The 286,940-nt window shown below is 45.3% G+C and overlaps 6 protein-coding genes and 1 long non-coding RNA gene across 11 annotated transcripts; 3 read left to right on the top strand and 4 right to left on the bottom strand.

Moving 5' to 3' along the window:
• Positions 1 to 12,876: 12,876 nt before the first annotated feature.
• Positions 12,877 to 100,255, bottom strand: VOPP1 (VOPP1 WW domain binding protein; the record flags this gene model as incomplete). The annotated part of the gene is made up of 5 exons (XM_082662124.1): positions 12,877 to 13,067; positions 21,645 to 21,781; positions 26,754 to 26,831; positions 51,938 to 51,996; positions 100,202 to 100,255. The coding sequence occupies 5 exons, from the start codon at positions 100,253 to 100,255 to the stop codon at positions 12,877 to 12,879; spliced, it is 519 nt and encodes a 172-aa protein (XP_082518250.1).
• A 28,378-nt stretch (positions 100,256 to 128,633) lies between these two features.
• On the top strand, positions 128,634 to 131,136 carry PGAM2 (phosphoglycerate mutase 2). Its single transcript, XM_082662268.1, has 3 exons — positions 128,634 to 129,200; positions 129,306 to 129,486; positions 130,943 to 131,136. Exons 1-3 carry the CDS (start codon positions 128,787 to 128,789, stop codon positions 131,107 to 131,109), a joined length of 762 nt encoding a protein of 253 aa, XP_082518394.1. The 5' UTR covers positions 128,634 to 128,786; the 3' UTR covers positions 131,110 to 131,136.
• Positions 131,137 to 131,977: 841 nt separating this feature from the next.
• On the bottom strand, positions 131,978 to 144,310 carry DBNL (drebrin like). Of its 3 annotated transcripts, none has more exons than XM_082662119.1 (13): positions 144,162 to 144,310; positions 140,600 to 140,655; positions 138,578 to 138,690; positions 137,892 to 137,966; positions 136,742 to 136,888; positions 135,871 to 135,948; positions 135,409 to 135,560; positions 135,252 to 135,300; positions 134,752 to 134,845; positions 134,056 to 134,151; positions 133,841 to 133,953; positions 133,511 to 133,607; positions 131,978 to 133,029 (listed from the first exon to the last, which is right to left on the bottom strand). In XM_082662119.1, the coding sequence occupies exons 1-13, from the start codon at positions 144,242 to 144,244 to the stop codon at positions 132,890 to 132,892; spliced, it is 1,293 nt and encodes a 430-aa protein (XP_082518245.1). In that variant the 5' UTR covers positions 144,245 to 144,310; the 3' UTR covers positions 131,978 to 132,889. The 3 variants fall into 3 exon arrangements, with proteins under 3 accessions (XP_082518245.1, XP_082518246.1, XP_082518247.1); XM_082662120.1 differs by having other exon boundaries at positions 135,252 to 135,297; XM_082662121.1 differs by lacking the exons at positions 137,892 to 137,966; positions 138,578 to 138,690 and having other exon boundaries at positions 144,162 to 144,299.
• A 908-nt stretch (positions 144,311 to 145,218) lies between these two features.
• Positions 145,219 to 168,317, bottom strand: LOC309827426. Of its 2 annotated transcripts, none has more exons than XR_014297217.1 (5): positions 168,199 to 168,317; positions 160,886 to 160,949; positions 153,562 to 153,601; positions 152,666 to 152,696; positions 145,219 to 145,228 (listed from the first exon to the last, which is right to left on the bottom strand). It is a non-coding gene; the product is annotated as an uncharacterized lncRNA (long non-coding RNA). The 2 variants fall into 2 exon arrangements; XR_014297218.1 differs by lacking the exon at positions 145,219 to 145,228 and adding an exon at positions 148,041 to 148,144.
• A 275-nt stretch (positions 168,318 to 168,592) lies between these two features.
• Positions 168,593 to 261,025, top strand: LOC309827660 (up-regulator of cell proliferation). 2 transcript variants are annotated; one of them, XM_082662432.1, is made up of 6 exons: positions 168,593 to 168,674; positions 179,309 to 179,432; positions 243,184 to 243,254; positions 255,728 to 255,760; positions 255,983 to 256,021; positions 257,737 to 261,025. In XM_082662432.1, exons 4-6 carry the CDS (start codon positions 255,745 to 255,747, stop codon positions 260,328 to 260,330), a joined length of 2,649 nt encoding a protein of 882 aa, XP_082518558.1. In that variant the 5' UTR covers positions 168,593 to 168,674; positions 179,309 to 179,432; positions 243,184 to 243,254; positions 255,728 to 255,744; the 3' UTR covers positions 260,331 to 261,025. The 2 variants fall into 2 exon arrangements, with proteins under 2 accessions (XP_082518558.1, XP_082518557.1); XM_082662431.1 differs by lacking the exons at positions 168,593 to 168,674; positions 179,309 to 179,432 and adding an exon at positions 228,186 to 228,282.
• Positions 191,991 to 192,506, bottom strand: LOC309827551 (ADP-ribosylation factor 4-like; the record flags this gene model as incomplete). Its single annotated transcript, XM_082662267.1, has 1 exon — positions 191,991 to 192,506. The coding sequence occupies one exon, from the start codon at positions 192,504 to 192,506 to the stop codon at positions 191,991 to 191,993; it is 516 nt and encodes a 171-aa protein (XP_082518393.1).
• Positions 261,026 to 267,109: 6,084 nt separating the features above from the next.
• Positions 267,110 to 269,963, top strand: MRPS24 (mitochondrial ribosomal protein S24). Its single transcript, XM_082662433.1, has 4 exons — positions 267,110 to 267,172; positions 267,260 to 267,328; positions 267,461 to 267,572; positions 269,531 to 269,963. The coding sequence occupies exons 1-4, from the start codon at positions 267,134 to 267,136 to the stop codon at positions 269,812 to 269,814; spliced, it is 504 nt and encodes a 167-aa protein (XP_082518559.1). The 5' UTR covers positions 267,110 to 267,133; the 3' UTR covers positions 269,815 to 269,963.
• The last annotated feature ends 16,977 nt before the right edge of the window (positions 269,964 to 286,940 follow it).

Below are 286,940 nucleotides of genomic sequence, written 5' to 3'. Positions count from 1 at the left end.
GTTCTTGCCAGTGGCCATACTTCTGACTTGTACTCAGTACCTCTTCCCCTATGTGCCCAACGTGGAAGGTGAGAAATTGAAACCCCGGAGAGGCCCTGTCATCTGTGCCCCTGTCCTCCTGGGTCCCTTGAACCATTCAGTGCAATTCCATACTCTTAACTTCGTGAGGCAGTTCTCAACCGCTATCACTTCATTTGCTAAATTCACAAAAGCAGGACCCAGGCGTGAGGCCCAGGTCCCCCAAACGTGTTTACAGACTGTCTTTACTCCTTCCCAGTCTCTTTGCTAAGCTTCAAGGGCCCCTTCCTCTCAGGTCTCTGTTTGTCCACATCCTGTGTTCTGGAGGAGAGCCAGGTGTCCATTCCAACCAGACGGTCACCCCCAGCGCCTGTCAACCTTCTGTCAAACTGGCCGGTGGCCCGGAAGGCCGTGCTGCGTCATCGCTTCTCCTGATCAGAGGAAGGCCGCAGGCTCCTCCACGGCCCCTGCTCCCTGGGGTTGGGTCGCTGGGTGACGGAGGCTACAGTCGGCCTCACAACGCGCCCCTGCCCCCATTTCCGTCTCCAGTTTGCTCAAGTGCTCCACCCAGCATGCCAGGCCTTGTGCTCGGTGCTGAGAGGGACGGCGACAGCCACCCTCCTGCAGCTCGCCCGGCCCCGCGACGGACGCCTGCGGAAGGGCGCAGCCCCGCTCAGGCTCAGGGCCGGCCCGCCTGTGTCAGGACCTCGGACAGCTCCTCCGCAGCGCGGGCGGGGCGGCGGGCCTCCGGGCGTGCACTTCTGCTAATGGCAGGAGGGCACCGCGGCGAAGTGTGACCGGTTCAGCCTTGCGGCGCCGTGACCTCTGGCGTGAGGCTGTGGCTGGCCCCAGTCGTCAGGGAGCCTGTGGAGTGGGCATCCAGCGCAGAGGCTGGAGCAGCCTGTGTGAATTTGGATCAGCTGTTTCCTACAGAGTCTCTCTGTGTAATCAGGGCCTTATTTGGACTAACCAACCTTATTTGGTTAGTGGGAGAATTAAAACGGAATAACAAACGGAGAAAGCATCTAGCATGCGGAAGTGCTCTGTGATGGGGGACTTGAAGGTGTGCATGTAGTGCTTGTGTGTGAAGAAACGGGCTCACTCTCCTGAGTAATGAAATGAAAACCCAGGTCTGTCCAGCTCCAAGATCCCAAGCCACGCCACCATCGCGCACCACTGCTCTGCCTAGCATCCCCGAGCTTTCGGCCATCGTGGGCGTGGGCGTGGGCGTGTGTGTGCCCAGCCGCACCAGGGTCCTTCAAGGGGAAGAGTCTGCCATAGGGGCAAGGAGGAACCAAGCCACAGTTTCAGGCTTACACAAAATCTAGAAGTTCAGAGAGGCTGGGTTCTCCGTCCTCCAGCCTGTTCTTTGTTTAATGCCCCTGGAGGTCTTCCCGCTTCTGTACCAGGTAGATCCTTGTGGCTTTCATAAGATCATCATCAGATGCAGTGCTGGTCACATGTTAACAGGGACCTTACGCCCTCTTTAAAGTATTGTTCATGAGAGAATAAAGCATGTAGCAAGCAGCATAATCACATATCCACCCACAATCATACAAATGTCTCCCACGGTCCCAAGAACTGAGGAAGCCAGCTTTTCAACCATTTCGTCAGAGAGGCCACAGGGAAGTTATCCAGCGCTTTATGCTTGGCTGCTGGGAACTAAAAGGGGGGTAATGAACAGGACGGTGCTGCCTCCAGAGGCTCTCCAGTAGCAAGAAGGACCATGCTCCCTGCAGCTGAACTGAAAGTCCTGAGAACTTGCCTGCCTGAAGGGTGTCATTGTTCTGCCCTGACACTTGAATCAGAGATTGTTTAGAGAATTCTGCACTGGAAGCCACTTTCCTCCTGAAATTTCGAGGCAGCATACTGACATCTAGCTTCCAGTGTTACCTCCGAGAACCTCAGAGCCACAGTGATTCTTGTTTCCTTGTGCTCAGATGTTGTGTTTTGATTGTGAGCACTTTGCAAATTGTACAGTTTTTTCTCTGTCACGATGATGAGCCTAGTCCTGGTTTTTTTTTTTTTGCTTTAACATCTTTATTGGGGTATAATTGCTTTACAATGGTGTGTTAGTTTCTGCTGTATAACAAAGTGAATCAGCTATATGTATACATATATCCCCCTATCCCCTCCCTCTCGCGTCTCCCTCCCACCCTCCCTATCCCACCCCTCTAGGTGGTCACAAAGCACCGAGCTGATCTCCCTGTGCTATGCGGCTGCTTCCCACTAGCTATCTATTTTACATTTAATAGTGTATATATGTCCATGCCACTCTCTGGCTTCGTCCCAGCTTACCCTTCCCCCTCCCCGTGTCCTCAAGTCCATTCTCTATGTCTGCATCTTTATTCCTGTCCTGCCCCTACGTTCTTCAGAACTTTTTGGTTTTTTCTTAGATTCCATATATATATGTTAGTATACGGTATTTGTTTTTCTCTTTCTGACTTACTTCACTCTGTATGACAGACTCTAGGTCCATCCACCTCACCACCAATAACTCAATTTCGTTTCTTTTTATGGCTGAGTAAGATTCCACTGTATATATGTGCCACATCTTCTTTATCCATTCATCTGTCGATGTAGTCCTGGGTTCTTGGTAGCCCCTTCCAATCTGGGAACTTGTGTGTTTCAATTGTAGGAAATTTTCTTGAATTATTTCTTAATGTTTTTTTCCCTTCCACCTTTTTGCTTTCCTTTCCAAGAGATTTCAACTTTATTTTCGAATCCTTCCATTGTGTGTTTAGTTCCAGGAGTTTTTCTTGTTCTCAGGGTATCTTTTGTGTATATCCTCTTCTTGTTGCAATATTTTATCTCTTTGAGGATGTTAATTTATTCAACACATAGTCATGAAGGGCTTATTCAATGCCACACATTATTCTGGGCACTTGGAATCCATCAGTGATCAAAACAGTCAAAAAGTTTTATCTTGTAGAGTTTGTAGCAGCGAGAGACAAGCAATAAGGCTAAATAGACAAATTTTCTCCTATGTTATAAGGTAATAAATAATATGGAAAAAAAGATAGAATAAAACAAAATAAGAGGGACTGATGGTGGAGAGAACACAAATTACTGTTCTAAACAGGATGGTCAGAGTAAGACTAGAGACGGTGACATTTGAGCCAAGACTTGAAGAATTGAAGGAGTTGGCCAGATGAGTATCTGTGGAAAGAGCACCTGACAAAGGCCGTGCCCTGTTCAAGAGTGGAGTGAATGACCACACGGGGGAGGGGGCGGGGAGGAAGGAAGGCCCAGGCCTGGAAGGCCATTCGGAGGAGTTTGGCTTTTGCTCTGGGTGAAGTACAGAGCCACTGGAGGGTTTGAGCAAAGGAAGGACGTTATCTGATTTATGCGTCGAAGGGGACATCCTGAGAGAATGCCTGGTGGACGTAGGGAAACCAGAAGGCTGGTCCAGGAGAGAAATGATGTGGGCTTGGCGAGAATGGTCGGCCTCTTGCTGTGTCCTAGAGCCAGTAGGATTCCTGACGGCCAGTGCAGAGCACGAGAGAGCAGAGTTAGCCTTGGAAGGGGCGTCGCCAGCAGCTGAGATGTGGAAGAGGCCACTCGGGGCTCAGGGCATGTGGAGTCTGAGGTGACCGGGACGGCTGGAGTTTGGAGAGAAATCTGGGAGGGAACTGTCACTTTGGAGTCATTTGCATGTTGATTATTTACAGCTATGAGCTGAGAGAGCTCACCCAGAAAGTGAGGGGAAAGGGAATAGGGAAGGAAGGAGCTAAGGCAGAGCCTTGGCCACGTAACACCAAGAATCAGGAGGAGTTTGCTCCAGCAAAGGAGGATGAGAAGAAGACCTCTACCTCATTGAGTAGAGGTCTGTTTTCCTGGAGGCCAGTGAGGAAATTTTACGTGTGCAGAGGAGTGACCAGCTGTTTCAGCCGATCCTGATAAGTGAGAGAAATGCTAGGAGTTGGCCATTGCATCCAGCAGCCTGGAGGTCCTTGGTGAATTGGTGAGCAGAACAGACAACGCTAAAAGGAGTTTGGTTGCAAAAGAGAGGAAAGAAATGGGGCCATAGTTGGTAAGAGAAATAAGATCAAGAAAAAACTTTTTTTTTTTTTAAATAGCATGTTTGTAAACCAATGTGATCCAATGGGAGATTTTAAAAAACATGATGTAGGGACTTCCCTGGTGGCTCAGTGGTTAAGAATCTGCCTGCCAATGCAGGGGACACAGGTTCAATCCCTGGTCCGGGAAGATCCCACACGCTGCAGTGCAACTAAGCCCGTGTGCCACAACTACTTAGCCTGCACTCTACAGCCCGTGAGCCACAACTACTGAGCCCGCGTGCTGCAACCACTGAAACCTCTGTGCTCTAGGGCCTGTGCTCTGCAACAAGAGAGGCCACCGCAATGAGAAGCCCGCGCCCTGCAACAATGAGCAGCCCCCGCTCGCTGCAATCAGAGAAAAGCCCGCACGCAGCAATGAAGACCCAACGCAGCCAAAAATAAATTACTATTATAATAATGTGCTGCATAATCACAATACCAGTGTCACACCTGAGAAAACTAACAATGATTCTGTAATATTACGCTGCATCCAGGCCATGTCCGGTGCCCCGACCGAGTCAGGAGTGCTTTAAGTCTGTATTGTTGTTTTCCGTCGGGATCCAATCTAGGTTCCTGCTTTATATTTTGTTAATCTTTTCATAACCTAGGACACTCGCCTGCTTTTTTGTTTTGTTTTTAACGACATCAACTTTCTGAAGACACCAGGACTGTTGTCTCATAAATCTCCCCCGTGAGTTTGTCTGATTCTTTCCCCACGGAAACTGGTCCTGCCGTCTCCCACTTCCTGCAACTCGGAGGTTCAGTTTGGACTCTGGAGCTACACTGTCCAATATGGTAACCACTAGCCACCGGTGAGTATCTGAATGTAAATTAGTTTCATGAAGATTAAGTTAAATTTTAAAATCCAGTTCCTGCATCTCCCTAGCCTCATTTCTTTTTTTTTTTTTAACATCTTTGTTGGACTATAATTGCTTTACAATGTTGTGTTAGTTTCTGCTGTATAACAAGGTGAATCAACTATATGTATCCTAGCCTCATTTCAACTGCCCAATATCCACATTTAGCCCGTGGCTACTGTACTGGGCAGTGCAAGTATTTCCATCATCATAAAAATTTCTGTCGGATAACGCTGCTCCAGATGTGGTTATATCCTGGTTGGACATTTTTGGCAAGACTTTCATAGGTGGTATTTTGTACTCAGTACTGCATCACATGCAGAGGCCTGGTTAGGAGTCCCAGGGTGTCCTGAGGGACTTGTAAACTGCACTAGGAATATCACACGCCCGCCACATCCTTCTCTGGTCGTCGGTCGGGATGCTACATCCTGTGATGGAAAGATTTCTAGGGAAAAGAAAATAAAATCAAAGAATATTAGAGCTGAGAGGGAAGTTTGATTATTTTATAAGCAGCTGAGGAAACTGAGGCCCATAGAGGTTCAAGACTTGCCCAAGGTCACTGATGCTAGTTGGAAGCAGAGAATCACCTTCGACAAGCATCTTCGTACTCCTGGCCATGCATATATCAGAGTCGAAAATACCCTGTGGCAACTGAGATCACACTACTAAAAATAATCATAAAATATTTATCAGTGTCAGGTACTGTATTTAGTCCTTAAAAAAATTACTTCACATGATTCTCACAACCACCCCACAAGGAAGGTTACTACAGAAAATCTCTGATTAACAGGAATTTATTTTTTCAGGTAATAAGAAACCTAGAATTGGTTCAACCCTATGAAAGCTGGTATCTCTGTGATCATCTTGGCCTTTCCGTCATGGTCACAAGGTAGCTGCTGCAGCTCCAGATATCACATCAGTGTTGAAAGCAGGGTGAACCTGCATGTGGCAGTGCCAGCAACTCCAGTCTCATTTATGACAAAAGTGAAATCTTTCCCAGAGGCCCAGAGGAGACTTCTGTAGTATCTATCATTGGCCAAGACTGTGCCCGTCGCAAAGAAAATGTGTGGCTCTTCTGGCTTCTACAGAAGAAACAGGGAAGGGAATGGGGGTTGGATTAAACCAAACAACATGGAGGTGTTCCTGTCCTCACGGTTCAGTTGAGGAAGCTGATGCTCAGAGTGCAGAATCCCTCACCGGGGGCTAACCAGTGAGTTTCAGCGGCAGAGATGCTTTGACTCCAGAGCCCATGATGAGTACAGTGTGCTCACTGAAGAATGAAAATGAGGACTCAGGTTGCCAGGTCTGGGCTGGTTCAAACACTTCAAGAGGTAGGATGTGTGTGTCCTCAAAGAACAGGGGAGAGGCTGCCCCAGACCGTGACGCTGCCACCCGAATAATAAACTGAGGAAGGACATTCAGGAGAAGAGTGCCAGAGGTATTTGGGGGTGGACGGCTTAGAGAAGTTTTACTTACTCCACTCGTAATATATATTTAAAGCTACATTTCATGTATCTATATACTTAATGCTATATATATTCAGTGCTACGTTTCTATATCATAAATATTTCATAAATATAGTTATTTAATATATGCTATATTTCATGTTTTCTCCCCAACCTTCTCTTTTCCATGAGAGCTTAGTCTTGCCAGCCTTGGTCTTGCCAACCACACACCTTTCGAGAAGGTGCTTCTCACAGTTGGTAAGAGATTCATGTAGTAAATGATACAAATTGAACAAAAATGGGGCTTCCGGCCCCTCCTCAAGTCGGTAGCTATGCATGGACCGTGGCTCATACGCAGTGCCTGCCAAGCCTGGTGGGACACGTCAGTACAATCTTCCTAATGGGAATATTTGCCGAAAGCCGGAAGAAAGGTACAGATGCTTCGAGCCAGCAATTTAAGTCTAAGGTTTTTTTGTTGTTGTTTTTTTTTGTGTGGTACGCGGGCCTCTCACTGTTGTGGCCTCTCCCTTTGCGGAGCACAGGCTCCGAACGCGCAGGCTCAGCGGCCATGGCTCACGGGCCTAGCCGCTCTGCGGGCATGCGGGATCTTCCCAGACGGGGGCACGAACCCGTGTCCCCTGCATCGGCAGGCGGACTCTCAACCACTGCACCACCAGGGAAACCCAAGTCTAAGGTTTTATTCTGAGGAAATAAATGTGGATGAACCTTTAAAATGGTCACAAGCTCGCTCAGCACAGCATTGTCCATAATAGGGAAAAATTAGCAACAATTTTTGCAAAAAAAGCAAGTTGGAGAAATACATTAATACCGAAAAGTGAAACAAAACATATATGTGGTAAAATTAGGAAGAAAAGCAGGGGGTGGTAAACGTAAAATGCAGGCGGTGGTAGGCGGCGCAGTGGAGCAGCTGCGCGGGGCGCCTCCGTCCTGTGTCCTGAGTGGCTTGCGTGTTCACGTGAGTACATCTGCTCTGCAGCATCCGCGGTTATGCCAGCAAACTGAGAGGCGTCCCAAGAAAGCCTGGTTTTCCACGGCAGCCACCGTCCTGGGGGTTTGTAGGCGATCTCGGCCCGCACAGTCATCCGGGACTAGGCGTCCACGGCCCGGGGGGTCCGGGCTGGCGCGGGAGGGAGCGCCTCGGGGCCCGGCGGGAGTTCAGGGCGACTCGGGTCCCCTGCGTCCTCACCCACCACCGGCCCGGCCTCTCGCCGCTCGCTCCCGAGCATCCGGCCGGCATCCACCATACGCCTTAGGCAAAAGTTACGCTCATTATTCTGGGTGTGTAGAATACTTTGCTGTTTAAAAATGAAAAACAAAATGGAGCGACCCCAAAATTAGATCGGAGTGTGTGGGTTAAATCACCTGCGGCGCAGCCGTGTGGTGGGGCGCTGTTTAATCGTTGCAGGGAAGAAGCAGGAGACTATTTAAATGCCAGGAAAAATGCTAGCGGAAAGCGGGCTGCGAAGGATCCCGCGGTGCACCTGTGTCGTCAGAACGAGGGACCTAGAAAGCGAGGGAAACACGCCCAGCTGCAGTCTCGGGATGCTGGGGTCGCAGGTGATTTCTGTTTACCTTTCGCTTTGTGCTTTCCTGTACGGTCTTCATTTTAGATTAAAAATAAAGGCATGGGTTTGGTTTTGAGTAAAAAAATATCAGCAGGGACTCTGCCACGAAGGGCTAAGCAGGGTCTCCTCCTGGAGCCTCCCCGGGGCCGCCCCACCCGCTTCGCGCAGGTGCCGCGCCCCAACCTGGCTCGGGGCAGGGCGGGGCTGGGGCGGGGCCCGGGGCCCAGTCTCCGGTCCCCTCTCTGGGCGGGCGATCTGGGCGCAGAAGCCGCGGTCCCCCGGTCCCGGGCTCATCGCGGGGTGTCGCGTGCGTCGCTGGCTGTCCAACTCGCACCACACCCTGGGCGCCTCCGTAGCCCCACTTTCCAGATGGGGAAACGGGGACACCAGGACGTCCCGTGCCCCCAGTCGTCAGGGCGACTCCGAGGCAGGGCGTCCGGAACGCCCGTCCATGTGCGCGTATGGTCCCTCGCGCGGCTCCACCGCGAGTTTTAAGCCAGGGCCCTCACCACAACACAGGGCGACGAGGACGGCACGGCGAGAGCAAGCGCAGAAGGTGGGCAGAGGGAGCCGGTCTCCAAGGTCAGTGCGCCCAGAGCGTCCTCCCCAGGCTCTGGGGGACTCGGCTGGCCGGGCACCGGCCTGAGCTAGGCGCGGACGTGCCTTCCCAGGTCTCCCCAGAACCGAACTACACGTGCCGGGCACTGGGGCCTTTGGGTACTTGAGGACGAGACAAACGTACCTTCCCCGCCCCGCCGCCTGGAGGGAGGGACCGGGCTTCGCATCTCCCCAGGGGAGCGCAGAGAAGGGGCGTGGAGAGCGGGACTGCCTGCCCGGGGACCTGGAGACAGGAGGCCTCCCGCCCACCAGACTCTGCCCTCGGTGGATCCTGTCACTTTCTTTCTGCCCCCCTCACCCCTCCACCCATCCAACTCCTGTACCTGCATCCTAGGGCCCAGTCCTAGACTCCGGTGAGAAAGGTCCTAGCTGCCTGTGAGTACACCTTGTCACCTCTGAGGGGAGAAACTCATTCAAGGGCACGAGTGGTTAGCAGGTTTTGGGGGATGAGGGCTCTGGCGAGAGGACACGACTTCTGCAATCCGTACCCGCATCTCTTCTGCACCCACACGGGGGCACGCTGCTGACTTACTCCTGACCATGACAGGCGTGACGAAGCCAACTACTGCCTTTCCCTCTCTACCCTTGCTTGACAGCAACTCACCTTCTATTTCAGAAATTACAGTTTCTGATCTTGCACTTTTTCGCCTTGGTAACTATTATGGACTTTTTTTGGAGTTCCGTGAAATTTGGGAGGGACAGACAAGAGTGAGTACTGTTTGCCATCTCCAGTCATGACCTTTGATGTGTAGATGACCTGCTCCCGTTTCACTGGGGGAAGCTGAGGACCAGCGGGTTGTCCAGTGAAGCATGTAAATCAGCTCTGCGTTCCCCACCAGCAGGCAGGCTGGCCTCTTCTACCTTGTTTCCTGTCCTGTTTTAATGTGGTAAATTATAAGACACTTCTTGATAAACATTATCTCAGTTGGTGATTCATCTAAAATACAGCCTAACTGTAGCAGCTATAGATCTGTGAGAGAAATAGTTTCTGACCAAATAGAGTTGGATTCTTTCTTTTTTTTAATAAATTTATTTATTTATTTTTGGCTGCACTGGGTCTTCGTTGTTGCGCGAGGGCTTTCTCTAGTTGCGGCGAGCGGGGCCTACTCTTCTTTGTGGTGCGCGGGCTTCTCATTGCAGTGGCTTCTCTTTATTGTGAAGCATGGGCTCTAGGTGCACAGGCTTCAGTAGTTGCAGCACGTGGGCTCAGTAGTTGTGGCACACGGGCTTAGTAGCTCTGCGGCATGTGGGATCTTCCCGGACCAGGGCTCGAACCCATGTACCCTGCATTGGCAGGCGGATTCTTAACCACTGAGCCACCAGGGAAGCCCTAGAGTTGGATTTTAAAATCAAGGCTCCCCTACCTATGCAAAGCACACTCAGGCCCCCAGATACTTAATATCAGTATTAGCTGTAAGTCCACATAATTAATGCTTCTGTCTTCCTATTCCGATAATTTTTTCCTTAGCTAGATATTTTAAATGTGTTGGTGAAACAAAAGTTCCGTATCTTCTTGGATAGCATCTAATTTCCAGTTCTCCTGAGACTGGGTGCGTTCCTCACGCACTCCACCCCACCCAGCTGAACTGAGAGCCCACTGTGCATCCTTCTTCAGAAACTTCGTCGCTCCCCTCTTTCCCACTCCCCAGCAAAAGAGTCAAAGCACACACCCAAATTTATTTTTATTTTGCATACATAGGAAACATGACCCTATCAAAAGAACAGAAAAGAGAAATAAGCCAAGTGTTACAAGAGGAAAAGCACGCACGGACCTGCTCCCAGCTCCTCCTGGCCACACCTGCTACGGAACTCTGTGGAACTTCACACACCAGGAGCTGGACCGGCTCCAGGCAGTGGGCACTGTCCACCGACAGCACGGGGGGAAACAGAATGGGCAGGAAATGTCACTGCGAGTGGAATTTCCACACACAGTGTCAGTGCCCACAGTAGTGGGTTCTCACCCCGGTTCAAGGGAAAACAAAATTTATCTCACACAAACATGAATATAAAATTGTTGAGTGCTACGTAAATCATTGTCTCAAGATCATTTGCTATCAAAAAGATAAACAAAATTTCGTCACGGACATTTGGGTGGCTACTCAGCTGCGCCCAGTCCAACGCCAGGGGCAGCTCTCGGCGCGCTTCCTCCTCAGAACAGTAAAGGGAGAAACTGGGCCTGAAAATGCAGAACGAATGACCTGGAGGAAGAGGACCTTCTGGACCCATGTAGTTGTCCTGGGTTGTAAACAGCAAATGTTGCGCTTTGTTGTCTCGTTCGAATCAAGGACTTCAGTGCGGGGAGGTACTGAAGTTGGGCCCAGGGGTTCGGAGGTCACACTCGGTGGTCAAAGACACCGGCAGCAGCATCCGTGTTCACAGACTGTTTCCAAGGGGTTCATCTGGCTCCAGGAGTGTCCTGTGGGATTCCCGGGGAGGCTCCCAGGTTCCCCACCCTTAGAAAAGGTAAGTCACTGTGGCCCCATCCTGATTCCTCACTCCTACACCACAGACGTGTCCCAGTAGAGCAGGGACACGGCAACTAGGGCTAGGGAATGAAAACCCTCAGTATCTACTCGGTGAGATGTCCTGACGCTCAGGTTCAATGAGTGACAACTCCTCAAGAGGCTCTGTTGAGTTCATTTCAAAAATAAGCACTCTGGGCTTCCCTGGTGGCGCAGCGGTTGAGAGTCCGCCTGCCGATGCAGGGGACTGGGGCTCGTGCCCCGGTCCGGGAAGATCCCACATGCCGCATAGTGGCTGGGCCCGTGAGCCGTGGCCGCTGAACCTGCGTGTCCGGAGCCTGTGCTCCGCAACGGGAGAGGCCGCAACAGTGAGAGGCCCGCGTACCGCAAAAAAAAAAAAAAAAAAAAAAGCACTTCACCCCACCACTACATATACAGGGATCTACATGTCTCGGCTACGCGGCTTTGCCCTTCCTGTACGTGACCTGTCAGGGCTCACTCTGGGTTTAAATACGCGATCGTGGGCAGTACTCGCTATGCAGAGGAACAGGACCCCGGCCCCCTGACAACCCCAGGACTACCTGTGATCCCAGGGCCAGAGAGGTTTCTGAGCCAGGCTTTGCGTTTCCAACCAGATCTTCTTTATTCTAACTTTGATGAACTCATCATCAGTGAAATCTGTTCAGCCCTTTCTGAAGAGATCGCTCTGCAGTCCTGGGGTCTTGCGTTCCCGTCTCTTTCTTAGCAAGCTCCTCCTATTCGGAGCCCGGCGTACACCTGCTGAGGCCAACCAGCCAGGGCCCAGGCCTGCCCAACCCAGGCTCGAGCCACTGACTGCGCCCTGCCGGGACACCTCTCTCCAGAGGCTGACGTGGCTTCCCAGCCGGATGTGCCTGTCTGCTTTGAAAGCGTCCATCACAACGCACCGTCAGAGCTACCTCAGGGGAGGGCGCAGAGCTGCCTGGCCGTGATCCCAGGCCAGAGAGCTGCCGATGTCCAGGAAAGACTCCGAGTCTGACCTCAGGACAGGACTCCACGCCACCTTCCACAGGACACACTGAAAAGGGCTCGAACACTTTTTTCCCCAAGTCAGACCAAGAGCTCATCAAACGCAATGTCCGGTTGGAGGCAGGGGGCAATTTCCCATGAATTTAAATAACGTTCCTTAGTGACTTTCAGGTAACTATAGACAGCGGCTTGGCCTGACTCTGGATCCCCATCTCCTTGAGGTGCAAGCCGTGCCCAGGGCTCTCCCCGCCCTGGCTGTGCAGAGGGCAGCTCTGGTCTTCAGGAAGGGGATGGAGAAGCGAGGGCTCCGAGGCTGCGCTGCCCACGCCTGTTTCTCTGAGAGCCTTTGGAAGAGGAAGACTGACGGGCAAGGGGCTCACACAGCTGGCCCTGTGGTGCCTCATTTCGGACGGGCCACCTGCCGTGTGGGGGGCCTTCCGGGCGCCCTGGGCCCCTCCTCGCGTTCGCGCGTACTCACCTGCACGCGCCCTGCCTCACCTTCTGCCGGGGTCTCTCCCCTGAGGGTCTGGGTGCGCCACCCTTGGGGGTCAACCCTCGGGACTGTCCACTCGGCCAGAGCACAGATGACATTGGAAACAGAAGCAACAGAGGAGACACGGGGTGAATTCAAATACTGGTCCTCCAAGGAAAGCTTGAAAGGAAGCTGTGCTTGCTTTGAAGATATCAGAAAGGAATTTGCCCTTAGTGGCTCAGAAGACCATTCCTGGAGGTGAACAGTGATGGGGTGCCAGGAAGGGCGGGCGACAGCCTCCCCCGGCCTCCCCGGCCAGTTGCACAGGCAGGTGCCAGGCCGCTCCCGGCTACTTGGCCTTCACCACCTGTTCATATGGGGGCGGTGGCGTGTTGCAGTAGGAAGGGGGCGGTGGGTAGGCCATGCTTCCCTGGGGTGAGTTGGGTTGGACCTGGAAAGCCATCGCCACAGGGTTCCCAGCGGGATTCACCCCTGGTCCTCCAGGGTCGGTGTAAAACGGCAGCCCCAGCTGCTGGGCTCCTGAAAGACAGGTAAGCAGATGTGAGCACAGCAGAAAAAACCCACAGCCCATCACAGCCAGGGCCCAGACACAGCAGGGCACCTGGGATCAGGTGACGAGCAAAGGGGACATGCCAGCCCCAGCCTCCCGGAGCTTCTCCTCTACTGGATGCAGCCAGCCAGAAAGCACCACAACCCAAGAGGGTGTCTAAGTGATGGAGGGACATTAGCGGGATCAGGCCGAGTGACACCAGGGCAGCCCTGCCAAGACCTCGGGGAGGTGCACCAAAAAATTACCAACGGAGAGGGCCGAGTGTCCCTTAGAGCCTAAACAGCCTGGGCGCGGAAAGGTGAGTCAACTCAGAGAGAACCGACAAGAGGACCCTGTGTTCCCGAATCTCGGCCAGAACCATCACCGGCACCTCCACGCACTTTCTGAGAACAGTTTGCTGAAGGATCAGCTCCACTCCCACCTGCTGGATTAACGTTTAATCAGGGCAGAGTACCTGTCATCCAGGTGAACCCAGTTCCCAGATAAGGCGACGACTTACGGGGCGGATGCCAGCGGGGTGGGCTGACATGTCTGTGGACTCTCTCCCTGCCCTGGATGCTGCAGGAGAAGGATGCTCTTGTCTCAGGGAGAGGCTGTAGGATGCAGGCTGAGCCCTGCTGCGGGCCAGGGTTCAGGGCACGGGGGGTCCAAGAGCATAGACGGTGACAAGAGGGAATATACTGGTCACCCTGCCCCAAATCTAGCCCTAACTCTCTCTCTCTCTTTTTTTTTTTTTTTGCGGTACGCGGGCCTCTCACTGTTGTGGCCTCTCCCGTTGCGGAGCACAGGCTCCGGACGCGCAGGCTCAGCGGCCATGGCTCACGGGCCCAGCCGCTCCGCGGCACGTGGGATCTTCCCGGACTGGGGCACGAACCCGCGTCCCCTGCATCAGCAGGCGGACTCTCAACCACTGCGCCACTGGGGAAGCCCCCTAACTCTCATGTTAACAGTAGAAATACCTGAGCTGCTGCTTTGGAGCCTATACCTTAGATCTGCTTTTTCTGATCTTGTTGACAACATGACAGGATACTGACTAAACAATTAAAGAATCAAGAAGAGAAACTGTGGGCTCCGGGTTTTATGTGGGCTGGGCTAAGTTCACGAGTGAAATCAGGTGTATCTGAGTTAGACCTCATTCAACCCAGGAGACACTCGGGCACCAGAGAGGTCGTCGCTGTGTGTGTATCGTGTAGGGTCTTTTTTTTGTGCAAATCTTCCTCTGCCACAGTTTAACTGAATAAAGGTCAGATTCCCGGAAAGATGCCCACCAAGGTGTGCAGGATGTCTTGGAAATCTACAAGTGTGCTGAAGGAGAGAGTACAGGACAGAAACACCTGGCCAGAGAGGCACTCAAGGGTGTCGGGAGGACGGCCATCAGCCACAGGTGGCACCTTCATCAGCTCCTGCCTCGTCTCACACCTGTGTGGCCCAACAGACGGCACCTGCTTCTCCTGGTGCATCTTGCCTGCTGCCAGGAGACGGGCTCGTTTACAAGACATGTTTGTATACAAGCCCGTGACCAGCCAGGACCGTGTGCTTCTCAGGGGCAGAGATTATACTTTATTTATCTCTGAATCCCTTTATATTTTATACAAATAAAAAGTTAAAGATGAATAAAAAGAGGCTAGTGTAATAGTCCGGGAAAGACACAATGGAAGCCTCTGAATATGAGAGAAGAAATGGGGACAAGAGAACGAGAGAGGGGCCCAGGAGGTGTATCCAAGGACCCGGGACCAGCTCAGTGTGGAGTGCGTCGGGAGGAGGAGAGGCCTGCCTCGGAAAGGCCCGGCTCCTGGTGTTGATGAGGGGCCCACCAGGCGAGAGAGGGACAGAGGAAAAGGGCAGGGCCCGCGGGAGCCCAGGCAGCTCTGGGGCCTTCTTTGTGGAAGTGGCAGCACAGACGTGGCCTTGGCCGAAACCTCCCAGGAGGAGTGTGTAGAAGGGCCAGAGGATGGCTGGGGAGAGCAGCGCAGACAAGGCCAGCAGTCAGACGAGGAGAAACACAGGAGGCGTAGGCGGCAGCAAAGAATGAAAGGAGAATGCGAGGAAAGAGTGAAGCAGTGAGGCGGGAGCTGTGTCACCAGGCGGGGTTCAGGAGGGGACAGGGCAGCACCGCACCTTATCAGCCCACAGGACATTCGGGATTTCTGGCCAGCGGTTTCAGCACCATGGCTGGCACAGAAGCCCAGCTGCCGGGGCAAACAGCTGCTCCAGGGTAAGGGGTGAAGACCAGAGGGGAGGAGTGGTGGCTAAAGGGATGCATGACAAGGGCAGACGTGTTTTTTTGGGTTTTTTTATTCTTTAAAAAACTGCTTTAAGGGAATTCCCTGGTGGCGCAGTGGTTAAGAATCCGCCTGCCAATGCAGGAGACACGGGTTCAATCCCTGGTCCAGGAGGATCCCACATGCTGCACAGCAACTAAGGCCGTGCACCACAACTACTGAGCCTGCCCTCTAGAGCCCGCGAGCCACAACAACTGAGCCTGTGCTCTAGAGCCCGCGAGCCACAACAACTGAGCCTGCGTGCCACAACTACTGAAGCGCACGTGCCTAGAGCCTGTGCTCCACAACAAGAGAAGACACTGCAATGAGAAGCCCGTGCATTGCAACGAAGAGTAGCCCCGGCTCACCACAACTAGAGAAAGCCTGCGCGCAGCAACAAAGACCCAACGCAGCCAAAACAAAACAAACAGAAAAAAACTGCTTTAAATTAAGGTACAGTTGATTTACAAGATTATATTAGTTTCAGGTGTACAACACAGTGATTCTAAATTTTTATAGATTATACTCCATTTAAAGTTATTACAAAATAATGGCTATATTTCCCTGGGCTGTACAATATATCCTTGTTTATTATTTTAGACATAGCAGTTTGTACCTCTTAACCTCCTACCCCTATCTTGCCCCTCCATCCTTCCCTCTCCCCACTGGTAACTACTAGTTTGCTCCCTATGTCTGTGAGTCTGCTTCTGTGTTGTTATATTCATTCGTTGTATTTTTTTAGATCCCACATGTAAGTGATAACAGACAGTATCTGTCTTTCTCTGTCTGACTTACTTCACTTAGCATAATACCCTCCAGGTCCATCCACATTGTTATACATGGCAAAAATTTATTCTTTTTTATGGCTGAGTAGTAGTCCATTTTGTGTGTGTGTGTGTGTGTGTAATGCAGTATATATATATCCACACACACATATACACCAGGTCTTCTTATCCGTTCATCTGTTGATGGACACTTAGTTTACTTCCGTATTTTGGCTACTGTACATAGAGCTGCTAAGAATACTGGGTGGCATGTACTTTTCAAATCAGTGTTTTCATTTTCTTTGGACGTTTTATCCAGGAGTAGAACTGCAGGATCATTTTATTTCTATTAGTTCTATTTTTAGTTTTTTGAGGAACCTCCATGCTGTTTTCCATAGTGGCTGCACCAACTTATATTCCCACCAGCAGTGCACAGGGTTCCCTTTTCTCCACATCCTCGCTAACTTGTTGACGTTAGCCATTCTGACAGTGATATCTCGGTGTGACTCTGATTTGCATTTCCCTGGTGATCAGTGATGCTGAGCGTCCTTTCACGTGCCTATTGGCCATCTGGATATCTTCTCTGGAAATATGTCTATTCAGGTCTTCTGCCCATTTTTTAATCAGGTTGTTTGGTTTTTTTGTTGTTGAGTTGCATGAGTTCTTTATATATTTTGGATATTAACCCCTTATATATGATTTGCAAATATTTTCTCCCATTCAGAAGGTTCCCTTTTTGTTTTGACGATGGTTTCCTTCCCTGTTAAAAGCTTTTTAGTTTGATGTAGTCCCATTTGTTTATTTTTGCTTTTGTTTCCTTTGCCTTAGGAGACAGATCCAAAAACAATATTGCTAGGACTTATGTCAAAGAGTGTTCTGCTTTATGTTGTCTCCTAGGAGTTTTATGTTTCAGGGCTTACGTTTAGGTCTTTAATCCATTTTGAGTTTATTTTTGTATGTGGTATGAGAAAATATTCTAATTTCATTCTTTTACATGTAGCTGTCTAGTTTTCCCAGCACCACTTACTGAAGAGACTGTGTTTTCCCCACTGTATATTCTTACGGCAGAAGTATTTTTAAGGATGGGAAATGCTTGAGTGCGTTTATAGAGGTAGGGGCAGAAATACAGGAAAGAGAGAGGATTTCTACAGAGAATATAAGCTCAATGATGGCAGGGACCTTATAAGCCTGGTTCAACATTTGAACCCCACTGTCTAGCAAAGAGCCTGGTACACAGGAGGGCACCCAACATGTCCTGTCAATTGGGCAGAGAGAAGCAGCACACAGGGACCCACAGTTCCGTGCGTGGGAAGAAGGACCCGGCGCTCACACAGGCAGCCTCTGTACTGCGTGCCACTGCGGGTCGGTGATTTGAGCAGACACATTCCCAAGTCCTCAAAGAAGAGATGCTCACAGACAGTAGCAAAATGGTGACAAAGAGCGGCACAGCCAACTGGCATGGGATTCAAAGTAGCCGGGACTGTAAGGGTACAGAAATGATGGCCAGGAGACAAGGGGACACCTGCACCATCTCCCTAACTTAGCGGGGGCGGAATGTGGGAGAAGAGAACTTGCCCTTCAATTCTGAAGGCTTACGGTAGATGGTTTAGTTAGAGAAAGAAAAGACAGAGCGTCTGTGAAGAAGCTGGAGTTAGAGGAAGACTGTTTCTCCAGGAGATAGAGAGGAAAGGACCAGGAGAAGTGGGCAAAACGGCTGCAGCCACACCGCTGCCCCCGCTGTTCCCTCACCTGCATTGCATCTCTACCCTATGCGGAGGGCGCGGTGGGGACAGCAAGGGTATCGGCCTTGCATCCACTTTCCTGAAGACACGGAGGCTCAGCGAGACAAAACGTGCCAAGGTCACACAGCTGCCACATGGAGGCGCTGGAATTTGCACCCAGTAGTGTACTGGCAAGCCCAGGCTGTTGCCACTGTGGCGTGTGTCTCACAACGGGGTGAGGAAATGGGGGAAGAAGTTCCGGCTAAAGAGGGACGGGCAAAACCAGAGAAGGCTGGTGACGTGAGGGACCGACATTCTGGGCGCCATCCGAGGACTAAGGGCTTGGCTGGGGGCTGTCACGGCCCAGGCTCCCCGGGCTCCACCACCCGCCCCGGGCTGCGCTCTTAAGCCGGCCACAGCCTTCTTCTCCGGAGACTTGAAGTTATTCCACCCCTTGCAGCCATCGTCTCTGCCTCCTTGAGAGTCTCTGTGCGATTTGAGAGGGAGCCCTAGATTCAGCAGAGATGCGTCGACTGACAAGCGCCCCAACCGAGCAGACACACTGTTTAATTCCGTTTCCCAAGATTTTTGTATTTACGATCATTAAACATGATCCAATATAATTTTACTTTGGTTACACTAGTTCTACAAGTTATACTAGCTTTACAAAACAAATTAGGTAATTTCCATAACTTTCTATACTTGTAGTAATTCATAAGCATTGACATGAACTGTTTCTTAAAAGTTTCAAAGATACCATATGAATTTGGAGCCATTCTGAGAGCTAACTCTTTGAAAACATCCTCAAACTCTTGCTTGCTTTGTGGACCACTGAAATTTTCAGTATTCTAATGAATCTTTGGTAATGTACACTTTCCTATCTTACCAAAATTTTCCATTTCAGGAGTACTTCTTTGTAATTTTTAATCTCTGGATATGTAATGTTTCAATTTATGATTTTACTTCTTCTTTATCCAGCTTTACTAATTAGATTTATCAGGGATGGGATTGGCAATGTCATTTACTTTATTTAAAATTTACTTTATTGAAGTACAGTTGATTTACAACGTTGTGTTAATTTCTGCTGTACAGCAAAGTGACATATATATATATTCTTTTTTATATTCTTTTCCATTATGGTTTATTACAGGATATTGAATATAGTTCCCTGTGCTATACAGCAGGATCTTGTTGTTTATCCATTCTATACATAATAGTTTGCATCTGGAAATCCCAAACGCCCACTCCATCCCTCTCCCACCCCTTTCCCCCTTGGAAACCACAAGTCTGTTCTTTATGGCTGTGAGCCTGTTTCTGTTTTGTAGAGAAGTTCACTTGTGTCATATTTTAGAGTCTACATGTAAGTGATATCATATGGTATTTGTCTTTCTCTTTCTGACTTACTTCACTTAATATGATAAGTCCATCCATGTTGCTGCAAATGGCATCATTTCATTCTTTGTATGGCTGAGTAATATTCCTTTGTGTATATATACCACATCTTCCTTAGCCATTTATCTGTCGATGGACATTAGGTTGCTTCCATGTCTTGCCTATTGCAAATACTGCTGCTGTGAACATAGGGGTGCATGTATCTTTTCCAATTAAAGTTTTTTCTGGACCTATATTAGCAATATCATTTACTTTTATTGCCTTTCACCAAGCACTAACTTTTAGATCTGCAAATCGATTTTTCTTTTTCCTGTAATTAATTTTTATTTTTTATTATGTACTTCTTACTGCTTTCTGTGAGTTTATTAATTTCTGAACCTCTTTCAAGGAGAGGTCAGCTAATTCACTTTCTTATTTTAAACTTGTAACAAAGAATAAGGCTATGAATTTACCTTTAAATGTCAGTTCACTTACATTGCATATGTTTTTGTATTAATTTTTCATTGATAGGTCATTCACTGAGCCTGCGCGTCTGGAGTCTGTGCTCCGCAACAGGAGAGGCCACAACAGCGAGAGGCCCACGTACTGCCAAAAAAAAAAAAGAAAGAAAGAAAAGAGGCCGCTGTGTGCAGGCAGCTCCGCTCCCGGGCCCCAGCCCAGGCCTGACGCTGTGGGCCAAGCACACGCGGCATCTTGCATCTGTGGCCACACAGGCCACTAAAAATCCGTGTCATGAAGACAGAAGGAAAAGGAAATTCATTAGTCTTTTACCCATGTCTTTGATCTACTGTCTGCTTCTTGAAAAAAAAAAAAAATCAAAGGACTGACAACTCAGACTAAGCCAGATAAAATCTAGGTTTGGCCTCCCATTTTAACTGAAAATTTTCACTTTGCCCTATGCTGGAGCATAGATTTGAAGCTGTTCAAATCTTTCCAAATATGAAAGAATAAAAATCCACTTATGCATGAAAAGTGGTACTAACCCTGAGAGAAAGTTTAAGCTACAGCAACCTCAGAACTGTTGTGGAAAACACATATTCAGATTTTTAGCAACGTTTTAAAAAATAATAAAAGAAAACCTGGCGGAGTGTTTGGTGGAATAAAACTATAAAACACAGACCAGCACATGCCCATCTCTGCATCTCTGTGTCTAAAGGGCAGATGAGAGAGAGCTCTTCCCACGCTCAATCCCCCAACTTCTTTCTTTTCTCTTTGAGGTGTGACTGACATACAGAAAGGTGAACATATGTAACGTCTACAACTTGATGAGTTTCGAAATACATATACACCGTGAAGCCGTCACCACAGTATATGCCATAAACCTGTCCATCACCTCCAAGCATTTCCTGCTGCCCTCTGAATTTGTGATGACACAACATAAGACCTCCACTCAGCAAAGGCGTGAGTATACGACACAGCGTTACTAACTATAGGTCCCACGCTGTCCAGCAGATCTTAGGACTTATCTTACAGAACCGGAACTCTGTAAAAACTGGAACAGAACTCTAGATGTCCGACTGTCTCCCTGTGGCGTGTGATGAATAGAGGGAACCCACCCACACTCTGGAGGTGGGAAGCCTGACGGGGCAGGTGGCACGCAGGGGAGCCACGCAGCCACTGGCCCACCACACGGGCCCAAAGACAGGAGCTCAAGGAGCAGTGCCTCCCCAGCCCTGCAGAGTCCCTGGCGCCCCCTGCCCCCAAAGGGAAGGGAAACATCTCACATGTAATTTCAAAACAAGGAACGGGCTCGTGTCCCGAGGGAAACTTGAATTCACCCACCACAGTATGTCTGAGGTTTAGGTAGTTAAAGCAGCGTTTTATAAGAATTAGGAAACCACGAATTCTTTTTGACCCTGGGGTACCACTCTGGGTAATGTTCCCTAAATAGGCCAAATGTAACTTGTGCAGACATGTCTATAGCAGCACAATTAATAAGTACTCACAATACTCATAAACGCACAGCAAACGCTTATTGAATGAATGAATGAAAAGCAAAACAAAAGAAAACAAATGATCAGCAAGGACAGACTATCTAAGCAAATCACCATTTAGTAACACGATTAATATTTAGTCCAGAAGCATTAAGAATATCATGGACAGTACAGTTTCTACATAAAAATTTACACATGAAATAATTTTTAGGAAAAAAGAGCAAATAATGTGCTGCATAAACATGCATAAAAGATGCACCAATAATTAGGTAAGAATAAGAGGTGACAGACATACAACACAGCAGACATTGCACTTATTACCAGCACAGATGCACAGTAAGGTTGATCATCAGAACTTAAATGAATAAGCATGGCCTGAATTTTTTCTTCCAGCATATTCCGTGGCAGAGAACATGCTTACAGAGAACATGTAAACTGAAAGGAGGAGAGACAAGGACAGAGGGCTTGGCTGACCTGGAGTGGGGTTCGGGGGCTGCCTGGTGTAGGACACGTTGAACGCCGGCTCCTCGATCAGCGGCGGAGGGTACATGCGCCTCCGGATGAAGAAGCCGGCTCCACAGCAGAAGAGCACGCCCATCATCAGGAGGAACCTGGGCGAGAGCACAGGGTGAGGCCCCAGGCAGAGGCCCGGGCAGACGGCAGGCCTCCCTGGCTGGTCCTCCCCGACCACCTTCCCCCGGGACGGGCCCGGTGGAGCACACCAGGGAGACAGCTGGCTTGCAGAGCTCTGGGTGCCCCTGGATGGAGGCCACTCGTGCTGAGAAGCTCTCGAAGTGAGCTTTCTGCTTCAAAAGCTCCAAATGGCTGTTGGCTTCAAAGGGCTGCTGCAATTACCTTCCTGACCTCAACTCGATATTTTAGTCAAAACGGGAGATGCCTTTTCAATCCAGTTTGAACACTACTGCTGGTCTTCACTATTTCCCTCATTTTTCTTTACTGTCAAAGCAAGAAGAGTAAGCACGTGATCCTTTCTAGCAGTTTTCTCTCCGTTATTATATGAACATCCATAAAAAAAATTTTTTTAAGTGCCCTTCCTAGAGCACTTCTTAATTATAGAGAAACTATAGGAATAGAGAAAACACTCACAATCAATAAACAGGCTGTTTTTAAATCTCTAGGTTCTAAGTATGGCTGAACCTTCTACCATGACCCTACAGTCTAATGGACACAGAGCGGACGGCTAAGGATCGGACCTTTGTCCAAATCATCTAAGAATTCTCAGATGTATCACTGGCATTCAGTAAATAATGAATGACTCTTCCCACCTCACATTTGCACTACACCTGTTTTTCTAGAAACAGGGGGAGTCATTCTGAGAAGGGCCGAGTTGTCTGTTCCACACAGACATAACTGAGAAACTTGCCCATCTCTAAACTGATATGACGATGGGACTCACAGAACCTTCCAGAACCTCACTCAACACGCACGCACACTCTTGTGAAGGATGCACACACAGCAGAGCTGGCCATGTCATGGTCTAAAGGCACCTGTCCACACACAAATGAAATTTAAGAAAAGAGGAGACAATAAAGCCTTCAAGAATAATTAACATAATGTTAAGGGTTAAATTAAGTCCATTAGTCAGTCAGTAAGCGTTTACCGGACAACCCTGGAGCACTGAACACGAACAAAGATCAGGGGCACCAGACAGGAAATGATTCAGGAAAAGGACTGAAATTGTGGCTTTCTGATCTCTCGTCTAATTCAGTATTCATTCAACAAAAATTCTGTTAAACACCTGCCATGCTCCCAGCACCAGTCTGTGCATTCCAGGGCGTAAGACAGGTGGGGTCTCCCCCTCACTGAACTTGAGTTCTCATAGAGGAGGGGGACAGTAAACAACAAATTAACAAAAGTGTTTATTTACAGCTCTGATAGTGCTAAGAAAAGCAAGGATACAACATAGTTTCGGGGTGGGAGTGGCGGGTAAAACATGCATAACACACAATTGTGTTCATCATTTCAAGGGTACAGTTCAATGCAACAAGAGGGTTAACAAGGGCATCTGTCAGAGCGAGGAAGCTTCTTTTCCTTCAGAGCGACATCTGAGCTGAGTCTGAATGATGGAAAGAAAGAGACAAATTGAAGGGAAGGGAAGGAGCTTTCTTTCTGGGTGGAAAGAACAGCACAGGTGCTCCCACAGGAAAAGCTGGGTGGGTGAGAGACCCAGAGAGGACAGCTGTGAGCTGCAGATGGGGAGGGGGTCAGAGGGGCGCAGTCTTGGGGAGCTAGAGGAATCCAAGGTGTGCAAAACAAGGCCCTCTCCGAAGTCAGATGCTGGAAGCCCAAGGGGACAGCTTCATCTGGACGCCATGATAATCTTACGTTCAACCCTGGGTCCAACTCTAAACACCTGGGCAGAAAGGTAAGGCACAGGGAAGCTAAATGCACGTGAGGGTTTCCCTTCTCAGTAACACTACTGCTCGCTCCCAAGGGACCAGGCTCTCTGGATCAGAAATGCAGAAGCCATACGAGGTCTCGGTCTCTTCCACGAGACAAGCCAAAATGTCGGTTACACCGTCAAATGGAATACATATTTCTTCCTAGACACATAAAAGTGATACACACCTCACACCGTGGGCTGCTGGCGAGCACACAGGTGCAAGCTAATAAGAACAAAGTCACATGGCAGGAGACCAACTCCCGGCTTGGGGGGCAATCATCAGACTCAGTCCTTACTGAAGCAGTAGTGTGAGAGAAAATAACAAGGGTGCAGGGGAATGAGCTTCTGGTAGCAGCGAGAGGAAGCAGGGTGGCCGTGAGGGAAGGCGTGCCACGGTATGAAAGCAGCTCTTGGAAGTGCTGTGAGTTACAGGACGATTGTTTCCTAGACATTCTCTTCCACTGCTGAGCGAGTCTGGGGAGCTTCCCTGGGATCAAGAGAGGAAGTATGTGCCTTTTCTGTCATCAAAAGTAATCCGGTTTCTTCAATTCAATTTGTTTTTCCAGTCCCTTCCTGCCTCCCCGCCGCAGCACTTGGAACAGCAGTTCTCAGCTCCCAGTGCAGGCCCCAGGCAGCAGCAGAGCCCCTGCAGATCCAGGGCCGGCCTGCCCCAGCCCCCAGCCCCGCGGCAGCCCTGGCAGCAGGGCTGCACTCACCTGCCAGGCTGCACTCTGTTGCAATGCGCTCTCCAACTCTACACCTTTTCTGATCCTGGGGCTTTCATTTGACTATCCTGGTTAAAGATTACTTAAGATTTTAGAGCTGGCAGGGACTTCTGAAAGCATCCTCCTCCAAAACCTCTCGTGTTATGGTAAGGAGCCCAAATTCCTCCAGAGTCAAGTGGGACCAGCTTGGAGAGCCGCCCTCCTTCCGCGCGATGCCCAGCTCCATCCTGCCAACCTCCTGCCCGCCCTGCAAACCTGCCCCCACACCAGCTGCCCATCACCCCCTCACCAGGGGCATGCCTACGTCCCTGCCTGTGCAATGTGCTGGGCCCTTTGCAGGGAAGGCCCTCCCTGAGTGCAGTGTGCTGGGCCCTTCGCAGGGAAGGCCCTCCCTGAGTGCGATGTGCTGGGCCCTTTGCAGGGAAGGCCCTCCCTGAGTGCAGTGTGCTGGGCCCTTCGCAGGGAAGGCCCCTCTCTGAGGCCCGGTCAGAAGCTGTGCAGCTCTCCCCAACTTCTGTGGCATCAGAGGCTGCACGCTTCGTTTCCAGAACACTGGTTTAAAACTCTCCATGTGTCTAGACATCTGTCTGTTTCAGGAGCCCGGCTGCCGTGGGGCCTTCCCCATACCAGATACATAACTGAGAGAAGGAACCCATGGAGCGGAAACCCTGTGTCCTCTGACTTCAGCTGGGGCACCTCAGGCTTGCATCTCAAGGTGCTCTCTGGCTGTATCCCCAGTTTAGAAGCTGCTATCTGGTATCAGAATCTCAACTCAAAGAACTCAACCAAACCTTCTGGTATCTGGCACCCCGACCTTGGAGACCTGCCCTCCTTCCACGGCTCTCATGAGGTGCCTCTGTGTAGGGACCCACTGGCTCGCCGAGGTGCCCTGACCCTGACAAGTGACGCCGGCCGACAGCTCAGAAGCACCGGCTACCAGCTCAGGAAACGAACGCTTCCAGGGAAGGTCGACAGAAGCTGCTCTAGCAGCCAGGCCCTCAGAGCTCTCCTGGACTTTCCATTTTTCCTTCTTTCTAATCACGTGATGTCTAAACTTTGACACGTTTTCTCATTTTTTAGGAGCATTTCCACAATCTCATCATCATTCGCCTGGTGTTTCAGGCCAACCAGAAGCACGGCTGATCCCTTTCGGGACCCTCGACCACAAGGCCCCGGGGAGGCAAGTTCTGAGGGGGCGCGTGTGTAAAGCCAGGCAAAGCTCTGAAATGCCCCCTCCCCCGGCCCTCCTCACCCCAGCTTTGGCACCAGTCCCTTCCACCTTGATAGGTGCACAGAGGTGTTCACATGTGGAAAATCTCAGGGTAAAAAAGTTCTCCTTCTACTATAGAGTTTGAGGCACTAGCAGCTAGGAGGTGGGGAGGAGCCAACACCAGCGTGGCACTGTTCAGGGCCCGACGTGACAGGTGAGTCCAGCCCCCAAATGGCCAAAGGCCCATCAAGGAGGTGGTGATGGTGAGAACGAGAAGAGGGTCTCCTATTAAAGAAAACGTGGCAGGTGGAGTACCCACTTCCTGCTGACTTCCCTAATCAAACATTAGGAACAGCCGTCAGGAGGCAAAGGCAAAAAATCTCACCAGGAATTCAGGTGTCTGCCGCCACATGCTCAGGAAAGGGCGTAAAGTCTTTAGACGTCAGGAATGTCAGAATCTGAAACCCATGAAGAAGCTTAAACCTTAAAGCTGCGTCCTAATCCCTCACGGGGTTTGCCTCGAAGACTGTACCTCTGCAGTGGTGCAGAGGAGAGCGCGGCAGGCACAGGAAATACCCTTTTGGTTTTAGGCAAATCCTTTCCCACACATACTCTGCCATCTCTGTCATCTGAAGCCTACCTCTCATCTACAGAGTCAGATGAATCTTCAGGCAAACCTCCAAACAGGCATCCTCTGAGGGTGGCCACTCACGGGAGGTTCCTGTCAGCTTTACTCCCTCATTCTCTCCCAAGGTCCAATCTTACAGACTCCAGACAGCTCTTCCAACTTCCCCCGGTAGAGCTGGAAGATGGGCAAGGGTGCGGGCTGTCTGTCTGGAACGTCAGGACTCAGCTGACACAATGCGAATACGGAAGATTTCCAGGCAGTGGAAACGTTATAACGAGATGGGCCGATTCTCTGATTAACACAACTGGCCTCAGCTCCCTTTCAGAAATCGGTGGAGGAGCCGCTGAAGGACCAGCTTCTGTACAGTCCAGCTTCCAAAAGAGTAAGTCTGCTTTCTGAGCCACAAGTCTGTGGAAATGGGGACGAGCTTTCTCCAAACTCCGTGAGCAGAAGTGCTTGACATGAAGCCAGCCCCAACGTACCTGCTTTCTTGAGGCCACCCAGAGACCACGTCCTCAGGGGAAGGTGACGTCACCTTGGCTGTGACAAACTGACCGGGCAGAGCCCTGGGGGAGGGCAGGGGGAGCAGCTGAGACCAGGAAGAGTCGTGACCTACCAAAAATACCAGAGCCTCTGGATGGAGAGGGCCCGCACACAGCACCTGGAACCACAGCAGTCCTCGTAGGGGCGGCATCTGCGGGAGAGAGGACACAGGCCGTCAGCACCCTGCGGAAGAAGGGCCAGACCAGTCGGGAGGTCCAGGCAGACTTCAGTGCAAAGGACAGAACTGCCACCACTGCACTTTAGGAAACTAGCGGAGCTGTGGTAGTCCAAACGGGTGGCCCAAACGGAAGGCGCTGAGAGGGACAGTGTCATGCAAAGCACCTGTCTGCTCCATATCCTGTGGGCAGAATCACAGTGGTTTCCTTCCAGGGAGGCCCCTGTAACTGGATGACCAAACACCTGCATGAAACCAGAGGGGAGCATCAGAGCGCTGTAGACCCTGCTCAGCGCTGACCCCCGTCAGAAGATGGGACTCTGTACCGACAAGGCCAGCGAGGTCAAGGGAAGAGGTTACGAAGTCAGACAAGTCAGGTGGTTGAGTCCTGGTCTTGCCACTTGCCAGCTGCAGGACTTCTAGCAAGTTATTCAACCGCTGTGAGCCTCAGTTTCCCCATAAGCAAAAGGGGTGGGTGGGCAGGAGCTCCTTACAGCGCTGTTTTAAGTCTGAAGGCCAGCATCCTCGTGTGAAGTGCTGACAAGGGCCAGGGCTGCTCACACGTGTCCTGCCCCCGCGATGCTGACACTCACAGCGCTCAGCACCCTCCCTCCCCCAGAAGATCCCTGAGAAAGGCCCTCGCCCTCCGAGGGCAGGTCCAGAGCAGGTCAGGGTCCAGGCTCCAAGCGGTTATTTTGGCCTCCTTCAATATTCCCACTCTTCTCCAGCCCCGCCTTCTTTATGAAAAGAGAGGAGCTGTGAAAACGTCTGCACTTTGGTTTTCACAGAGACACTTTCACTAAAGCAATATCAGTCCAAGGGGCAGTGGACTGGGTGTGTGCGAGGGTGGGCAAGGCTGTTTCTCAATCGTATTAAATGATCACAGAATTGTGATCTAGGTTCCTGGCAATTTTTTTCTTTTAAAAACAAAAAAGTAGTTGGGAGAAATGCACAATTTGATCCAAGACCTTGGACACAATTTGTAGGTAATTCCAGTACAAATTGACTTGTTTTATGTAGAAAAATATGTAGAAAATAGCTCCCTATAAAACATTAGTTAAGGGTTTCCCTGGTGGCGCAGTGGTTGAGAGTCCGCCTGCCGATGCAGGGGACGCGGGTTCGTGCCCCGGTCCGGGAAGATCCCACATGCCGCGGAGCAGCTAGGCCCGTGAGCCATGGCCGCAGAGCCTGCGCGTCCGGAGCCTGTGCTCCGCAACGGGAGAGGCCACAGCAGTGAGAGGCCCGCGTACCGCAAAAAAAAAAAAAAAAAAAAATGAGGAAGGAAGGAAAGGAGGGAGGGAGAGGGAGAAAGAAGGAAAGGAAAAGGAAAAGAAAAGAGATGGAAGGCTTCTCTGGTGGCGCAGTGGTTAAGAATCTGTCTGCCAATTCAGGGGACACAGGTTCGAGCCCTGGTCCAGAAAAATCCCACATGCCGTGGAGCAACTAAGCCCACGCGCCACAACTACTGAACCTGCGCTCTAGAGCCCGCGCGCCTGGAGCCCGTGCTCCGCAACAAGAGAAGCCACGCACCGCAATGAAGAGCAGCCCCCGCTTGCCACAACTAGAGAGAGCCCGTGCACAGCAACGAAGACCCAATGCAGCCGAAAATAAATAAACTAAATAAATAAAAATTTAAAAGAACTTTTAAATAAAAGAAAGAGCTGGATGCGATACCCCTCTCCCTACAACCTGAGAATATGACTGCTACAGCATGCCTTCCATATTTTCATTCAAATCAATTATAAAATAGTGATGATGGAGCCAATGGTCAATTCCATTAAAGACCTTCCTTCCATGGTGGTATTTTACTAATCGTACTTTTATAGGTACGGCTATTACACCAGCCACAAATCTACCTAACTGGCCTGTTTGTTTAGACCAGACTTTCTATCTTATCAGCTGAAATACGGAGTGAGTTGCTATTAAATGTCTTCATGCAACTCGGGCACACTGTCAAGTCACAGATCTCCCCGTCTCACGGTCCCATCGAAAAAATGAGCCCAACCTCACAGGACGTTAACAGGCAAACCCAAATTAGTTCCAAATGATCACAAAAGGCCCCTTTAATAATCTGTTTTAGATGATTCTCCTGAAGCCTTCATGTAGGTTCCCTACCACCCTGCGCTGGGTGATGAGCCCACTCTTCATCTTTCGCACGTGCGCTGTTAAAATCTCACCCCAGCAGGCTGCTTGTTTCCTTAGTATACTGACATCCTGGGAATTCCCGCCTCTTCCCTCCTTAAACTAGGTCTCTGCGATCTTCGTGACATTTCGGGTTTCCCACTAATTCCCCGAAGCTCTCTTCCCGTTCAGATGGGTATCAATGTGTCACAGCCATCTCTTTCCCAATATTGAGTCTATCATCCTAAAATATACTACTCACCACCAATTCTACCTTCCTATAACAAGCTTTTAAAATATTATTTAATGTTTCAATATTTATTTATTTTTAGCCTTATTATGGCCTAACATGGAGACCATCTCTCCAGTTTTTCCTTAAGGGCCCAAACCTGCCATGGGAAAGTTCTCCATTTGAACGAAGTAGCAGAACCCTCCACCTGTGGGCGTATAACAGGAAAGGAGGCAGCCCAGGAGGAACCTCTGCAGCTTCAGGTGGTCACTCTGTGATGAGCACTCTGGAAAGCAGTGGTTCTCGACCCTGGCTCACCTCCCAATTACTGGGCAGCTTTAAGACACGCCTCTGCCTGTGGGTTGGTAATCGCTCCTCAGGTGAGTCTAGGACACAGCCGGGACGGAGAACCACCCGCTTGTCGGTGTTTCCTCTCGGGGCACCCGGCAGGAACATAGCAGGGGAGGAGACGCTGTTTTGGCTTTCCTGATTGTTTTTTTTTAAAAAACAGTTCTACTGAAGTATAATTGATATACAAACAACTGTACGTATTTAATAGGTACAATATGTTGAGTTTGGACCCACACAAATCCGTGACACCATCATCACACAAGAGGTAATAGACATATTCTCATAAGTTTCAATATTGAATATCTGTAAGAAAAAGTCATTTCAGAAGAACTTTCGGGCTTCCCTGGTGGTGCAGTGGTTAAGAATCCGCCTGCCAGTGCAGGGGACACGGGTTCAAGCCCTGGTCCGGGAAGATTCCACATGCCACGGAGCAACTAAGCCCATATGCCACAACTACCGAGCCTGCACTCTAGAGCCCGTGAGGCACATCTACTGAGCCCACGTGCCACAACTACTGAAGGCCATGCGCCTAGAGCCCTGCTCCGCAACAAGAGAAGCCACTGCAATGAGAAGCCCACGCACCACAACGAAGAGTAGCCCCCGCTCACCACAACTAGAGAAAGCCCGCGCGCAGCCACAAAGACCCAACGCAGCCAAAAATAAATATATTAAATAAATAAAATTTTTTTAAAAAAAGAACTTTCATCTCTCCAATCACAGGTTTTAGACCTTATACGTGTCTGGCTGTCAAGTCAAAAACTTCACAGATCTGAGGATGAACTGACGGTTCTTTCTGTCAATCTCAGCTGACAATTCATATGTCAGAATATTTTCCTTCCAGTCTGACTTGATCTCCCTGACAGGCGGGGATGTGCCCGTCTGTGGAAACAGATGGTTAGAGTTTGATGACCTTTTAACACTCCATGGCAAAGTCACACATCTATGGGCTCTAAAGAAGGGACCACAGTGGCTCTGATGAGACCCGATCTTGAGCCTTTGGGGGTTGGGAGGACAGGTGCCCTGGGAGTCATTCCTCCAGAGACACATCTTTTACCAGAAAACATCTCAAACTGGAATAAACCAAAATTGCTTGTACTTAGGGTGGCTTATGGGATTTACACAGGGAAATTCCACTCTACTTCTTCCACGGAGGAAGTATTGTAAGTGCTTATTATAAGCCCTAAAATTAACAGACCGAATGGGTTAGAAAGTGCTCATTTCCTCGCCATTTTAACCCTTGAACAGCCGCTGCCTCCAAGCCCAGCTGCCCCCGGAGCTGAGTAAGCGGACAAGGAAAGATGGCCTAGACGCTTTCCCATGACTGCTGACCTTGGCCAGCTCCAGATTTTGAAACTCTGCCCTTGTGTTTCTGGGGTAGAGGTTTCTCCTCTTCCTCCTTTCAGTAAACTGCTGATCATTCAATATCAGTTCTATTCAACTCTAACCTGGAAAACAAGAAACTTATCCTTCTATAGCTTGGGTTGATTAACCCTCAGGTTAAAAAATAAATGCTGGTCAGTGAGGCAATACTGAACGTGAAAAACAGAAGTCCTCCTGTGATCTTATAGAATTGAAACCTGATACTAGGTTGCATTTCACTGAAATAACACAAGTAAGGCAAATATAAATGGCATGATGAGTGTGGCCATGAGCTCTGGAAAGCAGACAGACTCCAGTCCCCATTAGCTCAAAAGTCTAGAAACCTGGATTCAGGCTGACACCCGGCTGACTTTCTCAGCTTGACTTTTACTTGAGTTGGTTTCACTTTCCTTACCTGCTCAGAACTCTCAATCTACATTCTGTCCGTGGACCCTCCGGAGCTGCAGAAGCAAAGCCCCACTGCCTGGATGCTCTGCAAGAACTTCAACTCACCGCCCCCCTCTCCCCCTTCTGCGAGACCCCTCGCTGAACCCGTTCTCTGCACCCTCTCTCACTGTCTGCCAAGCAGAGACCACTCTTCAGCCCCACACTGATGCTTCTGAGATACACTGGAGCCCACCGACCGGTCTCTCAGCCCATCTTCACTGAAAGAGACCCTCCACGCTGTGCCCTTACTACACAGCAACCTCCTTAGCTCCAGCCTCCACCTCCCAGCCCAGTGCTGTGCCAGCAGCCTTCTGAGAGGCCAAGCTGGTGCTCTTGCCTTGCTTTGTGCAGAAGGAAGTCTCAGCTCCTCAGAAGGACATTCAAGGCCCCTCCCCCTCCTTATTCATCTCAGCCCCTGCCGTAGGCAGGGCAGCCTACACTCCAGCCTTGTGCTGCCCCAAATACACTCTCACTAGAGCCTCTGAAACTGCTCGTCAGCCGTCAAAGATCAGCTCTGTGAGGTCTTTCTCAGCACCATCCCCTCGTCCTCCCCGCCAGGCCAGGATCCTCCCTTTGCTGGGTCTCCAGCTCTGACCACGTACAATATTTGTTCACCGTTAAAGGCATCTATAGATCCGCCACCAGACCATGAGCTCAAGAGCAATCCTATCTCATTCCTCTATGTATAGCCCAGGTGCCTACCATGGTTCCCGGCACATCATATGTGTCTGCCTTCAGCGGAAGTGATGTCGCAGCAGAAAGAAACTCCCTGGGATGAGACAACACATAACTAACAAGAACCCAGAGTACAAAGCGTCCTCTGATTATGGTGTTACACCCAGTGGTGCTGAGGATGGTCGAAAGCAGCCGCTCTCACACCCTGATGGCCGATTATATCATGACAACGTTTGGGAGACTAACAGCATTTATTAAAATATGAAACAAGCATAACCTTTGCTTCAGCAATTCTATTTCTGCAAATCCATTTCACGACAAAATAAGTTCTAGTACGTGTAGGAAGATGTTTAGTGAGTACGGGGGCATATCAGAATCCTTTCTCCAAACTCCGGGGACCAGATATGTGGAGACTGAGAACTGTCTGGATTCATGAATTATAAGATAGGTAACCACGTGCTACATAACATTACCAGCAGAAATCTGCACTGAAATACACAAAACGTCTGTTAAAGTTCTCAAACAAGAAGGCCGTTAGCCTGAGGGGGCTCGGACAGTTGTGTTGCCTTTGGAAGCAAACTGAAACCTAAGGCAGAGTGGATTCCCGTGAATGCCTCAGGTTGGGAAGGAAACCAATGACCAACTGCCAACAGGACTTTCCCAGACTAGGCAAGCTCTTAAACTGTAGCCAATCAAATCACTTCCTTGTTTGATTCTCTATAAACACCTTGCCCCTGGCTTCTGGAGGTGGAATGCTCATCACTGCCCAATGTGAATTGATGTTTCCTCAGATAAACTCCTGAAAACTTTAATATGCCTCAGTAGCACATCCTACTAAATGCAATTCTAAAAAGAATTTTAAAAGCCTCGTGTTGTCCAAATCCATTCCTGCTACCAAGTATTAAAAAATTTGTTTATGGTCACTGTCTCAAATTCTGGAATAACAGGTAAGGATATGCAGACCTTCAGTAGTAAAAACAAAACAAAAGTGGCACTACCTGAATGTACAATGCTTATAATGGAATGTGTAAAAGAACTATGGTACCTCCCCAGGGAACACTCTGTCATGAAGAAAAACAATGAGGTTGCTTTGTATACTGATTTAGAAGAAGATTTATAATCTATAGTTAAGGGGAAAAAATCCAGTTACAGAATATATAGAGAAACATGACATTTTAGAGGCTGTCTTAGTCTGTTCCGGCTGCTATAACAAAATACCACCGGCTTACAAACAACATAAATTTACTTCTCACAGTTCTGGGGGCTGGGAGGTCCAAGATCAAGCTGATGGTCGTGTTTTGGTGAGGGCCCCCTCCGGTTCACAGCCTGTGTCCTCACATGGTGGATGGCGCAAGGGAGCCCTCTGGAGGCTCTTATACAAGAGCACGAATCCCATTTACAAAAGCTCCACCCTCAGGACCTCAGCTCCTCCCAAAGTCCTTACTTCCTAATACTATCACCTTTGGGGGTTGGGACTCCACATGTGAATTTGCGGGGGACACAAATATTCAGACCACAACAGGAGTCTAGCGATCCGAAAGGGGGATGACGGTGAAACCTTTCTCCCTGTTCTAAGGACACGAAAATGCCCCCAACTTACACCAGCAGTCTTCAATGAGAAGCCCAACAACAAGGAGTGAGGGAGGAGAAAAATTCTTCTTTTCGGTATCTGTCCCCAGACCAGACACCTCCCCCTCCCCAGGCTGCTTCCAAAGGCTGTGCTCAGCTGCTTCACCAGCTGAAGCCCCCCCTCCCCTGCCCCACCCTGCACACACCTCAGGCTCCCCAAGCTGCTGGGGAGCTGGGCACAGAGGGCGCAGGGCACCGGGCCCAGGTCACAACACAGCCTGCTACTGCTCGGGGGGACCTTGTGTCGCAGGGCCCCTGAACTGACCTTGGCACCAACCTCCTAGCTGGGTGCAGACTCTGCAAAGCCTGAATCTGGGATCCTGATCTGACACCTGCAAACACTTCACCCATTCACACCATTAATTATTCACAGCTGAGGAATGAACCCAGAAAGAAAGACACGATAAACCAGGGTAATGGGAGTACTTTGAAAGAAGCTTCAACACTCCAATGGGAAACTTGGGCACAGGGCCTGAGAATGGCCTGGTCGAAACCGATAGCCAGAGGAGGGCAGTGCTGGAAGGAACGGCCCTTCCTAGAGCTGCAGGAGGTGGGCCTGAGGCCCGCCCCTGTGTCTCTACTCCCAGGGTTGGTACACGCTCACTCCCTCCCCCGTAGCGGTGGTGTGCACGTAACAGGTACTCAACAAAGCACACACGTCAGGGTCATCAGTGCATGACCCTGATGTGTGTCCTCACTGTTTCATGCATCCTATCTTCCTTTTATATGTCTGACCAAAGTGCTTTCCAACCATCTGTTCCCTTTCACTCTCTCCCTTGAGCTGGGCAGTTGGGGATTCCCTCAAGTCTCAGTGGAGATGATTAAGACAAGCGTCCCCACATTCTCTTCTTCAGTGGTACTTAAGAGCTGAACCAGAAACTAGAATAAGTGTGCAAACACAACACCCAGGACCCAAATGCCCTGCAGCTCTGTTCCATCCACGTGGCGGCCAGAGGTGTGACCCAGTCAGACAGTAAGGCCCCTGAAGACACTGTGGGCCCAGGTGGGTGCTGTCAATTACTTCATTTGTAAAACTAGGTAGGGAGGGTCTTAAGGTTTCCTTAGTATTCCAGGAGACTATAGGTAAATCAAGGACCCCCTTTGGGTCCTTTCCCACTGGCCAGCTCTACAGGGCGCCACTGGTTCATCTTGTTTTTAAATCACTGGTGTCTAGTTAAGAAGACCCAACCCATTTCTAACCTACCCTCAATTTTCTGGAAGGAATTACCAGATCCAATTCTATTCCTAAAGAACAGGAAGCATGCACGTCTAAATCACCAGCTTTCTCTGGCTTGTTTAAAATCCAATGAAAACAGTCATGGTTTAAGTAAGCATCCATGTACCTGACTCCCACGAAGGCCCAGTTCAGCACCTAATAAGACATCTCAGGAACCTCCCAGTCTGGGGCAGGGAGTGGTCCCAGGCTCCCAGATCCATTCCACCATCTGACTGTGTGATTAACATCTCCTCCCCACTGTTGTGTCAATACTAAGACCTGCAGAAGAAAGATGACTCACTGCTTAGAAAGGAAATGTTAGGTGATTGCTTTGTACTTGGCAAGCAGGTTGGACCCTTAATGCGCTAAAAACCGTCTCATATCTGTACCCTTGTCTCTGCTACAACACATAAGCCTGCTTGGTCGTTCATTGTTTGTTCTCTATGCTCTAAATGATTCTGCACAGCCAGCCAGAGGGTGTCATAGAATTAAGCAGTATAAGACCTTGGAGATTATATAGCCCAGGAAGTTGGGGCCCAGAAAGGTTAGGAGACTTGATCGAGATCACAGAGCAACCTAATGGCAGAGCAGGGCTAGAGGTCTCTTGACATTAGGCCCCTAAAACAATTTCCATCACTGAAGAATGACAGTGAGTCACTCTTTCCTTCCCCAACCCTGCTCCAGGCCACCACGTGTGAGTTACTAAACGAGTACCGAGTGCTTTCCATGTGCCTGACAGTGTGTCAGCACAGAAGACAGAACTCGTGCCCTCAACGAACCCCCAGTCTAGGGAGGAAACAATGGATGTTTTATTTCAGCAACAGTAAGTCCGAGGATGGAGCGTGGTACCAAAGGACGAGAAGGACACAGGTCCCTCAGCTGAAACGGAGGGAAAAGAAGGGAGGGGAGGAGAGAGGGGCCACTCTCAAAAGCTCTCGGAAGAGTATGCATGTAGCGTGCTCAGAAAAGTCCACTGCGTGCCGTAAGCACTCAATGAATGTCAGCTGTTATTATTCTTAGTCTTTGTATTACGATTAATTCCCGGGCAATTTCCTCGCCGCCGTGGAGCGCTCCGCCTCAGCTACAGTCTGGGAAAAGTCAGGGACACGCTCTGCTCCGTCTTGGTCTGAGGGAGACGCGGAAGCATGGGTGGCTCCCGGTGAGTGCTGGCGGGTGCGCCAGGGCACTGACGTCCTTCCACCACCGTGAACTTCAGAGAAGGCCCTGAGGTCCCTGGGCCCCATACTTGGAGACTCACACGAGTCCAAGCGGCCGACACAGACCCAGCACCCTCCGCCTTCCACCTGGTTCTGCCTCCCACCTCTGCCCTTGGACACTCACATCCTTCCGCGGACGGCGGCTGTGGGCAAGCGAGCCTCGGGGCTACAGATCTCAGCAGAAAGCGTGACATTTCTCATTGACAGGCAGACACTGTTCCTGATCTGAGAGGCCCCCTCTGCCCACAAGGGGGTCGACTGTGGCCGTGGTGGTCCACCAGGGCCCCTCTGGACACTGGAGACAAGCGGAAGGGCCCTCCCAGAGTCACCAGGATTGTACCCCACAGTGAGGCAGGTTCGCCCAGCCCTCCTGCCTCTCTCTGGGGCAGCAGTGCCCACATCTAAAGTCAGGGGCCCCATCTGGTCACCTCTGGACACAGACCCACTGACCCTCTCCAAGCCACCAGGAAACTGCAAATATCAGTGATGATTATAGACGCTAAGGATGCACAGGGTAGTATCTACCCTCTCAGAAACTGAATGTGGTAGTGACCATGACCACAGCCACGGGACCCCAAGAACCAAGGCGTAGAGGCCAAGGGGTCTGCTGGTGAGAGCAGCTGGAGCAGAGCCAGCCCCGTGCCCCGTGCCTGCCCTCCTGCACACGCAGGAGCGGAGCCCGGGGTGCACCTCCCAGCAGGACAGGCGCTCCCGCCAGCCACCAGGGCATCGAAGTGCTCCAGGATGTGACACTGCACTGGGACTCTTCCCTGACAACTGCCACCTTGGTCTGCAGTGCCCTCTGGACTCTGAACACACAGGAAGGAAGCCAGGCCCTGCAGACGTGTGCAGCCCTGCACGCAGTGGCAAGGGCTCCTCAGCAGGCCCGTCCCCATCTGCTCACCTCACCCGCCCCTGCAGCAGACAGAGGGGCTGAATGAGCAAGTCCTTGGCCCAAGAACAACTCAAGTCGAGAATGAAAGCAAAGGGACGGGACTGGTGAGGCCACGTGACCTCCCTGCTATTTTTAAATCACACTGTTGCTAAGAGGATGTATCTAGTAAGCCCAGAACCAAAGCACAAAAAACGTACATTTTAGGACTTCCCTGGTGGTGCAGGTTAAGAATCTGCCTGCCAATGCAGGGGACACGGGTTCGAGCCCTGGTCCGGGAAAATCCCACATGCTGCAGAACAACTAAGCCTGTGTGCCACAACTACTGAGCCTGTGCTCTAAAGCCCACGAGCCACAACTACTGAGCCCACGAGCCACAACTACTGAAGCCTGCACTCTACAGCCCGCAAGCCACAACTACTGAAGCCTGCACTCTAGAACCCATGAGCCACAACTACTGAGCCCACGAGCCACAACTACTGAAGCCTGCACTCTACAGCCCGCAAGCCACAACTACTGAAGCCTGCACTCTAGAACCCATGAGCCACAACTACTGAGCCCACGAGCCACAACTACTGAAACTTGCACTCTACAGCCCGTGAGCCACAACTACTGAGCCCGTGAGCCACAACTACTGAGCCCCCATGCTGCAACTACTGAAGTCTGCGCGCCTAGAGCCCGTGCCCTGCAACAAGGGAAGCCACTGCAATGAGAAGCCCACGCACTGCAAGGAAGAGTAGCCCCCACTCGCCGCAACTAGAGAAAGCCCGTGCGCAGCAACGAAGACCCAACACAGCCAAAAAAAAAAAGAAAAGGTACATTTCAATTAAAAGCTTTTGAAAGCTCAGACTGTAGATAGGAAAGAAAGGTAGTGAAGGACAGATGGAAAGAAAAAAATCTTAGGAAAGAGGGTTGACATATGTGTTGCTTCTCTGTTCAGATTCCAAAGGGACTTTTTCTTCAAAAATGAGAATACCTTTTGCTTGTACATATACATATTCCATAAATGAAAAAATTAAAGAAATCAAAAACCTTGATGAAGGGAGAGGGCAGACAGAGATATAGTTTGGATCAACAAACCAATCAGGGGAGAGTCATTTTACACGTCCAGGTAGCTACAGTGGAAACCTAATTATCTTTTTAAAAAAATTAGCCTCTAGTAGCTTGATGACTACAATGCTAGAATGAAATTCAGGAACATGAAGACAAAGGAAGCAGAAGGAGTGTCTACTTCTGGGACTTCTGGTGAGTCAAATGAAATTAGATTTCAAAAGCAAGAGTAAAATCTGTAAAACAAGTGTGTGACCTGCATGTTCTCTCCCCAGTGTGCTCCGTGGTAAGTTATAAGCACAAAACAGAGGTGTTGTTTGTAACATGTTTTTCCACAGGGGGGAACCCTCAAACAGAATAAAAATACCATCTTGAGTCAACATATCTTTCAGGAATTATCTATCTAGGAGAATCTTACACAAAGCACTTTGCCCAGAAGAAATGGAAGGCAGAATATACCAGGAATATATTTGTTAAATGAGATCTGTCATAACTCATGATTTTTCAATTTAATGTTAAAGGTGCTTCAAAATATTAACTGGTCGGTCACACATTATTGTGTCCCAGCTCCCTGGGGCACAGTACCACCCCTGACCTGCACCACCGGACCCCAACAGCCGGCATGTGGCAGACACTCAACAGGCATCGGGGGATTGAACGAAGGAGGTGTAGCATCCGGCTCCTCGAGCAGTAAGCACGTGGCACCGGACGTGTGTCCAGAGGCAGGTCTGGTGTGCCATGCAGACCACAGTGCTGGACCTTGATGCCCAGGCCCCCAGCAAGGGCAAGCCTGAGCTGTAAGCGAGTCTCTTTTACCTGCACCACCATCTGTGCCACGTCCACAGAAACCACGATGGGGTTGGCTTCCGGGAACGACACACAGGCGCAAGTGCTTCTAGCCTAGGTTGTGATCGGTCTGCGGCTGGTAGCTAGCCTGCAGCAAATCGATCCTTGAGCGACGAAAGCTGGGACAGAGTAGAATACATCTAAGTCACTGCTCCTGACTCCCCTTGGATATAAGCACTCCATTGCCCCAGCTTGATGGAAAGCCGGGAGATGAGCTTTCACATGCTAAATGGAGCAGACGGTAAAAAGCAGCTCTTCTGCCAGCAGCACACTGAGCCCGTGGGTGTGTCAGGACATCAACACGCCTCAAGGGTGGAGGCAAGTGGCAAGGTCGGTTTGTGTAAGAACCAACCTTGTGTGCATACACAGCACAGATGCAAGCTACACTTGGGTGTGTATGCATCTGCATATGATTTCAGTGCTGGCCATGCACAGGCCCCGAACTACAATGCCACCGCGCTGTTCACTTCAAAATGGTTCATTCTGTTATGTAAATTTCACCTGTTCTTTTTTTTTTTAATTGAACTATAGTTGATTTACAATGTGTTTCAGGTGTACAGCAAAGTGATTGTTATGCATATATGTGTGTGTGTATATATGTGTATATATATATACACAATACACACACACACACATATATACACACACACACATATATACACATATATATAAATATATATATATTCTTTTTCAGAATCTTTTCCCTTATAGGTTATTGTAAAATATTGAGTAGAGTTGCCTGTGCTATATAGGTCCCTGTTGTTTATCTAGTTTATATATAGCAGTGTGTGTATGATAGTCCCAAACTCCTAATTTATCCCTTCCCCTACCTTCCCCCTTTGGTAACCATAAGTTTGTTTTCTAAGTCTGTGGGTCTATTTCTGTTTTGTATATAAGTTCATTTGTATCTTTTTTTTTATATTCCACATATAAGTGATAATCATATGATAGTTGTCTTTCTCTGTCTGGCTTACTTCACTTAGTAGTATGATAATCTCCAGGTCCATCCATGTTGCCACAAATGGCATAATTTCATTCTTTTTTATGGCTGAGTAATATTCCATTATATATGTGGTGTATATATATATATATATACCACATCTCCTTTATCCATTCCTCCGTTGATGGACATTTAGGTTGGTTCCATGTCTTAGCTATTGTAAGTAATGCTGCAACGAACATTGGCGTGCGTGTGTCTTTTAAATTAGAGTTTTCATCTTTTCTGGGTATATGCCCAGAAGTAGGATTGCAGGATAACGTTGCAGTTTTATTTTTAGTTTTTAAAGAACCTCCATACTGTTCTCCACAGTGGCTGCACCAATTTACATTATCAGCAACAGTGTAGGAGGTTCCGTTTTCTCCACACCCTCTCTAGCATTTGTTGTTTGTAGATTTTCTGATGATGCCCATTCTAACTGGTGTGAGGTGATAATTCATTGTAGTTTTGATTTGCATTTCTCTAATAATTAGAGATGTTGAGCAGCTTTTCATGTGCTTCTTGGCCATCTGTATGTCCTCTTTGGAGAAATGCCTATTTAGGTCTTCTGCCCATGTTTTGATTGGGTTGTTTGTTTTTTTAATATTGAGCATCATGAGCTGTTTATATATTTTGGAGATTAATCCTTTGTCCGTTGATTTGTTTGCAAATATTTTTTCCCATTCTGAGGGTTGTCTTTTTGTCTTCCTTGTAGTTTCCTTTGCTTTGCAAAAGCTTTTAAAGTTTCATTAGGTCCCATTTGTTTATTTTTGTTTTTATTTCCATTACTCTAGGAGGTGGATCGAAAAAGATCCTGCTATGATTTATGTCAAAGAGTGTTCTTCCTATGTTTTCCTCTAAGAGTTTCATAGTGTCCGGTCTTACATTTAGGTCTCTAATCCATTTTGAGTTTATTTTTGTGTATGGTGTTGGAGAGTGTTCTAATTTCATTCTTTTACACGTAGCTGTCCAGTTTTCCCAGCACCACTTATTGAAGAGACTGTCTTTTCTCCATTGTGTATCCTTGCCTCCTTTGTATAGACTAGTTGACCATAGGTGTGTGGGTTTATCTCTGGGCTTTCTATCCTGTTCCATTGATCTATATTTCTGTTTTTGTGCCAGTACCATATTGTCTTGATTGCTGTAGCTTTGTAGTATAGTCTGAAGTCAGGGAGTCTGATTCCTCCAACTCCATTTTTTCCCCTCAAGACTGATTTGGCTATTCGGGGTCTTTTGTGTCTCCATACAAATTTTAAGATTTTTTTGTTCTAGTTCTATAAAAAAAAAAACGCCATTGGTAATTTGATAGGGATTGCATTGAATCTGTAGATTGCTTCGGGTAGTAGAGTCATTTTAACAATGTTGAGTCTTCCAATCCAAGAACATGGAATATCTCTCCATCTGTTGGTATCATCTTTAATTTCTTTCAACAGTGTCTTATAGTTTTCTGCATACAGGTCTTTTGTCTTCCTAGGTAGGTTTATTCCTAGATATTTTATTCTTTTTGTTGCAATGGTAAATGGGAGTGTTTCCTTAATTTCTCTTTTAGATTTTTCATCATTAGTGTTTAGGAATGCAAAAGATTTCTGTGCATTAATTTTGTATCCTGCAACTTTACCAAATTCATTGATTAGCTCTAGTAATTTTCTGGTGGCATCTTTAGGATTCTCTATGTATAGTATCATGTCATCTGCAAACAGTGACAGTTTTACTTCTTCTTTTCCAATTTGGATTCCTTTTATTTCTTTTTCTTCTCTGATTGCTGTGACTAGGACTTCCAAAACTATGTTGAATAATAGTGGCGAGAGTGGACATCCTTGTCTTGTTCCTGATCTTAGAGGAAATGCTTTCAGTTTTTCACCATTGAGAATGATGTTTGCTATGGGTTTGTCATACAGGGCCTTTATTATGTTGAGGTAGGTTTCCTCTATGCCCACTTTCTGGAGAGTTTTTATCATAAATGGGTGTTGAATTTTGTCAAAAGCTTTTTCTGCATCTATTGAGATGATCATATGGTTTTTCTTCTTCAATTTGTTAATATGGTGTATCACATTGATTGATTTGCATGTATTGAAGAATCCTTGCATCCCTGGGATTAATCCCACTTGATCATGGTGTATGATCCTTTTAATGTGTTGTTGGATTTTGTTTGCTAATATTTTGTTGAGGATTTTTGCATCTATATTCATCAGTGATATTGGTCTGTAATTTTCTTTTTTAGTAGTATCTTGGTCTGGTTTTGGTTTTAGGGTGGTGGTGGCCTCATGGAATGAGTTTGGGAGTGTTCCTTCCTCTGCAATTTTTTGGAAGAGTTTGAGAAGGATGGGTGTTAGCTCTTCTCTAAATGTTTGATAGAACTCACCTGTGAAGCCATCTGATCCTGGATTTTAGTTTGTTGGAAGATTTTTAATCACAGTTTGAATTTCATTACTTGTGATTGGTCTGTTCATATTTTCTATTTCTTCCTGGTTCAGTCTTGGAAGGTTATACCTTTCTAAGAATTTGTCCATTTCTTCCAGGTTGTACATTTTATTGGCATAGAGTTGTTTGTAGTAATCTCTTATAATCCTTTGTATTTCTGCAGTGTCAGTTGTGATTTCTCCTTTTTCATTTGTAATTTTATTGATTTGAGTCCTCTCCCTCTTGATGAGTCTGGCTAATGGTTTATCTATTTTGTTTATCTTCTCAAAGAACCAGCTTTTAGTTTTATTGATCTTTGCCATTGTTTTCTTTGTTTCTAATTCATTTATTTCTGCTCTGATCTTTATGATTTTTTTCCTTCTACTAACTTTGGGTTTTGTTTGTTCTTCTTTCTCCAGTTCCTTTAGGTGTAATGTTAGATTGTTTATTTGAGATTTTTCTTGTTTCTTGAGGTAGGCTTGTATAGCTACAAACTTCCCTCTTAGAACTGCTTTTGCTGCATCCCATAGGTTTTGGATCGTTGTGTTTTCATTGTCATTTGTCTCTAGGTATTTTTTGATTTCCTCTTTGATTTCTTCAGTGATCTCTTGGTTATTTAGTAACGTATTGTTTAGCCTCCATGTGTTTGTGCTTTTTACGTTTTTTTCCCTGTAACTGATTTCTAATCTTATAGCGTTGTGATCACAAAAGATGCTTGATATGATTTCAATTTTCTTAAATTTACTGAGGCTTGATTCGTGACCCAAGATGTGATCTATCCTGGAGAATGTTCCATGTGCACTTGAGAAGAAAGTGTAATCTGCGGTTTTTGGATGGAATGTCCTATAACTAACAATTAAATCTGTCCGGTTTATTGTGTCATTTAAAGTGTGTGTTTCCTTATTAATTTTCTGTTTGGATGATCTGTCCATTGGTGTAAGTGAGGTGTTAAAGTCCCCACTATTATTGTGTTACTGTCAATTTCCTCTTTTAGAGCTGTTAGCAGTTGCCTTATATATTGAGGTGCTCCTATGTTGGGTGTATATATATTTCTAATTGTTATATCTTCTTCTTGGATTGATCCCTTGATCATTATGTAGTGTCCTTCCTTGTCTCTTGTAACATTCTTTATTTTAAAGTCTATTTTATCTGATATAAGTATTGCTACTCCAGCTTTCTTTTGATATCCATTTGCATGGAATATCTTTTTCCATCTCCTCACTTTCAGTCTGAATGTGTCCCTAGCTCTGAAGTGGGTCTCTTGTAGACAGCATATATATGGGTCTTGTTTTTGTATCCATTCAGCAAGCCTGTGTCTTTTGGTTGGAGCATTTAATCCATTCACATTTAAGGTAATTATCAATATGTATGTTCCTATTACGATTTTCTTAACTGTTGTGGGTTTGTTTTTGTAGGTCCTTTTCTTCTCTTGTGTTTCCCACTTAGAGAAGTTCCTTTAGCATTTGTTGTAGAGCTGGTTTGGTGGTGCTGAATTCTCTCAGCTTTTGCTTGTCTGTAAAGCTTTTGATTTCTCCATTGAATCTGAATGAGATCCTTGCTGGGTAGAGTAACCTTTGTTGTAGGTTCTTCCCTTTCATCACTTTAAGTATATCATGCCACTCCCTCTGGCTTGTAGAGTTTCTGCTGAGTAATCAGCTGTTAACCTTATGGGAGTTCCCTTGTATGTTATTTGTCATTTTTCCCTTGTTGCTTTCAATAATTTTTCTTTGTCTTTAATTTTTGCCAATTTGATTACTATGTGTCTCAGCGTGTTTCTCCTTGGGTTCATCCTGTATGGGACTCTGTACTTCCTGGACTTGGGTGGCTATTTCCTTTCCCATGTTAGGGAAGTTTTCGACTATAATCTCTTCAAATATTTTCTCGGGTCCTTTCTCTCTCTCTCTTCTCCTTTTGGGACCCCTATAATGTGAATGTTGTTGCGTTTAATGTTGTCCCAGAGGTCTCTTAGGCTGTCTTTATTTCTTTTCATTCTTTTTTCTTTATTCTGCTCTGCAGCAGTGAAGTCCACCATTCTGTCTTCCAGGTCACTTATCCGTTCTTCTGCCTCAGTTATTCTGCTATTCCTTCTAGTGTAGTTTTCATTTCAGTTATTGTGTTGTTCATCTCTGTTTGTTTGTTCTTTAATTCATCTAGGTCTTTGTTAAACAGTTCTTCCATCTTCTCGATCTTTGCCTCCATTCTTTTTCCAAGGTCCTGGATCACTTTCACTATCATTATTCTGAATTCTTTTTCTGGAAGGTTGCCTATCTTCACTTCATTTCATTGTTTTTCTGGGGTTTTATCTTGTTCCTTCATCCGGTACATAGCCCTCTGCCTTTTCATCTTGTCTGTCTTTCTGTGAATGTGTTTTTTGTTCCATAGGCTGCAGGATTGTAGTTCTTCTTGCTTCTGCTGTCTGCCCTGTGGTGGATGAGGCTATCTAAGAGGCTTGCACAAGTTACCTGATGGGAGGGACTGGTGGTGGGTACAGCTGGCTGTTGCTTTGGTGGGCAGAGCTAAGTAAAACTTTAATGCACTTGTCTGCTGATGGGTGGGGCTGGGTTCCCTCCCTGTTGGTTTTTTGGCCTGAGGCAACCCAACACTGGAGCCTACCTGGGCTCTTTGGTGGGGCTAATGGTGGAATCTGGGAGGGCTCATGCCAAGGAGTACTTCCCAGAACTTCTGCTGCCAGTGTCCTTGTCCTCACGGTGACACACAGCCACACCCTGCCTCTGCAGGAGACCCTCCAACACTAGCAGGTAGGTCTGGTTCAGTCTCCTATGGGGTCACTGCTCCTTCCCCTGGGTCCCGATGCACACACTACTTTGTGTGTGCCCTCCAAGAGTGGAGTCTCTGTTTCCCCCAGTCCTGTCGAAATCTTGCAATCAAATCCCGCTAGCCTTCAAAGTCTGATTCTCTAGGAATTCCTCCTCCCATTGCCAGGCCCCAAGGTTGGGAAGCCTGACGTGGGGCTCAGAACCTTCACTCCAGTGGGTGGACTTCTGTGGTATAAGTGTTCTCCAGTTTGTGAGTCACCTACCCAGCAGTTATGGGATTTGATTTTATTGTGATTGCGCCCCTCCTACTGGTGTCTCACTGTGGCTACTCCTTTGTCTTTGGATGTGGGGTATCCTTTTTGCTGAGTTCCAGTGTCTTCCTGTTGATGATTGTTCAGCAGTTAGTTGTAATTCTGGTGTTGCTACAAGAGGGAGTGAGAGCACGTCCTTTTACTCTGCCATCTTGAACCCAGTGTATGATCCTTTTAATGTACTGTTGGATTAAGTTTGCTTGTATTTTGTCAAGGATTTTTGCACCTATGTTCATCAGTGATATTGGCCTGTAATTTTCTTTTTTCGTGGTAAGTTTCATCTCAGTTTTGTAAAAAAGTAATAGAGCAAATATTTGACCCCTGATCTTCTGGACCCCAGAACACTTAAAGATCTATTTAAGGACAAGGTTCCAGAATATGGGAAATGAAATCAGGGCAAAACAAGCTGGTAGTAAACAAACTGCAAACGTGAAGACAAGCATCAAGTGCCACGTACTATGCCACACACTGAGGCCAAGCAGATGCACACATCAAGGCCCAATCTCAGAAGCCCTCAGTGGACACACAACACTGTGTGAAGACCCTCTAAGATGCTATATCAGAGCCAACTAGGAAGGAGAAACTTAGGACCCTGCCCGGCAGAGAACATGGAAATGCCTGAGAGGAACCAGCAGAGCCAATGCTGACCAGTGGTGGTGACTGGATGGAAAAGCATCCACTCAAATCCACTTAACATTCAGGGATGTCCCCTGTGTGCCAGGCACTGTCCTAGCATGGAGAGTTCATTTAAAAGTTGTGGGCCCTAATAGGGACACGAAAAGAAGCTCAACATTGCTAATTATTAGAGAAATGCAAATCAAAACTACAATGAGGTACCAACTTACACCAGTCAGAATGGCCATCATCAGAAAGTGTACAAACAATAAATGCTGGAGAGGGTGTGGAGAAAAGGGAACCCTCCTCCACTGTTGGTGGGAATGTAAATTGGTGCAGCCACTATGGAGAACAGTATGGGGGTTCCTTAAAAAACTAAAAATTACCGTATGATCCTGCAATCCCACTCCTGGGCATATATCCGGAAAAGACAAAAGCTCTATTTCAAACATGCACCCCAGTGTTCATTGCAGCAGTATGTACAGTAGCTAAGACATGGAAGCAACCTAAATGTCTATCACCAGATGAATGGATAAGGAAGATGTGGTACATATATACAATGGATTATTTCTCAGCCATAAAAAGAATGAAATAATGCCATTTGCAGCAACATGAATGGACCTAGAGATTATCATACTAAGCAAAATAAGTCAGAAAGAGAAGGACAAATACCATATATCATTTATATGTGGAATCTAAAATACAACACAAATGAACATATCTACAAAACAGAAACAGACATAGAGAACAGACTTGTGGTTGCCAAGGGGAGGGGTGGGGAAGGAAAGGGTTGGGAGTTTGGGATTAGCAGATGCTGTAATACACAGGATAGGTAAACAACAAGGTCCTACCATATAGCACAGGGAACTACATTCAATATCTTGTGATAAACCATAATGGAAAAGAATATGAAAAGGAATATATATATGTATAACTGAATCACTTTGCTGTACAGCAGAAATTAACACAACATTGTAAATCAACTACACTTCAACAAAAATTTTTTAAAAAGAATGAAATAATGCCATTTGCAGCAACATGGGTGGACCTAGAGATTATCATACTAAGCTGAAGTAAACCAGACAAAGAAAGACATATATCACATGATATCACTTATATGTGGAATCTAAAAAACTATACAAATGAACATACATAAGTTCATTAATACAAAACAGAAATATACTCACAGACATAGAGAACAAACTTATGGCTACCAAAGGGGGAAGGGGGGAAGGATAAATTAGGAGTTTGGGATTAACAGGCACAACTACTAGATAAAATAGATAAACAGCAAGGACCTACTGTTGTACAGGGAACTACATTCAATATCTTGTAATAACCTATAATGGAAAAGAATCTGATAAGAATATATATTCTTTATATATATATATATATATATATATATATATATATAAATAACTGAGTCACTTTGCTGTACACCTGAAACTAACACAACATTGTAAATAAACTTTACTTCAATTAAAAAAAAAAGACAAATAAGAAAATTTTTAAAATAAAGCTGTGGGCCTTGCCTTCATGGGACTCACAATAAAGAAGATAAAACCAGCCAAGTATCATGGAAACCTGTTTACAGTTGGCTAAGGATTTGAACTTTGTTCCTGACGTTTTTAAGTAAGAGAGTGACACAAAATTTTCAGTAATTTAGAAAGAAGTGAGAACTTGATGGGAGAAGAGAATGAAAGGAGATCCATTATAAAGTCATCTAGAGCATCACTGGAATTCCTATCAAAATTCCAATGGCATTTTTACAGAAATAGAAAAAACAATCCTAAAATTTGTATGGAATCACAAAAGACCTTGAATAGCCAAAGCAACCCTGAAAAGAACTAAGCTGGAGGTATCACACTCCCTGACTTCAGATTATACAACAAAGCTACAGTAATAAAACAGTTTGGTACTGACATGAATATAGACAATGGAACAGAATAAAAAGCCCAGAAATAAACCCTAGCATAAAAGGTCAACTAATATTTAACACAAGAGCCAAAAGCATCCAATGGGGAAAGATAGTCTCTTTAACAAATAGCTCTGGGAAAACTGAAGAAACACATGGAGAAAAATGAAATTGAACCCCTATCTTACACCACTCACAAAAATTAACTTGAAATGGATCTAAAACTCCTAGAAGAAACTGTAGGGAAGAAACTGAAACTCCTCAACACTGGTCTTGGCAATGACTTTGGACATGACACCAAAAGCACAAACAACAAAAACACAAAAAACAAAAGGGACTACATCAAACTAAAACACTTCTGTTCAGCAGAAGAAACACTCAACAAAATGAAAAGGCAGTCTACTGAATGGAAGAAAATATTTGCAAACCATATATCAGATAAGGGATTAATATCTAAAACATACAAGGAACTCATATAACTCAACAGCAAAAAACCCAAATAATCCAATTAAAAAATGGGCAGAGGGGGGCTTCCCTGGTGGCGCAGTGGTTGGGAGTCCACCTGCCGATGCAGGGGACATGGGTTCGTGCCCCAGTCCGGGAGGATCCCACATGCCGCGGAGCGGCTGGGCCCGTGAGCCATGGCTGCTGGGCCTGCGCGTCTGGAGCCTGTGCTCTGCAACGGGAGAGGCCACAACAGTAAGAGGCCTGCATACCACAAAAAAAAAAAAAAAAAAAAAATGGGCAGAGGAACTGAACAGATCATTTTCCAAAGAAGACACAGAGATAGCCAACAGGTACATGAAAAGTGCTCAATCATCATGAATCAACAGGGAAATGCAAACCCAAACCACACAGAGGTATCACCTCACACCTGTTAGAATGGCTATCACCAAAAAGACAAGATAAGTGTTGGTGTGGAAAAAATGTGAACCCTGTGCACTGTTGGTAGGAATGTAAATTGGTACAGCCACTATGGAGAACAGCAAAAAATTAAAAATAGAGCTGCCAATTCTACTTCTGGGTGTATATGCAAAGGAAGTGGAAACAAGATCTCAAAGAGGTATCTGCAATCTTATGGTTCATTGTAGCATCATTCACAATAGCCAAGACATGGAAACAACCTGTCTGTCGATGGATGAATGGATAAAGACGATCTGGTACATATATACACAATGGAATTTTATTCAGTCCTGAGAAAGAGGGAAATCCTGCCATTTGCAACAACATAGATGGACTTTGAGGGCATTATGCTAAGCGAAATAAGACAGAGAAAGATAAATCGTTATGATCTCACTTACACGTGGAATCTAAAACACAGAACTCTTAGAAAAAGAGGGTAGGACTTCCCTGGTGGCACAGTGGTTAAGAATCCACCTGCCGGGCTTCCCTGGTGGCGCAGTGGTTGGGAGTCTGCCTGCCGATGCAGGGGACACAGGTTCGTGCCCCGGTCCGGGAGGATCCCACATGCCGCAGAGCGGCTGGGCCCGTGAGCCATGGCCGCTGAGTCTGAGCGTCCAGAGCCTGTGCTCCGCAACGGGAGAGGCCACAACAGTGAGAAGCCTGCGTACCACAAAAAAAAAAAAAAAAAAAAAAAAAAAAAGAATCCACCTGCCAATGCAGGGGACACGGGTTCAAGCCCTGGTCCAGGAAGATCCCACATGCCGCGGAACAACTAAGCCTGTGCGCCACAACTACTGAGCCTGTGCTCTAGAGCCCGCGAGCTACAACTACTGAGCCTGAGTGCCACAACTACTGAAGCCCGTGCGCCTAGAGCCCGTGCTCCGCAAGGAGAAGCCCGTGCATCGCAATGAAGAGCAGCCCCTGCTCGCCACAGCTAGAGAAAGCCCGTGCGCAGCAACGAAGACCCAATGCAGCCAAAAATAAATAAATAAATTTATTAAAAAGAAAAAGAGGGTAGAATGGTGGTTACCAGGGACTGGGGCAGGGGGCGTGGAATGAGGAGACGTGTTAAGGAGTACAAACTTCCAGTTATAAGATAAATAAGTAGTTCTGGGGCTCTAATGTACAGCATGGTGATTATAGTTAACAATACTTTATTATATACTTTAAAGTTACTAAAAGAGTACATCTTAAATGTTCTCATCACCAAAAAAATGTAATTATGTGATGTGATGTAGGTGTTAGCTAACGCTATTGTGGTAATCATTTTGTAATATATAAGTGTATCAAATCATCACGTTATACACCTTAAACCTATACAATGTTAGTAACACTGGGCGGGGGGAGTTTATACAGTGCTTCAGATGAGCATTGACAGAGGTATGGACTCAGGTGGAGGCAGTGGGAACAGAGAGGAGAGGAATGGCTAGGGGATTAAGTGACATAAATTCATGTAAGGGACGTAAAACTGCCTAGCCTATATTAAGTGCTCAATGAATGTCACCTGTTGTTACTTTTATACTGAGCTTCAGTACTCTAAAAGCAGAGTGACTTTACTTTTTAATTTTTAGGACCCTTCCCCTCACTATCAGCAGAGAAGAGAGGTGAAAGGAATCCAAACCAGCAGGTCTGAGTGACAAAACAGGGCTTGTCTCTGTATTTTCTGTCAATGCAAAAACACTTTCAAAATATGTAGTGAATAAATAACGTATAAAGGAACAAACGAGCAAGTAAGTACAAGAACAGCAAGGACCTCTGACTACCAACCTCTGAAAAACCAGGAAATGGTTCATCAGCTGATCTACAAAAAAGCTGGAGAAAGAGCTCAAAGGAAGACACGGTTGATTCACACCGGCCACACCTGCGTAAGAAGTTGAATCAAGAACTAAAGCTTCCCAGGGAAAACCCACTGTACTAAGAACCAAGTTTTTCATCTCCCTTTTATCCCACAACCATTTTTCTTCAACCTGACGACTCTGTAATTAGAACCGAAGCCCTTTTGCTGCTGCTTTACCTTCCAAGTGGATTTTGTCTTTTTGCAGTTGCAGAGGATTTCTGCCAGGACTCCCACCACGTAGGGCAGTAAGGACTCCTGCTTGTTGATATGAAGCCAAGGCTGGAAAACTGCCCATTTCCCTGTGCTTCGTCCCCATTCACAGCCCAGCAACCTTCCCCACCTACACTGGTCTCTCTGAGATTAAAAACTCCCCAAGAATGCCAGGTAAGAAAAACATACATCTTAGCCAATTAAGAACTAATCCTCTTTGTGTAGTATTTCCTGTCCAATCTCCCTATATACTAGAAAAGAGAGTGTTTCTTCTATAACACAATTATATGCATTACTGAAATTTCTCATGTTTCACAAAATTCAATAGAACAGTTTCTGGGAAAAATTAATTGGGCTCATTCCACTCAAAACTTACAGAACTTCAAAACACTATCAAAAATAATAATTAATAATCTAGAGAGTTAATCTGGCCACCTAGGCAGGTGGCTCAGCAGAGCTAGTGGCTAACACAGCAGATATTAAAAATACAGAAAAACAATAGGGAGAAAATATGGCAATGCTTTTAATAAGAGTAATATTGGCAGGTGCTGAGGGCACAGGAAGAGGCATAACCTGCCCTGAACCAAGAGCCATACAAGGCTGACTGCACCTGCCTGGGGAGGGGCCAGGCTGGGTGACCCTTGTGATCACTGTCGTCTCTCTCTCTCTCTCTCTCTCTCTCTCTCTCTCTCTCTCCCTCCCTCTCTCTCTCTCTCACACACAGTCACAGCAGCTGAGCTAAGTACTTTGTCCTGTCCTGCTCAAGTTCAAAATTCTTTCCCACTACCTTTCCTCCCTTTGCCTAGGAAGATTTGTATAAACCAGCATAACTCTGGCCTTGTTCAGACATTTTGCCCTTTGTGACCAATCATGTACAAGCTAACATGCCTCACAGAACAGAGCACCCAGAATTCCATGCTGTCCTCAGAGCAGCTGGTCTGGGTGGAGAGCATCCTTAGGGAGGTCGCCTGCTCATTGTGGGGTGGAGGCCTCGTGAGGCTGGGCATGCCCCATCCCATAACCAGTCCTGTGACCTATGAAAGAAATAATTCCCAGAGAAAGATGTGCCCACAGAATCAAACCAACAGATAAGTGCAAATACTTACATGTAATAGGTTGGATAGAGTCCTTCAAAATACCAGCAATGCTTTTTGGCCTCTGTGCACTGGAAATAGAAGGAAGAAAAGCTTTGTCAGTGAAAAGTAGTTTGCATATTGTTGAGAAGATCCCATGAAAAGAAACAAGGAAGGATGAGTGAATGCAGCTTAAAGCGTGAGAAGCAGGGGTTGGGGGGACGATGAACTAGAGGGAGATCCATCCCCAACATGACTTGTTATTTCTTCAAAATTTTTAAAAGAGAAGAAAACATAGGAAAACATCTATTTCCCTATAATTTTTCTAGCTTTTCATAGCTCTAAATACAAGGGGTGGGGGGACTTCCCTGGTGGTCCAGTGGCTAAGATTCTGTGCTCCCAATGCACGGGGCCCGGGTTCGATCCCTGGTCGGGGAACTAGATCCCACATGCCACAAGTAAGAGTTCACACGCCGCAACTCAAGACCCAGCAGGCTGCAACGAAGATCCCGTGTGCCACAGCTAAGACCCAGCCCAGCCAAATAAATAAATAACTAAATGGGGATGAATAATTCATTAAAAATGCAGATTAAAAACAATCCATTCTTAAAAATTCACATGCTATGACACTTCAAATATCTAAAGAATGATAGAAGTAAATTATTACAAAGATTTCACCCAATTTTTGGTTTTGAAAGACATTTCCCAGAGTCTTAACATTTCTAGACCTTTATATTTCAGAATACAGCTGACCCTCGAACAACGCAGACGTTCGGGGCACCCACTGTCCACACAGTTGAAAATTCGCGTAGAACTTTGGTCAGCCCTCCGTCCCCACAGATCGTGTAGTGCTGTCGTATTTACCACGGAAAACAATTCAGGTATAAGTGGATCCATGCAGTTCAAACCTACGTTGTTCAAGGGTCCCCTGTCTTCCAAAAGCCATATTCAAGTCGTTGATTCCCCAGTGGGCACCCTCGTCTGCCAGACTCTGTGAGGCAGAACTGACCTGACACATCCGCAGGGGCCCTGCCCTTGATCATTCCCAGGGAGGAGAAAGACGGAAGAGGGGGACAAGGAGAGACTTCCCTGTGTTTTCCAAGGAAGTGGATGCTGAACTTTCTGGAGGGGAGGGCAGGGCAGAGCAGGTGCGATGCCACCCTGAAGGCTTCAGTATCTCAAACACCTGACAAGTAAGAGGAAGCCAGTGGCACCAACTGCAAGTGAGCGCTCCAAGCAGAAACGCTCTGACCTAGCTGAGCAAGGCTCTTCTAAAATTAATCCACTCATGCCATCACTTTAAAAATACACGACTTCCTACCTCCATGATCCATGTTCATCGGTCCCTACCAGCAGGAAAAGGCACAGTGAAAACAAAGCTTTCTTTGGGCAAGGCAGGGACGAACTGTCTTGTCCAGCGCCTACCCCTGCAGGAGTATGGTGATGTCCTCCTGCCTCAGTCTGCCTGACAGCTGTAGAAGTTCAGAAACAGACCCCAAATCTATTGCAGAATGCCGAGGGAGAAGTGAGTTCAAATGTTATGTGTTGGACTTCCCTGGTGGCGCAGTGGTTAAGAATCCGCCTGCCAATGCAGGGGACACGGGTTCTGAGCCCTGATCCGGGAAGATCCCACATGCCACGGAGCAACAAAGCCCGTGCGCCACAACTACTGAGCCTGCGCTCTAGAGTCCGTGAGCCACAACTACTGAAGCCTGCATGCCTAGAGCCCGTGCTCTGCAACAAGAGAAGCCATGACAATGAGAAGCCCGTGCACCACAACAAAGAGTAGACCCCGCTCGCTGCAACTAGAGAAAGCCCGCGCGCAGCAATGAAGACCCAACACAGCCAAATAAATAAATAAATATATTAAAAAATTGTTATGTGTTATGCTGGCTAAATTAGATGAGTTATGAAAAGAGCATGAAACGTGGGATTTTAAAAATATATATATGCTTTAAGACACTCAGAAGCACATTCAGGCAACCTGAAGTGACCCAGTTTTATTAATGGAAAATGAGTTTAATTTAGACTAGGTTAGCTCTTGTCCAGTTCAAGAAATGAAGTTCAGACAGCTGAAGAAATCAATTTATTTTGGCAAGGAAGAGCAATTTCAGGTCTCTGCCCTAAATTACAACTCATTTCACTAGAGTCTTCTACGATAAACTGAGAAACTGGGTCTTATTTCCAGGTGGCATTTCCAACGTCTCTTCTTCATTCTCCATCACCGCTAGAGACAGACACACTTTCTTGGAATTTGACACTCAAGTTCCACACACAGTCAAGAAACGGTGCCCCTGATGCCAGTCCCGAAGCTCAGGACACCAGAGCCCAAGTCCAAAACCCCTCCCTTGGACTTCCCTGGTGGCGCAGTGGTTAAGAATCCGCCTGCCAATGCAGGGGACACGGGTTCTCAGCCCTGGTCCAGGAAGATCCCACATGCCGCAGAGCAACTAAGCCCATGCACCACAACTACTGAGCCTGCGCTCTAGAGCCTGCAAGCCACAACTACTGAGCCCACGCACCTGGAGCCCATTGCGCTGCAACTACTGAGCCCGCATGCCACAACTACTGAGCCCACGTGCCTAGTGCCCGTGCTCTGCAACAAGAGAAGCCGCCACAGTGAGAAGCCCGTGCACCGCAAGGAAGACAACGCAGCCAAAAATAAATAAATAAAAATTAAAAAAAACAAAACCTCCCTTCCTGCTGCCCTGGCCACCCCAAAAGGCATCTCAACGGAGACTCAGGGCAACGGGCCCAGATTTTTTTTTAACTCCACTCTCCCCGGCCCAAAGAGATTCCCTAAGTGCCATCACGGAGCTCCTACACAGGCCACCCCTTTGCCAGGAGTGACCACATGGAGGGAGCTGGGATTAACGCGCACACGAAACTTACAAGGACACCCTCTCCTCCTGGGCCCTCAGATGCCAAGGTCACTAGCTCCACCCACTCGCGCTCAGACCTCCCACAGTCTCTTCCCAGCGTTTGCTGGGGTATCCAGTAACTCCACTGGTGCTTGTTTGTTACTCTTTCTCAGTTCTTTGCTGATAACCTTTCACCATTTTTCACTAAGCCACTCAAGTAAGACCAATTTTTAAAGTATGAACCCCGTTTGTTCCTTTATTAGAGATTCTCTTAAGAAAATGTTGCGGCCATATTTCCTGAGAAGAGAAAAATCCCTTTTAAACTGAGCTGCTTGAAATTTGCTAATATCCAGGCAAGGTCTTCACTACTTTTGGACGCTGGACTTTTTACAACAGCTTTCCTGTAAGGAATGTCGATACCGTAGCAACACGTATATATGGTACCTCACAAAAGTTAACACATTATTATACCATTTTAGAGCTGGAGAATAGGAAGAACGCAAGTCACATTTCATGAATCAACTGAAAAACAGTGAATGAGGACTGGGGAGCTCTGATCCTTTCCATTGCTGAGTCTCTCCTCCAGTAAACGCTGGTTAACTGCACACCGGTGTCCAAGTCGGTTTGCACAGCATCCGAGAGGCCTCGTGCTAAAAATGGAGATTAGGTTCCACAGGTAGGAAGTGCAGAGGGAGATTCCTGCTGGAAACCACCCAGGATGAAGAGCCAGTTCCTGCCAAGTGAAAGTCCACCAGCAGAGCCACAGTTAGCCTACCGATTGCAATTTCCAAATCAGCATAAACACCAGGATTCCGGGCAGAGCCAGACAGCTTGGAACTTTGCAGATGTGGTCAAAATGGGAGTTTGTAAAGGATGAGTGACGCGGGGCTTTCCAGAATACTGCCCAACAATGCTGGGCTGTCAGAGGCAACACCACAGGCAGGCAGATGGCAGCATGGGGAAAAGCAGACAGAAGCACTGTGCCAGGTTCCACGGCACAGGGGCCCGGATGAATCCACCCCACAGAGGAAGGATGGATTAAAGCCTAGAAAACTGGGTTCCAATCCTGACTGCCACTCACCAGCCATGTCGCCAGTTAGTCCGGATCTCAGCTTCCTTACTTCTGAAACAGGACAGATCGGTGCTTTGTGACCACCTAGAGGGGTGGGACAGGGCGGGTGGGAAGGAAACGCAAGAGGGAGGAGATATGGGGATATATGTATATGTACAGCTGATTCACTTTGTTATAAAGCAGAAACTAACACACCACTGTAAAGCAATTATACTCCAATAAAGATGTTATAAAAAAGTCAAAAATAAATAGAACAGGACAGACTCTCCTCCCTGCTGAATGTATAAGACGGCTTTATGAAGTAACTGAGACCGCACATATCTAAATGCCAGACCGGGGCATAGCTGACTAAATGCCACAGCCACCGTTAGCAACTCTAGCCCGAAATGCACACCCTGAAGCCAGCTTTCTCAATTCTCTAGAACAAATGACTTCCAAGGCTCATTTTTCCCATGACCATCTATCATTTAAGCAGAAGCCATGCTTCCGAACCTCCTGAGAACAAAGATTCTAAATATGTAATACCTTACATTTTGGAAAACTCTGTGGTATGCAGTTTTCCAAAATCTCCCTAAAAACAATAAGCCCCTCTCCAAAAAGACTTTGAAAAGTAAATAAGGGGGGAAAAAATCAATTTCAGGGTTTTACGTCTACCCCTAAAAGTAGCTCTATGCATTCTGCAAAGATACTACCGTGATTTCTCAAAAACTGACCCTCTACTGAAACAGAAAATACACTTGTTAGGAGAGGTCAGGTCGGCTACTTTCTGTCACTGACTGGGCGCCCACAATAGCCAAGATGCTCTACCACGTTCCGGGCAAACGGCAGGCCTTCAAAGAGCTCGTGATGTGTCTAGTGGAAGCACTGATAGCACAAGCATCTATTTCCTGAAGAGAGTGTAAAGAGTAGCGACATACAATTTACAAACTATTAACAAAGCAGAATCTGTGGAATTGTGAGAGAACATCTAGTGTCAGGAGAAATCCAAGTGAGGGAATGTAAGCTTTAAACTGGAAAGGCTTGTAAGACATCTGTACTCAGGAAAGAATCCCAGTGGCCTGTTATTGAAGGACTAGGATATCTATAAATGTAGTTAAGCCCTCCTAAATATAGTTATCCATAGTTAGCCAAGATCTAAATAAGCCCCAAAGAACAAATCCTTGCTAATCCCAAATAATAATCGTCATGCTGACATAAATTATTCTACATCTATCTCTACTGCCTATAGGAAGAACCAGGATGCCACCATTTAATAAAATAGTACATCCTTTTTCTATTCCAAGCTCAAAGAATAGCTGTACCACAATTCTGATCGACTCTGAGAGAAGTGAATCCACCTGTGACTTTGGGACACGTGGTAGTCAAGAGCAAAGTCGAAGGGATTCAAAGCACGGAGGATTTTATCTAAATCCTACCCTTCTTCCTTCTGTTCAGTGGCAGTTTAGGTGGGATCTTTAAATGAATAGCAAACTGGCAAACGAGGGCTTCACTAACAGAACTAATCCCACCCACACCTGGAAAGTAAGGATCCTTATTTTACTTATTGTGGTAATAACTTTAGCCAGTCTGTCCGTGGGCCAGTAAGCCCACAATCTGCTCTGCCCCAAGAGAAATCAGCCCGACGACTCTCTCCGCGCTGTGCTGGGACAAGGTGCTGCTTTCACATTGGTCAAAAGCTGAACTCAGATGCGCCTTGAGATCCGGCTGCGTTCAGTTCAGCCCAGTTAGCATGGGCTCCACACTCTGCAGTCTGAAAGAGGGAGCCTCCCGGACGCTGGTGGGTTTTGTGCTCAGGACCAGGGACAGAGGCACGAGGCGTGGAGAGGCCTTGAAGTCTGATCAAGAATTTATGGAGGGAGTGACAGTTAATTATCTCAAGGTCTCCGAATTTCAAATAATAAATAGGAATGATCATGCTTTAAATTCCTGTACTGGAATTTAAATCAATTCCCTAAGTGTTTATTACTTAATCCTTGGGTTTCTGGACATTCATTTTTTTCAGGAGCACATTTCCAAGGAACCGTGGTTTTTTTGTGTTTGTTTTGTTGTTGCTGCTGTCTTTAGAAATAAGAGTATGAGGCTGCTCATAAACATCATTTATTAAAGGAGAAAAAAGCAGAGAAACTCAAGAAAACAGAAATAAAGAATCTTCCAGTGTCTTACAGAAGAAACCACATCATAAATGGCCAGCAAATAACCAACAGAGAGGTAGCACTATCTACTAATATCCTGAAGATCTTAGGGTCATGGAGACTATAAGACATAAGTAGTCCCAGCTGCATAGCCCTGAGAAAATTCTGTGAACTCCCATAACTTACTCTAAATAAAGTCTCTGCTTTATCTGCTTTGGTTTTTCATAAAAGAATGGTAGGAGAGCAGATTTCCTCAAGTTCAATTAGATCACCAAAATTAAAAGGAAAATAGAGGAAAGCATTCAAATAGAATAAGACTAATGCCCTTAAACAATAAAGAGCTTATATAATCCAATAAGAAAGGATAAAAATCCCAATAGGAAAAAATAAAAGTGATAGAAATGAGAATTCTTCAAAGAAGAAACACAAAAGATCAATAAACCTATTTGAAAAGATGCAGTTCATTAGTAATCAAATAAATGTAAATTATAATAGTATGGATTTATATATCAAATTATTTAATGAAAAAGAAAAAGACCTAGTATCTACAGTTGATGAAGGCATGAAGGAAAATACATATCACATGATACTGTTGGAAGTATAATGTCTCAGGAGGACAATTTTTCAATATATGTCAAAGAACCTTTGAAATGTACATAACTTAAACAGGGTTATTAACATTTATCCCTTGTCCATCATTGGATGAATGGATAAAGAAGATGTGGCACATATATACAATGGAATATTACTCAGCCATGAAAAGAAACGAAATTGAGCTATTTGTAATGAGGTGGATAGACCTAGAGTCTGTCATACAGAGCGAAGTAAGTCAGAAAGAGAAAGACAAATACCGTATGCTAACACATATATATGGAATTTAAGAAAAAAGAATGTCATGAAGAACCTAGGGGTAAGACAGGAATAAAGACACAGACCTACTAGAGAAGGGACTTGAGGATATGGGGAGGGGGAAGGGTAAGCTGTGACAAAGCGAGAGAGAGGCATGGACATATATACACTACCAAACGTAAGGTAGATAGCTAGTGGGAAGCAGCCGCATAGCACAGGGAGATCAGCTCGGTGCTTTGTGACCGCCTGGAGGGGTGGGATAGGGAGGGTGAGAGGGAGGGAGACGCAAGAGGGAAGAGATATGGGGATATATGTATAACTGATTCACTTTGTTATAAAGCAGAAACTAACACACCATTGTAAAGCAATTATACTCCAATAAAGATGTTAAAAAAAAACCATTTATCCCAAGGAAATGATATTAACAATTGTGAAAAAATGTTATTAATAAAAATTGGAAATAACCAAAATTTTCAGAATATGGGTTTGGCTAACAATATTATAACACATCCAAAAGACATTGTAGAGAAGCATACAATAGCACGGGAATATTTTGCTAAGAAAAATAAAGTCAGTAAAATAGTATATCTAAGATAGTATATTTTTGTTATACATCATAGGAGAGAGAAAATAACATGAAAAGATATATTTCAAAATACTGATGATAAATGTCACTTTAAAAAGCAGATCATTTGCGGTCCAATACAGAATTCGAGAGTGGATATAAAGAGATATTGAAATTAAGGAAATATAATTGGTTGACAAAAGTAAACGTTATCCAGGTAGGAATTAAATAAGAAGTAACAGATAAGCAAAGTTTGTTAAAAAGAATATACAAGGCCAGAGGGGGTTACTGAAACAAATACTCACGTAGTCAGTAATTAAAACCGTATTTATAAAAATTTTAACATCATGGAAAATGCTCATTTTATGCAGTCAGTCTTAAACACATTACATATACTTGATTTTAACAATATAAAAATAAATATTAATGTATATTCATAGGAAAAAGAATGGGACTATATATAAGCTTAACTGTATAGTGTTATTTTTGGACAGTGTGATTTCTTTTGGGTTACTTTACAAATATCTCTCCGTTGAGCCTTAAGTTCCTCTAACAATAATCAGAAGCTGTTGTGGTAACAACAGGCACATAACCCTAAATTAGTGCAAAAGACAGGATCCCCTGAAGCACTCAAAACAGGCGTGCAGCGCTCCTGTTCACCTGAACACAAGAGTTCTGAAAACCACGTTATTTTGTTAACATAATTATCAATAGAAAGCGTAATTTATGAGACTGTCATGTCATCCAAGTTCCAGCTCAACATGAGGTTTAATTTATACACCACTGCGTTGGAAAAGCCACACTCCTCCTGTGCTTCCCTCACACACAATGACCACACTCACAACACATCTGATGCCCGATGTGCGTGGGCTTCCCCCTCACCAAGCAATGCTCCGACACCAGCCGGGGGTCCTACACTTCAACTCCATCTGACACTACCTGGAGACAGCGTCAGAGCCCACAGGTCAAGGGCTCAGTCCTCCATGACTGCCCTACTCCCCTCCCCTCTCAGACATCAATCGCAAGTCCAGGTTGTCACCTGTGCTTCTGACCAACCAGCTATAGATTGGAGGTTCCCACGACCCCCTCCTTGGGTTCCGTCAATTTGCTAGAGCAGCTCACAGAACTCATGGAAACATTTTACTCACTAGATCACTGGTTTATTGTAAAGGGATATAACTCAGGAGCAGCCAGATGGAAGCAACGCATAGGGCAAGGTCTGGGGGAAGGGCAGGGCACAGTCTCCATGCTCTCTGTGTACCGCTCTTCCCGAATCTCCACGTGGTCACCCTGGAAGCCTGTGAACCCCATCCTTTTGGGTTTTTATGGAGGCTTCATTACACAGGCATGATGCAATCATTGGCCACTGGTAAATAGATTCAATCTCCCGCTCTTGTCCGTTCCTCTGGAGATCTGGGGGTGGACTGAAAGTTCCAATCCTCTAATCACATGGCTGGTTCCCCTGGAAGCAGCCCCCATCCTTAGACTACCTACGGGCTTTCCAAAAGTCACTCCCTTAACCTAACAACAGACACCTTTACAGGGGTATATATTTCTCACTATAAGTCACAAAATCACAACCATAAAAGTCACTCATTTTCTTTCTTTTCTTTCTTTTGGGGGGACTCGAGCTGCACAGCTTGTGGGATCTTAGTTCCCTGACCAGGGATTGAACCCAGGCCCTCGGCAGTGAAAGCATGGAGTACTAGCCACTGGACCACCAGGGAGTTCCTAAAAGTCACCCATTTTCAATGCACAGCTTGCTGAGTTTTAGAAATTTACTCAGCTGTGCATTCAACACCACAGTCAAGTTTTAGAACATTTCCATCCCCCGTAAAAGTTCTCTCATTTCCTTCTGCAGTCAAGTCCAGCTCCCACTGCAGCCCAGGCAACACCAACCAATTCTCCATCTCTATAGCTCTGCCTTTTCTACAAGGTTCAATTAAATAAGAATCATACAACTTATAGTCTTTCATGTCTGCATATGTCCATCAACCTTGCATTTATCGGCAGTTCACTCCTTTTCAGTGCTAAATAGTATTCTCTTGAATGGATACACCACAATTTGTTTATCCATTCATTTGGGTTGTTTCCTCGTTTTGGCTACTATGAATAAGGCTGCTATGAACATTTACATGCAGGTCTTTGTGTGGACCTGTGTCTTCATTCCTTGGGTAGATACCTGGGAGTGGAATTGTTGGGTCAGGTGGCAACTCTACATTTAACTTTTTGAGGAACCTCCTGTTTTCCAAGCAGCCGCACTATTTTACATTCCCACCAGCAATGTATGAGGGTCCAGTTTCTCCACATTAATCATCTGGTATTGTACTGGTATCCCACCATGGTTTTAACCGGCATTTCCCTAACAACGAGGTAGAGCATCTTTTCACACCGGCTCAATTGTAAGGTAGCAGCCACCATTTATGGAGAACCTATTATCCTCCAGGGGCTTTTCATATGAAATCTCATGCAACAGCCTAACAACCCTGGGAATTAGGCAGCTTATGTACTTACAGAGGGGTAAACTATGGGAGAGGTGAATTAACTTGGCCAAGGTTAACACAAGAAGCAAGCAGAAAGTTGGGTTTGAATGAGGTCAGTCGGTTTCTAACGTCTGTGCACGTTCTCTGGCAGTATATAGATGCTGCCGTTTCCTGTGCCACAATGATGCATAATCTCATTCTTTGGGATGTCTGACACATCTCTCACAAGGAGTCAGAATGAGGTTTATTTTAGGCATCATTTCACTGTCTAGAAGAGAACTAAAATGACAATTGAAACCACATGGAAGAGCCCACCTCCATCTCCTTTAACGGGATATTAGGGATTATACTTCAGCTATGTCAACTACCAATTACTGTACCTCTGAGAGCAAAATCAAAACAAAGGTACTCAGAATGGCTGACCTGCCATGAACAACCACAAACCAAGGGGGCCCAAAGCCCGTCTTAGAGGCAAACCACAAAACAACCCCTCGTGCCCTTAGAAGAGAGTTCTCAGCTCCTAAAAATATTCAGAGGTGCAACTTTGGGGCACAAAACAACATGAAATGAATGCATGGGCTGCGGCCCAAAGGGTTTATGTGACAAATTTTCCAAATGCCCCAAAACATAATTCATTCAGAAACTGATGACTAGGAGATTTAATTAGAATGATCTGAAAGCAGTGATAACAGATGGAAATAGCAGTGCCACTGTTATCTGCTGGCAACAAACGAATATAATCAACCTTGGTTATGGGCTCAATTCCAACAGAAGCACTACAGAAAGACCAGACCTTCAATACTCTCCCTAAGGGCCTAATCCAGGAAAGGCACCCCTTTCAACGGCACTGCCCGGAGCTCAAGAGCTGCAACGTGAAGAGGCCAACAGAGCAGCTCTGCAACCGCGGGCCGGGGGGCAGGGGACACGCTGCTTTAATGACCTCATGGGGAGTGAGTGAGAATGTGAGAAAGATACGTTGTTTCCAACCACATCACACAGTCCCCACAAATGGGATAACAGATATGTGCTGGGCCTAAGTCTTTACCGGCAGACCCAAAACTTAACCACCAGACAGAGGAGAAAATAGCAACTTCTCAGCTTGTGTGGAGAGGAATGCCTAGAAAGACTGATTAGTAACAGCAGCAGCTTTGAGAGCAAAAATGCCAGAGTAGGTAAGGATTCCCTAACTTAGGTTGTGTACTGCCCTCCCTCCCTATTCGATTTATGTTTTGGAAGGAATGTGTGTCGGATTGTGTGATGACAGATAGGTTTCTAAAAGTCTGGATTCTAACTGTAAAGAGGACAAGAGAGTGACAAGAGCTGAGGTTTGACGTGGCTCCCCGTGGGCAGAGGCGACGTGACCTACCCCTCACCCTGGGGCAGGAACCTGCAGCCCTTTGCTTGTGCCCCGCAAGTCCCGTCCTGCAGCTTCGACTTACCAGGGGCATCCCCGTGCCGACTCCACAGCAGCCGCCACTCCTCCTTCAGGTCTCAGCTTAAACATGAAGTTCCTCCTAGATCTGAATCTACCCGGGAGGACTCTGCTGAACTGACCACCCCGGTGCCGTCTGAGCCCCATGCGTACATCTCCTGGACTCTCGTCTCTCCAGGAAATGCACAGCGAGCGCAGTGCTTGGCGTTACCTGCTGTCACCACCCTTGCCCCCCCTAAACGGGAGGGCAGGGACGCATCGGCATGACCTCACACTTGGCCCTTGCAGGTACACGGTGCATAATATCTGAGTTTAAAAAGTGAAAGGAAATATGCCCTGAAACAGTCCAGGGCACGTAGTCTGAATGACCTGCTGGCCCACATCTGACAGCGGCTACACGCAGCTGATCTCATGGGGACATCACCGTCTTGATGCTCTGTTTTGGGTGCCGCCTCACCTTTTCTCCTACTGAGGAAGTGGGCTGGGGTGGGCTGGGGGAAAACACCCACATGGAGGAGCAGAACTCGGGTCAAAAAGGAAAGCAATTCTTTAAGTATCGTAGACAGCCATGGCTCTCCGCCCAATGCAGCACATTTCTGGAAGAATGTCAGCAAACTTTTTATAGCTCTGTCTCCTAGCTTGTCAGCTATCATTTCTAATAGCTGTCACTGTGTCCTGCTTTTAAAAATCTGTGACGGAGATTGTTTTGTACAGCTGTTTTTTGTTTTTTTTTTTTTTCCTTAAGGGAACGGAGGATGGAGAGAGAAGAGGAAGACCGTCTGGTGGTAAAAAAGCAAATGCAAGCAGATGACAAATTCCACTGGTGGACTCAGCTTCAATTCTCATGCACTTTTCTCCTGTGCAGTCCTGGCAAGGACAAGGTCCTGCAACAGTTACCTGCAGGACGTGCCGATTCTACTCCCGGGGCGGGCAGCTGTTTGGGAAGCTGGGGCTGCCCACAGCCTCACGCCGCATCTCTGCCTCCGTCTGTCATTCAGAGCCCGATGTTCAGTACTGCCCCCAACTGGCTTTCTGCTTCTGAGTTTGCTGTGCAGTTTCCCCAAGTCTGACCTCAAGTCCCCCACGTGTCTCCATTGTGGCCCTCTTGCAGGTGTCCTGAGCACAACACAGGCCAGAATGCAACGCGGTTCTCTACTGAGCCGGGGACCTCTCTCCACCTGCCACCTGGCACCTTGACCCCGTGCCTGCTGGAACCTCACCCTGGCATCCCAGCAGAGAGCCTCCACCGCCTCTGGCCCCTCGGGCTCCTAGCTGGGAGCAGCAGCGCCACCCAAGACAGCATTCCAGCCCGCCAGGGCCAGCTCCTCCCCACGCACCTGGTCAGCGAGCCTGGTCCGGGGCCGGGAGATGAAGAGCGAGCGCGTGTGGGCTTGCCCGTGGTAAAGGAGGGGATGCGGAAGACGAGGAGAGGCAGGTGGAGACCAGTGGGGACAGGAGAGCCCAGGGCCGCTCCTGCATCCTCAACAGCCCGCATGACCTCCTGCACCCCGGGAGGCCAGGCTCGGGGCGCTGCTGGCACTGCACCTGCCTCCCTCCCTTCTCACGAGACTACAAGGCTCGGGTGGCTACACAGGGCTCTGCAGAGGACAGCCCAGAGGGAAGAGAGCGAGCACACCCACTCCTTGCTTGCGGTTCTCCGGTGGATCCCCATTCATTGCACGTTTCTCTCTTTTCTTCTTTCCTGGAGGTCACAAAACCCTTCCTTCTGAATATAATTTGAGCCTAGACAGGACTGCATACATACGGAACAAGCAAAAGTGGTGGGGCTCAGAGAGCCTGGCCTGTACCGGTTTCCCCAGAAACCCTGAAATGTCTCACTGACAGATTAAAATCCAGACAACCAGGGAAGGTCCTGGCCACGGCCCCCAGCCCACTAGAGCTCCAGTCTCTGCCACTCCATGGCCACCTTCCATCCCCTGCCATCCACCGCCTCTAGAGGGCGAGCTCCTGAAGACAAGTCTAGGTCTTCTTTATCTCCACCTGCAATGCTCTTCCCTGGAGCTCCCATGGTTTGGGGCCCGGCTCAGTGTCGCGTGGATGAAAATTTCCTGAACTTTCAGAAAAGGAGATGTTAGTTTTCTCCTTGGGGCTCTAAATTTTACTAAAATCATTAGCACAAAAAGTTTCATTTGCATTATCTTATTTGGTCCTAAAAGTGTTGTATGAATGGGCAGGCTGCTGAGGCTGGAGGCATGCTTAGCGTGGGGTGGGCCGTCTCATGCTGTGATGGCGGGGGGGGGAACCATCCCTCTTACATCAGGGAGCGTGTGGCACCCACCTGGCAGCTGGTATGAGGCTGTCTCCAAGTGCCTGTGTGCTGTCCCCGTGAGGCCCACTCTTTCACACCCCTGCCCACCCACTGCTCGGGTGCTCTCCTCCCGCAGACCAGGCGCCTCGGGAGTTTAGGGGTCCTGTCACATCCGCCCTGTGACCGCCAGCGTATGGCCCAGGGCAGGGGTTCAGGAAACGCTTTTGTGGAAATGCTCACGTATCCTCCTCCTCTAGTGCCTGCTCAAAAGTTTTAATTTGAGGGCTTCCCTGGTGGCGCAGTGGTTGAGAGTCCGCCTGCCGATGCAGGGGACACGGGTTCGTGCCCCGGTCTGGGAGGATCCCACGTGCCGCGGAGCGGCTGGGCCTGTGAGCCGTGGCCGCTGGGCCTGCGCGTCCGGAGCCTGTGCTCCGCAACGGGAGAGGCCACAACAGTGAGAGTCCCGCATACCGAAAAAAAAAAAAAAAAAAAGTTTTAATTTGATTTGACTAAACACACTGCAGTTTGGACCCCGGCCCTGCTCACTTTCCAGTTAACACCGAGGCGACACTCTGCGCAGCGAGGACAGACAACTTGAAAGCCCAGCGTGCTGTGAGGGTTGCTGAGGGAACAAAGAGGGACAAGATCCCGGCGCGTCTCCAAAAGAAGGGCGAGAGTGATGGGAAAGCATGTGACACGCGCAGGATTGAACAATAAGACTGATGTGAAAACAAAACACCGCTGGTGGAGGACACCGGCCGGGGTGCTGGGGAGAGTGACGACAGGGCAGCAGTTCTGACGCCTGTCGGGGCAGGGCGTCAGCAGCAGGAAAGGCACGCTTCCCCCCAACCCCCGTCCGGGGTCAATGCAGGCACACCGCACTGCTCCCCGCAAGACGGGAAATGCACTAACTCCCCAGAACTTTCACAGAAAGTGAACAGAATAGATCGTACAGTGTGAAATCCATAGCTCTTGCAGCCGAACTGCGGACGGAGGCAGGAGAACTGGCGGCAAAACTGGATTTAAAGTTGTGTCTAAGAAGTTTGGAGGGTTTAATAGAAACTCCAAGTAGTCAGAAACTTGTGGAGGGAGGGGACTGGCCATTTTCTGACAGCCGACCGAACGTCGATGGTGAGTCAAAGACCTTTCCACCTAACCCTGTGTAATTCCCTAACTGGGAAGGGCTGTCAGGTCCCTCTTCCGGAGCCAGCTGGACCTGTGGGGAGAAAGGCTGCTCCCCCATAGTCCATCTGTGTGCCCTGAGCACCCACAGTGCTCAGCGAAGCCATGAAAGACGAGCCACGCACCTCTTGCAAGCCTCTCTAAGGTGAGGCAGCTAGCACTTTCGCTCGCACATCATTCCTGAGGATGCTTTCACTATGAGAAAATCGAGGGACTTCCCTGGTGGTCCAGTGGCTAAGACTCGGCGCTCCCAATGCAGCGGGCCTGGGTTCGATCCCTGGTCAGGGAACTAGATCCCACATGCTGCAACTAAGAGTTAGTTAGCATGCCGCAACTAAAGATCCCACGTGCAGGAACGAAGATCCCGCGTGCCGCAACTAAGACGCGGTACAGCCAAATAAATAAATATTTAAAAAGAAAGAAAATCGACATGAACTAAACCCAGCAGGGAACAGCGATCAGGCCATCCGCTTTTTTTTTTGAGCAAGTAGAGGCATACCGTACGTCAGACAAAGTAAGCTTACGTTCGAGTTTTGGGGAAGATAAGGTACAACGTCCGAACAACACTCTTCTTCCTGAGAAGAGACGCCCCAACTTTGCGCCAGGCTTCGGCAAACTCAACCATCCGCCCTACGATCACCTGAATGGATAAGGATATCCTGTGTTCAGTTCAGCATCACGCTGGGTGCCAGGAAAGACACAGAGCAAAGAAGCACAGTCAGTGGCTGGCCCACAGTTACCTGCCATCGACAGGCCACACGAACGAAACCCATTACAGATCGACCATAAGTAAAACGCTGACTCCGCTCATATCCTCATCCATTAAATGCAGATAATAACATCTCCCTCACTGAGGGTGTTATAAAGACTCTATGAGCTAATATGTGTAAAAGCATGAAAATGGGACTGCCACCCTTTCCCTGGCCATCAAGAAACAACCAACCTTCCTGTATCTTCCAGGTCTTCCCACTCCAACTGCTCCAAACCATTTCATGAAACTCCAACTCCCAAACTATCCACAAAAGTTCATCCTCCCAAAACCCACTTAGTAAGTGCTAGTAAGTGCTGACTGCCACGCCAGGTACTGGGGGGGGGGGGCAGGGGTTAGATGGACCAGGGCCATCTCCTGTCTACACCCTTCGTTTCTTTTGCTAGCTCTTCACAAGCCAACGAGGAGGTCGAGATCTCTGCTTGGAAAACTGCAGGTCCGAGCAGGGAGGCTCGCACAGCCAGACGCAATCACCCAACCCCTGTCCAGCTCAGTCAGGCCAAGCTACCCCCTGCCACATCCCCACATGCCCGGACCCTGGGCTTCAAGACACCTGTCCTCACCAGCTGACATGGCAGAGAACTTTTACCGCTGATCCACTCTGCAGACTATACCTCCATCTAACTGTGAAAGTGCTTCTAGACCAGGAACTGTTGCGAAGCCTATTCCTGTAGACCAGAAAGAGTAAGTGCTGATCACCCATTCTGCCCCCATGCTCCCCGCACTCGGGACAGCTGCCTGTGTCCTGCTTGGGCCTGTATTCTCTAACCTAGCTACTTCCTCCAGTCCATCTGCAAATCCAGGCAAAGATTTAGCCAAGGGTCCTTGCAGCCTTCAAAGTATTACAAAGACGCAAAGTGTAAGTTCAGCACCCCAAAATAGACAATATGTTTGGGTCCTTTTCTAACTTCATGCTCCAGTATCTTCTCAAAAACAAAATCTGAATACAAGTGTCTCCTACCAGGCTGCACCCAAACCATATACAACAAATCAGCCTACAGTCCAAAGCCTCATGATTCCACGGCCCAGCTGGGAATCACTGTAAACCAGGACCTTTCATGGTTTAAGGGAAACATAACAATCCATTAATGTAAACTTGCAGAAGAGCAAAAGACAGACACTTGCCCAAGAGTTTCATGGGGCACTGTAACAACAAAAAGCTAGAAACTACCTAAATGTCCACGAAAAGAGAGCAGATGAAGAGAGTCATGATCATGCATATAAAGGAACGCTCTGCAGTTCTAAGGGGAATGCAGTAGGTCGGTGCATGCCAACACGGAAACAGTTCCAAGCAATATCCCTTATGAAAAAAGGAGAAGCAAGATGCAGAACACTGTGTGTAATATGATCCCATCTGTGTACCTTTAACAAGGTATCTAGTATATACATTTTTTAAAATTCAGAGGGCAGCAAAAGAAACTTAACAGTAGCTATCTCTGCAGAGAGGCTAGCGTTGGGGAGGAATTGGGGAGGGAGAGAGGCCCTCACGTTCCGTTTCATACCCCTTTTTAACCATATACATGCATTCATTTTGTTTAAAAAAACCCATCAAATCAGTTATCTATGATACTATAGAACAGGATCAACATAGATGAAATCCCCAGATCATTTAAGAATGCCATTTCAGTTCACATCCACCACTTTTTAAAAAGCTCCAAACTGAATTCACTTTTTCCCTATTCATCTCTCTCTGCCCGTCCTTAAAACTAATGAGCCATGAAATGGCCAAATGTGAGTCTGAAAGGAAGAGAAAAAAAGGCTCTAATTCACATCTGGATAATCATCAGCTCTTCATGAGCAAGGGCCACAGCCCACTCAGACCAGCCTCGGGCACAGCTCACGTTCTCCCTAACAGACTGCGGGGTCTGAAGGAGGACGGCCGCCCCGGGCACGCCGCCTTGGTCCTGGGACAGTGACGCTCGTAGGCAGGCTCAATAAATGCACATAAAACTGCACACACACAGCCCCCATGTGGTGGAACAGCTACTGAAAAGAACACTGATGAATGAGCACAGGTACAGCCCAACTTAGAAAGAGATCACATTTCAAAAGTCTATTTCTTTTTTTGTTTTTTTTTGCGGTACGCGGGCCTCTCACTGTTGTGGCCTCTCCCGTTGCGGAGCACAGGCTCCGGACGCGCAGGCCCAGCGGCCATCGCTCACAGGCCCAACCGCTCCGCGGCACGTGGGATCTTCCTGGACCGGGGCACGAACCCGTGTCCCCTGCATCGGCAGGCGAATTCTCAACCACTGAGCCACCAGGGAAGCCCCCAAAAGTCTATTTCTAAACTGATGGTTTAGAATTTAGGACCCATTTTCTCACAGAAATAATGGTATACATGTGGCTAAACTTCCTGGCTAGCCAACCAATTTCTTCTTAGCTCATGAAATAAATGAACCCCCCTCTGTCCTTGTGATTGGCTCAGAACTGTCTGCTGGGGACCCCCATCCGTGCTTCCTCAGCCCGCCTCCCCGCAGGAGTGAAGCACTGGCTACAGCACTGGAGGTTGATCAGCCTCGAGGACCAACTCTCTTCCAGGTCCCACCTGCTGCCCCACACCAGCCTGAGGCAGAGGCTGAAAAAGAAAGGTTTAGGGACACCCGGCTGAAGGCAACTGATCCCTCCTGACGCTGGAAAGGTCCTTGCCTCCAATGAGGCTTCGATATTGAAAACTCATTACTGATTTCCCTGCCGAGAGTCCATGCCGTTGCCACACAGCTTTTGTCTTATTTATTTTTATGTCTGACTTTGATCTCAAAAAAGGTCTGAGGAGGGCTTCCCTGGTGGCGCAGTGGTTGAGAGTCCACCTGCCGATGCAGGGGACATGGGTTCGTGCCCCGGTCCGGGAAGACCCACATGCCGCGGAGCGGCTAGGCCCGTGAGCCATGGCTGCTGGGCCTGCGCGTCCGGAGCCTGTGCTCCGCAACGGGAGAGGCCACAACAGTGAGAGGCCCGTGTACCGCAAAAAACAAAAAAAAACAAAAACAAAAAAAAAAAAGGTCTGAGGAGACTATAGAAATAAATATCAATTAAAAACACAAGGCATGGGCTTCCCTGGTGGCACAGTGGTTGAGAGTCCGACTGCCGATGCAGGGGACACGGGTTCGTGCCCTGGTCCGGGAAGATCCCACATGCCGCGGAGCGGCTGGGCCCGTGAGCCTGCACGTCCGGAGCCTGTGCTCCGCAGCGGGAGACGCCACAGCAGTGAGAGGCCCGTGTACCGGAAAAAAAAAAAAAAAAAAAAAACACCAAAGGCAAATGTATTGAAAGAAAAAATAGATAAATAAACGGGACTACAGCAAAATTTAAAACTGTTATGCTGGGACTTCCCTGGTGGCGCAGTGGTTGAGAGTCCACCTGCCAATGCAGGGGACATGGGTTCAGTCTCTGGTCCGGGAAGATTCCACATGCCGTGGAGCAACTAAGCCCGTGCGCCACAACTACTGAGCCTGTGCTCTAGAGCCCACAAGCCACAACTACTGAGCCCGTGAGCCACAACTACTGAAGCCCGCGTGCCTAGAGCCCATGCTCCACAACAAGAGAAGCCACTGCAATGAGAAGCCCGCGCACCGCAATAAAGAGTAGCCCCCACTCGCCTCAACTAGAGAAAGCCCGTGCACGGCAATGAAGACACAACGCAGCCAAAAACAACAACAACAAAAAACTGTTATGCTGCAAACAACACCATCAAGAAAGTAAAAAGGCAACCCATAGAATGGGAGAAAATATTTGCCAGTCCTACAGCTGATAAGCAGCTTCTATAAAGAAGTCTTAAAACTCATCAATAAAAAGACAACCCATGAAAAAGGGACAAAGGAATGACTGTGGTAATACGTTTGCACAACTCTGTGAATGTTAAAAAACCAGACTTGCACAACTCTGTGAATGTTAAAAACCACTGACTTGTACAACTCTGTGAGTGTTAAAAACCACTGACTTGCACAACTCTGAATGTTAGAAACCACTGACTTGCACAACTCTGAATGTTAAAAACCACTGACTTGCACAACTCTGTGAGTGTTAAAAACCACTGACTTGCACAACTCTGAATGTTAAAAACCACTGACTTGTTCACTTTAAATGGTGAATTGCATGTATGTGGATTATAACTCAATAAAATTGTTCTTCTTTAAATGGGCAATTATTTGAATAGATATTTCTCCAAGGAAGAAATACAGATGGTCATTAAGCACATAAAAAGATGCTCAACATCATTAGTCATTAAGAAAATGCAAGTCAAAATCACAATGAGACACCACACTCACTAGGATGACTATGATAAAAAAGACACAATTAAAAGTGTTGACAAGGATGTGAGAAACTGGAGCCCTCGTACATTGATTCTGAGAATATAAAATGGTGCAGCCGCTTTGAAAACCGTTCTGGCTGGTTTTCAAAAGGCTAAACAGTTAGCATATGACCCAGCAATTTCATGCCCAGGTATGCACTCAACAGAGATTAAAACATACATCCACATAAAAACTTGTACACAAATGCCCAGAGCAGCATTATGCATAAAAAAAAAAAAAGTGGAAACAACTCAAAAAGTACATCAACGGATGAATAAATACTTTGGCCTATTCCTGGGCAATAAAAAAGGAATGAAGTACTAATACGTGCTATAACAGGGAGGAAGTCAGTCACAGAAGACCACATATTGTACGCTCCATTTACATAACATGTCCGTAACGAGTAAATTTAGAGAGACAGAAAGTAGATCAATAGTTGCTTAGGGCTGGGCACGGGGTGGGGCAGAATGGGGAGTGACTGCTAATGCACATGAGGTTTCTTTCAGGAGGTAAAAAATATTCTAAAATTAGATCATGGTGATGGTTGCATAACCCTGTGAATATACTAGAATATATTGAACTGTACAATTTAAGCGGGCAAAGTGTATGGTATGTGAATTATATCTCAATTAAACTGCTTTAAAAAAATATAAGAGCAACCAGCATGTATTCGTTTGTGTTAATTTCTAAGATACATTTTTTTTAAATGACAGCTGAGCAAAATGGAAACAAGAGGAAAATATCAATATGATGAAACTGGAATGAACGACATACACGAAATAACACAACGTTGGTGATCTGGGGCAGTATGACTGGTGGATGAAGGAGGTGGGCGCCCAGCTTCCAGAGGCCAAGGCAGACAGAAACGTGATCAGCCAGAACATCCCGAGATCCATCAGATGGGAAAAAATTCAGAGGATCAGTCATCTTTCTGATATCGGAATGCTCTTCCCAAGGAGAACACAGTGTGAGTGGCATGAAAGAGAGTTCAGGGTTCCAGGGAGGGCCTCCCCAGAGGGGAACTGCAACTGACAATGTCATCTGATGTGAAACTCTGGAAAATGCTGTTGAGGATTTCTACAGAGCCTGGTGGAGACCTTGGGAGCTCAGCCACACATTCTAAATAAACTAAGTTAATGAAAACATGAGGCCTCTTTGAACTCAAGGTAAAACAAAAAAGTTGTCCAATAAAAGAGGTAAAATGTTAGTATTCTACATGGCTCAACAGTCAGCAAAGTTTAAACGGTCATAATAATGAGGATCTGGGTAGGGATTTAGCCAAATATTGTATACAAACTGTGTCGTACGTGTACTGCTATAACCGAATACACTGAGAGGACAGAGGGAGAGAGACTGAATAGATAATGTCCAACACCGCTGAGTCTACAGCTAGAAGTATATGTGTATTATTTTTAAATCTGGAGGCAAATATTAAATGAACCAGCTAAAAAAGTTGAACGTCACTGCCTTTCAGAAGCAGACCACCATAGCAGAGGCGTAAGGGGGCTACTCTTCTTAGTTTTAAGCTCTGGCACTATTCAGCGTTTCCACTGATATGCATATGTCACTTTCTTAAAAATAAAAAATAATAGGGCTTCCCTGGTGGCGCAGTGGTTGGGAGTCCGCCTGCCGATGCAGGGGACGCGGGTTCGTGCCCCGGTCCGGGAAGATCCCACGTGCCGCGGAGCAGCTGGGCCCGTGAGCCGTGACCGCTGGGCCTGTGCGTCCGGAGCCTGTGCTCCACAACGGGAGAGGCCGCGACAGTGAGAGGCCCGCGTACCGCAAAAATAATAATAATAATAATAATAAAATAAAAATAAACCAGCTACATACAGCAAACATCATTTATAGTCAGTATAAGCTGTGAACATGGCTTCTAGCAAAGAAGGTACCGGGTGAGACCAGGTGAGGAGCCCCTGGTGCTGTGGTGGAGGAGCTCGCCCACCCGCCGGCGCCTGGCCAGGGCCTCCCGCCAGCCCCAACACGGCCGACGCGCATGGGTGCGGTCCACACTGTGTCCTTTCCTGCTCCCACCTTCTGGCCCGGTGGGCATAGCTGACTTTACCCAGAGAGAAATGCAGGTATGATGACACCCTGGTGTGACTGGAAAAATAAAACAGACATGACTGCAGCTGGAGTCCCAGCTTGTGGGCCGCACCGGTTACACGTCCGACAGAGCTCGGGGTGGCTGTGCCCCTATTCTGCTTCCAAGGCCCCTGAGAAGCCCCCCACGTGGGTTTGTGTTAGCTGTACCCCTTCCCAGGAGTGCCCCAGGTTGAGAATGGTGACACAGAGAGAACCTGGAAAGAAAAGGGAAAGGGAGGCAGGAAGCTAGGGTAACACTGAACTAAGCCTAAATTCAACATGGAATCCTGCAACAGGAAAAGACACAAGTGGGAAAACTAGTGAAATTCAAATAAAGCCAGAAGTTTAATTAATCGTAACATTATCAATGTAGGTTTGTTTTTTTTAAGCAAATATAGTGTGGCAATAGCGGATGTTAAATTAGCAGAAAATGGGTAAGGGGTATATAGGAACTCTACATTGGCTTTGCAACTTTGCTATAAATCTAAACTCTTTTCAAAGTTAAAAGCTGACTAAAAATATACATATTGTGCCAAAAACAAATAGACAACAACGTCCACAAAACCTCAACGAAGGTTCCTGGCTTTCAAGCGCAAAGAGCAGAGGCAGGCGGGATGGGGAAGGACTGGTCGGGGTGACCGTCCCTCAAGCCTCGCCCTGAGGCTTCATCCTGAGCGTGAGGGGAAGCCTCTGGGACACGGGCTGATGGGCAGGCCTCGGGGTACAGATGAGTGAACCCGCACCTGAGCACAGAAGTGAGCTTGGCGAGTCAGCTCTCCTGACCCACAGGACACCAAGTGTCCAGCGTGGCAGAACTGGGCCCTTCATAATCCCTGTGACCTGGATTTCAGCAGCCCCAGGTCAGTGGTAAGGACATGGGGGCAGCTGGCACGGCTCTAGGAAGCAGAGCGGGATGTTGGTGCGCTAGATATTTTTCCAATCCTCTCAGCTCATGCCTGCTAACATTCCTGTCAAACCCTGCCCCCCCCCTCTGAGGCTGGGGAACAAGACACAAGAGACCCCAGGGATTTCACAAATAGAATCCCGCAGGAGGATGGTCATCCCGTCCCCCGGAGGCCCGAAGAGAACGAGGGGCGCCCAAGTGACCTCTGAGGCTCCTCCCAACTGTCATGCCACGTGGAGTACTGAGGCGGGGCATGTTGGCTAAGCTTAGAGTGAAGTCCTGTTCTGTGACATTTAAGTGCAGGGATCCGTAACTTATACTTAAGTCTCTGCATACCAATAAATCCTGCCAGCTTCTTGGGAGTTACAGAACCACTTAATTCGAGAAACAGCAGGACAATTCCTTTACAGAGACCTCTGAACACCCAGAACTAAATGCACCAATCATGCAAGCCCTTACCGGAAGCTGAGCTCGGAACGGTCATCTCCAGCTAGCCACCCACGGATGCGTTTTGTTTGGCCCACAGCAGTTTTAAGATAAGGAAACTTTACAGAAAAAGCTAGATGTTCAGCTTTTTGGGACAAATCCAAGGCCCTGTCGACAATCACCTGGACCTTGAGTGGTACCTACCGTCTCCCTCCCCCTGCCCCCCGCCAACATGCCTTTCACATGACGAGACCGCGCTGGATCACCACCTTCCTTCCCATTACCTGGGATGAGATGAAGCTAGGAGTAAACGAAATATGAGGAAAAGCTGGCAAATGTTACGGGTTCTGCAACAGGTACTACAGGATAATGAAAAAACAGCATCTCCCAATAACCAACAAGATCAACAATCTTAGGAGGGAGAGAGGGGCGTCTTGTTTTATCACCATTTATGTCTCGGAACAGCCTGGAGTGACGACAGTGGGGCTGGTCACATACAGGGCCTGGTGTCAGCACTGGAGGAGGGTCACGTGAGGTCCTGCATGGCAGGGAGAAGGCACATCTGAGAGGTTTCCCAGCCGACAACGGACAGTCCAGGCAGCGGGAGACCAGGTATTCCAAATGGACCCGAAATTACCTAAAGGCTTGATAAAGGAGACAGGACTAACTCATCATAAACCATTCCCAAGCATTACAAACACCCAGGCTCTTAAAGCAAAGGCCCATTTCTACAGACATCAGGGGACAAGAAGGTTAGCAAGGGGCCCAAGTCTTTTACCATCTGCCTTTCCCTCAGGGCAAGGGGCCCCCAGGTCAGGCATCCACAATCCACGGAACGGGAGCCTTGGTGATATGGCTTAATTTCTACCAAAACCCCAAATCTGTGACTCATCTGGACAAAAGCTGAGAAAGGCAGTGACCCTCAAACGTCATTTTTGCAACTGGGACAGAACCAGGGCCCCATGTTCTTAGAGACCTTCTCACTTTTCCCACCCTTTGAAACACTCTGCTCTACCTTCACATCCTCCCCAGGGGGACTGGTAGAGTCAGGGCTGCACGGGCAGACACTCTGCACTGAACACTTACCCTGAAGACAAAACAAAGAGAGGAAGCGCATGCTGACGCATGCAAGGCTTTATCGACTTCCTTTACCCCAAACGCTACATTCTAGACAGACACATACCCAACTGTATGAAGAAGACTTTGCCTGCTTTCCAGACAAGAGAATGTGGAACTATTCTCAAAGAAATCCCCCGGGCTTCCCTGGTGGCGCAGTGGTTGAGAGTCCGCCTGCCGATGCAGAGGACACGGGTTCGTGCCCCGGTCTGGGGGGATCCCGCATGCCGCGGAGCGGCTGGACCCGTGAGCCATGGCCGCTGAGTCTGTGCGTCCGGAGCCTGTGCTCCACGGTGGAAGAGGCCGCGGCAGTGAGAGGCCCGCGTATAGAAATCCCATATATTTAAAAGCTTCCACTTCCATCCTTTCTGAAGGAAAAAATGGTGCTCTCAAATCAGGAAAAGGCTCATTTTCACCCACTCCCATCAGGGTGACTGCAGGGACTGACTGCCCTGACCAGGAAAACAGCCCCTGGGTCATCCACATCCAGATTGGCTGCTTTCCAGGATGCCCCCAGAGCCCAGGTCCCTGAGGACCACAGGGCGGGGGTCAAGGGGCCAGAACAGCCGAGCAGAATGAAGGAGGACACCGGAGAACACGGTGCTTGGGAGAGGGCACGGCATCAGTCCAAGGACTCCCGGCAGAATCCCACTTCCTATCACTGCGTAACTCAGTCCAATCCAACACCAGCCGAGAGGCCAGTCTACCTGGCGTGAGAGTGGGACAAGAGGGTGGACTCTTGGTCCGCCTCCGAGAGGACACCAGCCAACACCCAGTGAACACACACACATGCTAGTGTCTTAAACCTCTGCGTCTTGTAACATGGGGAAAATGTATGTTTGTTCAAATAAGCAAACATATAATATTTGACCCTGTAGTCATATACACTGCGGGAGGGAGTATAAATTTGGCTTAAAAAGTAAACTTTCTGAAAGTCAGTCTGGTAAGACATATCAGATGCCTTTAAATCTGTCAATAAGGACTTCCCTGGCGGTCCTGTGGTTAAGACTTCACCTTCCAATGCAGGGGGTGCAGGTTCGATCTCTGGTCAGGGAGCTAAGAACCCACGTGCCTCGCAGCCAAAAAAACCAAAACATAAAACAGAAGCAATATTGTAACAAATTCAATAAAGACTTTAAAAATGGTCCACTTTGGGGTCGTTCCTGGTGGCCCAGTGGTTAAGAATCCGCCTGCCAATGCAGGGGACATGGGTTCGAGCCCTGGTCCGGGAAGATCCCACATGTCGCAGAGCAACTAAGCCCGTGCACCACAACTACTGTGCCTGGGCTCTAGAGCTTGTGAGCCACAACTACTGAGCCCACGTGCCGCAGCTACTGAAGCCCACATGCCTAGAACCCGTGCTGCACAACAAGAGAAGCCACCACAGTGAGAAACACGCACACTGCAAGGAAGAGCAGCCCCCGATCGCTGCAACTAGAGGAAGCCCATGCGCAGCAATGAAGACCCAACAAAGCCAAAAATAAATAAATAAATAAGTTTATTTTTTTAAATAAAAATGGTCCACTTCATTCTTTTTTTTTTTTAATTTATTTGTTTTGGGCTGCGTTGGGTCTTTGCTGCTGCACGTGGGCTTTCTCTAGTTGCGGTGAGCGGGGGCTACTGTTCGTTGCAGTGCGCAGGCTTCTCACTGCGTTGGCTCCTCTTGTTGCAGAGCACGGGCTCTAGAGTACGGGCTCAGTAGTTGTGGCGCACGGGCTTCGTTGTTCCACGGCATGTGGGATCTTCCCGGACCAGGGCTCGAACCCATGTCCCCTGCATTGGCAGGTGGATTCTTAACCACTGCGGCACCAGGGAAGCCCTCCACTTCATTCTTTAAAAAAAAATCTGTCAATGAGCTCTGGTTTCCATTTCTAGAAACCTATCTTAAAAAAAAATCCAAAATGCACAAAGATGCTTATCTTAGGATTCTTAAAACACAGGAAAATAAGGAACGAGCTAAATATTCAACATCAGAAGAATGATGAGTCAATCAATAGCGACATCATGAAATATTATACAGCTACTACAATGTTTACAGGTAATTTAAAACGGAATGGAAGGGCTTCCCTGGTGGCACAGTGGCTAAGAATCCACCCGCCAATGCAGGGGACACGGGTTCATGCCCCGGTCCGGGAGGATCCCACATGCCGCGGAGCGGCTGGGCCCGTGAGCCATGGCCGCTGGGCCTGCGGGTCCGGAGCCTGTGCTCTGCGGCGGGAGAGGCCACAGCAGTGAGAGGCCTGCGTACCGCAAAAAAACAAAACAAAACAAAACAAAAAAAACGGAATGGGAGTGATCATGACAGGAGAATACAAAACTTTATACAGGTTATGACCACTGTATGAAGAATGCAAAGAAAATGGCTGGAAGGAAAACGTCATTCGACATTGACAGCTCCTGTCCTGGTGAATTATGAGACGTGGTTTTGTTTCTCTGTGTATTTCTCTAGTTTAAAATTATTCCATGATTAGAATGCGTTAGTTTCATTTTCATAATAAACATAGCAATGTTTTAACTATGAAGTTGGAAAGTCAGAGATTACACTGGCTTGAGGCATCAGGACAGGCTTCCCGGGGGAGGCTGTATTTGAAGTGAAAACAGAAAGACAAAGAGAGAGGGCGTTCCCAGGGCGGGGAACAGCGCCACCAGAAGCAAAGGGACAGGTTCTTCTGTGGAAACACTGATCAGTCCAGTTTGGTTGGCAAATTACCTACAAATTTCCTAGCGGGCTGAAACAGCACAAGACGTGTTCAGTGCCAAATCAGATTCTGAGCACACCTCATATCTCCAAGGTCAATTTTCCCATCCAAGCGAATGTCTAAAGTGCACAAAAATAAACGGAGAAGGGTCGTCTTATTCATTCCTCCAAAGGGAAGTCCTGAGTGGGAAGGGTCCATGAGGCAGAGAAAGAGGGCTTGGATTCCCTCTGGTACAGGAAGAAGGCAGACGGAAACACAGCAAAGGAGGGAATGGAAGCTGGAGCACACGGACAATACAAAGTGGGTGCTGAACTGATATAAAGGGCGGAGAGGTGGAGGGACGGCGCTGGAAGGCAAGTCAGAGACCAGCGACACAGGACCAAGGCCATGGTGGGACCCGCTGCCGTCGAGGCCCGGGCCTTCTGCTGGGTTTTAACATGCATTGCATGGGTAAGGCGGTCCATTAAAGGACTAGACGAGACGGACAAACACGATCGACCTTGGGATTTAGGAACAGCAAGGAGAGAAGTTAGGTGGTTTCAAAAGCTCTGCACAAAATGCGTCTCCCCGCAAGAAGCTTAAGTTGCATTCACAGGCTGTTCTTTCCACACTGTCTCTAGAAATGGGGTGGCAAGTATTTTCCTTCCCACCTTACATTGAACGGCTGCTCCTATCAGAAAGCATAAGACATTTTAAGGACATAAGGCACGGTCTACTAAATGTCTCTTACCTGGCAGACCTTCACACTCACACACCCCCGGCAAGAGTTCCCCTGGGTTACAAAGGAAGCCCAGGAAAGCTAAGCGACACACGCCCCAAAACGAAATGCTAGAGGCCAGTTTAAAACTCAAGCCTGCCTGGCTCCAAAGTTGCCCTTTTTCTACCACATCACATCACCTCCCCAAACTGGGGGAGACCTCAGGTCATGGAGTCTGATCTACCAAGCAGCTGACAGAGATTCACTCATAGAAAAAAGTGATAAGGCAGCCGGTGGAGCCCTGTTCTCCCAGGAGAATGTCCAAGTGCCAACTGTGCTAAACTCAGAAAGTTGACAGAACGCTGTGAGGAAGAGACACAGGATTCCCTAGACTGTACCCCTGAACCCAGAGAAAAAAGTACACACAGCACTGGCTGCAAAGTGCTGATGAACGATGACATACTTTGGGAAAGACACGCGACCAAGACCTGCGCCTCGCGCTAGTCAAAGTCAGGGCGGAGCTCTCTGTCCGGGTGTCAGTGTTGCTACAGCAAAAAAGACAAACGCTTGACAACATAATTACAACTGCCAATCTTCCTACAAGGAATTAAACTTGGAAACCATTCAGGGAGCAACAGTAGGCACAGGAGTTAACTGCATCTCATAACCTTATTCCCAGTGTGCATTACACCGCCAGGAGGTTATTGCTGGAAAGGAACCATCGTTCATCCGTCGTACCGGCTAATTTTAAATTTTCAATTCAAGATTTTTTTTTTTTTTTTCACAAAAAGGAGAGGTTTGGGGGAAAGTTTATTTTTTTTTTTTTTGCGGTACGCGGGCCTCTCACTGTTGCGGACTCTCCCGCTGCGGAGCACAGGCTCCGGAGGCGCAGGCTCAGCGGGCATGGCTCACGGGCCCAGCCGCTCCACACTATGTGGGATCTTCCTGGACCGGGGCACGAACCCACGTTCCCTGCATGGGCAGGCAGACTCTCAACCACTGCACCACCAGGGAAGCCCTGGGGGAAAGTTTTTAATGCCTCTAGTCCCTAGCAACTACAGTTCCACCACCTAGCATAATTTAATGGGGATATATTTTCATTTCCACTTTTGTACCACTTGGGAGGAAGAGTCAGGGCAGGGCTGGTGGCATTCTCACCAGTGAAAAATCTTTGTAGGAGGCCTGCTTTCAAAGTGAGGGAAATAGACGACTAGCCTGGGGAGCCAGAGGCTGTCTACCTATAACATAGACCCTAAAACAAGGTTCCTAGGCTTGGCTGTAAGCGCCAATTCATCTCCTGCCAGACAAACAATATTTAGATTACAGACCTAGGCCTCAAGATTTTGGTTTTGCTTTAAATATTTCCCGGAACAAAACCAATGAGACACACTGGGGCTCCCCTCAGCCCTAACAGACGCCCCCAGTCCCTATATCCCCAACCCCAGCAGCTCCATCCCTGCACACACCACAGCTGCTTAGGTCATTCATCACCACGTAAGAAGCCCTCCCAACCTCTGATTCCACTGGTATCACCGTGCTCCGTGTCCTACACACACACACACACACACACACACACACACACACACACACACTCACTCACTCACACTCTTCCTAAGCCGTACAGCCAGGCATCGTTTCCTTCCAGACCCTGGAGCCTCACAGCAGGGCTGCTCCCAAGTCCGTCCTGGTCGGCACCACGGACGGCACACTGCACAACACAGCAGGTACCATTCAGAAAGACTCTGCTCTGACAGGCATATCCTGGTTGCATCTTAGCAACGCTGCCCACCCTGTTCAAAATTTACAATCTTGGATCTCTTTCCCTCCAACCCGTTGTGATTTCCAGAAAGTGAACCCTCATCCAGAACTGTGATCACGGGTAAAGAGAGGCGAGGCAGAGAGAACAAGCCATTCAGAGGCCCTCCTCCCCCACTCACTGCTGACGAGACAGGCTCTAAAACTCGTACAGTGATCAGTTAATTCTCGTAAGATAAAAAAACACACTTAAAAATGTGTGACGTCTGCCGCCTCACTCTTAGACACAGCACCTGGTCAGGGCAAGGGCGTGGAGTCAGCAAGGCTTGGGACAGGACAGAAACACCACACATCACCTAAGGAACGGACGGGGCACCGATGGGCACTTTGAACTAAGCTAAGGGTGGGTGAAATTTTAGGTTCATTCATGGATTTCAAATAAGGAAGTGACAGCTTGGGTTAGGGTTTCAAGAGATCACACAGGCAGAAGGAAGAGGGCCATCCACAGGGAGAACAGCCAGGACTGAGGCAGGCGTGCAGGACGGAGGCCTGAGAGAGGTGCATTCTAGAACCTTGGAGGAAGGGTCAACAGGACTGCGGAGAATGCAGAGGGGGCGGGGCTGGAGTGGTCCAGGCTTCTGGAGCAGCCTCCTGGCTGGGTGGCGCGGCCACTGACCAAGATGAAAACCAACGGGGGCCACTTGGAGAAAGGATGGGCTCTGTTTCAGATACAGGGTCTGAGAGATTTCTATTAGGCAACTGGATCGATAAGGGCCGTCACTGAGCAGGGAATTCTTGGGCTAGAAACACAGATTCTGGAGACATTGGCGTAAATACTGTGATTGAAGATTTAGATGTGAATGAGATTCCTCGGGATCTTTCAGAGAACGGGAAGACGAGGAGGTGCTCAACCAAGCCTAGAAGACATGAGCATCGAAGGTGCAGACGAGAGGTCGGGACGGGGACGGTGAAAGAAGAGCCCCTGAGGAGGGGTGCTGCTGTGTGCTGGGAAGAAGAGCTTCATGAAGTGGTGCTGCTTCCAAGTTAGCCCGTTACACTGAAACATGCTTGTAAGCCAAAGGACGATCCACCTGAAACTTAAGGTACACAGAGAAATACACCTTTAAAAAGTCTTTTAAAAAAGTATCAGCCTGTCTGCAGACTTGGGAGAAGTCGCAAAAAAAAAAAGGGGAAGGAAAGCAGCGAAACGCGGGGCTGGGATAGAAGGTGAGGGTGCAGGGGATTGGGCAAGGCGGGGGCCCTGTGTCGACACCCCCCTCACCCGTCAGCACTGCTGCCCGCTCCCTTCTCCCTGGCTCAAACCCCAGCCCTTGAAGGACAACATGTATAACAGATGCTGACTTGCAACAACCACTAAACTTTAGTGCCTCAGTTTCCCCACACGGGAAAGCTGAAAAGAAAGCTCCTACCATCTTCTTTGACTGCACACGTGACCTTTAATAAATCACTTAACTTCTCAACCTTAGTTTGCACACTGTAAAGTGGAGTGACGACATTTACAAGGTTCGCGTGGGGAACACAAGTAAGGCACACAACTAAAACGGTGCGCGGCACACTGGGCGCAGATGAGATCCGGCTCTTACGGGCGGGAGTGCCATCTTAGCCCAGTGTATTGTTCTAGGTGGCCCTTTCCCTAAGTGTCCAAGTAGCAAAAGCTAAGTATGGGCCCCTCATCTCCCTGCCCCATACCTCATTATTAAATACAGCAGTAGTGGCTAATTATTTTCACAGGAGTGGCATGCCTTTGCCTGAGAACATAAGTCTTTATGATGAGTTTTAAAAAGAAAACCAAATTTCACTCACATAATTTCTACTTAGCAAGGCCTTTCAAGGATTATAATCCCACTGATTTAAAGACTGCTTGGGACTTCCCCGGCAGTCCAGAGGTTAAGACTCCGTGCTTCCACTGCAGGGGGCACAGGTTCGATCCCTGGTGGGGGAACTAAGATCCCATATACTACGCAGCCAACAAAAAAAAAAGACCGCTTGCACTAGAATTCCTTCAATGAGCTCTACTAATGAAAATAAAGAGAGGAAATAAATATAAATTAATGAATAATGCCAAAGAGTTCGTAAACCAAAACCCACTCTTTTGTTTGTTTTCTTTTATATGTGCTCTAAGATATTTTCCAACAGATTTTCATAATAATTTCTACATGGCAATGCCACAATGGGTAGGTGTGCAGGGACCAAGCAGTCACATTTACAAATACAAGGCACTCGCCTAGCACCTCTGAAGCCTGCTTCTGCAGTCTTCCACTCCCACAGTGCCTGTCAAGCCCCCTTAAACCCTCCCTGACCCGTGGTGGCACAAAGCACTGGGCCGAACAGGCTGGGCCCCTGACTGCAGCCTACCTAGCAAGGTAGGGGCTCAGGGGCGCTGGTGGGGGGCAGGTCAGCAGGAGATGTGACTCAAATGCCACAAAGACAACCCAATGAGGCACTCTGGTTCCTGAGCTACCTTCCAGATCTTAAGCTTGTTCATATGTTTCTGGATTCCGTGAACCAAAATTCCCATATTCCCCATTTCCATATACTATTTACAATAAAGATATATCACTTAGGGTAACACGGCTGAATTTCTCAGACTCTGAGAATGAAAAAGTCCTAAACGTGAACCATCTAGCAGGAACTCCTTCCAGGGCAGCCCAGACAGGACCCGCAGAGAAGAGAACATTATTATTATACGAACGTAAACACCTGGGGCAGGGGAACCAACAGTATTTAAGAACACAAACTCTGAAGCCAGTCTGACGAGGTTGGAATCCTGGCTCTAGCTAGAAAACCTTGGACAAGTTTCTTAATCTCCTGCGCCTCACCTGGTTCAGAAGATATTCCATGCAAATGTTAACCAAAAGAGAGCAGGAGTGGCTACACAGTTGTCCCTCTTTTTTTTTTTTTTTTTTTTTTTTTTTTTTGCGGTATGCGGGCCTCTCACTGTTGTGGCCTCTCCCGTTGCGGAGCACAGGCTCCGGACGCGCAGGCTCAGCGGCCATGGCTCACGGGCCCAGCCGCTCCGCGGCATGTGGGATCTTCCCGGACTGGGGCACGAACCCGTGTCCCCTGCGTCGGCAGGCGGACTCTCAACCACTGCGCCACCAGGGAAGCCCCAGTTGTCCTAAGTTGTCTTAACAACACTGTGCCAGTGTTGAACTATGCTAGTCCACTTTTACGCAGATGTTTTTTGATAAATACGTACACAGTACTACACGATCCACAGTTGGTTGAATTTGTGAATGCAGAATCTTGAATGCACAGGGCTCACTGTAACGTTACATGCAGTTGGCACCCCTAACCCCCATTGTTCAAGGGTAAACCATTCTTATATTAGACAAAATTGACCTTAAGTCAAAACTGTCAAAAGAGACAAAGAAGGTCATTACATAATGATAAAAGGTCAATTCAACAGGAAACTGTAAGTTATAAATATATATTTACCCACCATCAAAGCATCTAAATATATAAAGCAAATACTGACAGATCTGAAGGGAGAAATAGACAGAAACACAATAATAACAGGAGAGTTCAGCATCCCACTCTCAAAATGGATAAGTCACCCAAAGAGAATACCAGTAAGGAAACAGCAGAGCTGAACAACACTATAGACCAAATAGACCTAACAGACATATACAGAACTTTCCATCAACAACAGAAGAATACACACACTTCTCAAGTGCGCACAGAACATTCTGCAAGACAGATCACATCACAGTTCACAAAACAGGTTGTAAAAATTTCAAACAGATCAAAGCATTACCAGTTCAAAGCCTTAAATGTAAGACCTGAAACTGCAAAACACCCAGAAGAAAACACAGGGAAAAAGCTCCTTGACATGGGTCTTGGCAGTATGTTTTTGAATATGACACCAAAAGCAGAGGCAACAAAAGTAAAAATAAACAAGTAACTAAATATCTAACTAGATAACTTCTGCACAGCAAAGGAAACAACAAAATGAAAAGGCAACCTGCAGAGGGGTATAAAATACTTGTAAACCAAACCTGATAAGGGGTTAATATCTAAAATATACAAGAAATTCATACAACTCAGTAACAAAAAAATAAAACAAACAAACAAACAAAACAATAAATAACCCAATAAAATTAGGCAACGTACCTGAAAATACATTTTCCCGGAGAAGACATACAGATGGCCAACGGGTACCTGAAAAGCAGCTCAACATCACTAATTATCAGGGAAATGTAAATCAAAACCACAATGAGATATCACCTAACACCTGTTATAATGGCTATTATCAAAACCACAAGAGAACAAGTGTTGGCAAGGATGTGGAGCAAAGGGAACACTTGCACACTATTAATGGGAATGTAAACTGGTGCAGCCATTATGGAAAACAGCATGGAGACTCCTCAACAAATTAAGAATAGAGCTACCGTATGATTCAACAATCCCATTGCTGGGTACGACTCCAAAAGAAATAACATCACTATCTTGAAGAGATATCTGAACCCTCATGCTCACTGCAGCATTATTTGCAGTAGCTAAGATGAGGAAACAACCCTGGTGTTCAACAATGGATGAATAGATAAAGAAAACATTTATTTATATATATATATATATAAACATATTAAACATATTTATATATAATACATATTTACGTAAAATAAAATTTAATTTATTTATATATTCATTTAAATTTTACATATTTATATATATGTATTTATTTAAATAAAATAAAGTAAATAAATATACATGTATTTAAATAAAAGTAACTTATTTAAATAAATTTATTTATTTAGAAAATATAATGTTATATGTATAATGGAATACGATTCAGTCTTAAAAAAGAAGAAGATACTGGGACTTCCCTGGCGGTCCAGTGGTTAAGACTTTGCCTTCCAATTCCAGGGGTACAGTTTGATCCCTGGTCAGAGAGCTAAGATCCCACACAATTTGCAGCCAAAAAACCAAAAAACATAAAACAGAAGCAATATTGTAACAAATTTAATAAAGACTTTAAAAATGATCCACATCCAAAAAAAAAAATCTTAAAAAAAAGAACATCCTGCCATTTAACAATATAGATGAACCTGGAGGACATTATGCTAAGTGAAATAAGACAACTCAAGACAAATACTACCTAATCTTACTTATATGTGGAATGTAAAAGAGTTAAACTCATAGAAGCAGAGAGTAGAATGGCAGTTGCCAAGAGCTGAGAGGATGGGGAAATGAAAAGGTGTTGGTCCAAGGGTACAGAGATGCAGTTATGCGGGATGCCTAAGTTCTGGAGATTTCAGGTACAGCACGGTGACTGTCATTAATAAAACTGTACTTGAACTTTTCTGACAGAATTGATCTTAAGTGTTCTCACCACACATACACAAGGTGACGTGAGGTGTGAAGTGTTAATGAGCTTGAATGGGGTGATCATTTCACAATGTATACACATATCAAACCAGCACATTATACTCCTTAAATAAATATAATTTTAATTTGTCAAGTATACCTCAGTAAAGCTGGAAAAAAGAGAAAAAGAAAATTGGAAAGTATCAAAAATTTTTTAAAAAGATAGTCTTTGGCACATAGTAAACACACAGTAAGTGCTAGTTATCACATCATCACCATCATCTCTTATAAATCAGAGAAAGTAAAGAATGTTGGAGAGTTTTAAAAATACTCTAAGATGTTTCAAAAAAGTAATTGGGCTTCCCTGGCGGCACAGTGGTTGAGAGTCCGCCTGCCGATGCAGGGGACGCGGGTTCGTGCCCCGGTCCGGGAAGATCCCACATGCCGCTGAGCGGCTGGGCCCGTGAGCCATGGCCGCTGAGCCTGCGCGTCCGGAGCCTGTGCTCCGCAACGGGAGAGGCCACAACAGTGAGAGGCCCGCGTACTGCAAAAAAAAAAAAAAAAAAAAAGTAATTAACGCCACATACTAGCAAGAAGGTCTCTATATGTGTTTATATCTGAATCACTGGATTGATTTTTTATTCGAAAATGCTGGTCCTTGAGGACCCATCTAACACCATCCTCCTCCAAAACGAGTTTCCCATTGGGAAATATTGAGTCGGAGCGAGGGGAACCAAGTCATACTGCTAGGCCAGGACAGAACAAACACATCTATGTCCTAACAGAGATGCTGTGGAAGTTGATTTATTTGCATATCATGAAGGATTGTCGCGACCCACAATGCAAGGACAGAATCCTGTTACTCAGGGCTGAAAGCCTTCTAGTGGATACACAGTCTAATGAGTACTCCATAATTAGAGGCACACAAGAAAATCCTGTTTTTTCACGTTTACTTTAAACTTCTCCCCAGAGAAATAAATGTAAGCCCATACAACAATGTGAATGTTTCACACCTGCTGACTTGTTTACATGTGCACAACTGCATGGAAGATACCGCTTTCATCAGTGGGGGGACTCTGCCACCCTATAAAAGCTCTGCTGATACCAATTCCAACCATCTCTGCTCAGGAGACAGCTCTCCCAGGAGCCGTGATCTCCCTGTACAGAGGTAGCGTGACTGTGCACTGCACTGTGCAACCTCTTCCCTCCCGTGTTCACTCACATATCCGCCCGCACTCTCACCCCGGCCTCCTTGTAGCCAGAGACCCCACAGAGTAAGGACTTCAGACCATGGCCTAAAACACAGCAGGCTAAAGGGACACCACCAGACCCTGGCATCACGGGTGAAGCTGACCATCAAAGAAAGAGCTATTTTAGCGTCCTCAGACCTTTTCAGCAATAATAATGCAGACTTGCTAAAAACCAGAGGAGAAAGCAAAGGGAAGGTCAGAGTTCAAGGTCAGAGAGGAGCTAGCTTCACTGAAAAGCTTTAAATCACTTTAAGTTTCCTTCTGAAGACTTACCTGTATTAATTATATCTGTGCTCAAGGTACATAGACAACTTAGGTCAGGTGGATGTCAGGTGTTAGGTGGACAGATGATGATTTCAATGAGATCCTGAATCAACTACCAAAAGAAGAACTAGACACACAACCAATTCTGATCACAAGGGAGGGATCCAGAAAAGGTCTCAATTCTAGTTGTGACAATCATCACTAAATAAACCTACCTCTACTCTCGGCAGCTGTACGAAATACGTCACCACCAGGTCATGCTGACACTTGGAAAGGGACCAGATGGTGGCCTAATGAAGAGGCTGACCCCTCTAGTCTTATGGGAGAAGTATGACTCCTGTCCAGGAGGAGGTCTCCAAGAACAGCCACTGCCCACAGAGCTGACCACATGGCAGCCGGACCAGCTGCCACAGTGATGGCCTCTCACACCCGGCTCAGCTGACCAAAGCCCAGGTGTCATGATTTTGAACACCAGCTCCTTTCCTGCAAGAAAGTGGTAAAAGCACGAAGTGCATCAAGGAACCTGTGGTCTCAATTCCACATACTGTTAAAAATGCAATTTCTAGACCTTAACCCCCAGAGGCCCTCTTTCCTAAAACTGACCTGCCTGGGAACACAGGCTCTGGTGAAGATGCTGGTCAAGTGGCCATGCTAGTTCCCCTTTCACAACCACCCTTCATCTCTCTACAAAACAAGGTACACCTCCCACCCATTCCTACTCTTACAGGATGTGCTGGTCTAGAACTGAAAACTGTTCAGGGTGTCTTTCTAAGGCCATTGCAAATACTGGTATCAGCTCTGTCGAAGAGACATTACTCTGCCGCTTGTTAAAATGGTAAGGAAGACTTTATTCAAGACTGTGGCACCAGGGCTTCCCTGGTGGCGCAGCGGTTGGGAGTCCGCCTGCCGATGCAGGGGACGCAGGTTCGTGCCCCGGTCCGGGAAGATCCCATGTGCCGCGGAGCGGCTGGGCCGCTGAGCCTGCGCGTCCGGAGCCTGTGCTCCGCAATGGGAGGGGCCCCGGCGGTGAGAGGCCCGCGTACCGCGAAAAAAAAGACTATGGCACCAGGGGAGAGTGTGACGAAGCTCAATCCCAAACTCAAAAAGGACAAGGGGGGATTTACAGCCAAGGAACAGAGTGAAGGAATCAAGGGACGGAAAATCACTAAGAGGACAGATCAAGGGGAGGGGCATTCCTGCTAAGTTGATTTAACAGAATTCTTGCTGAAGGCAGGTCAAAGTAATCGCATATCAAGGATAGGGGGCAATGTAGCAAGATCCTTGCTAAACGTGGGTCAGCGCACACAGACGAAGAAGGCCAGGGAGAGGCCCAGTCAAGACAGCACAGAGGAACCTCACTGAAGTTCCGTCAAGGAGACTACCTTTGTCAACACACACTTTGCACCTCAGGCGCTCTCAAACTCTTTGCTTTAAATTAAATTGAAAAATGACCTGATCACAGTTTACTGTGAGGTTTGGGCCCATGACTCAGAAGAAGTTCAATATGAAACTTCTTCCATTTCTACCCGTGATACATGATCCAACTGAAAAAATAAAATCCTCCCCCACCCCACTCAGAAAATTATTGCCAGTAAACTTTTCTGTTTACTAATATTCAGTTGGTAATATATTTACAGTGTTTCCATCGAATGTGTAATAACTGTAATGATAACTCTGTTAGTAAATTTTTAATCTTTTAATCGTTTATCTGAGGAAACGTTTTAAAAATTAACTCGATATATATTTTTGTGACCAAAAAGAGGATGGCAAAAACAGACTTTCAAGCATAGATTTCATTAAAGTTCTGTGTGGGAAGCAGAATGGAAGCAGATCAAAGAGAAAAGGAGGTGATGTAAAATTTCCAACTGTTAAAGATGAGCTTGTTTGCATATTTTTAAAGGAATGATAGTGCACAGCCTAAAAGTTGAGAATTATGTTTTATTCAGGAGATACACTGAGGACTTAAGCCCTGGAGACAGGCTCTCAGGTAGCTCTAAGGGACTATTCTGAAGAGGTCGGGGAGGAGCGAAGAGATAGATTTATAGAGAGAGATATCTGTATCTCTGTCTTTCTCTAAAAACAACAACAAAAACCTCCCAGGTAGTTGGAACATCAAAAGATTACTGTTAAAGAACACCAGGCATCTCAAGTTAATGAATTTAGCACTTTTCTATGTATGGGAAGATGCAAGAGTCTAGGCTCTTTGAAATCGTTCCTTTGAGCTGCATCTTAACTACTTAGGGCCGGTAACCTGTTTTTTTCTATCCTGAACCCCTCAGGGTGCACAGTCTGGGGAGGCTGCAGTGGCTGAGGGCTTGATGGCCGCAACAACCTTTGTTAACTGATGTGGCCGGTGACATCCTTCCTCTACAATAATCAGTATCAAATTGCTCCTGGTATTTAAATTCCACTGTATACACTGAGTGCTCTTCTAGTTCAATTTTAAATAGTTAATTTTCACAATACACAAGAGATCAAATCCAATAATCTCACTGGATCCAATTCATTCGTCATTTAAAATCTGTGATAAAAATATTGCAAGTCAACTCAAAAAATATGTGCAGGGGTACACAGTTTTTGAAAATTCCTTAAGAGAGTATACAAACAAAAGGTTTGACACTCTCTGAGCTAGAGAAAAACGGTCAGGAGGAAAGTGACAAGAAATAAGTAAAAAAGAACAAAAGAAAGAAGCCAGGGTTCCGGAAAAAGAATCCTGAACTGCTTGGAATGTACCTTGAAGTCAGTAGAGAGCAGCTGAGGTTGCAGAGATTTTAACCAAGTGGGGAGACCCTGCAGCAGTGTGAGAACGATGCCCTGAGGCTGTGGGACTTGCCTCACACACCCCACCCCCTTCTCATCCGTTTGTTTTCTATACAACTAAGGAAACAAAGTACCACAACTAGGAACTTTCACAAACTCTCACAATCAAACTAACTCCCACACTCCCTGCCCCCCCCCCATAAGAGTTTAAGATCTGTCCCCACTCTCTCCAGGAAGCCATAGTTTGATTCTTTGGACAACACAGGCATAAATCACAAGATACCAAGAGACGGAGACCAGCCACAGAGCCAACTTTACTCCCAGTTAGTTAAAAGTCAAGGTGTTACCTTTGTGGATGCTGCCTTCTGCTCCGCCATCCAAAAAGCATCAAAGGGGAAGAGCATTCTAGTTTGAACCCTTTTATTGCTTTACCCAGAGCAAAAATTGAGAGCCAAAGATGGTAGTAATCACAATCTTCCTTTCCCTTGTTTTGGACACTAATGACCAAGTTTCTTTTCAATCTAGTCACAGATATACTAAAAAGGGAAGAAAGCACAATTTTTAAATAAAAAGGTATTTTTGGAGCCCTCTCTCCATTTTGGCAGGGAACCTGGGCAAGGCACCTTGCTTAGAAACAACTGACAATGTTCACAATCTGTTGGTCCAAACTGTGCAGAGCTAAATTCCAAGCGGTGGCTTTTCCCCCAAGCTTCCCTCTACCCTGGGGCACTTCTCTTCTTACAGGTGACTCAGTGGAGTCAATGAAAGCCTAAGTAATTTACCCAAAAGACTCCCAGCCAATACACAAAGGGCTGAGATTCCACAAAACATCCCTATGTTGCCATCTGCTATGGTCTGAATGTTCATGTCCCCTCAAAATTCACGCTGAAGTGCTAACGCCAATGCGGTGGGATTAAGAAGTAGGGGCACTTAGGGTGTGATTAGATCGCAAGGGTGGAGCCCTCGCGAGTGGGATAGATGCTTTTATGAAAGAGGCCCCACAGAGACTGCTTACCCTTCCACCATGGGAAGACACAGCCAGAGGCGCCAGCTTTGAACCAGGAAGAGGGCCCTCACCGAACTGGACCTTGCTGGTGCCTTGACTGACCTCCCAGCCTCCAGAAATTGTGCTGTTTATAAACTACCCGGTAGGTGGTATTTTGTATTTTGTTATAACAGCTCAAATGCACTAAGACACTATCTAAACAAGAAACTTAACTCCCATCACGGGTCTTCTGTGCCTCAAGTACACAATCGATCAATTTCAAACCTGATTTATAAGATACTACTTCTTTGTTCTGGTCGGAGGATGTTGTGCTCTAATCAAGAGCTTCGAAGTATGCAGCTACACTTCATGAAAATATATATATTCATACTCATTGCCTCCCTGTATCCGCTGACCACTTGACTCCTTACCCCAACCAGCAAAGGTCACCGTGTCCTACTCACCGAACACAACGGCCGTGCATAAGGCTCTCAACTGCTCTGCAGCATGAGCGCAGATAACTCCCAAATTTAGATATCTGGCTAGACTCTTGGATCTTTCCTCACAGAGGGCAGATGATCAAACACTTCAAAACACTGCACGTTTAAATCTAAATTCTGACTTTTTAAAATTAAGGACATCAGTATTCTCCAAGTCAAAATCTCAACCAGGGACTTCCCTGGTGGCACGGTGGTTAAGAATCCATCTGCCAATGCAGCGGACACGGGGTCGAGCCCTTGTCCGGGAAGATCCCACGCGCCACGGAGCAACTAAGCCCATGAGCCACAACTACTGAACCTGCGAGCCACAACTACTGAGCCCGCAAGCCACAACTACTGAGCCCGTGCACCTAGAGGCCATGCTCCACAACAAGGAGAAGCCACCGCAAGGAGAAGCCCGCGTACCACAATGAAGAGTAGCCCCCGCTCGCCGCAACTAGAGAAAGCCTGTGCACAGCAACAAAGACCGAACACAGCCAAAAATTAATTAATTAACTTTAAAAAAATCTCAGTCATCTACTTCAACCCAGATGTAAGTCTCCATCTTTGACTTGGCTCGATTTAACATTTTTTTTACTCCATTGGGCAAAGCCGACACGGTACGATAATCAAATCTGTATATGGCACAAAACCATAAAGGGTACTGGATTTTAAAATATAGCATTCAGACAGAGGTGGACAGGCTTAAGAAGATGAGATGAAGGAAGTAATGTAAAATAGAATTAATATATAGTCCTCAATTTAGGTTTTATATATTATACTCTACAACTGTTAGGATTTGTGGGTTACCACCAACAGATGTTAAAAACATCTGTGTCACCGCAAACTCAGTGTAAATCTCTTGGCTTCTCTGCATAATGCAAAGGTCCAAACAAGGGCTGTGACAGTGCCAGTGAGACCACATCTACGGAACAGAGTGTCCTTATTGTTCAAACAAGTCCCAATGGGGAAGAGATGGGAGGCAAGCCAAAGGCTGCATGACAAAATGCACCCAACACTGAACTCATTCCTTCTAAAACAGTGTACCAACACCGCAGCCCACTTAACACAGCAGCTCCATAATCAGCCTCCGGTGTCAGGATCACAGGCAAGTACGACACAAATACCACACAGATGGACGGCAAAGCGACCCTGCAGATCTTGCAAAGATACATGAAGTCTATGGAAGAGACAAAAGGCTCTGGCAGGTACCCGTTAATAATGACCCAACAGATGCCCCAAACAGAATGATATGAATAAAAAAGACCAAGAGAAGCTAGAGGTGGACGTACGGCGGGGTTTGATCACTCGAGCAAATAATTCTGGGAAAAAAAGAAAAGTCCCTTACTATGATCATGCCACTAACTTTCAAGGTCAAGTGAAGACTATGCTATTATGCATCACAGACTTTTATCAGAGAAATTAATCTCCCCCGCCCAAATTGATTCAATTCTAAAAATGGGTACTTGGGATGGAATTATCTTAGTTTTATTATCTGGGCTTTGTTTTTCCAAATTAAGCTGAAACTTTTCCCTCACTATTAACTATGAAATTTTGATCCCTGTTTTAAGTGGATTCACTTTGAGTGGCCTTTTTCTAGGACCATTTTTTTCAGACAGTGATGATTTCCTGACCACTGTTCATCCAGTTTGGCAGTTTTCAGAGGGCAGCTGTGAGGACGGTGAGATGATTCAAAACCACATCTTGTGAGAAATAACAGAAGGAAATGATGCCAGGAGAAGAACACGGGGCGGGGAACAGGGGGTGCGCGGAGACCAGCACAGCTGTGTTCAACTGAGGGACTGTCATTGTGATCATGTTTATTCTGAAAAGCCCAAGGGGTACAAAAGTAGAACCAGGTAGAAACAATGCAGACATTTCTACTCAGTATAACAGAAAACTTTAACAACTAAAATTGTCCAAAAAGTTGATGCCTTGCTTTGAGATAGTGAGTTTCCATCACTAGAGGTGTTCAAATAATGATTTAGCTCTAAGTCCTAACACACAAGGCCCCCTTCAGAGTCATAGCTGATCAGCTACCTTCCCCTCTCCTCCTGTAGACCTAGTCAGCTGCCTCCCGCAGGGTCATTACCACCGTTCTTTGTACTCATTCAAATATTTACTGAGTCCTTACTGTGTGCCAGGCACTGTTCCAGGAGCTGGGGATATTTCAGTTAACAAAATGGATCAAAACCTTTGCTCCTATAATGTGTAGATTGTGGAAGGGAAATTCCATCATGTTTTGAAGGTAAGAGATACAGAGAAAGGAGAGAATTGGTCAGAGCCAGAGTGCTGGGAGGAGAATTGGGTTGGAATTTTATATAGGGTGGTCAAGGTAGGCCTCATCAAGAGGGTGACATTTGAGGCCTCACTGAGCGGATAAATGTATGTTCTAAGAAAAGGACTTGCCATCCCATGGCTAGATAATCCAGTGGCCAATAGCCTAATCCACATGCTTCTAGAGTCACGGCCCCCTCGTTGGTCTTTATAGGTTTGCACAAGTGGGCTTCCCTGGTGGCGCAGTGGTTGAGAATCTGCCTGCTAATGCAGGGGACACGGGTTCGAGCCCTGGTCTGGGAGGATCCCACATGCCGCGGAGCAACTAGGCCCGTGAGCCACAACTACTGAGCCTGTGCGTCTGGAGCCTGTGCTCCGTAACAAGAGAGGCCACGATAGTGAGAGGCCCGCGCACCGCGATGAAGAGTGGCCCCCACTTGCCACAACTAGAGATAGCCCTTGCACAGAAACGAAGACCCAACACAGCAAAAATAAATTAATTAATTAATAGGTTTGCACAAGCCACAGGAAAGCAAGGGCCAGGGAGGGCCCCAAGTCAGGGCCCAGAGCCCCAGGCCCTCCTCACACACCCGGAGCCAGTTTCCCCCAGTTCAGAGTGGAGCCCTCGCCACCAGGCTCACGTATCACTGCCACCCCTCGTCCTCAGCACCCAGCCTCCGTGGAGCTTCCATAGATAACAAACTCCCCCACAGTCTTCTCTTGCACTCAAACTGCATGTTGCTCAGATTCTAAAAACTCTAAAGAGTGGGAAGGTGGCAGTAGTTTATTTCAGAAAATTGGCGTCCAAGGGCTGCCACGTTCATCGCAATTCCAGGGTACAAAAAACATTTGGCATGAGACAAAAAACACCCTTAAACATGACTTGGTTCTAATTTCAAGACTCCTGGGCATCAAAATACAAAGGACTTTAGAAAAATACTCAGTAATCCTGTGAACTTCCCTAGTGTCAAAAGACGATGTTCCCCTTCCAATCCTCTCTCTCGAAGAGAACACCACTCCTTTTTCTAGCCCCAGAAGGGATGTTCTTTGGCCGGAATAAGTTTGAACCACATGGCGGCCTCACTTCAAGGTTTCCAGCTTTGGGTTCCAGGGGAGGAACAGAAAGATACTGATGCCGGTCTCTTGAATAAAATAACCTAGTAGAGTTCTTTCCCCCACGGATGGATGCAGCAGAGCCCCCAACCCTGGCACAGGGGGATTTATACTAAATAGTGCATTACACATTTCTGGGATCATTTCAGGAAGGACAGAACGCGTAACAAATACTGCTCAGTATATTACAGAAGTGTCAACAACCTGACCTCTAGAAAGAGACTGCTGTGACAATATCCAGAAAGCCACGTATTCTGACAAAAGCCCACGGGGGGCGCATATGCTCAGCACCTAATGACTCCTCGGGTTCTGCTAAGCCATACTCAGGCTTGGAACCGCTTTTCTTCTTCAGTTTCTATGCTGCGGCTGCCACCCAGCGCACTAGCGGACTAGTTCACCAGGGGTACTGGGAGACGGCTCAGCACCGTCACCGTTCCTGCAGCCACTGTTCACAGGGCCTCACACAGACCAGTGGACAGGAGGACAACACACAACTTTAGAATTTCATGACCCAAGAAGAGCCGCGGGATTCCCCTATTCTGTGGCCGCCCCATGGCCCACGTGCCAGGGATATCTACCCAGCTGGCACGGAGCAACTGGGGAGGAGGGAAGATGAAATAAGGGTCCCTGCCGGCTTCCCATGCGATTCACAGGCAAGTCCGGGTTAACAGAAAGGAAAGGTCACTTCAGTGATGAGCGTCCCAGAAGCCTCCCCAGGGAAGGGATAATGCTGCCCCCCAGCCGGCTCCTACTAACAGCTCTGCCTGGGCTTTGGGGTGAGCACAGGCCAGGGCTTCCAGGACAGTCCTACTGATGCCTGCTGTGCGGGCACGACTGTTAACAGTCCCCAGCGTCACTCTCCAGTGTCATAGTTTGCATGCTAAATTATATGGTCCCCTAAATGGAGCTGAGTTCCTAGAGGGAATTTTGCTGGTTTTCGTGGGGCCATACCCATCCAAGTCTACCACTGGCCTCGGGACAGACCGAGTACAGATTCTCTCCATGTCTCTGTGTCCAGCAGTGGGAGAGGCACAGGATGCGGCAGTCGGAGCCCCTCTGGCTGGGTTAGCATCTCAGGCCCTCACACGTCACAGCAGTGAGACTGTGGACAAGCTCTTTAACATCCCCATTTGACACAAAAATGGGACTAAAAGTAATTGCTAAGAAGATTAACGAGTTAATATTTGTCATGTGCTTAGAACACAGGGGAAGCACTCTGCTAAGTGAAAAACCAACACGCAGTCTAGCTGTCTAACAGGTAAGTGAACTTCTATAGGAGGATGTGAGGCAGGGGAGGAAAGCCCTTCTTAAACAACTTTTAGACACCCTCCATGCTCAAGGACTTCTCCCGAGCACACCACCCCCGCCCCAAGCCCGCCCCACACAACCCTGCGCGGTGCTGCCTAGGAACAGGATGCCAGAGGGCCAGGGCAGCATAAAGGCTGCCAGGTGGTTTATGGTCAACTACACGACAGCCACAGTGAAACTAGCTCAAGCAGAACAAAGACAGGTATTCCAGGTTGCAGCTGGCTGTCAGAAGCCTTCAAACATCTCCCCCCGTTGTCTTAGGCCCTCAAATTGAAGAGAGCTCTTTGCCTCATCACATACTCGGCAATGGAAATAGCACATTTATGTATGTGATTCAGGACCTCAAAAGCATCAGAGGCGTACTGATAACAACCAATATTAGATGAAATTCAGAGCAACCCACTCAAGATGAAAAGATCTCAGATGTATAACTCACGTGTAAGATTCCATGTGATACATTAGAAAGAAATCTCCTTAATTCCTCAAAGAGACACCCCTCTACCACAAACAAAACAGGTGCTTGGGACAGTCGTGCAAAAGTGGGCTACACCACACCATCCCATGAAAACAAAAATTACCAATCATCTAGATATCTGACTTTGTGAAAGCATCAATTTACTCCTTTAAATTTTAGTGTATGGGCTTCCCTCGTAGCGCAGTGGTTGGGAGTCCACCTGCCGATGCAGGGGACATGGGTTCGTGCCCCGGTCCGGGAAGATCCCACATGCCGCAGAGCGGCTGGGCCCGTGAACCATGGCCGCTGAGCCTGCACGTCCGGAGCCTGTGCTCCGCAACGGGAGAGGCCACAACAGTGACAGGCCCGTGTACCGCAAAAAAAATTTTAGTGTTTGTCACAGTTCTGCTTAATATCATTTGAACCTTTCAGGCCTGATTTGAACTCTCTCTTAAGATGATAAATTCCTGAAGAACGTCGCGTCTCCCAGACTGTGCACCCAGAGGGGATTCAGGATGGAGAAAAACAGGATACTGGCCCCAGATAGCTGAGGTGCATATCAAAGGAATGATTTCAATATGCTCAAACTCTTGCAACTTCCCATACATAGAAAAGTGCTAAATTCATTAACCTGAGATGTCTGGTTTTCTTTAATAGTAATCTTTTGATGTTCCAACTACCTGGGGGTTTTTTGTTTGGTTTCTGTTTTTGTTTGGCAAAAATTCCTCTATAGGGGGCTTCCCTGGTGGCACAGTGGTTAAGAATTCCCCTGCCAACGCAGGGAACACAAGTTCGAGCCCTAGTCCGGGAAGATTCCACATGCTGCGGAACTACTAAGCCCGTGCGCCACAACCACTGAGCCTGAGCTCTAGAGCCCGCGAGCCACAACTACTGAGCCCGCGCACCATAACTACTGAAGCCCGTGTGCCTAGAACCCATGCTCCGCAACAAAAGAAACCACTGCAATGAGAAGCCGCGCACTGCAACGAAGAGCAGCCCCCACTCACCACAACTAGAGAAACCCCACGGGCAGCAACGGAGACCCAACGCAGCCAAAAATAAATAAATAATTTTATATTAAAAAAACCTCCTCTGTATCCTGGCTCCTCCCTTAACCCTTCAGAGCAGTCCCTCCGAGTGATCTGAGAGGCTGTGTCCCAGGCTTAAGTATTTTGAAAAGAACTGAGTCCTTGAAGCAGTCTAGGCTACGTACAGGGCACAGCACCACACACACTAAAGACGTGCAGGAGGCAGAACCAACGAAATGCTAGGTAATTTCACCAAGTGCTGATTTAACAGTGGGGGGATCGCATGTGTAGGTACAGATGCATGCGTTTTTATGTGAATAGTGGTCTCAGATTCACGTCTCCATTATCTGTCTGGTGATCACCCAGGAGACGTGATACCTAAGGTCATAAAATTATGAATCAACAAAAAGGACGCAAGTGGAGGGCACTCCACAAAAACATGAACCACTCAGCCAGGGAGACAGAAGAACAAAAAGAGTAAGTCTTTGCTATGGCGGGGCCGGGGGCAAGAAACTTTTCCATCAACCTTCTTTTCAGGAGAGCTCAGACTCTCCCTCCCATTTTGTAACACTGATTTCCTTATACATGAAGAAAACCAAGGAGTCGTTTCCAGAGTTTTACTACCTAAAAGAGAAAACGTAAGAACCTCACCGTGACTCATTTACTTTGACTTCATTAATTTAATAAAATTTCATTCAAAATAATGGAAGTGAGCAGGGAATAGAACAAACCTTAATCCAGACTGCACCCTAGGGCCCCACTAGCTCCCATTTTAAAGAACCCGCTTTAGCAAGAAGGGGGTGGTCGCCATACGAGGGCGCAACTTTCCGGCCGGGGGCAGCCGAGGTCCCCACGAGATTGCGGTCACCAGCAATTCCTCCGCCGTCGCTTCAACAAGTCCCCTGTCTCGGCTCCAAAAGACCACACCCACCCCGGCTCTTCGGGGGTTTTCTCTCGCTTCGGAAGACTGCGCTTCATCCTCACCGGCGGGGACATTTACTCCTGCTCAGTCCCGCCATCTCACTCGGGGACCCGTGACACCTCCCTCATCCACGTCTCCGCGCGGTCGCGCCCCGACCCGGCGGCGCCCCCTCCCCAGCCCCAAACCGCTGGTCGCCCTGACTCTGCGCCTGCGCCGCTTCAGGGACCACCCGCCCGCCAGCCCCACCAGACCCGGGCCCCCGGGGGAGGCGAGGGGAGGGGTCGGGCGCACAGCGCGCAAAGGGTTCTCCCGGGTCCTCCCCACGCGCGAGAATCGGTAACGCGGGGCGGGGGGACTGAGGGCCGTCGGAGGAGCGGGGAGCGCTGGGACGACCCCGTCACCAGGGCGCGGACGCCTTCCGCACGGGGGCTTGTGCGGGTCCGTGAGGCCGCGGCTCTCGGCCCTCAGCCTTCAGGGCTCCCGCACACGGTCTCCCGGGCGCCTCGGTGCCGTTACCGCTCAGCCCCGCCCGGCCCGGCCCTACCTCCACGAGCAGCCCGAGCAGCAGCGCCGCCGCACTCCCGGCCAGGCGGCCCATGGCTGCGCGTCCTCCTGGTCGCAGGCGCGGGCCAGCAGCACGTCCCCTACGAGGGGGCCAGCCGGCTGGCGGGCGGGATCCCGGCCCGGAGTCACAGGGGTTCGGGCTGGCGGGCGGGGAGCCAGGCTGAGCCGCTAAGCCCTCGCCGCGCGCGCCCTCGGCTCGCGCGCCCCCGGCTCGCGCGCCCCCGGCTCAGCTACGGGGTGTCAGGGTCAGCCCCGCCGGAGTGCGCGCGCCAGGAGCTGGGAGATGAGTCGCGGAGGCTGGCGAATGGTAGGGGAGGGGCCAGCTGTTTCCTCCCTCCTAGGAGACCGCCCAGTCACCCCTGAATAGACCTGGTAAGGTTTTTAAAAGAAGCAAAGTCTCCGCGGAGTGAGGCTCGTTCCAGAGGGAGATACATGAACCCGTTGTGTGCCTCCAGGTTCTTCACCGTCCCTCCCATCCCTGCACACCGTGGGGGCGGTGCACCCTCCCGACGTGTGACGGCAAGGACGGCCAAAGGATGAGGCAGACGGAGAATGGAAGAATCCCTGCGCTTCACCTCTCGCTTAGATGTGGTGCTTTCATGCCCGCATCCTCCTGTGCTGGCCCTGCCTGTACTCCCCGCACAATTGGCCCACATTGAAGCCCACCCTCCCGCTAGTAAGTTTGCGATGTCCTTGCCTCTGCTGAACTGACTTTCTTCCCCCCACTACCTCGTACCTACCATGGTTTTTTCACAACATGGCTCAGATTCCATCTCATTTATACAGTTATTCAACAAGCATTTACTGAACTTGTAAGTTGTACCAGACCCTGAGCTGGAGAGCCAGTACATAGAGGGGGGCAAGAAAACTCTGCCTGGTGTCCAAAGGGAGAGATAGTCACTTACACGAATAGGATGCAAAGTGCTGGGTGCGCACACCAGGAGGTACAGGATAATAAAGGACATGAACCTACCGGTGACTGGAGGTGAAGGGAGGGGTCAGGGAAATAGATGTTACCTAATGCATGTCCCAAAAGCTTTCCAGACGTCAACATATTTACTCATCTGATGACTCTAAAACATGCACCACCAGACCACACCTGTTGGAACCAGAACTTGCAAGTCAAGCAGAAAAGAGGCTTGGTGGCCTTCATTGTCATGGTAATACAGTATCAGACAAGACCACCAAGGGTCCTGCCTGGGATTTTAGTAACTTTGACTTACTATTTTATTTTATTTATTTATTTATATTTTTTTTGCGGTACGCGGGCCTCACTGTTGTGGCTTCTCCCATTTCGGAGCACAGGCCCCGGACACGCAGGCTCAGTGGCCATGGCGCACGGGCCCAGCCGCTCTGCGGCATGTGGGATCCCCCTGGACCAGGGCCCGAACCCGCGTCCCCTGCACTGACAGGCGGACTCCCGACCACTGCGCCACCAGGGAAGCCCTTATTACTCTTTTAAGGGTAGAAGTTAACTTGTAGAAAACCAAACACAAGCTTTGTTGTGTAATAGAGATGCAAATTTTTTCCTCCAGTGGTGATGTAAATGATTTTATCTGGTAAAAATGCAAATGACCTCTGCCAGCTCAGAACATTAACCAGGTTTCTGCTTAATTTATCGATCTCATCCCAAGAGTTTCCTTTTCTGCTCTTTTTCGCTGGCTATGTACACATAGTCAGTTGCCTGCATTCTCCTTTGAAGCAGCCTTGTCATCCTCTGGTTCCCTCATTAATGGGTTGTTGACCTGAAACAAATAAGACTGCCAGTTATTTCTACGGCAAAGATGGGTTTATTTGGGATCCTTAACACAAGTTTGTGTGCCCAAAGCACAGTGAGGCCAGACAAACTAAAACGTCGGAGTTTGGAACAGAGAAAGGTTTATTGCAAGGCCATGCAATGAGATGAGGTGACTCATTCCCTGAAAAGCCTTGAGCTCCCCGAAGGGTTTCGGCAAAGCATTGTTAAAGGCCAAGAGGGGGTGGGGGGTGGGGTCGCAGGGTAGATGATCAGCTTGTAAAGAATGCACGGCATAAACCAATTACAGTAAAGAATTGGCTTCTGGTGGGAATGGATGTTAGTGACACCTGAGGATTAGGAACAACAAGGTGTTAAAAAATAAGTTGTTTAGGGCTTCCCTGGTGGCGCAGTGGTTAAGAATCCGCTTGCCGATGCAGGGGATAGGGGACCGAGCCCTGGTCGGGGAAGATCCCACATGCCGCAGACTAACTAAGCCCGTGCGCCACAACTACTGAGCCTGCGCTCTAGAGCCCATGAGCCACAACTACTGAGCCCACGTGCCACAACTACTGAAGCCCCCACGCCTAGAGCCCGTGCTCCACAATAAGAGAAGCCACCGCAATGAGAAGCCTGTGCACCGCAAGGAAGAGTAGCCCCTGCTCACGGCAACTAGAGAAAGCCCGCGCGCAGCAACGAAGACCCAACACAGCCAAATATAAATAAATTTTTTTAAGTTGTTTATTGCTTGGAGGTCCTGGACAGACCTCCACTCGTGGTCCTTAGATTTTCTTGCCAGTAAAATGGGGCTGTTACAAGGATTAGTGCAAGGGACTATGAGGTCTTGAGCCTTGTAATCTTCTATTATGGTCTTTACACCTTTAAGGGCTTCTTTACTTGTAGGACATTCGTTAAGAGGATTTGAGGGGTCAGCTGGAGATTTTGCCCATAAGGAGGGTGGTAGCTGACTCAACAGAGATGGGACAAATAAAAGATGTCAAAGGGTCATTTAATTCATGTGGCGTGTTACTTTGATGACCACTGTCAATTTCTAGAATCATTTTCCCCTTTGGGGAGAGATAAATTCCAGGAGAAAAGGGTGTGTCTCTCTCAAAGGGCCTAAATAAAGCGGAATAGGTTCAGAGACAGGAACCTCTTGAGGTTCATTAGAGATCCCTACTGTTTGAACAGTTGTAGTCCTCTGATACAGGGGCTGCTTTATAGTAGTGGGGCTGAGCTCTGAGAGTGTGGCTCTGGGGTCAATTCGTACTGGAAGAGATTCATCCCCCATCTGGAGAAACGTTTCTCCCAGCCAATTAAGAGGGAGAATTGGGAAGAGCCCCGTCTACGGAGCCCCATCTTTGAGAATTGGGAGTACATTAGAAAGGCTGGTTAGAGGGCTGCAGGTACCTGAAGAGTTTGAATCTGTAACAATTTCTTTTCCAATGTCCTGGCTCTGTGCAATAACAGCAGCAACAAATAGGAAGGTTTTGGTTTTGTTTAGGGGCCTTCATTTGCTGGCGTTGAAGATTATGAATTTTAGCAGTCTTCCTTTGAGATGACTCATCTGGAGTGTGAGAGGGCTGATTTGCCAGTCTAACCAAACCTGGAGTGGACATAGTTTCCCTTTCCATCCTGGTCCTTTGTACTAGAAGAGAAAGCTCCTGGTCTGGCCAATTAATAAGCATAGAGTTAAAAGCTACTCAGTGGAGTCAACATCTGGAAGACCAGACTTTTCTTTCTTTCTTTCTTTTTTAATTCTTTTTCAAATTCTTTTCCCATTTAGGTTGTTATACAATATTGAGCAGAGTTCCCTGTGCTATACAGTAGGTCCTTGTTGGTTATCCATTTTAAATATAGCAGTGTGTACATGTCAATCCCAAACTCCCAATCTATCCCCCATCCTTTCCCCCCTGGTAACCATAAGTTTGTTCTCTACAGACATTTCTTTAAAAACAACCTGAACTCAATTATAATATTCATGAACAGGTTCATCAGACTTTTGTGCACAAGACTGAATTTTGTTCCAACCAACAGACTTTGGAAAAGCCCTAGGCATTGCTCAGTGAAGTCATCTAGCGATTGCCTGAGCTTGATTGTATAATAGATTAGCCTATTGTAGCCAAGAGGGTTGGCCTCCCAGCTGTAACTCTAGAGATCTTTCAGGATTTTCCCAGTTAGTGGTTTTCATCCAGTGCTGGGCCTGCCCTTCGCCGACAAGCATATGAACAAGAATAAGTCAGTGAAACCAGGCTGATACATTTGAACGACTATATTGAATTCCTCAGTAAATTTCTGAGGATCTGCATTACTCTGGGAAATTTTTGACTGGCTCACAGTTCAGCTGTAGTCCAGGGAGTGTAAGAAATTAAGAGTTTAGCCTTGGGGTCCTCAGAAGGCTTAATATTAAAGGGACAGATTCTGATAGTTTCAGAGGAGAAGAGAGTTTCAGAGAAAAGTAAAAGTTTGGTGAGAGAATTAGTGTGAGGTAGCTGAGGGTATAGAGGAGGCATAGGCAGCATAGAAGAGAAGGAGGAAGGTGGTGCTGAAGGTGGAGTCTGAGCACAGGGGTTGAGAGAGACAGGACAGCCCAGGACGCAAAACCTGAGAAAAAGAGACCAGGAAGAAAGGCCTGCAACTTCAGGAGCCCTTTGACCTTTCTTTAATCATTTGTTTGCCCCAGTTAATCTTAAAATCTTATTTTGAAGAGAGACCACTGATAACCTTGGGAAGACTCAAAATACCAATCAAAATAAGCATTCCACTCAGTTCTGGGAAACTCTGATCTATTGTAGTCCAGTTTAGTTTTAAGGAAATTAAGGTTGGAGATTTCAAAAGTTTCCCATAGTGGCCACTGATATTCTAAATTGCCTTTGGTCCCATCAGTCCATTTAGTTAGAAATGCACATGAAGAAAGGCCACGTTTTTTTTTTTTTCAAATAGTGTGTGCATAACTAAGATTCAGTTTCAAGCCAATTGGAACATAGAATCTGAATTTTAATAACTTTTTTTAAAAACATCTTTATTGGAGTATAATTGCTTTACAATGGTGTGTTAGTTTCTGCTTTATAACAAAGTGAATCAGCTCTACATATACATATATCCCCATATCCCCTCCCTCTTGCGTCTCCCTCCTACCCTCCCTATCCCACGCCTCTAGGCGGTCACAAAGCACCAAGCTGATCTCCCTGTGCTATGCGGCTGCTTCCCACTAGCTACCTATTTTACGTTTGGTAGTGTATATATGTCCATGCCACTCTCTCACTTCGTCCCAGCTTACCCTTCCCCCTCCCCGTGTCCTCAAGTCCATTCTCTAGTCTGTGTCTTTATTCCTGTCCTGCCTCTAGGTTCTTCAGAACCATTTTTTTTAACTTTTAGATTCCATATATATGTGTAAGCATACGGTATTTGTTTTTCTCTTTCTGACTTACTTCACTCTGTATGACTCTAGGTCCATTCACCTCACTACAAATAACTCAATTTCATTTCTTTTTATGGCTGAGAAATATTCCATTGTATACATGTGCCACATCTTCTTTATCCATTCATCTTTCGATGGACACTTAGGTTGCTTCCATGTCCTGGCTATTGTAAATAGAGCTGTAATGAATATTGTGGTACATGACTCTTTTTTTTATGGTTTTCTCAGGGTATATACCCAGTAGTGAGATTGCTGGGTCGTATGGTAGTTCTATTTTTAGTTTTTTAAGGAACCTCCATACTGTTCTCCATAGTGGCTGTATCAATTTACATTCCCACCAACAGTGCAAGAGGGTTCCCTTTTCTCCACACCCTGTCCAGCATCTATTGTTTATAGATTTTTTGATGATGGCCATTCTGACTGGTGTGAGGTGATAGCTCAATGTAGTTTTGATTTGCATTTCTCTAATGATTAATGATGTTGAGCATTCTTTCATGTCTTTGTTGGCAATCTGTATATCTTCTTTGGAGAAATGTCTATTTAGGTCTTCTCATTTTTTGGGTTGGGTTGTTTCTTTTTTTTGATATTGAGCTTCATGAGCTCCTTGTAAATTTTGGAGATTAATCCTTTGTCAGTTGCTTCATTTGAAAATACTTTCTCCCATTCTGAGGGTTGTCTTTTCATCTTGTTTAAGTTTTCCTTTGCTGTGCAAAAGTTTTAAGTTTCATTAGGTCCCATTTGTTTATTTTTGTTTTTATTTCCATTTCTCTAGGAGGTGGTCAAAAGGATCTTGCTGTGATTTATGTCATAGAGTGTTCTGCCTATGTTTTCCTCTAAGAGTTTGATAGTGTCTGGCCTTACATTTAGGTCTTTAATCCATTTTGAGTTGATTTTTGTGTATGGTGTTAGGAAGTGTTCTAATTTCACTCTTTTACACGTAGCTCTCCAGTTTTCCCAGCACCACTTATTGAAGAGGCTGTCTTTTCTCCATTGTATATTCTTACCTCCTATATCAAAAATAAGGTGACCACATGTGTGGGGTTTATCTCTGGGCTTTCTGTCCTGTTCCATTGATCTATATTTCTATTTTTGTGCCAGTACCATACTGTCTTTTTTTTTAATGATATTTTATTTATTTATTTTATTTTTGGCTACTTTGGGTCTTCGTTGCAGCGCACAGGCTTTCTCTAGTTGCGGCGAGAGGGGGCTACTGTTCGTTGCGGAGCATGGGCTCCAGGCGTGCAGGCTCAGTAGTTGTGGCTCACGGGCTCAGTAGTTGTGGCTCATGGGCTCAGTAGTTGTGGCTCGCTGGCTCTAGAGCGCAGGCTCAGTAGTTGTGGCACACAGGCCCAGGTGCTCCACGGCATGTGGGATCCTCCCAGACCAGGGCTCGAACCGGTGTCCCCTGCATTGGCAGGTGGATTCCCAACCACTGTGCCAGCAGGGAAGCCCCATACTGTCTTGATTACTGTAGCTTTGTAGTATAGTCTGCATCCCAGAAGGCTAATTCCTCCAGCTCCGTTTTCCTTTCAAAGATTGCTTTGGCTATTCGGGGTCTTTTGTGTTTCCATACAAATTGTGAAATTTTTTGTTCTAGTTCTGTGAAAAATGCCATTGGTAGTTTGATAGGGATTGCATTGAATCTGTAGATTGCTTTGGGTAGTATAGTCATTTTAACAATGTTGATTCTTCCAATCCAAGAACATGGTATATCTCTTCATCTGTTTGTGTAATCTTTAATTTCTTTCATCAGTGTCTTATAGTTTTCTGCATACAGGTCTTTTGTTTCCTTAGGTAGGTTTATTCCTAGGTATTTATTCTTTTTGTTGCAATAGTGAATGGGAGTGTTTCCTTAATTTCTCTTTCAGATTTTTCATCATTAGTGTATAGGAAGGCAAGAGACTTCTGTGCATTAATTTTGTATCCTAATACTTTACCAAATTAATTGATTAGCTCTAGTAGTTTTCTGGTAGCATCTTTAGGATTCTCTATGTATAGTATCATGTCATCTGCAAACAGTGACAGCTTTACTTCTTCTTTTCTGATTTGGGTGCCTTTTATTATTTCTTTTTCTTCTCTGCTGTTGCTAAAACTTACAAAACTATGTTGAATAATAGTGGGGAGAGTGGACAACCCTGTCTTGTTCCTGATCTTAGAGGAAATGGTTTCAGTTTTTCACCATTGAGAACGATGTTGGCTGTGGGTTTGTCATATATGGTCTTTATTATGTTGAGGTAAGTTCCCTCTTTGCCTACTTTCTGGAGGGTTTTTGTCATAAATGGGTGTTGAATTTTGTTGAAAGCTTTCTCTGCATCTATTGAGATGATCATATGGTTTTTCTCCTTCAATTTGTTAATATGGTTTATCACATTGATAGATTTGCATATACTGAAGAATCCTTGCATTCCTGGAATAAACCCCACTTGATCATGGTGTATGATCCTTTTAATGTGCTGTTGGATTCTGTTTGCTAGTAGTTTGTCGAGGATTTTTGCATCTATGTTCATCAGAGATATTGGCCTGTAGTTTTCTTTTTTATGATCTTTCTCTGATTTTGGTGTTAGGGTGATGGTGGCCGCGTAGAATGAGTTTGGGAGTGTTCCTCCCTCTGCTATATTTTGGAAGAGTTTGAGAAGGATAGGTGTTATCTCTTCTCTAAATGTTTGATAGAATTCGCCTGTGAAGCCATCTGGTCCTGGGCTTTTGTTTGTTGCAAGATTTTTAATCACAGTCTCAATTTCAGTGCTTGTGATTGGTCTGTTCTTATTTTCTATTTCTTCCTGGTTCAGTCTTGGAAGGTTGTGCTTTTCTAAGTATGTGTCCATTTCTTCCAGGTTGTCCATTTTATTGGCATAGAGTTGCTTGTAGTAATCTCTCATGATTCTTTGTATTTCTGCAGTGTCAGCTGTTGCTTTTCCTTTTTCATTTCTAATTCTATTGATTTGAGTCTTCTGCCTTTTTTCTTGATGAGTCTGGCTAATGGTTTATCAATTTTGTTTATCTTCTCAAAGAACCAGCTTTTAGTTTTATTGATCTTTGCTATCATTTCCTTCATTTCTTTTTCATTTATTTCTGATCTGATCTTTATGATTTCTTTCCTTCTTCTAACTTTGGGGCTCTTTTGTTCTTCTTTCTCTAATTGCTTTAGGTGTAAGGTTAGGTTGTTTATTTGAGGTAGGATTGTATTGCTATAAACTTCTCTCTTAGAACTGCTTTTGCTGCACCCCATAGGTTTTGGGTTGTTGTGTTTTCATTGTCATTTGTTTCTAGGTATTTTTTGATTTCTTCAGTGATCTCTTGGCTATTGAGTAGTGTATTGTTTAGCCTCCAAGTCTTTGTATTTTTTACAGATTTTTTTCCTGTAATTGATATCTAGTCTCATAGCATTGTGATCAGAAAAGATACTTGATACAATTTCAATTTTCTTAAATTTACCAAGGCTTAATTTGTGACCCAAGATATGATCTATCCTGGAGAATATTCCATGAGCACTTGAGAAGAAAGTGTATTCTGTTGTTTTTGGATGGAATGTCCTATAAATAGCAATTAAGTCCCTCTTGTTTAATGTATCATTTAAAGCTTGTGTTTCCTTATTTATTTTCATTTTTGATGATCTGTCCATTGGTGAAAGTGGGGTGTTAAAGTCCCCTACTATTATTGTGATACTGTCAATTTCACTATTTATGGCTGTTAGCATTTGCCTTATGTATTGAGGTGCTCCTATGTTGGGTGCATAAAGATTTACAATTGTTATATCTTCTTCTTGGATTGATCCCTTGATCATTATGTAGTGTCCTTCTTTGTCTCTTGTAATACTCTTTATTTTAAAGTCTCTTTTGTCTCATATGAGAATTGCTGCTCCACTTTTGTTTTGGTTTCCATTTGCATGGAATATCTTTTTCAATCCCCTCACTTTCAGTCTGTATGTGTCCCTAGGTCTGAAGTGGGCCTCTTGTAGACAGCATATATACAGGTCTGCTTTTGTATCCATTCAGCCAGTCTATGTCTTTTGGTTGGAGCATTTAATCCACTTACATTTAAGGTAGTTATCAATATGTATGTTCCTATTACCATTTTCTTATTTGTTTCGGGTTTGATATTGTAGGTCTCTTCCTTCTCTTGTGTTTCCTGCCTAGAGAAGTTCCTTTAGCATTTGTCGTAAAGCTGGTTGTGTGGTGCTGAATTGTTAGTTCTGCTTGTCTGTAACATTTTAAATTTCTCTGTCGAGTCTGAATGAGATCCTTGCTGGGTAGAGTAATCTTGGTTGTAGGTTTTTCCCTTTCATCACTTTAAGTATGTCCTGCCACTCCCTTCTGGCTTGCAGAGTTTCTGCTGAAAGATCAGCTGTTAACCTTATGGGGATTCCCTTGTATGTTGTTGTTTTTCCCTTACTGCTTTTAATATTTTTTCTCTGTATTTAATTTTTGATAGTTTGATTAATATGTGTCTTGGTGTATTTCTCCTTGGATTTATCCTGTATGGGACTCTCTGTGCTTCCTGGACTTGATTAACTATTTCCTTTCCCATATTAGGGAAGTTTTCAACTATAATCTCTTCAAATATTTTCTCCATCCCTTTCTTTTTCTCTTCTTCTTCTGGGACCCCTATAATTTGAATGTTGGTGCATTTAATGTTGTCCCAAAGGTCTCTGAGACTGTCTTCAATTCTTTTCATTCTTTTTTCTTTATTCTTCTCTGCAGTAGTTATTTCCACTATTTTATCTTCCAGGTCACTTATCCGTTCTTCTGCCTCAGTTATTCTGCTATTGATTCCTTCTAGAGAATTTTTAATTTCATTTATTCTGTTGTTCATCATTGTTTATTTGCTCTTTAGTTCTTCTAGGTCCCTGTTGCACGTTTCTTATATTTTCTCCATTCTGTTTCCAAGATTGTGGATCATCTTTACTATCATTACTCTGAATTCTCTTTCAGGTAGACTGCCTGTTTCCTCTTCATTTGTTTGGTCTGGTGGGTTTTTTCCTTACTCCTTCATCTGCTGTGTTTCTCTGTCTTCTCATTTTGCTTAACTTACTGTATTTGGGGTCTCCTTTTCACAGGCTGCAGGTTCGTAGTTCCCATTGTTTTTGGTGTCTTCCCCCAGTGGGTAAGGTTGGTTCAGTGGGTTGTGTAGGCTTCCAGGTGGAGGGGACTGGTGCCTGTGTTCTGGTGGATGAGCCTGGATGTTGTCTTTCTGGTGGGCAGGACTGCATCCGGTGGTGTGTTTTAGGGTGTCTGTGATCTTATTATGATTTTAAGCAGCCTCTCTGCTAATGGGTGGTGTTGTGTTCCTGTCTTTCTAGTTGTTCGGCATAAGGTGTCCATCACTGTAGCTTGCTGGTCATCGAGTGGAGCTGGGCTTAGCGTTGACATGGAGATCTCTGGGAGAGCTTTTGCCGTTTGATATTACATGGAGCTGGGAGGTCTCTGGTGGACCAGTGTCCTGGAATCAGCTCTCCCACCTCAGAGGCACAGGCCTGACACCTGGCCGGAGCACCAAGACCCTGTCAGCCACACGGCTCAGAAGAAAAGCGAGAAAAAAATATATACATAAAATTTAAAATTTACTAAAATAAAAAAATTATTAAAAATAAAAAGAATTTAAAAATAAAAAGAAAGAAAGAAGAGAGCAACCAAACCAAACAACAAATCCGACAATGATAACAAGCACTAAAAACTATACTAAAAAAAAAAAAAAAAGAAAGGGACAGACAGAACCCTAGGACAAATGGTAAAAGCAAAGCTATACAGACAAAATCACACAAAGAAGCATACACATGCACACTCACAAAAAGAGAAAAAGGAAATATATATATATATATATATAAAATAAAAAGGAAGAGAGCAACCAAATCAGTAAACAAATCTCCCAATGATAATAAACTCTAAATACTAAACAAAGATAAACATAAAACCAGAAACAAATTAGATGCAGAAAACAAACCCCAAGTCTACAGTTACTCCCAAAATCCACCACCTCAGTTTTAGGATGATTCATTGTCTATTCAGGTATTCCACAGATGCAGGTACATCAAGTTGATTGTGGAGATTTAATCCGCTGCTCCCGTGGCTGCTGGGAGAGATTTCCCTTTCTCTTCCTTGTTTGCACAGCTCCTGGGGTTCAGCTTTGTATTTGGCCCCGCCTCTGTGTGTAGGTCGCCCTCTGGTGTCTGTTCTTCACCCAGACAGAAGGGGGTTAAAGGAGCAGCTGATTAGGGGGCTCTGGCTCACTCAGGCAGTGGGGAGGGAGGGGTACGGAATGCGGGGCGAGCCTGCAGCGGCAGAGGCTGACGTGACATTGCAACAGCCTGAGGTGCACCGTGTGTTCTCCCTGGGAAGTTGTCCCTGGATCACAGGACCCTGGCAGTGACAGGCTGCACAGGCTCTCGGGAGGGGAGGTGTGGATAGTGACCTGTGCTCTCCCACAGGATTGTTGGTGGCTGCAGCAGCAGCATTAGCATTTGATACCTGTCTCTGGTGTCCGCGCCGAGAGCCGCAGCTTGTGCCCGTCTCTGGAAATCGTTTAGGCTGTTCCCTGAATCCCCTCTACTTGCACACCCTGAAACAATGTTCTCTTGCCTTTTAGGCAGGTCCAGACTTTTCCCAGGACTCTCTGCTGGCTTGCTGTGGTACACTAGCCCCCTTCAGGCTGTGTTCACGTAGCCAACCCCAGTCCTCTCCCTGGGATCTGACCTCCGAAACCCGAGCCTCAGCTCCTAGCCCCCTCCTGCCCCCGCGGGTGAGCAGACAAGCCTCTCGGGCTGGTGAGTGCTGGTCAGCACTGATCTGCTGTGCGGGAATCTCTCTGCTTTGCCCTCTGCAACCCTGTTGCTGCGCTCTCCTCTGTGGCTCTGAAGCTTCCCTCCTGCTACCTCCTGTCTCTGCCAGTGAAGGGGCTTCCTAGTGTGTGGAAGCTTTTCCTCCTTCACAGCTCCCTCCCAGAGATGCAGGTCCCGTCCCTGTTCTTTTGTCTCTGTTTTTTCTTTTTTCTTTTGCCCTACCCAGGTACGTGGGGAGTTTCTTGCCTTTTGGGAAGTCTGAGGTCTTCTGCCAGCGTTCAGTAGGTGTTCTGTAGGAGTTGTTCCACATGTTGATGTATTTCTGATGTATTTGTGAGGAGGAAGGTGATCTCCATGTCTTACTCCTCTACCATCTTGAAGGTCTCTCCGACAGTTTGTTAATTGTTTTGAGGTTATTTTTCTAGTTCTTTGTTGTTCCTTCTTCTTTTACTCTCTTCACTTGTGATTTGATGATTATCTTTTGTGTTATGTTTCAATTTCTTTCTCTTTTTTGTGCTTATCTATTATAGATTTTTGGTTTGTGGTTATCATAAGATTTATACATATAGAAAAACAAAAAAGATATATATATACATTATATTTATTATATATGTGATTATTTTTAGTTGCTGATCCCTTAAGTTCAAACGTAGTTCAACAATCTGCATTTTTACTCCATTCTCACCACATTTACTGTTTCTGACATCATATTTTACATCTTTTTGTTTTGTGTATTCCTTAACTACTTATTCTTGATAAAGATGATTTGACCAGTTTTTTCTTTTAACTTTCCTACTAGTTTTGTAAGTGTCTGATCTACTACCTTTACTATATGTTTGCCTTTAAAAATGAGATTTTTCCTTCTGTAATTTTCATATTTCTTGTTGTAATCTTTTCTGTTTAGCGAAGTCTCTTTAACATATCTTGTAAAGCTCCGGACGCTCCAGATGCACAAGCCCAGCGGCCATGGCTCACAGGCCCAGCCGCTCCGTGGCACGTGGGATCCTCCCAGACTGGGGCATGAACCCGCGTCCCCTGCATCAGCAGGTGGACTCTCAACCACTGCGCCACCAGGGAATCCCCAATAATTACTTCAAATGTCAATGGACTAAATGCTCTGATCAAAAGACATAGAGTGGCAGACTAGATTAAAAAAACAAGAACCTACAATATGCTGCCTACAAGAGACTCACTGCAGGGCAAAAGACACATGCACAGATTGAAAATGAGGGGATGGAAAAAGATATTTCATGCAAATGGAAACGACAAGAAAGTGGGGGTAGAAATACTCATGTCAGACAAAATAGACTTTGAAAGAGAATCCATAAAGAAAGACAAATGAGGACATTATATAATCATAAAGAGATAAAGACAAAAAGAGGATATTACACTTGTTAACATATGGGCACCCAATATAGAAATACTTAAATGTATAAAACAAATACTAACCGACAGAAAGGGAGAAATGGACAACTGTACAATAATAGTAAGAGACTTTAACACTCCACTAGCATCAATGGATAAATCTTCCAGACAGAAAATCAATAAGGCAACAAAGTCCTAAATGATACTATAGACCAGTTGGACCTAATTGATATCTACAGGACACCACAAACAAATACACTTTTTTTTCAAGTGCACATAAAAAATTCTCTAGGATAAACCACATATGAGGTCACAAATCAAGCCTCAACAAATTTAAGAGGATGGAAATCATATCAAGCATCATTTCTGACCACAATGGTATGAAACTAGATATCAACCACCACCGAAAGAAAAACGGGGAAAGAACAAACACATGGAGCCTAAATAATATGCTACTAGAAAAAACAATGGGTCAATGATGAAATCAAAAAGGAAATCAGAAAATACCTCAAGACAAATGAAAATGAAAACATAACCTTACAAAATCTGTGGGATGCAGCAAAAGCAGTTCTAAGAGGGTAGTTCATACAGGCCTTCCCCAAGAAACAAGAAAAATCTCAAATAAACAACCTAACCAACCCCCTAAAAGAAAATACCTACCATCTACCACCTAGAAAAATAAGAAAAAACAAAAGCCAAAGCCAAAAGGGAAGAAATAACACAGATCAGGAAATAAATAAAGTAGAGACCAAAAGACAATAGAAAAGATTACTAAAACTAAGACCTTGTTTTTTGAAAAGATAAACAAAATTGACAAACCTCTGGCCAGGCTCACCAAGGAGAAAAGAGAGAGGACCAACTAAACAAAATAAGAAATGAACAAGGATAAATAGCAACTGATACCATGCAATACACAAAAAAATCATAAGAGAATACTATGAACAGTTATATGACAGCAAATTGGACAACCTAGAAAAAATGGACAAGTTTCTAGAAACATACAGCCTGCCAAAACTGAGTCAAGAAGAAACACAATTTGAATGTCCCAATCACTAGAAGTGAAATGGAATCTGTAATTAAAACAAACAAATAAAACAAACAAACAAAAACTCCCTGCAAACAAAAGTCCAGGATGAAATGGTTTTACTGGGGAATTCTACAAAACATATAAAGAAAAGCTTATACCTATCTTTCTCAAACTATTGCAAAAGATTCAAGAAGAGGGAACACTCCCAAATTCATTCTATGAAGCCACCATCACCCTGATACCAAGATCAGATAAAGACATTACCAAAAAGAAAAAATTACAGGCAAATATCTTTGATGAATATAGATGCAAAAATCCTCACCAAAATATTAGCAAACAAAACAAAATACATAAAAAGGATCATACTCCATGTTCAAGTTGGATTCATTCAAGGTTTGCAAAGATGGTTCAATATACAGAAATCAATCATTATGATACAGTAACAAAAGAAAAGACAAAACCCACATGATTATCTCAACAGATGCAGAGAAAGCACTTGACAAGATTAAACATCCATTCATGATAAAAACTCTCACCAAAGTGGGTATAGAGGGAACATATCTCAACATAATAAAAGCCATTTATGAAAACCCACAACCAACATAATACTCAAGGATGAAAAGCTGAAAGCCTTCCCATTAAAATCTGAAAGAAGACAAGGATGCTCACTGTCACCAGTTCTATTAAACATAGTATTGGAAGTCCTGGCCACAGCAATCAGACAAGAAAAAGGAATAAAATGTATACAAATTGGAAGGGAAGAGGTAAAACTGCAACTATTTGCAGATGACATGATACTCCATATAGAGAACCCTAAAGTCTCCACACAAAAACCATTAGAAAAATGAATTCATCAAGGTAGCAAGGTATAAGATAAATATGCAGAAATCTGTTGCATTTCTTTACACTAACAATGAAATATCAGAAAGAGAAAGCAAAAAAAAAAAAAACCCATTAAAATTCATGTCCAAGGGCTTCCCTGGTGGTGCAGTAGTTGAGAATCCATCCGCCTGCCAATGCAGGGGATACAGGTTCAAGCCCTCGTCCAGGAAGGTCCCACATGCCACGGAGCAACTAAGCTCATGTGCCACAACTACTGAGCCTGCACTCTGTAGAGCCTGCGAGCCACAACTACTGAAGCCCATGCACCTAGAGCCCGTGCTCTGCAATGAGAAGCCACTGCAATGAGAAGCCTGTGCACTGCCACTAAGAGTAGCCCCCACTCACCGCAACTAAAGAAAGCCCACACGCAGCAATGAAGACCCAATACAGCCAAAAATAAATTAGAAAAAGAAAAGGAACAACAGCAACAAAAAATTGTGTCCAAAAAGAAAAATACCTAGGAATAAACTTAACCAAGGAGGTGAAAGAACTATAAACCTAAGACTTTAAAACATTGATAAGGAGACCGTTCAAAGAAATGGAAAGATATCCCATGCTCTTGGATGGGAAGAATATTGGTAAAATGGCAGCACTACCCAAAGTACCCATGACATTTTTCACATAAATAGAACAAATCATCCTAAAATTTATCTGGAACCACAAAAGACTCAGAATTGTCAAAGCAATCCTGAGGAAAAAGAATAAAGCTGGAGGCATAACCATTCCAGACTTCAGACTATACTTTAAAGCTCTAGTAATCAAAACATTGTGTTACTAGCACAAACACAGACACATAGATCAATGGAACAGAATAGAGAGCCCAGAAAGAAACCCACACACCTTTGGTCAATTAATCTATAACAAAGGAGGCAAAAATATACAATGAAAAAAAAGACACCAACAAGTGGCACTAGGAAAGCTGGACAGCTACATGTAAATCAATTAAATTCAAACACTCCCTTATACCATACACAAGAATAAACTCAAAATGGTTTAAAAGCCTAAATATAAGACATGACACCAACAAATTCCTAGACAAAAACATGTGTAAAACTTTCTCTGACATAAATTGTAGCAATATTTTCTTAGATCAGTCTCCCAAGTCAAAAGAAATAAAAGGAAAAATAAACAAATGGGACTACATCAAACTTAAAAGCTTTTGCACAGCAATGGAAACCATCAACAAAATGAAAAGACAACCTACGGAATGGGAGAAAATATTTGCAAATGATGTGACTGACAAGGGAGTTAATATCCAAAATACACAAACAGCTAATACAATTCAATATCAAAAACAAAAACAAAACTCAAGAAATGGGCAGAAGACCCAAACAGACATGTCTCCAAAGAAGACATATAGATGGCCAACAGGCACATCACTAATTATTAGAGAAAAGCAAATCAAAACCATAGTGAGGTATCATCTCACATCTGTCAGAATGGTTATCTTTAAAAATCTACAATAATAAATGCTGGAGGGTACAGAGAAAAGGGAGCCCTCCTACACTGTTGCTGGCAATGTAAACTGGTGCAGCCACTATGGAAAACAGTATGGAGGTTCCTTTAAAAACTAAAAATAGGGCTACCATATGATCCAGCAATCCCAGTCCTGGGCATATATCTGGAGAAAACCATAATTCAAAAAGATACATGCACCCCAATGTTCATTGCAGCACTATTGACAATAGCCAGGACATGGAAGCAACCTGAATGTCAACAACAGATGAATGGATAAAGAAGATGTGGTACATATATACAATGGAATATTACTTATCCATAAAAAAGAACAAAATAATGCCATTTGCAGCAACACGGATGGGCCCAGAGATTGTCACACTGAGTGAAGTAAGTCAGAGAAAGACAAATATCGTACAATATCTCTTATATGTGGAATCTAAAGAAAGGGTACAAATGAACTTATCTACAAAACAGAAACAGAGTTACAAATGTAGAAAACAAACTTATGATTACTGGTCAGGGGGGAAGGGGGAAGAGGGATAAATTAGGAGATTGGGATTGACGTGTACACACTACTGTATATAAAATAGATAACTAGGGAGATTGGATCGAGATGGCGGAGGAGTAGGAAGTGGAGCTCACCTTCTCCCCACAGATACATCAGAAATACACCTACATGTTGAAAAACTCTCACAGAACATCTACTGAACGATGGCAGAAGGCCTCAGACTTACAAAAGGGCAAGAAAATCTCTACATACCTGGGTAGGGCAAAAGAAAAAAAAGAGAGAAAGGAATCCAGACAGGATCTGCGTCTCTGGGAGGGAGCTGTGAAAGAGGAGAGGTCTCTGCACACTGGGAAGTCCCCTCACTGGCAGGGACAGAGGGGGAGCTTCAGAGCCTTGGAGGAGAGTGCAGCAACAGGTGTGCTGAGGGCAAAGTGGAGAGAGACCTTCACAGAGGGTTGGTGCTGACCGGCCCTCCCTAGCCTGAGACACTCATCTGCTCGGGCGGGGCAGGTGGGGGCTGGGTACTGAGGTTCAGGGTTTGGAGGTCAGACCCCAGAGAGAGGAGTGGGATTGGCTGCGTGAAGACAGCCTGAGGGGGGTAGGTTGTAGTGTGCCACAACTGAGGGAGTCCAGAAAAAGCCTGGGCCCGCCAGAGAGGCAAGGCGCCATTGTTGGGGGGTGCATAAGGAGAGGGGTGGGCCTGCCATAGGAGCTTCTTTCTCCAAGCTCACAGGCAGGCAGCAGGGCATCACCTACACGAGCTCCAGGGGCAGGCACAGACTGCTGCCGCTGCCACCGCCGAGGGTCCTGTGAGCAAGCGTAGGTCACTGCCCCAACTCCGTGGGGGCCAGGGCCAACTTCCCTGGGGGCACATGACCCACTGCCACTGCTGCTGTGGAGGGACCCACGACCTGGAGCCAACCGCTGCCCCTGCCTTCCTGGGAGCCTGCAGGAGCTGTGCAGCTGTGCACCTACACACCCCCTATCAAGGGGATAACAGCCAGCACACACTGACGAAAGAGATGGCAAGCGTCCAAACCAAAAGCAGCCCTCACACCAAAAAATATTAAACCCACACGAGCTACACAGGGACACACCCACTTATAAATAGCCCTCCAAGACTACAGTAGATAATTGTTTCTCCTAAACTCACAGACTAAGAGAAATATAAGCAAAATGAAGCAGAGAAACCACCCTCAATTAAAAGACCAAGAAAACTCCTCTGAAGGAACAATGAAACAGACCTCTTCAGTCTAATAGACACCAAGTTCAAAAAGAAGTTCAAATAAAAATACTGAAGGAATTAAGAAAGGCTATCAATAGAAATGCAGATTACTGTAAAAAGGAACTAGAAACTACGAGGAGCCAAGAAACCTTAGAAAATTCATTTGCTGAGACGATAGCTGAGCTCAAGGCAATGAACAGCAGAACGAATAATACAGAAGAAAGAATAAGTGACCTGGAAGATAGACTAATGGAAATTACCCAATCAAAACAGCAGACAGAAAGCCCAGTTTTTTAAAAAAATGAGAGCAATATAAGATACCTGTGGGATAATATAAAGCAGGCCAATCTATGCATAATAGGGATTCCAAAAGGAGAAGAAAGAGAAAAGGGGATGTAAATGCATTTGAAAAATTATGGCTAAAAATGTCCCCAAACTTAAAGAAGGAAACAGATATCCAGATATAGGAAGCATAGAGGGTTCCAAAGAAGATGAACCCAAACAGACCTACAGCAAGACATATTATAATAAAAATGGCCAAAGGTAAAGATAGAGAGGATTCTAAAGGTAACAAGAGAAAAACAAAGAGTTCTTTACAAGGGAACCCTCATGAAGCTATCAGCTGATTTCTCTACAGAAACACTGCAGGCCAGAAGGTAGTGGCAAAATATATTAAAAATCTTGAAAGAGAAAAATCTTCAACCTAGAATACTCTACTCACCAAGATTATCATTTAGAATAGGAGGAGAAATAAAGAATTTCTCAGACAAGCAAAAACTTCAAGAATACAGCAATACTAAACCTATCCTAAAAGAAATATTGAAAGGTCATCTCTAGATAGAAAAGAAGCAGAAGAAACAGGAAGGAGGAAATCACAATTGGAAAGTAAATCACTTAAATTAGCCAGTATACAGATCAAAAAGAAAAAGAAAAAAACCTATTTGTGAAAGCAATGATAAACACAAAGAAGAGCAAAAGGATAAACATGAAGATGTAAAAAGGGACATCAAAATCATAAAATGTGGGGAAGGAGGGTAAGAAAATGCAAATTCTTTTTCTTTTTTCTTCCTTTTTTTTAGAATGTGTTTGAGCCTATATGGCTATCAGTCTAAAGCAAGTAGATATAGGAAGGGGTTAACATACTGAAAAACAGGGCAACCACAAATCAAAAATATACAATAGATTCACAAAAACCTAAAAGAAGAGAACACAAGCATAAAATAAAAGGGAATCATCAAACCACAAAAAAGAAAAAGAAAAAGAAAGAAGAAACAAAGAATCAACTGGAAAACAAGGTTTGAAATGTCAATTAATACATATGTATCAATAAATACCTTAAATATCAAAGGACTGGATGCTCCAACTGAAAGACATAGAGTGGCAGACTGGATAAAAAAACAAGAGCCTACAGTATGCTGCCTACAAGAGACCCACCTTAGGGCAAAGGACACACATAGATTGAAAGTGAGGGGATTGGGAAAGATATTTCATGTAAATGGAAATGACAAGAAAGTGGGAGTTGCAATACTCATATCAGACAAAATAGACTTAAAGCAAAGGCTATCAAGAAAGATAAAGAAGGACACTATATAATGATAAAAGGATCAAAACAAGAAGAGGATTTTACACTCATCATCATATATGCACCTAATATAGAAGCACCCAAATACATAAAACAAATACTAACAGACATAAAGGGAGAAACTGATGGTAATACAATAACAGTAGGAGACTTTAACACCCCACTCACATCAACGGACAGATCTTCCAGACAGAGAATCAGTAAGACAACAGAGGTCCTAAATGATACAACAGAACAGTTAGACTTAATTGATCATTTTAATTAATTTATTTTTTTGCTGTGTTGGATCTTCGTTTCTGTGCCTCTCACTGTCGCAGCCTCTCTTGTTGCGGAGCACAGGCTCCAGATGCGCAGGCTCAGTAGTTGTGGCTCATGGGCCTAGTTGCTCTGTGGCATGTGGGATCCTCCCAGACCAGGGCTCGAACCCATGTCCCCTGCATTAGCAGGCAGATTCTCAACCACTGAACCACCAGGGAAGCCCCTAATTGATCATTTTAGATAGTGATATTTTCAATCACTATTTTTGTAGTGACTTTTGGACATTACATCCAAAAAAACCAGAATATATATTATTTTCAAGTGCACACAGAACATTCTCTAGGACTGACCACATCCTAGGGCACAAAACTAACCTCAACAAATTTAAGAGTATAGAAATATTTCAAGCATCTTCTCTGACCACAATGTCATGAAACCAGAAATCAACCACAGGAAAAGAAATGAAAAAAAAACAAAAAAAGATTACATGGAGACTAAATAACATGCTACTAAAAAACCAATGGGTCAACGAGGAAATCAAAAAGGAAATTAAAAAATACCCTGAGACAAATGACAATGAAAACACAACCACACAAAATCTATGGAATGCGGCAAAAAAGCAGTTCTTAGAGGGAGGTTCATAGAGATACAGGCCTTCATAAAACAAACAAACAAAAAAAAACAAGAAAAATCTCAAGTAAACAACCTAACCTACCACCTGAAAGAATTAGAAGAATAAGGACAAACAAAACCTAAAATCAGCAAAAGGAAGGAAATAATAAAGATCAGGGAGGAAATAAATAAAATAGAGATTAAAAAACAATAGAAAAAAATCAACAAAACCAAGAGCTGGTTCTCTGAAAGGGTAAACAAGATTGACAAACCTCTGGCCAGGCTCACCAAGAAGAAAGAGAGAGAACCCAAATAAACAAAATAAGAAATGAAAAAGAAATCTCAACAGATATCATAGAAATACAAAAAAAATAAGAGAATACTATGAACAATTATATGTCAACAAATTTGACAGCCTAGAAGAAATGGATAACTTTCTAGAAACATACACTAAAATTGAATCAAGAAGAAATAGATAATTTGAACAGATCCATCACTAGAAATGAAATAGAATCTGTAATTTAAAAAAACTTCCTACAAACAAAAGTCCAGGACCAGATGGCTTCACAAGAGAATTCTACCAAACATACAAAGAAGAACTTATACCGATTCTTCTCAAATTCTTCCAAAGGACTGAAGAGGAAGGAACACTCTGAAAGACATTCTATGAAGCCACCATCACCCTGATACCCAAACCAGACAAAGATACCACCAAAAAAGAAAATTACAGGCCAATATCTTTGATGAATATAGAGGCAAAAATTCTCAACAAAATATTAGCCAACTGAAGCCAACCACACATAAAAAAGGTCATACACTACGACCAAGTGGGATTCATGCCAGGTTCACAAGGATGGTTCAACATACACAAATCAACCAATGTAATACAACACATTAACAAAAGAAAAGTCAAAAAACACACGATCATCTCAATAGATGCAGAAAAAGCATTTGACAAAATTCAACATCCATTCATGATAAAAAAAAAACTCTTACCAAAGTGGGAATAGAGAGAACATATCTCGACATAATAAAAGCCATTTATGACAAACTCACAGCCAATATAATATTCAAGAGTGAAAAGCTGAAAGACTTCCCACGAAAATCTGGAACAAGACAAGTATGCCCACTTTCACCACTTCTCTTCAACATAGTAGTGGAAGTCCTAGCCACAGCAATCAGACAAAAAAAAAAAAAAAAAAAAGAAAAAGAAAGAAAAGGTATCCAAATTGGAAGGGAAGAGGTAAAACTGTCACTATATGCAGATGACATGATACTATATATAGAAAACCCTAAGGACTCCACACAAAAACTACTAGATCTAATAAATGAATTCAGCAAAGTAGCAGGATATAAGATGAACATTCAGAAATCAGTTGCATTCCTTTACACTAACAATGAAATATCAGAAAGGGAAAGTAAAAAAAAATAAATACCTTTTAAAATCGCACCAAGAAAATAAAATATCTAGAAATAAACCTGAGCAAGGAGGTGAAACACTTATATACTGAGAACTATAAAACATTAATAAAGGAAATAAATGAGGATTCAAAAAAATGGAAAGATATCCCACACTCTTGGATTGGAAGAATTAATATCGTTAAAATGGCAATACAACACACAGCAATCTACAGATTTAACGTGATCCCTATCAAATTACCCAAGATATTTTTCACAGAACTAGAACAAATAATCCAAAAATGTACATGGAACCATAAAAGACCCAGAACTGCTAGAGCAATCCTGAGGAAAAAAACAAAGCAGGAGGTATAACTTTCCCAGACTTCAGACAATACTACAAAGCTACAGTAATCAAAACAGTGTGATATTGGTACAAAAACAGGCATATGGATCAATGGAACACAATAGAGAGCCCAGAAGTAAACCCACACACCAATTAATCTTCGACAAAGGAGGCAAGAATATAAAATGGGAAAAAGACAGTATCTTCAGCAAGTGGTGCTGGGAAAGTTGGACAGCTGCATGTAAATCAGTGAAGTTAGAACACACCCTCACACCATGCACAATAATAAACTCAAAATGGTTTAAAGACTTAAACATAAGACACCATAAAACTCCAAGAAAAGAGCACAGGCAAAACATTCTCTGATATAAATCATGTTTTCTTAGGTCAGTCTCCCAAGGCAATGGAAATAAAAACAAAAATAAACAAACAGAATCTAATCAAACTTACAAGTTTTTGCACAGCAAAGGAAACCATAAAAAAATGAAAGGCAACCCAAGGAATGGGAGAAAATATTTGCAAATGATGAGATAGACAAGGGCTTAATCTCCAAAATATACAAACAGCTCATGCAACTCAACAACAAAAAAACCCCAAACAACCCAATCAAAAAATGGGCAGAAGACCTTAATAGACATTTCTCCAAAGAAGCCCCAGTAGGCACATGAAAAGATGCTCAACATCACTAATTATTAGAGAAATGCAAATCAAAACTACAATGAGGTATCACCTCAGACTGGTCAGAATGGCCATCATTAAAAAGTCTACAAATAACAAATGCTGGAAAGGGTGTGGAGAAAAGGGAACCCTCCTACACTGTTGGTGGGAATGTAAATTGATGCAGCCACTATGGAAAACAGTATGGAGGTTCCTCAGAAAACTAAAAATAGAATTACCATATGATCCAGCAATCCCACTCCTGGGAATATACCCAGACAAACCTACAATTCAAGAAGATACATGCACCTCTATATTCATAGCAGCACTATTCACATAACCAAAACATGCAAACAACTTAAATGTCCATCAATAGATGAATGGATAAAGAAGATGTGGTATATATATATATATATATATATATATATATATATATAAAACGGAATACTACTCAGCCATAAAAAAAGAACAAAATAGTGCCATTTGCAGCAATGTGGATGCAACTAGAGATTATCATACTAAGTGAAGTAAGTCAGAAGGAGAAAGACAAATACCATATGATATCACTTACATGTTGAATCTAAGATATGGCACAAATGAGCCTATCTACAAAACACAGACTCATATACATAGAGAACAGACTTGTGGTTGCCAAGGGGGAGAGGGGGAGGGAGAGGGTTGGACTGGGAGTTTGGGGTTGGTAGATACAAACTATTACATTTAGAATGGATAAACAACAAGGTCCTAATGTATAGCACAGGAAACTATATTCAATATTCTGTGAAAACCATAATGGAAAAGACTATTAAAAAAATGTATACATGTGTATAACTGAGTCACTTTGCTGCACAGCGGAGATTGGCACAGCATTGTAAATCAACTATACTTCAATAAATAAAATAAAATAGATAACTAAGGAGGACCTACTGTATAGTACAGGGAATTCTGCACTCTGTAATGGCCTATATGGAAAAGAATCTAAGAAAGAGTGGCTATATGTATAACTCATTCACTGTGCTGTACACCTGAAACTAACACAACATTGTAAATCAATTATACTCCAATAAAAAATTTTTAAAAATCACTTAAAATTATATATGTATGAGACGTAGAATGTCATTATATAAAGGTAAAAGGGTCAATCCAACAAGAGTAATTTCAAATATTTAAAAATATTTTTGCACCTGCCATAAGGGCACCTAAATATATAAAGCAAACATTAAGAGACATAAAGGGAAAAGTAGACAGAAATACAGTAATAGTAGGGGACTTTAATATCCCACTTTCAACAATGGATAGATCATACAGACAGAAAATAAGGAAACAGTGGATTAAAACTACACATTACATCAGATTGACTTAACAGACATACACAGAACATTTCATCCATCAACAGAATACACATTCTTCTCAGGCACACATGGAATATTCTACAGGATGGATAATATCAACAAAGCAAGTCTTAATAAATTTAAGAAGACAAATTATATCAAGCATCTTTTCTGACACAGTGGTGTAAAACTAGAAATCAATTACAAGAAACCTGGAAAATTCACAAACCTGTGGAGATTAAACAACATACTCCTGAACAATCAATGAGTCAAAAAAGAAGTCAAAAGAGAAACCCAGATACATCTTAAGATAAATGAAAATGGAAATACAACATACCAAAACATATGGAATGCAGCAAAAGCAGTTCTAAGAAGGAAGCCCATAGCAATATACACCTACATTAAGAAAAAGAAAGGGCTCAAATAAACAATCTAACCTTACACCTGAAGGAACTAGAAAAGCCCAAAGTTAGCAGAAGGACAGAAGTAACAACGATCAGAGCAGGAATAAATGAAGCAGAGACTAAAAGGACAACAGAAAATATCAATGAAACTAAGAGCTGGTTCTTTGAAAAAAGAAACAAAATAGACAAACCTTTAGCTACTCTTATCAATTCAAGAGAGAGGACTCAAACAAAATAATAAATGAAAGAGGATACATTACAACTGATAAAACACAAAGGATCATAAGAAACTACTATGCCAACAAATTCAACAATCTAGAAGAAATCTAGAACTGTCAGAACTAGTAAACAAATTCAATGAAGTTTTGGAATATAAAATTAATACACAAATATCAGTCTGTTTCTATACACTAACAACTAGGAGAAATTTAAAAAAAATCCTATTTACAATTGCATCAAAAGAATTAAACAACTAGAAATAAATTTAACTAAGGTGGTAAAAGATCTGTACACCAAAAACTAAGACATTGATGAAAAATTTGAAGATGACACCAATAAATGTAAAAATATTCCATCCTCATGGATTGGAAGAATTGACATGGTTAAAATGTCCATACTACCAAAAGCAATCTATAGATTCAATGTAGTCCCTGTCAAAATTCCAATGGCATTTTTCTCAAAAAAGAAAAAAACAAAACACTAAAATTTGTATGGAACCACAAAAGACCATGAATAGCTAAGGCAATTTTGAAAAAGAGGAACAAAGCTGGAGACATCACAGTTCTTTGTAACTATATTACAAAGCTATAGTGCTCAAACAGTATGATATTGGCATAAAACCCACACATAGACCAAAGGACAGAAATGGAGAACCCAGAAATAAGCCCACCCACATGTGGTCAATTAATTTACAACAAAAGAGCCAAGAGTATACAATAGGGAAAGGACATTCAATAAATGGTTTTGGGAGAACCGGACAGTCACATGCAAAATTTTCCTAGGTATTTTGAACATTATTTTGAGAGTCTGTTTAAATTCTAAGGAGAATGTAGATCGTATTGTTTTGGCAGGTAATCAGGTCACCAGTGGGTCAGCCTGGGTCAGAGCCCACAAGTACGGGGAGCCCAGGAATTCACCTGTAACTGCACTGCATCACTCACCTAATCTCCCTCCTCTTCATGCCTGACCTGATACTTGACAGCTCCCTGGGGCCTGCTTTCCAAGACTTCCAGCCAGAAACCTGGGGCCTTAGTTTCCCCCCCTTGCCGCACAGTTCCTGCAGCTGCATCCCATCCTCAGCTGCAGGAGGGAGGAGAGAGAAAGCAGCGGGTGTTTGCCATACACTCTTGTGGCCTCACCTCCTCTGGTTAGAGGGTAGCTCTTCTCTCAAGGTTTCAGGTGCCTGCCTGGCTAACACTGCCACCTCTACGTTACTGTCCAGGAGCTGTGGTGGGTAAGAAGGGGAAAAAGGGAAGGGGCCTGTAGGAACTTTGTTTCTGTTCCTTGGACCAGAGGGATTCTCTGGAGCCCTTTCTGTCCACACTGGGGGCACTTCTAGGTTTCAAGCTGGGCAATCCTGGGAGATAAAAATGGTAAACTCACCATGGAACTTGGAATCTGATCCGCTTCATCTGCCTGCTACTGACTTTTCAGTTCTCTGAGATCTGCTTTCTGCCTTTGTCCAGGATTTATAGCTGTGGTCATGCGAAGAGACCAGTGGAGGGTGCTCGCTCCACCCTCCCAGGACAGTCCTGTTGAAACAGCAGCCCTCCTGCCCGCTTGTTTGCTTCTCCATGGACCTCATCGCTGCCTACCATGCCACACATCACATGTTGTCCATCTCCCATGACTGGGATGGAGACCCCCATGAGCAGGGCCTTGCTTGCCCAGTGCTTCAACAGCGCTGGCACACCAGACATGCCCAACAAACACTTTTTGAATGAGTAAGAGTCAGGCTGGAGCAAGCCAAGGCTTACAAGCTGTGTCTAGTCCTCTCAGGCTTTAACTCTCCTCTGCGGTCCCCGGCTTTCTCAACAGCCATCAGACAGGCAGGAAGGCATGTCCCATCCCCCGCTTTGGCTGGCAGTACGGCCCCAGTGGCCCCCCAGCCTAGCAGCTCCTCACCACGCCACCTGCACCCAGCCCAGGCCAAGCAGCCTTGTTCTCACCTAACCCAAAGCCACCACCCCTACCAGGGCCTTTGGCCTCCGATCCTGCCTCCACAGCGGCAAGTGACTTTAAAACATAACCATGCTTCAGACTCTCCAGTGATTCCCATTCGTCAGGACACAAGGCCCAGCCCCTCTATGCTTCTCTGCCACACACCTGTTTGCTGTTCTATGAGGATTGGTTCTTTGCTGGTGCACCTGCAACTTGGCATCTTGACCCCGCCGCTCTGCTTCGTTTCTTCACAGCCCAGATCGCAGTAGCCCTTGTCCCCCAAAACCTGAATGCAGAAGTCCTGGGCCTGCACCCAACTCTACACTGCCCCTAGTCCCAACCTTGGCCTACCTCTGGGCGCTCCTGATGAGCTGGGCACAGATCTAATAACCAGTACCTCTGATTCTGGGGCTCCTTGGGGACATGAATCCTGGATTTTTCTTTTTCTTTTCAAAGGTGGTTTCAGCTGGGAGGAGTGAGCCTGGCTGGGGTGAAGGTAACTAGAGTGGGAGAGTGTGGCACATGTGGATAAGAACTTGACAAAGGCATGCGAAAGCAGAAAACCTTCTGTTCCTCTCTGGCCCAAGCAGCCAGGCCCCCAGCTACCCCTGGCTGTCCTGGAAACCCAGCTCTGCCCAGCTCAGCCCTTGCCCTACACTGCTGTCACCTCCCACAAGGCCAGACCTCTCCCCAGGGCTACGCTCCTCACCAGCTCCCCCGCTCTGCCCACAGCAACCTTTCCTCCTCCCGTGTGGAGATGACGGCACAGCTCCTCCCAGGTGTGCACACATGCAACATAGACGTGAGCGCGAGGCACACGGACGTGTACATGCAGTAGGACGTGCGCAGCACGTGCACGCGCACCTAGGGACGCACGTGTGGGTGGGCGGACACACGTGCATACTCACACCCTTGGCTCCCTCTGATACCAGGCTAGTGTACTTCCCGAGACGCGGGCTTGTCTCCGGTTGCGCTGAGTGACTCGGAGGAAGCAGTCAGGATTTTCCCGTGCCCCTGCCCGACAGCGGCAACCCCCGAGAGCAGGCGGCAGGCTGACAGGGCTCGGGACCCCGACCTCAGGGGGAGTCTTTCCCCGGCCAGTCCTCCTGTTCCCGCTAGCCCCCTTCTCAGGCTTGCTGGAGGCCGGGACTTCTGCCCTTGATGCCCAGCCCTGCTCGGCAGCCCCGCCCAGCCTGGGCTCTGGGCACGTGGGGACTGGTAGCTGATGAGGCCCTTTTTCCAGTCCGGCGCTCGGCCTGCCTTCCACCCAGCTCTGCTGCCGGCCACCTGCTGCCGCCCATCAGGCCTGGAATGCTGACTGGCAGTCAGCTGGGGCGGGGGCTGGGGATCGTTATAAAGCTGGGGACGCCTGGGGGTCACCTGTCCCTGTCTGCAGCCCGCGAGTGCCCTCCGCCGCCACCATGCCCACCCACTGCCTCGTGATGGTTCGGCACGGTGAGAGCACCTGGAACCAGGAGAACCGCTTCTGCGGCTGGTTCGACGCGGAGCTGAGCGAGAAGGGGGCTGAGGAGGCCAAGAGGGGGGCCCATGCCATCAAGGACGTGAAGATGGAATTTGACATCTGCTACACGTCGGTGCTGAAGAGGGCCATACACACCCTCTGGACCATCCTGGACACAACGGACCAGATGTGGCTGCCTGTGGTGCGCACCTGGCGCCTCAATGAGCGGCACTACGGGGGTCTCACTGGCCTCAACAAGGCGGAGACGGCCGCCAAGCACGGGGAGGAGCAGGTGAAGATCTGGAGGCGCTCCTTTGACATACCTCCACCCCCCATGGATGAGAAGCACCCCTACTACAACTCCATCAGCAAGGTGAGCGGCTGGGGTGCGGGGCTGGAGGGGAGGTCTGGGGACAGGGGCCCAGGCTGGGGGGCGGGGGGCTGTCTGGGGAGTGAACAGCAGCACGGATGCCCCCAGGCACGTCGCTATGCAGGCCTGAAGCCGGGGGAGCTGCCCACGCATGAGAGCCTCAAGGACACCATCGCCCGGGCTCTGCCCTTCTGGAATGATGAGATCGTCCCCCAGATCAAGGCTGGCAAGAGGGTGCTCATCGCAGCCCACGGGAACAGTCTGCGGGGCATCGTCAAGCACCTGGAAGGTGAGGCCCATCCTCACACAGGGTGTGGGCAGAGGCGGGTGGGGTGACACGTCCCCTTGAACCAGTGAGCCCCCAGCTGCTCATTTCGTAAACGTGTTGGCTGCCTCGCCGAGGCGGCTTCACAGACATCCGCACCCCGGGCAGGGCCTCCAAACTGTGAACTAGACTGGGTGGGGCGAGAAACCACTTGAAAAAACAGCTCTGTAAGAACGAACCGTCCACTGCCGTGTGTACTGGGACACTGTGTAACGTATCCTTCTGAAGATTCTGGGTGAAAATGTGTGCCGCCACTGACCCAGGGCCCAGGCCCTGCACAGGGGTCCACAGCTGGCCCGGCTTCCCCAACACAAGCCTCAGGGGAGAGGAGGGAAGGCCCAGGGGTGGCATCTTGCCCAAGGACACCCACCCCTGAAGAGGCAGGGCCATGTGGCTCTAAATCCCAGCTTGCTGAGTGACCCTGGTCAAGTCACTTCACTGGCAGCTGCTGGATATGGGGCTGAGGGTGGGGCCCTGCCCAACCCTGCCCACACCCCTGCCCACCCACTCAGAGCAAAAGACTAGTCAAAAGACAGGTGGCAGGGTGTGGAGAATGCCAGAGACCATAGGTTGGTAGCTTGGCTTCCACTAAAAGGGAAGGAGCCCCTCCCAGCATGACAGGCTTCCCCCAAGGAAGCCCCCGTCGGCCTTTCTGAGGACTTCCCGAGGCTGAGTCCACACAGACGCCTCACGGCGGGTGCTGAGCCTCGCAGATGGAAAGACCACCTGCCCTCCCTCCCTTCTGGGGGCTCCCTGCAGCCTGGTCCAGGAGAAACGAATGCACCGAGGCAAACGTGACCGGGGTCTCCCATTGCCCAGAGCATGTTCCCTTAAGGCCTCCCTGCACCAGCGGGCTGGGTGGGATGACAGCGATACCAAAGGTCGAGCTGCTATTCCAGGCCAGGTCTTCGGGAGGCCAGCAGGGTTGGGTCGGGTTTCCACAGAGAATTCTCTTCACCTGGCAGGGCCTTGCATCCACCTCGGCCACAGGCAGCGCTTCTCGCCGTCCCTATCGCACCCCCCTTCTCAGGAGCAGCCCTGCTCCACTGCTTAGGACGTCCAGAAACTAGAACTCTCTGGAAGCCAAGTGGTTAAGGTCTTTCCTGATCCCAAACACCCACCAGTCTGACCAGAGCTCACATTGGGCCAAGGGGGCCGATGGCGTCACCCCAGATGAGGCCAGCTCGGGCCGGAGCGAGGTCCTCGGTTCACCACAGCTATTTCTGTAGGCTGCTGTCTCAGGGCTGCCTTGACCTTCTCGAGGAGCATTTCTGCGGCCTTGCTGTTGGGGTGGGAGGGCTGCTGCCTGGCCAACAGCCCTGTGGCCTGTAAAGGTCACGAAGCCTGCTAAATGCAAGAGCAGGTGGCTGCCTGGCAGACAGGCTGGGAGGGGCTCAGGACGCTTGTTCCTCCGGTCCAGGGATGTCGGACCAGGCCATCATGGAGCTGAACCTGCCCACGGGGATCCCCATCGTGTATGAGCTGGACCAGGCACTGAAGCCCACCAAGCCCATGCGGTTCCTGGGCGACGAGGAGACCGTGCGCAAAGCCATGGAAGCTGTGGCTGCCCAGGGCAAGGCCAAGTGAAGGGTGGGCTCTGGCAATAAAGGCATGTCCTCTCACTGCCTCAGGCCAGTGTGGCCCCAGGACGCCCGCCCCCCAGTGCTCACTCAGGGCTGGTTCCGTGGGCCTGGAGCCCCGGATCCCCGCTGCCTGCCCAAGCCTCCCCCACTGGGTGTGGGGACCCTGGGAACACAGAGGCCAAGAGCCTCCCTATCCCCGGCTATCGAGTGGCTCCTGACAAGCCCCTACGATGACCCGCAAAGCAGAAGAGCCACTTGGCAAGCCTGCTGTAAATCCGAGTGTCCAGGGTCACTTAGGGAGAGTCCAAGTGACCCAGCCCTCCCCATGGCGAGCGAGGACTGTGGCCAACACGCCACTTCCTTCACATTGGTTGTCCTCTACTGTCCTGGTTGCCCCAGGGTGGGAAGGGCAAGGTGGTACCCTGAGCCCTGACCCACGGGGGTCCCCTTGTCCCGGGACAGACAAGCCCACAGGTGGCCTCAAAGCTGGCAATACCTGATTCAAGGGGCTTTCATAGCTGGGGTGGGCCCTCGAGGCTGTCCTAAGAAATCAGGACACGGTGAGGCCTGCCTGCAGCTCAGCCTAAGACAGGAAACGCCATCTGCAGCCAGGTGGGGAGGGGGCACTGGGATTGGCCACCACCTGGGCCGACAGCCCCCTCGGCGCATCCTCTGCCCCAAGCTGCTTCCACCTGGCACCTCCCAAAGCGTAAGAGCTTAATTCCCCAGACGCTCTGTGGGTGCAGGTGCCTCACTCCAGGCACACGTGCACACTGGCTGTCCTGCGTGGGAGGAGGCTCCCCATGGCAGGGGTCAGGGGGGCCCTCGGCCCCTCCCCGGGAACTGAAATGCAGGAGGCTGACTTGCAGTCACACATTGACCTTTATGCCTCCTCCAGGTGGCTAAGGGTTGGTCAGAGGTCTGAGGGTGCACACATGAGGGCTACAACAGGAGGGATGGGAGCTAGGGCCGGTGTAGGGCAATTCTTACTCCAGAAGCAGGCACGGATAGGCTGGGGCAGAAAGAAGGAAAGACAGTAGGAACAGGCCACCATGGTTACTTTCCCTAAACCGTATCAACTGAGGTGCACACCGGGGCCAGCAGACAAGAGTGAGCCATGTGGAAGGACACGCAGTGTCTGTTGATGTTTTCACCTCTTCCTTCACATACTTAGATGGGGGCTTGGTTGTCCCTATCTCCACTGCCCAGAGCCCAGGCAGAGGGACAGAGAAATGGGGAGCACAGAGCAGGTTCCAGAAAGACTGCTACCAAAATTGTCATGACCCACTCTGACTTTGGTCATAAACTCTAAGTTCACTGTTCCCAAGGGTCACTGAAGCTACAGACACTGTCCCTTAAAGCCAAGAGGAAAAGGAAAAGAAGGCAAGTGCACAAGAAGACCTCTAGATGCCCCTGCTCAGACCCGCCCCTGCAGACTGGCAGTGCCGTACCCCTTGGGCAGAGGTCACTAAGAGGCTGGCCCTGAGCAGGCTTGGCTCAGTGTCTTCTGTTGGGGGTCAAGGACCAGGCTGGTTGGGAGGACTTGGGAAGCTGCTGGAAGCACGTCTGGAGATCACCAGGTTATTGCTGCATTTGGGGCAACAGAGGCCGAGCCACCCAAGCCAGAGGGAGCCCGAGGGCCTGCCCTCATCAGGGGGATCCCATTCCTAGAAAAGTGCCGTACACAGCCCTCACGCCGCCTCTGCCAGCAACGAGGAAGTCGCGTCTGGGAGGGGAGGGGAGGGGAAGCACAGCCCCTGGCCTCGGCCAGCAGTCGGGGCCCTTTACTCAATTAGCTCCACGTAGTTGGCGGGAAACATGCCAAAGTGGCCGTCCGGCCCGTAGCCACGCCACCAGCCTTCGTCGATCACCTCAATGCCCGTGATGAGGTTCTCAGGGTCGAAGGAGATCTCGGTCTCATCGGCTGCAAAGAAGGTGAGCCCAGATGCGGTGCTGAGGGCCCTGGGCCAGCCGGCCCTCAGCCTGTGCTGACGCTGCTCCTGGGGCCACTCCCCCAGCACACACCTTCCTACGGGGCCCGGCCCTGGGCTCACTGTCCCAGCGAAAGGCTGGAGCACAGCACTTCCACACATCAGCCTGCTCCCTGAGGCCTCTACCCAGGGTCAGCAGGGGCACTGGCATCCAGGCCTGGCCCCTCTTCTCTAGTCGCACTTTCCGGCACTAGGACAAGGCGGGCAACTGGGATTCACACCAGTGGACAGCAAGTAGCTGCCCGCAGCATGTGGGGAGGCCTGAGCTGTGCAGGGCACCCACCCACTCTCCCTTCGCACCCTCCTGCCTTCCCTTCCGACACGCCCCGGGGCTCTCCCCTTGAGGGAGTCCGCAAATCCTGCCTCCTGATCTTGGGCCCTGTGGTTTGAGGTGGCAGGGCTGCAGCACGTTACCTGCCTGGTAGTCATACAGGGCCCGGGCACAGAGCCCTTTCCCACTCAGCCCCGGGTAGTGGTCAATGCGCTCAGAGCTGGTATCTTGCTGCTGCACCTGCCCACGGATGGGAAAGAAGAAGAGAAGTCTGGGATCGTGGTTACCCAGATTCAACCCTGCCTGTGACCAGGGCTCACGGCAGACCTGGGGGGAGGGCACACGGGGCACGGGATGCTCCAAAATTAAACAAGGTAATTCACAGGTAGGGAGCCACGGAATGGGTACGGCCAAGGAGCGCGTTTCCGGGCACATGGGCCCTTCACACATCTGCCCTGCTGCAGAGAACCCACCATTGGAGGCTCCTCGTAGAGGGTCTCCTGCTCTGGGGGCTCCTCGTACACGGCCTCCTCTTCCGCCGGCACCGAGCACGGAGGGGCGCTGGGCACCGGCTCCTGGCGGGGATCTGCACGGGAGGACACGGCCCACTCTGACCCAGGGGAGGGGAGAGGACATGCCACGTCTCCCTCCCACCTCCAACTCCCCACAGGGCAGCCGAGAGCCTTGCCTGCCCTGGGCCTTGAGGTGGCGTGAACTGACTCTCTGCTGAGGGGGGTCTCCGGTTGGGTGAGCTGCTTCTGCAGGAAGGGGCTCCTCAGCTTGCCTGCAAACCAACGGTAAACATCGAAGACATCACACTGCTGGAAAGGGGGAAGAGCCGAGTCCTCTCTGCCCCTTCTGTGCCCTGTGTTGCCCGGAGGGTGGACCTGTTCTGGGACAGTGGCTGTCATACAGGGAGCGAACAGGGACATGCAGCAGCTGCAGGAATACCACCCGCTGTGCACACATCTCACACACACACACATCGTACACTCCAAGCAGCCCCTTGGGGGCCACGTGCAGTGCTGGAGAGCTGACCAGCAGTGCAGTCCGATATAGCCTTTGGGGGCGAGAGAGGTGACTGATGCAGGCCCGAGACCCAGCTAACAGCCCAACGTTGGGGGATTTACAGGGCCGGGGCTGGAGGGTGTCCACTCTAGAGCCACACACGGCCCCTCTTGTCCCACCACGTCAAGAGCAGGAAGGGGACACCCAGGTCCCCGGCTCCCGTGCAAGAAGCAACCCTCATGAGCACGGGCTCTCCTTACTCATCCCTTTCACCTTCTGATACATCTGTCACTAAGTCAGGGGGCCCTGCCCTGGGACCCCAGGCTCCCCTTCAGCCTTCCCCTGCCTCATAGCTGGGCGCAGAGCAAAGTCTCACCTGGTTGGGGGCTGGAGATGGGTGTGGTGGACACGGCCCTCTCCTTCTGCTTGAAAATCTCCCGTGGGTGTGCTGGCTGTGGACAGACAGGCTCCTGAAGGAGCGCACACGGAGCCGGCAGTGAATGAGGATCCGGGAGCCATCGGCCTGCCTGGCTCCCTGCAGCTGTGCAGGGGGTCAGGAAGCAAAACACCAAAGCTGAGGGGCTCACAGGCCTCTTCCAGCATCAGGCGGAGGTCCATGCCGGGCTGAGCTTCTGCCCTTGGCTCTCCTCTCCACTGACGGCCCTGACACACCACGTGTCCCACGTTCTAATCTGCCCCAGCAGGCTGCAGGCCCCTCCCAGTAAGCGCCTCCCTCAGGCCTGCTGGGTGGGGTGTGTGCATGTGGAGGGACCCACACGGCCACCACGGCTCACAGCAGGCAGCCTGCGCACCTGTCCCAGACGAGCCTCAGCTGGTCGGGGACCCGCGCGCATCACTCTGGCCCTCAAGACTCACCTGCTCCTCTCCGCTCCTTGAAAGCACTTCCTGCTGCTCATACTTCCTGCTGGGAGGGGCAGAGGCAAGAGCTGCAGCCCGGCCTCGGCCCCCCCCTCCCCTGCCCTGGGGGACAGCCCTCGGGAGGGGAGAGGAGGTGGGGGCAGCACCGCCGCACCTGTGCGGCCCGGCCTCGCCGCCCTGCTGCTGGTGGCGCTGCTCCCGGAGGGCGGCCTCACGCAGCTCCCGCTCTCGGCGCTCCTGCTCCAGCCGCCGCCGCTCCTCCTCCGCCCGCCGCTTCTCCTCCAGCTTGCGGTTCTCCTCCTCCTTCTGCGGGGAGAGGCGCAGGCGGCTGCCCCCTCGGCCTCGGCGCTGCCGGCGGCATGGACCCGCCCAGGCAGCCCGCACGGGCCGCGGTCAAGTGTGGGCTCTACAGCAACACTCGCTGCCTGGCCTTGTTCCCTAACACCTCTGACCCCTAGTTCAACCATCTGCGAATGGGTGCTACCAAGGACATCTGATCTAGGAGCTTATTGTAGGAAAAACCGAGACACAGCGAGTAAACCACTTCCTCCTGTCTGCTGCATACGGGACCAGACCGAATGCCAGCTCTCATCCTCATGCCCTGGGCGGCACTTACCTCTGCCTTGGCCCAGAAGCTGTCTTTGCCAACCCTTTTGATCTCAGACACGGCGTTGGTCTTCTGGTACACAGAGCCCTGAGGCGGACAGAGAATTCACTACAGGGTCGTCGACAGAGCAGAGCATGCAGGTAAGAACTGTTAGGATGGCACCCGGCAGGCGGAGTGGCGCCTGGCCCGGTGGCCCATAAGGAGACTGATACCAAGAGGGCCTGAAAGGCCCTGGAAACCACAAGTGGGGAAGCTCAACCCCAGACAACACTGGAGGAGTCTCTGGCTGCACCAGGCCCCTGTGGATGGAAGCCAAGGCAGGAAAGGCCCCTTGGCCTGCCTGAGATTCCTGGAGGCGGGGCAGTTCTGAGGCAGGCCTCTGGACAGGGGCCCTCAGACAGCTGACTGCCATGGCAGCGCCCACAGGGTCTCCAAGAACCCCAGCTCCCATCCCGCACCGGACCACAGGCCCACAGGCGTCCGTCTGCCCACAACTCAGAGGGGCCTGCCCTGTCCACCACCAGAAGTTTCTCCAAAGCAACCACCATCCAGGGCGGCACAGGACACTCTGGGGCCACGGCCTGGAGGGTGGATGGAATTTCCCCGCAGAGAACCTCTGCGCACACACAAGAGGCTCTGGAACTACCAGGCAGGGTCAAAGGCCACGCCTCATGCCCACCAGCACCCACCTCACCAGCAGGCAGCTCTTGCTCCTGTCAGGCTCGGGGTCACCATCTGCACCTCAGTCCGGCTCCAGGACCGGAAGCCAGGCAGGGGGAGCCCAGCCCCCGAGGGAGAAAGCGCTGAGGGCGGGCCGAATCGGTCCACAGCTAGAACCGCGCGCTCCTGCCCGGCCACCTCAGGCCCACACAGCACTCACCACCGGGGCCTGGGGGCCCGTGTCATGGAAGCGGCTGCTCTCTCCGTGGAAGGTGTAGTTGGCCCCGGAGGCCCTGGCCACCTTCTGCATGATCCACTCGGGCTCCACGTCCTCCTCGGCCCTGGCGTTGACGGTCACGTGGGCCCCCTGCAGCAGGAGCGACACTTAATGAAGAAGCAGCATTGCAATCCCAGGAGAAGACAGGCCGCACACCTCGGCCTGCACAGCGCAACAGCTGCACCGCGCTCAGGGTCGGGAGACCCTGCCAGGAACCAAGGCACGCTCGTCCCAAGGCCTCAGAAAAACCAGCTGAGGGAAACCCATCGCTCTTGTCCCAGCCTGCGTGGGAGGCCCTTGCCCTCCACGGTGTGGCCTGTTCTGTGCCGCTGTAAGACAGCCCCGGCATTAAAGGGCTTCTTTTTAGTGAATGAAATCCAACCTTCAAAGTCATCTGGAAACAAACACATTTTCTACAAAAAGCAAGTTACTGATTTCTTCTTGAGAAGTTACAACTATGACCTTGTTGTTACTAAATACCAATAAGCTTGGGACCTTCTCTTTCAGCTCCTAGATGGAGAAACTGAGGTGCATCTGAAGAAGCGTTGGCAGAACCAGAAAACAAAGTCCTGAGCCTCCTTGCCAGTAACCAAAGAAATGCAAAGAGTAAGCTGACAAGTGAACAACAAACGCTTTTTGATACAAAATGCTTTTGAAGTTAAACAAGGTTCCATTATATGATGACTGAAATAAATACGTGCAGAAATGGACCAGAAAGAACGCGTTAAAGGGAACATGCACGTTGAGGTTGCGAGCAGAAGCAGCTTTCCTTCTCGTCCAAATCCTCCTAGTACTGCTAGAAGTTTGTACTTATAAAACAAATGCAGCCCAAGGCCGAGCCCCGCCCCAAGACCAGCTCCAGCAGGGCCTCCTCAAGGTCCTTCGTCCTTCCTTCCCGCTGAAGCCAGCTTGCAGGTGGCTCTGGCTACCTCCTGGGCAAGACGAGAGCAGCCTCTGGCTACACCCTGAAGTCCAGACAGATCATCGGGACGTGAGGCACACTTCCGACTCTGGCTGTGATTCCCGCTCACTCACACCCTGGAACCTAGGGACCTGGTGAACTCTGTGAGGCCCTGTACAGAGCAGCCCTCACCTTCAGGAAGCTGGCCATGGTGCTGACGTGGTTGGCGCACGCTCCCTTCCGCACGTCATTCACACCCTCGCCGGTCTGCAACACAGCACACCCAGCATGACCCGCCAATTCCTCGGTGTGACCCAGGTCTCCCCGCAAAGCCACTGCCCACTCCAGGGACTCAGCAGTTTCCCTGTGTCCCGGGAAAAAGCAAACCACAACTCCAAAGCAGAGGACACGGTGAGCCCCCATACCTCCGAGTCAGGGAGGTTCTTGGAGCAGGACGGTCACCAGCGTCCACTGTGGGGCGTTGCCTTAGAATTCCCTAGTCCCCACCCAGGGGGCTCCACTTCACTAGAGCCCCTGTCCTATACTCCCAGTGCCCTCCCAGCCCTAATCCAGGCACTCTGCTCCCTCAGGATGACTACCCTGAAGGGGACAAGAACATGAGTGCCCTGTGATTGTGTATAGTCCATTCACAGGAGTAGTTCTGGGCTGGAACAGTGAATTCTGCACTAGCAAGGCCCTAGGTATTCTTTGGGCCACACTGAATTAATCCACTATTCTGTTCATTCACCAGATTCAAGCTGTTCTAAAGTCAGGTCCTCTTCCACTCCACTCACAAAAGGCAAAGCACAAAGGAAGAAAAGGGAGTTTTTCCAGGTCACACCTAGGTGAGAACTCAGAAGCCCTCAAGTTCCACATACCCAGTTGATGAGGACAAACTTGGGCAGGCCGGAGTTTGGGTCCTTCACTCTGCAGAAGGCGTACATCACCTTCCCACTGTTGAGCTCCTCCACCATTTCCTCCAGGCCCCCCTCTGCAGCAGTCACAAGGAGAGTCAGGGGCAGGCCAGGCACCCCACGCCCACCCTGGCACCTAGTCCATCAGGAAAGGGAACCCCAGCTGCCTCTAAACCAGGGTTCTCAGCCCCATCTGCGTCTGAACCAGATTCCTAGGACTACCCGCACTAAGCTGACTTATGAGAACTGGATGGGACCCAGGATCTACATTTGTGAAAAGCACCTCAGCCCCGCTCACCACAACAAGAGAAGCCCCTAAGAGGCAATGAAGACAAAGGAAGGAAAGGAGGGAGGGAGGGAGGGAGGGAGGAAGGAAAGGCACCTCAGGTGATTTTTTAAGCCACACTAGTCTAAAAACCACTCCTGTAAACCCACACGTAATTCTGGAAGTAAAAATGTCATTTACGCTACAAACCAGGCAGGCACCAGACCTCCAAATGGAGGGGCTCTGCAACAATTTTACCATTGCCTGGACTCCACAAACCGCCCTGGAATAACAGGGCCTGATGTGAGTCACCCTGCCCTTACCCACGTCTGCTCAGACTCCAGGGCCACCCAGAGGGTCCCAAGCAGATGTTAACTCTCCGCCATATAGGGCCTCAGCTCTTAGACTCTCTGAGTGGGGATAAGGGAGTGATGGGGCATAGAAATGAACCACCCTATGCCGTTCTCCCCTGACACTCAGGCTGTGAGCCCCAGCATGTACTAGAGTTTTGGGTTCTCATCAGGTGTCCCAAACCTCCTCAGACCGTGAGAAGCACCTGGATCAGGTATTTTAGCTACAGGGCTCCAGGGAACCTGGGGCAGTCCTGAGGCCCTGCTCTGGGCTCTTACAGTAGAGCCTGTGAATACCACTGAGGATGGTGGTATGAAACTCAGCTGAGCTCTGCAATTCTCAGTCCCCTATGGCATCACACTGCACCTGAGACCACTGTCAGTGGCAGTCCTTCTAGAAAGAGGACCACTAAGGAGAGGCACTCGAAAGAGGGAGACGTTTTCTACCAACAAGTCACCAGAACCATTCATGGGGCAAGCAGAGAACATGCTGGTGAACATGCACTGAACAGTGAAGCCGTGTCACTCAGGTCAGGTGAGCTGGCCTTGAGAACGAGGAGTTAGGGGTATCAGGTGGGGGGCCTGCAGTTTCTACCCCTCTGCCCAGCACTGGCCAAGAGCCTGTTCTTCCCGAGGCACTTCCTATCATCCCGTATTTGAGTAGCACTTTTCCAGGTCACCCTGTCCCAGTGGACCAATGTGCACTGATGTGACCTCTCCTGGGTAAGGGTGTGCCCAGCAGGAAGAGGACAGAGGGAAGGATGTGTCCGCACCTTCTCCTCCACCACGAGCACCCAGCTCTGTGGGACTGTTACCCTCCCAGCTGCAGCCCAGGGCTAAGGATGCAGCACAGGCCCGGCCTTGGGCTGCCTGCAAGCTGGAGTGGGCTGGCCTATCTCCCATCTCAGCTCTTCCAACTACAACACAGACAGAGAGCAGCGCTGCCTCGCACCACCAGGCAGAGAAAGCCAAGGAGAAGGTATTTTCACTTAGAAACATCTGAAACCCAAAGCTGGCCAGGAGGAGCTGTGAGTGCCAGGGGGCCCACACTGCTCAGTGGGAGCCTCTGTCCTGCCTGGCTGGCTGCAGCCGGCCCGATCAGGGCACCAGGGAATTCCTGAACATTGAATGAAACTGACGTGGGGGAGGCTCACCCTTAGCCAGGGGAGGTGTCACTGTAGTCACGCCACACGCAGGGGACACCTGTGCACCCTGAGTGCCCTTCCTCCCGCTGTGGCGGCTGAAATGCCAGCAGAGATGGAGCAGTGACGTCACGACTCCCTCCCCTCCACGCGCCTCACTCTCCCTCCCGGGCTTCTGCCTCCTGATGGTCCATAAGAGCCCATCTGCTTCCTCACTTATCATACTCACCCCCAGTGCCAGCCACACGGATGTCATTGCTGTTGCCTTCATAGGTAAAGAGGGCCCTGAAACAAAACACAAACAGGCTCTACCACCATCTGCCCTCACTGTGCCCACCAAGGCTTCACGCTGCGCCCCAAAGAGCTCAGCCTGGCAGTAGCCCTGTAGGCTGACCCAGACCCCACTCTGAACTACAAGGCGGGACCTCAGTAGGCCGCTGGGCCTCCCAGAGCTGAGCCTTCTCAGCTGCAGCCGGCCTGTTGTGAGGACAAGCCTATGGAGACGGGGAGCATACATCCACTCGGAAGAAAACTAAGCTGTGAAGTTTTATGGCAACCTTCTACACGTTTACGTGTGAAACACCCACCTAGCTACCACGTGTGTGCATTTGAACAAACAAAAGATACCTGCATATTCCTGAAACCAAAGCACCCCAAGGAGAAGCAGGAAGGAGAAATACGTGCATTTCCAATGACCCTGTGTATATCTGTGGTCTTCCGGGAAGCCTCAAGAGTTGCTGGAGCAGGTCTGTCTGGCCTGAGGCCCTTCCAGCACACACAGGCTTTTATCGGTTGCATACGGCACCGGAAACCACAGGGGCCATGACTCAACACGCAGTCAGGCTCCTCACAAGACAGGCTCCCTGGCTGGGCACGTGCTGTATCTAGCAGAGCCTTAGGTCTCCACAGGTGACCCTGGGTCACACCGCCCTTCTCCTGTAAGCCTAATTATTCATAAGAACTCTGGTAAAGATGTGGCCTTATAAATTATGGTAAATTGTATTAAATCTGGGCCACGGAAGGTCCCTTGACCAGAACAAAGGTCACTCAAAGAGAACATTTTAGAAGAGGCGGCTTCTGTGCAGTCCACATGAAGCCCAGACATCTGCATGAACTCTGCAGCAGCCCAGCTCCAGGGAGTGCTGGCAGACCACAGGGTGAGGGTGCTAATCCATCAGACAGCAAGTCAAAGGCAAAACCCGGTCTGGGGTATCATCACCCCACGCTCCACGGCACAGGCCTGCTGAGGCGCGCCAGACAGAAGCTCCAGGGTCAACAGCCTGACAGGAACCATGTCAACGTCCACTCAGCTTCCCCAGAGCCTCGCTAATGCCACTGGGCAGAGCTGCCTAAGCCTGAGAAAGTCAGAAGAAATTAGACCCAGGTCCAGAGATCTGGCTGGGAGGGAGGACAGACTGCCAGGAAAGAACCACTGCTTCCCAGCAGAGGAGAGAGTGCAGAAGGAGAGAAACACTCAGAAAAACAGGGAAAAGGAAGATTGGGTGGTGGCAGACATCCAGCCTCTGGTGGCCAGAGTCCTGACCAGCCTTCCTCCCGGAGGAAAGAAGCCCCTGGCTGCACAAGACAGGGGCCCCGGACAAGCAGCAAGAAACGGAGATGGCTGCTCAGCTTAGCTTTTCCAAGAAGGGATCCAGCAGCTAGCAAAGGCCACGCTCCGTGCCTGCCACCTACCCCTCTGACTTCATTCCCCTCCACCCTGGGCTCCAGCCTAAGCCACCTTCCTGAATGTTCCCGGTTCAGAGGCTCATACCACATTCAATCAAACAACCCTTCTTTCAAACCGACATGAAAAAAAAATGGTGTGTTGGCTTGTGCAGGCACATAGCGCGCGCACACACACACACACACACACACACACACACACACACACACACACACACACACACACACACACACACACACATACACACACACACCAGATAGTGTCAGATACTGTCAGATAGTGCAGTGGGAGCAGGAACTGAGCAAACATGCCACAAGCTAGGGGAAAAACCACCTGGGGGAACCAGGAGAAAGAGCCGGTATGGAGAGTTGATGCTGTGGCTGCTCTCCAGCCCACCTGGCTCCAGGGCCTGGCCCGGGGCACCCACTCTGCATGAGAAACATGTTATGACCCGCCGAACCGGAGACCACCTGTTCTTGCTCTGATATCCTCTGCCACTTTTTCCGCACCGCTCTCAGTACCCCTACATCAGGGACAGAGATGGGGACCACCCCACCCTTTCTGGTGAAGAGCAAAGGTGACAAGAAAACCAGTGAGGGTGTCTGGTGCATGCCTAAAGGCAGTCAACCGGGGAGATGGGAAAATGTACTGCAGCCAGGGAGACAGGAATCCAGAAAGGCCTCTCCAAAAAGGCAACATCAGAGCTGAGAAATGAAGTTTGGGGAGCCCCCTAGGATGATGTGGAAAGGCGCTCCATGCGGAGGAAGCAGAAAGAACAAGAGCTATGAGGAGAAAACTGCTTTGCAAGTTTAAGGAAAAGAAAGAAAGCTAGAGTGGTGGTAAACAGGTGTGACCACAGCACGGTAAACAGGAGGGGCAGTCAGGAGCCTGTCGGCCATGGCAAAGAGTCCAGGCTGTGTTTATGATGCAACAGGAAGCCACTGCAGAGCTTAAGCAGGGAAGTGACACGGATCTAGATATTTTTTCAGCTAGTGAATGGAGACCTGCCCACATCGACGTGGCCCCAGAGATTCTGCAGACCCAGGCAGCTGGTGTCCTGAAGCTCTTCCCTAAAAGGCTTGGGGGTGAAGGAATGGCAAGGCAACAATGCCCTCAGTGTCACAACAGTACACTGTACAAAAGCCACTCTGTGCTGGGCACTAGGGAAAGTAGACACGAGAAAGCAGTAGCACCTGACAAGTGGAGAGAGCCACAGTAGCTCAGCCACGCCCAGCGGGCCCCTCCCTTGGCAATGGGAAAAGGCTCCCAACCCAAAAGCTGGTCACCTCACTCGATCGTACTCAGCATAGTTTTTGGAAGTACAAGTTCTCAAAACTGGTCAGTGAACACACTTTAAGCAAAAAGGAAGGTAACAGAGAATTACCATGCAAAAAACAACCCTAGCTGCAGGACAGACAGCAGGCCCTATGTGTGGGCTGCCCAGGGCTCTCCCAGAGACTTCAGATCCAGGCTTCCAGTACTATAAAGCCCCTAACACCGACAACCTAGGAAAGGATGTCACTGGGAGGTGGACGGAAGATGGGACCTTTTCCCAAACACATAACCAGCATCGTCCTTTCCCTCATCTCCCCATAGCTCAGGAATATGAAGTATATTCTTCTTGGAGAAAGGGAGGTTCTCGAATACACATTCACAGGGAACCAGGGACTTAAACCCCTCCACCTTCCTGCTTGACATCTCCAAAGCAAGGCTGCCAGACCACCCTCAGAGGGCCATCCCTGAACACAGAGTTTGGAAGAAGCCGGGCGTAGCTTCCGCTTTCTCAAGGAGGGCTGTGGAGGGCCGCTTTGTCCACGGAAGTCCCCGGGCAAGAAAGGAGAACCTGGCGAAGCCCTCAAGCACAGCCAGGTACAGGAGGCATCAACGAGGCCCGTACGGCCGAGACCGGTGGCCAGCGGAGGGAAAGGGCTGGGGACTCACCGGACCCCCACGCCGGGTTTAACCTGCCCACGCACGGTGGGGCAAGGGGTGACAGGGTGGGGACCGCCACCCCCCCGGGGTGTGGCGCAGGTGCGGGGCAGACAGGGCTCCGCGCCCCCTGGCCCCAGCCCGCCCCCGGCCCGCCCCTGGCCGCCTCGGCGCCCACCAGTCGGTCGGGGACTTCCCGTTGACCACTTGCTCGTAGGCCTCCTGCAGCGCCGGCCCGTTCCGGCTCAGGTTCACAGCCATGGCCGACACTGCGCCGCCCGCGCCTCCGCCGCCGCTTCCGGGCCCGGGCAGCCCGACGCCCCGCCCGTCGGCCGGAAGCCCCGCCCCGACAGCCGGAAGCGGAAGCGGTGCAGGCGGGGCCCGGGTGAGCGGGCGAGTGCTGGCTAGGCGACTAGAGGGCTGCTGGGGAGTTGGGGCCCGCGTGCGGGTCGCGGTCTGCAGACAGCTGGACGACGGGGTGGAGGGAGGGCGCGGCCTTCTGCGCGTCCCCGTGCTCTGCCCCGCCGAGCCCGGGCGCGCCTTGTGGGTCCGGCGGAGGGACCCCACCCAGCCCCCTGTTCGCTGTACTCACGGAGCACCGTGCATTTTATTCTTAAACTCTTGTTGCAGTTAAAGCACTTGCTTGAGAATGCTGGATTCATGACAGGCACGGGATACCCCGATCCTCTGTGTGGACCCTCAAAAGAAATTTTATCTATGAATGAAGCAGGCATGAGTTAATGAGAAGAATAAAAATGAACACTAAGTGATGGTCACACTGCCACAAACCTAACTCGAAGTGCTGTCGTGTTTCTTTGACCTCACCTGAATTTTCTAGTGAGGTAGAGGATGCGGTGGCGGAGGAGAGATGAGAACCTGCCCCGTGCTGGTCCTGTTAACCCAACCAAACTTGGGTCCACTGGCCCCAGTGCAGTAAAGCCAATCTACTGACATGAAGTTGTGGTGAAGGAAAAGTGCAGCATTTATTGCAGGGCGCCAAAGCAAGGAGTCCTGGCAGCTAGCGCTCAAAAGATCTGAGCTCCCCACGCTGGCTTTCAGGGAAAGGTTTCTAAACATAGGGTGAGGCAAGGGGGCTGAGGGGTGTGTGATCAGCTCGTGGACATTCTTCTGATTGGTTGGTGGTGAGGTAACCGGTAATCAACATCGTCAACCTTCTGGTTCCAAGCAATCTGGGTTGTGGGCGGCACGCAGTGAACTTCTTCCACCTAGTGGGGGCTTCAGTATCTGCAAAAAATAGCTCAAGGATATGGCTCCAAATAATATCTATAGCTTTGAGGAGGCAGTAAAGGGCCTTGACTTTGTTTAGTGGCTAAACTATTATTATTTTGTCTTGCTTGACTGTTTTCCTTTGTTTCTGCATTTTCTCACTTCTCTGATTAAATTTATTCGTTGGAACTTAGGGAAGGCCTAGAAGGCTAAAGTTTTTCTAAAGACAAGAGGCAGGCAGAGGACATGGTGGCAGGGGCGGGGTGTCTGCTCCGGGAAGGCCCCATAGGGTCCTGCTCCATCATGGTCCTGGTTCTTTCCAGGCCCTGGCTGACTGATGGAAGGGGTCCACCATGCCTCAACCTGCACCTGACTATGACTGACCTACCTGGAGGGAAACAGAGACACATGCCCCGCCCACAGCAGCTCAGAGCTTCCTTCTCTGCCCTAGAGAACTCCCCCACTTCCCTAAAATTCAGATCCACATTCCCATAGCCCCTTAGAATTCCATACTTTGGAATTCAGAGTCGTTCAGCTTTCAGAAAATATCGCATATACCCTTTATACTCTATAAACTCTACCACAGGAACCCAAGCAGAGTCTGGTAATCAAACGTGTTCATTTTTCTGCAGTGACGTCTGAAAAATCAGTCAAGTGGGTTATAGAAAGACTAAATAGCCTCATGGCAGTTCAGGTCAGATTTTGCTGCCAAATCAGTTACCAAAATCTTAAGGTGTTGGGGTCTGGACTGTGCATTTAAGGGCTTGTAAACCTTATTTGGGCACAAATACTTCTCATTTGTTATGTCCATTTTCATTGCTGTTCACATCACTGTTGCTTGTCTTACAGGCAGAAACTCTGACATCTCTCTGATGGACAGAGCAGTTACCTGGTCCCACCCTGGGGAAACCTTCGGTCCTGGCCAAATACTCCTCGCCTTCAGCAGCTCTGTCTGCGGCCCTGCTCAGTCCCCAACCACCCTGGATCTTCTGCAGTGTACAGGTCTCCTCGTTTCTCCACTTTGACTTCGCTAATGTGTTTGCCTCGGAAAAATGAACTCTAGTAACTGGAGGCCTCCCAGCTCTCCCGATTTCTAGTCTATTTTTTGTCTTCAGTAACATCTCTGCTGTCATGTTTTTCCTCAGACTTGACCTTCAGGTGACTTTCTGATCCGCCCCAGTCCCTTTGCCTCCATATTCCAGGGGAGTTCAACCCACAGACACTCGTATTTTTCTTGTTTCTTATTTTCTTTGGCTCCACGTGTCTTTGTTTTCTCTTCTTTCTCTGGGAATGTTCCTATTTAAACACGTCCTAGTTACCAGTTTCCTTCATCCACTTGGTTGCCAGTCCCCAGCCTGGGGGCCCTGGATCCCTAAGGCCTACTAGGGAGCACTTTTCAACACTTCAGTCAACTGGGGGTGGCCCTACCTTGCCTGAATCAGGCTGTGCAGACCAAAGAGGCAGGTCTCTTTGTCCTGGCACTAGATCAGCTCAGTGTGGTGACCAGGTCCATCCATTCTGATGAGGGAAGAGCAGGGAGACCCAGGCTCCACTGAAAGAAGGCTGAGGGGGTCCCTGGTGTGGGAAGGTGGGGACATTAGGATTCCACTTCCTGCTGTAGTGTGTGGTAGCCTATTTCAGCTTGACAGATCAGGGAAGGCCTCCCAGAGGTAACACAGGAGCAGAGACTGGATATGGGGCTGGGAGGGTGGGGGGCGCAGCTGTGGAAGATCTGGAGAGAAGTGTTCCAGGCAGAGGGAACAAGAGGTGCTGGAGCTCTGAGGTGGGAGCCCAGAGAAGAAGAGAGGGAAGGAAGCATGGGTGCGGGTTGGATCCTGTAGGACCCTGTGGGTCCGGGGGGAGGACTTTATTCTTAGGTGTGATGGAATCCCTGGAGGGCTTTAAACAGTGAGGATGTAACCTAGGGATGTTTTTATGTTTATTTATTTATTTAATGGCTGCTCCGGGTCTTAGTTGTGGCACGCGGGATCTTCATTGCCACATGTGGGATCTTTGTTGTGGCATGTGGGATCTTTCTTAGTTGTGGCATGTGGGTTCTTCGTTGCGGCATGCAGGATCTAGTTCCCTGACGAGAGATCGAATCCGGGCCCCTGCTGCATTGGGACCATGGAGTCTTAACCACTGGACCACCACGGAAGTCCCTGATCTAGGGATGTTTTTAAAATGTCCCTCTGGGGACTTCCCTGGTGGTGCAGTGGTTAAGAATCCACCTGCCAATGCAGGGGACACGGGTTTGATCCCTGGTCCGGGAAGATCCCATATGCCGCGGAGCAACTAAGCCCGTGCACCACAACTACTGAGCCTGTGCTCTAGAGCCCGTGCACCACAACTACTGAAGCCCGCGTGCCTAGAGCCCGTGCTCCGCAACAAAAGAAGCCACCACAATGAGAAGCCCGCGTACTGCAAAGAAGAGCAGCCCCCGCTTGCTGCAGTTAGAGAAAGCCCGTGCGCAGCAACCGAGACCCAACACAGCCATAAATAAATAAATAAATTTATTTAAAAAAAAATGTCCCTCTGGCTGCTGTGCGTAGATCCTGTCCACGCCCCTCTCCCTCCCACTCCTGCTTTTCCTGAGTTCCTATTTCCTTTTGGCCATCTCCCTCTTGTTGGTTTTTCCTTGGTTTGAGAATGTGAGATGTCTCCACAGGTCATTCCTAGGACTCTTCTCTCTTCTCCTTAGCAAATTGCTCTGTCATTCACACAAGCCTGTATACTCTTCTTGCATGTTGATAGACTCAGATCTTCTTTACTTCTTGATGCTCTCCTGGTGCGTTAGGATAACAGATCCAGGGCATGAGAGCAGGGCTCCAAATGGTCAGTGTCCTTCACACTCTGAGGGCAGCTGTGTCCTGAAGGCATCTGGGCCCAAGTGTGGAGGGACCATGCTGGTAAACGTCTTCCGGAGCCCACTGCCTAGAAGGAGTCAACAACGTTAAGAAAAAGAATTGCCACAGCGGTGTCCCCCAGGGTTTCCACCTATTCAAGCTGCTGTAACAAAACACCACAGACTGGGCGGCTTACAAACAACTGAAATTCATAGTTCTAGAGGCTGGAAGTCCAAGATCAGGGCACTGGTAGATCTGGTATCTGGTGAGAGCCCACTGCCTGGTTCATAGATGGCCGTCACGTGTCCTCACGTGGTGGAAGGGGCAAAGGAGCTCTCTGGGGGCGTCCTGTGTAAGCACCCTAATGCCATTCACGAGGGCTCCACCGTTAGGACCTAATCACCTCCCAAAGGCCCCACCTCCTAATGTCATTACCTTGGGGGTTAAGATTTCAACATAGGAGTTTTGAGGGGACACAATCATTCAGACCACAGCCATCAGTAGGAAAGAATAGGTGTTTATTCAAAGTCTTCCTCCACAGATGTGTCAATTAGCAAGAAAAGCATTTTCTTAAAAACCACCAGGATTACATCTCTCTGATCCAGCCACACACGGCCACATTACTACAGAGTTAGAGAAATGAAATCGTTGCTTTTCCTGCCCTAAAAAGAAAATTTTTTTTTTTTTTTTTTGTGGTACACGGGCCTCTCACTGTTGTGGCCTCTCCCGTTGCGGAGCACAGGCTCCGGACGCGCGGGCTCAGCAGCCATGGCTCATGGGCCCAGCCGCTCCGCGGCATGTGGGATGTGGGATCTTCCCGGACCGGGGCACGAACCCGCGTCCCCTGCATCGGCAGGCGGACTCTCAACCACTGCGCCACCAGGGAAGCCCCTTTGCCGACATTTTAAACCCAAAGATATCAACAGGTTCTGTGAGTCCCTCCTGTTTCAGGATGAAGGCATCCTGAGCCTGCATGCTGGACATACATACATATATATTGTGGCTACACCACGCGGCATACAGGATCTTAGTTCCCACACCAGGGACTGAACCCGTGGCCCCTGCAGTGGAAGTGCAGAGTCCTAACCCCTGGACCGCCAGGGAATTCCCACTGCTGGACATTTGACACGGAACTTTCAACTTTCCTCAGAAGCCTTAAATCCCTTGCTTCTGCCACCCTCAACTTCATGGCCCATGCCTCCATCCGCATCCTTGTTTCTGGAGCTGTTGGATCATTTTGCCCATTGAGCACTGCTGACCTTCTTTCTTGTGCCCTAGCCAGGCCATTATTGCTCCCGAGAACAAACTCTGAGGCCAGGCTGGAACCAAGCCTAACAGCACGTCTTTCTTCACGTGGATAGAGGGCTAGATAGATGCAGCTTTGTGCCTGTGTCCTTGCCCCTAACAGGTCCCTGGTCCAGCGACGGTGCTTGTTTCCCTGGGGGTCTAGGGTGTGAAATGGTCTTACACACCAGCTTATATGAAGTGTACCATCCACTTAGTATGAACATTTGTATTCATCCTGCCACTCCTCTGCCTTCAGTGATTCTCCGGAAAGGTCAGCCCTGTGATTCCATTTACCCTAGTGTCCTGGTGACCCCTGTGGCTGCCAGAAGGTAACAGGGCCCCAGTTTGGGAAGGGCCATGTGCGGAAGTGTCCCCAGGTGCTGAGTCAGCTCCCAGAATATGCTGGAACCCAGCCTCTGTTGAAGGGCTCCCTTTGCCTGCAGGACCCTCTCCCCCGTCCATCCATTAGACCTGACCCTAGTCCCACCTCCTTCCTTAGGCCTGTGGTCTTCCCTCCCCCGCCTGTGACTAGGCCCTTGAGCTGTTGCGGTGATAGGGGTGGGCAGCAGGGGTGAGAGGCAGGCTCCAACGGGGCAGTTCTGTCATTACCTCCCAAAGAGAGGTAGCCAAGCCCCTGCACCCCGAGGGAAGCTCTGTGGTAGGGAGCTGGATACACCAAGTGGGCCTCTCTGAAGGGTGAGAATTGGGAGTCTGGGAGAAGTGGGGTGGAGATGGGATAAGAAGGAGACTTTTTTTTAAGGAAAGTCAAGAAGCCACTATTTGGTCTGATAGGGGGTTTGCAGATTTTCTATAGCTTTTTGGGTTCGTTTTTAATAAAATCTCTGTGGCAACAGAATAGAAACCCTGGTGGTGGTCATGAGGAGGCCAGCAGACGGGCCGGGGGAGAACACCAGACCTGAGGGGCGAGCGTTGCCTGCCTGCGTGGCACCAGGCTGCTGGCTTGCGGGTGCTGGCGAGATAGGCTGGGACCTGGGACTCGGGACCCTTTCCTGGAGTGCTTGCACCTGGACAAACGCCTCCTCTCCTCAAGCAACAGAATACAAAGAAACTCGAAGGGACTAAAACATAACTGCACGCGTGCGCGGGTGGGGTCCGTTATGAGCAGTAAGATACAAAAAGGCCAAAACCCACTTGCCATTTCTGAGGTGCGCGGAGCAAAAGCGGGGGGCTGCACGTGATCCCCGCACACGGCACCGGCAAGGGGGTGCGCAGATCGCCGAAGCCACCCCTCCACGCCCACTCCGGCTGGGGGAGCGAGCAAGCGCACCTGTTACTTGTTCTCACCCGCCCTGCTGCCGCTCAAGTCCCAGTAAAGCCTTGCCGGAATCTCTTGTCTGGTCTCTCATCAATTTCTAGTGATTAAATAGTCCAAGGACCCAGGTTGGTAACCCTGGGAAGCCATCCTCCGTTTCTCAGAGGACCAGCTTTCACGGCTAGATCTAATCCTCATCCAATCCTCAGCCAGTGCTGCCAGGGAGGAAGCATGTGTCGCAGCGAGAAGAGCTGGAGGAACAGAGGCACAGGAGGGATGGGCGGGCGAGGGCGGGAGGGATGGGTGGCCTATGTTGCTCTCAAGCTTTCTCTGCCTCTGCCAGGACAGGCCTCGGGCCAGGAGTGCGGCAGACCAGTCCCATAAGCACCTCTCTGGAACCCCAGGAGACTGTCTCCTGAATTTCAGAGACAGAAACCGGCCCGTCCTTGAGCACCTGCAGTCGGGTGGTGTGGGACCCCACGGTGCTGACACACAGCTCAGCTGTGAGCTGCCAGGCCGTTGGACATTGCTGTTCTGGTGTTTTCATCCCTTGTCGGGAGACTGACCCTGTGCCATGTTCTTGGAACTCCTGAGTCTTCCCATAGCCTGACAAAGGATCAAGATCTCAGCACCGTCCTGCAAACTGAGACACTTCTGGCCAGAGCTAAGTCATTTGTTCATGTTGGATCGGTTGCTTAAGATCATGCATCTCCATGATATCTCTGGTCCACAGAGAAGAAAATGTATTGCTCCCGCCGTTAGCTTTTCACAGCTGCTGTCCAGTGACTGACCTGGGACTCGCCTTGGAAACATGATATGTGTACCTGTGGCTTACACGGGAGCTGCCTGCACCACAGTGCATTTTAAAATAAGCTTTTCGACCTAAGATGCCTGTCCTTCAGACTGACCTGAACCCTGGAAGCCATGAAAAGCAAGTTTCCCATGGGAACAGAGTCCAGGGACTTTGCCAGGGACAGCCCTGTGGAGCGTCACTGTGGTGGCCTGTCCAAGGGCTCTGGCAGGTACAGAGCGCGACTCAAGTTAGCGAAGAGTGAATGGTAATTTATACTGGGGATCCCAAAGGGATAATTTTACTTTTTCTACTGCAGATCTCCAACAGGGAGAGCAGGCTTGGGGAAATTTTGACTGGACTGAGAAAATTCATCAGCTTGTTGCGAGTCATAAGCCATTACACTGGAAAGGCTGAAATGTGACAGCAACTTGGGCCTGGAGGTCTCTCCTCTGAGCCTCTGACTTGTCTCTGAAACGCGAATCTACCTTCCCGTGCTTTGTTACGCGTGGTTCAAGGAGCACTGTGACCCCTGTCTGAAGTGGCAGAGCCGTGTGATGACAGCGTTCCCAGGGGACACCTAACGTTTATCATTTTGTTTAGGTAAAGACCGAAGGGGTAGCAAAGACACGAAAATTAAAAGGGCCACCCTCACCACGGTAACAGGCAGGGAACGGGGCCCACGGAACACAGGAAGCAGCCTTGTTGTGGTAACAGAGGATCCTCAGTGGGGATCCCCATAAGGTAGATGCAGACCAGGCTCAGACTGCTGCTTGCTTTGCTAAGGAAGCGGTGGTAACTAATCCCGGCACTCTCACTGGGAAGCAAGAGCAATGAAGCTGTGCTACAACTTGGCACCTTCTGGAGCAGATGAGCCTCCCGGGCTCACCTATCGTTTGCTGATCCCCAGCTGCAAGGTCTGTAGGCTTCCTTCCAAACTCCACAGGCCTGGCCATCTGGTTGCAGCATTTTAGTGTTTCTCCACCCCCTGGTCCTACTCACCCAGACATTATTTTCATAGGGCTGTTCTGGGAGTGGACCAGCTTTGAAACGCCCTTAGGAAAGACCAGGCCAAATTTGACATTAGAGGTTTGAAGTCCCTCAGTTTTCCTCCCTCTCTTTGGAGGTTTAATTAGACTAACCCCTTTCCTACCCTTCTCCTCACTAACGTAATCTCAAACCTTTGAACTCTGAAGGCAAGTCTTAAAATGTGTTGCATCAGAAACGTAAGAGAGGAGGCCAGTTACCCGACAGGCTACCTGTTACAAGTTTCCGTATCTTCTCTTCTGCCTGGAAAAGAAAAAGAGACTTCAATGTCAGTTGTCATTTAGGGTTATGAGTGAATTACATTTTTATTTACATTTAACAGTCCCCCTCTCTCCCTGTGTCTGGTCAGTGACTGGCTCACACTTGGACTTCATGGAGGCTCTGAACGGGAGGAGGTAGGGGTGATGAAAAACCTCATCGGGTAGAAAAGCATAACCCAAATCTTTCCAGGTTTCATAATTTTGCTCTTGCTTCTACAAGGACAGTCATCTCTCATGGCGTGTTATGTGCTTTATACCCCTTTATATCTTCTATTTACCGCTGCTCAGCGTGAGGGGAGAGGGCCAGCGTGTGGCACTGCCGAGGAAGGCTGGTGGGAGCTGTGGGGTAAGGCCTCCACTTCCCAGTGACACTGTTCCCAAGTCCCAGGAACTCCTGGGATGAGTGGAGACTCCTCGGGATGTGGTTTGCAGCAGACGGGATGTGAGGGAAGCCTGCCCGCTCCACCCTGGGCACCCGAGCTGGCACTGAATTCTAAAAGGCCAAGAGCACGTGGTAAGGGGCCACGCTGAGGCCCCCTGTGTATCCCCTCCGTGAGCGATGCCGCCTGAGTGAGGCCGGGCAGGGGAGGCGCACAGGTCCCCCCAAGAGGTGAGCAGTGGGTCGGGGTGGCGGGACAGATTCCAATGTAGCCAGGAAGGCTGCAGATCATAACAGTGACCACTGATCTGGCACGATGGCTGAGAGTGGTACCAACATGCTGTGGTTGGAGAAAGTGGGCAAGCAGCGTCTGTTTGCAGAGGACATGATGCTCTGTGAGTGGCTCGGCCAGCACCTCAGCTCAGCTTCTCTTGGGCAATGTCTCCCGTAAAACCTCTGAGGCACTTACACAGCATATTTCTGTGTCCACTCTCGCTAGTCTGTTGTACCTGGAAGAAAAAAGCAGAGGGGGTGACACCCTCGTGCATAACGGTCACTTCCTTTCAATGCGGAGCAGAGAACAGAACTGATACGGGGGCAATGCTGCTGCTTCCAGTCAAATACCGAGGACTGATGGACGAATGCAATAAAGGCTGCCCAGAGCGGGAACGGGTCATTCACGGCCGTAAACCCCTAGCCTGGTGAGTCCTGAGGGTTCTTCACAACTGTCTGCTGGGGAAGATTTAATAGTGCAAAGAACCTCCTCCCTCCGTCTCTCCCATCCTACAACATGGATGCATGTGGATGAGGAAGAGATACACAGAGGTCAGCGTGGAACAGCCCTGGCTGTCCAGCATGTGGGCTCCAGGAATCTGGCCACCAGAGTGTGAGTCAGTGCCACTCTTGGCAGCATGGAGCAGGTCTGGTGCCCACTGAGAGTATGTGCGTTTATCCTCATTACTGTAATGAAATCCGGTGCCATGACACTGTAAGAGAGATTTGTAATCAGAGGAGGCAATGAAAACAACCACTCTGGGTATATCTAAAATATATCACAGTAAGTGTTGAAATAACTTACTGCCCTGCACGGTCCTGGATGAGCTGGGCTCCCTCCCCAAAGCTGAACAGGATACAGGAGGGGGCACCCGGAGGAGTAGACCCCCAACCCATTTCCTGCTGGGTACTTGAGCTAGACACGGGGACTGACACCACCTGCCCCAAAGTAGTGTGCTCTGAGGGGCAACAAGAAGGACGGTGGCAAGGACTCGGAAGTCTCCTTGAAAAATGGAGCTCTTAGGCTGGGTGGCGCATACGTGGGCATCCGTTATATTATTATCTACAATATTTTACATGCCTGAAATAGTTTATAATAAAATAGTGGGGGTTTTGCCTGTTTTTTTTTTTTTAAAAAACAACTTACTTCACAATATGAGGAGAGGAAGCTGTGTGTATGGGAGGCTTATCATCTATTACCAAATGATTTCTTCCAGGACGGGTCAAACTTCCAAAGAGTCTCAGGCACTAAGTATCTGCCTTACCTCCCAAAATCTCCTAGAAAGAAGATCACACAGTCTTGCCAGACCCCCCTCAGAGTCAGAAAATTCTTGCCAAAACGTCAGTCTACTTAATCTTGTTCTCCTGTGGAAAGGAGATTTTAAAAAGACAGAAACACCCTCTTCTCTTGTAGGAGATAGGACTTTTTAGCACACACCTCTCCAACTCACAGGGCTTACTTCAGTCTTTTAATAATAGGCGCTGTTTTCTCTTTGTCCTTGGGCAGGGAGTCAGGAATCCTGAAAATGCCCAAGAGACATACAGGACTACATCCTGTTTATTTTAAGAAAGATTAGCAGCAGCTTATACTCTCATGAAGGAGGTAAGATGGAAGGTTCCTACCTTACAAGACACAGCAGCATCTCTCAACAGGGAAAGGGGCGAGGGAGTACATTCAAGATCGTGAAACACGCTTTGCAACCAAACCCCTTGGAATAACAGTCATACTCAAGAGAGTTATTTTAGCATCTGCCCGCCTCTGCCCAGCACACCTCGGTCTCCCCTGCTAAAAGCTGGCAAGGTCTCAGGGATCCTAACCACATTTAACCATGATTTAAAATACGGAGCCACCAGATGGCCTCTGGTGGCAATGCCCAGGAAGAGCTGCGGCTGAGAAGCCCGATGGGGCCTCTTCCCACGGCTTCGATACAACGTGCACACACGGGGTAAGGGGTCTGATTCCAACTGAACCATCAAGGTCAACCTCGGGGCAGTACGACATATCACAAACCCTGAGATCGGGGGCCCTGAGACAGACTCAAGACTTTTGCGCATGTCTTGCTAAAACGCAAAGCCTTAGTTCACCCTGAGGAAACATCACACAAACGGAGGGACAGAGGGACCTCCGACAATATAACTGATCAATGCCTCGCAAGAGCATCAAGGTCATGAAAGACCAGGGGAAACGGGGGCCCTGCTACAGACCGTGGAGATGCAGGAGACAAGCCAATAAATGCAGTGCGGGGTCCTAGAACACAAGGGTGACAGCAGTGAAAACTGGTAAAAAAGTAAGGCCGTCAGTTTAGTTCAGAGTATCATGGCCAACACTGACTTCCTGGATTTGATACTTGTACTACCGTAACGTAAGATGTTGACTTAGGGAAAGCTGGACAGGGATATATGGAAACTCTGTACTGTTTTTGCAACTGTTCTCTAAGTCTAAAATTAATTCAAAATAAAAAGTTAAAAAAAAAATAGGCTGACACATCTGGGTTCAAGTCCCACCCTCCACTATGAGCCATGCCATTTTCAGGAAATGACGTGCCCATTCAAAGCCTCAGTTTTCTCATTCACAACCAGAATCGACAATTTTATTTTAAAGATAAGAATAAAAATATATATTGGTGTATGAAGAAAAATCCTGGAGGAGTGTATACAGGGCTGTCAGTTGCGATTTCCTCTGGGGATAGGTTTATAAGGAGACTGATTTCCACCTGTATGTTAGTTAGTTCTCCAAATGTTCTAATTTTAAAATAACCAATTTTTATCGATTTTCCAATCAGAAAAATAAAAATATGTTAAAAGTGACGTGAATCACGTACACGTCACTGCCGTGTGACCACATCTGGCCTGCCGCCTCTCCTGTTGGCTCCATCTTGGAAGCCTCCAGAATCTGCCTCTTCTGCCTGCCCTCGTGCCACCTGCCCTGGCTTCACAACCAGCCCGGCCCCCACTCTGCCTCTCCGCACCATAGCAAGCCACAGACCCCATGGCATGGGCCACCCCTCTGGCATCCTCCCCGCCCCCAAACACAGGCTTGTCCCCCTGTTCCCTGTGGGCCCTCCCATGCTCAGGGAGATCCCCCTGCCATCCGCCCTCACTGTCATGTCCCACTTTCCTGCTCTGTGCTTCTCCTCTGCGTGGCCCAGCTCTCATACTAAATGTCTCCCACACAGGACTGTGAGTCTCATGAGGGCAGGACTCCTCTGGGTGCGGGAAGGAGGTGACTTGCCAGGGCCCCAGACCAGGGTCTCTCCACCTGCAGACATTGAGGGCCGTCCTATGCAATCCAGGGTGCTGAGTGGCATTCCTGGCCTCCACCCACTAGATACTAGAAGCACCTGTCCTCTCCCCACCTCCCGTCTCAGGCTTTAACTACCACAAATATCCCAGGACACTGCCCAATGTCCCTGGGACAGGGGCTGAGAACCCCTATCCTGGACTGAAAGGGACTGCAGAGAAGGGAACTGGAGCCTGAGACACGTCCCAACTCAGCCACCCTACAAGCAGCACCCCTGTCACCACACCGGCCCTTGCTCACAAGAGGAATGGATTCTGGAAGTCCAGCGTTTAACTCCTGGGAGGCCGTACCCATGGTGGTGGATGAGGGCCCTTGGGAGGAGTCCCAGGTGCAGCTTTCTGTACCAGTGACTTTATCACATGCTGTCCCTGTCCCGTCCTTACCTTTGGGGGCTTGAAAGGATAATCTGTAGGAAAGTGGATGGTCAGGAAGAAAACACCTCCTTGGTAAGGACTGTCATTCTGGAGGATGAGACACCGAAGCGGGTTAGTGCGTTTGTGAGCGCGTACAGCGCAACAAGCAAAGCGAAGGGTGCACCCGGCAGCTGCTACCTACCGGGCCCACGATGGTGGCCTGCCGGTGGGACAGTGCAAGACAAGAGAGAGACGGGAAACTGAGACTCCCTGACGAACACGTCTCTCCACAAAAGAGGAGCTGCTCTGCTCACAGGGTGCCGTTCACGCACGCCTGCCCTCACTTCTGACACCAAACGCCCCTGCAGGGGGTTCTGTAATTTGACTAGACTCCAGACTCATGAAAGGCTGTTGTACTCACAGCTCCAGTTTATCACAGGGGAGAGCTCACGGGGACAGTCCAGGAGGGGTCCAAATGCAGAGCTTCCACTGTCCTCCTCCTTGGAGTCCTGGCACTGACGTGTGACAGCACACACAACACTGCCCGCAGGGATGCTCACCCCTGGCTCAGCGTGCAGAGCTTTTACTGGGGCTCCATCACGGAAGCAGGATGGATTAATGGACCACCCACGTGGCTGATCTAAGGCTCCAGCTCCTCTGGCAATGACCCAAAGCCGCCACCTTAAACCACGTGGCTGGTCTAGCTAGTGAGGCCAGCCCTCACCCTAACTCACGTTGTTGGTATGGGTCAAAGCCTTTGGGTAGAAAGACAGTCCCATCAGGCAGGACGTTTTAGAGATCGCCTCCCAGAGAGGCTCGGGACAGAGGCCAGCTCTTTTAAGAACAAAATTAAATTTCTCACTACCCAGGTGCCAGTAAATTACAACTCAGTCTTCTCTTTGCACAGAATTAAGCCTTAGGTAGGTTTTAGCCACTTTCCACATTACTTTTATAAATCTTGCTCCTTAGTTCTTCCCAGTTCACTCTGAAGTCCTCTCCAAAGGGTCTCTTTTAGGAGCCAATCAATGCCCGTGGCCCTGGGGCTTCAATGCGGCCACCCTCCATCTGTGTCCTCTCACATATCCCCCAAGCGGTGCCCTGTGCTCCAGGGACTAGGTGACAGAACCAAGAGCAAGAACAAGGGGGGCTTCCCCTGTGCTTCCCTCCCAGGTCCCCGCCTTAGGTGGTCAGGTCAGGCTCCCTCCTTAGTGGGTTAGAGCCTTCTCTTGCGGCACATCCTGCCTGCTGCCCTCTCTGGAGTCTCAGCCTACTTTCATTGCTGGACCCATCCCTAGGGAAGCTCCTGTACACTCAGCAGGGCTGGGCTAGAGTGGGCCAGTGACTCATCTTCAAAGCTCCCAGGACAGTCTTTGTGGAAAGCACCTATCTGCCCACCCGAGTGGGCTGCTGAGAGCATCTGAGGGGGTCTGTTATTCTCTAGGGAATTCTGTCTTATGGCTCCATGACGGGTGTGGAAGTATTAGCCCAAGGTTTCAGACCTGGTCCTGTACTGGGTTTCCTGCCACCTGTTCAAATGTCTCACAGACTCTACCCTTGACAGCAGGATAGGAAACTGCCAAGGCGTGAGAGGGGGTGCAAGTGAAAGGACCAAAGGAGAGGTTTCCCAACCCCTAGAGGTAGCCAAAGACAGAGCAGCCCTTGACCTTTTCTAAACGTTTCAAGAAATGCTACTGAAGAGAACACCTTTCCCTACAATAAGGCTGCCTGAGCTAATGCAAGTGTCACGTCTTTTTCTTTTGACTGCCTTTATTCCAACTCATGCTAGTCATTAGTTGGTAGGTACACTTTTGCCTAAGCATAATATAGAATAGAATTGCTTATGAAATAAGTGTTTTTGATAATTAACATACTAGAGAATAGGAGCCCATGGGGAGGAGGAGCTAATACGCGTGGCTCCTTCTAGCAAACAGGTTGGGACACTCTGGTCCCATCATTCACTTTAACCCCTGAGGTCTGCTGAGGGGCTGAGCAGGGCTTGGGGGCACAGTCAGAAGGGAAGGACCCAAAAGAGAGAGGAAGAGAAAGGAAATTGCAGAGGGATGCTGGCAAGGGGCTACTTGCCCACAGGGCAGGCATGAAATGGCCCCCAAAGGTAAGCTAGTTTCCAAGGCTGTACAAACCTCATCAGAACTCAGGTACTGAGTACAGAGGGTGGCTAGCCTCTCGGATGAGGATAGCCACCTTCCAGCACAGGGCGGCAGGGAAGGGTGAGAGTGCGTGTGGTGCAGAGAAGCAACGAGGGGCACCTTTAGAAAGCTGAGGCTGCATCAGTACCAGTCCAATCTTACCAGTGACCCTAGTTTACATTATCTTAAGCAACAGGTAAGAGGGGGAAATACGTTAGCAAGATGTGGGACGCTTGGAAGGACAACACAGGTCGGGTAACAATCGCGTGAAGCCACCCTTGTTCATTAACTCTGCACATGCAGTGGGAATCATTTCTGTTTTGCTCTAAAAAAATTATTTAAACTCTCGCATAAAGCTTTTGGAATCTGCCATTTTCAGTGGCTCTGTCTGCCCACCTTCAGCTCCTCTAAGCCTCAGCCCGCAGGACATGCAGGAACACACACACATGACACCACTTCCTCTTTTATTCCAGCTCTGTGAAATTTTTCTTTCCTGTATTTTAACAGGATAAAAAAGTTTTAAAACATACAGCATCAAATATGTCATTTTAGCCATTTTTAAGTGCACAAGTCAGTGGCATTAAGTGCATTCACAATGTTGTGCAAACCACCATTATTCATTTCTAAAACTTTTTCATCACTCCAAACAAATTCTGTACCACGAAAGAATTCCCCATTTCTACCTCCCCTCAGCTTCTAGAAACCTCTACTCTGCTTTCTGTCTCTATGAATTTGCCTTGTCTAGTTAGTTCATGTAAATGCAATCATCCAATATCTGCCCTTTTCTTTCTGGCTTATTTCACACGGCATGTTTTCAAGGTGCACCCACGTTGGAGCATGTGTCAGAACTTCATCCCTTTTTAAGGCTAAATAATATGCTATTGTATATATATATATACCACACTGTGCTTATTCATTTATCTGTTGATGGGCACTTGGGCACCTCTGGGGGATTGTAAATAATGGTGCAATGAACACTGGTGTACAAGTTCTGTTTGAGTCCGTGTTTTTAACTCTTCAGTGTCCTTGAAGGGCCCATCACCCTTCTTTTACGCAGTCTTTCCCTTCCCGGCCTACTTTTCCTTCAGCTGTAGCTACTGCAGCCTTACAGTAAAGGATGAGGGTGTCCCAGAGCCTAAGATGCTCAGAAAGTGGAGGTGAAGTGGGAGAGCAGAGTACAGATTTGGGAAGCCCAAGTGTTGGGCAGCTTGGCCTACGGCCAGTCGGCTATAGAGGGCGGCAGAGGGCTGGCTAGCGCTGCTCCTTCAGTCTCCCCTGGGGAAGAGCAGAAGTGGGAGAAAAGAACTGCCCCTCCCCTTCGCAGAGGCCAGGAGCCAGCACCCCCCCTCCCCTCACCAACCCCCAGAGCTCTGCCCCCTCGTGCAACAGCAGCAGGACCTCCATGATTAGCTTCATGACCATTTTTATACCAACATCCCAAGTTGTAGTTGGTCAGAGGCACCTTCCAGAAGCCAATGTGCCTCAGGATAAGATGGCTTTCTTGTGCCCCAGTGGAGGGAGATGGTGATTTCTGGCAGCATCTTGACCAGGCGGGCTATGAACTCAAGGCGTCTAGTGAAAAAGCAATTCACAACCAAATGAAGGGAAAACGATAGGTTTTCTCAAACAAGCAAACAAACAAACAAACGCGAGGGGCTGATAAATTTGGGGGTCTTGATTGCAAGGCTCCTGGGATCTGGAGCCCTGAAAGGTACTTACCATCATCTCCCACAGGTCCTGCAGAGCACTGGGCAGGAGGATCCCTCTGCAAGTCGGTTCATTCCTGAAACACAAGACAGTGAGCTCAGAGCTGGTGTGTGAACTGCGGATGCTGCTCTACACCCCACACCTCTTGGCCAGAAGTGCATTCTCCTAGTGGGAGGGGCTCCCGCACCTCAGGAGTGTGTTGGCCCGGCTAAGGAAAACAAGTGATCTGCAATACCCTTGAAAACACGGGTCTACTCGTGGCTGTGAAGATACGTGGGAAGAAGGTATTATCATTTCCATTTAATAAGTTAGAAAATTGAGATGTAAAGAGGTTCAATTACTTACCCAAGGTCATAGAGCTGGAAGAGGGCAGGGCTCCATCACCCACTCAGGTGGAGAAGGACAGGGGCTGGGTTTTAGCTCTGGGCTCCTGAGTGGAAGCACTTAGCCAAGCGGAAGTGCCCAATTAAGGACAGGGCTCCTGTATTTCAGTCTCTCTACCTCCCCTGCTGCCCTACACACCTCTGGTTGTATGGGAGTCAGGCTCCAAGTGGGAGATGAAGCACACGCCAATCAGTCTAGCACAGCTATCCGATGTACCAACGGGGGAGACAGGAATTACATCACAACTAGATTCCCTTAACGGGATACCAATTTGTAGACACAATCCCCAAAAGTTACCCCGGTCCAGCATGAGCCTCAAGGCCTAAGAGTCTGGGCAGTGACTCAAGCTCTAGCTTGCACGTACTAGGATGTTTCCTAATACTCCGCACTCTCCCCAGATTCCAGATCTGGGTAAACTTCTTGGGGTTTCTGGAGAGGTTCTGAAGAGAAGGAAGGAGGCACAAGTAATGGTCCATCAGGTGGCAGGGAAACTCCTCAGGGGACGGCAAACCCCAGGGTCTGGGGCACGCACGTGAAGTTTAAACCCGGACGATCACATTCTTCCTTACCTGAACTATGCCTGAAACCGAGCTCATCCACATAACGCCCTCCTGATCCCACTGTCATCTCTGGGCATGCTGATCATTCTAGTAACCCCCACCCCTCTGGCCATGTACTTATCCCACATATGCACAAATGTAATTGGCCACGGTGGGAATAACTGTATCACAGAAGCCAGAAAGTGTTACAAATCAGGGCCATGTTTCATCCCACAGGGTTGTTGTTTTGTTTTGTTTTGTTCTGCGGTACGCGGGCCTCTCACTGTTGTGGCCTCTCCTGTTGCGGAGCACAGGCTCCGGACGCGCAGGCTCAGCGGCCACGGCTCACGGGCCCAGCCACTCCGCGGCATGTGGGATCCTCTCGGCCAGGGGCACGAACCCGCGTCCCCTGCATCGGCAGGCGGACCCTCAACCACTGCGCCACCAGGGAAGCCCCAGAGGGCTGGTTTTTAAACCCCTACCAGTATACCACGGGCCAGTTCTTAGCTCCTATCTAATGTATCTAAATAGGTTGCACTTGGCAATCACTCAGGACTCAGCACTGCTAGTTGTCACGATGGAAATGAGCTTGGGGAAAAACTAAGGTCATGTGAGGGACCAGAGGACGTGCTCAAAAATGCAGTATGGCTCCAGCAACCTCAGAACGGTTTCTTTCCTGCTTCCCTCTGCTTTGTGTCCTCCACACCTCCACTACGACTCTGTAGGGGATTGTTTATACCCTCTGCACTAAGGCAAATCCCAGAGAGAACAGATGAGCAGTCGGGGCAGGAAAAGCTAGCAGTTTTTCCTGGCCAATGCCCCCCAACTCAGCAGGTTTCTCCACAGCTGCAGGCATTCGCACGGGCTGTTCCCTGTCCCTAAAGCGCATATACCTCATAAACGGTGTGGCGAATGGTTACTAAGAGTTGATGATTCCTGAAGGCCCAGAAGTGGGGCTCAACTGACAGGTTCCAACTAGCACCAAGGAGTTTCAAATGCTAACTGGCATTTCAAGGAAGAACAGTGTGATTTGAAAGAAACTAGTTCACTAATATATCGCATTCCTGTGTCTTCCCAATAGAGGCTAGAAGACCCAGGTCTGAGTCCCAGCTCTGTCACTGGGAAAATAACTTTGACCTCTTTGGGCCCCAGTATAATTATCTGTTCAGTTGTAATTATAACACGTGCCTGCCAACCGGCCAGCACTAATGTTTGGCTATAATTTTGTAATGTGTATAACCGTACACAAGTATACCCAGTAAAGAGTCTAGGCTGACAGTTCACAGAGGATGCAGTCATTAGTATTACACAAAGAAGAATGAGGAATGGATAGAGATATCTAGTACTGGAAGAATACAGAAGAAACTAACACTGATGACACCCTGGGAGAAAAACTGGATGGCTGGGGACAGGAGTGGATGGGAGACTTTCCCCTGTAGACCCTTTTGTATTTTCTGAATTTTGAATCATGGAAATTGATTACCTATTCAATAAACACATAAATAATATATTTTATAAATTGTAAAGGACTAGGCAGGTTAAAATTGTGTAATAATTATTGTTATAAATAACATTGATGATAAAAGTGAGTCCTGAAAAGGGAAAAGAAGGTTAAAGCATAGCAGATTACCAGAGGAAAATAGTTAAGCAAACCATTATACTTTAAATAGTTACACACTCAATTCTGTTACTGTGTTTCACTGAATCCAAGATCTCATTCAATGTACGACCATCTTATGTAAAACTAAGAAAGAAAACACACTGGCAATTAAACTAAGACCAAATGCATTTTTTTTCTATTCTTAATTGGATAGTCTTTTATTGTTGAGTTGTAAGAATTTTTACATATTCTGGATACATGTCCCTTTTCAGATATTTGACAAACAAATACTTTCCTTCATTCTGTGGGCTGTGTTCTTGCTATCTTCAAAAAAAATCTTTTTAATTGAAGTATAGTTGATTTACAATGTTGTGTTAGTTTTGGGTCACACCAGTGATTCACCTACACATATATATATTTTTTCTTTTTCAGATTCTTTTTCATTATATGTTATTACAAGATATTGAATATAGTTCCCTGTGCTACACAGTAGGTCCTTATTGTTTATTTTATAGTATGTATCTGTTAAACCCAAACTCCTAATTTATCGCCCCCCAACCCCTTCCCCTTTGGTTACCGTAAGTTTGTTTTCTATGTCTATGAATCTATTTCTGTTTGGTAAACAAGTTCATTTGTCTCGTTTTTTAAAAATTCCACACACAAGTGATATCATTATGATATTCTTTACACTTAAAACTTTTATTTTAAAACTCAGCTTTAAGCTCACTTGGGCACATGCTTTTGTTTTTCACTCACTCATGCATACCACACACACCAAAAAGGAAAAACAAGTGAAATAAATAAATTGGTTCTTCCCGTTTAGAGTCCAATACTAACCCTGGGTCACGGATGTCCTCACCATCATCCTGTGCCTTCCAGGCAATGATGATGTGGCAATTCTTCAACAGTCCTCCACTATACTGTTTCTGGAGTTTTCTTCCAAGCCACTGATACCCATTCCGCAAAGGCCCACAATACACAATCTCTTTGCACAAACCTCGGTGAGTAAAGGGGACCCAGCCTCACCGACCTGAGAGTAGGTGGAACCTTCCTTTCTGTGGTCTATGAAGCATCTGGCTAGCTTGGCGTGGAAACAAAGAACTGCAGTCCTTTCTCCAGCAACATTTATTCCATTGATATGAAGCTTATTCCCCACTGTTCTGCTTCTGTGCCTGTGTCCACAAAAGCTTTTATTTTCAGCATTAAGTCACAGTATCTTTTTTTTAAAAACATCTTTATTGGAGTATAATTGCTTTACAATGGTGTGTTAGTTTGTGCTTTATAACAAAGTGAATCAGCTATACATATACATATATCCCCATATCTCCTCCCTCCTGTGTCTCCCTCCCACAGTATCTTCTTGAAGACATTTTTAAAGCAATTACTCAACACACCAACAATGCACTTAACCTCAATATACACTGCTGGGACACGGCTTTCACATACAGATGGTGACAACCAAGTTACAACTGCTGCCGGGCTGACAGCGATTTTGAGCAGCATCCCAATTTCAGAGATGTGAAAATGTAAAAAAACAGTTCATCTTAGAGTAGATGAAATATGGTATTATCTATACTTTCCTGATTTTCCAAGTTCTCTCTGAAGAACAACTAACATTCATAGTCAGAAAAAGAGTTAACTTTTTCTGAAAAGCTAAATCAAGTATTATGCAATCATTAAAAATTATAGTTTCTAAAGGCTACAGGAGTAAAAGTCATGAAACAACATTAAGGTAAAAAGAGGGGGAAAAGGCAGAATATAAAACTTGATGCACCACGTGACTCTGATAATCAGAAGCATACATTCACAGTGAAGAGACTGGAATGAAATCTTATCAAAACGGTAACCATAATTATCCCATGGGGCTACAGATGACTTTTTAAAAGACTGCATTTTGGGGTATTTTCCAAATTTTCTCTAAAGGATACCTATTGCCTTAAAAAGCAAAAAATAATCATTAATGTAAACATGAATGTAATGCTGCCACATAAATCCCTGTCCCTGTTGAAGACGTTTAGAAATGTTACACTGACACATATTCAGATTTTTAAATGTGAATTCTTGTTTAATTGAAGGAAATACTTTATCAATAAACTGAAAGTTCACGTACAAATACTCAACTCTTTGGAAGAAACTTTTTAAAAAGGCATGAAGTTGGCTGGCAAGGGCTGTGGGTTGGGAGCTAAGGGGACATAGTGCAAGGCCACCTCCTGATCAGGCCTCAGCCACTCCTCTTCCTCTGTCCTGAAGAGCTCCTGTTCAGTTCCAGTCCCTCAGGAGAGGCAGACTCACCTTCAGCTCCAGGTCTAAGAGTAGCTGCACCCCTTACCATCCACCGGTTCAAGAATGAGCATGTGAAATGATTCATAACAAGGGGTGAAGGAAAAAAAAAAGATTTGCTGGGCTTTCTGAGAACTTCTGGAAGCCAACGCCTCCTTGTCTCCCAGGGTATGTCCAGTGGGCTCTGGGGCCCAGAGCTACTCAGTCCAGAGAATTTCACACACACAGAGCAGGAGCTCCAAAATCACTTCCAAAGCTCTATGGACCTCCAATTCTGTGAGCAAGGGTGGCTGGGTCTCTGTTACTTGCAGCCAGGGCTTCCTAGCTCATCCCAGTGATGTCTTCTGACCACTGTGGGCTGTTTCTTCCAGGTCTTGATACAGAATTTGCGGGGTCCTCGTGCAAAATGAAAATGTGGGGTTTCTTGGTCAAAATTATTGAGAATTTCAAGACAGTGACTGCACAGCATTAAACCAAAGGCAGGGTCCTTCATAGCAAGTGAGACGTTACGAGGTACGAGTTACGAGTCACATACTGGTGAAGCCAGCTCTGCTTACTTCCTTTATTGGTTCCTACCAAGGAAAGTCCTCCCTGGCCTTGTGACCTCAATCACGTTACATCTACGGTTCCCATGTCATCCTCAAGGTCCAAACTTGTTACTCTCAGTTCTCCTTTTTGTAAATCTTACCAGCCTACATGTTCACACATGTAAGTTCAAAACTACCCTCCTTATCTCCTGCACCCTGATCCCTGCCCTCACAATGTCTGATTCCCCAACATAGGCAATACTACTACCACCCACCCAGCTACCCATCTTGTGCACCTCCCTCTCTCACTTTCACCACATACCCTTTTTCAAGTTTTGTCAATTCTACCCTTCCACATCATCCAAGTACAGTTCTTGCCTCGGTATCCATTCCATGGTCATTCACTCGGATGAAGCCTTTGCTGGACTTTCACAATACCCTCCACTCTCCCTTTGTTCCAGTGTCTGGCCCACTCCAGGCCACATCAGAGCCAGAAGGCTCTTTTTGCAACACAGATCTGAGCATGTCATTCACCTGTCTCAAAGTCCTAGGATGACAGATGACCTCTTTCAGAGAATAATTTGCCGAAAACATTCCTTTTTGGAGAGCTGTTTATTAAAAAGGACCCATACCCTTAGAGATCCTGCTATCTCACCTCTGGCAATCAAGCCTAAGCTCACCACACAATGATGCTTATTACAGCATTATTTACTTTATATAAAATTTAGAATATCAGGGGCAGTTAACTCATACTGGGCACTTGATATATGCCAAGCATGTACTAAACATGTATCATCTAAGTCTCAAAAAAACACCTGTAAAAACATGTGGACACGGAGGGTGGGAATGATTAAGTGCCTTGCCCTCTGACAACCATGTCCAGTGTGTTTATTCACTACAGGTAATGATTAAATAAATTACTGGTAATGTACTTACGGAATGCTAATGTTAAAAATTACAGTTATGGGGCTTCCCTGGTGGCACAGTGGTTGAGAGTCCGCCTGCCGATGCAGGGGACGCGGGTTCGTGCCCCGGTCCGGGAAGATCCCATATGCCGCAGAGCGGCTGGGCCCGTGAGCCATGGCCACTGAGCCTGCGCGTCTGGAGCCTGTGCTCTGCCACTGGAGAGGCCACAACAGTGAGAGGCCCGCGTAGCGAAAAAAAAAAAATTACAGTTATGAATACTAAAAATTACAGTTATGAATACAGTTATGAAACTATATGAAAAAGCGGGATACAAAATATAGCATAATTTATTTTAAGTAGAGGTAAAAGATTGGTAGTAGATATGCTAGAATGTCAACAAACAGAACTGAAATCTGGCAGAACTGAAAATACCTTTTCTTTCTTCTACTGCTGTGCATTTTCCAAATTCTAGTTAATATATTAAACGCCTGCAAGGACTCCCAATTACTTACAGGACAAAAAAGTTATCCCAGCACTGCCCCTAAGGCCCACCCACTACCATCCCCAGCTCCAGCTGCGCTTAAACCCCAGTCATCCCCTCCCCGCCCCAAGCCCGACCACGTCTCTCCCGGGCCACGAATCCCCTTGTCCCTTTTCTGCACCTGCAGAGACCCTACTCATCCCTTAGGGCCCAGCTCAAACGTCGACTCCTCTGCTCAGCCCTCCAGATCCCCCGACAAGGGCATACCCTCCTTCCTCTGGGGCCAGCCGCCGTCACTCTGCCCAGGATGCCCGCGCACATGGCCCAAGGCGTGGCGAGTCCGCAGCTGGTTCCAAGTGCCAGGTGGAGACGCTCCGCTCGCCCCGCCCCGCCCCACGCTAGCCCCACGTGACCTCGCCCCACCACCACCCGCGCAGAGCGCGGTTCCGTTTTAAGGCCGCGCGGGCGCTGGTTCTGCTTCCCTCACTGGCAGGTGTCACCATACCCTGTTCCTTCTCAGCCGCCGTTCACTTGGCGGCCGCGCCACCCCCGCCCGCGAATCGACGCTTCGGACTCGCAAGGAGCCCGAGGGCGGGAGGACTCCTTACCTTTTGGGTCCGCCTCAGCGCCATCCTGCCCCCGCTGCTGGGGACAGGGGCTACCGGGCCCGGGGCTGCCAGAGGCGGCCACTGGCCGGCTTGGCCGCCGCGCTGTGCTGCAAGCTGGGAACGGCCGCCTGCGCGTGCGCGCCGCGGGGCCCTATGGGGCCGTGTTCTGCCTGTGGCGCGTCTCGGCGCGTGTCGGCGCGTCCTGGCGCCGGCGAGCGAAGCAGGCTCTGGCGACCCGGGGCGGCCGCGCCGCCGGTTGCCTCTCCCCTGGTCTCTGCCGCCCCGCGACCCTACCTCCCGGGTCAGTGAGGATCTAGGGAGGCTGGCGGAGAGAGGGGCGGTCGTTGCTTTAACAGGGACCCGCCGAGCACCCAGGAGGTACCGCAGCCATGCCCTCTGACCCACCCCCCCGCCGTGTTCCATCCCAGGCTGTCACATACTCCTGAAAGTAGTGGTTCTGCTTTGAACTTAATTCTGTAAGTATTCATCCCCTTTCATGTGTTATTTGTCAAATATGTTACAGCCTTTTCCGTAGAAATACACGTAGTAGAGCTTTCTATGCAGTGGGCCTGGAGATGTGCATTTTCAGTAATGCTTTAGTTGATTTTAATGCACTGGCAAGGGTGAGAACCACGGCCTTAAACTGTACATATCCAAACTTAACTGTCTTCTTCCCCCTTTTCCCAAGACCTGACAGGCATCTAGGTCAGAGTTTTTGGGCTAGGAGCTATTAGTGTGTCAAAGTCAGTTTAATGGGTTGCAACCAATATATATATATATATATTTTAATGAAATAAAATAGAATGCAAAATCTCAGTGCATTTCGCATAATAAAGGTGAGAATTGTGAAAGTTCTGTTGTGTGTGTTTGTGTGTGTGTGTGTGTTTGTGTGTGTGTGTAGATGATAATATTTATCTTCCAAATTTGGGCGCTTTTGACAATGAAAGGGGGTGCAACTCTAGGACCAAAGGTGTAATCTGAGGCTGTCTCTGACCAACCAGGATGTATGGTCATCTGCATGTGAGTACGCCGAATATAAAATGTATCTCAGACATTTCCATGGTCCCCGGCCATGTCTTTGTCCAGAAGTCTTCAAGGATGCCCCGTGGCCTGCATGGATTGCATCCCATGCCATGGAAGCCCCTTCAAAATCCAGTGTCATCCAGTGTGGCTTACTATCAGGGGTTTACATCACTGCTCCGTTGACATTCCTTTACTCCTGGTTGCCCTCTAGAAAACTTCCTCTCTCTTTTTCCCCTAAAGCACAGCCATCATTCACCTTGTAAAGCCAGTTCAAGTCATTGCCCGCTGCATGGCCCTGGTTGGGCACCGCCTCTCCTTGGTGTAGCATGGCAACACAAATTCCTGTTAGTCCATGAGTCATCCATCCCCACATTGTTTACATGGCTCGCCCCTCATAGAACAAATGATCCTCAATTTTTATGAGTGTTTATAAGCTTGTGTGAGACTATAAACTTCAGTGACAGTGATGGTTATCCCTGTATGGTGAGTTTACTAATGATGTTAATTTCTAAAATTTCCAGAGAATTTGCATCACTTGTATAATCTAGAAAAAAGAAAAGAAACAGAATTGTGTTGAATAGCAAATGAAAAATTCCATTTCTCCTTCCTTTTGGTAGTCTAGAACATAGTCTTCTAAACTTTTTACATAGATTTTTATAGTTTTTTTATGTTGAAGTAATTTTAGATGTACTGAAGTCTTGCAAATATAATAAAAGATATGAAAGTTGACAAATTGGACTTCATAAAAATGTAAAACTTTTGTGCTTCAAACAGCACCATCAAGAAAGCAAAAAGAATGAGAAAATACTTGCAAATCATATATTTGATAAGGATCCAGTATCCAGAATATATAAACTCCTACAAGTCCATAAAAAAGATAAACTCATTAAAAAACTAGGCAAAGGATTTGAGTAGAAATTTCTTCAAAGAAGATATAGAAATGGCCAATAAGCACATAAAACAAAAAAAGCTCAACATCCTTAGTCATTACAAAAATGCAAATCAAGGCCACAATTAGATACTACTTCATACTCTCTTAGCTATGATCAAAAGGACAGATAGTAACAAGTGTTGGTGAGGATGTGGAGAAGTTGAAACCCTCACACTTCACTGGTGGGAATATAAAATAGTGCAGCTACTTTGGAAAATAGTTTGGCAGTTCCTTAAAAAGGTAAACACAGAATTATATGACCTGGCAATTCCATTCTTAGGTATATACCCAAGAGAAATTAAAACATGTCCACACAGAAACTTGTATGCAGATATTTACAGCAACATTTTTTATGCTAGCCAAAAGGTCACAATAACCCAGATGCTGAGTGGATAAGCCAGATGTCATACAGCCACACAGTGGAATAATTTTGGCAATAAAAAGGAATGAGGTAGTGATAATATGCTGTATCATGAATATATTCAATTTCTGGGGTTGCCATATCAAAGTACCAGAAACTGGGAGGCTTAACAGAAATTTATTGTCTCATAGTTTTGGAGGCTGGAAGTCTGAAATCAAGGTATTGGCAGGGTTGGTTTCTTCTGAGGAGTGTGAAGGAAAATCTTTTCCATGCCTATCCTCTAGCTTCTTGTAGCCTCAGGCATTCTGTGGCTTGCAGATGGTGTTCTTCCTGTGTCTTGATCTCATCTTCCCTCTAAGTGTACCTATCGCTGTGTCCAAATTTCCCCTCTTTATGAGGACTCAATCATTGGATTAGGGCCCACCACAGCTAATGACCTCATCTTTACTTGACATCTGCAGAGATCCAAATTTCAAATAAAGGCACATTCACAGGTACTGGGATTAGAACTTGAACATCTTTTGGGGGTACACAATTCAACACATAACAATGGATGAACCTCGAAAACATTATGCTGAAAGAAAGAAGCCGGTTACAAAAAGCTTCCATTTCCAAATGATTCCATTTATGTGAAAGGTCCAGAATAGGCAACTCTAGAGACAAAGTGTATTAGTAGTTGCCTAGGGCTGAGGGAGAGCAGGATTGCTAGTGGGTAAATTATACGTCTGTAAAGTTGTTTGAAATATAACAATACTCAGAGTTCTTGTATACCCTTCATCCAGCTTTTAATGTTAGTATATTACATAACTGTAATATAATTATTTAATTGAGAAAATTAACATCTATACAATACTCTTTACTAGACTCCATTTAAATTTCATTAGTTATCCAAACATGGATACCAAGGGGGAAAGGGGGGTGGGATGAATTGGGAGATTGGGGTCAATATACACTATTGATACTATGTATAAAATAGATAAATAATGAGAACCTATTGTATAGCACAGGGTACTCTACTCAGTGCTCTGTGGTGACCTAAATGGGAAGGAAATCCAAAAAAGAGAGGATACATGTATACATATAGCTGATTCACTTTACTATACAGTAGAAACTAACAACATTGTAAAGCAACTATACTCCAATAAAAATTTTTAAAAATAAACAAAATAGTTCAATAAAAGATGGTTCTTAAAAAAAATTATCCAAGCAATGTCTTTTTTTCTGGTTCAGGATCCAATTTAGGATCCCACTTTGTGTTGGTTTATCCTGTCGCCTTAGCCTCCTGGAATCTTAGACAATTTTTAGTCTTTCTTTGTCTTTGATGATCTTTGATGATCTTGACACGTGAAGAGTATGGGAAAATTATTTTGTAAGATGTCCCTCAATTTGGGTTTTCTGATTGATGAGAAATCAATCAGTTTGGGTTTTCTGATTGATGCATTTTTGGCAAAACGATTACAGATGTGATGTGCCCTTCTTGGTGCATCATATTAGAGGTACGTGAAATTGGTAAGTCATTAATGGTTAAGTCTGATCATTCTGTTAAGTTGTTATTTATCAGATTTCTTTAACTGTAAAGTTAAAAACTTTTCTTTTTAAATTAATAAGTAGCTTGTGGGGAGAAACTTTAAGACTTTGCATTTACCTTATTTTTTAAATCAGAGTTTCATCCAGTAATTTTAGATTTCATTCTTGCTCACAGCAGTTATTACTGTGGTATTTACCAAATGGTGATTTTCTATTTCCTGTTTTCTTTCTACCTTTGTTAAATGGAATTCTACTCTAAGGAAGAGCTGTCCTTTCCCCTCCATTTATTTACAGACAGTCCCTACTTACAGTGGTTTGACTTATAATTTTTTGATTTTACGACAGTGTGAAAGCAATAGAAGTTGAGTAGAAACTGTACATCGAATTTTGAATTTTGATCTTTTCCTGAGCTAGTGATATGTAGTATGATACTGTCTTGTGATGCTGGGCAGTGGCAGTGAATCAGTCAGTCACACAGTCAGGGAGGTAAACAACCAGTACACTTAGAACCATTCCGTACCCTTACAACCATTCTAGATTTTTACTTTCAGCATAGTATTCAATAAAATACATGAGATATTCAGTAGTTTATTATAATGTAGGTTTTGTGTTAGATGACTTTGTCCAACTTTAGGCTAACGTAAGTGTTCCGAGCACATTTAAGATAGGCTTGGCTAAGCTATGATGTTCCATAAGTTAGGTGTATTAAATGCATTTTCAACTTATGGGTTTATCAGGACATAACCCCACCATATTTTGAAGATCTGTATTTATTTATTCAATTATTTTGTTTATAACAGTATGGACTCATGGATGTTTATTCTATCAGTTTTAATCCATTAGTGTCATTTATTATGCTGCTCAAATTGTCCCAAATTTGGCCACTGAAAGCTTGTAGGGAGCCTCTAAGATGGCCTCCGACAATATCTACCTCTTAGTATTCAGGCCTTTTCTTAATCTCTCCTTGAGTGTAGGCTGGATATAGTGACATTTCTAATGAATCGAAAAGGTGATGGGATGTCACTGCTGAGATTAGGGTTAAGTAAAAGACTGGCTTCTCTCTTGAGCAGACACTCTTGCTTTCTCATTCTCTTGTTCCCTTGCTCCTTCACTTCCTCACTGTGATGGAAATCAGCTGCCATATTGTGAGCTGCCCTGTGGAGAGGCCCCTGTGCCAAGGAACTGAGAGAGGCCTCCTAGCAATAGCTAGTGAAAAACAGGCCCTCAGCCCAACACCCCACAAGAAACTGAATCCTGCCAACACCATAATAATGAGCTTGGAAATTCATCCTTCCTTATTTAAGCCTTGGGATGATCCTGGCTGACAGCTTGACTGCAACCCCATGAAAAACCTTGAGCCAAGGGAATCTCTATTAGTTTGCTGGGACTACCATATGTACCACAGGCTGGGTGCCTTAAACAGCAGAAATTTATTTTCTCACAGATCTGGAGGTCAGAAGTCCAAGATCAAGGTTCTGGCTGACTTGGTTTCCAGTGAGGGCTTTCTTCCTGGTGTGTAGATGGCCTCCTTCTCACTATATATTTACATGGTCTTTCCTTGGTGCATGTACATAGGGATTGGGGCTGCATGGGGAGAACACTAGTTCTCTGGTGTGCCTTATAAGGACACTAGCCCTATTGGATCAAAGCCCAACGTTATGACCTCATTTAACCTTAATTACTTCCTTAGAGGCCCCATCTCCAAATACAGCCACACTCAGGGGTAGGGCTTCAAAATATGAATTTGGGGGGGAAATAAACAAGGACCAGGAAAGAGGCAACTTAGCAAGACAGAAAACTTACAGACAATAACTGCTTTACTGCAGCCAGACACCATGGAACAAAATGGGCCCTCATCCCCCTCAGCAAAGGTTAAGTGGGGAACCTAGACTTCCACGATTGTCTTGCTGGGATGATTTCAGAAAAGACCAAGAGAAGCTGGGATTGTCATGGCCACCCAATAATAATGAGACCTTTCCTCCTTCATAGTGTTCATGAAAGTCATGAACATGTAGGGAGCAGTTACAAGGCACTCTCCCCTCTTCCCCCCACCGCCCATGCCTCGTATTAGGGTTCTCCTGAGAAACTAGAGGGAGGTGGGAAGAAGAGATGAACCAGGAACACTAAGGGCAAGAGAAGATTGATATCAGCTCAAGCATTTGCGCTTGAGCTTTTGTTCTGTTCAGGCTCTCAGTAGATTGGATGATACCCACCCACTTTGGAGAGGACCATCAGCTTTACTCAGTCCACCAATTCAAATGCCAACCTCTTCTGGAAACACTCTCACAGCACATCCAGAAATAATCTTTACAATCAAGGCATTCTATAGCCCAGTCAAACTGACATACAAAATTAATCATCATACCCTCCCAGCCAGGGTGATGGAATTTCACCCCCACTTGGCAGAATTGAGGTGGGGTCTTCCCTTCTGTGCTGATGTGATGTGAGAGGAGCCTGTAAAACAGAAGATTTAAATAGGATCTGAGTCTCAATGCAGTAATCAAAATGTCCAGGGTACAACTGAAAATCACTCATTATGCCAAGAACCAAGACTATCTTAACTTGAGAAAGACAAGGTAATCATCAGACACCAAACCAGAAATGACACAGAGATGGGCATTTTCTGACAAAGGTTTTAAAGCAGGCATGATAAAAATACTTTAATTAAAAAATTCTGAAAATGCTTGAAACAAAAAACTAGAAAGTCTCAGCAAAGAAATACAAAATATAAAGAGGAACCAAGTGGAAATTTTAAAACTGAATATTACAATAAAGGAAATAGTAAACTCACTAGAAGGATTCAGCAGCAGAGTGGAAATGATAGGGAAAGGATTGGTGAAAGTAAAGATAAAACAATAGAAATTAACCAACAGAGAAAAATAGATTGGGAAAAAAAAAGTGAATAGAGGCTCAGGGACCTATGGTAGTATAACAAATGATCTAATATTTATCTCATCTGCATCCCAGAGGGAGAGGAGAAAGAGGGTGGGGTTGAAAACATATTTGAATAAATAATGACTGAAAAAAAAATTTGGCAAAAGACATAAAACTACAGATTCAAAAAGCTGAGCTAACCCAAAATAGGATGCACCCCCAAAAATACCATGCCAAGATACATCATAGTCAAAATTCTGAAAACTAAAGACGAAAAATCTTGAAAGCAGAAAGAAAAAAATAATACTTTACCTATAAGTAAAAAACAATTTGAATTACAGCAAGTTTCTTTTCAGAAGCTAAAGAGGCCAGAAGGAAGGGGCATCACATTTCCAAGTGCTGAAAACAACTATAACTAAGAATTCTATATGCAGTGAAAATATTCTTCAGGAATAAAGTGTATAGATATCAAGACATTCTCAGATGAAGGAAAACTAGAAGGGTTTGTCACCAGTAGATCCACCCTATATTTTTTAAAAAGGGCTGAAGGAGGTTCTTGAACTGGAAAGGAAATGATAAAAGAAGAATTCTTGAAACATCAGGAAAGGAGATAGAACAATAGAAAGAGTAAAAATATTACTTAATACAATGGAATTTTTTCTCTTAAGTTTTCTAAATTACATTTGGTGATTGAAGCAAAAATTGTAACATTGTCTATGAATCTCAAAGCATGTAGGGGAAATATTTAGGACAATTGTATTATAAATGACAGAGGGTAAAGGAACTGAAAGGATTGAAAGGTTTTTACACTTCACTCAAACTGGTGAAATCTTGACACCAGAGGACTATGAAAAGTTATGTGTGCATAATATAATACAACTAAATGTCTATACAAAGAGATACATTCAAAAGCACTATTGATAAAGCAAAATGGAATTCTAAAAGAAAAAAAGGTACAAGTAACCCAAAGGAAGGCAGAAGAAGAAAACAGAGGAAAGAAACAAAATGAAACAAAAAACCCCACTGAAGTCCTAGCATATCAATAATTACATTACATGTAAATGTCTGAATATACCAACTAAAAGAGAAGAACAGAGTACATAAAAAACAAGACCCTACTATATGCTCCCCACAAGAAACTCAGTTCAAAATTAATGGTATAGGTAGTAAAGTAAAAAGATGGCAAAAGATATGCAATGCAAACATTAATCAGAAAAAAGCTGTAGTGGCTACATTAATGTCAGATAAAGTAGACTCTAGAGCAAAGAAAATTACTAGGGTCAGAGAGGGGCATTTCATAATACTAAAAGGGTCAGGCTATCAAGAAGACATGGCAATCCTAAATTTATATGTACCAAACAACAGAGCTGCAAAATACTTAAAGCAAAAACGGACAGAACTGAGAGGAGAAATTGACAAACCCATGATTATAGTTGGAGACTTCAATGCCCCTCTTTCAATAATTGACTGAAGTATGTGGAAAATCAGCAAGGTTATATAATAACTCAACAGTACCATGAATTAACAGGATGCAGCATGCACACACACACACCACTTCACCCAACAACAGCAGAATACACATTCTTTTCAAGTTCCCGTGGGTAGTTTACCAAGATAGACCACTTACCATGATAGAGCCATAAAACAAACTTCAACATGTTTAAAATAAGTGAAATCATACTGTGTGTGTTCTCACCACAAATGAACCAAGCTAAAGATCGGTAACAGAAAGATAACAGGAAAATCTCTAGTTGGAAACAAGCTGCTAAATAATCTTTGAGTCAAAGAGGAACTCTCAAGCGAAATAAAAACAACACGTTGAACTAAATGAAAATGAAATTAAAACATACCAAGACAAGTGGGCTATAACTAAAGTAGTGCTAGAGAAAAATTTATAGCACCAAATTCTTACATTAGAAAAAAGGGAAAGTCTCAAGAAAATCATGTAAGCTCTCACTTTAGGATCCTGTCCGGTGCAGAAGTAGGGAAATAATGAAATTGAAAGTAGAAAAACAATAGAGAAAGTAAGCAAAAGATGGTTCTTTGAAAAGATCAATAATATTGCCAAATGACGCAAATTAGCAATATCAGAAATGAAGTGGGATACCACTACAAATCTTGTAGATCTCAAAGAAGTAATAAGGAAATATAAATAATTTTACATACATAAATTTGACAACTAAAGTGAAATGGACTAATTCCTCAAAAATCATCCAATATGGAATATAAATTTTTTTATAGTTCTATAAATATTAAAGAAATTGAGTTTTTAATTTAAAACCTCCCAAGAAGGGACTTCCCTGGTGGTCCAGTGGTTAAGACTCCATGCTTCCAATGCAAGGGGCGTGTATTCAATCCCTGGTCAGGGAACTAAGACCCCACATGCCATGCAGTGTGGCCAAATAAATAAATAAATAAAACATAAAAACTCCAAAGAAAGAATCAGATGTTTTCAGCAGAGAGTTCTACCAAACATTAAAACAAGAACCAATTTTACACATTATCTACCAGAAAGCAGAAAAGGAGAAATTCCCCAACTCGTTTTGTGAGGCCAGTGTTATCCTGATACCAAAACCATACAAAGACCATTCAAGAAAGGAAAACTGCAGATTAATATCTCTCATGAATACAGATGCAAAAATTCCTCAATGAAACATTAATAAGTAGAATTCAGCAATATATAAAAAGAGCTTTGGGATTCTGGGAAGACAGAGTAGGAAGTGCCGGGAACCTTGTCTTCTTTCCTGGACAGTTATACTGGCAGAATCTGCTTGATATAGCTATGTTGGAACTCTGAAGTCTATTCAGACTTGCAACTTCAAGGAGAAGGGAAATTGCAGTTAATTTTGGTCAATTTCAGCAATTGCTACCCATCCCCCAACCTCAGCTCTGAAACAGTCAGTTGTGCATTTGTACCAGGAGCAGCTGACATGCAGCTTGCTGACCCAAGGTGGGCAATAAGGACCCTGTCCTCCAAATATCAGGGACCTGTTTTCTGATTGTTGATTGCTGCTTCTGATAATGGAAGTACAGACATAGAACTGGGCAGTCATTGCTGCACCACCCCTCCCATTGTTGCAAGCCCCAAGCCCTACAGCTGAAACAACTTCTAGGAGATTTAAAGAGCTGGCACTTTTCTCTCCATCTTTATTTATCTTTTCTCCTTATTTGGGGAGCCAGACATTTAAGGACTAGGACATTCAAAAGCAACCCATGTACAGATCACCATACATGTCTAAGGAAAAACACAGACTCAGACCTGATAAGACCTTAAGTTTATACCTCAGGCTTATCCCTGGAAGAGAGAGCATAAAACAATAAAAATACCAATAAAGTAAACAAAAATGAAACTCTTGAGAAATGGAACAATCTGATTTCCAGACTTACTACATTGTTAGATTCAAATATTAAATTTTCAGGGAAAAAAATTATAAGATGTGCAAAGAAACAGGAAAAAAATTTTTTCCATGCAAAGAAAAAAAAATCAACAGAAACTGGTGAGAAAGGCCATATGGCAGACCCAATAGACAAAGAATTAAAAAAAACCTGTCTTAAAGACGCTCAAAAAACTAAAGGAATACATAGAGAAAGTCAAGATAATGATGTATGAACAAAATGGAACTATGAATAAAGAGAAAGTATAAGAGCACACTAAAAAGAGATTCTGGAGCTGAAAAGTACAATAACTTGAATGAAAAACTCACTAGATCCCAGTCAAAAGCAGATGTGAGTAGGAGAAGAAAGAATCAGTGAACAAGAAGATAAAACAATTGAAATTGTCAAGTCTGCAGAACAGAAAGAATAAAGATTGAAGGAAAGTGAACAAAGCCCAAGGAACCTGTGGAACATCTTCAAGAGTACCAACATGCATTGTGGGAGTCCCAGAAGAAGAGAGAGACAGACAGGAGCAAAGGGATTATTTGAAGAAATAATGCCTTAAAACTTCCCAAATTTGAAGAAAGACATGAACATAAACACCCAAGAACCTTAATGAACGCCTAATAAGATGAATTCAAAGAAGGTCACACTGAGACATAGAAACTGTTGAAAGCAAAAGAAAATCTTGAAAGCAGCAAGAGAGAAGTGATTCATCACATAGAAGTGACCTTCAGTAAGATCATCAGCAGATTTCTCACTTGAAACTTTGGAGGCCGGAGGTCAGTGGGCTGGTATATTCAAAGTGCCAAAAGAAAACCACCAAAAAGTGTCAATCAAGAATCCTAAATCTGCCCCAAACTGTCCTTAGAAGGGAGGGAGAAATTAAACCAAAAGCTAGCACAAGGAATAAATAATAAAGATTAGAACAGAGATGATGAATGAAATATAAATTAGAAAAATGGCAGGGAAAATGAATGAAAACAAAACTTTTTGTTTTGTTTTGTTTTTTTAAAAAGGAGGCTTCTGGGAAGATGGTGGAGCCAGAAACACCAGGAATCTGTCTACCCAACTAGGCAAAAATTGCACCAGCAGAATCATCTGATGTAACTGTTTTGGACCTCTGGAGTCTGTTGAACACAGGTAACTTTTAGGGGAACCCTTGGATGGTAAATTTCTGTCAATAATCAGCACTTGGCACAGTAGCAGCTACCAATTCCCAACACACAATCTGTGTGACTGTGTTCCTGGAGCAACTTGCACCCAGCTTGTGAGAGTCAGGGTGGGCAACAAGTACCTTTTCTTTCAAATATCAGGGATCTGTTATATGATTGTTGATTGCTGCTTCTGATCACAGAGGTGCAGACAAATAGAGCTAGAGGGGAGCCATTGTTGTTGCACCTCCTCCCATTATTGCAAGCCCCTACCCCATCTGGCTCAAGTGTCTTTCAAGATATTGAAAGGCCAGCACTCTTCATCCCCCCTTCATTTTTTGCTTTTCCTCTTTTGGGAGACAGACATTAAAGGCTAGACTATTAAAAAACAACTGCATATATGGGTAAAATTAGAAAGTGATTACGCATGCCTAAGAAGAGTCTCAGAAAAGACATAAGCCCTTAACTTTACACCTTAGGCTGATTCTCAGGACAGAGACAGCCTATGGCAATCAAAAACAGCAACAACAGCAAACCCTGGGGAAGGGGGAAGAATCTGATTTCCAGAGCTACCACATTATTAGATTCAAATGTCCAGTATTCAACAAAAACATTACAAGGCATACAAAAAAACAGGAAAGTGTGGCCCATTCAAAGGAAAAAAATATATCAACAAAATATGTCCCTGAAAAGAGTTTATGGAAGGAGAGGAGGCAAGATGGTAGAGTAGAAGGATGTGAGCTCACCCCTTCTTATGGAAACACCGGAATCACAACTAACTGCTGAAAAACCACTGACCAAAAAAAAAAAATGCTGGAACCTACCAAAAAAGATAGGATACCCTAAATCCTAAATCCAAAGGCAAAGAAGAAGCCACAAAGAGATGGTAAGACAGGTGCAATCACCATAAAATCAAATCCCATACACACTGGGTGGAAAACAGTTATACCACAGCAGTTCTCCTACAGGAGTGAAAGTTCAGAGCGTCATGTTGGGCTCCTCAGCTTGGGGGCCTGGGAATGGGAGGAAGAGCCCCCAGAGAGTCTGGCATTGAAAGTCACCACAGCACTGGGGGAAAGAGAAACTCCACTCTTGGAGGGTGTACATAGGGTCTCATGTGCACCAGGACCCAGGGAAAAAAGCGGTGACCTCATAAGCGACTGGGCCACACTTAGCTGCTATTGTTGGAGGGTACCCTGCAGAGGTAGGAGGCAACTGTGACTCACTGTGGGGAAAGGGACACTGGTGGCGGTGGCTGTGGCAAGTGCTCATTGGCGTGGGCCCTCTAGGAGGGTGCCATGTTCTCACCAAGACCTGGCACCACCCAACAGCCTGAAGGCTCCAGTGCAGGGACACCTCAGGCCAAACAACCAACAGGACTGAAACATAGCCCCATGCATCAGCAGACAGGCTGCTTAAAGTCTTCCTTAATAAACAGCCACCCAATAATGCACACACACTCAGACACAACTCTGCCCACCAGAGGGACCAGACCCAGCTCCACCCACCAGCGGGCAGGTACCAGTCCCTCCCACCAGACAGCCTCAGGTGGCAGACAGCAGAGGCAAGAGAACTACAACCCTACAGCCTGTGGAACAGGAACTGCAATCACAGATAGTTAGAAAAAATGAGATGGCAGAGGAATACGTCCCAGATAAAGGAACAAGATAAAACCCCAGAAGAACAACTAAGGGAAGTGGAGATAGGCAACTTACCTGAAAAAAACTCAGAGTAATGGTAGTAAAGATGATCCAAGATCTCAGAAAAAGAATGAAGGCACAGATTGAGAAGACATAAGAAATGTTTAACAAAGACCTAGAAGAACTAAAGAACAAACAGAGATGAATGATACAATACCTGACATGAAAAATACACTAGAAGGAATCAGTAGCAGAATAACTGAGGCAAAAGAACGGATAAGTGACATGGAAGGCAGCATGGTGGAAATCACTGCCACAGAACAGAATAAAGAGAAAAGAATGAAAAGAAATGAGAACAGTCTGAGAGACCTCTGGGAAAACATGAAATGCACCAACATTTGCATTATAGGGGTCCCAGAAGGAGAAGAGAGGGAGAAACGGCCTGAGAAAATATTTGAACAGATAATAGCTGAAAACTTCCCTAACATGGGAAGGGAAGTAGTCACCTAAGTCCAGGAAGTGCAGAGAGTCCCAGGCAGGAGAAACCCAAGGAGGAACACACTGAGACAGATAGTAATCAAACTGACAAATATTAAAGACAAAGAAAAAATATCAAAAGCAACAAGGGAAAAGCAACAAACGATATACAAGGGAACTCCCATAAGGGGGTCAGGTGATTTCTCAGCAGAAACTCTGCAGGCCGGAAGGGAGTGGCACAATATACTTAAAGTGATGAGAGGGAAGAACCTACAACCAAGAATACTCTACCCAGCAGGGCTGTCATTCAGATTCAACATAGAAATCAAAAGCTTTACAGACAAGCAAAAGCTAAGAGAATTCAGCACCACCATCCAGCTTTGCAACAAGTGTTAAAGGAACTTCTCTAGGTGGAAAAGAAAAGGCCACAACTAGAAACAAGAAAATTATGAATGAAAAGCTCACTGGTAAAGGCAAACATACAGTAAAGGTAGGAAATCATCTGCACACAAATATATCAAAATCAGCAATTGTGAGAAGAGGAGAGCACAAATGCAGGATATCGGAAATGCGTTTGAAATTATAGACAATCTATATTGTCTTTATTGAATTAAAACAATCTATATTGTTGTTTATATACAGACGTCTATATCAAAACCTCATGGGAACAGCAAACTGAAAATCTACAATAGATACACACAAAAAAGCAAAAGCAGTCCAAACACAACACTAAAGTAAGTCATTGAATCACAAGAGAAGAGAATGAAAGAGGAAGGGAAGAAAAAACACAAAAACAAATCCAAAACAATTAACAAAATGGCAATAAGAACATACATATGATAATTACCTTAAATGTAAATGGATTAAATGCTCCAACCAAAAGACATAGGCTGGCTGAATGGATACAAAATAATACCTGTATATATGCTGTTTACAAGAGACCCACTTTAGATCCAGGGAAACATACAGACTGAAAGTAAGGGGATGGAAAAATGTATTCCATGCCAATGGAAGTCAAAAGAAAGCTGGAGTAGCAATACTCATATTAGACAAAATAGGCTTTAAAATAAAGACTGTTACAAGAGACAAAAAGGACACTACATAATGATCAAGAGATCAATCCCAGAAGATATAACAATTGTAGATATATATGCATCCAACATAGGAGCACCTCAATTTATAAGGCAATTACTAACAACCATAAAAGGAGAAATCAGCAGTAACACAAAAACAGTGGAGGACTCTAACACCCTATTTTCATCAATGGACAGATGATCCAGACAGAAAATCAATAAGGAAATGCAGGCCTTAAATGACACACTTGACCAGAGGGACTAAATTGATATTTATAGAGCATTCCATCCAAAACAGCAGAATACACGTTCTTCTCAAGTGCACGTGGAGTATTCTCCAGGATTGAGCACATGCTGGGCCACAAAGCGAGCCTCGGTAAATTTTACTGATTATTGACCCAGGGATTTTTGCAGAAAGTAATGCCTTTAGCTGGTGATTTTTATTTTGGCTGGCCAAAAATTAATTCTTTTATTTCACTAACACTTTGTGGGTTATTGCCTTCAATAGAGACACTTGACATACCTGTAAAATCTTCTAATTTTCATGAAATGTTGTTTTCAATTCACTATTCTGTAGAAGCAAAGGTGCATTCTCTAGCACCCTGAGTTTCATTTTCACTTTTTGTATCAGAATCAGTCACTATTTTTTAAAATCTTTTTATTGGTCTAATATTCACATCATCTGAATCAGAACTGTATTCTGAAAAACTATCATCTTCTGAGACACTAGTACATGTGTCAATCAGACATCAGAGAAAGTATGTGCATAAAATTGACTGAAAAATTCTTCACTCAAAATTTTGCAATGCGTCATTTTGGAAGATTTTATGTATATAATATATACAAGGTTGGAACAAAAACTTAATGGAGCAAAATGTGAATGATAATGACAATTGTAAGTTGTATAAAGAACATTGATCAATTTATGCTCTAACAAATTGCACAGTGATGTTAATTGTAGCAGTCTCTAAGAACATATTGATACATCTCTGTTCAATAACATCCAGGTAACAAAAGATGTATTAATACGTCTCTGGTCAACAATGTGTTAATAAAATTGAAGTCATAACAATCATCTTTAATGACCATAATGCTGTGAGATTAGAAATCAACTACAAGAAAGAAAAAAAGTGTACAGAACACAAGCATGTTGGACGTTAAACAATAAGCTTCTAAACAACCAATGGATCACTGAAGAAATCAAAGAGGAAATCATAAAATACCTAGAGACAAATGAAAATGAAATCACGACAATCCAAAACCTATGGGACACAGCAAAAGCAGTTCTAAGAGGGAAGTTTATAGCAATAGAGACTTACCTCGGGAAACAAGGAAAATCTCAAATAAACAACCTAACCTTACACCTATAGCAACTAGAGAAAGAAGAACAAAACCCAAAGTCAGTAGAAAGAAACAAATCATAAAGATCAAAGCAGAAATAGATGAAATAGAGATGAAGAAACTAATAGAAAAGATGAATGAAAGTAAAAACTGGTTCTTTGAAAAGATAAATAAAATTGATAAACCTTTAGGGCTTCCCTGGTGGCGCAGTGGTTGAGAGTCCACCTGCCGATGCAGGGCACACGGGTTCGTGCCCAGGTCCAGGAAGATCCCACATGCCACAGAGCGGCTGGGCCCGTGAGCCATGGCCACTAAGCCTGCGCGTCCAGAGCCTGTGCTCCGCAACAGGAGAGGCCACAACAGTGACAGGCCCACATACCGAAAAAAAAGAAAAAAAAATTGATAAACCTTTAGCCAGACTCATCAAGAAGAAGAGGGAGGGGGCTCAAATCAATAAAATCAAAAATGAAAACGGGGATGTTACAATGGACACCACAGACATACAAAGGATCATAAGAGACTAGTACAAGCAACTATATGCCAATAAAATTGACAACCTAAAAGACATGGACAGATTTTTAGAAAGGTACAACCTCCCCAAACTGAACCAGGAAGAAACAAAATATGAACAGACCAATCACAAGTACTGTAATTGAAACTGTGTTTTTAAAACTCCCAACAAACAAAAGTCCAGGATCAGATGGCTTCACAGGCAAATTCTATCAAACATTTAGAGAAGAGCTAACACCTATCCTTCTCAAACTCTTCCTAAAAATTGCAGAGGGAGAAACACTCCCCAACTCATTCTACGAGGCCACCATCACCTTGATACCAAAACCAGACAAAGATATCACACAAAAAAATTACAGGCCAATATCACTGATGATCATGGACACAGAAATCCTCAGCAAAATACTAGCAAATGGAATCCAACAACACATTAAAAGGATCATGCACCATGATCAAGTGGGATGTATCCAAGGGATGCAAGGATTCTTCAATATATGCAAATCAATCCATGTGATACACCATCTTAATAAACTGAAGAATAAAAACCATATAATCATCTCAATAGACGCAGAAAAAGCTTTTGAGAAAATTAAACATCAATTTATGATAAAAACTCTCCAGAAAGTGGGTGTAGAGGGAACCTCCCTCAACATAATGAAGGCAATATATGACAAACCCACAGCAAACATTATTCTTAATGGTGAAAACCTGAAAGAATTTCTTCTAATACCAGGAACAAGACAAGGGTGCCCACTCTCACCACTATTATTCAACATAGTTTTGGAAGTCGTAGCCATGACAATCAGAGAAGAAAAAGAAATAAAAGGAATCCAATTGGGGAAAGAAGAAGGAAAACTCACTGTCTGCAGATGACATGGTACTATACATAGAAAATCCTAAAGATGCCACTAGAAAACTACTAGACCTAATCAATGAATTTAGCAAAGTTGCAGGATACAAAATTAATACACAGATATCTCTTGCATTCCTATACAATAACAGTGGAAGATTAGAAAGAGAAATTAAGGAAACAATCCCATTTACCATTGCTACAAAAAGAATAAAATACCTAGGAATAAACCTACCTAAGAAGGCAAAAGACCTGCATGCAGAAAACTGTAAGACACTGATGAAAGAAATTAAAGATGACACAAACAGATGGAGAGATATACCATGTTCTTGGATTGGAAGAATCAACATTGTGAAAATGACTCTACTACCCAAAGCAATCTACAGATTCAATGCAATCCCTATCAAACTACCACTGGCATTTTTCACAGCACTAGAACAAAAAATTTCACAATTTGTATGGAAACACAAAAGACGGATTCCCTTTTTGTAACTCGTAAAGGTAAAATAATATTTGCTTTGTGCCAAGTTTTCTCAAAAGGAAAAGGACTATATACCATGACCAAATCGGATTTATCCCCGGAATTTAAGGATGGTTCAACATAGGAAAACCAATCATTGTAATACATTACATTAACAGTAAAAAGGGAAAAAAACCACATGATTATCTCAATTGTTGCATAAAAGCATTTTACACAATTTAACAGCTTTTTATGATTAAAAAAACACATAACAAACTATGAATAGAAGGAATACCTCAACATAATAAAAGCTGTATATGAAAACCCCTCAGTGAACATCTTTCACTCAAAGGTGAAAGTCTGAAAGCTTTTCCTCTAAGATCAGGAACAGGACAAAGAGGTCCACTTTCACCATATCTATTTAACAGAGTCTTGGGAATTCTAACCAGAGCAGTTAGGCAAGAAAAGGAAATGAAAGGCATCCAAATTGGAAAGGAAGAAGTAAAATGATCTCTGTACACAAATGATATGATCTTATAGGTAGAAAACTCTAAAGATTCCACACACATACACAAATTGTTAGAACTTATAAACAATTTCAGTAGAGTCACAGGATACAAAATCAACACAAAAAGTCAGTTGCACTTCTACACACTAACAGTGAACCAAAAGGAAATTAAGAAAACGATTCCATTTACATTAGCATCAAAAAGAATAAAATACTTAGTAATACTTAGGAAGCAAGGAGGTGAAGGACATGTACAATGAAAACTAAAAAACATTGCTAAAAGAAATTAAAGAATGCATGAGCAAATGAAAAGACATTCCATGTTCACACTGGAAATCTTAATATTGTTAAGATTATCAGTATTACCAAAGAAATCTACCATTTCAATGAAGTCGTTATCAAAATCCCAGTGACAGTTTTTGCACAAATGGAAAAACCCATTCTAAAATACATATAGAATCTCAAGGGACACTGAATATCTAAAACTCTCTTGAAAAAGAACAAAGCTAGAGGACTTGCCATCCTGATTTCACAACTTAGTATTAAGCCATAGTAGTCAAAACAGCATAATACTGGCAAAAGGCCTACATATATAGACTACCCGAAAAGAATAGAGAGCCCGGAAGTAACCCTCACATAAATAGTCAAATGATTTTCCACAAGGGGCCAAAGAGTATTCAATGGGGAAAGGACAGGCTTTTCATGAAATGGTGCTGAGAAAACTGGACATCCACATGCAAACATGATGTTAGACCCTCACACCATATACAAAAATAAGCTCATGTATGAGCTCGGGCTGCTGTAACAAAATACTACAGACTGGGTAGCTAAACAATGTAAATTTAATTTTCTCACACTTCTGGAGCCTGGGAAGTCCAAGATTAAGGTGCCAATAGAGTTGGTGTCTGGTGAAGGCCTTCCTCCTGCATTGCAGATGACTGCCTTTTGCTGTGTGCTCATCTGGCCATTCCTCAGTACATATGGAGAGAGGGTGGAGGGGGCACTCTGATTTCTTTTCCTCTTCTTATAAGGTCATTAATCCTGTAGGATTAGGAACCCACCCTCATGACCTCATTTAACCTTAATTACCTCTTAAAGATCCATCTCCGAATACGCTCACATTGGGGGTTAGGGCTTAAATATGAACTTGGGGGGAACACAATTCAATCTATAGCAATTCAAAATGGATCCATGACCTAAATATAAGACCGAAAACTATACAACTCTTAGAATATAGGGCAGAAGCTTCATGTCATTGGATCTGGCCTTGATTTATTGGATATGACACCAAAAAATCGCAGACAACAACAACAAAAAAATAAAAATAGACCAATTGGATTTCATGAAAATTTAAAACATTTGTGCATCAAAAGACATCAACAAAGTAAAAAGGAAACTCACAAAACGGGAGAAAATATTTGAAAATCAAATATTAATCAGAGATTAATATGAATATATATAGAACTCCTGAAACTAAACAAGAGAACAAACAACCTGATTAAAAAGTGGGCAAAGGACTTGAATAGGCTTTTCTCTAAGGAAGATACACAAATGGCTGATAAGCACATGAAAAGATGTTCAACATCACTAGTTATTCAGCAAATGCAAATTGAAACTGTAGTGAGATACCACCTCACACCCATTAGAATGACTGCTATCGAAAAAACGGTAAATAACAAGTGTCAGTGAGGATGAGGAAAAATTGGAATTGTGCACTGGTGGTGAGAATGTAAAATGGTACAACCACTGGGGAAAAGAGAATGGTGGTTCCTCAAAGAATTAAACATAGACTTACCATTTAATCCAGCAATTCCACTTTCCTCAAAATAATTGAAAGAGGGTCTGGAAGAAATATTTGTACGCGCATGTTTATAGCAACGTTACTCACAATACTCAAGAGGTCGAAACCAGCTAAGTGTCCAGTGATGTATGAATGGATAAGCAAAATGTGGTATATGCATTCAAGGCAATAGTATTCAACCTTAAAAAGGAAGAAAATTCTGACATATACTACAAAATGGATGCAACTTGAGGACATTATGCTAAGTGAAATAAGCCAGTCACAAAAAGACAAATAATGTATGGTTCTACTTTTATGAAGTACTTAGAATAGACAAAATCATAGAGACAGAAAGTAGAAGGGTGGTTGCCAGTAGCTGGGGGTGGTGGTGGTGGTGGAATGGGGAGTTATTGTTTAATTAGTGCAGAATTTCAGTCTTGCAAGATGAAAAGAGTTCTGGAGATGGGTCATGGTGATGGTAGCACAACAATATGAATATACTTAACACCACTGAACTGTACACTTAAAAATAGTTAATATGGTAAATTTTATGTTATGTGTATTTCATCACAGTAAAAAAACAAAAAAAAGACAATTGAGCCCATGATCACAGCAAACTTAATCTTTCATCTTGACAGTTTTGACAGCCTTGTAAGTAATGGGCTCAAAAATCAAATTCAAGACCTGTACTAGAGTCTAAATACATTTGTATCCCAAAGTGCTATGGCCCTAGATTAAGTGGCAACATGAAGTAACTCTTCTAAATTTCAGCCTAGGTTTGTACTGCTGGGTGGTCTGCAGAGGGGGACCTCAAACCTTGAATTTGGTGGAGATAATTCTAAACTGATAATACTTCCAGGTGCTTAACAGAAGCAAAAGCGGATCCTCTGTGGAGGACAGTGTTGTCATCTAAGGCCTCAAGTTAGTTAATTTTTTATGCATGATAACTGGTACCATGGTGAGAAGTAGCAAAACCAAAAGATAATCAAAACAAATTTTAAGCACTGGAATTACAAAAAATGAATTATCAGGAGCAGAGGTCCAGAAGGAAGTAGAAATCTCTCTATTGCTTAAGGCCTTGCCCTTTTGGAAGAAATATTATTTTTCAAAATTATAAGATCCTTGTTCACCAGTGTTTTTATTCCTCCTCCTTAAAAATATGCAGAGTTTATAAAAATCGATAAGGAAAAGGCCCAATGGAAAAAGCAGGTGAAGGGTATGAATAACAATTTACATTGGAGGAAATCCAATGACTAAAGACAGTTTGAAAAGATTCCCAGCCTCACTGGTGATCACGGAAAATGAAATTGAAAACAGCAAAGGGATATTCTTTTTCATTTAGCCAATAACCATAATACTTCAGAGCAGGGCCTCAGATGCTCCTGATGGGAGTATGGATTGCTCCATTCTTTGGGAAGAAAAGCCTGGAAATAGATATTAAGATGAAAAATACATATGTTCTTTGAAATTTCATTTTGGGGGATATATCTTGTGGAAATAAAGCATACACAAACACACAAACAAACACAGATATTTTCCACAGGCAGGTTTCTAGGGGCATAAATATATACACAATTAATTAACAACTGAACGCTACTTGAATGCCAATCAATAGAATGTTTGACTAAACTATAGTACCTCTTTACTATGGATTATTTATTATGCAGTTATTAAAAAGATGAATTATATTTGTTATGGTAACCTGTGATCAGCGATCTTTGATATTACTATTTTAATTGTTTTGCATTGCCACAAACCACTCCCATATAAGATGGTGAACTTAATCAATAAATGTTGTGTGTGTTCTGACTGCTCGACTTATCAGCTGTTCCGTCATCTCTGTCCCTCTCCTCAGGCCTCTCTATTCCCTGAGGCAAAACAATATTGAAATTGGCCAATTAATAACCTGCAATGGCCTCTAAGTGTTCAAGTGAAAGAAAGAGTTGCATGTCTCTCACTTTAAGCCAAAAGCTAGAAATGATTACGCCTAGTGAGGAAGGCATGTCAAAATCCAAGATAGGCTGAAAGCAAACGGTTGCACCAAACAGTTAGCCAAGTTGTGAATGCATACAGTACTTTCTTTTTTCTTCTTTTTAAAAATAATTGTTTAATATGCAACTAATACGTGATTACTATAGAAAAATTAGAAAATAAGTAAAACAAATCATCTAATTCTTTTGCATGAAAATAATGTTAACCTTTTTAATATCTTTCCAGATTTTTTCTCTATAAACCTATGTACTTTTTAAAGCAGCTTATTGAGAGACATTTCTCACACCATGCAATTAATCCATTAATGTGTACAATTCAGTGGTTTTTTAGTATATTCACAAGATTATGAAAATCACCACAACCAATTTTAGAACATTTTCATGACTCCAAAAAGGAAACCCCAATTAGCGAGTACCCCCCATTTGCTCATAACCACCACCCTCAGTCCTGGACAGCCACTAATCTACTTTCTCTCTCTCTCTATTTACCTGTTCTGGCCATTTCATATAAATGGAATTATACAATATATGGTCTTTTGTGACTGGATTAATTCATTTAGCATGTTTACAAGCTTCATCCATGTCGTAGCATGTGTCATACTTTTTTTAAATTGCCAAATAATATTCCATTTTGTGGATATGCCACAACTATATACTTTTAATAAAAACTATCATACAAAATGACTACTAGTAGATGTAAGATTTCTTTTAGAGGTGATGAAAATGTTCTATAATTGGTTGATGTCATGGTTATTCAATTCTAAATGTACTGAAAACCATTGAATTGTATACTTTAAATATGTGAATTGCATGATATATGAATTATATCTCAATAAATCTGTTATTAAAAAGTATACCATATTTGCTCTTTAGAAACCACTCTTTAATGAAGTTATTAACATTCTCCCACATAACTAAGTAGGTTTCAAAGTATAGTTTTTAATGGCCATACAATAATTTTTATTTTACTTAACAAATCCCCTAGTTTTATTTTTTTAATTAATTAATTAATTATTTTTCATGTTTTATCATTTTATTAGGAATAATTCCAAATGGGTTATGGAGAAAACTTATTCATTGAGTTTGATGAATTTTCCAAAAACTCTTAATGAAGACATGTTCACCAATAAACAATAAAACATGCAGCAGAACTATCATATACTGAGCAAAGAGTCTGGCTGATACCCAAAGCAACATGTACCATAAAAAAGATACAATATAAAGGAAGACAATCTGCTGAGTATTAAAAATCATCTCAATATGAACTCTTTGCAACTAGCACAGAATTAATTAGCTATCCAATCCAAATCCAAATCCAAGCTTGGCTGATGGGAGCCAGGAGTCAATAATAGGGGGGAAATATAAATTCCTCAGTGCAAAAGATCTGGACAGTGTTTTGGAGCATTTCCCTGGCTGGTACAAGCAGTATTAAAAAATCTTTTTGGCAAGGGAGAAAAATAAATACAAATGGAATGCTACATTTTTTAAATCAGCAGACTGTCCCAGGAATGATAAAGGTATCAATAAAATAGCAAGGGGACAACTTTAAAACATTATTTACTGTGGGCTCAGAAAAACATTCAAAATGGATTGATTTAAAGATGTCACATTAGCTATGTCCAGGCGTTTAGGCTTAAGGGAAGTAAAATTAAAAGAGGACACCTTTTTTCCCCCAAGTTAAGGAGAATCTCTTTAAAACCAAGCATATTGCTAAATGGCAACATTATACTTGGTAAACAATAGCTGGCAACAAAATATGTTTAAATGCTGTAATATTCTGCCCAAACCAGTCCCAGATACTGTTGAATAACCAAGATGCAAACTAATTTTGTTGTAACAAGCCTAGACCAGTTCTATCAAATGTGTCCTTGGTTAGATATCTAGTTTCATTAAACGTTTTGAAAGCTCATTTGACAGTCAGTCAAGTCCCTCATGCAGACCAGTTCCTTGTGTAGCACAAGTGGCTTGAACATACCATGTTCTGTTACGAAGAGACTGAAGACCTAATTTATCCGTCATTTCCCTAATGGCCGTAGCATTTGGCAAATCCTGTTTGTTTGCAAAAAGCAGCAATGCTGCATCTCGCAACTCATCTTCCTGAAGCATTTTATGCAGCTCTTCTGCTCCTTTCTGAATTCTTTCACAATCATTGCTATCTACCACAAAAATAAGACCCTGGGTATTTTGGAAGTAATGCCTCCAGAGATGCCTAATTTTATCTTGACCATCAACATCCCATACTGTGAAACAAACGTTCTTATATTCTACTGTTTCCACATTAAAACCAGTGGTAGGAATGGTGGTGACTATCCCTCCTAACTTCAGTTTATACAGAATGGTCGTCCTGCCAGCAGCATCCAATCCAACCATCAAAATACACATCTGCTTCCTGCCGAAGAGATGCAAGAAGAGGGAGAAGAAGGTGAGGCCCATGGTGGTAGTGGCACTTGCAATGGGCAGGAGCAGAAGGGGTTTAGGGCGTCTCTGGGCCTTCTTTCATGCTCCTGGCAAACTCAGGGAGGAAAGAGGAGATGAGGTTGGCAGGGACAGCTCGCTAACCGCTTTGTAGGCTGGAGCTGCCCTCCGGGACAGGAATTAGCGGGTGATGACCTGCTCGACGACTGGCAGGGCAGCTCTGGCTCTGGTGCTAAATCTTTAGCTGTGCCATGTCACATGGCAGCCGCGGCGACTCCGGCAGCGGCCCGGCCCCTCCAACGTGGAAAGAATCGCGTCACCGCCACCACCTCCCCCTCCCCTAGTTTTAAAAAGTTAGGTTGTTTCCAGTGATTTTGCAATTATACAGAATACCTTGATGAACCTCTTGGTACATAAATCTGTTTGCCCGTATCTGATCATTTCATGAAAAAAGCTTTTGAACTCTTTTTCTGGCACTACAGTTATGTTTCTGTTGCTAAAAATTCTTTCAGCTTTATTGCCATACATGGTAGTTTTCTCTCTGAACTCTAAATTTCTGTTTGAGCCTTATAATGATTTTATTAAAGATTCCTTTTATCCTTAAAAAATATTTAATAGGTTTAGTATCGGAAGTGAACAAGCAAAGCTTCCTAGGCTAAGACTCAGTTTCTTTACAGTTTTTTCATATACTTGATTTCTAATATTATAGCATTGTGGTCGGAAAAAGATGATTGATATGACTTCAATTTTCTTAAATTTACCGAAGCTCACTTTGTGGCCCAGCTTGTGATCAATCCTGGAGAATGTTGCACGTGCACTTGAGAAGCATGTGTATTCTGCTGTTTTTGGATGGAATGCTCTATAAATATCAATTTAATCCATCTGGTCTAATGTGTCATTTAAGGCTTGTGTTTCCTTATTGATTTTCTGCCTGGATCATCTGTCCGTTGATGAAAGTAGGGTGTTAGAGCCCTCCACTATTATATATATTGTTACTGTTGATTTCTCCTTTTACGATTGTTAGTATTTGCCTTATAAATTGAGGTGCTCCTATGTTGGGTGCATATATATTTCCAATTGTTATATCTTCCTGGATTGATTTCTTGATCATTATGTAGTGTCCTTTTCGTCTCTTGTAACAGTCTTTATTTTAAAGTCTATTTTGTCTGATATGAGAATTGCTACTCCAGGTTTATTTTGTTTTTGTTTTTGTTTTTTTGCGGTACATGGGCCTCTCACTGTTGTGTCCTCTCCCGTTGCGGAGCACAGGCTCCGGACGTGCAGGCTCAGCGGCCATGGCTCACGGGCCCAGCCGCTCCGCGGCATGTGGGATCTTCCCGGACCAGGGCATGAACCCGTGTCCCCTGCATCAGCAGACGGACTCTCAACCACTGCGCCACCAGGGAAGCCCTACTCCAGGTTTAGTTTGATTTCCATTGGCATGGAATACATTTTTCCACCCCCTCACTTTCACTCTGTATGTGTCCCTTGATCTAAAGTAGGTCTCTTATAAACAGCATATGTACGGGTCTTGTTTTTGTATCCATTCAGCCAGTCTATGTCTTTTGTTGGAGCATTTAATCCATTTACGTTTAAGGTATTATCGATATGTATGTTCTCATTGTCATTTTGTTAATTGTTTTGGATTTGTTTTTGTGTTTTTTCTTCCCTTCCTCTTTCATTCTCTTCTCTTGTGATTCGATGACTTACTTTATAGTGTTGTGTTTGGATTGCTTTTTCCTTTTTGTGTGTATCTATTGTAGATTTTCAGTTTGCTGTTCCCATGAGGTTTTGATATAGATGTCTGTATATAAACAACAATATAGATTGTTTTAATTCAATAAAGACAACATAGATTGTCTATAATTTCAAACGCATTTCCGATATCCTGCATTTGTGCTCTCCTCTTCTCACAATTGCTGATTTTGATATATTTGTGTGCAGATGATTTCCTACCTTTACTGTATGTTTGCCTTTACCAGTGAGCTTTTCATTCATAATTTTCTTGTTTCTAGTTGTGGCCTTTTCTTTTCCACCTAGAGAAGTTCCTTTAACACTTGTTGCAAAGCTGGATGGTGGTGCTGAATTCTCTTAGCTTTTGCTTGTCTGTAAAGCTTTTGATTTCTATGTTGAATCTGAATGACAGCCCTGCTGGGTAGAGTATTCTTGGTTGTAGGTTCTTCCCTCTCATCACTTTAAGTATATTGTGCCACTCCCTTCCGGCCTGCAGAGTTTCTGCTGAGAAATCACCTGACCACCTTATGGGAGTTCCTTTGTATATCGTTTGTTGCTTTTCCCTTGTTGCTTTTGATATTTTTTCTTTGTCTTTAATATTTGTCAGTTTGATTACTATCTGTCTCAGTGTGTTCCTCCTTGGGTTTCTCCTGCCTGGGACTCTCTGCATTTCCTGGACTTAGGTGACTGCTTCCCTTCCCATGTTAGGGAAGTTTTCAGCTATTATCTGTTCAAATATTTTCTCAGGCCGTTTCTCCCTCTCATCTCCTTCTGGGACCCCTATAATGCAAATGTTGGTGCATTTCATTTTTTCCCAGAGGTCTCTCAGACTGTTCTCATTTCTTTTCATTCTTTTCTCTTTATTCTGTTCTGTGGCAGTGATTTCCACCATGCTGCTTTCCAGGTCACTTATCTGTTCTTCTGCCTCTGTTATTCTGCTATTGATTCCTTCTAGTGTATTATTCATTTCAGTTATTGTATTGTTCATCTCTGTTTGTTTGTTCTTTAGTTCTTCTAGATCTTTGTTAAACATTTCTTATGTCTTCTCGATCTTTGCCTCCATTCTTTTTCTGAGATCTTGGATCATCTTCACTATCATTACTCTGAATTTTTTTCAGATAAATTGCCTATCTCCACTTCACTTAGTTGTTCTTTTGGGGTTTTATCTTGTTCCTTTATCTGGGACATAGTCCTCTGTCAGATATCTCATTTTGTCTCATTTTTGTGATTGCAGATTTGTTCCGCAGGCTGCAGTGTTTTAGTTCTTCAAGCTTCTGCTGTCTGCCCCCTGGTGGATGAGGCTGTCTAAGAGGCTTATGCAGGCTTCCTGGTGGGAGGGACTGGTAGCTTCCCACTAGTGGGTGGACCTGGGTCTGGTCCCCCTGGTGGGCAGGGTCGTGTCTGGTTGTGTGTTCATTATCGGGCAGCTGCATACTCAGGAAGACTTTAGGCAGCCTGTCTGCTGATGCGCGGGGCTGTGTTCCCACCCTGTTGGTTGTTTAGCTTGAGGCATCCCAGCACTGGAGGCTTCAGGCTGTTGCGGCGGGGCCAGGTCTTGGTGAGAAAATGGCAGCCTCCAAGAGGGCTCACCCCAATGAGTACTCCCCAGAACTACTGCTGCTAGTGGCCTTGTCCCCACAGTGAGCCACAGCCGCCCCCCAGCCACCTCTGCAGGAGACACTCCAATACTAGCAAGTAGGTCTGGCCCAGTCTCTTATGATGTCACTGCTGTTTTCCCTGGGTCCTGGCACACATGAGACCCTGTGTGCACACTCCAAGAGTGGAGTTTCTGATCCCCCCAGTCCTGTGGAATTCCTGCAATAAAGCCCCACTCACCTTCAAAGCCAAACTCTCTGGGGGCTCCTTCTCCTATTGCTAGACCCCCAGGCTGGAGAGCCTGAAGTGGGGCTCAGAACTTTCACTCCTATAGGAGAACTTCTGTGGTATAATTATCTTCCTGTTTGTGGGCTGCCCACCTAGGGTGTATGGGATTTGATTTTATTGCAGTCTTGCTCCTCCTACTATTTAGTGGCTTCTTTTTTTAAAAAATATTTATTTATTTGTTTATTTGGCTGTACTGGGTGTTAGTTGAGGCACACGAGATCTTCGTTTCTGCGTGCGGGATCTTTAGTTGCAGCATGCGGGATCTTTTAGTTGTGGCATGCAGGACCTAGTTCCCTGACCAGGGATCAAACCTGAGCCCCCTGCAATGGGAGCACAGAGTCTTTTTTTTTAACATCTTTATTGGAGTATAATTGCTTTACAATGGTGTGTTAGTTTCTGCTTTATAACAAAGTGAATCAGCCATACATATACATATATCCCCATATCTCCTCCCTCTCGCGTCTCCCTCCCACCCTCCCTATCCCACCCCTCTAGGTGGTCACAAAGCACCGAGCTGATCTCCCTGTGCTATGCGGCTGCTTCCCACTAGCTATCTATTTCACATTTGGTAGTGTATATATGTCCATGCGACTCTCTCAGTTCATCCCAGCTTACCCTTCCCCTGCCTCATGTCCTCAACTGTTGGACCACCAGGGAAGTCCCTGTGACTTCTTTGTTTTTGGATGTAGGGTATCTTTTCTGGTAGGCTGCAGTGTTTTTGTTTGTTTTTTGTTTGTTTTGTCGATTGTTGTTCAGCAGTCAGTTGGGATTTTGATGTTTCCATAAGAAGAAGTGAGCTCATGTCCTTCTACTCCGCTATCTTGTCTCCTCCTCCTCCAAGAGATACTTTCTTGAAGGAAATTAAAAATGCTACTCCAGTGAACACGTGAATGAAACAGCCTTATTGCTGATATGGAGATGGTTTTAGTGGTCTGGATAGAAGATCAGATCACAACATTTGCCACAACATTTCCTTAAGCCAACTAAACCAGAGCAAGGTCCTAACTCTATTAAATTCTATGAAGGCTGAGAGAGGTGAGGAAGCTGGAGAAGAAAAAGTTGAAACTAGCAGAGGTTGGTTCATGAGATTTAAGAGAATAAGCCATCTTCATAACTTCAAAGAGCAAGGTACGGCAGCAAGTGCTGATGCAGAAGCTGCAGCATCTTATCCAGGAGATCTAGCTAAGATAATGAAGGTGGCTACACTAAATAACAAATGAATCAGTGTAGATGAAACCGCCTTATATTGGAAGAAGTTGCCACCTAGGACTTTAAGCTAGAGAGGAGAAGTCAATTCCTGGCTTCAAAGCTTCAAAGGACAGGCTGATGTTCTTGTTGGGGGCTAATGCAGCTGGTCACTTTAGGTTGAACCCAATGCTTATTTACCATTCTGAAAATCCTAGGGCTCTGAAGAATTTTGCTAAACCAACTTGCCTATGCTCCATAAACAAAACAACAAAGCCTGCATGACAGCACGTCTATTGACAACATGGTCTACTGAATATCTTAAGCCCACTGTTGTGAACTACAGCTCAGAAAAAATGATTTCTTTCAAAATGTTACTGCTCATTGACAATGTACCTGGTCACCCAAGAGCTCTAGTGGAGATGTATAATGAGATACATATTGTTTTCATGCCTGCTAACACAATATCTATCCTGCAGCCCATGGATCAAGGAGTCATTTTGACTTTCAAGTCTTATTAAGAAGTACATTTCATAAGGCTATAGCTGCCATAGAAATTCCTCTGATAGATATGGGTAAAGTAAATTGCAAACCTTCTGGAAAGGATTCACCATTCTAGATGCCATTAAGAACATTTGTGATTCATGGGAAGAGCTCAAAATATCAACATTAACAGGGGTTTGGAAGAACTTGATTCTAACCCTCATGATGAGTTTCAGGGGTTAAAGACTTTAGTGGAGGAAGTAACTGCAGATGTGTTATAAACAGCAAGAGAACTAGAATTAGAACTGGAGCCTGAAGATATGATTGAATTGTTGCAATCTCATGATAAAACTTTAACAGATGAGGAGTTGCTTCTTATGAATGAGCAAAGAAAATGCTTCTTTGAGGTAGGGTCTATTTGTGGTGAAGACTCTGAAGATTGTTGAAATGACAACAAAAGATTTAGAATGTTGCTTAGTTTATAAAGCAGCAGCAGGGTTTGATACGAATGATTCCAATTTTGAAAAAAGTTCTACTGTGGATAAAATGCTCTCAAACAGCATTGCATGCTACAGAGAAATCGTTCATGAAAGGAACAGTCAATCGATGTGGCAGACTTCATTGTTGTCTTATTTTAAGAAATGGCCACGGCCACCCCAGCCTTCAGCATCCACCACCCTGATCAGTCAGCAGCCACCAACACCAACGCAAGACCCTCCATCAGCAAAAAGATTATGACTTGTTGAAGGCTCAGATGATGGTTAGCATTTTTTAGCAATAAAGTATTTTTTTTTAGAATTGACATCTTTGCTATATTTTTTTAATTCATTTATTTATTTATTTATGGCTGCATTGGGTCTTTGTTGCTGCACACGGGCTTTCTCTAGTTGCAGCGAGCAGGGGCTGCTCTTCGTTGCAGTGCGTGGGCTTCTTATTGCGGTGGCTTCTCTTGTTGCAGAGCACGGGCTCTAGGCACATGGGCTTCAGTAGTTGTGGCACATGGGCTTCAGTAGTTGTGGCTCGTGGGTCTACAGAGTGGGCTTCAGTAGCTGTGGCACATGGGCTTAGTTGCTCCACGGCATGTAGGATCATCCTGGACCAGGGATCGAACCCGTGTCCCCTACATTGGCAGGTGGATTCTTAACCACTGCTCCACCAGGGAAGTCCCTAAAACATGTTTTAATGTAGGTATGGACATTGTTTTTTTAAAAAAACATAATGCTACTGCACAGTTGATAGACTATAGTATAGTAAACATAACTTTTATATGCACTGGGAAGCTAAAAAATTTGTGTGACTCACTTTATGGCAATATTCACTTTATTGCTGTGGTCTGGAACCAAGTCTGCTATATCTCTGAGGTATACCCGTGAATCAAATGTTCAGATGGCAGTGACTTCTGGTAATTGACATAGTAGCTTGATTGAACCAAAACCCTCCCACAGATAATAATTACAAAATATGGGGAAAATTCAAAAAAATTATTTGAAGGCTCTGGAGACAAACAAAAGCAGGTAGAAGTTGGAGGGAAGTCTACCCTTGAACAGCCCAGGGCAGGGTTTACATTACCCTGTCTCTTTGCCTGTAGGGAAGCTGAAAGCTGAAGTGTCAATGGACAGAAGTCCAGAAATCATGGCGAAATCCTGGGGTAGGGCCATGCTGAGGGAGTGAATCCCCAAACTGTATATAAACTACTCCCAGATTCTCACTGGATAGCTGAGACCTGGGGCCTAGGCTGCATTGAGCCCATTGCGTGGAGGACATTCTGGAGGTAGCACCCAGCCTTCCTATGGACCTCAGTAACTGTTGGCTTCTTGTCTTTTTGGCTCAAGAAATCTGCTTTTGTTTACATGAAAATGGTTCAATGTATACAGAATTCTAGGAAATGCAAAATAAACTATAGTGATAGCAGGTTAATGCTTGAAGAAGATGGGGGAGAGGGAAGAGGGAAGGATTACTAGGGACATGAAGAAACTTTGGAGGTGATATGTTCATTATCTTGATTGTGGTGGTTTTGTGTGTTTATGCATATATCAAAACATGAAATTACATACTTTACGTGAAGTTTATTTAGTGTATGTCAGTTATACTTCGATAAAGCCATAGTTTTATAAAACCGCACAGGGAGTTGAAAGCAAATGGATAGGAAAGATATATCATGCAAACTCTAAACATATGAAGGCTGGAGTATCCACACTTCAGTATTTCCAGAATTAAAGCAGAGCATTTAATAGTGGAAAAAGGATTAATCTGTCAGAAAGCTATAACAATGATAAATGTCTATGCTCCGAATAATTGAACTTCAAAATATATAAAGCAAAAACTAACAGAAATGAAAGGGAAAATGGGCATATCCACAACAAGAGTTGAAGATTTTAACTCCCCTCTTTCAGTAACTGATAGAACAGCTAGGCAAAAAGTCAGGTACAATACAAGACTTGAACGCCACCACCAATGACTTTGACTTAATTGACATTTATAGAACACTTTACCCAATAACTGCAGAATACACATCTTTTCAAGTGCACAGGAAACATTCACTGAGATAGACCACTCTGTGGTCTGAATGTTTGTATCCCTCACATATTCATATGTTGAAGCCCAATATAATGGTGATGGAACTTGGAGCCTTTTGAAGGTGCTTAAGTCATAATGGTGGAATCCTCATTAATGAGATTAGTGCTCTTATAAAGAGATACCCTAGAGAGCTTCCTAGCCCCCTTCCATCATGTGAGGACACAGTGAGAAGGCACTGGCTGTGAACCAGGAAGAGGGCCTTCACCAGAATGGGGCCTTGCTGAAGACTTGATCTTGGACTTTGCAGCCTCTAGAGCTGTGAGAAGTAAATATCGGTTTATAAGGTACCCAGCTGATGGTATTTTGTTATAGCAGTCTGAACAGACTAAGACAGACTCTGGTCTGGGCCATCAAACAATAAAATTCAAATGTCTGAGTTCTCACAGACTGTGTTTTTTTACCATTATAAAGTTAAACTTGAAAAGCCCAAATATTTGGAAGTTAACACAGTTCTAAATAATGCACAAGTAAAAATCAAAACTCAAAATTATTTTTAACTGACCAGTAATAAAAACACAGTATTTCAAAGTTTGTGGAATGTAGCTAAAGTTAAGGTAGATTATTACATTGAGATAATATTTAATCATCCCTGAATGCTTAGGAAAAACCTGCTTGGTCATGATATGTTAGTCTTTTAGAATAGATTGCTAGATTTCACTTAGGATTTTTGCATTTAAGCTCACAAGTCTGGTTTCCGGTTTTCATTGTTTGTACTATTTTTGTCTGATTTTGAAATTAAAGGTTACACTATCATCAAAGAATAGTTTGGAAGATTTCCATCATTTTTTCTCCTCTGTTCTCATTCTCTGATCATAACGTAAGAGAATGATCTCACAATAAAACGATGTAGTAAAAGCTCTTCCATAAAGCGCTGAACTGGTATCATTTTTAGGGTTAAAATATTTTCAAATTATTCCATACTTGTTGGTCTATTCAGGTTTTCTCTTTTTGTGAGACAATTTTATTAACTTACCCTAAAATAATCCTTTTTTTTTTTTTTTTTTGGTACGCAGGCCTCTCACTGTTGTGTCCTCTCCCGTTGCGGAGCACAGGCTCCGGACGCGCAGGCTCAGTGGCCATGGCTCACGGGCCTAGCCGCTCCGCGGCATATGGGATCTTCCCGGACCAGGGCACAAACCCGTGTCCCCTGCCTCGGCAGGCAGATTCTTAACCACTGTGCCACCAGGGAAGCCCTTGAACTCTATTTCTTAAAACAGGGTATCAATAGATTTTTACATTTTTATTTAATTCAATATATTATATTTTACATTATAATTTCTTTTTGATGCAAACTTTATTTAAAAGTGAGTTTCTTAAATACATGCACCCCAGTGTTCATAGCAGCACTATTTATAAAAGCCAAGACATGGAAGCAACCTAAATTTCCATTGACAGATGAATGGATAAAGAAGATGTACATATATACAATGGAATATTACTCAGCCACAAGAAATAATAAAATAATGCCATTTGCAGCAACACGGATGGACTTAGAGATTATCATAGTAAGTGAAGTAAGAGAGAGAAAAACAAATATCATGTGATATCACTTATACGTGGAATCTAAAATATGATACAAATAAACTTATTTACAAAACAGAAACAGACTTACAGACATAGAAAACAAACGTGGTTACCAACAGGAAAAGTGGGGTGGTAGGGGGAGGAAATTAGAGGAGTTTGGGATTAGGAGATACAAACTACTATATATAAAATAGATAAACAACAAGGTCCTACTGTGTAGCACAGGGAACTATATTCAATATCTTGTGGTAAATTATAATGGAAAAGACTATTAAAAAGAATATATATCTGAATCACTTTTGTGTACATCAGAAACTAACTTCAAAAAAAAAACCTCAATTAAAAAAAGTGAGTTTCTTAATTTCTAAACATAGAAATATTATTAAGTTGTCTTATTAATTTCTAATTTAATTACATTGTGGTCAGAGATGTGGTCCATATTGTTTTAATCCGAAACATTTTGAGAATGACTTTATAGACATATATATGGTTAATTTAAAAAATTGATATAAAATTCACATACTGTAAAATTCACCACTTAAAAGTATACAATTCCATTGTTTTTAGTATACTTACAAGATTATGCAAACATAACCTCTAGTAATTCCAGAACATTTCCATCACCCCTGAAAGAACCCACAGACCCCCTAGAAGTCACTGCCCACCCCCCCAGCAGCCCCTTGCAACTAATCTATTTCCTGTCTCTATGGATCTGCCTATTCTGGATATTTCATATAAATGGCTCATAAAATATGTGGCCTTTTGTCTTCAGTTTCTTTTACTCACCATAATGTTTTTAAGGTTCATCCATTTTGTAGCATGTATGAGTACTGCATTCCTTTTTATGGCCAAATTTATATATATATATATATAGAGAGAGAGAGAGAGAGAGCTTATATATATAGTTTATAAACTATATATATACATACATATAGTTTCTCAGTGATGGAAATTTGGTTTTTTTCCACTTTTTGGCTATTATGAATAATGGTACTATGGACATTAGTCTGTAAGTTTTGGTGGGGATTTATGATTTTATTTCTTTTGAGTAGAAATTTATTTCTCTAAAAGTAGAATTGCTAGGTCCTATGGTAACTCTGTGTTTAATTTTTTGAGGAACTGCCAAACTGTTTCCCAAGTGGCTGTACCATTTTACATTCCCACAAGCAGTGGATGAGGGTTCTGATTTCTCCATACCCTCACCAACACTTACTGCTTTTTGTCTGTTGGGGAAACAGTGCTGTTGGGGAAACCCAAGATGAAAAGCAGAGTATGACAAATGAATCTAACTGTATTATAAATGTATGACATTCCACACTTGAAAAGGGTAGAAAAGAGCTAACCTGTATAACTTTGAACAACAGTGTTCTGACTGAATATTGTAAGGCTAATAATAAAAAGAACTGTATAATACATAAACACTGAATTGGGTTGTTAAATTTATTTCTCACATCCTTTAACCCACAGGAAACGTGTTAGCAATTCTAAAACTAGTTTGCATATATGACAAACAGGTAAATATATATATATTATGATAACGAGAGTCATGTTTCTTACTGTCAGAGAAAGAAGTTACAGATACACAAAGGAAAAATTCTATGCTGTTGTGCTGGATTAGATTCTTTTTTTTTTTTAATTTTTAGCTGCGCTGGGTCTTTGCTTCGTTGCTGTGCACATGCTCGTTACGACGCATGGGCTTCTCTAGTTGCAGTGCGTGGGCTTCTCTAGTTGCGGTGTGTGGGCTCCAGAGCGTGCGGGCTCAGTAGTTGCGCTGTGTGGGCTTAGTTGCCCCACGGCATGTGGGATCTTAGTTCACCGATCAGGGACCAAACCTGCGTCCCCTGCATTGGAAAGCAGATTCTTAACCACTGGACCACCAGAGAAGTCCCTGGATTAGATTCTGAGGTATTAGTTTGACCTTTTTTTTATATGCATTTTTTTTTTTTTTTTTTTTTTTTTTTTTTTTTTTTTGCGGTATGTGGGCCTCTCACTGTTGTGGCCTCTCCCATTGCGGAGCACAGGCTCCGGACGCGCAGGCTCAGCGGCCATGGCTCACGGGCCCAGCCGCTCCGCAGCATGTGGGACCTTCCCGGACCGGGGCACGAACCCACGTCCCCTGCATCGGCAGGCGGACTCTCAACCACTGCGCCACCAGGGAAGCCCTATATGCATTTTTAATGTGGTAAAAATACATAACATAGAAGTCCTTATTTTAATAATTTTTAAGTATCCAGTACAGTGGAAATAGTACATTCACATTGTTGGGAAAGCATCACCATTATCAATTTCCAGAACTTTTTCATAATCCCAAAGTGAAACTCTGCACCTATTAAACAATACCGCCCCATTCTCCCTCCCCCAGCCCCTGATAATCTCTGTTCTACTTCATTTCTTTATGTTTTTAACTCTTCAAGCTTCCTCATATAAGTGGACGCATACAATATTTGTCTTTTTTTTTTTTGATCGGCTTATTTCACTTAGCATAATGTCTTCAAGGTATATCTACACTGTAGCATGTATCAGAATTTCATTCTTTTTTAAAGACTATATATACCACATTTTGTTTATCCATTCATCCATTGATGGACATTTGGGTTGTTTCCACCTTTTGGCTATTGTGAACAATGCTTCTATGAACACTGATTACAGACAATTGCTTGAGTTCATCTTTTCAGTTTTTTTAGTTATATACCCAGAAGGAAAATGGCTAGATCAAATGTTAAGACTATGTTTAATATTTTGAGGACAGCCATACTTTTTCCACAATGACTGCACCATTCTTTTCTTTTTTTAACATCTTTATTGGGGTATAATTGCTTTACAATGGTGTGTTAGTTTCTGCTTTATAACTAAGTGAATCGGTTATACATATACATATGTTCCCATATCTCTTCCCTCTTGCGTCTCCCTCCCTCCCACCCTCCCTATCCCACCCCTCCAGGCGGTCACAAAGCACTGAGATGATCTCCCTATGCTATGCGGCTGCTTCCCACTAGCTATCTACCTTACATTTGGTAGTGTATATATGTTCATGACTCTCTCACTTTGTCACAGCTCACCCTTCCCCCTCCCCATATCCTCAAGTCTGTTCTCTAGTAGGTCTGTGTCTTTATTCCTGTCTTACCCCTAGGTCCTTCATGACATTTTTTTTCTTAAATTCCATATGTATGTGTTAGCATACGGTATTTGTCTTTCTCATTCTGACTTACTTCACTCTGTATGACAGACTCTAGGTCTATCCACCTCATTACAAATAGCTCAATTTCGTTTCTTTTTATGGCTGAGTAATATTCCATTGTATATATGTGCCACATCTTTTTTATCCATTCATCCGATGATGGGCACTTAGGTGGTTTCCATCTCTGGGCTATTGTAAATAGAGCTGCAATGAACATTTTGGTACATGACTCTTTTTGAATTACGGTTTTCTCAGGGTATACACCCAGTAGTGGGATTGCTGGGTCATATGGTAGTTCTATTTGTAGTTTTTTAAGGAACCTCCATACTGTTCTCCATAGTGGCTGTACCAATTCACATTCCCACCAGCAGTGCAAGAGTGTTCCCTTTTCTTCACACCCTCTCCAGCATTTATTGTTTCTAGATTTTTTGATGATGGCCATTCTGACTGGTGTGAGATGATATCTCATTGTAGTTTTGATTTGCATTTCTCTAATGATTAATGATGTTGAGCATTCTTTCATGTGTTTGTTGGCAGTTTGTATATCTTCTTTGGAGAAATGTCTATTTAGGTCTTCTGCCCATTTTTGGATTGGGTTGTTTGTTTTTTTGGTATTGAGCTGCGTGAGCTGCTTGTAAATTTTGGAGATTAGTCCTTTGTCAGTTACTTCATTTGCAAATATTTTCTCCCATTCTGAGGGTTGTCTTTTGGTCTTGTTTATGGTTTCCTTTGCTGTGCAAAAGCTTTTAAGTTTCATTAGGTCCCATTTGCTTATGTTTGTTTTTATTTCCATTTCTCTAGGAGGTGGGTCAAAAAGGATCTTGCTGTGACTTATGTCATAGAGTGTTCTGCCTATGTTTTCCTCTAAGAGTTTGATAGTTTCTGGCCTTACATTTAGGTCTTTAATCCATTTTGAGCTTATTTTTGTGTATGGTGTTAGGGAGTGATCTAATCTCATACTTTTACATGTACCTGTCCAGTTTTCCCAGCACCACTTATTGAAGAGGCTGTCCTTTCTCCACTGTACATTCCTGCCTCCTTTATCAAAGATAAGGTGACCATATGTGTGTGGGTTTATCTCTGGGCTTTCTATCCTGTTCCATTGATCTATCTTTCTGTTTTTGTGCCAGTACCATACTGTCTTGATTACTGTAGCTTTGTAGTATAGTCTGAAGTCAGGGAGCCTGATTCTTCCAGCTCCGTTTTTCGTTCTCAAGATTGCTTTGACTATTCGGGGTCTTTTGTGTTTCCATACAAATTGTGAATTTTTTTGTTCTAGTTCTGTGAAAAATGCCAGTGGTAGTTTGATAGGGATTGCATTGAATCTGTAGATTGCTTTGTGTAGTATAGTCATTTTCACAATGTTGATTCTTCCAATCCAAGAACATGGTATATCTCTCCATCTATTTGTATCATTTTTAATTTCTTTCATCAGTGTCTCTTTTTTTTTTTTGGCACACAGGCCTCTCACTGTTGTGGCCTCTCCCGTTGTGGAGCACAGGCTCCGGAAGCACAGGCTCAGCGGCCATGGCTCACGGGCCCAGCCGCTCTGCGGCATGTGGGATCTTCCCGGACCGGGGCATGAACCCGTGTCCCCTGCATTGGCAGGCGGACTCTCAACCACTGTGCCACCAGGGAAGCCCCTGACTGCACCATTTTATACTTCCACTATAAATGCACAAAAGTTCCAATTTCTCCACATCCTTGCCAACACTTCTTGTTTTCAGCTGAAAAAATACATATCTGTACAGATAGATTTTAAAATACAGATGTATGTATATATGACTTAATATTCACACATTTCCTTGTTCTGCCAGCTGAGAGGACCTAGAAGCAGTGACACACCAATGGTGATGAGAGAAAAAAAATGGGAGCACATAGAAAGACACAGGAGCCAACCTGAAAGAGCTCCCATTGTCACAGCTGAAAAAATTTGAGCAACATTTCTGTGGTATTCTCCAAAATTTGTAACCTCGGTCTACTTACAAGATTACATCAGGCAAACCCAAATTGAAGGACATTCTTCGAAATACCTGACCTGTGCGCTTCAAAAGTGTCAAGGTCATGAAAGGCAAGGAAAGAGTGAGGAACTGTCACAGATTAGAAGAAAGTAAGGAAACATGACAGCTAAATGCAAAGTGGAATCCTGGATTGAATTTTGGAAGAAAAAAAGAACATTAGTGGGAAAATTGGTACAGTCTAAGTAAGGTCTGTAGTTTAGTTAGTGTGGTATTGCAACAATGTTAATTTCTTAATTTTGACAATTGTATTATGGTTATACAGATGTTGACATTAGGGGATGCTGGGTGAAGAACATAGCGAATTATGCAATCATTGCAAATTTTCTGTACATTGAAAATGTTCCTTAAGCCAAGTTTTTGTGAAAATGTTTTATGTGCTTAACTGATTTTTTGTGCATTTCTCAAGTATTGAATGTGTTAAAATCTTCCACCATGATGGTAGATTAGTCTATTACTCTTCATAATTGTATCAGTGTTTACTTTATATAGTTAATGCTATATTACTAGGCACATGCAAATTTAAAATTGTGTATCTACCTGGTGAAATAATACTTTATGAAGTTTTCCTCTTTATCACTTGTAGTGATTTTTGCCTTGAAGTCTATTTTGTCTGGTATCAATGTAACTTTAGCAACTTTCTTTTGGTTAGAATTTCCCTAATATCTTTTTCTAACCTTTTACTTTCAACATCTCAGCATCCTTGTGCTTGAAAAGTGTCTCTTTAAAGCAGGTAGTACACTTAAAAAAAATCCAATCTGACGACCTTTGCCTTTTATGATTGTAATCACTAATGTTTCAGTTTACAGCTATCATCTTTGTACTTTTTATTCTCCCACCTGTTTTATATGTATTTTTCCCTTTTCTTGCCCTATTTTGGATATATTCGGTATTTTTTCTCATCTTCCCCTTGTTATTTCCCTCTCCCCCATGCCCAGATAGTCTGGAAGTTAGGATTAGGGCTATAATACTTTTTTACTCCAAGAACTAAAATATGCTGTTTCTCTTTAACAGAAGTAATAAATAAATTTAAAAATAATAAATAAAAATCTGGTTTGTAGCATTTGCCTATTTCTGTGATGTAAGTGCTCCCATCATGGCTGATTTCAAGCTAGCATCGTTGAATGTGGAGTCAGAAAGAAATGTCCAGAAATGGCTTGTAAGTGGCATTGAGCTGCCAGCACACCACTTACACCCTCAATCAATTAAAGGGTCTTAGAATACTTTTCTTCCACTTACTATTATGCTATTGTTGACATGTATTTTAACTCTCTGTATTAGTTTTTTCCTGCTGCTGTAACAAATCACTACAAGCTTAGTGGCTTGAAACAACACAATTTATTATCTTCCAATTCTGTAGGCCAGAAGTTCAATTCAGACCTCATTGAGCTAAAATCAATGTGTTGGCAAGGCTGTATTCCTTGCTAGAGGCCCTAGGGGAGAATCTGTTTCCTTGCCTTTTTCAGCTTCTAGAGGTGGCCTGTATATCTTGGCTCAGGGCCCCTTCCTTATTCTTCAAATCCAGCAACAGCAGGTCAAGTCCTTGTATCCTATCATTCTGAACTTTTCTTTTTTTTTTTTTTAACTTTTTTCTACCTTTAAGGACCCTTGTGGTGGACACTGCTCCTCCCCCAGTGATCCATTTCCTATTCCCATATTAAAATCATCTGATTACCAACCTTAGTTCCATCTGCAACCTTAATTTCCCCTTGCCATGTAACATAACATGTTCACAGGTTATAGGGATTAGAATGTGGGCATCGTTGGGGCACCATTACTTTGCCTACTAATCTTGCCTTAGAATTGTTTTATTTAACCTAAAATACATTATTATTGTTGTTTTTGTTTTTAAGGCCAATGTTTGTTTAAATTTACCCACACAGTTACTATTTTCTGTGCTCTTTACTAACTCTTGCAGCCCAGATATTCCATCTGCCAATTTTCCTCTTCCCTAGAGTACATTCTTTGGTGTTATGCATTTCATTCTTATCTAACCAGGTATGGATTTTTGTTTGTTTGTTTTGCTTGATATTTGTTCAGCTCTTTGCATCTGTGAGTTGTTGTATTTCATCAATTCTTAGTCATTATCCTTTCAGATATTGCTTCTTCTCCATTTTCTCTTCCTTCCCAGCTGGGTCCACAATTACATATATGTTAAACTTTCTCCATCTTCTGTGTTTCTTAACCCTTCTTCATATTTTCCATCTCTTTGACCTTTTGCTCCATTCTAGATAATCTTTTCAGTTCTATATTCCAGTTCACCAATTTCTTTTCAGTGTGTCTAGTTTGCAGTTAAACCCATCCATTACACTTGTGATTTTAATTATATTTTATTTGTTTTGATTCTCTTCCAAATCTCATTCGTCATTTTTTGTATATATATTCAAGATTATCTTTTATTTCTTTCAAAGTGTTAAACATAGTTACTGTAAAATCTGTGTCTAATAATTCCATTTATTTAAAATTCTTGAAGGTCTGTTCCAGCTTTTTTTTATTTTTGCATGCATGGGGCCTTGTTTCTGTTTGTTTTATTTTTGACTATCAGATGCTCATTTTTCTTGGAATTTTATTTCAGAAATTCTTTGAGGCCTGGAATAAATGTGTATTCTTCCAGGCTCCTGGAAGGACTCCCAGTCCAGGATTACTCTAAACTGACTTCTCAATTTTCCGATTACCCAGACAGTATGAATTCAGGCTGTAAACTCATGTGAGGATCACTTATCACTGTGATATTCTCAGAGGTTATCCTCCTAAGCCAAACTGGAGACAGTCAACTCTCCTCTGAGGTGGGGGCCAGCTTACTTCTAGTTCACTCCCAGTACCATGTGTGTGGCCCTTTGGCGTTGCAGCTTTAGGGAGGGAGGCTCTTCTTCTACAGTCCTTGTTGCCTTGGGTGGGTCCTGAGATTTGTTTTCTCTTTCTCAAACACCTGAGCCTATGAAAACCCAAACTCATGTTCCCTTGGTAAGGCAAAGATCCCCAAAGAGAAGGAGGCTGAAGTTGCTCTCTAGGTTCACTTCTTTGTTTCGAACCAGAGAATTCCTAACTTTCTTACAAACTCATTGGAGAGGTTTAATATTTTTTAAATTGTCCAGAGTTTTAAAATTCTTTATAGCACTAGGGTCAAAGCAAATATATAGCCTGCATTTTCTTTTTTCTTTTTTTTTTTTAAACATCTTTATTGGAGTATAATTGCTTTACAATGGTGTGTTAGTTTCTGCTTTATAACAAAGTGAATCAGTTATACATATACATATGTCCCCATATCTCTTCCCCCTTGCGTCTCCCTCCCTCCCACCCTCCCACCCTCCCTATCCCACCCCTCTAGGTGGTCACAAAGCACTGAGCTGATCTCCCTGTGCTATGCAGCTGCTTCCCACTAGCTATCTGTTTTATATTTGGTAGTGTATGTATGTCCATGCCACTCTCTCACTTTGTCCCAGCTTACCCTTCCCCCTCCCCGTGTCCTCAAGTCCATTCTCTAGTAGGTCTGCGTCTTTATTCTCATCTTGCCCCTAGGTTCTTCATGACCATTTTTTTTTTTTTAGATTCCATATATATGTGTTAGCATACGGTATTTTTTTTCTCTTTCTGACTTACTTCATTCTGTATGACAGACTCTAGGTCCATCCACCTCACTACAAATAACTCAATTTCGTTTCTTTTTATTAGCCTGCATTTTCGGATGATTAAAATCCACTCTTTCAGGCCTTTAATTTCAACAATATATTTAAACGACTCTGAGATATGTAATTGATTCTCTTATAATTTTTTTTGTGGTAACATATAAATGTACCATTTTAATCATTTTTAAGTGTACAATTCAGTGGCATTAACTACATTCATAATGTTGTGCAACCACAACATCATTATATCTATTTCCAAAGAAAACTTTTTATCATCTCTAGGGACTCTGTAACAATTAAGCAATAACTCCCCATTCCCCATATACCTCTGGGCCCTGGTAACCTCTAATCTACTTTCTTTCTCTATTAATTTGCCTGTTCTTGTTATCTCATCTAAGTGGAATCATACAATATTTATCCTTTCGTGTCTGCCTTACTTCACCTAGCATGTTTTCAAGCTTCATCCATGTGGTAGCATGATTCAGAATTCCATTCCTTCTTATGACTGAATAATATTCCATTTTATATTTATACCATATTTTGTTTATCCGCTCAGTTGTTGATGGACATTTGGGTTACTTCCACCTTTTAGCGATTGTGATTCATTGCTGCTGTGAATATTGGTGTGAGTGTATCTGTTTGAGTCCCTCTTTTGAATTCTTTTGAGCATATACCCAGAAGCTGAACTGTTGGATCATATGGAATTTCTATGTTTAGCTTTTTGGACAACTGCCAAACTGTCCTCCACAGTGCCTGAACCACTTTACATTCCCACCAGCAGTGTCTGAGGGTCCCAACTTCTCTACATTCTCATCAGCACTTGGGGTTTTCTGTTGTTTTGATTGTAGCCATTTTAGTACGTGGGGAGTGGTATCTCATTGTGGTTTTTATGTGCATTTCTTTAATGACTAATTGTGTTGAGCATATTTTCATATACTCGGAGGGTATATCTGCCTTGGAGAAATGTCTAGCCAAGCCCTTTGCCCATTTTTTATTGGGTTTTTTTTTGTCGTTGAGTTGTAGGGTTTCCTTATGAATTTTGGATATTAATCCCTTATCAGGTATGTGATTTGCAAATATCTTCTCCCAGTCTATAGGTTGCCATTTCACTCTCTTTTCATAGTGTCCTTTGATGCACAAAAATTTTAAATTTTGATGAAGCTCAATTTATCTATTTTTTCTTTTGTTGCCTGTGCTTGCAGTGCCATATCCAAAATATTATAGCTAAATCCAATGCCCTGATGCTTCTCCCCTATGTTTCTTCCAAGAGTTTTATTGTTTTAACTTGTATGTTTAGGTCTTAGATTCATTTGAGTAATTCTGTATATGATGTGGGGTATAAGTCCAACTTTAGTCTTCAGTATGTGGATATTCAGTTTTCTCAGCACCGTTTTTGAAAACACCATCCTTTCCACATTAAATGGCCTTAGTACTTAAGTCAAAAATATATTGGGCCAAGGGGGACCAAGATGGAAGAGTAGGGGGACATGGAGCTCACCTCCCCCAACAAACACATCAAAAGTACATCTACACGTGGAACGATAATCACGGAAAACCAACTGGAAACTGGCAAAAGAACTCCTCCTATACAGCCAAAGCTGGAAGAAAAATGTCCATGTAACTGTGCAGGATGGGGAAAAAAGGCATTGGGTCAGAAGCTGCACCCCTGGCAGGGATCTGTAAGGAACAGAAGTCCACATAGGTGAATTCTCACCCTGGGGAGCAGGTTGACTAAAAATATGGGCATCCCAGTTCTGGGGTCCTGCAGGGAGGAGACAAGCCCCCTTGTCTGCTGGGAAATCTGCTGAGACAGATAGAAGGGCTGAGGAAGCCTAGACTCTACTTGTGAGCAGTGCCTGCATGTTGGCTTGATAAGAATCAGGGTGGAGAGAGCCTTGTACTGGCTGCTGCTATCTTGCCACACTTCCCAGTCCAAAAGGATGAATACCCCACTCCTGCTCACTCCACACCACAGCCTGGCACAAGATCAGGGCAAAGATCAGTCTAGCTATGCAGAGACAGACCAGGGCACCTGGGGTGTGATCTGGGTGGAACCACAGAGACCATTGTCAGCACATGTACTGGGGCACCAAGCCTGGCTGGGCAGACGTTGTCAGCGCACACACTGGGGGATGCCATAAGAATGTACAAACGCTCAGCACTGACTCTCAGGCAGACTGGCCCTGGGCAGGAGTGCACAGTGGTTTATGTCATAGCATGAGTGCTCCAACCCCACCCACTCCACACCACAGATTAGCACTAGATCTGGGGCAGACGGGTCCTTGGAGAAGTCTTCCACAGAGGCAGCCCAGATCTCAGATGAAGCACAGCCACCTCAGTTCCTGCAGCCACAATGCCCCAACCCCCAGTCCCAGCCTACTCCACACCACAGCCCTTCACTAAATGTGGGATGAACTTAACAGAGAAAGGGACAGAACCTTGGGATGCTTCTGAGTGGAACCATGGACACCTGCATGGGTGACCCATAGGTTAGCTGTGACCACACAGGCCTCACTTACTTCAGCAATTACAAACTTTGGGGCAGGTGACACACTCGAGGGTAACAGAGCCTGATGAAACCCAACCCTCAAGGCTTCTATTCAAACTGGGAAATGGACCCTGCCCCCAGCAGGGCAGTGACAGCCATGAACAAAGAGAAAGAACCACCTCATATCCAGCACAGGCTCTAGACACTGAAACACCAACCACACCCCCATCAAGGGGATAACAGCCAGCACACTCGGAGGAAAGACGTGGCTGGTATCCATACCAAAACCAGCCCTTGCACCAAAAATACTGGACACACACAGTCTACACAGGGATGCTCCCACATAAAAATTCCCCTTCAAGATTACAGTAGACAACTGTTTCTCCTAAATTCATAGAGATAAAGTTAAGTAAAATAAAAAGGCAGAGGAATTATTCCCAATTAAAAGAACAAGAGGGGCTTCCCTGGTGGCGCAGTAGTTGAGAGTCCGCCTGCCGATGCAGGGGATGCGGGTTCGTGCCCCGGTCCAGGAGGATCCCGCATGCCGCGGAGCAGCTGGGCCCGTGAGCCATGGCTGCTGAGCCTGCACGTCCGGAGCCTGTGCTCCGCAACGGGAGAGGCCACAACAGTGAGAGGGCTGCGTACCGCAAAAAAAAAAAAAAAAGAAGAAGAGAAATCCCCTGAAAGAACAAATAATGAAATAGACCTCAGTTTACTAGAACCCAATTAAAAAGTAGGTATTAAAAATATTAAAGGAATTAAGAAAGATTATCATTAGAAATGCATATCATTGTAACAAGAAACTATAAAGATGAACCAACCAAAATTAGATAATTCAGTTGCTGAGGTAAATACCAATCTAGAAGCAATGAATAACATACTAAATGACACAGAAGAACGAATAAGTGATCTGGATGACAGAATAATGGAAATCACCCAGCTAGAACAGCAGACAGAAAGACAAAAGAAAAAAAAAAGCAATATATGAGATCTATGGGATAATACAACACATGTCAAATGACACATAATATGGGTTCCAGAAGGAGGAGAGAAAGAAGGGAATCAAAAATGTATTTGATGAAATTATGGCTGAAAACTTCCCAAGTGTTAAAAAGAACACATATCCAGGGACAGGAATCACAGAAGATCCCAAACAAGGTGAACCCAAACAGACCCACACCAAGACATATCAGAATTAAAATGGCAAAATTTAAAGATAAAAAGAGGATTCTAAAGGCAGCAAGAGAAAAACAAAGAGTAGGTCACAAGGGAACGCCTATAACACTATCAGCTGATTTTGCTGCAGAAACTTTGCAGGCCAGAAGGGAGTCGAACGACAAATTCAAATTCCTGAAAGGGAAAACCCTACAACTTTGGATACTCTACCCAACAAGATTATCATTTAGAATAGACGGATAGATAAAGAATTCCTCAGACAAGCAAAAACTAAAAGAATTCAGCAATATTAAACCTAGCCTAACGAAATATTTAAGGGTTTTCTACAAATAGAAAAGAAACAAGGGGCTTCCCTGGTGGCACAATGGTTAAGAATTCTCCTGCCAAGGCAGGCGACGTGGGTTCGAGCCCTGTACCGGAAGATCCAAATGCCACGGAGCAACTAAGCCCATGTGCTACAACTACTGAGCCTGCACTCTAGAGCCCGTGAGCCACAACTACTGAGCCTGTGTGCCACAACTAATGAAGCCTGCACGCTTAGAGCCCATGCTCTGCAACGAGAGGCCACCACAATGAGAAACCCATGCACCACAACAATAGAAAGCCCGCGCGCAGCAATGAAGATCCAACACAGCCAAAATTAAATAAATAAATAAATATATTAAAAAAAGAAAGAAAAGAAACAAGAATAGAGGAAAGGGGAAATCACAATAGGTAAGGCAAACATATGAAAGGATTGAGGATTGCTTAAAAAACAAAAAATCTGTAGAAGTGATGATAACTACAATTAACAGCAAAAGGATAAACATGAAGTTGTAAAATAGGACATAAAAATCACAAAATGTGGCAGAGGGGTATATAAAAATGTACATCTTTTAGAATGTGTTTGAAGTTGAACACCTATCAGTTTAAAGCAAATATATATAGTATGGGTCAACATACTTGAACTCCATGGTAACCACAAATCAAAAACAGACAATATATTCACAAAAAACAAAAGGAAAGGAACTCAAGTATACTACAAAAGAAAATCAACAAACCACAAAAGGAAAAATAAAAAGAAGAAATGAACAAAAATAACTACAAAGATGACTGGAAAACAAAGTTTAAAATGGCAATAAGTATATACCAATAAATAATTACTTTAAATGTTGATGGACTAAATGCTCTGATCAAAAGACATAGAGTGGCAGACTGAAAAAAAAAGATCCTACAATATGCTGCCTACAAGAAACTCACTTCACAGCGAAAGACACACACAGAGTGAAAGTAAGGGGATGAGAAAATGTATTTCATGCAAATGGAAATGACAGGTTAACTGGGGATAGAAATACTCATATCAGACAAAATAGACTTTAAAACAAAGTCCATAAAGAAAGACAAAGAAGGACATTATATAATGATAAAGGGAAGAATAGTATGTTATACTCATTAACATATGCACCCAATAGAGGAGCACCTAAATACTAAAACAATAATAACAGACATAAAGGGACAAATGGATAATAATACAATGATAGTAGGAGACTTTAACAATCTACTGACACCAATGGACAGATCTTCCAGAAATTAAATCAATAATGCAATGGAGGTCCTAAATGACACAATAGACCAGTTGGCTTTAACTGATATCTACAGGACACTACATCCAAATACATATTCATTACAAGCACACAAGAAAAATTCTCTAGGATGGACCACATACAAGGTCACAAAACAAGCCTCACAAATTCAGGAGGATAGAAATTACAACAAGCATGTTTTCTGACCATAATGATATGAAACTAGAAATCAACTGCAAAAAGTAATATGGGGAAATAACAAACATAAGGAAACTAAACAACATACTACTAAAAAATCCAACAGGTCAACAATGAAATCAAAGAGAAATCAGAAAATACCTCAAGACAAATGACAATGAAAATACAACATTACACAATCTATGGGATGCAGAATAGCAGTTCTGAGAGGGAAGTTCATAGTGATATAGGCCTTCCTCAAGAAACAAGAAAAATCTCAAACACAAAACCTAACCTACCACCTAAAAGAATTAGAAAAAGAAGAATAAACAACACCCAAAGTCAGCAGAAGGAAGGAAATAATAATGATAAGTGTGGAAATAAATAATATTTATATTAAAAACAATAAAAATGATCAGTGAAACCATGAGCTGGTTTTTTTCTGAAAGGTAAAGTCAACAAACCTCTAGCTACGTTCACCAAGAAGAAAAGAGAGAGGACCCAAATAAACAAAATAAGAAATGAAAGAGGAGAAATCACAACATATACCTCAGAAATACAAAAAAAATCATAAGAGAATACTATTGTTATATGCCAACAAATTGGACAACCTAGAAGAAATGAACAAGGTTCTAGAAATATATAGCCTGCCAAAACTGAGTCAAGAAAAATCAGGTAATTTGAACAGGCCAATCACTAGAAGTGAAATAGATTCTGTAATAATAATAATAATAATAAGTCCCTACAAACAAAATTCAAGGACTGGACAACTTCTCTGGGGAATTGTACCAAACATACAAAGAATTTACACCTATCCTGCTCCAACTATTCCAGAAAATTGAAGAGGAGGGAACACTCCCAAATTTATTCTATGAAGCCACCATCACCCTGTTACCAAAACCAGACAAAGACACTAAAAAAACAAAAACAAAATAAAAAAGGAAAAGAAAAGAAAAAGAAAATTATAGGTCAATGTCTTGATGATTATAGAGGCAGAAATTCTCAACAAAATATTAGCAAACTGAAGCCAACAAAACAAAACGATCATACACTACAACCAAGTGGGATTCATCCCAGGTTCACAAGGATGGTTCAACATACACAAATCAATCGATGTGATACACCACATTAACAAAAGGAAAGACAAAAAATATATGATCATCTCAATAGATGCAGAAAAACATTTGACAAAATTCAACATCTATTCTTGATTAAAAACTCACCGAAGTGGGTATAGAGGGAACATAATTCAACATAATAAAATCCATTTATGACAAACCCACAGCCAACATAATACTCAAGAGTGAAAAACTGAAAGCCTTTCTGCTAAATTCAGGAAAAATACAAGGATGCCAACTCTCACCACTTCTATTCAACTTCTACTGCAAGTGCTGGCCACAGAAATCAGACAAGAAAAAGAAATAAAATGAGTACAATTTGGAAGGGAAGAGGTAAAACTGTCACTATTTGCAGAGTACATGATACTCCATATAGAGAACCCTAAAGTGTCCACACAACTATTATTAGAATAAATGAATTCAGCAAGGTAGAAGGATGCAAGATTAATATGCAGAAATCTGTTACATTTCTTTACACTAACAATGAAATGTCAGAAAGAGACAGCCAAAAAAAAAAAAAATCCCACTTAAAATCATGTCCAAAAAAATAAAATACTTATTACTCATTACTTCACTGCCTTTGGGGACACAACTGTCAACAAGACAGCCAGCCTGGCCCTCGGGGGGCTCACCACCTGGTGGGGGAGGCAGAAGTGGAGATCCAGTCATTGCCGATGTGGTGAGTGCTGTGGGAAAGGACAGAGCATCACCTCACATGTACCAGTGGGTCCACAGTGGGCAGGGGGTGGCGAGGCCTCTCTGAGGAAGTTACTTCGCTGCCTTAACCAAGGCAGTGAAGTAACTATACACTGAAGAGTCTAAAACATTGATAAAGGAAATGAAGACCATTCGAAGAAATGGAAAGATATCCCATGCTCTTGGATGGGAAGAACTAATATTGTTAAAATGGCCATACTATCCAAAGCAATCTACAGATTTAATGTGAGCCCTATTAAAATACCCATGATATTTTTCACAGAAATAGAACAAATAATCCTAAAATTTATTTGGAACAACAAAAGACGCAGAGTTGCCAAAGCAATCCTGAGGAAAGAGAATAAAGCCGGAGGCATAATCCTCTGGACTTCAGACTATACTACACAGCTCTAGTAATCAAAGCAGTGTGATATTGGTACAATAAGGGATATATGGATCAATGGAGCAGAATAGAGAGCCCAGAGATAAACCCACACACCTATGGTCAATTAATCTGTGACAAAAAAGGCAAGAATATACAACGGAGAAAAGACAGTCTCTTCAACAAGTGGTGTTGGGAAAGCTGGACAGCTACATGTAAATCAATGAAATGAGAACACGCCCTCACAGCATATACAAAAATAAACTCAAAATGGCTTATAGACCTAAGTACAAGACATGATACCATAAAATTTCTAGAAGAGAATACAGGCATAAAATTCTCAAACATAAATAAATTGTAGCAATATTTTCTTAGATCAGTCTCCCAAGGCAAAAAAATAAAAGCAAAAGTAAACGAACTGGACTACATCAAACTTAAAAGCTTTTGCACATCAACTAAATGAAAAGACAACCTACAGAATGGGAGAAATATTTGCAAATGTTGCAAGCAACAAGGAATTAATATGCAAAATATACAGACAGCTCATACAACTAAATATAAAAAAAAAAAACCCAAACAGCCCAATAAAAAAAATGGCAGAAGACCTAAATAGACATTTTTCCAAAGAAGACATACAGATGGGCAACATGAAAAGATGCTCACAATCGCTAATTATTAGAGAAATGTAAATCGAAATCACAATGGGTTATCACCTCACTCAGGTCAAAATGGCAATCATCAAAAAGTCTACAAATATCAACTGTTGGAGAGCATGTGGAGAAAAGGGAACCCTCCTACACTGTTGGTGGGAATGTAAATTGGTACAGCCACTATGAAGAACAGTGGAGGTTCCTTAAAAAACTAAATATAGAGCTATCATATAGCAGCCCCACTCCTGGGTAGATACCCAGAAAAGACAAAAACTATAATTCAAAAAGATACATGCACCCCATGCCAAGACATGGAAACAACCCAAGTGCCCATCAACAGACAATTGGCTTAAGAAAATGTGATATAGATACATATATATATATATATATATAATGGAATATTACTCAGCTATAAAGAATAATGAAATATTGCCATTTGTAGCAAAATGGGTGGACCTAGAGAATATTATACTTAGTGAAGTAAGTCACACAGAAAAAGACAAATATTGTATGCTATCAGTTACATGTGGAATATAAAAAATAATACAAATGAACCTATATACAAAACAGAAAGAGACTCACAGACATAGGAATACAAACTGATATTTACCAAAGGGGAAGGGGGGAGTGATAAATTAGGAGTATGGGATTAACAGATACAAACTACTCTACAGAGAATAGATAAGCAACGAAGATTTACTGCATACCACAGGGTACTATATTCAATATCTTGTACTAACCTATAATGGAAAATAATCAGAAAAAATATAATACATAATATATATATAAATGGATATTATATACATATATAAATGAATCACTTTGCTGTACACCTTAAACTAACACAATACTGTAAATCAAATATACTTCAGTTATATATATGACAATATATTTGAGATTTTCTGGACTCTTTATTCTATTCCATTGTCCTATATGCCAGTACTACACTGTTTTGATCATTGTAGATTTGTAGTTAGTTTTCAAATCAGGATATGTGAGTTCCAACTTTGTACTTTATTTTAAAACGGTTCTGATTATTCAGTGTTCCTTGAGATTCCTTATGAAGTTTAGGAATGATTATTCTATTACTGTAGAAGATGCTTGGAATTTTCATAGGGATTTCATTGAATCTGTAGATTGCTGTTAGTACTGACATCTTAATATTAAGATTCCAATGTGAAAATGGGATGTCTTTCCATTTATATTTTCTTTAATGTTTTTCAATATTGTTTTGTTGTTTTCAGTGTTCACATGTTTTGCCTTTTTGGATAAATTTGTTTCTAAATATTTTTTCTTTTTGATGCTAACATAAACAGAATTGGTTTCTCAATTTCTTTTTAGTTATTACTCATTGTTAGTGTATGGAAATGCAGCTGACCTTTTCTTAACCTCTTGATTGAGTATGATTGACTTAAAAATGCCATATATGTCTGATGTATACAACCTGATCAGCTTGGAGATAAGTATACACCTGTGAAATCATCACCACAATCAAGGCCATAAACTTATGCATCACCTCCTAAAGTTTCCTCTCACTCCATTCATTTATTAATTTTATTATTTATTTGTTTACTTATATATTTATCATACTTTTTTTTTTTTGCGATACGTGGGCCTCTCACTGCTGTGGCCTCTCCCACTGCGGAGCACAGGCTCCAGACACACAGGCTCAGCGGCCATGGCTCACGGGCCCAGCCGCTCCGCGGCATGTGGGATCTTCCCGGACCGGGGCACGAACCCGCGTCCCCTGCATTGGCAGGCGGACTCTCAACCACTGCACCACCAGGGAAGCCCTATCATACATTTTTTTTCTTTTGTGGTAAGAGCACTTAACGTAAGATCTACTTTCTTTGCAGATTAAGTATACCGTATATTAGTGTTAACTTAGGCCTTAAGTTGTGTAGCAGATCTCCAGAACCTACTCATTTTGTGTAACTGAAACTTTGTGCCTTTTCACCAACCAACCCCTCTTTGTTTTTCCCTCTTATCAGCCCCTGGTAACCAATATTCTATGCTCTGGTTCTGAATTTGATTAAATTCCTCATAAAAGTAGGATAATGTAATATTTGTCTTTTTATTTTTGTGGCTGTGTCATGTCTTAGTTGCAGCACGTGGGATCTTTGTTGCGGCATGCTGGATCTTTTGTTTTGGCGCATGGGCTTCTCTCTAGTTGTGGTGTGCGGGCTTTAGAGAGCATGGGCTCAGTAGCTGTGGCACACAGGGTCCAGAGTACACGGGCTCAGTAGTTGCAGTGCACGGGCCTAGTTGACCCCGCGGCATGTGGGATCTTAGTTCCCTGACCAGGGATCAAACCTGCTTCCCCTCTGTTAGAAGGTGGGTTCTTAACCACTGGACCACCAGGGAAGTCCCAGGATTTGTCTTTCTGTGTCTGGTTATTTCACTTAGCATAACGTCCTCCAGTTACATCCAGGTTGTTCCAAATGGCAGGATTTGCTGCTTTTTAAAGGCTAATATTCTGTATTTATATACCACATTTTCTTTGCCCATTCATCTATTGACAGTCATTTAGGCTGTGTCTATATCCTGATTATTGTGAATAATGTTGTAATGAATATGGGAGTTCAGATATCTCTTTGAGACTCTCACTTCAATACTTTTGGAGATATACCCAGAAGTGGGATTACTGGATCATAAGGTATTTCTATGTTTAGCTTTTTGAAGAACCTCCATAGGTTTTCCATGGTGGCTGTAAAAATTTACATACCCAGCCACAGTGTACAAGGCATCCCATTTCTCAACATCCTCACCAACATCCTCACCATCCTTGTTATCTTTTATTTTTATTTTTAATTTTTTTTGGTAATAGCCATTCTAACAGGTGTGAAGTGATATCTCATTTTTTAATTTATTTGCATTTCCCTGATAAACACCTTCTCATATGCCTGTTTGTATAATGGAAGACATTTGTTTGTCTTCTGGGAAATGTCTATTCAGGTTCTTTGCCCAATTTTTAACGGTTCCTTCTATATTTTGGGTATTAACCTCTTATCAGATATGTCTTTTGCAAATATTTCTTCCATTCCATAGTTTCCCTTTACATTTTATTTCTTTTGCTGTGCAGTAGCTTTTTAGTTTGATATAATTCCGCTTGTCTATTTTTGCTTTTGTTGCCTGAGGTCTTGATGTCATATCCAATAAATCATCACAAAGTCCAATATTTTGCTTTTTTCATGTTTTCTTCTAAGAGTTTTATGTATAAAGGTTTCATGTTTATTTCTTCAATGCATTTTGAGTTGATTTTTCTCTATGGTGTGAGACAATGATCTAACTTCATTCTTTTGCATGTGTATATCCAGTTTTCCCATCACTGTTTATTGAAGAAACTATCCTTTCCCAATTTTGTATTATTTATTTATTTATCTTTTGGCTGCACCACCTGGCTTGTGGGATCTTAGTTCCCCAACCAGGGATTGAAACTTGACCCTCGGCAGTGAGAGCACAGAGTCCTAACCACTGGACTGCCAGGGAATTCCCAGTATTCTTGATACACTTCTCGAAGATCAGTTGACTGTAGATGTGTGGACTTATTTCTGAGCTCTCTACTATGTTCCATTGTTTTATTGCCAGTACCATAGCTTTGTAATATATTTTCAAATCAGGAAGTGTAATGCCTCCCGCTTTGTGCTTCTTGTGTAAAATTGCTTTGGACATACAGGGTCTTTTATGGTTCCAAGTGAATTCTAGGATTATTTTTTCTATTTCTGTAAAGAATGCCATTGGGATTTTGATAGGGATTGTATTAAAACTATAGATCACTTTGGGTAGTATGGATATTTTAACCATATTCTTTCAATCCATGAACATGGGATGTCCTTCCATTTATTTGTGTCTTCTTTAATTTCTTTCATCAATGTTTTATAGTTTTTAGTGTGCAAGTCTTTCACCTCCTTGATTAAGCTTATTCCTAAGTATTTTATTCTTTTTGATGCTATCATAAATGAGATTTTTTTTTTACTTTCCTTTTTGGATAGGTTTTTATTTGTGTATTGAAATGCAACTGATTTTTATGTTGCCTTTCGTATCCTGCAAATTTACTGAATTCATATATTGGTTCTAACAGTTTTGGGTGGAGTCTTTAGGATGTTCTACATAGAAGATCATGTCATCTGCAAACAGAGATAATTTTACTTCTTCTTTTCTGATTTGGATGCCTTTTTTTCCCCTTCTTATTGCTTAATTGCTCTTTCTAGGACTTATAGCACTATGTTGAACAGAAGTGGCAAAAGAGAGCATTCTTTTTTTTGGTTGTTGTTGTTTGTTTGTTTCTGATTTTAGGGAAAAACTTTTAGGCTTTCATCATTGTTCTGGGTTTTTCATATATGACCTTTATCATACTGAAGAAGTTTCCTTCTATTCCTAGTTTTAGTGTATTATGTTGTGAAAGATTGTCGAATTTTGTCAAATGTTTTTTTTTTCTGCATGAATTGAGATGATCATGTGGTGTTTTTTCCCTCATCATATTAATGTGATATATTACATTGATAGATTTTCATGTGTTGAAGCATCCTTGCATTCCAGGAATAAATCCACTTGGTTATGATGTATAACCCTTTTCTATGTTTCTGTGTTCTGTTTGCTAGTATTTTGTTGAGGATTTTTGTATCAATATTCATAAGGGATATTGATCTGTAGTTTTCTTATAGTTTCTTTGTCAGGCTTTGGTATCAGGGTAATATTGACCTCATGAAATCAGAGGTGCTCTTTAACATTTTGGAAGAGTTAGAGAAGTATTTGACTTAGTTCTTCTTTAAATATTTGGTGAAATACACCAGTGAAGCCACCTGGTCCACAGTTTTCTTTGTTGGGAGGTTTCTTGACTACCAACTCAAAGTCATTACTTGTTGTAGATTCATTCAGATTTTTTCTTTCTTCATTATTGAGTTATAGTTGATAGTGTGTTTCCAGGAAATTATTTTTTTTCATTTAGGTTATCCAGTTGGTTGGTGTACACCTGTTATAATGTTCTCTTAAAATTATTTTTGTTTCTGTAAAATCAGTAGTAATGTCCTCACATTTATTTCTGATTTTAGTAATTTGAGTCTTCCCTCCTTTTTTCTTAGTGAGTTGAGTGAAAGATTTGTTAATTTTGCTGATCTTTTCGAAGAATCAACTTTTTACTTCATTGATTTTTCTCTATTGTTTATCCTCTAGTGTATTTTTTCTCTGCTCTAAACTTTAATGTTTCCTTCATTTTGCTAGCTTTGAGTTTGGTTTGCCTTCATTTTGTTGTTGTTGCTGTTGTTCCTTAAGACATAGAGTTAGGTTATTAATTTGAGATCTTTCTTCGTCTTTAACATAGATGTTTACAGGTATAAAATTCTCTCTTAGCCTTGACTTTGCTGCATCACATAAGCTTTGATATATTGTGGTTTTATTTTTAGCAAGGTATTTTGTAATTTCCCTTATGATTTATTCTTTAATCCATTGGATTTTTAAGAGTGTGTTAATTTCCACATATTTGTGAATTTTCCGGTTTTCCTTCTTTTTTGGTATCTAGTTTCATTCCACTGTGATCAGAAAAGTAACTTTGTAGTATCTTTAAAGATCTTTAAAGATGATTTAAGTCTCTTAAAATTTATTAAGACTTGTTTTGTGGCCTAATGTATGGTCTATTCCAAACAATGTACCATGTGCACTTGAGAAGAATGTGTACTCTACTGTTATTGAGTGGAGTGTTCTGTATATGTCTGTGTGGACTGCCATAACAGTAAACAAAGTATGTTGCAGCCACCAAGCCATCAGCCCCTGCAGCCGTCCCAGACTGTGTACCCCGAGGAAATTCAGGATCGTTAAAAACAGGATACTGGCCTTAGATAGTTAAGGTGAATGTCAAAGGAATGATTTCAATGAGTCCGTAGTTTTGCATCTTGCCGTACATAGAAAAGTGCTAAATTCATTAACTTGAGATGTCTGGATTTTCTTTAATTAACAGTAATCTTTTGATGTTCCAACTACCTGGTTTTTGTTGCAAAACTTCTATGTATCCTGGTTCCTCCTTTACCCTTTCAGAGCAGCCCCTCAGAGCTATCTGAGAGGCTGTCTTCTGGGCTTAAGTCCTCAGAAAGTCCTAATAGAACACAATTGTCAGCTTTTAGGATGTGCATTTTTTTCAGTTGACATCTGTTAGGTACAATTGACTTGTAGTATTGTTTAGGTTCTCTATTTTCTTATTGATCTTTTGTCTGGTTCTCCTATCTACTATTGAAAATGATTATTGAAGTATTCAACTATTTTTGTGGAATGATTTTTCCCTTCAATTCTGTGAATGTTTGCTTCATTATATTTGGGGGCTCTTTTTGGTACATACATGTTTATAATTGTCTTGTTGGATTAACTTTTGTTTAATATATAATGTCTTTCTTTATCTCTTGTAAGTTTTTAAACTGAAGTCTATTTTGTCTGAATTAGTATAGCCTACCCAGCTTTCTTTTGGTTAATATTTACAGGGAATATGTTTCCATCCTTTCACTTTCAATCTTCTGTCTCTAGAGCTAAAGTGAGTCTCTTATAGACTATATATTTGGATCATTTTTCTAATCCATTCTGCCTATCTCTGCCTTTTGATCAGACAGTTTAATCTATTTACGTTTAAAGTAACTACCCTTAAGGAGGAACTTACTACTGTCACTTTGCTACTTAATAAAAAAGTCTTACAGTATTTGTCTCTATTACTGCCTTCTTTTGTGTTCACCTGATTTTTTTTGTAATGACATGTTTTACTCTACTACTCCTATACATTTCTGTTTCCCCTTCATGTTATTAATGTCACAAATTATACCTTTATACGTTGTGTGTCCAATAATATAGATTTATAACTTATAAGTATTTTAGTGCATTTGTCCTTTCGGTCCTGTTGGAAATAAAAAAGTGGAGTTGCTACCAAAATTAAAGTAACGCTGCCTTTTATATTGCCCATGTATTTCTTTGTCAGATCTTTCCATCTTCATACTGCTGTGAGTTACTGTCTAGCATCCTTTCCTTTCAAACTGAAGGACTACCTTTACCATTTCTTACAGGCCAGGTAGTATACAAATAAGGTCTGCTCTGCTCCCTCCAGTTCAAGGTGACAGGAATGTGGGGACTGGGAAACAGGATGCTACCTTCTCAAGAACAAGACCACTGCCACACTGGGGAAGGAGTGGGGCGATGGCAAGTGAAAATGCCACAAAACTTTGCTGTCATTTTTAGGATGGCTTTTTCTTGCTTGAATGTTTGCTTGGTTGCTGTAAACCTTTAACTTTTTTAGAGACACTACAAAATGAGTTCAGACAGCTTCTGGTTGTTTTCTTCATGTTTCTGTGGGAAAAGGTGAGCTTGGAACTTCCTAGTCTGCCATTTTGCCAAAATACTGTTTTTTAACCTATCAAATTTGCAGTGATAAAGAAACTGTGAAATTTATTGAGACTTTTGGCAAACTGGCACTATCATCAGTGTTGGTGACCGTGCTGGGACAGCAGTCTCTGTGTGTATATATACGTGTGTGTATACGTATACATGTATGTATATATATAAGTATATGTATATTAGTATATATGTGTTTGTGTATGTGTGTATAAGTATACAAACACATACAGAGATTATATATGTATCTGAAAAGACTTAAAATACTAGTATCATCTGACTCCTGGGAACTCAGCTTAAGGAAATACTCATGGATGTATATGGGGAGTTTTGGCTATAAGAATATTTACTGTCCACATTCTTTATAATAATGAAACACTGGCAGCAAAATTTTGTCTAATAATAGGGGTTGGTTAAAACATATGATGGTCCACCATGCAGTGAAATGCTACATACCTAGTAAAACTCATATTGAGGAAGAATAATTTCATTGAATTAACACTATTCATTATTTCAAAACATGTTTTAAAACCAACAGCTTATTTTTAAAAAGTATCTGACCTCCCCCACTCCAATGGCAGTCATTACTGCCTTGAATCAGGCCTTTTAGCAGTTGCCCACTCCCCAAACTCTTCCTTAACCCTGGTCCTCTTAGATTTATACCTACTTTGGGTCTCACAAACCCCCGTGGCTTTACTTATCAGCTCACATTTACAGAGCATTATCTTCTGAACTCAAGGCGGCAATTCTGAGATTCCATTTTACCGAAGGAAAGAAGGATGTGATGGATTCCCAGGAGGTTAAGAGGCCATTTACCAGGCAATGTATTAATCACTCTACAAATATTAACTCATTCAGTCCTCAGAGAGAGGAAGGGACCTATTATCCTCATTTTTCAACTGAGGAAACTACAGCCCTGGGAAGCTTCTATCTTGCCTGAGCTTCCAGAGCTGGTAATTGGTAAGAGTTCAGATTTCAACCCAGGTAGTCTGGCTCCAGAGCCAAGGCTTTCAGTCACAGCTTTACTGTCTCTTGTTCTTATTAGTAGTAAAAATAATAATGATTATTAATAATATTTAATATAACACAGAAATGTGATCAACAGTGGTTTTCATTATCCAGAGCTTTTTAAGTGTTTTTACTTACAAGAGCTCACTTATCTCTGGAAACTCATTTTGCCGAGACAGGAACTGAGGCTCAAGTACCCATCGCTGATGCTGTGAAACCCACCGCAGGAATTACAGACTCATTATTATTGGTAAATAGCATAATGTAAAGGATAATAAAAAGTGCCTCCACAGTCCTTAGGGCTTCACAGTGTGATCTGACACACCTTTTACAATGTGTAACCGGCTCTGAGAGGCCAGCAACGCGGGCAAGGCAGCACACCAAGTAAGATAAAGCAAAGTTATCGTTTTGCTTACTAATAATAACGCCTCGTCCTCCAGAGCTAAAGAAAAGGCTTTTCTTAAGGAAATCAAACTCATACCGCAGGGAGGTGGTGACTTCACCTGGGTCCTGCAGCTGCTTCGTGGCCCCGGGGCAGTTTCTCCGCTGGTGCGGCACCGAAGGCGCCTCCCGGCGAGTCCCGGCCTGCGGGCACCTGGGCACCTGGGCAGGTGGGCGGGTCCGGGCTGCGGGTCGCGGACCGCCCCCGTCCCCGGTGCCAGCCCCGTGCCGCCCGCGCCCCCGCCGCCCCCAGGCCGCTCCAGGCCGACCCCGGGCCCCCTCCCCGAGTCTCCACCGCCCCGCACGCTCGGAGCCGATACCCGGCCTCACTCTCCTCCGGCTCCGGGCCCACTCACACCCGTCTCCGGCTGACCCGGGGCCCTCCCCGCGCCCCCGCCGCCTGGAGCTGCCCGGGCGGGCGGCCGGCGGCCGGTGCGAGGCCCCTCCCCGGCGGAGTCGCTCAGCTCGGAGGAAGCGGAGGCGGCGGCAGCGCCGAGACCTCGCCGCGCTCATGGCGTCGCCCGGGTGAGTGCGGCGCTCGCGGCCGCGCCGGGGTGGGGGGGGGTTGCGGGGTGGGGGCTGCGGGCCGCCGCTGGCGGCCTTCCCCGGCCTGCGGCCCCGGACCCCCGCCCGCTCGCTCGCCCGCCAGGCCCCGCGGCCCTCTCCCGCCGACCTCGGGCGGAGGCGGCCCGGGCGGGGGCGGGCTGGGGGCGCGGGCTGAGGATCTCGGCTCCGGGGGCGGGCTCCGGGGCCCGGGGCGCGGAGGCCGTTGGTGGGGGGCGGGCGGAGCGGGAGGGCGTGCGGGAGCGGCAGCCCCCCACCTCCCAGCGGCGCCCCCGGCCTGGAGCCGCGGCGTCTGGTGCTCGCCCGGCGTCTGCCGCCCTGCCTTCCGCATCTGTTTTCTCCGCTTGCTCGCGTTGGAGTTGATGCTGGGTTCTCACCGCCGTCGGGATGCAGCCTGGATGTCCCCGAACGTCCGGAGCAGGGGCCGGGGCAGACCCTGCCTCGGCCTGGTCCGGGCCTCCAGCTTGGGCTGGGCCGCGGGCCCGGGTACAGTGGCTGCCCCTGTTCTGACATCACCTCCATTCCACTGTCTTGGTGTGAAAATGTTCTTTCTTTTAGGAAATGATGGTGACCTACTGAGTTTGTAATTTAAAAAAAAAATTTTTTTTGCAAAATAAAACCTCAGCAATTCATTATGATTACTTTTTGTTTTGGTAATTTAGTCGTGAAAGCTGGGAATGACAAGAGTTAATGCAACAGCTACGTTTCACAGAGGAGGAAAATTAGTCTCAAGGTCATTGCTTTAGTTGGTAACAGGCTTCATTTGACTGCTGTCCACCATTCAGTGTGTCTCAGACCTAGTGGTTATGGTAGCAATTCGCTGCACATCCTTGCACATCACAGAGGGCTTTTACTGGTGCACGGGGTGGGGTCGGGGGAATGGTGGGCTGAGAGGCAGAGAAGATGGATATCAGGCCCCTTACAGGTAAGGGAAGTTCACTGGAGTGAACTGGCTCAGTGCAGTGGGCCTTGATGGAGCAAGATGGGTTTTGACTCCAGCCAAGTTATGGGCATTTCCCATCTACCTGCTGTCTTTCTAGGTTTAGGGAGGAGCAGTCAGAAGTACGCAGTACTTTGAGCTTGTAATTAGAATAAACAGCTCATCCCTCAGAAGGCCAGGCTGTCACCCAGAGGTTCAAGGTCCCACTGGGTTCCTGGCCCTCGTGTCAGGAAAGGGTGAGGCAGGGCGCATCGGAGGCAGTAGTGGGTGGCTGAGCCTGTGTGGGGCTGCCGTGAAGCCTTTAAAAAGTGATGGTGCATTGGGCACCCCAGCCCACTACATTAAGTCAGAGGCGGACTTAATGCTCGGCTGGTGTGCCCTTCTGTGGGCCAGTAGTCCCTAAACTGTGTCTCTGTGGAAGGTCATGTAAGTGCAGATTTGATATTTGCAGTCCTGACTATTTTTGAGGGATCTCATGAGTCTGCAGTTGGTACTTATTTCTGAGGGGTACCCATTGCAAAGCTGAGGTCACAGCGTTTTTAGTATACTTTATGTCGTTTCATGGAACGAACTATGTACTTATTATGGTATATACAAATTTGGGGACAGTCTTTGTCTCCATATGTCCGCAAGCTTTGCTGGTAGACCAGAGTCTAGCCAGGGAGACTTGGTTTCCTAAGCTTCTTTGGCCTCTCCAAGTCAGCAGACATTCAGCCTAGAAGACTAGGTGCCGCAGGAATAAGTCCAGAGATTCAGGGCAGGGATGGGAGGGGAGCCGTGATTTGTGCTGGACTGTTAACGGAGGAGCCTCCAAATCTGGTGTTCTTTTCTAAGTGACAATTTCCGTAAGAGAGTTGGGAAGGAAAGAAGAAATTCTGACAGTTTTTGAGGAGCTTACCAATGTGCTAGGCCTTATGGAAAAGAAAAGGACAAGAATGAAGGCATCAAAGGAAAAGATATATTTGAGATGACTCACAGCCCAGTGTGTTTGGAATTAAGGAGAGACAAGGCCAGAGATGGAGGCAGGGCCAGACTACAGGACCTGGCCTCCTTTTGTGGGCTTACTGCCCACTGTTCACTGAAGGATATTTGTCATCAGGCTCTTGGGGAATCCATGTGACAGCAGTATGGAAGAGGCGGAGGGGACAGGGGAGATGGAGCTCATCAGCCTGCTACCGCTCTCAGCCTGCTACTGTCTACCCTCTTCTGCGGGCCTCCACTCCTTATGGCCCCCATCTCTTCTTTACTCTGCCTGCTTCTTCATTCTTGGGGTTTCCTTGGGTTCCGTAGCCCATCTCTGCTAATTCCTACCTAGCACACGTTCTCTGCATGATTGCATCCATTTCTGCAGCTTTAAATGTCCAAATCAGAGGTTCTTAACCTGGGGTACACGATTGGGTGGGCTTCCAGGGTCCTGCATTCCCTGAAGCCGTATGCAGCATTGGGGTCCGTGTGCATTTTCCGGGGACCAAGGTCTATAGTCTTCATCATTTGCAGCCTGCCTCAAAGGGTCTCCTAGCCATAGCAAGTTTACAGTCATCCATCCATACCCACCTAGAGAGATAGCAAACCTAGTTAACTGTGCAAAATATATATATTTTTCAGATTGTTAATGGTAGATAATTTGAAAAACAAAAAAAGTATAAAACAGAGAATAAAAATCAAGTGTAGTCTGACTTTCTGTAGACCACCACTTGAAACATTTTCGGGTCTTTTAAATTAGGCCATTATTTTTATCAGAGAGACATCCTTACAGATACAGCTAGAGTCCCCCCCGCTACCCCCCAACCTCCCTGCCTATCTTAGTTAGGCAGGTATCTCGACAGACATTTTCTATTGCATTTACATGTTATATTTGTTCTTTGCTCTGTTTTTCCCCCAGATTTTTTTTTTTTTTTTGCGGTACGCGGGCCTCTCACTGTTGTGGCCTCTCCCGCTGCGGAGCACAGGCTCTGGACGCGCAGGCTCAGCGGCCATGGCTCACGGGCCCAGCCGCTCCGCGGCATGTGGGATCCTCCCGGACCGGGGCACGAACCCATGTCCCCTGCGTCGGCAGGTGGACTCTCAATCACTGTGCCACCAGGGAAGCCCCTCCCCCAGATTTTTAAATTTATTATTTTACACATAACGTAAAATTTGCCACCTTAAACACTTATTTGCGCCTTTTTTACATAAATGGACTCATACTGTTCTGCAGCAGGCTTTATTCACCCAGCAATATGCTTTGAAATACTTTTCACGTGAGGACAAAGAACAGATCTACCTAAAACTTGACATTTATATAGTATTCTGGGTCATGGTTATGTTATTTAGTTAAGAATGTTTTCAGTTTTCTTTGTAAGATAATGCTGCGCACTTGGTGTCTCCCTCTGGACACGCGCAAGTGGTTTTCTGAAGTAGATACAAAGAACTGTGGTCAGAGGGCCAGCCCATTTTTTTAGCTCATACTACCAAAGTGTGCTTATGAATGATCGTACCACCTTCCCCTTCCACCACCACATTTTAAGGGCTCTCTCCACCTCCCAACATGTGATGACATCAGACTTTAAAAGTTTTGCCTGTCTGGTGGAATTATTGAGTCAAGAAATAGGAAGCTAATGGCATCTTTATTCACCCCATGTTCAAAGATAGAAACTTCCTCCCTGACTCCTATATTCCTTCAGAAATAGTCAGTCCTCATTTCTTTGATCCGGTTGCGAACATCGAATTCTAACCATCCATATCCTTAAGTAAACTCTTACCTTCAGGTTTTTGTTTCAGAAAATGTGGTCATTGTAGCACTTAAGTAGTGTCTGCACTGGGCCAGGAGTGATGTAATGAGACCTGTCCTGGAGTCAAAGTATGGGAGGCAAGGAGCCCCACCAAGCACCTCACCTGCCTTCCTGGCCACTCCCTCAGGATTCATCTCCCCTGGAACTGAAAGCACTCCCAGTAACATCCACTGGACATTTCAAAGTACCCTGGACTGAACTTCAACCTTTCGTCTTCCTTGTCCAGGAAGATTCTCTCCCAACACCAACATTTTGTGGGGAAGGAAAGGATCCTGGGCTTCCCCTTCTGGGAAGGGCTCAGCTTTCCCGCTGAAGCCTAGCCTGGTCCAAATGGGCCACAAGAGCTCCAAGCTCTTCACAGTGGGTGGAGGAAGGGTCCTCTAGCCAGGCCAGGGGTGGGGAGGAAGAGGCCCACAGATCACACAGTGGGGAGGAGACACTGAGCAAGTCGGGCAAGGTATGTAACTGCTCCTGGGTGAGGTCCAGCCGGGAGCCCTTGGCCTCTGCTCAGGAGCTGCTGTGGCTTCCAGAGAACACACATGGCTTTGCCAGCGGGATGCAGACTCTGCTCTTCCCCAGTAGATCTGGGGTTGCCCAGTGAGCCAGCAACCACCCCAGTGTGTCCCTACTGGAGAAAACGAGAGAACTGGGAGGGGTGTTGTAGCTGAACCATCCCTGGCTCTGCAGAGCGGCTCACCAAAGCCCACTTACCTCCTTGTAGGTGGCAGATGTGCCACTGCTTCATCAGATGGAGTGCCGTGTGGCGAACCTGGCCCCCAGCTCAAGGAGAGCCTCTTCTTATCCACAACCAGGAGCCCCTGGCAGGGGCTTTCCAGTCCAAGGGAATGCTCTTTTAAATTTAGATCCTGCCTACTTCCAAAGAGTGTATTGTTAGGCCCTGTTCTAAGTGCTTTTGCTTATAATATGTTATTGAATCTTCGCGACAACGCTATAGTAAGTACTGTTATTATCCGTATTGTATGGGTGAGGAAATCGAGGCCCACCCAAGCAGTTTAAGTTAGAACTTGATGCAAAATGACCCCATTATGAATAGTCGGTTTAAATTTGGTTACTGAGGCACAACAAAAATGTTGGACTCAGTACTTGGTTCTGATCTCAAAGCACATGCACTGTGTCTCCGGCACGCTCGGGATGAAACTGGAGTAAGAATGTGTTCACTTGGTTTGTCTGTATTAGCAGAGTGGTTGTCCTTTCAATTATGCTTTTACGAAATATGGCTGAATATGGAATAACTTAGACGCGCTCTTTCTTTTAAAGAAGAATTCCCTCCGGGAGGCTATATATTCTGAGCGAGACCACCTGCATGTAGTTCAGAAGTGGTGGTTCTGTCCCAGATTCTCCGCGTTGTAACTTTTTATAAAATTGTTAGTTGCCTTACTTTTAAAAACAAGTAATATATGCATATGGTAAAAAGTTCAAAAGGTATAAAAGGAACATAAATGAAATCTCAGGCACCTTGCCCCCTGTTCCTGTCCGAGAAACTGGCATCCTCCTTAGAGAAGCATCCTCCCGGGAGGCAGGGCACAGTGTGGATTGGTGTCCTCCTCCTTGTTCTGTTTTAAACCCAGAATGCCTTTTGGAGATGTCTTTTGTTACTTTGTTTCTGTTTAGATTCTTGGTTCCTTCTCATGGATTTGTAGATCTTTGTACATTGAGAAAACTGACTTTCATTGTTTGTGTTACAAATGCTTCTCCTTTGTTATTTACCTTTTGACTGTATGAAGCCTTCCCTGCTCTGAGATCTTTGTTTTAAGTCTTTAATATTTCTTTCAGTGCATTTTTGGTTTCATTTTCTAATTTACCTCTCAGATCCAGGTCGTTTTCATTTTGGTGAAAGGAGTAGTAGGGATTTACCTTTATTTTTTCCATGTTGTTGTAATTGAATAATCACCAGACGCTTAGAGCTGCCTGGATCAGGGACAAAATTCCCACCTGTATTTGGGCCTGTTTCTGGGCTCTTCTCTTACTGAGCTCTGTCTATTCATGAACCAGTGCTACAGCCTTAACTTACTGTGGCTTGTACTATGTTTTGCTGTCTCGCAGGTTTTGTCCGCCTTCATTCCTGGTCTTTTTCAGAATTTTCCTGATTATTATTGCACAAATATTTCTGAATAGAATCAGCTCCCCTGTTTTCAAACCTAAATTCACTTATTGGTTAATTTAGGGAGAATCGACTTTAAAATTATAGTGAGCCTTTCTTTCCCCAAAGGATATGGCTTTGTCCGAGTCTTTTATATTCTTTAGTATTTAGAAATTCTTTTCATATAGATGTTGCACATTTATATGTGTATTCTTAAATTTTTTCTTGTTGTTACTCTAAATGGGAATCTTCCTTTCACATCGCTAAACTTGTTTGTATATAAGAAGGCAATTGGGTTTTTAAAAAAAATGTTTTGTATGTCCCCAGCTTACTGAATTCTCTCATTGCTCACAGCAGTTTTCCAGTTGATCTCTTAGTTCTTCCACATCACCATTTCTTTCTGTTATCATGGATAAATATAGCAAGGTGCTTCTGCCTTTGTTGTGGGCAGACTGTGTGTCTGAAGGAAGGGAGCCAACAGTGGTCTTTTGGATACATTGTGGAGCGCTGCCTTCCCTAAGAGGCCCCAGCCCTTTGCGGCCCCTGTGCCGCTCAGCATCTCCACGGAGGCCGTCCACGGGTCTTGGGCCACAACACGAGCACTAGCTTGCTCGGGGTCCCGTCATGCGCATCCACAGACTTCCCGTTCGAGACAGTGGCAGCTCTGCTGAACCTGAGCATTTGGAGGTTTCCTGGACTGTCTTTCTCACACACTCTGTCCAGTCCTTCACAGAGACTTTCAGAGCCCAGCCCTGTGTTGTCGCCTCTGGTGCCACTACCCAGGTCTGATCTTTGTCACCTCTAATCTGTTCTCAACATCAAACAGGCATGTCGACTTGCATGCAGCCCATTCTCCAGAATAAAAGCCAGAAAGTTCGGTCTTACCCGGCCTCTTCTACCGCCTGCGTCCCGCTCACTCCATAACAGCTGCACCGGCCTCCCCCCCGATCCCTGAGCCCCTCCTGGCCTGCATGGCACCTGGAACGCTCTCCCCAGGGGGCCGTGTGGCTTACGCCCTCCTCTCCTACCAAGCCTGCCCTTGCATGTCCCCTTCTCCGGGAGGCCCACCCTGACCTAATTACAGCAGTCTGTGCCCCCATTCACCGCATGCCCGGTACCCTGATCCTAGTCTACACTTTCTTTCTTTCTTCCAGAGCACTTAATGCCTCCCAGTGTATCTTCTATTTAAAACTTTCAAAAATTGTTTCTTGTCAGTTCCCCCCTGCTCACTGAATGTAAGCTAAGAGCAGAGACATTTATGTCCTTCGCCGATATATCCCAAACTCCTAGAAAAGTTCCTAGCGGGAAATAAATGTGTGGATAAATCCAAGAGAACACTGCCTTATATAAACTTGCTTCACATGTGTAAGTCTCTCTGGGTCCCTATAGCAACCTGATTAGGTGTGCAGGACAGGGGTGGCCAGCTTTGTTTTAAAGATTAACATACCTGTATTTTGTAGAGTTCATGTAATGAGTGTTCATAGTATCTCTCCAGCCTAACCCTAGTATAAACTCCTGGAGGACTGGGGCAGCATTTTAGAGCTGTTTCCTCTTGTATGGTGAACCTACATGGCACGAACCTGGGACCAAGACCTGTTGCTCATTACACTGATTCTCTCCTTGCAACACTCTTAGGTTGGGGTGTGGCAATGATTATTGCCCCAGGATCCTGCTGGAGGGGTAACAGCAGTAGGCAGGACACCTTTGCCTGACATGTGAGGGGTGTGTCCTTTCCCAGTGTGCTGCCTCTCCTGCCTTCAGGAAATTCTAGGTGCATAAAAGCAGGACTGCAGTGGGTCCCTCTGCCACGCTCCCTGCATGTGCCAGCACATTTCAGGGACTAAATGCCAGGCTTCACGGTGCTTGTCTATTACCTACGTTATAATAACTGACATCTACTTGTCCTCATGTGCTGTTTGATGGAAACTTTTCATGTATGTTTTCTTAGCCAGTCCCCACTGCTGCACAGTGAGTTTTAAACTTTTCAAAGCATGTGGTCACCTTGCAGAGGTGGGATGGCCCCTAGTTTTGGCTTCGATATTGTGGATGAATTGTGTTCCCTCCAAAACATATGTTGAAGTCCTAACCCCTAGTACTTGTGAATGTGATCTTTTTTGGAAATAGGTTCTTTGCAGACGTGATTACTTAATATAAGGTTGCACTTGCACTGGGTTAGGGTGGGCCCAAATCTAGTGACTAGTGCCCTTAAAAGAGGCAGAGAAGAGACACAGACATGGGACTTCCCTGGTGGTCCAGTGGTAAAGAATCTGCCTTCCAATTCAGGGGACGTGGGCTCGATCCCTGGTCGGGGAACTAAGATCCCACATCCCGCGGGGCAGCTAAGCCTGCGTGCCACAACTACTGAGCCCATGTGCCTCAACTAGAGAGCCCATGTGCCGCAAACTACAGAGCCCACATGCTCTGAAGCCCATGAGCCACAACTAGAGAGAAGCTCACACGCCGCAACAAAGAGCCTGCACGCCACAACAAAAAGATCCCGCATGCCGCAACGAAGATCCCGCGTGCCACAACGAAGACCCAAAGCAGCCAAAAAAATAAATAATATTTTCAAAAAGAGTGATATGTGGACACATACAGGGGAGAACCCATGTCAAGAGAGGCAGAAACTAATACAGCTGTCAAGAGCCACACATACATTGTCTTCATTTGGTAGGGATGCTATAACAAAGGACCACAAACTGGGAGGCTTAAAGAAAACAGAAATCTTTTTTTCACAGTTCTGGATGCCAGGTGTCTGAAACTAAGGTGTCAGCAGAGTTGGTTCCTTTTCGAGGCTCTGGGGGAGAGTCTATCCCAAGCCTCTCTCCTACCCTTTTGGTGGCTGCCAGCAATCCTCAGTGTTCCTTCGATTGTAGATGCATCATTCCAATCTCCACTTCCATCGTCACATGTTCTTCTCCCTGTGTATCCAAATTTTCCTCTTATAAGAATACCATTCATTGCATTAGGGGCTCACCCTACCCCTGTATGACATGATCTTAATTTAACTAATTAGATCTGCAAAGACCTTATTCCAAATAAGGTCCCATTCATAGTAGGGAGTTAGGACCTGAACATATGTTATGGGGAAACACAGTTCAACCCACCAAGAGGGTTTGAAAAAGTTTATTACTAATTTAGTGAGGCTTTCTGGGTAGAGCAGCTGGCCTCAGGTTTTGTTTTGTTTTTTGTTTTGTTTGGGGTGTTGTAATGGGGTGAGGGTTCCTAGCTAACACCAAAGAAAGGAGCCCTCAGGCTCTCTTGTCTGCTGGCCCAGATGTGGGGCAGGTCAGGAAGGGGAAGATCTTGAAAGCTATTAGCATCAAACAGCAAAAATTGGGTCAAACTATTATCCAAGGTTATTAATAATATACTGTCAACTACATTATGGTAAGCAACTGCCCCGTATTTAGTCTCCTTTTGTTAGATTTTCTGTGCCGGCTTGTTTTATTGGTGCCACCCAACGAAGGAGCCAGGTTTGTTGCTAGGGATTAGCCCTGCTCGCAAGGTTTGGACAGTTTATTCTTGGCCTTGAGGGGCACTGTCCAAGGAGTGCCCAACTCTGAGGTGGTGGCAGGCATCTCCCTTTCAGAGATGGGTCTCCTGAATCAGAGTCTCCAGGTATGAATAGGAAAGCTCCTCAGGTAATTCTGTTGTGCAATGGAAAAAGAGAATGAAGGACACCGAAAGTGTGCCTTGCCCTGTCTCCCAGGACTGACAGCCAGTGAGGCGGATGGCCTCGGGCTGTCAGGTTGTTGACTCTGCCTGCCAGACCTGAAGGGAGCCCTGTGCACACACCAGGCTGTCTGCTTCCTAACTTTGTGAGAAAGAACTGTTAGACACACTTGGCCCTCAGGGTGGCATTCCGATCGCTTCTTGCCCTGGAGAGAAGTCTGTGTGGGGAGGTGCCCCCAGAAGGGAAGCTGAGCCGTGATGCCACGGCACCGAGGCTACAGGCCTGGGCAGCATGGAGACCAGGAGCCCATGCCCGGGCCGGACCTCTGTGCTGGTGGCCCCCAGGCGGGGCCTGCGCTGGGTTCCACTTTTGGCTCTATGCCCTGGGGTCTTGCAAGGACCAACATGGGCCTCAGGAGAAGACCAAAATCTAAATAGCCCTTAATGAGGAAGTAAAACAGGATGCAGAGAATGTAGTCCTATATATCGATTAATGCAATGAGCTACAGCAACATGAATAGGTCAGAAGTAGGAGGCGGGGGCGGGGGAGGATTGGTTAACATATTGAGTAATTGTTCAAAAGAGCAAAGGCATTTTCTTGGTACTTTTCTGTATATTTGTCTTATTTTTGGAATCAGAAAAAGACATTCGCAGTTTTCAAAAACTGCTTTGTAAAAGGCCGCTCTGCTCACGTCTGGGCCCATTGGAAGCACGGCTTGTTCTCACTCCCCTGGTCCTGTCTGCCTGTGGAGGCAAGAGCAGGCTTGGCAAGACTTGGAGTTGGCAGATGGGCTGTTTTTTATGGTTTTTGTAATTACCAGCTGTAATTATGTTACCTAAAACCTATCTGAGCCTTACAAATAATGAGCCGAAAGGGAACCAGAAGATTCACGTTCGGGTTCTGGCCCTGTGCTTCCTAGCTTGGTGATGCTGGGCTGCTTAGGCTGCCATAACAAAGGACCACAGACTGGGTAACTTAACATTTGTTTCTTGCAGTTCTGGAGGTTGGGAGTCCCAGATCACAGTGCAGGCAGATTCAGTTTCTCCTGAGGTGTCTCTCCCTGGCTTGTAGATGGCCACTGTCTCACTGTGTCCTCACCTGGCCTTTTCCTGTGCACCTGCAGAGAGAGAGCAAGCTCTTGGGGGTCTCCTCCTCTCATAGGACACCCGTCGCATCAGATCAGGGCCTTACCTTTGTGACCTCATTCAACCTTAATTACTCCCTTAAAGGCCATATATGCAAAAGGGTTTCAACATAGGAATTTGAGGGGACACAATTCAGGCCATACAGGTATTGAAAGCAGAGTTGTAAATTAAAAAGCATTGCACAAAGGTGACGTTCTATTGCTGTTCTCTCTTGCAAGACTTGGCTCTGCTTCCAGTTTACAACACAGAGACTCAAATAGGTGTGAACTTTGTTGGCAAGAATCAAGAACAGATTTATATGTATATTTTCAGAAATTAGCACAAACTCAGGGTTGTCCCTGTGATAATTTCACTCTTGTTTTCTACTTTCTTGCATGGAAAATATAGGGTTGGAGTTAAGCTCCTCTCCTGGGAAATTCTGGCGAGTGTGTCCTGAGAGCCTGTGTGCAGTGGGAAGAGGCCGGGCAACGCCCTGCGTATAACTACCTGTCCTCTGCCCTTTTCTTACCTGGGTCTCAGCACAGGGCTCCATGCCACCACCAGGCCGGGCCTGCTTCTTCCCCACTGGGAAACTATTTTTAACCAGTCATGTTTTCTTTTTTTAAGGTTACCTTCTTTTCTTATTACAAAAGCAATATATGTTCTTTGCAGAAAAATGAAGAGAAGACAATGAAAAGTCCCATTTTTATCAGCATCAGGGTCAGATTAAGTCAGAGAGCTGCCTAGTCCTCTGCACTGATAAAGTGGCTAAAACAGCCGTGAACACAGTGACCACTGAGGTTACTGGAACTCCCTTCAGAGAGGGCTGAGGATGAGACCTTCGGGGAACATGCTGGAATAACAACCAAGCGTCCTGAAATCCTTCTTTCCTCTAGGAGGGTGGATTTGATTAACACAAAACAGTTCTTCTGCTGATGAATTAACTGGAACTGGATTGCTTGTCTCTGAGGGGGCCTGCCACAAACTAAAGTTTAAACCTGTACACTCTTGGAAGAACATTGGTTTGAAGGGGTGGCAGATTACCAAGTTTTCTTGGGGCACACACATATCTGATTCTGGCCCTGACCCAGACTAACAGCATTACTTTAATGGCTCATTTCGTTTTATTAAATCAATACATGCCTCTTCTATTTAAAAAATTCAAATAAGACAAAATAAATGGATATCATACTACCCAGAAATAACTAACCACTATTAATTTTAAAACATTTTATTTGGACATAAATTCTACTTAGAGAGAAATTACAAAATTAAAAAGGCCCCTTATACAGAATCTCCTATTCTTAACATTTTAGCTCATTTACCATTCTCATTTATCATTCTTTCTCTCTTGCTGTCTCTCTCCATGCGTATGCATGTGTATACACACACACACATAAATACACATGTATATAATTATTTTCTTAACCATTAGAGAGTAACTTGCATACATCATCACCCTTTATCCCTAAATCCTTCAGTGTCTTACTTCCTAAGAATAGAGATATTCTCTCACATAACCACAGTACAATTATCAACATCAGTAAATGTGACATTGACAGCACCTATATTTCAATTTAGTCAGTAGACCCCAAAATGTCTCCTTCTAGTTCAGGATCTAGTCTAGGGTTAGGTATTGCATTTTTTCTTGTCTCTTTAGCACCCTTAATCTGGAACATTTCCTCGATCTTTTTTTTTTTTTCTTTTGTGACATTCATACTTTGAGATAATAATATTGTTCTCCCCCTCTAGCATAACATTTCATTTTGGGTTTGTCCTTATGATGAGATCAGGGTTCTACATCCTCAGCCAGAATGCTGTATAGGTGATGATGTGTCCTTCCTCAGGGTACCACAGCTGGGGGCACACATAGCCATCTGTCCCCATGGTCACTGGCTTTGATTACCCAGCCAAGTATAACTGCTAGGTTTTATTTTTCTCCTAGCACCTAATAAGCAATCTGTGAGGAAACATTTTGAGCCTGGGCAAGTATCTTGCTCCTTGTCAACATTTTCCTGCAAGAATTGGCATTCATTGGTGTTGCTAGCTTGCACCATTCTTGATTAGGATGATTCTGAAAGTGATGCTGCGCCAGCTGCAGCACCCTTCACATTAGCATTCTCTGATGAACAAGAGCCCTCATCCCCCCCCCCCCCGTTTGTTTATCTGTTTGTTATCTGTACGGGCTCATTAATACCTGTTTTTCAATGGTGTTAAATTAATTACTGTATTTAATTATATTCATGCCCAAATTGACTCACACTTGGTAGTGGGAGCCCCTTCAAGCTGGCTCCTGTGTCCTGTGACATGCCCCGGCATTTTCTTTTTTTGAGCACGTCCTAATTTTCTGAAATAAGATGCTCAGGCTCATCTTGTTCTTTTGCTGCTCCAGCCCCGGAATCTGTAATTTCTCCAAGGAGACCTGGTGTCTGTTAGTGTGGAATGATATGAAAGGGTGCTTGGTATGCTCACTGGTACTATAGTGTCTTTGCTTCGTGGCCCTTTCAGTGGACAGAGCTAGGAAATGTATGCACGTTTACACAAATGGATACACATGTGTACAACGAGCATGCATATAGAAATCACGAGTACACACCAGTACCTCCAGTTCCAGTGTACCTCTGTGAATTCTTTTTCTAACTTCCTCCATTCCTTATTTTTACACCCTTTCTTCAACAGTGGAACCCTGACTTCTGATGAAATCAACACATTTACTCATTCCTATGATATATCTAAAATAGTTTATTCTTAAATGGACTATACTTATCAAGCCTACTTAAATTAATTCAGGGGGCTTCCCTGGTGGCGCAGTGGTTGAGAGTCCGCCTGCCGATGCAGGGGACACGGGTTCGTGCCCCGGTCCGGGAAGATCCCACATGCCGCGGAGCGGCTGGGCCCATGAGCCATGGCCGCTGAGCCTGCGCGTCCGGACGGGAGAGGCCACAACAGTGAGAGGCCCGCGTACCGCAAAAAAAAAAAAAAAAAAAAAATAGTGTGGGCAGGGAGGGATGATCCTGAATTAATTTTTTTTTTTTTTTTTGCGGTACGCGGGCCTCTCACTGTTGTGGCCTCTCCCGTTGCGGAGCACAGGCTCCGGACGCGCAGGCTCAGCGGCCATGGCTCACGGGCCCAGCCGCTCCGCGGCATGTGGGATCTTCCCGGACCGGGGCACGAACCCGTGTCCCCTGCATCGGCAGGCGGACTCTCAACCACTGCGCCACCAGGGAAGCCCAGAAATTACAATACCTTTTTTTTTTTTTTCCCTGCCCACACTATTAACTTTTGATGAACATCCTTCTAGATCTCCCTGTATACACCTATAGATGAATAGACATAGTTTTATTAAATAGTAATCACACTGTACATACTCTTCTATAACCTGACTTTCCCCCCACTAATGAACATATCATTAACATCGTTCCATAACGTATCATACAACTTTTTGTCCACAAAATGAGATCCATAGAATATTTTTTAATGATTGCAGAATAAGACCGTACCATAATTCCTATTATTGTACTTTGATTTAAAAGGCATCTAGGGGACTTCCCTGGTGGCGCAGTGGTTAAGAACCTGCCTGCCAATGCAGGGGACACGGGTTCGAGCCCTGGTCTGGGAAGATCTCACATGCCACTGAGCAGCTAAGCCCGTGCGCCACGACTTCTGAGCCTGAGCTCTAGAGCCTGCAAGCCACAGCTACTGAGCCCACGTGCCACAACTATTGAAGCCCGCGCGCCTAGAGTCCACGCTCCGCAACAAGAGAAGCCACCGCAACGAGAAGCCTGTGCACTGCAACAAAGAGTAGCCCCCACTCGCTGCAACTGGAGAAAGCCCATGCACAGCAATGAAGACCCAACACGACCAAAAAAAAAGAAAAAAAAAAGCGTCCAGTTTTTCACTATTATATATAAAGTTGTCGTCAACATATTTGTAACTAAATTTTAATTATTTCTTTAAGGTAGAAGTGGAATTACTGGTCAAAGGTTATGTATAGTTTTATGTTTTTCTGAATGGCTGTTTGCTCTGTCTCACAGTTTTTGAGAGTGCTGGTTTTTCTAGACCAGCGTGGGCACTTTTAAAAGCAGAGATGCCCAGTCCTGGCTTTGAGATTCTGGTTTCGAGGATCTGGAGTGTAACCAGGATTTGTAGTTTCTAAAGGCTCCTCAGGAGATTTTGATGTGCAGCCAATTTGATAGGTGAAAGTGGTATTTCATTAATTTAATTATAATTTTCTTCTGAAATTGTTTCAGACACTCAGATTTGGGAGAAGTGGCCCCAGAAATAAAAGCATCTGAGAGACGAACAGCTGTGGCCATTGCAGGTAAAGTTGGGCTTCTGTCCACTCGGAAGCAGATCTGTTTCTTCTGGCCCATTGGGATTCTGGATCCCAGCACCACCCTGGGCTGTGGATCATGGACCTCCAAAATAAATAAGCCTAAGGTTTTTATTTTCCCTTTTACAAGAAGACCCATTTAAGTGTCTTTTAAGCTTCCCTCATATATTCAAAATAGGATTCACTTTTAAAAAGGTATTTACCACACAGTTTTACCGGGAGCACATCACTCCAATTTCAGCACATTGCTGTTCCTGCCATTCTGAGCTGTGTTGAGGGCAGCTGTCTAGTTTCTAAACTGGGCACACCTGAGAGTGAGCAGTGTGTTTTGTTGGGACAAGAGGTATGAATTGGGACTGTCCCTAGGAGACTGGGACTTGTAGTCTTCCTGATCATGGTCCTTACAAGCTGGTTTTCCTTTCTTTGGGGATTTGGGGGGGTGGGGCTGTAGCTGCCCCTCATGACTTCATCTTTAAGGTGTGGTGGCCACACTCTAGACATCTTAATTTCTCTTAATAACTCATTTTGGATCTATCTTTCATTAGTTTGGTGCTTCTCACAATGAATGTGTTCTATTGGATATTAATAGCATTATGCAAAAATAACCCTACAAAAATATGCAAATACGTTTGGGTTAATCCAGTTTTATTTTATTCATTCAAACAAATATTTATTGACTATTTACCATGTGCTGGCCTTGTTGTAGGGATTGTGAATATAGGAAACAATAGTGAATACAATGGCCAAAAGTCCTGGTCTTCATGGAACTTAAATTCTAGAAGGTTGGCACTATGGGAGTTCATGGCCGGTTGGTCAAGGCTCATAGCAAAGTTGGGATCAAGCAGTAATTGCCCAAAGCCCTTCAGTGTCTCAAGATCTTGAGTTGTGCTACTCAATACACTAGCCACTAGGCACACACTTTAAAATTAAACAAGATTAAAAATTCACTTCCTCATTCACGCTAGCCATATTTCAAGTACTCAGTAGCCATACAGCCAGTGGCTGCATGTTTAACAGTGCAGAAGTAGAACATTTGCTCCATCACAAGACGTTCTATTAGAGGGCATTGCTATAGAACACCAGGCAAGAAAATTTGAGAGTGGGCTGAGGAAAAGAAACGACCTTACTGGCCTACTGTGAGCTAGGCTGCCCTATTACAACAGCCTCATAAGATAGTTATTATTGGTCCTTTGTTTCATTTGAGGAACCTGAGGCTCAGAGACCTTCTGGCCCTTCCCCCAAATTCTATCTTTGTGTGTCTCTCCAGTGAATAAGCCTTGTGTAATTGTTTTTAAAAAATTTCTTTCTGAGGTATGTGAATTCCTCTTCAGTACATATTTTATTTTTAAGACTTAAAGTAAGCTCTTCAACCTATAAGATTAAAAAAAAAGTTGTATTGAAGTATAATATACATATGGAAAAGTGCCCATATTGTAAGTGCATAGCTTGATAAAGTTTCACAAACATGAACTGACCTAAGTTAACCAGCATCCAGGAGAAGAAGCCAAACAAAACCATCACCTAAGAGGTTCACCTTCTAATCACTTCCTACCCTGCCTCTGCCAGGGGTAACCACTCTCCAGACTTCTAAAAGCATAGATGCAGGGTTAGTTCTGCCTGATTTGTGCTTTATATAATCATCCTATAGAATGTATTTGCCTTATCTCAAGTCTGAGGACTCTAATTACTTCATAACTCATTCTTTAAAAAAAAAATGTATTTTCAGTCATTAAAGAGAATTCTGGAAGATGGCACAGCAGGAAGCACCAGGAATCCCTCTCCCCACCTGGACAACAGTTGTGCTGGCAGAATCTGTCTGATGTAATTATTCTGGAACTCTAGAGTCTGTCAAAGGCTTGCAACTTCCAGGGGAAGAATTAGAGGGTAAACTGCAGTTAATTTTGGTCAGTTTCAGCTCTTAACACAGTAGCAGCTACCCATCTCCCACTCCCAGCCAAGTGGCAGGCAGCTGTGCACATGATCTTAGAGCAACCTGACACAGCTTGTGGGAATGAGGGTGGGCAAAAACCCCCTGCCCTCCAAATATCAAGTATCTATGCTCTAATTGCTGATGGCTGCTTCTGATCACAGAAGTGAAGACAAAGAGGGGGGCAGCAGTTGTCACACCTCCAGACATTGTTGCAAGCCCCTCCCCCTCCAGCTAAGTGACTTACTGGGGAATTAAAAGGCCAACACCTTCTCTGCATCATTTTTTGCTTATTCCTCTTTTGTAAGGCACACATTAAAGACTAGAACATTCAAAAACAACTGCATAGGGGCTTCCCTAGTGGTGCAGTGGTTAAGAATCCTCCTGCCAATGCAGGGGACACGGGTTCGATCCCTGCTCTGGAAAGATCCCACATGCCGCAGAGCAACTAAGCCCATGCGCCACAACTACTGAGCCTGCACTCTAGAGCCCGCGAGCCACAACTACTGAGCCTGCGTGCCACAGCTGCTGAAGCCCTAGAGCCTTCGCTCCACAACAAGAGAAGCCACTGCAATGAGAAGCCTGTTCACCACAATGAAGAGTAGCCCGTGCTCGCCACAACTAGAGAAAGCCCACGCACAGCAATGAAGACACAACACAGCCAAAAATAAAAATAAATAACTAAAAAAAAAAACAACCCCCCCCCCAAGAAACAACTGCATATATGGGGAAAATTAGAAAGTGATTGTGCAATTCCAGGAAAGTGCTCAGAAAAGACCAGAGAAGACCTTAAGTTTACACCTTAGGCTGATCCTCAGCACAGAGACAGCCAACAACAATCAAAACCAAAAAAACAGACACAAAATAACAATAGCAAACCCTGGGTAAGGCGGAAGAATCTGATTTCCAGAGTTACCACATTATTACATTCAGAGGTGTTCAACAAAAACATCATAAAGCATACAAATGAACAGGAAAGTATGGCCCATTCAAAGGAAAAAAATCTGTCCCTGAAAAGACTATGGCAGATATATTAGAAAAAGGCTTTAAAACAACAATCCTAAAGATGCTGAAAGAACTAAAGGAAGATATGGAGAAAGTCAGGAGAACGGTGAGTGAACAAAATGGGAATATCAATAAAGAGATAGAAAACCTAAAAATAAACCAAAACAAAATTCTGGAGCTGAAGAGTACAATAACTGAAATGAAGAATTCACTAGCAGGATTCAAAGGCAGACTTGGCAGGCAGAAGAATGAATCAGTGAACTTGAAGATAGGACAATGGAAATGATCAAGGCTGAGGAGCAGAAAGAGAAAAGATTGAAGAAAAGCACATAGAGCCTACTGGACATCATCAAAAGGACCAAGATACTCATGTGGGAGTCCCAGAAGGAGAAAAGAAAGAGGCAGAGAGAATATTTGAAGAAATAATGGCTGAAAACTTCCTGAATGTAAAGGAAGACATACATGTAATCATTCAAGAAGCTCAATGAACTCCAAGTAAGATGAATTCAAAGAGACCTACACCAAGACACATTATCATTACATTTTTAAAAGAAATAGAAAAAGAAGATATCTTGAAAGCAGCAAGTGAGAAGCAAATCATTACACACAAGTGATCCTCAAAGAGATTATCTGCAGATTTCTCATTAGAAACTTTGGAGGCCAGAAGATTGTAGGCAGATATATTCAAAGTGCTTTTAAAAAAAAACTGTCAACCAAGATTCATGTATCCAGCAAAACTGTCCTTCAAACATGAGGGAGAGGGACTTCCCTGGTAGCGCAGTGGTTAAGATTCTGCCTGCCAATGCCAAAAATAAATTAATTAATTAAAAAAGAAAAATGAGGGAGAAATCAAGACATTCCCAGATGAACAAAAGCTGAGGGAATTTGTGACCACTAGACTGGCCCTGGAAGAAGTGCTCAAGGGTGTGCTGCAAAGATGAACATTAGACCGTAACCCTAAGCTGTACGGAGAAATAAAGATATCAGTAAAGGCAAATACATGGGCAATTATAATAGCTAGTATTATTGTAACAATGGTTTGTAGCTGCATGTTTTGTTTTCTAAATGATTTAAGAGACCAATATATTTAAATTAAAAAATCAATGTAATAGCTAGCATCACTGTTGGTTTATAACTCCAAATATTGTTCTGTATGTAATTTAGGAGACTAATGCATTTAAAGAGTTATTAGTTTATGTTTGGGGGCACGCATTATATAAAGATGTAATTTTGTGATATCAAAAGCCAAAAGCAGTGGGGACAGAGTGTAAAGGAGCAGAGTGTTTGTATGTTGTTGAGGTTAAACTGCTACAAATTCAAATTAGAATGTTACAACATTACGACATTAAATGTAATCCCCATGGCAACCACAAAATAAATTGTTATAGAATATACACAGAAGGGAATCAAGAAGGAATTCAAACATTTCACTACTTAAAAGTCAACTAAACACAAAAGAAGAGAGGAATGCAGGGAATGAGGGACAAAAAGCTATAGGCCTATAGAAAATTTGTTTTTATAGCACAAACACAGAAATAAGTGCCTCCTTATCAGTAATTACTTTAAATGTAAGTGGGTTAAACTCTCCCATCAAAAGACAGAGATTGGCAGAATTGATAAAAACACATGGTCCAACTATATGCAGTGTATAAGAGACTCACTTTTGAGATCCAAAGACACAAACTTGTAAAAGTAAAAGGATGGAGAAGGATATTACATGCAAATAATTACCAAAACAGAATGGCAGTGGCTATACTAATTTCAGACAAAATAGGCTTTAAATCAAAAACAGTTACAAGAGACAGAGAAGGACATTACATGTTAACAAATATTTCAAAACAGCAAGAAGATATAATAATTATAAGCATTTATGCACCTAATGTCAGACCATCAAAATATATGAGACCAAAACTGACAGAATTGAAGGGGAAAATAGACAGTTCTACCATAATAGTTGTAGATTCCAATACCCCACTCAGAATAATGGATAGAACAACCAGACAGAAGATAGGCGAGGAAATAGAGGGCTTCAACAACACGATAAACCAACTAGATCTAATAGACTTATACAGAACACTCCACCCAACAACAACAGTATACATATTCTTCTTAAGTGCACATGGGACATTTTCCTGGATAGACCATATGTAGGACCACAGAGTAAATCTCAGTGGTTTTTTAAAAGACAGATATCACACAATGTATCTTCTCTGACCACAGTGGGATGAAATTAGAAATCAATAACATAAACTGGAAAATTCACAAAATTGCAGAGGCTAAACAACGTCCTTTTAAACAACCAGTGGATCAAAGACGAAATCACAAGGAAATCAGAAAATAGTTAAGAGAAGATAGATGAAAATGTAAACACACCATGTTAACACTTATGGGCTGCATCAAAAGTGGTACTGAGGGGGAAATTTATAATTATAAATGCTTACATTAAAAACAAGAAACATCTCATATAAACAGCCTAACTTTACAACCTTAAGTTGTACTGGGACAAGAAGAACAAACTAAATGCAAAGCTAGCACAAGGAAGGAAATAATAAAGATTAGAGTGGAGGTCAATGAAATAGAGAATAGAGAAAATCAGTGACCCAAAAGTTGGTTCTTTGAAAAGATCAACAAAATTGACAAACCTTTAGTTAGGTGGACTAAGAACAAAATAGGGAAGAGACTCAAATTGCTAAAATCAGAAATGAAAGTGGGGACATTTAGAAATAAAAAATAGAGTACTATGGGCTTCCCTGGTGGCGCAGTGGTTGAGAGTCCGCCTGCCGATGCAGGGGACACAGGTTCGTGCCCTGGTCCGGGAAGATCCCACATGCTGCGGAGCGGCTGGGCCCATGAGCCATGGCCACTGAGCCTGCACGTCCAGAGCCTGTGCTCTGCAACGGGAGAGGCCACAACTGTGAAAGGCCCGCGTACCAAAAAAAAAAAAAAAAAATAGAGTACTATGAACAATTGTATGCCCCCAAATTGGATAACCCTAGGTGAAAGACAGTTCCTAGAAACACAAAGTTTACAAAGAAACAGAAAATCTGAATAGACCTAACCTAACAAGACTAAATCACACAAAAATAAAAAATCTGAATAGACCTATAACGAGTAAGCAGATTGAATCAGTAACAATAATTAAAACAAAAAAAAAACACCTTGCAAGAAAGAAGAGCCCTGCTCCTGATGGCTTCACTGGTGAATTCTACCAAACATTTAAAGAAGAACTAATACCAACCCTTTTCAAACTTTTCCAAAAAATTGAAAAGGAGGGAACATTTTTTAACTCATTCCTAAGGCCAACGTAATCCTGACACCAAAGTCGAAATAAAGACACTACAAGAAAACTACAGACCAATATCCATTATGAACATTGATGCAAAAATCCTCAACAAAACATTAATATTCAAACAGAATTCAGCAATATATTAAAAGGATGATACACCATGACCAAGTGGGATTTATTCCTGAATTGCAAGGATGATTTAACAATATGAAAATAGACCTATGTACTATACCACATCAACGAAATGAAGGAGAAAAAAACCCACGTGATCATCTCAACTGATGCAGAAAAATCATTTGACAAAAGTTAATGTCCTTTCATCACACACACACAAAAAACACTCAACCAAGTAGGAAGAGACGGAAACTACTTTCACATAATAAAAGACTTATTTGAACCACCCACAATAAACATTAATGGTGAAAACAGAAAGCTTTTCCTTTAAGATCAGGAATAAGGGAATGATGCCCGCTTTTACCACTTCTGTTCTATCTAGTACTGGAAGTTCTAGCCAGAGCAGTTAGGCAAGAAGAAGGCATCCAAATTGGAAAGGAAGAAGTAAAATTATCTTTGCAGATGATATGACCTTACACATAGAAAATCCTGAAGATCCACGCGTAAAGTTATTAGAACTAATAAATGAATTCAGCAGAGTAGCAGGATACAAATCCAACACACAAAACTCAATTGCATTTTTATACTAAAATGAAGAACCTGAAAAGGAAATTACAAAGACAATTTCATTTACAATAGTGTCAAAAAGAATAAAATACTTAGGAATTAGCTTAAACAAGGAGGTGAAAGAGTTGTACAATAAAATTATAAAACGTTTTTCAAACAAATTAAAGAAGATATAAATATGTGGAAAGAGTTACCAAGTTCATGGACTGGAAGACTAAATATTGTTTGTTTGTTTTATTGAGGTATAGTTGATTTACAATATTATATAAATTTCAGGTGTACAACAGTGATTCACAATTTTTAAAAGTTATATACTCCATTTATAGGTATTATAAAATATTGGCTATATTCCCTGTGCTGTACAATATATCCTTGTAGCTTATTTATTTTATACATAGTAGTTTGTACCTCTTAATCCCCTACCCCTATCTTGCCTTTTCCCGCAGAAGACTTAACATTGTTAAAGTGTCAATATTACCCAAAGCAATGTACAGATTCAGTACAATTCCTTTCAAATACCCAAAGACAGTTTTTACAAAAATATAAAATTCATTCTAATCATATGGAATCTCAAGGGACAGTGAATAGCCAAAACAATCTTGAAGAAGAACAAACTAGAGGCTCACAATTTCTGATTTCAAAACCTGCTACAGAGCTACAGTAATCAAAACAATGTGATATTGGCATAAAGACAGATATACAGACCAATGGAACAGAATAGGAAGCTCACAAATAAACCTTTGCATATACAGTCAAATGATGTTTGACAAGGGTGCCAAGGCCATTCAATGGATAAAGGACAGTCTTTTCAACAAATAGTCCTGGAAAAATTGGGTATTCTCTTGCAAAAGATGAAGTTGGACTCTTACCTAAAACTGTATACAAAAATTAACTCATAATGGATGAATGTAATCCTAAATGTAAGACTGAAAACTCGGTCTTAGAAGAAAACATTGGACAAAAGCTTCATGAATTTGGATATGGCTACAATTTCTTGGACGTAACACCAAAGGCTCCTGCAACAAAAGAAAAAATATACAAATTGGACTTCATGGAAATTTTAAAAATTTGTGCATCAAAAAGACACTATCCACAGAGTATAAGCAACCCACAGAGTGGGAGAAAATACTTGCAATCATATATCTGATAAGGGATTAATATCAGAATATATGGAGAACTCCTAAAACTTAACAATAAAAAAAAACCTGATTCAAACATGGGCAAAGTCCTTGAATAGACATTTCTCCAAAGAAGATATACAAATAGACAATAAGCACTCTAAAAGATGTTCTACATCACTAATTATATTAGGGAAATGCAAATCAAAACTACAGTGAGATACCACCTCACACCCATTAGGATGGCTTCTATAAAAATAACAGAAAAGAACATGGGTTGGCAAAGATGTGGAGAAATTGGAACCCTTGTGCACTGTTGGTGGAAATGTAAAATGGTGAAACCACTGTGGAAAACAGTATGGAGGCTCCTCAAAAAATTAAAAATAGAGCTACCATATGATCCAGCAATTCCACATCTGGGTATATACCCAAAAAAATCAAAAGCAATGTCTCAAAGAGATATTTGTATACCCAGGTTCATAGCATCATTAATCACAATAACTAAAACATGGAAGCAACCTAAGTGTCCATCAGTGAATGAATGGATTACCAAAATGTGGTATATACATACAACGGAATATTATTCGGACTTTAAAAGGAAGGAAATTCTACGGTATGCTACAGCATGGATGAACCTTGAGAACGTTATGCTAAGTGAAATAAGCCAGTCACAAAAAGATAAATAATGTATGCGTCCACTTATGTGAGTTAAGTAGACAAAATCATAAAGTCAGAAAGTATAATATAATGGTGGTTGCCAGGGGCTGGGGAGAGGGGAGATTGAGGAGTTATTGTTTAATAGGTATAGAATTCCGTATGTACAAGATGAATAGAGTTATGGGGATGGATGGTGGTGATGGCCGTGCAACAATGTGAATATACTTAATGCCACTGATCTATACACTTAAAAATGTTTAAGATAGTAAATTTTATATTATGTGTATTTTAACACAATTTTTAAAAAGGAAAAATATTGGGGAAAAAAGCATTTTACAGCGAATAATCCTATGACATTTAGTACATTCACAAAGTTGTGAAATCACCACTTATCTATTCATTTCCAAAACATTTCCATCACTTGAAAGTAAAACTGTGTATCCATTAAGCAGTTTCTCCCATCCCTCCTTCCTCCCAGTCCCTATAGGAACCACTAACCTATGTTAAGCCTTTGTTTATCTATTCTGTATTTTCCTATAAATGGAGTCGTACAATATGGGCCCTTTTTTGTTTAGTTTCTTTCACCCAGCATAGTGTTTTAGGGTTCGTCCATGTTGTTCCTTTTTAAGGTTGAATAATATTCTATTGCATGGATAGACCACATTTTGTTTATCCATTCATCTGTTGACAGACATGTGGGTTGTTTCCACATTTTGGCTATTGTGAACAGTGATGCTATGGACATGCATGTACCTGTACTTGTTTGAGTCCCTGTTTTCACTTCTTCTGGGTATACACCTCTGATGGAATTACTCAGTCAAATGGTAAGTCTGTGTTTAACTTTTTGAGGAACAGCCAAACTGTTTCCCCAGCAGCTGCACAACTTACAGTCCCACCAGAAAGGTACAAGGGTTCCAGTTTTTCCCCATCCTGTCAATACTTGTTATTTTCCATCCCTTTTTTTAAAATTTTTTTTATTTTTATTTTTTTATAAATTTATTTATTTTTGGCTGTGTTGTGTCTTCGTTTCTGTGCGAGGGCTTTCTCTAGTTGTGGCGAGTGGGGGCCACTCTTCATCACGGTGCACGGGCCTCTCGCTATTTCGGCCTCTCTTGTTGCGGAGCACAGGCTCCAGATGCGCAGGCTCAGTAGTTGTGGCTCACGGGCCCAGTTGCTCCGCGGCATGTGGGAACCTCTCAGACCAGGGCTTGAACCCGTGTTCCCTGCATTGGCAGGCAGATTCTCAACCACTGTGCCACCAGGGAAGCCCCTCTATCCCTTTTTAAAAATCACCATCCTAGTAGGTGTGCAGTGGTATCTCACTGTGGTTTTGATTTGATTTCCCTAGTGAGTAATGAATTTGGGCATCATTTTATGTGCTTGTTGGCCATCTGTATATCTTTTGGGAGAAATGTCTATTCAAGTTCTTTGCCCATTTTTTTTTGTTTTGTTTTTTGGGTTTTTTTTAGCGGTACGCGGGCCTCTCACTGTTGTGGCCTCTCCCGTTGCGGAGCACAGGCTCCGGACGCGCAGGCTCAGCGGCCATGGCTCACGGGCCTAGCCGCTCCACGGCATGTGGGATCTTCCCGGACCGGGGCACGAACCCCTGTCCCCTGCATCAGCAGGCGGACTCTCAACCACTGCGCCACCAGGGGAGCCCTGCCCATTTTTTAATTGAGTTTTTTTTGTCTTTTTTGTTATGAAGTTGTAAGAGTTGTTTATGTATTCTAGATACTAGACCCAATCACATATGATTTGTACATATTTTCTCTACTCTGTAGGTTGTCTTTCACTTTCTTGATAATGTTCTTTGATGCACACAGGTTTTTACTTTGATGAAGTCCAGTTTATGTGTTTTTTCTTTTGTGGCCTGTGCTTTTGGTGTCATACCTAAGAATCCGTTGCCAAATTCAAGGTTATGAAGATTTACCCTCATGTCTTCCTCTAAGCGTTTTATGGTTTTAGCTCATATTTAGGTCACTGATACATTTTGAGTTAATTTTTATATATGGTGTGAGGTAGGAGTTCAACTTCATTCTTTTGCATGTCGGTGTCCATAGCTCATTCTTAACACTAACAGCCCCAAGGTGTCAAATAGTGTCTTAAATGTCCATTTACTGCCCAATAACAAACATTCCAAAATGTGAAAAACCCTACAATGTGAGTACTGGCTACTTTAATAATTGAAAAAAACAGTCATTCAATTTGATGGCTGAGATGGTTTTAATTGCCCCACTTAGAGTTCATTTTCAGTGGTAGGTCCTGTCCACATTCTGCCCCTTGTGTTCCATTTGAGCCCAACATCCCCACTGGGTTGGAACCCAAGCCTGTCCCACCCTGACCAGTTCTTGTCCAACAGAAAATATAGTGGAGACCTTGGCCCACAGTACCAAACCCTTGCTGGCCTCCTGTATTTGCTGCTGGCTTGTGTCCTTGGCTGAAGCCCTGTGCCTCCTCTTCTGTAGTCTGCTGGTGACCAGTGGTTATCATGGCTTCCAGTGCTCTCTACTCAGAAGCTCTCCCACCCCTCATCAGCGATTTCCTTAGTCTGACAGCGTGACCTTCGGCCACTTTGTGCATCCTTGACTTTATCCACCTATTATCTCTCTGTTCCAAATCAGAGCTATCTCCTGTTACTAGCAAAGCAAGGCCCTGTCTTCTTTGAGTCTGAAGTTTATTCCTTGCTTCCAGCTCAAAACTACTCTCTTGGAGCCACCTTGATCCCATCTCAGGCTTCTCTAGGTGTCCCGTTCTCGTCTTTAACCATTGTACCTTCTCAGATGGCATTTTAGGCTCCTTGGAAAAATTCTTGTGATGTCTTTTGTCCACTGTGAATAAAATAATCTTTTGACTGCTCAACACTGCGGTTCAATCTGTATGAATCATCTGTGTCTTCTCTAGTATGTTCATGCTCATACTCTCCAAAGCCCCCTTCCTCTTCTCTTGTTTTTCTCTTTCCAGCTCTTCATGTGTATCTCCCAGAGATGTCATCAAAGAAGACTGAATTGTTTATCTATCTGATTATATGGAAATCATGAGAGAATAAATCTGAAACTGTCAGAATTTTTTCCTGATTCATAAGCTTTTAAAAATACAATTTTAATTTTGAAATAGGTGATACTTTTACTTGGATCAAAAGTTGAAACAATAAAAATATGTACAGAGAAGCCTTGCTCCCATCATTCCCCTTTTGCTGGCAAATCTAGACTTTTACGGTCTTTTTTCCCAACGTAAATATCTGAAGAGCACTAAATTAAATAATTCAGTAATTAAAAGTACTTAGTGTTGCTGAATACATTATGCTGTTAGAGACTTTGAACAAGTACGTCTACTTGTGAGTTATAGCTATTCCCCACTCTATGCCCTCCCCCAATATATGTGCATCATTTTAAGTGATAACAGGAACTCCTTATGCTAGAATAAAAATAAAGTTTGTAGGAGGTAATCTTGACATTAAACCAAAGAACTTATATCAACTTATATTTTAAATAGTTTCTAAAATCAAAGATTAATCTATATATGTTTCATGAAGTTATTTATATTTTCACAAAATTTAGTAAATTTTACAAGGAGTATACCCTAGAGCAAATCATTATTTTGTGTGTAGCTATTACAACTTTGTGTCATATTTGGGGTTGTCAACAAATGAAATTTACGTAGGAAAAACCGAAGCTAATAATAGTACTCAAAATAAACATTAGCTACCATATCTTCACTTGAACTTTTTGGTAGAAGGGTCCTAACTTGCTGATGAAACTAACTGTGTGCCTATGTCTTTTTCTTCCAGATTTGGAATGGAGAGAAATGGAAGGAGATGATGGTGAGTTTCATTATGGAGGGAGAAACTACAGGATCTGGCACCAGATTGGACTGGGGAAAGAGGGCAAAGTGAACAGTAACTGGGATTTTAGATTTTGAACAATTGGGAGAAGTTGCTACCTTAGTAAGGAAGAGAGAGGGTTCTGAGTTTAGCTTAAATTAATTTGTGTCAATTCAAGCCACCTGATTTGATTGACACTTCATTTTCCTTTGCTTTTTTTAGATGGTCCCAATGAGGCTCAGGACAGTGACTTTCCAACAGGTATGTTTCTTCTCTCTGTTCTCGTTGCCTGTCCTATTGAAGGAAGACATCACCTGGGCCGGTAGTTCCAACCCCTGTGACTGCATCAAAATCACTGCTAGTCCATTAACCCTTTATGTGCCATAAATAATATTGCCAGAGAGACAACTCCCCGGGGACCTGTTACCATACAGCGTTAACACAGAGAGTTTGTATCTTTGGAAGTAAAGCCCAGAAATCTTATTTTTAACAAGTTCCCAAAGTGATTCGAAAGCACATCCAAGTTTGGGAATCTTTCGTCTGATCCAGTGGCTTCAATAATAGATCCGCCAAGGGTCCCGGACTGGGCATGAGTGCATATATTAATAGGTTTGTTTGCTCTGGCTTTTCCCTGTTGCGCTTAGCTACCATGCTACGTAAGAACAGTTGTTCTCTGTCTGGATAAGAAAAACAGTGTCCCTGGTTTCATGCAGGCAACACTCAGAAACCCGAGTTACTTATATGATGGATTTCTACTACAGTCTCCCTCCCCATAGAGTTCTTTAGTTTCTGCAACAGGTTTGCCAGCTCCTGTACTCTCTGGGGTGGTGGCACAGCCCGCAGAACTCTCTCAGTCCCTGTGGAGTGTGGAGTTTCTGAAGAGAGACATTAGGCAGCAAGTGGACCCCTACAGGGGAACGAGACACCTCTTTTCCAGTGCTTTGAGTCCTGCCGTTCACCAGGCACGGTCCCGAACCCATCATATGACTTCCTGGGAAACAAGAAGAGGGCTGATCACTGCGCTTCCTCCTGTGGTTTACATCCACATTTAAGGTAGCAGCACAGGCATAGTAGCTTCCTCTTTCGAGAAAAGAATGGAGAGAATCCTGGAGCTCAGCAGGATTTGTATTGATTTATTTTGTTAATAGACTTACCATTTAAAGTTTACTAATTATATGCAGGAAATTATATGCAATGAAAATTGGTAAGATGCCATGGCCAAGAACGGGGTCGGTGGATGAAACCTTTGCAGGTGGCCTTACTGTTCTGAGCATCTAGTGCTTGTAAGAATTCTTACTGTATTGGATGTTATGGTTGAAAATCTGAACAAATAAGTACAGACTTGTGATAATCTCTACCAAGTATTTTTATCAGTGGCTTCAGTTTTGCAAAATGTTATTTATCTGTGATTTCTGTTACTCTGTACCCAGTAGTAACTCCCTGTTTCCTTTACACATTTTCCAGCTTGTCTGTAAAGAGCAGAGAACATTAACCAGAAAACCACAGTGAATCAGTGATTGTGTCCCCCGTGGGGAATTCCTGGTGACAGGGTTAGGGAGTCCACTGCTGGGCCAGAAGCACAGGAGTATCTGGAGGGAGCGGAGGCGTGGCCAGAGAACGGGGCCTGTGCTCCACAGCTAGGGTGCACAGCTGCTCACTCTAGCCAATTAAATTTGGGCTTGGTGTTGCTGAATCTCGGGGGTTTCAAGAGAAACCAGACATTTCCTCCCAGTTCTTAACTGTTGCCCCCAGACGCCCTTTTCTCGTCCCTCTCCCATGTCACATGTTTCCGACCCCACTTGGATCTGGGGTGGGTGATGGTACTTCTGTCTTGGTCTCAGGTGGCCTAGGGGTGCCTGCATTTTACCCTGAAGGAGGCCACCTCCTACACGCCAGGCTGGGCTCTCCCCTCCCCACCTCTAACCTGGGTCCCTGACACGCAGGGTAAGCGCTGATATCTTCATTTCTCTCCACAGTGGAGAGGAGCAGACTGCAAGAAATGCTGTCCCTCCTGGGACTAGAGACGTACCAGGCACAGAAACTCAGCCTCCAGGACTCCCTGCAGATCAGTAGTGATAGCATGAAGAACTGGGCTCCACAGGCTCCCAAAGACTTGCCCTGGAATTTCCTCAGGAAGCTGCAGGCCCTCAACGCCGAAGCCAGGAACACCACCATGGTGCTGGACGTACCCCCGGACACCAGGCCTGCGGAGAAGGAGAGCCAGGTGGAAGAGGAGATCATCTACTGGGACACGGCCGACGACATCTCTGCGGACATCTATTCCTTCTCCGAGCTGCCAACACCCGATACGCCTGTGAACCCCTTGGACCTTCTCTGTGCCCTTCTGCTTTCCTCAGATAGTTTCCTGCAACAAGAAATCGTGCTAAAAATGTCCCTCTGCCAGTTTGCACTCCCTCTCGTTTTGCCCGACCCAGAAAACCACTACCACACGTTTCTGCTGTGGGCCATGAGGGGGACTGTGCGGACATGGGGGTCACAGCCCCCAAGGGCGGTGGGCAGCTTCAGAGAAGACAGCGTGGTCCTGTCCCGAGCGCCCGCCTTCGCCTTTGTGCGCATGGAGGTCAGCAGCAACTCCAAGTCCCAGCTTCTCAACGCCGTGCTCAGCCCTGGCCACAGGCAGCGGGACTGTTTCTGGCATCGGGATCTGAACTTGGGCACCAACCCTCGGGAGATTGCAGACGGGCTGGTGGAAATTTCCTGGTTTCTTCCCAGTGGCAGGGAGGACTTGGACATTTTCCCGGAGCCCGTGGCCTTTCTGAACCTGAGAGGTGACATCGGCTCTCACTGGCTGCAGTTTAAGCTCTTGACAGAAATCTCCTCGGCCGTGTTCATCTTGACTGACAACATCAGTAAGAAGGAATACAAACTGCTGTACTCCATGAAGGGGTCGGCCACGAAATACTACTTCATCCTGAGCCCCTACCGCGGGAAACGGAACACAAACCTGCGGTTTCTGAACAGGTTAATCCCTGTGCTGAAGATGGACCCCTCGCACGTCCTGGTGAAGGTCAGCAGCACGGACAGTGCGGGCTTCGTGCGCCGGATCCGCGCCATCGTGGCGCACGTGACCCGGGCCCCCTGCAGGAGGGTATCCGTGGAGGACATGGCGCATGCGGCCCGCAAGCTGGGGCTGAAGGTCGATGAGGACTGCGACGAGTGCCAGCGGGCGAAGGACCGGATGGAGCAGATCACCAGGAAGATCAAGGACTCGGACGCCTACCGCCGGGCCGAGCTGCGGCTGCAGGGGGACCCTTGGAGAAAGGCGGCCCAGGTGGAGAGGGAGCTCTGCCAGGCCCAGTGGGCTGGGGACCCTCCTGAGAGGTGCAGGGCTGAGCTGAGGCATCGGCTGCTGGAACTTCGAACGCAGCAGAATGGCCACGATCCTGCCTGGGGGCTTCAGGAGTTCATCTCGGGCATCAGCAGCCCCTCTCTGGGCGAGAAGCAGTACTTCCTGAGGTGGATGGAGTGGGGACTGGCCCGGGCGGCCCAGCCAAGGCCGAGAGCGTCTCCGGAGACGATGCTTACCCTGAGAGCAAAGCACCGTGGGGCCGTGGACTTCAGCGAGCCCCTCTGGCCGGAGCCCCTGGGGGTGGAACACTTCCTGCGGGAGATGGGGCAGTTCTACGAGGCCGAAAGCTGTCTCGTGGAGGCCGGGAAGCTGCCGGCGGGGCAGAGGCGGTTCGCGCACTTCCCAGGCTTGGCCTTGGAACTGCTGCTGAAGGGGCTCCCCCTGGAGCTGATCGACGGGAACACCCTGAGCACCCCCCTGCGCTGGGTCACGGGGCTCCTGAAGGAGCTGCACGTCCGCCTGGAGAGGAGGTCGCGCCTGGTCGTCCTGTCGGTGCTCGGTGTGCCGGGCACAGGCAAGTCCACCCTCCTCAACACCATGTTTGGGCTGCGGTTTGCCACGGGAAGGGGCCGTGGTCCTCGAGGGGCCTTCATGCAGCTCCTGACGGTGGCCGAGAGCTTCAGCCAGGACCTGGGCTGTGACCACATCCTGGTAATCCACTCCGGGGGCTTGATAGGCGGAGTCCTGACCGAGGCAGGGGAGAGGTTTGAGCAAGAGGCTTCCCTGGCCACGTTGATTATGGGGCTGAGCAATGTCACTGTGGTCAGTTTAGCTGAAACGAGGGACATTCCGCCGGCTATTCTGCATGCGTTTCTGAGGCTGGAGAAAACAGGGCACATGCCCAACTATCAGTTTGTGTACCAGAGCCTGCAGGATGCGTCTGCCCCCGGCTCCAAGCCGAGAGAGAGGAAGCAGCTCCTGGACGAGCCCAGGGATGCGAGCAGAGCCACGGTGCAAATGGAGCATCAGGGTGGCGGGATCCGGACGCTGGCTGGCCTGGCCTTTTGTGACCCTGAGAAGCAGCACGTTTGGCACATCCCCGGCCTGTGGCATGGAGTGCCCCCCATGGCCGCTGTGAGCTTGGGGTACAGTGAGGCCATTTTTGAACTGAAGAGATGCCTGCTGGAAAACATCCGGAATGGCCTGTCCAACCAAAACAAGAACATCCAGCAGCTCATCGAGCTGGTACGACGGCTGTGAAGCATCGAAAGAAAAGGAGTCCAGCTGCCAGAGGCCCGCCGCGAGCAGCCTGTTCTGATGGGGGTGTCCACGTGGGGCTGTGCCCAGCTCCTGAGAGGGGAGCCAAGTGACGGACGGGGCCCAGGTCTGGAGTGGCCTACGCGGTGTCAGGGAAGGATGTGACCTCACAGATCAGCTCAGAGATGCTCTCGGGAGTATAAGAAGCCTGGGGCAGGAGGGGTAGACACAAGCAGTAACTTGTCCTTTGTCTCTGAACTTCGAGGCCCCTGGTGGCTTGGCCTTTCGTACAGCTGCTCCCCGTTCTCTGCCTCTGGAGTGGAGAGTGGCTCCTGAGCACTGCAGCCCGGGCAGCTGGTACCGGGGACAGGGTTGGGGCGCTGCCCTGAGGAGGCAGAGGTCGGCCTTCCCTCCAGCGAGCCTCAGCATCGGCCTCGGTGACCTGGTCCTGCCCGCTGAGGAAAGGGCCCGCCGTGGGCAGGGGCTACTGTGCTACTCAGTGTTGACCGACCCTGCCTCGGGGGGGGGGGTTCCTGTTGGCTCTCGTGCGCCCACAGCGCTCCGTTCACACCTCTGTCGCAACACTCAGCACGCGCAGCGTGACTTACCTGTGCACGTGTCTGCCTCTCCCCTAGACCTGTGAGCTCCTTGAGAGCAGGGGCTGTACACTACCCAACTTTGTACCCCCAGGGCCTGGCACACCGCAGGCACTTAATAAATGTGTGTTGAATGAATGAAACTAGTGGATGCACAAATGATAGTAATGGGTGGTTTCCTCTCTGTGCCTTAATTTTTCTGTTTCCTCCAAGAGGATCACAGTGTCTGTCTGAGGGGGTTGCTTGCTAGAACATCTGAAATAGTGGACACCCGAGAGAGGTGTCTTTAAAAATGCCACCACGTCCCCTCTCTTTAAGCAGAGATCCATTCTTCAGGCTGTTACTGGAAAACCGAACTAAGCATCTTCACAGGGGCTCCAAAATACCTGCATCGTTACCCCGTTTTAGAGGCGAGGCAAGGAGGCCTAGAGCAGTTAAGCAGCTTGCCCAGCCCACAGACCTGCATCGGCAGAGCGGAGCTGATGGGGACGCCGGTGCCCTCAGCTCTGTGCCTCAGCTTCCCGGCCGTTCATCTCCCCCAAACTTCCACAGCTTCCGGGCTCACCCCCAGCCTTGCCCCTGGGTGTCAGCCCTTCATCTCACTTCCGTGCCTCCGGGGCCAGGCCTCCTCCCTGGCACCATCCGTGGCCCACGTGACACCATGAGCCAGAACGTGGAGCTCCTCCTCTGCTGAGTCTCCAGCTGGAAGCTTTGTCTGTGCTGGCCCTTACCAAGGGCCAGGGTCACCTCTCTGTGCCTCAGACCCCAATCCCAGCTGTGCCACTAGTTCTGGGAATCTCTGCTTGGGCCCTAGGGCCTCCTGCCCTCTGTATTTTGTGATTCCAGGAAAATCAGTCCCCCGGGTGGTAACCAGGAGCTTCTCTCTATTCCTTGAACTCCTCCCCCCAGACTCGGAAAGGGAGCCCCCTGGACTGGAACCCTTTTTTGGGTTCCAAGGCTGTCAGCCCCTTCTCTGGCCCCAGGATGCTCCAACTACTGCTCCCCTGATGTTCAGAAAGTTGCCCCTGTGTTCCGGGAACCTGGCTCTGATGTGTGAAACGGAGGCTGGAAGAAGTGCTGGAACTCAGGAAACTTAATCTTTTTTTGTTGTTTTTTTGCGGTATGCGGGCCTCTCACTGCTGCGGCCTCTCCCGTTGCGGAGCACAGGCTCCGCACACGCAGGCTCAGCGGCCATGGCTCACGGGCCCAGTCGCTCCGCGGCATGTGGGATCTTCCCGGACTGGGGCACGAACCCATGTCCCCTGCATCGGCAGGCGGACTCTCAACCACTGCGCCACCAGGGAAGCCCGAAACCTAATCTTTTGCTAATTCTCTCTTTCTGAGCCAGTAATAAAAAAATGAGTTTCGCTACACACCTATCCTGAGTTCCTAAAACTTCAACAAAATTACATCAGAGTGCAGCCTTACAAGTACCAGTAAGTCAGAACCACAGAAGAGAGAGCCGAGGTGCCCTTGGTCCTGGCTTTTGTGACTTTCCACCCCTCACCCACAGGACCCACACGCTCTGGATCCCGCGGCTTCATTCATGCTCTGTCTGCCTGGGGCCTCCTTCCACCTGTTCTTGGTGAGGCTGACACTTCTTCAGGACGGACTTGGATGGCAGCCCCACCTCCACTCTACCACCTGAGGGGTCAGGGGCCTTTCTGTGTTCCTGTCATGGTCCTTATCTAAGACCCTTTCGCGTGCCTGCTCCTCTGTGTTCCCCATTGGAAGGAAGGGTATCAAGCCCATTTTCTTGTGTCCAGGTCTAGCACGGCATCCGAGAATCAGGGAGTGAGGTCTCCATGGCTGTCACACGTGGGGCCCACTCCTCCTGTCCAGGTACTCCAAGCCCTGGAGTTGTGACGTTCAGCCCAGGGTACCAGTGTGGCAAAGGGTGCTTCTAATTGGTTCCACTATCGGGAGACTGGACCTCCTCAGCGCGCCAAAGCTGAAGTCGGTAATTATAGCTTGGGACTTGGCCCTTCTTCCTGTGCCTCAGCAGAAGCAGAGTGGGGTAGGAGGACGCAGCAGGAGCTCAAGGGGAACATGGGGTAAGAGCCCCCTGGCTGCCTATGCAAGAGAGAAGACAGTTCAAGACTCTGCTTTGGTCTCAGTGGTTGTTTGGCTTAGTTCCCGGAATCGAGGTTGCGAGAACCTCTGGGATTCTTCTTGGTGAATGGGTTGGTTATTAGGAGAAAACGAATTAGCAAGAGTAATATGAAAGCCATAGGATTACAGGGCTTCCCTGGTGGCGCAGTGGTTGAGAGTCCGCCTGCCGATGCAGGGGGCGTGGGTTCGTGCGCGTGCGCAGGTCCGGGAGGATCCCACATGCCACGGAGCGGCTGGGCCCGTGAGCCGTGGCCGCTGAGCCTGCGCGTCCGGAGCCTGTGCTCCGCAACGGGAGAGGCCACAACAGTGAGAGGCCCGCCTACCGCAAAACAAAACAAAACAAAACAAAAAAAAAACCCATAGGATTACAAAATGTGAAGTGTCAGCAGTTCCGAATTAGAATAAGTCCGTCCCGTGAACACCAACACGAGTGGAGTTGTCTCCGCTAATCCCACCGCCAACAGGAAGGCAGACGTCTCGGCCTGGGGCAGTGCTCCCTGAGGCTGCATTCTGGTGGGTTCCAGGAAACAAACACTATGTTCTAGGCCGGACCGTGCTCTGCAAGCCCAGGTAGGCTCAGAGTCTCCCTCTCGCACAGTGTCACCCCACAGCCTGGCCAGTGTTCTATCCTTTGATACAGGTGAGCCCTCGGGACAGACCGTCTTCAAAAAAATCCAGACCACACAGCAGCCGCCTATGTGTCTTGTGGCCCAGTCCCCTCAGAGTTAAGAGCTGTGATGGCCTCGCAGGACTAGTGGTAGGAAAGGGCTGTAAGGACCATCCAATAGCCCTCTCCTGCAAAGGGGTCTCTACGGATCAGGTTCTGGGGGTCTCCCACATAAACCTGGAGTTCAGGACGCTGGTTCCCAACCTTGGCTGTATATTGGTATCATCTAAGGAGCACTGAAAAAGGACGGGTGCCGCGCCTCTGTCCAGTACTGTCCTTGTGGTGTGGGACCCGATGGGCTCTAATGTGCAGCCGGCGTGGAGAATCGCTGCTCTGAGAGCATAAGCGGGAGTCTGGACCCTCCTGGCTATCATGAGGAGAGCACAGGGGCTCATGTGTGAGAATAAACAGCTGGACATCCCTGTCTCCTCCAGGCTCTGGTCTGGAGCCCCCAGCAGGGGAGTAGGCAGCCTCTTCATGTGAGTCCCTTGCTCCTAGATGTGGCTTCTCCACGCCCAGGAAGTCCCCCCAGGGCCAGTCCTGAGTGGTCTGTGTCCAACCACAGACACACAGCCCATTCCTCCATCCTGCACGGTTCTGAACATTCACCCCCACCAAGTGGTGCAGTGGAACCTCAGATGTGGAACGAGCACATGCTTTGGAACAAGAAGGCTGCTACCCTTGGCTAGTTCTGTCACCCCAGGCGAGTCTCCATCTTCTGATCTGCCAAACCTGGACAATATTGCCTCCTTTACAGCATTGATGGGAGAAGCAAAAAGTGCAGAAAAACACTGTTAGCGTTTTGTTAAATAGAAATAAATATCCTACTAAAATTTTTCTATTGGTGATTTAAAACAATGTAACAGTTCATACTAATGCATTAAAATGCACTTTTAAGTTATTTAAATCATGCAAACACATTCACGTGACCCCCATTCCGCACCACCCCCCTTCAAGGAACCAGGTGAAACCCTTTTTGCAACAAGGCATAGTATAAAACAAAGATAATAAACAAAAGGCCAATGAAAGATCTAGATCAGTTTGGAATTCCTGGGAGACTCTTCAGGCCTAAGGAAGAGTGGCAAAACTTGAACCCCAAGCACAACAGCCCCTGCTCAGCTGGACAGCACCGCCTGCTGCTGCTCCGATAGAAGTCCATGCCATTGTCACGTGTATGGAATACCAGCCTCTTCTCCTTTCCTCTGGTGGTGTTCCAGTGAGTTCTCACGGACCCTCAATGGCTGGTTCATCTCCCTAAGAGGAGGCAGACTCTATCCTTTTTTAAAAAAAAACATTCATTAGCTGCTCACTCCATCAGGCATTTTACAGTGTGGTTTTCACAACAATCATCATGGTTCCCGTTTTATAGATGAGAGAAGCTGAGGCTCAGGAAGGTCAAGTCACTTGCTGAAATTGCAAAGCCAGGAAGCTGTATTTCAGATACCAGATCCCATGTTCCTCACCACTTTGGAGCACATCCACAAAATTTTATCAAATTATAAAATTATCAAACTTTATGGAAACTTTAAAAAGAAAAAAATGACTACCAGCTTAAAAGGGTCCTTCAGGGGCTTCCCTGGCAGCGCAGTGGTTAAGAATCTGCAGGGGACACCGGTTCGTGCCCTGGTCCGGGAAAATCCCACATGCCGCAGAGCAACCCAACCCGTGCGCCACAACTACTGAGCCTGCGCTCCAGAGCCCGTGCTCTGCAACAAGAGAAGCCACGCAATGAGAAGCCCACGCACCGCAATGAAGAGTAGCCCCTGCTCTCTGCAACTAGAGAAAAGCCCGCGCGCAGCAACGAAGACCCAATGCAGCCAAAAATAAATAAATAAATTTTTTTTAAAAAGGGTCCTTCAGTTAAAGTTGAGAGTTCTTACATTTGGATAGTATTGTGATTGGAGAACATCTTACTCCTGTTTTGTCCCCTTATCCAATATGCAGAACAGCTGGAGGCCACAGTTTAAATTTTAGAAATAAAATATTCCTAGTAGAGTGGACATGAAAGACGCTGTCCCTTTTTGGAGAAACCAGCTCCAAATGGTCAGAGGAATCTTGACCGTGGAAAATGTACTGCACTGAAGCCAAGAGTCCCTCTTGGACCTTCCCCAGTGTGATCTGAGGCGGCTCACTGTCTGCCTTTGCCTCCATTTCCCTTCCACATAGATGACAGCAGTATGTAAGCAGCATCAGGGTGGATGATTAAGTCCAAATGGCCAAACGTTGGCAATTTCACATGATTCATAACAGCTCTATGAGTGGTATTATGAACAAAACCCATTATACAGATTATGGAACTGAGGCTCAATTGCACAAAGATTGTTCCACCTGAGCCTGAATCCAGAGTCCACGTTTTTTCCATTACTATGTGTGAGTTCTGAACTAGGATATCCAGTGTTGCTATTTTTCCCTCTGACAATAATTACTGGATACAAATTACAGTGCCAATGCTTTGGTTTGAGTACAGCAGGCTCTGTAACATCTCCAGGAATTAAGCGACCATCAGCCCTTTCTCCCTTAAAATTTTCCTTCCTCAAGGGCCAGACACTAGGGTATGGTCAGATGTGAAACCCTACCCTCTGCATAACCCATCCTTGAAGAACTGGCTGATTTTTAAAGTACAGTGAGTTTACAATATCATATTCGTTTATAATATTATGTTAGGGGTACGATACAGTTATTCAATTTCTTATAGATTATACTTCACTTACTATAAAATTAAAAAATTATCTATATTCCCTGCGTTGCACAGTATTTTCCTGTAGCCTCTTTCTGTTTACATTGCAGGCTGTGTTCCTTAATCCCCTACCCCTATCTTGCCCCTCCCAAGAACTAGGTAAAGTTTTAACCGAAACATATTTCCTCTCTATTTGTGGATAAAAGGGTGTTTCTTTCTTTTCTTCTGTTTTTTAAAGGATATTATTTGGAGACAGAACTCAGCAGCCTAATTTCTAGGACGTGGTGAAACGCTCCGCTCCCCCAACAGTCCCCGCCGGCCGGGCGGGGCGGGGCAGTAGGCGCCCCCTTCCCCCGGCCCGCCCCCCGCCAAGACACTCTTCGACCGGCCGCTGCGAGCTCTCGGACCGCGAAACCTCACGCTCCGCATCATCCAGTTTCCGGATCTGAAACACGGCGCAAACCACTACTGGGGTCGGACGGAGGGGTGCAAGACGTGTCCAGGGCTGCGGGAGGAGGCGCAGAGTCCAGCTCCCCCAACCTCCCGGCCCCACACGGCCCGCCTCGCAAGCCCGGAGCCTGGGCCCCCGCCGCCGCCCACAGCAGGTCGGAGCGGACTGCATGCGGCCCCGCCCGGCCGAGAGGCTCGCACCCCCGCGCCGGCTTGCGTGTGGTCTCGCCCGCGCGTCCACCTCCCGCGCCTGACCTTTACCCCGACGCCGCCCCGCCCCTCCCCGCCCTCCGCTCGGCCCAAGATGGCGGCGCCCGTGTGTGGTGTGTGGCTCCGGCCGCTGGTGAGTGGGCGGCACGGCCGGGGCCGGCGGTTGGAGGCGGGCAGCGGGGAGCCGTAGTTTCGGTCTGATGCCCCACTTTCCCTACAGGTGCTATCCTGGAACCGGGAGCTGCCATGCGTCTGGCGCGCCCTGCACACCTCCGCGGCTTGCGCCAAGGTAAGTGCGGCGTGGAGGCCTGGGGTCTGGGCGCCCGCGGCCTCGGAGGGTGGGACCTGCTGGCGAGGGTGTAATCCAGGGCGCGCCCTGGGTCTGTGGTCGCGGAGAGTCACGGGCCCTCTTTCTTTCCAGAACCGCGCGGCCCGAGTCCGAGTGGGCAAGGGGGACAAACCAGTGACCTACGAGGAGGCCCACGCGCCGCACCACATCGCCCATCGTAAGGGCTGGCTGTCACTGCACACAGGTGAGGGGACGATGCCTGTCGCGGTGGCGGGAGGGGGCGAGGACGTGCTGTGGGCCCGACCCCTGGCCCCGGGGAAGGCGTTCTCAGTTGTGCTTGTCTGTCACATAAACACGACGTGAACATGTGTCAGAGATTTTGTTTAACTCGGTACTCAACGCGAGGTTCAGAAATCAGACGCTTTCAAAAGAGGAGTAAAATAGACATATGTGGTCAGGATCGTTGAAATGTATTTGAAAGGGATGCAAAACTCTTTTTCCATGCGGGTCAAGGGTTCGGTTGAACTTCCACAGAAATTGTTCGCATGCCTAAAGACAGTTGTTTTGCATCGCTGCCCGTTATGTGTAATTTACGGATGTAAAAAAGCCCAGAGGCAGTGGAAAGAGTGAAACCCCTTGGAATTCGATGACCCGGAAGACTGTTGTGACTATTGAATCTTTCACTACCGGTGTGTACGGTTTGCCCGGGTTATTTGCAGATGCCGTGTTTGTGAATTTGCCTATTCTAGGTGCTTTCCCATTCATTCTCAGACGTGGGCAGAGCAGGCACCCCACATGCACCTTCCCAGCTGCGGTTGATCAAGGCCCTGCCTTCTAGTTTCAGCTCGCATGCTGTAAACAAGTACTCTTTTCGAGATCTGTGAGCGCCATGTATTCAAGTTTTGTACTTTTTGTTGGTGATCCCACTGCCTTAAAATAGCCTGTAATGCTGAAGCGCTGTCTCGTGTTCCTAATTTCAAGAAGACTGATGTACCTTGCATGGCATGATTGTTAGAAAAGCTTCCTTCAGGCATGAGTTACAGAGCTGTTGGGAGAGAGTGCAGTGTTAATCAGCCATTTGTAGGTGTCTTTAAACAGAAAAAGAAAATAAGGCTATACATCACTTTGTTGATAAAAATATTGTAACCAAAGGCTTGCAGAAACCTAGCTGTATTTCCACCAGGAGCAGTGGTTTAGCATTTGCTAATTCGTTGTTCATGGTGATTTTATAGAACATAATGAATGACGTTACAGAACATAACTACTGTGAGTTGATGAGGGTCAACAGTGTTTTGTTCACTATGAGGGTTCTCAACTTGAATGTTTGAGATATACCTGTCTAGAGAACTACCTTAAAATATGGATTTCTGTCCCCCACCCTTTTCAAGTTCTAGTTCTAAGGTCTGGGTGTGTGTGTGTAGACTCTTAAAAGAGGTGCAAAGGTTTCGTTGTCCACAGTGAGAATCCACTGGTTGAGGCCGTGGCTCTAGTCAGTGAGAGAGCTCACATCCCTCGTGTCAGAAGTAGCTGGTAGGGCTTCCCTGGTGGCGCAGTGGTTGAGAATCCGCCTGCCGATGCAGGGGACATGGGTTTGAACCCTGGTCCGGGAGGATCCCACATGCTGTGGAGCGGCTGGGCCCTTGCGCCACAGCTACTGAACCTGTGCCCTGGAGCCTGCAAGCCACAACTACTGAGGCCTGCACGCCTGGAGCCTGTGCTCCGCAGCAAGAGAAGCCGCTGCGGTGGGAAGCCCAGGCACCACAACGAAGAGTTGCAACTGGAGAAAGCCTGCGAGCAGCAACAGAGACCCAACTCAGCCAAAAATAAATAAATAAATTAAAAAAAAAAAAAAAAGGAGTAGTTGGTGGCCTCATCTCTTTGGTCCGTGGGTGACCAGTGCTTCTATAAGGCAGTCAAGAAAGGAGAGGGGCACTCTCTGTCTACATAGAAGAATCATCTGCGTTTTTTGCTCTCCTAAGGCCTCATTCTTCTCTTTTGTGAAACAAGGATAATGATAACACGTACTTCACAGGATTTGTTTGGGGATTATTGGAATAACGTTCTTTGAACTTTAGAGCGTTATTCCACTTACAGAAGAAAGGAGAAGAGGCTGGAGTGGGGTGTGGAACTGAGTGCCCAGTGCTCTTGGATGTTAACCTCTGGAGTTTTGGCCAACTCACCATGGTGCCCTTCTCTCTTCAGGTAACCTGGATGGGGAGGACCATGCTGCAGAGAGAACAGTGGAAGATGTTTTCCTTCGTAAATTTATGCTGGGCACCTTCCCAGGCTGCCTGGCCGACCAGATTGTTCTAAAGCGCCGGGCTAACCAGGTGGAGATCTGTGCCCTGGTCCTGAGGCAGCTACCTGCACATAAGTTCTACTTCCTTGTGGGCTACAGTGAGACTCTGCTGTCCCACTTTTACAAGTGTCCTGTGCATCTGCACCTCCAGACTGTGCCCTCAAAGGTTGTGTATAAGTATATCTAGGACAACCAACCTGTTTGCATCAAACTGTAGCCTGCAAAGGACAGAAACTTGTGGAAAAGGACTGAAGTAGAAACAGGGGAAATGCATCCCCTCAGACTACTGAGGCTTTGTTTTCAAAGTTGGCTGTTGAATAAATAGACTCTCCATGTTGTGTTGCTTCTTGGTCTGCCTAGAGAACTAGAATAGGATTTCTTTGAGGATGCTCCAGGGTTCCCAGGAAGGCTGCCAGTTCCTGAGGTTTAGGTAATAGCTATGGTTCAGTGAGTATCTTGTGCCCATCACTGTGTCAGGAACTTTACCTGAAGTTCCTTGTTTTCTCTTAAAATGGAAAGAGCTGTTTTTGGAGATTATAAAACAATATGGACATGTATTCAATCAGCCATGAAGCTTACTTGTAATTCTACCCCAGAGAAAGCTACTGTGTACAGTTTGTTGTAATTCCAGATGTACTTTTATTCCCCCAGAAATAATGTAGCACACAGTCATCTATTAAAAAAGCTTAACTGCACCTAGTCTGTGCCAGACACTCTTCTAAGTAGCTTGGAACCCATCAATGACCAAAACATTCCATTCCAAGATCCTTGCCTTCGTAACACTTGTATCCCAGTGGAGGGGGACAGGGAGGGTTGGGCCGCATTGAAGGCTCCAAGCAGGTGAGGAATATAGATATGCAGGTAAATGGAGGAAGAACATTTCAGAAAGTGGCATCTGCAAAAGCCACACATGGTGCTGGGAATTGGGACAGGGATTGCTCACCTTCAACTTCACCCCGACACTGATGACCTTCACCTTGACCATGATCCTGGTGCCCTTAACTTGACCCTGAACTTTAACACACCCACTCTAATCCTAACCCTTGATGGTCCCTGATCCTACCCACAACTTGACCTTTACCCTCAGTCTCACTCTTACCTGAGGGTGCCAACCAGGCCCCACCCCGCCCCGATCCTGTCTCCAGTGCTAGCTGACTGACTCACCATGACCCTGACCCTGTGTCCCTCACATTTATGTAACCCTGACTCGCAGTCAGAAACTTGACTCAAGACTTCATCCTAACACTGTCTCCACCCTTACGGTGACCCTAACTCATCCTAACTGGTAACGCTGATGCTCGCTTTGACAGATTATGTGCCTCATCCAAACTCTTATGACCTTGACTGTGACCTTGACCTTGAAACTCAGCCATCACCCAGACCCTGTCCCTCACACAGATCTGACCCTACTCTTGACCCTGACCATGACCCTGTTTTTAGACTCAACAATCCTGAAGTTGTCATTCAGACCCTGAGACTCACCCTGATACCCTGATGACAAACCTCAACCTGAACCTGTCTTTGATCCTCACCCTGACCCTTCTGACCTTCACTCTCACACTGACCCTCACACTCAGTCTGATCCTGGACCTGGCTTTTCATCTGAATTTGACCCTCACCCTGTTCCACGTTTGCATCATAATACTGACTCTGACCAGGTGTTCTGACCCTCACCCTTACACTGACTGTTACCTTGACTGAACCTCAGCTGGACTCGATTATGTCCCTGACCCTCATGACCCAGATCCACCCATGTACTGAATCTTATTCAAATCCTCAACCTGACATTGGCCCAATCCTGTACCTGACTGTGACCCTTAGGCTCACCTTTGCCTTGATATTGACTCATCCAGACCTTGACCCTGATCCTTTTTAATTTAATCGAAATACATTGGACAGGTAAAGTTATATAAGTTCAAGGTGTACAACATGTTAATTTAAGGACATTGTTATATTTTAATGTGATTGTAGCAATAATTAGCACCTCTATCTCATTACAAAATTATCCTTTTTAGTAGTTGGAAAAACTGTTATAGTCTCTTAGCAAGTTTGATGATTATAATTGTCCCTATTGTAGGGTACTAAGCATTATATCTCTAGGGCTTATTTACTACTTGTAAATGTGTACTCTCAACATCTGTCCCCCCACCCCCTCATCCCCTGCTGATCACTTTTATTCTGTTTTTAAAAATTTAGCTTTCTTAAATTGTACATGTAAGTGATGTCATACTGTCTTTCTATGTCTGCAGGTCCATCCATGTTGTCGTAAATGGCAGAATGTCCTCCTTCCTCGAGGCTGAATAATATTCCATTGTGTGTGTGTGTGTGTGTGTGTGTGTGTGTGTGTGTGTGTGTGTGTGTGTGTGTCAGTGAGAGAGAGAGAGAGAGAGAGAGATCTTTATCCATTTGATGAGTACTTATATTGTTTCCATGTCTTGGTTATTGTGAATAATCCTGCAGTAAAAATAGGAGTGCAGATGTCTCTTTGAAATTCTGTTTTCATTTCCTTTAGCTATATACCCAGAAGTGGAATTGCTGGATCATATGGTTGGTCTATTTTTAATTTTTTTGAGGAAGGTTCATGTTTTCCATTGTGGTTGAACCAATTTACATTCCCACCAACAGTGCGTAAGTGTCCTCTTTTCTCCACATCCTTGCCTGCACTTGTTACCTGTTCTCTTCTTGATGATAGCCATCCTAACAGGTGTGAGTGTTGCCTCGCTGTGGTTTTGATTTGCATTTTTTCTGATGATTAATGATGTTGAGCATCTTTTCATTTACCTGTTGGCCATTTGAATGTCTTCTATGGAAAGATGTCTTTATTTCTTCCGCCCATTTTTAAATCAGGTTGTTCCTTTTTTTGATTTTGAGCTGTGAGTTCTTTATATATTTTGGATAGTAACCCCTTATCTAATACATAGTTTGCAAACATATTCTCCTGTACAAGTTGCCTTTTCATTTTTAATTGTTTCTTTTGTTGTGCAGAAGCTTTAAAGTTTAATGTCCCATTTGTTGATTCTTGCTTTTGTTGTTTGTGCTTTTGGTGTCGTATTTTAAAAATCATTGTCCAGACAAATGTCAAGGAGCTTTTCCTCTACATTTTCTTAGAGGAGTTATAGTATCAGGTATTAAGTCTGATCTATTTTGAGTGAGTTTTTGTGAGTGGTGTAAGATAGATGTCCAGCTTCATTGCTTTACATGTGTTTCTCCAGTTTTCCCAGTATCATTTGTTGAGGAGACTATCCTTTCCCCACTGGGTGCTCTTAGCTCCTTGTTGAATATTAGTTGACCATATAGGTAGCAGTTTAATGCTGGGCTTTATATTCTGTTCCAATGGTCTATGTGTCTATTTTTGTGCCAGTACCATACTGTTTATTATTATTATTATTATTACTATGCCTTTGTAGTATAGTTTGAAATCAGGAAATTTGATACCTCTAGCTTTGTTCTTTTTACTCAGGATCGCTTTGGCTATTTGGGGTCTTTTATGATTCCCTACAAATTTTAGGATTGTTTTTTCTGTTTCTGGGGAAAATACCATTGGTATTTTGATGGGGATTGCATTGCATCCATAGGTGGCTTTGGGTAATATGGACATTTTAACAATATTACTTTCTCCAATTCATAAGCATAGGATGTCTTCTGAATTGTTTGTGAGTTTGATTTCTTTCAGGAAAGCCTTGGAGTTTTCATCATACAGATCTTTCACTTTCTTTGTTAAATTTGTTCCTAAGTATTTTGTTGTTTTTGATGCTGTTGGGAAGAGAATCATTTTCTTTATTTCTTTTTCAGGTATTTCATCCTTAGTGTGTGAAATGCAACTGATTTCTGTATGTTGATTTTGTATCCTGCAACTTTACTGAAATTGTTGATCAGTTCCAATGGTTTTTTGGTTGAGTTTTGGAGATTATTTTATATACGGAGTCCTATGACCTGCAAATAGCAACAGTTTTACTTCTTCCTTCCCAATTTGTATGCTTTTGTTTTGTCTTGATTAATTGCTCTAGTTAGGACTTCTAATGCTATATTGAATAAGAATGGTGAAAGTAGCCAATCTTGTTCCTTTCCTGATCTCAGAACAAAAGCTTTCAGTTTTTTTGGTGAAAGTAGCCATTCTTGTTCTGTTCCTGATCTCAGAGCAAACGCTTTCTGTTTTTCTCCATTGAGTATAATGTTCTCTGTGGGTATGTCATATATGACCTTTATTATGTTAGGTATGTTCCTTCTATACCCAATCTGCTGAAGGGTGGTTTTTTTTTTTTAATCATGAAAGAATGTTGTATTTTGTCAAATGCTTTTTCTGCATCTATTGAAATGATCATGTGATTTTTTCTTTCATTTTATTAATGTGATCTATTATGTTTACTGATTTGCATATGTTGAACCATCCTTGCATTCCAGGGATAAATCCTACTTAACCATGGTGTATAATCCTTTTTATGTGTTACTGAATTCTGTTTGCTAATATTTTGTTGAGAATTTTTGCATCTATATTCATCAGGGATATTGGTCTATAGTTTTCTCATTGTGTCCTTATCTGGTTTTGTTATTAGGGTAATGCTGACCTCCTAGAATGAGTTTGGAAGTATTCCCTCCTCAGTTTTTTGGAAGAGTTTGAGAAGGATTGGTCTTAATTCTTCTTTGAATGCTTGGTAGAATTTGTCATTGAAGCCTTCTGGTCCTGGGCTTTTCTGTTGGGAGGTTTTTGGTTACTGATTCAATCTTTTTACTTGTTATTGGTCTGTTGAGGTTTTCTATTTCTTTCTGATTCAGTCTTGATAGGTTGTGTGTTTCTAGAAGTTTATTGATGTCTTCTAGGTTATCTAATTTTTGGTCTTATAATTGTTCATAATAATTTCTTATGATCCTATTATTTCTGCCTTATCAGTTGTAATGTCTCCATTTTCTTTTTTTTCCCATTTTCATTTCTAATTTAATTTATTTAAGTCTTCTCTTTTTTTCTTAGTCTAGGTAAAGGTTTTGTCAATTTTATCTTTTGGAGGGACCACCTCTTAGTTTTGTGGATCCTTTCTATTGTTTTTCTGGTCTCTATTTCATTCGTTTCCCACTCTGATCTTTATTATTTCCTTCTTTCTACTAACTTTGGGCATAATTTGTTCTTCTTTTACTAGTACCACGAATGATGAAATTTGTTTTTTGACATCTTTCTAATTTCCTACTATATGCATTTATTGCTATAAACTTTCAGGACAGCTTTTGCAGCACCCCATAAGTTTTGATATGTTGTATTTTTGTTTTCAATTGTTTGAGATATTTTTTATTTCCCCTTTGACCCATTGGTTTTTCAGAAGTGTGCTGTTTAGTTTATACATATTTGTAGATTTTCAAGCTTTCCTCTTGTTGATTTCTAGTTTTATACCATTGTGGTCAGAAAAGATAGTTGGTATGATTTCAGTCTTCTTAAGTTTTCTAAGATTTGTTTTCTGTCCTTTCAAACTATCTATCCTGGAGAATATTCCGTGTGCACTTTGGAAGAATGTGTATTCTTCTGCTGTTGAATGGAATTTTTTTATACATCTGTTAATTCCATTTGTTCTAGAGTGTAGTTCAGTTCCACTGTTTCCTTACTTGACTTTCTGTCTGGATGATCTATCCATTGCTGACAATTGGGTATTGAAGTCCCCTACTATTAATATATTGTCTGTTTCTCTCTTTAGATGTGTTACTATTTGTTTAATATATTTTGGTGATCCAGTATTGGGTGTGTATATATTTACAATTGTTATATCTTCCTGATGTATTGACCCTTTTATCAATATATAATGACTGTCTTTGTCTCTTGTTATCATTTTTGGGTTAAAGCCTATTTAGTCTGATATATGTATGGCTATACTTTCTTTTGGATTCCTCTTGCATGGACTATCCTCTTTATTATTTTCACTTTAAACCTGTGTGTCTTTGGGGCTGAAATGAGTTTCCTGTAGGCAGCATATAGTTGGGTCTTGTTTTTTAATCAGTCCAGCCATTTTTATGTCTTTTGTTTGGTGAATTCAATCCATTTATATTTAGAGTGATTACTGATGTATAAGGACTTACTGCTGCCATCTTATTTATTGTTTGCCTTCTGATTATTTTGTATCTATCGTTTCTTTTCCTCTGTTTCTGTCTACCTCTGTAAAGTGGTGGTTTTCCATGGTAATTTTCTCAGTCTCCCTTTTTGTGTGTGTGTTTTGTGACTCTACTGTAGATTTTTCCTTTGTGGTTACCATGTGGCTTACATAAAACATCTCACAGATAAAATAGTCATTTTTATGCCGATAGCACCTTAACTTTATCCACTTATAAAGTTTCCACCATTTTACTCCTTTTTTTAAATACTTTTGATGTTACAATTTACCTCTTTTTATGAAAACTGAATTTTTTGAGAAATTATAATATCAATAGCTATAGTTATTTTTAATGTACTTTTAGCCTTTATATTAAGTGGGTAATGCACCACTGCATTAATATGTAGAGTTACAGTTTTTTAATTCTGACTGTTTATTTTTCACCTTTGTTAGAGTATTGTGTACTTCCGTTTGCTTTTATGTCACTAATTAGTCTTTTCATTTCAGCTTGAAGAGCTCCTTTCAGCCTTTCTTGCAAGGCAGATCTAGTGGTGGTGAACTTCCTTAGCTTTGTCTGAGAAAGTGTTTAACTTTCCTTCTAACCTGATGGATAACTGCCAGGTAAAGTGTTCTTGGCTGGCAGTTTTTGTCTTTTAACACTTTGAGTGTGTCATTCCACTTTCTCCTGGCCCGTCGAGTTTCTTCTGAGAACTATGCTGATAGCCTAATGGGTGATCCTTCGTGGATTACTTTCTTTTTTCCCACAGGCTCCCTTTAAGATTCTTTGTCATTGACTTTTGACAATTTTCCTGTAATATATCTTGGAGAAGGTCTTTTTGCATTGAGGTAGTTAGATGTTCTCTTAGCTTCATGGAGTTGTATATCCAGTCTCTTCCCCAGGTTTGGGAAGTTCTCAGCTATTATTTCTCTAAATATACTCTCTGCTCCCTTCTTGCTCTCTTTCCTTCTGATATAACAATTATTCTTATATTTGTTTTTCTCTTTAAATCTCATAGCTTGTAGTGTTTCTTCACTTTTTAAAAAACTTAGTTCTCTTTGAGGAAGGAGTCATTTCCAGATTTCTGTCCTCCAAGTTGCTTGTTCTTTCTTCCATCCAGTCCGCCCTAAGCTCTCTAATGCATTCTTCATCTCGTTAATTGCATGGTTCAGCTCCAGAATTTCTGTTTGGTTCTTTATAAAAATTTCTATCTCTTTGGTAAAGAACTCCTTCTGTTCTTTAATTTTATTCCTGAGTTCATCGAATTGCCTTTCTGAGTTTCCTTGTAAGCTTATAGAATTCTTCAAACCAGCTATTTTGAATTCTTTATCAGTTAGATCACAGTATTGTGGACCTCGGAGTTTAGTTGCTGGAGTATTGTCGTTTTCTTTCTGTGATGCCATATTACTGTGATTTTTCATAGTTTCTGATGAAATGTGCCTCTGCCATCACATTTGAAGTAGCGAATAACCTCCTTAACTAAGAAAGCCTTTGCTTGCTTGCTTTGTACATACAGTTCAACAGGCTGGCAATTAGAAACTTTTCTTTTGTTTACCGGAAGGTGGCAGTATAGCTCAAGTTTTTGGTTTCTCTTTACCTGTGCTGGCTCTCATGGCTGCACTCACGGACACATTAAAAAGAGCTGCATAGCACAGGGAGATCAGCTTGGTGCTTTGTGACCGCCTGGAGGGGTGGGATAGGGAGGGTGGGAGGGAGGGAGACGCAAGAGGGAAGAGATATGGGAACATATGTATATATATAACTGATTCATTTTGTTGTAAAGCAGAAACTAACACACCATTGTAAAGCAATTATACTCCAATAAAGATGTTAAAAAAAAAAGCTGGTGGGGCTTCCCTGGTGGCGCAATGGTTGGGAGTCCGCCTGCCGATGCAGGGGGCGCGGGTTCGTGCCCCGGTCCGGGAGGATCCCACATGCCACGGAGCGGCTGGGCCCGTGAGCCGTGGCTGCTGGGCCTGCGCGTCCGGAGCCTGTGCTCCGCAGCGGGAGAGGCCGCAGCAGTGAGAGGCCCGCGTACCGGGAAAAAAAAAAAAAAACTGGTGGCAGAGTGTGGGGAGGTGAGGGCTTAGCACCTGGGGCTTCAGGCTACCCACAGCCTGGTCGCGGGATCCTTCAGTGGGGGCACTCACAGAAGTTCAAGGGCAGACCTGCTGAAATCCTGAAACAGACAGCAGAAAACATGCCGTTTAATGCCCTTTGTTGTTCTTGTCTGCCTCTTTCCCTTTCCTCACCTCCCCAACTCCCTGCCTCATCATGGGGGTTCCTCCTCAGAAATCTGGGTGCTGCCGGCGAGAAATGGATCCCTCCAGCTGTGATCCATGCAGCTGGGCAGTGAGCTGCTCACCACTTCCGCTTTCTGCCCCCTTGCGAGAGAGGTCACTGCTGTCACCTGGGAAAGCCCAGCATGTTGCAGTGTCGCCCTGGGGAGGGGGCACTGACTCCTTGCTGTCCCTCCTTCTCCTCTGCCTCCAAATTTGTCTCCATCTCCTGCAGTGATGTGCCTGGTTTTCCTGTCAGGCTGGCTAAACCTCCGCAAATTCTGTCTCCTGTGAGTGTCCTCCCTGTTTTGTACGCTCTAGTTTCACTTTTCCCCCCTCCTCAGCAAGTGAAGGTGGGGCAGGATCACAGACTGCCTTGGATTCACAGCCCCCTGAGGTCCTACCCGCCTGCATTTGAATGATCATAAATGTGGTAGCTTAGAGCAATATAAGTTTGTTTCTTACAGTTTTGTAGGCTGAAGTCAGACCTGGGTCTCACTGAGCTAAACTCAGGGTATTGGCAGAGCTGCATTTCCTTCTGGAGGTGTGAAGATGGACGAAGGGACCACGAGCCATGGAATGCAGGCGGCCTGTAGGGCAGAAAAGGTGAGGGAAGGGCTTCTTCTCCAGAGCCTTGCCAACCAACCTTAGACTTCTGAGTTTCACATCTGTGAGATAATATTTGTGTTCTTTTAAGCCACCAAGTTTGTGGTGATTTGTTACAGCATTAATAGAAAACTAATGCAGTACTCAAACTTTAGATGTCAACCTAAAAGTCACTTTTCTTTTACATTTGTAAAACCCATGTTAATTGAGTCCCGCTGGGTAGAAGCTTTGATTTACACCAGCCATATTCTGATCCCCATTGTATATGGCCACCTCTGTAAATTTCTTTATAGCACTGATCACAATAGCTCTAATGGAAGAGCGATTTGTTGACTATTTAATATCTACCTCCCTGCACACACCACCACCCCCCACCGACACCAGGCTCTGTGAGGACAGTATATGGCCTGGTACACAGGAGCACAGAGCAGATCTTGGAGAGCCCCATCACAGGGCTTCACCTGAGCCTAAACTGGTTGTCACTCAGTGGACAAAGGTTTCCTCCAATGTACCATGATCGATCCTGTGCCCTGAGGACGCTAAGGGTCCCTCTCAGAGACTGCCGTGAAGAGCTCCTGGTCTGGGGGAAACAGACACTCAAACAATCACTACCCAGTGATGTGGGCACAGGTTAGCCTGGCGCCAAGGGAAGGACAGCAACTTGACCTGGATGAACCAAGGAAGACTGCTCAGAGGAGGACAAGCTGAGCTGGCACTGGAAGGGATTTTCCAGGCAACAGGGGAAAATGCATCAAGGCAGAAGAAACTGTTCATGTAGAAGTTTGGGAGAGGTGTCCAAGTATCGGGAAAGTAATGAAGCAGCTTCTAGCAGGAGCAGGTCATCTTATTTTCAAAGAATATCCCAATTTTGTTGCCATCTTTGTATCCCAAGGTGGCTACCTGGGGAGGTTTCCCCAAGAGCTTCACGTGACGAGGAGACGGAGAAATCTGGAGCCTTGTGTGCTGTGGTGGGGATATAAAATGGTGCAGCTGTTACGGAGAACAGTGTGGTGGTTTCCTGAACATTTAAACATAGAATTGCCATATGATGCAGCAATTCCGCTTCTAGGCATGTACCTAAAAGAATTGAAAACAGACTCAAACAGATACTTGAATATGGGTGTTCATAGTAGCATCATTCACAATCACCAGTACATGGAAATAAGTCAACCGTCCGTCAGCAGATGAATGGATAAACCAAATGTGGTATGGTACATTTAATGGAACAATCATTCAGTCTTTAAAAGCAGTGAAACTCTGACACATGCTATAACATGAATGAATGTTGAAAACATTTTATGCTAAGCGAAATAAGCCAGACGCAAAAGGACGAATGTTGTATGATTCTATTTATATGAAGTGTCTATAAAAGAAAACTTCATAGAGACATGAAGAAGAATAGAGGTTCCCAGGGCCTAGGGGCAGGAGGGAATGAGGAGTTATTGTTTAGTGGATTCAGAGTTTCTGTTTGGGATGATGAACAATATATGGCAGTGGACAGTGGTGGATGGTTGCACAGCATTGTGAATATACTTAATGCAGCTGAATCACATACTTAAACATGGTTTAAATGGAAAATTTTTTGTTATACATTTTTTATAGTAAAAGTTAAATTTCTCAGAACTGGTTCTGAAATAGTTACATGTAATACAGAATAAGACCTTTGTCTCCTAGAGTGAGAAGTAGCCTTCTTGTTCACACTGGTACTACACACCCCAGGCTTTTTCACTCATACCCAGCATGATCACATGATCTTCTAACCAGAGGAAGTTCACTCTCATCTGGCCCATTTGGACCTCCTTCCATCATCCCATTCCCCTTTTCAACTCACCCCTCCCCGCAAAGCATGGGCCATCACTTATCTGTTGACCATCTCTGTAGTTTTGTCTTTTCCAGAATGTCATATAGCTGGAATCAAACAGTATGTAGTCCATTCAGACTGGCTTCTTTCACTAATTAATATGCAGTTAATCTTCATCTTTGTCTGCATGGCTTGATAGTTCAGTCCTTTCAATGGCCCATTTCAAGTATTTAGTAAAGTCACATTGTTGTACCTTAGATCTCCAGTACTTATTCATCTTGCATAACTAAAGCTTTGTACCCATGGACTAATATCCCAACAGCTCCCCATTCTCCCTTCCCCCTGGTGACCACCATGCTCTCTGCTTCCACGGATTCAACTACTTTAGATTCCACATAAAATGAGATCATGCAGCGTTCGTCATTCTGCATCTGGCTTATTTCACTTAGCATAATGTCCTCCAGGTTCATCCATGTATCCCAAATGGTGAGATTTTCTTCTTTTTATGGCTGAATAGTTTTCCATCTTCTGTGTATACTACACTATCTTTAGCCGTTCATCTGTAGATGGACACTTAGGTTGTTTCTGTGACTTAGCTATTGTGAATAATGCTGCAATGAACATGGGAGTGCAGATATCTCTTTGTGGTACTGATTTCATTTCCCTCAGAAATATGCCCAGAAGAGGAATTCCTGGATCATATGGCAGTTCTGTTTTTAACTTCTTGAGGAACTTGTGGCTGCACTAATTTACATTCCCACCAAGAGTGCCGAGGGTTTCCTTTTCTCCAAAGTGAGCATCTTCAATTTGGAGTGATCATCAGTGATGCCTCTGTAGAACCTCGCAGCTGGTTACTCCTGGGTCTGAGCCCCAGACCTTTCAGCTGTCTCGGAAGAGATCTGTGGGTATGAGGGAGCTTTGTTTTGCAGAGGGAAGTTGAGGCTGTGAGGATGAAATGCAGGACCTGTGCAGGGAGGGCAGGGAGGCATCACAACCTCCTTCATGGCAGCTCGTCAAAGGACCCTGAAGGATGCAGACACAGCCTGGCTCTGTCTTGAGAGCCGTATCTGAGGAGCCTGGCTTGAGGGGTTTATTCCATGTGGGTGGCTGGGGTCTCAGTGAAGTCTCAGGAGTACCAGGGCCCCGCTGCAGGCCTCTGGAAGAGCAGCCCCTGTGTCCCCCTGCCCCCGGTCCTGGCTCCCAAATGCTGGTGGACACCCACTCTGCTCCCAGATGACCACCTGCCCTGAAGATACCTGCTTCACATGCTTTTCAACTCGGAAACACCTGAATTGGACATTCCTGGGTAAATGCGTTTAAGTTACTCTTTCATTTTCACCCACTTTAGCCATTATTTCAGCCAAGCCTGTCCTTCGTGTATGGAGGACCGAGGTCTCTAAGAATAAAGGACCGTGGTTTGATGTTTTGTTTTTCTCTTCTTCCCCTCTGCCCACCACCTGATCATGAATAGAAATAAATTGGCAACTCATGTTGTGTATCTTTTGCTACATCTAGAGAGTTGGTTATATGCATGATCAAATATATAAAATACATCTAGAACAGGTCTAGAACATTGTTTCCAGCGGTCACCTGCTAATAATTGACATTTAATAAATGCTAGCTTTTTTAAAAAAGCTTTTCTCCACACCCTCTCCAGCATTTACTGTTTGCAGATTTTTTGCTGATGCCTGGCCCTTATTTGGTGTCGCTGGTGCCTGACATCAGAATCCTTGGCCAGTCCCCAGACTGGCTCCACAGTTGTCATGTCACTTGTGTGCACAGAACCACACACCCATTCACATCTGTTCCATAATTTGCATTCTTCTCGTTTCAGTCAATGTTGTTACATAAGCGTGTTCTTATGCCAATAAGTGGTTTGCAAAGTTTCCATAATGTCGCATTATTTAGTCAGTGCCATGCTGCTGAATATTCAGTTTTTTAAGTTACTATAAATGAGATTAATCTTCCTAAAAAAACACTCGAGTAGTGTTCGGGATGAAAATGTCATCTTAGTAGATGCCAATTTGCTTTACCTGATTTTCTTTCTTTTTTATAATTAAAGGGTCAGTTGCATGGGCTGTTCTCATTCTGCAAGTGCATGTGCGCATTCCAGAATGGGAGCTAGACTTCCTGCCTGCCTTTTAGGAAACGTGTGATTATGGAGGCCTCTGGCTCCAGCAAATAGACCCTGTGTTCCTCTGCCTCTCTGACTCAGAGAGAAGATCTGGGCAGTCTAGATCTGGGGAGCATCTGTCCTTCACAGTCATCAACCCCAGGAGTATATAGCCTGGCTTACAGAGTTGAAATCTCCCTAAGATCAAACATTTGACTAATAAGAGTTAGGTACAGCCAGGTGCTCATGTATGTGCACGTGACCAGGTTGACACCCGTGTGAGGCTGACCCAGACATCCCGGAATCCCTAAGGGCCACATCATGTCCAGATGGTGATGGTGAGGACACAGCTTTGTACACTGGTGTGCCCCTCAGGCTCTGGCTCATGGCCACTTTTTTTCTTCTGCACTCTGTTCCGAAAATTTTAGCTGTAGGAGGGCTGGAGCATAGAAGATGGAAGGTAGGGGCAGTTGCTGTTGCAGGAGAGGTTCACTGGCAGCCATGACAGGAAGAAAAGACCGGAAAACTGTTAGCAGCAGATGGGGCAGCTGGTGTCAGGGCTGCTTCTTTGGGTCCAAGAGTCTAGTGCTTTACTATTCAGTGACCAGTGGCCTGATCTTAGAGATGTGCACCCTGAGGCCGGATGGGTCAAGGGATTTCCCAGGTCTCTCTACCATGTGCTTGGCAGCCCACCTCTCTAGCCCACCTCTCAGGGATCTTCAGGGGAGGGTCCCCTTGTGGGCGGCCTCCAGGATGGCATCCTCAATCAGGAATGAGGCCTTTGTATTCCAAAATGGCCCTTATGCTTTTCCCGTGTGCAAGGGAGGTGCTTGGTGGGGACTGTTTTTCACCAGTTCCCTGCTTTTCCATTCTTGCCTCTCCCCCCAGGGGGTCTTTGTAGGAGAAGCTCCTCGGGGTTCATTTCTTTCAATTTCACTCTTCCCTCCTCATTTTAGAAGGTTCTGAAGCACATTCTCTTGCTCCCTTGTAAAGCTGTTGTGTCAGAGTTTGAACACCACCAGAAGACACCTGAATCCAGTGATGGTTTTGCCGTTGCTTAATCAAAGGGACTCAGGTGGAAAATGGAACCATTGCAGGCCCTGCCAATGTCCCCACTGGGAAGGGATCTCATCAGGGCACCAGAACTCACAGACTTCAGGAGAACCCTGCCCTCTGGACTGGTCTCCCTCCTTGCTCTCTGCTGCTGCTCGTAGACCCAGGCACCTACGTCCTTCCACGTCCCAGGACCTGGAAGGGCCTGCATTCTGGGCCAACTTAGGGATAAGGCAAGACCCCCATACCCCTTTATGTGCTTGGGGGCGAGAATGTCTTGAAAGCTGCAACTAACTGATTCCAGAGTGCTGAGAGTTAAATGCCCAGCTGTTCTGGGTGGAAAGATTGAGTGTGAGGTTCCTTTGTCTGCAGGGCCTTCCCAGGGTAAAGAGCTGTGCACTCCCTAGGGCCAGTCAGTTCCCTGCACCATCCTCCCAGGAAGCTCAGACCCAGGATTAGGAGGGCAGAGGCTTCTCTCCTTACAAACTACCACTCCAACCGTGAGGAACCTGGCTCCCACTATCTGCCATTTATTCAGTTCATTGCTCCTTTTCGGATTAGAGATATAGTGGTTTCAGAATTGTTAGCTACTACCCCATGGGAAAGGACTTCATGAAATAGAGTGCACTGTTTATGAACCGTACATTTTGCCATTATTCCATTTGTTTCCAAATCACTGCGCTCAGTACCTTCTGCCCCATAACCTACAGTGAGGTTTTTTTCCATATGTTTCTAGTGCAGTTAGATTCTTTGTCGTATTTTGTGTTCCATCGTGCACCACTCCTACATCCTAAATAACTTACTTTGAATTGATTATGGTTTACTCATTGTTCTGTAAAAATCTATAGGTTTTGATGTGACCAAACTCAGGGTTGGCTGCTCGCCACTTGAAAGCCAATACTCAAGAGACAAGTGTTGGTAGGAAAGGAAAGTTTGCTTTACTCAGGAGGCTGGCAACCTGGGGAGAAGGTGGACTTGCATCCAAAAACCAAATCCCAGTTGCTGTTGGGGGCGGGGGAAGAACTTTTAAAGGGGAGTTTTAGGAGTGTATAGGCAGAGGGAGGGGGCTACGTGCGGAACAGCACAGTCAGCTCTGACAGTCGTCTTGACGTTGGTCATGTGGTGGTCTGATCAGTGTCATCTTGATAGCTTTAAGTACAGCTAATCTTCAGTTCTAGGGTCCGTTTGTTCCCATTTCCTTGAGGCCAGTTCTTGGAATTTTGCAAGGTGGAGCAGCTTATGTCATGGCTACAGTCTAGTCATCATGTAGTTAACTTCTTCCGCCTGGTGGGGCTTTCAGTATCTGCAGGACAGCTCAAAGGACGTGGCTCAGAAAATTATCTCTAGCCCTTGAGGAGGAACTAAAGGTCCCTGACTCTGTGTAATGGCTAAACTATTATTATTTTGTTATGTTTGACTGCTTTCCTTGGCTTCTGCGTTTTCTCACTTCTCTGATGAAGGTTATTTTCTGGCTAAAGTTTTTCTACAGACAGGAGGCAGGTGGAGGACATGGGGGAGGGGGCATCTGTCCTGGGAAGGGCTCACAGGTCCCTGCTCCATTACACTGACACATGTATAGTGGCAGTGTCCATCACTAAATATCATACGGAATACTTCAGACCCCTGCCCCGTGATCTGTTTATCATCGCTATAGTTTTGCAGAATACCGTATAAATAGGGGTCATACTGTAGCCCCTTCGGTTTGAATTCTTTCACTTGGCAATATACACGGAAGATTCATCTGTGTCCTTACGTGAGCTGATGTTTCATTCCTTTCTATTGCTGAATTGTATGCCATTGTATGTGTATGGGAGGGAAAATAATTTTCTTTCTCCCCTTCGAGGATCTTGGCTGAGAGCCCTCCTTAATAAAATGCAGATTAATAGGAGAAAAACAAACAGAAGTTTAATAACATGAATACCTCCTATATACATGGGAGAGACCCAGAAAAAATGAGTAACTCCCCAAAGCGGCCTAAGCCATCATCCTTAAATACCATCTTCATCTGAAAACAAAAGGAAGATGTGGAGGGAGTGGGGATCCAGTTAAGAGAGGTTATCAGGCAAAGCACAGTAAAGGAGGGAATGGTTGTTATGCAGGTTTAAGTCCAGGCCTTCTCCTTTGATAAGAGTTTCTTGAAATTTAGTCATCCTTCTATTCCTGGTAGAGAGGGAGACACCCTTAAAAATGGAGATTTCCCTTAAAACTAAATTTCCCTCTCAAAAGGGCAATTCTGTTCTGGTTTTCAGAGATTCTTCTGTGTCTGCTGGGTTTTTTTTTTTTGTTATACGCGGGCCTCTCACTGTTGCGGCCCCTCCCGTTGCGGAGCACAGGCTCCGGACGCGCAGGCTCAGCGGCCCGCGGCATGTGGGATCTTCCCGGACCGGGGCACGAACCCGTGTCCCCTGCATCGGCAGGCAGACTCTCAACCACTGCGCCGCCAGGGAAGCCCCTGTGTCTGCTGTTTTTAAAAATTAATCAGCCCCCAATAATCTTTATGCCAAAGAGGCATATTTTGGGGGTGGCATATTCTGCTCCCCTTGACATGCTTATGCATTCATCTACTGAAGGGCTTCCTGAATTCTTAAAGTTTTTAGCTATTAGGAATAGAGCTGCTGTGCATAGTTGCACGCTATTTTTTGTTTGGATAGTTTTTCAAAGCAGCTGCCTAAATCCTTAGAGTCACGATTATTGGCTCCTAAGGTGAGACTTGTTTAGCTTTGGGAAAAAAACAGTAAAACTATCTTCCAAAGTGGCTGTAGTCATTCCAGCAACCATGAATTAGAATTTCTGTTGTTTGTCACCCTCCAGCAATTGGTATTGTCATTTTTTTTTTTAGTTTAGTGGTTCTGTAGGTGTGCAGTGCTACCTCACTGTTGTTTTAATTTGTAATTGTATGGTGTTGAGCATTATGTTATATGCTTATTTACTATGTATATTATCTTCTTTGGCAAGGTGTCTGTTCAGATCTTTATGCATTTTCAATGAGTTGTTTGTTTTTGCAAACAAAAACAAGAGTGTCACTCATCATCACTCATCATTATACAAAGGATTAAGTCACAACTCACTGCAGTCACCCACTGACAGTGTGCCCTGAGGGGAATTCAGGATGGAAAACACAGGATGAAGCGCTCTGTGCTTTGGATATTCGGGCCCTTAGATAGTTAAGATGCACATCAAAGGAAAAATTTCAATGATTCTTGCACCTTCCCATACATAGAAAAGCACTAAAATCATTAACCTGAGATTTCTGTTCTTTGTGATTAGCAGTAATCTTTTTATGGTTGACTACTTGTATTTCCCAGCCAAAAAATTCATATATATACTGCCTCTTCCCCTACTCTTCTGAAACAGCTTCTCAGAGCTACTGAGAGTTTGTCTCCTGGGCTATAGTT

Source organism: Grampus griseus, assembly GCF_964374135.1.
Source record: "Grampus griseus genome assembly, chromosome: 9".
Lineage (NCBI taxonomy): Eukaryota > Metazoa > Chordata > Mammalia > Artiodactyla > Delphinidae > Grampus > Grampus griseus.
This window is presented reverse-complemented; position numbering and strand designations above follow the sequence as displayed.

What these genes read in the sequence shown, in the direction of transcription:
- PGAM2 (XM_082662268.1), top strand. Translation starts at nt 128,787, where the DNA reads ATGCCCACCCACTGCCTCGTGATGGTTCGGCACGGTGAGAGCACCTGG. An exon ending in ACTACAACTCCATCAGCAAG is followed by an intron (nt 129,201 to 129,305) that starts GTGAGCGGCTGG and finishes GGATGCCCCCAG; the next exon opens with GCACGTCGCTATGCAGGCCT. An exon ending in CATCGTCAAGCACCTGGAAG is followed by an intron (nt 129,487 to 130,942) that starts GTGAGGCCCATC and finishes CCTCCGGTCCAG; the next exon opens with GGATGTCGGACCAGGCCATC.
- DBNL (XM_082662119.1), bottom strand. Translation starts at nt 144,244, where the DNA reads ATGGCTGTGAACCTGAGCCGGAACGGGCCGGCGCTGCAGGAGGCCTAC. An exon ending in GGGAAGTCCCCGACCGACTG is followed by an intron (nt 140,656 to 144,161) that starts GTGGGCGCCGAG and finishes GTTTTGTTTCAG; the next exon opens with GGCCCTCTTTACCTATGAAG. An exon ending in CCTGTATGACTACCAGGCAG is followed by an intron (nt 133,030 to 133,510) that starts GTAACGTGCTGC and finishes CCTTCTTTGCAG; the next exon opens with CCGATGAGACCGAGATCTCC.
- LOC309827660 (XM_082662431.1), top strand. An exon ending in AACAGCTGTGGCCATTGCAG is followed by an intron (nt 243,255 to 255,727) that starts GTAAAGTTGGGC and finishes TTTTTCTTCCAG; the next exon opens with ATTTGGAATGGAGAGAAATG. An exon ending in GGACAGTGACTTTCCAACAG is followed by an intron (nt 256,022 to 257,736) that starts GTATGTTTCTTC and finishes TTCTCTCCACAG; the next exon opens with TGGAGAGGAGCAGACTGCAA.
- MRPS24 (XM_082662433.1), top strand. Translation starts at nt 267,134, where the DNA reads ATGGCGGCGCCCGTGTGTGGTGTGTGGCTCCGGCCGCTG. An exon ending in GTGTGTGGCTCCGGCCGCTG is followed by an intron (nt 267,173 to 267,259) that starts GTGAGTGGGCGG and finishes CTTTCCCTACAG; the next exon opens with GTGCTATCCTGGAACCGGGA. An exon ending in CCTCCGCGGCTTGCGCCAAG is followed by an intron (nt 267,329 to 267,460) that starts GTAAGTGCGGCG and finishes CTTTCTTTCCAG; the next exon opens with AACCGCGCGGCCCGAGTCCG.